The sequence below is a fragment of the Furipterus horrens genome, unplaced genomic scaffold, assembly GCF_987537825.1.
Source record: "Furipterus horrens unplaced genomic scaffold, mFurHor1.1.pri manual_scaffold_6, whole genome shotgun sequence".
NCBI classification, from domain to species: Eukaryota; Metazoa; Chordata; class Mammalia; order Chiroptera; family Furipteridae; genus Furipterus; species Furipterus horrens.
Window position 1 is genome coordinate 107,298,410 of NW_028327176.1, and position 288,358 is coordinate 107,586,767.

Consider the following 288,358-nt stretch of genomic DNA (forward strand, 5'->3'; position numbering starts at 1 on the left):
TTTTTTCTAGGCTAATTATAAACTTCTGCAATAACAAAGTAACAACATAATTATTACATCATTATTACATCATAATTAAGCAAGCCAAAAGTAACACTATTGAAACATATAATATTGTTTTGACATCAGCGTATAATTGTGGAAAGGATGTTTATTAAGTGTTTGATACATATATGCTTTGAACTGTCTGCAATCATATTTGTACCCAATACTAAGAACAAATGAGGTTTTCCTTTTTATCTATAGTGGCACAGAGGCAGAAATATTCAATAACCCAAGCATTCAAATAATTAATAATATATTTACAATTAGAGGTTGAGCATTTTGTGTTTGGTGTCACCTGGTGCTGTTCACTACAGTTCAGATCAATTGGGGGCGTTCGGTTACATTTGAAGTTAATATTGGCTAGGTTTACTCAGAGCAATTAAGAAAGCCACCCTTTATCTTTTAAAACAGGGAGGGATAATTTGTTGAGTCACAAATCTCCCTCAAGGAGTTCTCCCTATTCCAGTGGCTATTAACGCTCTAAATTAATGCAGGAGGAATGTGGGTGTTTCCATCTCCAAAACTGCCATTTAATTTAGGCTTTTAATGCCTGGAAACAGATGAATTCTTCTCTGGAAAAGTGCAGAAAGAAGTCAAGTTGCTTTTAGAAATATGGGACATAGAATATAAGACATTCATTAGTACTGAGACCGTGAAGGTCATTGAATATGAGGCTAAGGAGTTGAGGCACTCACTGTGGCTTGTGAATGTCTTCTGTCCTCTGGGAAGCCTTTTCGCACAGCCCCACCCCACCCAGAGGTCGGGTGCTCTTGCTCAGTGCTGCCCCTACCTTATATTACTACATCTCCCTGCAGTTTGTTCATTATTGTTTCTCTCAGCGGATTGTAAGCATTCTGATGGAATCTGTTGGCTTATCTCTGATCTCCATTCCTCTACACATAGGGTATGTTCAATAAAAATTGTTCAGGAAATGGACTGCTTCACTTGGAATTCTATAAAGTGCCAAAAAGTCATTTTAAACAACATAGCGACGTTATCGGGCGGATGAATGAGAAAAGGTGTGCTGGCAGACATGTAAGTGAGGGACTGAAGGCGGCGAAAGACACGACTGAAAAATGCACTGTCAATTCAGCTAATAAGTATTGGAAGCCTGCATTAATTCTTCTTTTCAAACTGTATATATTGAGCCACTGTACCTGCTGGCCCCTGTGCTAGGTACTGGAGATAGAGTACTGAACAAGGTCCTCCTAGAGATGCAAAAGCCAAAGAGTAAAGAAAGTCATTTTCGAAAACGATAGATGCTGCTAAGAAACGGTAGAGGGGAGTGAGAGCAGAGTCTTGTGAAGAAGTAGTAGTGATGTGAGAAAATGGAACAAACATAAATATTTCATACACAGAAGGATGGGGATTTGGGGTTACATATTTGCAGAGAACTCATGTGAAGATGATGGCAGAACAGGGATGAAGAGTAGATTCTGACTTATGCAATGGGGCGAACCATGGTGCTCCTTAGAAAATTGGCTCATACAGGAGGGCAATGAAATTGGAATGCAAAAAGGCAGCATGCCACTGGTTTTCAGATCTGTTCCCACATTTATCTACCTCTTACACATCCCAGGAGGCTGAACTGTATGAAATATAATCTCCCTCGTCCTCTGGCTTCCAGTTGGGTTCAGGCAATGGTGAGAAAGGATAGGAGATGGGGAATATACTCTCCTCAGTCCCTCCAGGAGGGCCTGCCTCAGGCTGGGTGTTTTCCTTGACAGATTGTCACTGTTTCTGTCAGTGGCCTTTTCCAGTGAAACTCTCCTGGATTCCAATAAATATTTCTCTTTTTTTCTTGCAAGACTAGTAATTCTAATGGCTCAGCTGTTACAGTCTTCTGCTCCTTAGTTACTGGCTTACCCCTTGTAGTTCTCCTACAACTACCTACACCTATATAAAGACTCCCTCAGTCAAATACCCTTTGAGTTATCCACTTTGGATAACTCAGAGTTCATCCTAAATTGAGTATACTGGTAATTATTTCAGGTTTGGATTGACAGCAGTGGGATATTTGTGTGGAGCCATCTATAGTCTGCTGGAAAATATGGTTGTGGCACTGCTAAGCGAGGTCTGAGCTACACCCACTGCACTTAGGGTTTTCCAATATCTTCATTCCACCTTTTTCTCCCCAGGTGAGAAGGTAAATTTACCACCAGAGGGTTGTCTGTGATTTTGGGGAAAAACCACTGGATCAAGGGTGGCCAGATCCTCAGAAGAATTCAGCCATTGATCAAACTCCTTCCAGAGTAACCTGGCAATCCCCATAATAAGCTTGTGCCGCTAGCTGCTTTTGCCTATTTACCCACAGCCTCTTTCCCCAGAATTCTTCCCATAAACTCCCAAAGGTGTTCCTGGGCACTAGGAGTCAGCAGAATGGTACCAGCTGGAACTTAGTGAGGTGAATAAAAAGGTCTCCTGGGAAAAGCTTTAAGGCAGAAGGAAAATGGTGTTTGTGGTGCGTCCAAAGCTGAGGCTCGCGTCTGTTCCTACTTTTAAACTCCCTGGAGAGTTCTGCAATGTGCATCTCTTCCATTGCCACGTATGGGAAATGAATACAAACAACGTAAAGAATAAGTGAGTTATTTCTTCTTTTTATTTTATTAGAACAATCAAAATTATGAGCTCTACAACCAAAGAATAAAATCTAAGGGATTGATGGTCAAAATGGTGGCATTGCTGCTTCTAAGGGAGCGCGAGGTTAGCACGGATCCTCAGCGCACCGGAAGTTTCACACGTCCTTGTCTGCCCTGTCCGCTGTTCCGCACTTTGCTTCTTTTTAGAACTCTGAGGTGAATGTCACCCGGGCTGCGGTGTTTACTATGCTTGAGTTTCTCAAGTCATTCCCTACGTGCCTCTGTGAGACTTCCGTGTCTATTCTGGCCACACTGGTTGCGCCTCCAGACTTAGAATGGTACATGGAGTGTTTCTAAAACCTTCTCCTCAGACAAGCCAGTTGCAATAAATATATTCTTAATTAGGGGTTCATAACGTAGGTGTGTCTGTTATTTTGGCTCTACAAGGAAAAGGAAAACATGCCTTTAAAACGCAGCAGTTTACAGCTGTCAGAGGGGAAGGGAATGGGGTGACTGGACGAGAGAAGGTGAGGGGATTTGCGGAACAAAATATATGCATAATCTGTGGACACGGGACAGCAGTGTGGTGATGGCCTGAGGGTGAGGACTGGGTAGAGGAGAGCAAGGGGGGAAATGATTTCTGCATTAAATACAATAAACAATAAATACATTGTTTTTTTAAAAAAATGCGACAGTTTACAATTTTAGATAAGATTATCATTTAATAAAGTCATAAAACTTCATAAAATAATGGGATGTTTCCATCTGGTGTATATAATTAGGTTTATATGGCTATGAAATAATATATCCATTTTGAGTGGGATGAATTATTTGATATTATTATATAATTGAGATTTATACCAGAGGCAATTGGAACATAACTAAGTAAAATAGTTTTCTGGATATTTTATGCCTAGGTAAAAATACAACTATAAATATTAAACAACTATCTTTCAAGTAAAACCTTCATTTGTAAGCCCAGAGCTTTCTTTGGATGTAAGTATACAGGGGTAATTATGCAGAGTTTTTGATTCACAATTTAATATTTTTAACAAATATTACTGTTTTGTCTTCAATTAATTTAAATGAGGTTAAACAGGGGGTATTTCATGGTTAATGAAAGACTTCTCTTTTCATAAAATATGACTTAGTATTAAGAATTAATCCTAAATCACCTGGGAGAAGAATAGATTCCCAAATAAAACCAGATTTCTATTAGCATGGAAAAACAGAAGAGCACTCTTGTGTAAAGTAGCCAACAATCTCTGCTACAAAAGCCTAGATAATCTTCATTATCAAATAAATGATGGATAGGCCTTGAACAAATAAACCAGATCAAGTTGGGTTTAGAGGTCCCTGATGTCAAATAACTGCACTATCAAGGACAAAGGGCAATGCTGAGAAACTAAAAGGGGGATACAGTACATGAAAGAAAACATGGGAAATATAATTCCCATCAAGAGGGAATTCAGAAGTAGTAGAAGTCTTTTAGGAGCAAGCTTCAGAGACAACCTATTTTCTTTGGATTATTTAATTAAAATTAGAAATTAATTAAATTTAATAAGAAATTGGGCTAAAATATTAGACTTTAACAATGTATAACAGGAAAGCAAAATCTGTTAATGCCCCTAACATCTCAATAGTAGAAAAAGAGCATATGGATAAATTTTAAGGGGTCTGACAGAGAGAAATTGTTGATCAGAACATAAATGTATTTGGCACTTCCTCCATGTTTGTACTGAACCTTGATGGAAGTGTGGTGTGGCAGCAAGTGATGATAGGAGTGAGTAGAACCAGCTGAGGTTTATTGGTCTTCAAATGACCAAAGATTGTTCTCTGTACAAATCATAGGGAGTATTCTACCCATTGCATTCACTCTTATTTCCAACACACAACTAGGCAATAAAAATATTTTTTTTTACACATTCATCTAATTGTCTTACAAATACTGTGTCTTTCACCACAGGTGTTAATCTTTTTTATCTTCTCTTGCTTCTCTTTGCCCATTTTTTTTTTTCCTGATTCAATTTTTTTTTTTTTCTGGTTTCATGAAGGACAGGATGGAAACAAGCTCAAAAAGGGGAAATCAATAAACAACAGGCAAAAAATAAAAATAAGAGTCCTGTGAAAGTGGCACAGAGGCACTGCCTGTAGAAACATTTAGATCCAACCCCTGTAGTCACTCCATATCTCATTCTCTTTCACAAATGCATTTTAAGGGAAATATCTTATAAAGTGAAACAAATATACATTCCTCCTTGTATAAGGTGTGAGCAAGAAGACAATAAGACATTGAAGGCAAATTTACTAATGCCTTCTCCTAGTTCATCAATCAACAAACTGTTTTTATTAGGAAGTCACAGAAATCCTCTCAGGGGGTGGTACTACAGCAGGTTTTAGTTCAATATTGTTTAACTATAATGTTAATGAGAAAAAATTGATGCCTGGTGGTGGGGAGGGGGAACACTGGAATTTGCATGTTCTCCCCATGTCTGCATGGGTTTTCTCTGGGACTCCAGTTTCCTCCCCCATCTCAAAGATGTGAATGTGAGGTGAATTGATTAAGTCTAAATTGTCATAGTCTGAGCAAGTGTTGGATGTGTGTGAGTGGCCCTGCCATGGAAGGTTGTCCTCTTCAGGGTAGATCTAGCCTTGTGCCCTGAGCTGCCGGGACAGACACTGGTCACCTGTGACTCTGAACTGAAATAAGCAGATTGAAAAAGACGTATCTTACCTGTTCTAAAATGTATATATAGCTCAAATTTATTTCAACGTTTAATGCTAGAAGTGTTTAGGCTCTTTATTTATAAGTTTGATGATGTTTTTTGTGACCAGAAATATACTGTAGGAACTTAACTTTTGATTATATCAATCAGCTTATGGTGAGAACAGTTTTGTTGTATGTCATTGTTCTTAATGGCACACTTTCCAAGAATCTAAAGAAGATGTTAAGTGAGAACTAAAAGTTGAGATGAAAGAAGACATGCAGGGGGAAATCATTCTAAGCAGAAAGAAAAAAAAGAACGTGCAAAGCCCTTAAAATTAGATTGAAATTTATATGTTCAAATGACAGAGAGTTATGGAGTTGGAATAAAGAGAAAGAATAAAGTGGTAGAAGGTAGGGTCAGAGAATTAAGCAGGATGAAACAATGTAAGAGGTTGCATTTCATCTGATTGCAATGGGAATCCTTCAGATGGTTTCAAAGGGGAGAATGGTATAACTTAAGTTCTAGAAGAATCTGGCTGCTGTTTGAAAAAAAGGTTGGAAGTGAGCAAAAATCGAGGGAGGAAACCAATTAGGAGACTAATTCTGTATCGGGTGGGGGTTAAATGAAGATGAGATGAGGATTCTTTTAGTGGGGATGTGAAACATAATCTGATTTGGAATGTAAATACTGGAGATAAAGCCAACAGGCTTATTGATATAAAAGATTTGGGACATGAGAAAAATCCGGAAATCAGTGTAGAAACACAGGATTTTTGTTTTCCTTAAGTAAATTGAGAATGTACTTGGTGATTGGGAGCAAAGGAAAATACATGTCTGTGGTTTTCTTGGCTCAATTCTGAGGTGTCTCTAAATGTTCAAATAAAAGTTTTTTATCCACAGTTGTGTCAAGGGAGAGTCCCAAAATAAAGTCTAGTTTGAGCCATTAGCATATGAAAGTTACTTAAAATCATGAAAATGGAAGAAATCACTTAGCAAAGAAATGTGGAAAAAAAAACAGAAAAATGCCATTGGCCATTGCAACACTCAGAAGTCTGGAAGAGGAAGATGAGAAAGCAAGGCTGCTGGGAAGGGGTAACTACTAAGTAAGAAGGGTACCAGGGACATGCCAAGAGGAGAGGTTTTCAAAGTTCAAAAGGGCATGTTCAGTGGTAGGAGATATTGCCAAGAGATGGAGGGCAGGAGGTGTTAACTGACTCTACTGTGGCAACCATTTCTCAATCTGTGTGTACCAAGTCATCGCGTTATACGCCTTAAACTTGCACAGTGTCACATGTCAGTTATATCTCAATAAAGTTGGGGGAAAAATCAATCTTGCTTTCAAGTCATATCCTAAAACAGATATGTGTTTGAGTTTTTGAGTCATTCAGAAGGAAAAAAGAGAAACTACTAGAAAATAATTTACATTTTTGCGTATAAATTTCAGAACATTGGTAAAGATCAAAGCAACTGAAACGGTAAAGGATCAGAACAGTAAAGGGTGCAAATATTATACTATTGTATTTCTTTACAATATGTTACAGCACGTATGCAAAGATAATAAGTTTGTTTATTCATGGTCTGACTTTCAAAGCCTCTATTCCCTCAGTAGTATTGAGAAACATACAGTATTAAAATCGCCAAGGAAAGAAACCTAAATGCTTATTCAGATTAACTCAGTCTTTTAGGAAAACTATTCAGTTGTTTTCACTTTGAATTTCTAATTGGAGGACTACTCGCTTCATTTCCTCTTCTCCTTCCCCAAGAGGGTCTATTTGTGGATGTAGAACATGTGTAGGTGTACAGGCCGATCTCTGCTGTGGAGCGACTCTCCTATCTAGTCTCTGGTCATATTGCAACAGAGTGCTGAACAGTGCTTTGCCTGCCCTGACACTGTGGGTACCATGGTTCCTTGTCATGATTTCTAGTTTTGAGGCTTCAGTATATGGTGGCTTCTTAAATTCTAAGGCTGGGCCTTTTCTGACTCTCTAGAGAGGGCCTCAGCCTTACTGCATTTCTCTGGACAGCTAAATAGTCAGCTACTTTCTCTGCATTGCTACATTATGCACTATTTTGTTGAAGCTAATTTCAAGTCCCTCCTTTGGTCATGCCTTTCTTTCTGCCAGAGTTCCAGTATCAATACACCAGTTATGCTGAGAGTAAGGAAGTAAAGTCTCTTATACTGATATTTTCTGCATTTTTGTCCTGGTCCCACATAGTGAGATCCTCCATGGATGATATAAGATGGTGATTAGGGGAAGAGGCAGTATTGACCAGGACGGCATTGGGACAGCATACCAAAGTTGAACTTCTTGCCTCTCCCTCTCTCTTCCTTCCATCTCTCCAAGGCTAGAAGCTTCTGACCAATGTAGACTTTTCTTGTGGCATCTCCTCCGTATATATATATTTTTTACACTATAACTTTTAGTACAGCTTTACAACTCAAATCTACCAGAGTTGGATCACGATAAGTACAAGGAAGTCTTTTTAAAATTTAGAAAACACTGCTGTCTTTACACAAAGCTTGGCATTCCATGCTGTTGTTTATGTGCTTAAAAATGCTAAAATTTAAGCCTGAATTCAACAATGACTTCTTTGTTCTAAGACTGTACCCGGTCTTTCTCAGGAGTAATGAGTGCTGTTACTTCACTGGCTTTGGATCTGTGGAGTATCATAATTCAAGAAAAACAAAACAAAACATAATTTTTGATGGCTTAAGATTTTCCACTATGTTCTTATTACATATGTAACAATCCTTCAACTAAAAGCTGGAGTTAATAAAGAGGAAAGAGGAAATAAGGACAAGGGAAGTAAGAAGAAAAGGAATGAGATGAGAAAAAGCGAGAAGGGGGAAAGAAAGAACAAGGTACTATCACAGATTGGCCCTGCTTCCCTGGTTTTTTCATTTTCTGTATTATCTGACCTCTACTGCAATCAGAAGACAAGAGAGTGCCTAATATAGCAGGAAGTACCCCAGATATAAAACCACCTGAAAAGACAATGCTTTCATAGTTGTAGCTGTCTCACTGCTGTTTGGCAAGTCATTAGAACTATTACTGCAACAGGTCAATAAGAGAAGACCCCAAATAAAACCATTTCCCCACATTGACTTCCAGGAGCTGGTCAAATACAATCCCTTTTGTTAGGGTCCATGAGACATAGTTCTAAGATTTCTGAACTAGAAGTAGTTTTATTTCCTATGGTAACTGATCTATTTTTATATAATGAACACGGAATCTAGTATCTGAATATGTTCATCTTCATGATGTGGCTGCTAGAAAGCTCAGAGTTTTATTTGCATGTAACCTTTAGAAATATTATTTATTTTATATTTCAATAATATGTGTATTTTCCAATATCTATTTCTATTTAACCTTCATTATATACTTTATTTATAATGCTGCTAGTATTGTATCAAACAGGATAGGATGAGTTATTCTATTGTAAGAAGCAATTGCAAAATGTTACTGAAAGTTTTTTTTCTTGCTCAACCTACAAGTTCCTTACAGATAAGTTCTGATTGGTCTGTTGCCTTCACTGGAATGCCCACACAGACAAAGCAGTTTTCTCAGGCATGTTACCAGAGGGAAATTGGAGATTATGACAAAGTACATTTTGGGTTTTAAAACTTTCATTTAGGAGCAATGGAAGTCATTTCTGATTATAAAGCAAGTCATATGGCTGCCTGAATCAGTGAGGTAAGGAGGTATGGTTTTCCTCCAGGGAAGCCCAGGACATATTTGGAGATAATAATACAGTCTCTCAAAATAGCAATTATTTAAGTAATTACTCTGATCAGAGCATTCCCGAGGCATTCATTTAATACTCATCAAAGTCCTGTTTGGTATGTGCAGGGTTTTTTATCTCACAGATGAACAATGAGTTTAGAGAGATTAAGTATAATAATTGTACTAGATTGCCCAGTTGATAAGGAACTGAGATGGGATTAGAACTAAATGTTTCTGCCTTCAATCTAGTCTTTAATTTTGTTCATTGTACTGCACATGGTAAGGAGAGAGGATGAATATTTAAATAAAAGAAGCCAATTAGAAATTGAAAGATTCACATTACCACTCCAGTTGAGTTTTCCTCTAACTTCGAGGAACCAACTTTCAATGGGCCAAAGTAGCTGCAAATGACCTGCTGATCTTCTCTCACTAGTAGCTAATTAGCCTGAAGCCTGGGGGCAGGTATCAGAAAACTGGTAAAATGAGGGGGTCGACTGGGATAGCTAGCTGAAAGAGGTTGAACCAAATTTCTGAAATGTAATATACATGAAGTTATGTGTGTGTGTGTGTGTGTGTGTGTGTGTGTGTATGTTGAAGAACCAAAGGAAGAAGTCAAATCTGTTAGATGCCATTGTTTTTTTTAAGATGCCATCCTTTTTTATATGAGTACAGAACTGTGGTAATCAAGTCATGGGCATGCTAATTAAAGAATTACTGACCACAGTGCTTTTTCCACCTTATAGCCATTCTCGGATGTTGGAAAAGCACCTTTCGAGTGTTCTGGATACCATATGTTTTGTCATACAAAATTGTTCTTACTTCCCCATTGGTATTGTCCAGTGTAATTTTTTTTTATGAGGGCAAGGTCATTAATTCAATAAATATTGAGTCACTGTTATGTCCCAATTCTTGTAGTAGCCCTGGATGTTGACAGAAAAAGACCCTGTCCTCATGGAGCAGGAAGTCAGGTGAGTGACTTAAATATATAATTACACAAACACCTTTGCAAATTAATATCAATCATGGCAGCATTAAACCATTTTGGTGACATATCCTATTTGCACTTTCTGTACTTGGTATCCTGAATTTGATGGAAAAGCAGTAAGCAATTATTACTTCAACTTCAGTATTTCATTATTGACAATGGTTGTATGATAATCTCCCCAAAATTCATACGTTGATATCTTAGTCCCATATGTGATGGTATTAGGAGGTGAGGTGGGGCCTTTGGGAAGTAAATTATGTCTTGAGGGTGGAGCCCTCATGAATGGTATTAATGCCATTATAAGATAGAACCCAGAGAGCTTTCCAGCTTCCTTTTCCCCACCTGAGGATGCTACAAGAAGTCAGCAGTTTGCAACTAAGGAGAGGGTCTCACTTGAACTCAACTGTGCTGGAACTCTAATTTGGCACTTTTAGCCTCCAAAACTCTGAGAAATAAATTCCTGTTGTTATTAAACTATCCAGTCTATGATACTTTGTTATAGCGGCCCAAACTGACTAATACATATTGATTAATTTACACTATGTAATAGTTATCATTAGTCTTGATGATAACTATTCATGCCTGGACATTCATAAAGCAGGAATTGGAAATATTTTTATAAGAATTAAAAACTTATAATATCTTGACACTTATAATTGTCAAAGGCTTAATTTTTTTAAATTTCCTCATGATTTTTTAAAAATTATATTTAATACTTAATAAATTATACGTCAACATTAAAAATATTTTACATATACTTACAAATAAACATTCATGTAGAAAAGAGCTTTTGTTAATTAATATTTCTTCCATTTCTTATGAGAACTGAAATTATGTTACTAATAAACTTCTTTTTTAGTCTATCTATTAAAATAGATAGTATTATACACTTTACTGTAATAAAAACCCTTATAGTCTCTGGTTTTAGAATATATGAACATATATCATGTTCATTCTTAAATATCTTGAAGTACACTGTAAAATTTAGCATAAAAGTAACAGACCCTCAGACAGGTGAATAATATAATATTCTTCTTCTTCTTCTTTTTTTGTTTTTGGTGTTTGTATATATACCAGAATCTAAATTGCATGTTGCCTTCATTTGAAACCCAACCATTCAGTTATGGTAAACTGACTTGATAGGAAGTTTATCTCAAGACTTATGTAATCTTCGCCCCTTGTGTATCATGATATTCGAGGAATATATCTTCTGGGGATAACATATGGTAGAACAATCTTCCAGGTTACCTGTTGTGACCTTGAGTTTGCATTATAGGGGTAAAATATGCTTCCAATTAAAATTGTCCTATGGGAATGCTATTCTTTATGAATTCAGGGTGAAGAATAGCTAAGGAGTCTGGTCTGTGTCTGGCAGCTGGAGCAAAGCACCTTGAGTCAATAAAACTCATATTTTTTTTCCATCCTAAGTACTTGCCATTGGTTCACATTGACATGATTCTACAAAGAACTGTAGATTTGTAAATCTCTAATATAGGTTATTGTCCAGAGTAATGCCCATATTCCTGAAAAAGTCATATATACTGACAAAAATAACACCAAATCAATAAATAATTGCACATCAGCAGTTAGTGGCCTATGTTTTAGGAGCTTTGAGGCTCACAGAGAACTTTGAAGACAGTTTATTTCCCTAAATGATGTTTCTAGAAAAGGCTCTGCAGATCCTTTTCCACATAAGATTTTTTCAAATACATGAATTTACTTTCTTTTGAAAATGATGCAATCATTCCAACCATTCACAAACTACTCTTAGGTTGACCCCTGAATAATGCTAAGCCTACTAAATATTTTGCACAGTCAAGAAAAATCTATAGGGTGATTTCCCCCCTTACTCTTTTCTACGCATAGTCTTTCAGATTCTTCCATATCAGTTTGTCACCCAGTGTAAAGCAGACAACATAAAAAGTCATGTGTAATTAAGGCTAAGTAGTAAATAATTAACATCCCTAGTTTGTTACTATACCCTATGTGTTTTCTGGAACATATTTTATTGTTTTTATCCTCCTACTCACATCTGAGTAGCCAGATCCAAAGAGACAGTTTTCTCCTTGCTATACTTACTACAGCCCCTCACCAACAGGAGAATATGAAGTTTGTGGTCAATAGTGGGGAAGAAGTTGAGCATTCATTTCCTTCCCCCATTACCAAAACCTAGAGCTACTTTTAAAAGTTTTTAAAAAGCCATGATTCTCATTCTAAATGTTCCTTCACAGCCACCCAATAAGAGGCAAGATAAGTCTCTCTTCTTTATATGTGTTCAGTCTTCAGGAATTGGGTATTGTTTGAGAAGCATTTATTGGAATAATGACCTCTCATGACATGATAAAATTAATTGCTATTAGGTAATTTAATCATCTTTTCTTTCTACCTTCTTTTATCAAACAAATATATTGATGGGGAGTGTGAATTCTGTGTCTCAAAACGGAGCACGTGGTTGTAGAAGAGGCTTAGGTTCTAAAACCGCAACTTTCTAGCATATACCCATCTGAATTCATTGCATATTATAATTTGTAAGCACTTTATTATTCAACTTGTGTTCACACATTTATATTCCTTTATTTTTTCATCATGCTTCAGCTTTTTATGAGTTTCTCAAATGCATCATATCCCTAACTTCCAACGGGTCTTTATATATGGTATTCTCTTCACATGAAATGGTCTTTTCCCTCCTCTTCTACTATTTAGCACATTAGTTCTTTCTAATATCATTTCCCGAATCATGTATGGATGCACATAGTAATGTCATGCCCTATACCATATACACTGTTAGAGAAAGATTAGCTTCTCCTTCATAGCACTTATTACACGTGTAATTGTCACTTGATAACTTCTGTAAGTCCCCTATTGGAGAGTTATATAAAGAAGCATTGGTGATTTCACTCATGGTTATATCCCTAGTACACAGTATAACCTGACCCCCTATTTGGCTTGACTGACATTGATAGTGACTTATCCAGAATTCAGGGTCACCTACTTCCATATATAGAATTATACCTTTGTTTGGGGCAGCAGTATGCTCAAATAAAATGAATCCCCTGACTCTGTAACAACTAAGTATAGTGATATGACACAATTCTGGCAATTGGCAGTGGGAAAACTAGAATTTTCCTTCTAAAAAGAGACAGAAGTGGCAAGATTGTTATTACCCCTTCTTTGGTCCTTGAATGCAAATGGAAGGACTGGAGCTAAGAAGCTATTCCAAAACCTTGAGGAAACCAGTATAAAGATGAAAGATAACATGTTTTGTCATGGTGAAGCAGAAAGGTAGCATTTAGGGCATTGTGATCATACACATAGATGGGATGGACCTCCACCCAAATTAGTTTAGATGTTAAGACTGATGAGGCCTCACATACGAAGGGGATATGAGGATGTGTATTACTCACATATGGACTTTTTCTGAGAATATTGGGAAAGATATCCAAGCAGATCTGAGAATGGCTTGTGAGGAGAAAGGGGTAAGTGGCTCCGGGTGAAATTGTGGCTTGGGGGTACAGCCAAGGCAGGGGTTCCTGCTCAGTTTGAATATCCCTGATGGTGATGGCATGATCTGAATTTCCCCATCAGCACCAAGAGAGAGCACTTGGGCTTTCTTTTCAGCTTGCCCCGAGGTAGCACAGAATGGTACGGCAGGGTGTGGGGACTTAAGAGCTATCAGTGGTCACACATGCAAATGGAGCCAGACATCTTATTACACAGGATATCAGGACAATAACTGTAATAAGGTACCTCTGTATTCTTGCTACTTGCAAGCAAACACAATCCTGAGTATACAATAGGTGCACAAAAGTACTTATTTTTTATTGATGTGTTATTGACCTATATTAGTTTCAAGTGTACAATATAATGATTCAATATTTGTATATATTGCAAAATGATCACACAATAAGTCTAGTTAACATCTGTTATCCTACATAGTTACAATTTTTTTCTTGTTGATTTAAGGTTTACTGTCTTAACAGCTTTCTTAAATGCTATATGTTATTATTAACTATATTAATCATGCAGTTCATTACATACCATGACTTATTTTATAACTGGAAGTTTGTGCTGTTTGTGACCCTTCAACCATTTTGTCCCTCTCTCACCTGTTTTTTGTAAGATTCCACATATATGTGAGATCATATATTTGTCTTTCTCTTTCTGACTGATTGCATTTAGCAAAATGTACTCGAGGTCCATCCGTGCTGATGCAAATGGTAAGATTCCATTATTTTTATGGCTGAATAGTATCCCATTGTGTGCAGTGTGTATCTTGAGTGTTATGAATAATGCTGCAATAAACATGAGGGTGTATATGTCTTTTTGAATTAGTGTACTTGTTTTCTTCAGATAAGTAGCCAGAATTGCTGGATCATATAACAGTTCTATTTTTAAGAATTTTTGAGGACACTCCATACGGTTTTCCATAACAGCTGTTGCAATTTACATTCCCACCAATAGTGTACAAGGGATCCCTATTCTCCAAGACCTTGCCAACATTTGTTATATCTTGTGTTTTTGATAACAGCCATTCTAACAGGTATGGAGTAGTAACTCATTGTGGTTTTGATTTGCATTTCCCTGATGATTAGTGATACTTAGGAACTTCTCTTGTGTCTGTTGTCCAACTCTACGTCCTTTTTTGAAAAATGTCTGTTCAGATCTGTGCCCATTATTTAATAGAATTCTTTTTTGTTTTGCTTTTGCTATTGAGTTGTATGAGTTTTTATGTACTTTGGGTATTAACTCCTTATTATATATGATTTAAAAATATTTTCTCAGATTTAGCAGGCTGTCTTTTCATTTTGTTAATGGTACCCTTGGCTGTGCTGAACCCTTTTAGTTTTGGTTTTGTTTACTTTTGGTTTTGTTTTCTGTGCTTTTGGTATCATATCCAAAATATCTTCAAGACTGATGTGAAGGAGATAACTACTTACCATATTTTTCACTCCGGAAGACGCACTCCCCCCCACCCCCAAAATGCCTGTGAATCTTATGGAGCGAATATTGCATCACGGACTGTGATGTGTATTGCTTGATCTGCCAGCTGTGGCGACAGCTGTTAGAAGAGGAAGTGGTGGGCCCATGGGCCCACGCAAAACCCCTGGGGACGCTTAAATGACCCACTTTACTGCTGAATCTCAGGCCATCTGTTCAGTTGCCATCTGCCTCTGCCCATCTCCCAAGACCTGGAGACACTCCCAGTACAACCAGTGACCTGTCGAATCAGCTGAGGCTAATAATGGGTGTGAGGCATGGTACCAATTGCCAGTTGTCTTTGACACTGGGTGGGGTCTGTCAGTAGAACCGCCTCCAATCACCAATTGCTGTGTCTTAAGCTCTGCCAATCATGAGAGGAAGATGGGTGAAGCTGAAGTAACATGTTCTCCGCCGGCTACTGGCTCCGTTAGATGCTACAGCTGTCTCGTCTACCTCCATACTGTTTCCAGTGCACACCAGAGTTCTGTGTGAGGAGGCCAGCAGTAACTGGGTGAGCAGCCATAAAGGCTGAACTTTGTAGTATATAAAGGGAGTGATGGTGGAGTCACTATTCTAGTAGTAACACAGGCCCTGAGGGGATTAAGGGGTATCACTAGCCATAACAAGCATCGGGGGTAGTCCGCCGGAACCTGTAACTAGGATAGTGATACTCTCAGTGACTGTTGCAACTAGTGATACCTCTTAACTCCCTCAATGCCTGTTATTAAAAGCCCCCATAACTTCTGACACTAGCAATGGTGAGTTCTTGGGGTTCCCAGAAAACTAGAAGAGTACTTGAACCTTAAAGTCTCTCCTCATTTGTTAATGACAGTGATGATGGTTCTTAACACCGCTGTTGACTGATGATCATTTTACATGGTTGAAATATTATTCTGTTATATTTTATTAAATATTTTAGTACACCATTTAGTTCAGAGTATGTTTTTCCTTGTTTTCCTCCTCTAAATCTAGGTGTATCTTATGGTCAGGTGCATCTTATAGTGTGAAAAATACGGTATGCTTTCTTTTAGAAGTTTGATGGTTTCAGTTCTTACACTCAAGTGTTTAATCCACTTTGAGTTAATTCTTGTGTATGGTATATGATAGTGGGCTAGTTTCATTCTTTTGCATGTGTCTGTCCGGTTTTCCCAACACCATTTATTGAAGCAATTGTCATTTTCCCATTACATATACTCAGCTCTTTTGTCATGAATTAATTATCCACATGTGAGTTTATTCCTGTGCTCAGCATTGTTACATTGACCTATATGGCTGTTTTTATTCTGATACCAGGTTATTTTGATTATTATAGCTTTGTAATATAGTTTGAAATCAGGCAGCATGACACGTTCAGCTTTTTTTTCTCCTCAAGATTGGTTTTGTTACAGAACCCCTGGGCTGCTCCAATTGAAAACAAACCCACGGGCTCTTTAGTTAGGGGTCCGATTGCCCGCTGCCAGAATTACAACTCTTAATACTTCAGTTGAGTGAAAAGAAAATTGTTTATTTAACAGTTACACATATCCTTGCCTTCCCCCTTCTAAACCTAGCCAGTTTTAGGCAGGTCAGAAACATCGTTTCCCTACTTCCCAAACACAGCTCAGCTTTACCAGCGGCTGCCAATCATTCAATCTGATTGGGGAGGTCCTTTCTGTGCTGTGGTGCCCTTCAGCTCTCAATACAAAACCGCTGGGATTCTCAGCCTCCTTGCAAACTGTCTTCTTTCTGCAAACCGCGTGGATCTCCTCTCCTTCTCCAGAGCACCCCTGTGAACACCTGCCAGCGAGGGAGCCAGCCCCAGAGCACGCCCAAAGTGTTCGCAGCTGCCTATATATCCCTGAGTGCGTCCTCTGACGCAGTGGGTGTTGCCAACAGTTCTGACCATTCACAGAACCCCACGTAGGCTCTGTGTGCTTTCCATACCGTCCCCTGGTTCAAGACTCCTCCCATCCACCTGAGGCCTTGGAAGCATCCAAGCAATTCTGCATAATGAAAGACACCAGCCACCAGCCTCAGGCATGTGGGGGCATTCTGAAAGCTGCTTCCTCCTCCCCATCCCCCAGCCACAAACTCCGGGGATTTTTGGACTCCCCTGTTTCTGTAACAGTTTGACTATTCAAGGTTTTGGTTCCATACACATTTAAGATTATTTGTTCTATTTTTTTGTTTGTTTGTTTAAAAATGCCATTGGAATTTTGATAGGGATCAGATTGAATCTGTAAGTTGCTTTGAGTAGTATAGACATTTTGGTTATATTCTTCCACTCCACAAACATGGGTTATCTTTCCATTTATCTCTGTCGTCTTCAGTTTTTTTTTTTTTTAATCAATATATGATCATCTTCAGAGTGCAGGTTTTTCACCTCCTTGGTTAAATTTATTCCTAGATATTTTACTTTTGTTGATGCAGTTGTAAATGTGATTTTTTTAAAAAAAATTCTGTTTCTGATTGTTTTAGTGTATAGAAGTGAAACAGATTTTGTATAATGATTTTTATATCCTGCAAATTCACTAATTTTTTTATTAGTCCTAAGTATTTTGGTGGAGTCTTGAGAGTTTTCTATTTATGTATACTATCATGTCATTTGTAAATAGTGTGTTTTATTTCTTCCTTTCCTATTTGAATCTTTTTATCTTTTTCTTAACTAGAGCTTCCAATACTATGTTGAAGAAAAGTAGCAAGAGTGGGCATATTTTTTTTTCCTGATCTTAGAGGAAAAGCTTTCAGTTTTTTACCATTGAGTATGATGATAGCTGTGGGCTTGTCATATATGTTTTTTTTATTATATTGAAGTTCATTACCTCTATACCCAGAAGTTGAGAGTTTTTATCATAAATGGATATTGAATTTTGTCAAATTATTTTTCTGTATCTATTGAAATGATCACATGATTTTTGTCTTTCATTTTACTAATGTGGTATATACTTTTATTGGTTTGCAAATGTTGACACACCTTTGCATTCCTGGAATAAATCCCACTTGGTCATGGTGTATGATCCTTTTAATATATTGTTGAATTCAGTTTGGAAATATTTTGTTGAAGATTATTTCATTTATGTTCATCCAGGGGTATTGGCAGTAATTTTCTTTCCTTAGAGTGTCTTTGTCTTTTTCTGGTGTCAGGGTAATGCTGACCTTATAAAATGACCTTATAATGTGTCTCTCTTCTTTCATTTTTTTGAAAGTATTTGATAGTACTAATTCTTCTCTGAATTTTTGGTAGAATATACTATTAAAGACATTTTTACCTAGACTTTTGTTTGTTGGGATGTTTTTAATCGATTCAATTTCCTTACTAAAAAATTGGTCTATTCAAATTTTCTATTTCTTTAATATTTAATCTTGGAAGATTGTATGTTTTAGGAATTTAGTCATTTCTTCTAAGTTGTCCAATTTTTTTAGTATATAATTGTTCATAGTATTCTCTTTTGATCTTTTCTTTCTTTTTTTTTTCAGATTTAATGTGTTTTATTGATTAAAATATTACATTTGTGCCAATTTCCCTTCCCTCTGCTCCCGTCCACCCGGTGGCCCCCTCCCTCCAGTTGTCCCCCGCTTTTAGATTATGTCCATTAGTTGTGCATACAGTTCCTCCCAACCTCTCTCCGTCTATTCCATTCCCTCCTACCTTGATCCCCAATTCCTATATCATCTCCCTCCCTTTCCCCATTCCCCCTCCCTGTTGACCTCCCCCCAATATGCTTCCCGTACCCATAGTTCCTTTTCCACTCTCGTTGCCTGTTTAGTTTGCCTTTGTTTCATCTCCTTAGCTTCTGTTTTTTAAACCAGTCCCTTTAACATCTCATATAACAGTGGTTTGGATCTAATGAACTCTTTCAGTTTTATTTTGTCCTGGAAACACTTTCTCTGTCCTTCTATTCTGAATGACAATTTCGCTGGATAGAGTATTCGTGGTTGTAGGTTTTGGATTTTCATTACTTTGAATATTTCTTGCCAGTCCCTTCTTGCCTGTAGGGTTTCCCTTGAGAAGTCTGCTGATAGTCTAATTGGGACCCCTTTGTACATAATTCTTTTCTTCTCTCTTGCTGCTTTTAAGATTCTCTCTTTATCTTTAATTTTTGACATTTTGATTATAATGTGTCTTGGAGTGGTTCTCCCTGGGTCCAGTCTCTTGGGAACTCTCCTTGCTTCCTGGACCTGCAAGTCTATTCCCTTCCCCAATTCTGGGAAGTTCTCCTTTATTATATTTTCACTCAATTTTTCAAGTTCTAGTTCATCTTCCTCATTCTCTGGCAAACCAATGATTCTTATGTTGGGCCTTTTATAGCTGTCCCAGAGGTTTCTGATCCTCTCATTGTTGCTTCCCATTTCCTCTCGCTGCATTGGTTGACTGCTTGTTCCTTCTCCATATTCCAGTTTGTTGAAATGAACTCTGGATTTTTGTTCCTCACCATCTGTCTCGTATGCGGTTTTGTTCCTTTCGTTATGAAAGTTTTTCACTTCTTTCTTATCTTTTTCCTGCTCTTTTGTGAATTCTGTAAGCCACCTGATAACAATGGCCCAGAACTGAGCCTCTGACAGGTTTCTTATCTGTTCATCTGTCAGGTTCTCTATCTGCTGCCTGGTGAGCTGTGTCACCGGGATTTCTATAGTTGTCTGCCTCATTTTGACAGATGCATTTTGTTTTCTTGGGCCGGCTGTCGGGGGCAGTGCCTGTGTACTCATAATGACCCAGCAACCGGCGCCGTTTGGTGTCACAAGTCAGCGACCGGCGCCTGTCTGCGACCTATTTCGCAGCCCTGTGGTGCTTTCTTTCTTTGGGGGCGGGGGTCCAAAATGGATTCACACAGTTATTCAGCTAGGAGACCAGTATCCGTCCTCCCGCCCCCCTGGGCCTCACTGTTCAAGGCGATGCGGTGGCCGCTCTCCCCAGCGCTGCGGTCGCGCACTGCCTGGGGCTTGACTGCCTCCGGGCTTTTTCGCCGCCCCGCAGCTCCGCAAACGGCTTTGCCCTCTTTAACTCTTACCTGCCCGAATGGCACCGCTGGTTTATAACTTCACATGTTGGGTTTCTGTGTAGTTTTATTTTCTGGAATTTCTAGTTATCCTTTGTTTTGAAGTAGTTGTATTCCTCTCTAGTTGTAGAGGGAGACTTAGCGTGTCCGTCTAAGCCTCCATCTTGGCCGGAAGTCCCTCTTTTGATCTTTTCTATTTCTGTGCTATCAGTTGTACCTTCTCTTTTGTTTCTGATTTTATTCATTTGAGCTCTCTCTCTCTTTTTTTTTTTTCATAGTGAGTCTAGCTAAAGGTTTGTCAATTTTGTTTATCTTTTCAAAGGACCAGCACTTCATTGCATTGATGTCTTCTATTGTCTTTTTAATTTCTATTTCATTAATACTTATTAAATGATGAAGAAATCAATGGAAACTTATAAGGTATCCACAGGCTTAGACTTCTAAGGTCTCAAAATATTTTTCTTTGCCTACTATGCCCTTTACCTTGAGCATCGTGATGAGGAAGTGATGACATAAACTCCTAAAGTGATACATGATTGTCCACACGTGCTAGAGTTTAAGGTCAGACAGTGAGTCAAACCCAAGGTAAACGTTGACATAAAAACAAACACGCAGAAGTACATACTGTGCCAGAAAGGTGCAAAATGAGATTAATGCCGTTCATCTAGAAATTCTTCCCTCCTTTTCCACTTAAGCACCATGTAGTCATTGGTTCCCAGTAGCATTAGCTTTTCTATATCTTAGACTTCACATAGATCCTTCTGTGAAAGACCTTGTCGAGCACATCAGGTACACTTTAGAGCTACTAAATTGCACCTTTACCTGTCATCCTGTGGTGCATATATCAAACTTGAACTGAATTACCTTCTCAGAATTACAGTGTAATATCCATAAAGCCAGGGGCTACTTCTACCTTGTTCAGTATTGAAACCTCTGAACTTAGCAAAGTGCTTATCTTATATATGTGCTCATAAAGTACTTATTAAATGAATAAAATTTACTACTTTTAAACTTGTAGACAAATAAGAACCCTGATTTGCACTTGTGCTTTTCAATTCATTTACAGGGGAACCGACAAGTTTTATTAAGAGCTTATTACCTTGTAACTGAAGCAATTCTAGCAAAAGTGGTTCAAACATCAAATATATCTTAGTTGTTTACTAATGTTCTGCTGGGCATCGCCATCTTCAGGGATTTAACATAATAAAATAAAAAATGCCAAGAGGTGACTTCAGAGTAAGACTCTTCCAAATCAGAAAATGAAGGCACAATTTTCTAAGACGTCACCTTATTAAGTCATTGAGGGCATGGCTTCAATAGCAGATTGTTATGAAATGAAATTTGTCATGAATCCCTCAAAATTTCAAGATAACTAGTTATACTAATTATTCAATATGGGATGCTATGACATGTTAGACATCATGTGAGGCCCTGGGATATACAGGTAGATATGATGCAGCCACTGAATTTCAGCAGTTCACAGTCTATTCAGAAAGACTGGCACATAGCAAATAATCACACTGAAGAGTGACCAAGTATAAACAAATTGCTATAAAAACATGCTGGATGTGTAGCAGCTACTTGGGGAGAATATCAGGGGCAAGAAATGAGCCCGAGGAAGGGCAGGGCATTTGGGAGCTGTGGTTCATCTTGAGAGAGTGTGAACGGAGGCTGTGGAGAATAGAGTAGTAGAAGATAACAGAAAATTTTCTTAGTATGGTAGATTAAATCCATATTAGGAAAAGGCCTGAGTTTGAGTTTTTAACATTAGGGAGCAAACAAGTTCTGACCACAGCAGTACTTCCTACAGAAATGCTTGTTCTTTAAATAGTTGATATGAAGTGGACCTTCACTCATATTGGAAAACTATCACTAAAGCCCAGCTCTAATCCATCTAAAGCCCAGATCTAATTCACCTCGGTATATTAACTGGTGCTACATAGGAGTTATGAGAAATAAAAAATGAAATAACATATGATGTTTAAAACAAACAACTAAAGTTAGAAGTGATAACCCTTCAAAGTCACTGCCTTGCAACTGTGGACATTTATTCAAACATTCTGCCTGCCTCTGAAGCTAATGTGTTTATTTATAGCTCACTGACATTATTTTAGGAAAAACTTGACACATTCTTTTGAATTACCTGGAAAGTTGAAAACTCCTCTTGTCAGCCTGGATTTGAATTTTAGAAGCAATTGAATATCATTTGAATACAAATCTAGGAATAATGTGGGTACTTGAATTGTTTAATATGATTGTTAACAGTAAAATATTGTTAATACTATACTAACAGTATCAGTATAAAAGGAGAATGTTACTGTTAGTAAAATTTAGTTTTTTATATGGGAGACTCAATGAAATTGCAGTTCTAAAATATAATGTCATTGGCATGCACGGCGTAGCTTCCCAAATGACAGCCAGGAGGCTAACTTTGCCTGCACACACTAAATACCTAATGATCCTGGAGCACTGCTACAGAAATCCAGCAGGTCTGGGGAACGAATCTAGTCATTTGAGTCATAAAAGCAGGACTAAGAGTGTCACAGTGCCCTTGTTGGACACCATCTTTCATGTGTGTCTACAAACCCCTTAAACACACACATTTATTCCCACTCATGCTCATAACATTTGTCATTGCAATTTTCCTTTCTTCCTCATTATCCGTAATTGTCACCTGAACTCCTCTGATCTTCCGCATCAATGAAGAACTTGAAAGTTAACAAAACCAAAGACATCCTCTTTTTTTGTTTAAGGACAGGTCAATACATGTTTTTCTTTTTTCTTTTTTTAAGCATATTTTATTGATTATGTTGTTACAGTAGTCCCAATTTTTTTCCCCTTTGCTCCCCTCCACCCAGTATCCCCCTTCCTTCCAGCAATCCCACCCCGCTTAGTTCATGTCCACAGGTCGTGCATGTAAGTCCTTTGGCTTCACCCTTTCCTAAATTATTCTTAACTTCCCCCTGTCCATTTTGTACCAACCAATTATGTTTCTTAATCCCCGCACCATATCCGCACCTTTCCCCCTCCCCCCTCCCAGCTGATAACCCTCCAAATGATCCCCATACCTGATTCTGTTCCTATTCTGGGTTGCTTAGTTGAATTTTGTTTTTACTCTTTAGATTCAGTTGTTGATAGTTGTGAGTTTGTTGTCATTTTAGTGTTCATAGTTTTGATCTTTTTCTTAAGTAAGTCCCTTTGACATTTCATATAATAATGGCTGGGTGAGGATGAACTCCTTTAGCTTTACCTTGTCTGGGAAGCACTTCATCTGCCCTTCCATTCCAAATGATAGCTTTGCTAGATAGAGTAATTCTGGCTGCAGGTTGCCTTTCATTACATTGAGTACTGCTTGCCAGTTCCTTCCTGCCTGAAAAGTTTCTTTTGAGAAATCAGCTGATAGTCCTATAGGAATCCCCTTGTAGGCAACTCTCTGCCTCTCTCTTGCTGCCCCCAGGACTCTCTTTTTATCTTTCACCTTTGGCATATCAATCATGATGTGTCCTGGTGTGGTCCCCTCTGGGTCCAACTCGCCCAGGACCCTCCGTGATTCCTGGACCTGTATGTCCATCTCCTTCACAAAATTTGGGAAGTTTTCCTCTTTTTTTTTTTTTTTTTCAATTCTTGCATCCTCATTCTGCACTGGTTTTCTGTTTTTTTCTTCCTTATGTTCCAAATCATTGATTTGAACTCCAGTTTCCTTCCTTTCACCATTTGTTTTTTTGTGGGTTTTCCTTCGTTTCACTTAGCAGAGCCTTCACTTCTTCTCTTATGCATTTGCCGTCCTTAAGCATATCTGTCAAGCCTGTGAGCATCTTTATCACCAGTGTTTTGAATTCTGCATCTGTTAGGTTGTCTATCTCTTCATCTGGTAGGTTGGCTATCTTCTCATCACTTTGTTCTCCCACTGGAACCTTGATCCGTTCCCTCTTTTGAGCCATACTTCTCTGTCTCCTTGTTCTGACAGGCTCCTGTGTTTGTCTGCCTCTGCATCTCAGGTAGGGCTATTGCTCCTGTTACATTGTAAGGGGCAGAGCCTTAGTGATTCATCAGTACAGGGTGACCTGTTTCACCACGTTGTGGCGCTGTATGTGGGGGAGGGGTCCGAGAGGGAACAAGTGCCTGCCCAGCACTTGTCCCTTTTCCAGGCACCTCTCCCACTTCCGCACCGGCCTGCCTCCCCTCTAGCTGCTGCCATCGTTCCCAGAGTGGGTAGGTCTGTGGACATTCTAGGACCATGGGGGCCCTTTAAATAAGTGGACTCTGCTGAGAGACCGGCTGTTTCTGCCTCCGCCCCAACTGGTCTGCACAGTCAGAAGCAATGAAGCTTGATTTTCCCTGGTGCTGGCACTGTGAGCTTCAGGGACCAGTGAGGAGCTGGGAATGCTCCCAGGTGTCCCTACTGACTTTTTAAAACGTGCCACTGCCTCCGCTGCTGCCACCACCACACCACATCCTCTCTGCCCTGGCTCCACCCCTCCTATCTGTCTAGATGAGTATTTCTTCTTTATGTGTTTGTTTGCTAGACTTCCATGCAGTTTGATTTTCTGGAACTTCTGGTTGTTTCTAGTTTTGAGGTAGTTGTATTCCTTCTTAGTTGTGGAGGGAGATGTAGCACCTCCATCTTGGTTGGAAGTCTCCATGTTTTTCTTTATATAAATGTAATAGATAGCTTAGTGGTAAGGTTTCTATAAAAAAATCCATATATTCAACCCCCAGGACTTATTCATCCTATAACTGGAAGTTTGTACTCTTTGACCAGTGTTTACCCCACTTCCCTGATCCCCAGCTGCTGATAACAACCATTCTACTATGGTGATTATAGTAGTGAGTAATGCTCTATTACAATATATGCTCAAAAGTTGCTAAGAGAGTATACATGTTCTCACCACAAAAATGTAATGGTAATTATTCCATGTGAGGTATGCTTTAATTAACTACTATAGTGGTAATCATTTTGCAGTTATGTGTGTATTAAATCAATATGTTGTACACCTTAAACTTTGACATATTATATGTTAATTATATTTCAATAAAGTTGTGGTAGAAGGGAAACACGATACAGTATTCCTTCACTTATCATGGGTATTACATTCTAGACCCCCCACGATAGGTGAAAATCTGTGAAGTAGGAACCTTACATTTATTTTAGTATTTATATATATTTTAAGGCTTAATAAACTCTTCCCACACACGTATAAACCACTCCCAGTCCCTTATTAACCTTTTCCACACTTTTATAAACACTACTTATGTTCTTAAACATATTCTACACTCTTAAACCTACGTAACTTTGACAACATACGTATAGAGTACCGCAAAATCCCGCGAAATAGCAAAAAATCCACGATAAATAATTAAATATAATATTTTTAAAAATCCCGTGATACAGTGAGGCCACGATAAGTGTACTGCGATATAGAGAGGGACTACTATACTAAGACATGTGAATATAAATGGAACTGCATTTGGGGCTACACTTACAAAACCACAACCAAAGGTTTAAATATCATCTACCAATTTCATAGAAAAGATTCGACTGAAGTTTACAAATATATTGCTGCTTTTCTAATGTCTATCAGTTCTTCTTGCAAACTTAGAAGAAATTACCTTTTGTATTTTTAACAAATACAATTTAAAAAGAAACTACTGAGATTTTTAGACAAAGTGAAATAGTATTTTTCATACGTAATTTTAAAATAAATAGATAATGAAGTTTTATGGTGGGGCATACATTTTTTAGAAACACAACTTAACAACAGAAATATTTCTTAGTCAAGGAACTAGTATAAATGACCCATGGATATGGACAACGGGGTGGGGATTGACTGTGGGAGAGGGGGTGGGGGGTGGGAGGGCAGTAGTGGGAGAAAAGTGGGAGACCTGTAATAGAAAAACAATAAATAAATTATAAAAAGAAAACTTGAAAAAAAGGTACCAGACATTGGTATTCCGATTTCATTGCTCCCCGCTTTTGAAGTATGCACACATTCAGAATATGAATTTTGTCAGCTGAGTCCCAGCTAATCCTGTTTCCCATGGATGAAACCACTGGGAAAAGCAGGCAATGTTTCATTTTAATGCCACGGGCCTCTCAGAATGCTTCCAGAATGTGTGCCCAACAGTTCAACTCATCAGCATTCATGTACAGAGGCCACTGGAAACCTGACTGAGATGCAGCTTTACAGGTTCTGGCAATTCAGGATAATGATTTAGCTACGTGTGATGTATTGTCTACTTCATCAATGACAGAGGCCTGAGAGAACAGCTGGAGAAAGGACAGTTCAGATGAAACAGTGACCAGAAGTTCTGAGGTACTTTATCTAGGTTCTTGGAAGGGTATAAGCCCTGCCATAAGACATAAACATGATATCATGACCCGTGGCAGAGTAAAGATGGTTCCCATGGAAGCAAAGAATAGCCCTCTCCAACTAAGCATGCATCTCCACAATGGAGGGATGTAGAATAATATTCTGCAGAACAAGGAGAAATTTGAAGCCTGCCTAGCAAAACAGCCTGCCAAATAAATACTGGCAACTCATGTGGCAATAGGTCTACCTGCTGACTTGTCCAGCTGTCAAAAGAATGGGACAAATTCCTAATGTTCATAACATTTCTGAATTTAAGTGATAGAGTATGGAGACCAAACCTATTATGATGTTCTTCAAACAGGTTTATACATAGTGCCTACTTGTTACTATAGTTGTAAGAAATACAGCGAATTAGTTCCAAATGTATAGCTCATTGATGCAGCATAGTAAGTCAAGCCTGGTGTTTTGATGTCAGTTTAAGATTATGTGGCTCTGGGGTTTGATGATAAGCTGTCCTTCAGGGATCATGACAGACTCTTTAAGATAATGCCCTCTTGACATGGAACGGGATAAAGGATGATCTTTTGTGAGAGCCTCCCTGAGGTTTACACAACTCTTAATGGAGGGAAAATTTCAGTCCAAGGCAGCACCACAGAAAGGGATAATAAAAATGATGATAGTTAACATTTATTGACCACTTACTAAGTGCCAGGCACTTTGCCAAACACTTGTAAGCATTATTTCATGAAATCCTTCTAACAGCTGTATAAATAAGGGCTATTATAATCCAAGTTTTATTGGTGAAGGAAGTGAGGTTTGAAGTGAAGTTTAAAGGTAAATTGACCAAGGTTGTATAGCTATTGAGTAATACACCGGATGGTGCCAAAATGGACTGAACACTGATGGATATGCATTAAGTCCATTAAACCTGCTCTCTCACTGGGACAGTGCAGTTTGGTGGCAATGTCTCTTTCCCTCAACTGATGCATTCTTTTAAATCTGCTTTTATGGCTATCCCAATGGTTCCCTAGCATTCACTTCAACTTTCTTTTACACTTATAATAAGCTTGAAGGATATCATATGCAGAAACTAGTAGAATTGATCTCAGATCCTAGCCTTCTAGAGAAATTCTGATGATGAGCCTGTTCACATGGTTCTTCCATCGTATGGAACACAGAAACAGAGCCAGTGGGAGGAACGAGGCAGGGGATGTTGCCATTTGCTTCCACAACTCCATTTCTCCCCAGTAAGCCTTTGGAATGTAAAATGATATGGTCGTTTGGATTATTGTGAGTTCTGGTTTGAAGTAATGCTTTGTTGTGTGAATATTTAGAGTGTGCAATAAACCAACAACTCTTGCCTATTTTTCTCCTTACTCAATTACAAGAGTGGTGAATCACTGCAAAGGGAATTCACTCTAGAATAGTATTCTCAAACTTTAGGGTGCCCGAGACTCACCCGGAGGGCCTGCAAAAACAGGTTGCTGGCCTCAGCCTGGAGCTTCTAATTCAGTAGATCCGAGTGTGGGCCCAAGAATTTGTATTTCCAGTGAATTCTAATTGTATTCTAATGAATTGCTATTCCATTGCTCCCCTCATCTCTGGAGTATACGCACATTAATGAGATGTGTTTTGTGAGCTGACTCTTAGACAATCCAGGTTCATCTGGAGAGAACTCCTAGAAAAAGCAGACCTCATTGCTGATGCTGCTGGTCCTGGGACCTCACTTTAAAAACCTCTGCACTGTAGCGGAGATATTTAAACTCTGGTTTCACATGAGACTGCCCTCTATACATACTTTTAAAAAATGCTCATGGTTGAAGGTCCCCTCCAGACCAATTAAATCCGAATCTCTGTAGTTAAAGTTCAGGTATCAGTATTGTTAAGCTCCCTCTCCCATCCCCCACTGATGGATCATATGTGCAGCCTGAATTGAGATAACACAGTAAGTTTGCTGTTATGTATTAGACATTGAGAATTGAGGATTATATCTATCCTAAGACTTGATTCTGAAACAAGCATAAATGTTAACTACTAAAGGAATACTGAAGTAACTAGGCCTTGGTAGCAAATCATTATGAAATTTTTATGTCTCTTAATCATGCAGATGACAGCTGATGTAACAGCCTTGCTTTCTCTGATGACATGTTACAGTAGACCTCTGAGTAGGCAGAGTGCAATGCCTACTCCCTGGGTAGAAGAAACAATTCCACGAAGTGTAGATGAGGGAGCTGAGCTTTACTGACCTTAAACGGGATGTGTATTATATATGTGTGCACCTCTGAGTGTGAGAATTTGTGTCTGTGTGTCTCAATGTATGTAAGAGATTCAGAGAGATAGAAAGAAATTATAAGCACTTCCTATTGTAGCTAATGCCTGTTTTCCATCTCAGGAAGGTTTTTTTTTTTTTTTTAATTATTAATATTGTTAACCTTCTGTATCAGTTCTGATGACTAGATTTCTCCTTAAATGATTATTTGTTTCTCTGACAATTTTAGTTTCTCTAACATTTCTTAACTTTTTTGATTCATATATGTATCTGTTCCTTAGTTCAATTATTCAACATAGGTTTTAAGAATTATCTGTTAAGAATTGCTCCCAAACTGTTATGAAGCAAATAAACCTTGAAAAACTATTAAGGGCTGAAGATATTTAAAAAATATATATTAAAAAGAGTTCAGGTGGCATTAAAAAAAACCCATATGCTTTAATTAAACTCATTTCTATTTCTATTTTTCTTCTAACATTTATTAGACAGCTATCGTGCCAGGCCCAAGCATTATGTTCTAAGCCCTAAAGAAGTAAAAATGAAGAAGATAACAAAGCCCTTTCATGAACCACATATTCAGTTGGGGAAAGAAAGAAAATAAACAACTAAGACAAAAAAAGAATAATAGTTCTGTAGTAAAAGTAAAAGTTAAATGCATTGATGTGAGAGGACACAGAAGACTAAGATCTTACTTTAGACTGAGTTATCTAGAAAGATTCACTGAGGAGGTTATATTTATGCTGAGACCTGAATGACAAGAAGTAGCCAGTCACATTCAGGCTATGAACATCACATATGGAAAGAATAAGTAAAGGACCTAAAGGTGGGTCAGAGACTGGCTTGTTCTGTTATTGAACTTAAGGGGTTCATTTGCCTGCACACCTCAAAGACCAATCAATAGAGAACAGGAGTTTGTATCAAAGAAAGTAAAGGTTTATTTAAGAAAATGGCACCCAGCCCGGAGTCACAGGTGAGCTTTCACTCTGAAATCTGGCTCCCTGATGATTTTTAAGTGATGGGTTCCATAGGAGAAAAATCATTAATCATGGTGACTAAGGGGGTTTAGGGCCGTGGTCTCTACTGACTGATGGGAGCCAGGGTAGGGGGTGGTTGATCATTGCAAATGGCCCTGATGTCAGCCATGGTGTCACTCTGTCTGGTTTCATAAGGGTATGGTTGGTGTAGTCATTCACATTTTCTGGGCCTGGAGCTGAAACACAATTGAGACCTAGATGTTATCTTTAGTTTGACAGAAACGGAAAGTCTGCCTCTGTGGTTAACAGACCCAAGGCTTTATTCCGAAGACTGATGCCAACCAGAACCTCATTGTCATGAGCACTTAGTGGTGAAGGGAGTGGATGTACAAGGAAAGAGGGAGGCAGGTGAGTCAGGGTGCTAGATGAGGTCAGTTTGAAGCAAAAGGAAAGAAAGGAAAAAAGGTCATATTTTAAAAAACAAACAAAAACATTTTTTTTTGTAAGTTTACACTTCCAGGAGCCGAGAAAAGACAGTGAGTGTGCTAGAGCACAATGCATGAAGGGAAAGTGGAACAAGATATTTTGAATATAGGAAGCTTCAGGTGCCCATTAGATACCCAAGAGGAAGTGTGTCCAACAGGCAAGTGCTTTTCACAACTTAATGAGCATATGAGTCCTGGGTGGATGTTGTTAAAAACGCAGATTGTGATGTAGTTGGCCTGGGGTGGAGCCCAAGATTCTACATTTCTCAAAATGTCCCCAGTGGTAACAGACCTGCTGGCTTTGGAACACATTTTGACTAGTGGGGCATGGGCAGTTTTCATTTGTGAATCAACAGGTAAACACAAAGGAGAGAAAGAGGAAACCAAAAAATTGAAGAGGTAGCAGGACTGGGATAGAGCAGTGCCCCTGGAATCAAAAGTTCTTCAAGAAAGTGGGAATAAACAGTGATAAATACAGCCTGAGGGCAGAGAGGTAGATCGGGGTTTGGCACTTACCAGGCCCTGGAAGCCTTTCCTTCATAGAGTAGGTTAACTTCTAATACTGCCCTGGGTGGGTTTCAAGCTTTCTTATCCTTCCTAAACCCTCACTCCACCCCCCAACTCTAATACTTGAAGACCTCACTTCTTATTCCCTAAATAAGATAGAGACCAATTAGCAGGATCGACTAATTTCCCCTTAAAACCTACACCCTTCAAATTTTAAACTTTCTATTTCCATCAATCTCAAAGATAATAGATATACCTCCTTGCTTAGTGTCGGTGACTCATCTGCCTTCAGTTTCGCTACTGTCTCACAATAAAAATATGTTCACGTTTTATGATTTTCTTTCCCCACCACTTCACTGATTTGCTCAAAGTCACCAGTGACTTTAGTCGGTCTATCCCAATGGTCTATTTCCCACATAAATCTGAGATTAAAGGAGCATGTGATGATATTCTGCCGAATGAAACACGAAAGGAAGATTGGAATAGAGGTGAAGAAACACTCTTCATTGATTTAAAAAGAAGACATTCAGAAGCAAATAGTCCTCTGCAGCTGTGAGCACTGCACAGAATGCAAGGCCAGGAAGTGGCCCTGGGACCTTGCACCTCTGAGGAGCAGGAAGGAGCCTGAAGGTGAGCCAACACCTTGAGCTGGAAAAAGCAGGAAAATGGGGGGAAACTCTTTGCTTGTAACATAGTTGAACCACAGAGTTGAATGATGGTGGAAAAGCAGTATTTCTGAAATACCTGAGATAATTCTTGTTCCTTAAGCCTATTGAGGTTTTGTATTGTGTGCAATTCATAGCAGCCAAATGACATATTGCACCATAGCAGAAGTTGCCCTTCTATCAGAGCTGCTCAAAGGCAAAAAGTACCATTTCTCCCCCCCATCCCTTGTTCAATCCCTTCCTCCTTATCTCTGTATCTCCAAAACTAATCTTTTAACTTTTAGATCTACCTCACACAAGCAAAGAACTTATATATTCTAGTCCACAAAGCAATTTGCAAATGATTATTGTTATACAGAGCAATCTTTCACTTGCCTATAACTTCAATTCAGACTTCTGGCTCGTACTCAAGCCTTAGTATGATCTCTTCTTTACAATTGTGATAGGGATATTTGTGACTTGTTTATTGAATGTGAAATAACCTGTGACATATCTGGAATTCATTTTGCAGCTACAGGATGCACACACATAGAAACAGTCATAAGAGTGCAGCTAAAAAGAGTATTTATTAAATGTTAGAGTGATCAGAATAAATAACGCAAAAGGGCATTTATAATTTTCTCTGAAAGTCACACTCAGTTTCCATTTATTTGTGAATTTCATGAATCCAGTATTTAGAAAATTTCTATTTTTCGGTGACTTAGCCTTAAAGTTTTAATAATAGATCATCAATGCGTACATGTGATAAAATATATTACATATTCTAGAAAGAAAATTTTTCATGATTTAATGGAAGATGTCATAAAAGATAATTTTGACATGTATATTGATAAAGGCCATAATTGCTTTGCTATTTCTAAGTTTTTCCCCAAGACTAACCCTTGCATGGGTTTATGTGTGGGTGGGTTACTTGCGTGGGTCCTGCAATGACTCCAAGTCTTCCTGGTCAGTTGAAATATAGTTTTAGGGGGATTTTGCCTATGGATTTCAGGCAGCTTTGTGTGATGATGTAATCCCCACCCCCCCACCCCCCAAAAAAACAGAAAAGAAACTTTTTTTAAGCTAGCAGGGCTTTAGGTGGTTTGAATGGAGAAAGGATAACAAAGACCCAAAACCAACTTTCTCATGGTGAGTGTGACTAGGCAGCATGAAATTATTCTCAGAACTGATCAATCGGCAGACTGATACGACTGCTGTATAAGTGTGCTAGGCTGCTCCTCGGATTTCTGACTACTTGCTCAGCCTCTTAAGGAGTCTTACTTTTTATTTCAAAAACAGTGAAGTTTTGCCCTTAGCTTCTTCTATAAGCAGTTTGTATCAACAGATGCTTTTCCAAATATCTCAAAACCGAAATCATCAGAGTTTTGTAAGAGATAGGAAAAGTCAATTTCAGAAGATGACTAGGTGTGTAACCTGCTGTGCACAATCAGGGCAGGTGTCCCATTACCGCCCCAGTGCACAGAGCTGTGTTCTTTGTGAAGGGAGAAGCATAGGGTGTATGTATTATAATAGGCAGATCCCTCAAGAGCTGCAATTTTGTTTATTCCTGGCACTGCTCCCACCTCCAGAGACTAACACAAATGCAAAGAGTTGCTCAGTACACTGAATTACAAGATCCTGTTCTATCAGCCATTGCAACCTGGATGAGTTAGCCTCTTCCATGAGAACAGTTTGGCGTTGTCAATAACCAATGTTTCCTTTATGATTCTTTTCTTATTATATATCTTTAAAGTTAACTTAGTTGTAATCAGTACTTCTCTTATTTTATTGAATTCCTTTCATTGCAATGTTTTAATGAATATTTAATAGAAAGTCCACAATGCTCACATTCATATTTCCAGTGATATTCAAATTTATTCAAAGATAAGATCACTCAATATTGCTGGAGAAGTCTATATAAATAATAGAACTGACGTTTTAGACCCACATATAATACTGTCTCCATATTATTTGCATAGGTCACAGAAATGTTTTCTGTAACATAGTCCTCCTGTTTCTCTTCTCAACTTGATATATTAACTTTTGCTATTTCTGGCAATTCTTTCTAGTACAAAAGACAAAATTTCAGTCACTTCAACTTTAAAATAACCATAAAAAAGTCAACAACAACAAAAAATAGGTGATTTAATCAAAATATCCTGAATCAATGGAAAACAGTTTATTTCATGAATTAAAAACTGGCTTCACAATGCATTCTTAGGATCACATGACATTTCTCAGGCAATTCGGAAATGATCTGAAAGTCATGAATGTGGATTATGGTACGTGTATCAATCTATTCTCATTACTGTAATTTAGACAGCAAGATGAAAGTTGTGCCTTCTGTTTCTCAACAGTTGAGTAACACCATGCTGGTTTTTTACTATAACTGATGAAAGAAAAAGTATGGTAAACTGGAAGCATGTAACAAACACGGGAGGTCGTAATATGTTTCCAGGATATGGCATCTTGCCATTGACCACAGCCTCTTGGAACAAGATAAAGTCATTGAAATAGTTAACAGATGTTAGTCATACTTGAAATGTAAAAGTTCTATTGCTCAAAATTATGTAGGGTCGGCTGGAGATTTGGCGCTTGGTCCATAATTTAACTGACTTGGCAAATGGGAAGTTGAGATCCAGAGGAATAATGCGTGATATGGAGGCCACACACTTTGCACACTATGCAGGAGCTCATAAACTACCGACAATATGTATGCTGTGCTAAGCCAGCTCGATTCGGTATTTAACACAAGTATTTCATACTGAGGGAAATCTGAAGTCAATTTTCACGCCTCCTAAATTAAAAAGTTATTTCTATAAGAGCAAAAGAGCAGACCTTTCTCCATGTTCAAAAGCACTTCTACAAATTCTATTATTTAGCTTCAGCTTGCAATTTACCTGATGACTGTTCTTACTTTCTGTTGACTTCAAAATGTATCCAGTTGTACTTTTTTAAAAAGTATCTTTTTTTTACCACTCTGTTACTTCACATTTCAGGACAAGTTGACAGTAATGATTTTATGATGAATATCTGTAGCTAAAAAGGATCTTCTCAGCCTTAAGTCGCACATTTATTCATGTCAAGCATTGAAGGAGGCTTGTGCTACTTTCGAGTTTGTGGTTTTATTCACAGCTTTGCAAATAAAGTTACCAGCTTCCATCACTTTGTCGAGATTCACACCCTGGTAAGAGAAAGAATGGATACCAGTGGGGAAGAGGAATTAGGAGAAAGAGGACAAAACAAGTTCCTTTAAATTTTATTAGTAGTTACTTAACCATTTAAAATTACTAAAAAATATTACTCATTATTGATTTGGTGGCAATCTTTGTTTTAATGAACCATGTAGTTAACATTTTAGATTTTTCTTCTTTATTAAAACCTATCTTGAATTTGATCCTTGTATAAAACAACAGGCTAGCTATGTCTGAATAAATCAATGTAATTTGGGTTGGTACCTGAATTACATGAATAATAATAATAAAATTAGAAACAATCTATAAATATTGGTGAAGGGCAATTAAAATATTAGTGATTTTCAGGAGTTTATAGATAGGGACTTGGAAAAAATACCTCTTTACTGTATAAAAAAGAAACAATAAAGCTATAAGAGACACAAGAAAGTTAGATGTATAATTTTTAAACCATATTTAGAAAAAACATTACACGTATCCTATCAAAGGCGGTAGTTATAGGTCAAGTAAAATGAAGTATTTATTAAATATCTGGAATTTGCCTGAGAGGTTGTACTGTCTGAAAGCTTAAATAGGATCAACAAAGGCTTGGGTAGATCCACATGTGATAGATAAGCAGTTGAGTAAGAAGGGCCAAGTTCAAGGCATGCTCCTCATTGCTAGGACTTGGTGTAACAAAGGGTCACCACCAAGGTCTCTACCCAGCACCCTGACTGTTGCTGAGGGAGGCAGAGCAGTAGGTAGATTAACCAAAAATTTGTGCTCAGGTAGAATTTCGTAAACTCCTATGTCCTCCCTCAACATGGATTAGAAACAATGTGGATGTAAAACTGAACAGATTCAGACTTGTCATTAAGAAGTACTTTTTAATATTTGTGTGAGTGTAATTTTCTTAAAATAGACAAGTATAAATAATCAGGGGCTTTTTATAACAATGATTATAAAGACATCATCATTCTAATACACCCAATTAAATGCAGTCCCCACAAAAATATATATCCAAATTTTCCTTTCTTTAGAAACTTTTACAACACTGTTTTCCTTGTAGTTTATCATTTAAGAATGATCAGGAAATATATTTTAAATGACTCAAATGAATTTTAATATTTCTTTTTATTATAAAGTTGTTCTTAGGATACTAACGCTTTATGTGGACTATCCAGTAGGGACATTTTAGTTTCACATCCTTAATCCAGTGATGTTTAAATTTTGTAAATAATTAGTTACATGTTTCCTTTCTGAATTATATCCAGCAAGAGACCATAGAAAGAATTTAGTCACCAATATTCTTCACTTTCCAAGAATTGAATTTACAATTGTGCAATGGAATTTGTAGCTATCACTCCCAAAAAGAGTTCTGCTTTGGCCTTTCTGTACATTTTATTTAATTAACTGTATATCATTATAAAAGAACATTGCATCCTTGTTCCATTTTTCAGGTTTAAAATATGTCTACTTGAGGTCTCAAGAGCCTCACGTAGAATACAGTTTCTGTCTTCACAGTGCTATGGTGAAGCAGGCAATATGGACCCTGTACTATGATAATGAAAGTCACCGATAGAGATATGCTCATATGATTACAACAGCAAAGCAGCAGGGCAGTCAAGTCACTGAGTGAAAGAGAATGGAGAGGCACATGGCAAGGAAGGGTCGCAGGGAGGGTAAATCCTTACCCGGGTCTTACACGGAGCACATTAGTCACCTAGAGGATGGATGGTTGGGGTACTATACGCAGAGAAAGAGCACTACAAGACATCTGAAAAATACTGTGGTATGTATGGAGAATGATTGGCAGAGGTGACCGGAAATGTATAACTAGTTCATGTTAAGTCAGCGATTTATGTGTCATAAGAATTTTTAAAACATGCAATACCTGACTATTTATCAAGGGCACTGACCTCTTTTCCCTTAAAGTGTCAAAAAAATGACAATGGCCAACACAACAATAGCCATCTGGTGTGAATGAATCAAAAGTATACCTATTTTTTTTTGTCAGATTGGCAAAAATTATATTTTTTGATTTGCCACAGAATTTTAGTTATAAGTTTATGTGTGCCATGAGATGAAAAAGGTTGAAAATCGCTGTATTAAGTGACAGAACACAGTCTTTTTTTTATAGGAAATGAGAATCCACTTACAAGCACACAGGCAGAAGCAAAGAGTATTCATATTTATATTTTAGATGAAATCCTCTAATGGTATCATGGAGCATATAAATTTAAAAGCAAGTCTGGCCCCGGCCGGATAGCTCAGTCGGTTGATATGCCACGGTTGAGGGTTCGATATCCGGTCAGGTCATATACAAGAAGACACCAATGAATGCATGGATGGGTGGAACAACAAATCAGCCCCTCTCCCTCCCTCTCTCTCTCTCTCAAATCTATTTTTAAAAAATTAAAGGTAGGTCTGAAGCCAGGAGAACATGGAAGATGAATACCTAGGAAAAAGACAGGAACTTGTGCTGATGTAGTTTATGGCAAGAACAGTAAGAAAGGGACAAAAGAAATATGAGTCAAATTAGTGAATCTTGGTCATTGATTGGGCATGGATGCCATAGTGACACTGGGTTCTACAGAGAATTTTAGCTAGTTAGCACAGGAAACTAGTTGAATTGTAGCTGCTACTAAACGTAACAACTCTCCTTGCTTTATAAAATTCTTAGGAATGAAGACATGGTTTATTTGCATTTGGACACCCAAGTTATAGAACATGACCTAAAACACATTAAGCATCTACTGTGGTCAATAGGGTCACTAAATATCCAAGAAGAGATCTATTTCTCTTCAGTTTCTGTCATGGCTAGACATTTCTAATTAAAATAATTAAGCTACTTTGTAAGTGAAATAATAATTATTCATAATCAGAGAAGAAAGCCAATTGCTTTTGGTGCTTACAAGCGACAGCTTTTGGTGTTTAGTGCCACATGATATCAATGAATGTTGTTGGGCATCTCTATGTAACAGGGAGCAAGAATAAGCTGTAATAGTTGCTCTCTGGCTGCGGGGGGGCAGGGAGGGGTAGACAAAGAAATTGGATCATTCCACAACCTCACTGTAGATTCAGAGTTAGAGGCACAGAGGGTAGCATGGAAGCACTAAGGAGAGAAACCGAACAGTATGGACCTCAGGAATAGACAGGGAGATGCTAGAAAAAGTTTTTGAGGATGGCTATGTCTCTCAAGTAAAAGTAAGTACGGGGATTAGGCTACAAGTGGTTGTGAAACCATGAGTTGAGCAGAGAGAATGGTGCACCAACTGGGACTGCAGGAAGTTTAGTAGTAGTAGTAGTAGTGAAGAAGCATCAATATAAGTAAAGTGAGGAAAGAGCAGAGGGGGAGAGAGAGAGAACGGAGAGAGGAGAGAGGAGAGACGAGAGACAGACAAGAGACTGGATGAGAGGAGAGAGGCGAAAGGAAAGAATAAATTTCATTTGTAATCCAGATGATACTTTACATCTCAAAACATTATGAACTTTTAATCATCTGTGACCTGTTTCTTGTGCTTTTATATATTTTTCCTTAAAAAAAAAACCAAAAAATCTGCCTTACAGACACATAAGTCATGTTAACAAGCCTGTGGCAACATAAGGTGCTGATTTCGGTGGCTGTTATTAGAGAGCAGGTGACGTTTCAGGTACCACTTGTAAAGAGCCTATGTTTGCCATCCAGCGTCTGACATCTAAGTATTACCAAGCTCTGCTCTTCTACTGACCATTTTAAATGGGCTCTGGGCTCTTGTCCAGAAGCCTTAGTTGTCACTGTGAGAAAATCAAGTTCTCTGTTTCCTCCAGGGAAAACATCTATAAAAACCCCCAAACTGTGACAAAGACAGGAGCTCTAATTCACAAAGTGCATAAAATCAAATCAGATAAGACATTGAAAAAACTATTTGGAGGTCATGAAGCACTATAAAAATGTGGAATGGTAGCATTATTGGCAACTGAACTATAGCAATGTTACTTTAGAAAGCTCCCCGAAGAACTTTTATTGTATGTTCCCACCGTGCATTTTAGCAAATTGCAAAAGTAGTAAAACTTTGACCTGCAAGTTGCTTCCCAAAACTGAGATGCATTCCAATCTGGATCTGCAAAGAATATATGAATATTAAAATATGTAAAACTAACTTACTGTATTGAGCCCCAGGCCATTAAGCATATATATCAAGTCCTCAGTGGCTACATTTCCAGAGGCACCTTTTGCATAAGGACAGCCACCTAATCCTGATACTGCGGAGTCCACCACGTTAATCCCCATCTGAAAAACAAAGCAGAACACCCGGGCCTTGTATATTTATGGCATCTGAATTGCTCCATTTCTATTTAACCTGTTTCAAAGAGCAAATACGCAAAGTTTGAACCCATTATCCAAACACTCACTTACCCACTGGCCGCTAACACAGTTAGACCTTGGGGTGCTGATTTCTTTTCTGACTCACCTCATTTTTTTAGGCTAACAACCTCTGCTAAGGAACTCGGGAACCAGAAAAATTGTAGATCAACATTAGGATGATATTTTCATTGAAAAGAGCATAAATACATGTATATTTTCGTAGGAGGTGAAGCTTGAAGATTAATTGACACCTAGGTTGTATATATTCATCAATCCCAAACTTTATCCTAAAAACATTACATAAGCAACATGAAATATTTCTAACATACCAAGTCAAAATCAAGGTGCCTTAGAAGACTGGTGGTGATAGTGGTAGCAGCACCATGTCTGAAATAGGATTTTTGTGGGCTCAATTCACCTAGTTTTTACTGAGACATTATTTTACACACCAAACCCTGCTGCTTTGGGAAAAGTGAAGACATATTTAAGAGGCAAGAATCCACTACCAATAATAGCGCCAGCTCACATCTATTAGGTCCTCACTAAGGACTGGTTATTATTCTTAACACCTTATGTGTATTAACTCACAATCTGCACAAAAATCCATGAGGTAGATGCTCTTCTATAACCCCAAATCACAGATGAAAAAATTCAGTTACAGTGAGATCACATATTTTGCCTACAGGTCACTTTCTGCTGTGATCTGTGGCCTCTGAGAACATTCGAGTTGGTACATGGTATGTGTTTGGAGACAGCAGAGTTGGTGGGGGTCTGTGTATTCTGGAAGATAAGAGTATAACAGGGTCTGAAAAGGGCCCTGGAGATCAGATTTGAATAACAGAAGAGGAGAGGCAGATGTATCATTCCTTTGTGAGAGATGATAACTGGGTAATGGAAAGCGACCAGGAGGCCATATCTGATTCACTCCCGGGCATTAAAGAAAAGGTAACATGACCTCACATAGAATGAGAAGCACCTGAAAGCAGAGCTCTCGGCCAGTCCGCCTGATCAGCAGTTCTCAATCACGGAACCAGAATCCCCACCCCCAGAATGTTAGGCCCCCAGAGTTTCTGGTTCAGAAGGTCCTGGCTGAAATCCGAGAATTGGAATTTTTAACAAGATCCCAGATGCTGCTCCTGCTGCTGCTCTGGGGATCACTCTTTCTTTTTTTTCTTTCCTTTATTAATAAACTTTTTTTTATTTTAGAATTGTTTCAGACTTTCAGAACATTTAAGATAGTGCAGAGCATGCCCACATATTCTGCACTAAGTTTCCCTGTTGTTAACATCTTCATTATTGTGGCATAGTTGTCACAACTAATGACCAAATAACAGTATGTTATTATTAATTAAACGCCACGTATTATTCAGACTTTCTTAGTTTTTAACTTTATACCCTTTTTCCATCACAGGAACTCATTCAGGATCCCATGTCACATTTAGTACTTGTGGCTCCTTAGGCCCCTCTGAGCTGTGATCGTTTCTCAGACTTGCTTCCAAATGTTGGATTTGACAATTTTGATTACTTCTCCTGTATTTTGTACGGTACCCTTCAGTATGGGTTTGTGTGATTTTTTTTTTTTTTTCTCTCTCTCATGGTTAGACTGCAGTCCTGGAGTTTTGTGAGAAAGATGACCGAGGTGATTCTTATTTCCTCATATACTGTGATATTATGTTTTATAAAAATATATATTTGGTCATTCAGGTGACCAAAGGATATTTCTCATATTTGGTCTTCCATGGTTCCTGGCCCAGAGCACCTAAAATCCTTGGAATTTCTGAAGTAATGAGAGTTATAAAGGAGGCTCTGTTATGTTAATGACGGGACATTTGGATCTCACCTGAGGATGGGGGCTGGTTGTTGTCAATGGAGCCACCCTGTGATTAAAGGTTGGAACTTTCAGTCAAAAACTTCTAGGTGGGAGACATGATGGAAGTTGAGTTAATTGTCTAAGCTCAACGATTTAATCAATCATTGTTACATCATGAAGCCTCCATAAAAACCCAGGACAGGGTTGGAGCATTTCCGGGTGGGTGACCTGTGCAGGTGCTGGGAGAGCAAGGCGCGTGCAGCGGATGTGGGTGCTCTGCGCCCTTTTCTGTGCCGGGTCCTGTGCACCCCTCCTGTCTGGCTGTCCCTGAGTCATGATCTGTCCTTTTGTAATTAACTGGTGACCTAGTCAGTAAACTATTTCTCTGCATTCTGTAAGTCATTCTAGCAAATTAATTGAGCCCAAGGAGCTTGTTGTGGGAACCTCTGATTTATACAGTCCATCAAAAGTACAGGAGCAACCTGGACTTGTGGCTGGCATCTGAAGGTCAAGGGGCGGGTTGTGGGAAGCTCTGCTCTGTATCTGGTCAGCAGAAGCACAGATGCAGCTTGGGCTTGCAACTGGCATCCTAAGGTGGGAAATGCAGGCTGGTAGGACTGAATGCTAGCCTGTGAAATCTGAGTCTGACTCTGGGTAGACAGCATCAGAATAGTTGAATGGTAGAACACCAAGTGGTGTCTATAGAATTGTTCATTTGGGAGGGGAAACCTCACCCCACACCCACTGGAAATGAGTTCAGAAACCCAAATAGATACATACTGTCAAAATAGTTTATGACTAAGAAAAAAAAAGTTTATGACTGATATTAGCCTTTATCACCTGGCTGAGGTGATGTTTGCCAGGTTTCTGTACTATACAGCCCCAGTACTCTTTGGGAAAAATCACTATGTGCAGCTCATGCTTAAGGAGTGGGAAACATCTATGTAAATTATTTGGAATTCTCCTATATGGAACTTTTGTCTATTCTCCCATATTATATTTTCAAACATTTACTTATATCAGTAATACATAGGTATTTATTTTTTGCTTTGGGTTATAATCCAATATTTCTTTATATATGGTGTTGCTCAAGCTGTTTGAGATTTGGTTATTGGGAGCTCTTTCTGTTGGCTCCTGTGTCCCTTTGATGAGGCAAAGGGACCAAGCTTTTTAAACCACTCTGCCAGATGCTTCCTTGTGAGACTTAAGAGGATGTATATTAAGGCTCAACGAGACAGAACCATAGTCCTGGATGTCTCTGGGCCCTAAAGAAAGTTTACAAATACAATCTATTTGCTTTTGCACCTTCATTTCTCTTGATTACACTCCTCTTGGGAAGGTCTTCATAGCTCTTCTTCCATTACCACAACTTCTGAAATATACTCTGATAAACTCAGTCATACTCAGGCGTTAGCAAGTGACCAGCTAATATATCGGTCCATTTAGAACAGTCTATCTAATTTGCTGTGAATCACAACAACAAGTATAAGAAATTAGGCTCTAGCAGTGAAAGTTGTGTATTGTCCAGTAGTTGGCAAAGGCAAATGTTAGGATGCTGGCTCATCTCTGGAAGTCTGCCATGACAATCAAATAGGCAGAGGAACTCTGCTCACAGGCTAAAATCGATCAGTTCAGTAGAATTTAATCTATCCCACAAGAAGACAGAAGTGTTAGTGGTCTTCAGTCCTGTCTACCCATTATAACCACCTTGGGATTTTTAAAAATTTAACACTGGAACCTCTCCCCAAACCAATGAAATCACAATTTCTTTCTGGGAATGAAGTCAGGCACCAGTATTTCTTTAAAGCTCCCTCTTGTGATTCTGTTGTGTAACTAGGTGTGGGAACACCTGAGGCAGAGGTTCTCATCCATTTTGTCCTTTATCAGTCCTGGGTCTGAGTCAGCTTTAATTTCAGAGAAGCTCTGTACCCTGGGGCAACAAAGAGTTAAGCATCACTCTGATTTTTCAAGGAAACCAATTTTTGAAAGAAGACTTCCCAAAATATGAGTTAGTGAAAGTCAGCAGTACCAGCATGATAGGGGAAAGGTGGCTTCATTCAGCCTACCATGAAGGCTGGAATCCACAGCTCTTGTTCCTTTTCCCGATACTGGGGATGAAGGCCCTGCACACACAGAGTTACAGAAGGCACACTTATTGCCTTGTCAAAAGAATACAATGTTAATTGCCCTTTGGGGAGAAAGCAAACAAACAAAAGTCACTCTTACTTTGTAACTAAAGGCTAATGTGTCCTACTGTGTGGCTAACATAAAAGGACTATTTTTATATTGGGCTGGCCCAAAAGTCCATTATGTTTTTTCCTTAAGATGGCTCTAGTAGTGCTTAGCTGTCTTTAACCTCACACAAAACAATTTTATTAGATCGTATTGTGACAGCTGTCATATCAGCGTGCACTAAAAAATAAAATAAAATAAATAAAAATCCCTTAAATTGGTGAATTTTTGTGCAGTCATTTTAGTATTAAAGATAGAAGAAAAATACTCAACTTTTTGGCATACTATGCTTTATTATTTCTAGAAAGGTAAAAACACAGCTGAAACACACACATACACACACACAAGGTGTGTGCAGTGTATGGAGAAGGTGTTGTGACTGATCGAATGTGTTGAAAGTGGTTTGCAAAGTTTCTTGGTACTATTGAGATTTGAGCGAAATAATTCTTTGCTGTGGGGCTGCCTTATGCATTGGAAGGTATTTATCCACTCTCCTGGCTTCTACCCACTAGAAGCCAATAGCAGGAGATAGCCGACATACTCAAAATATCCAAATCAGTGAAGTTATTGATGAAAATTTTAAAAAAGTCTTTTATTTTATGGAAAAAATGTAAAGGACTTTAACTGGAGTCACAGAGAGGAACAATAAATAACCAATGCCAACACAGAGCAGTCAGAAACAACAAGGGAAGGTAGGAAAACACATTCAATCTCACATTAAGTCAAAGACAGAGAGCAAGCTAAAACGCTATTTTACACTTTTAGGTTGAAAAAGATTATTAGCCATGAAAGTGTAGAGCAGCAACAGAATATTAAAAAAAGAAACTATCACTTTAACAACAGACAAATCTCACAAACACAAGGTTATATAAAAGATGTCAGGGGCAAAAGAGGACATACATGATGATTCCACTTGGCTAAGTTTTCATATAGATATCAGTGCTGCTGTAAGTTAGGATGATAGTTAACCTTTGAAATGTAAATAAAAATGGGCACAAGGAAAGCTTCCCAGGGTGCTGACAGCATTCTGTTTCTTGAACTAGGGTTGGTTACACCAATATCAGTGCGTGAAAATTCTCGTCAGTGTGAGCTTATGATTTAGCCAATTTTCTTCTGTGCATTAGACTTTGACAAATATCAATGACAAAAAAAGCAGTGCTGTTGAAACTTCAGGTAAACAAGAAAGCTTAAACTGGTAGGAAAATAAATTGCAATGTTTTTCCTAGTGAGTAATCAGTAATTAGTCTTAATTGCCCATATTCATCAACCAAGTAATTCTTATCCAAAAAGTCCTTCCAAGGAACAGTCCACAAATCCTAAATAAATACTGGGTGGGCAAAAGTAGGTTTACAGTTGTGAGTGCACAAAACACAGTTTATTCTTGTATTTTTAAAAATTTATTATTATTTTCCCACTGTAAACCTACCTATGCCCACCCTGTAATTAAGACTAATATATATATATATATATATATATATATATATATCACATGAAACATACTACTCACACACACACACACACACACACATCTATTCATCACGGTACATTTTATAAGAATTAAATTTTGGAAGTAATTCCAGTATCTATAATGGGGTATAACTTAAATTAATTATGGTGTAGCTATAAAATGGGATGATAAATGGTATTTAAATGTATAGTTAAGGGAAAGAAACAAATTAGAGAATGTTATAACAATATATTGAATCATGATCACATTTTCCAAAACAACAACAAAAAACAATAGGATTCGAGGGCATACCAAATACTAACAGTGGTGATCACTGGATGGTATGATTACAGGCAATTTCTTTTATTTTGTTTGTCTTTGTTTTCCAATGCCTCCAATATGAATGTTAATTACTATACATATAAGTAAAAAAAACAAGGTTTCTGCAAACTTTAACCTGCTACAGAATAATTGTAAATAAATGAGAACAGGCATAAATAAAACCAAGACTGAATTTCTTAACATCATTACTGTGCATTTAATTGATCATTCCAGGGTTTAAGACTGAAGGGCAATTCTGCATATGTGGTAAAGGCACAGATGAAAATGGTCTTTTCTCTCTTCTGGTATCAATTAGCTCTAAACACAGATTGTCTTTCAATAAGCTCTTCACAAATCAGTTAAATCAATTGTACAAGCGATATGGATTTAAAGTTTAATGAAACAAATTTGAAGAGTTTTTTAAAGTCTATATTACCTGTGAAAGAGAATATTAAGTAAGATAACAGTTCCTTTTAAGGTTCCTCAAAAAAAGTCTTAAAAAAAATTTTTAATGAATTATCCCTAAATTCTGTCCTCTATTAAATGTGCAATTCTACTACTTAGAAATAAAGATACTCTCGATGAATAATATGACCCACATAATAACTAAGAAAATTTGATTTTACTATGTATATTTTCTTTACATCTATTTTCCTATCTCATTAGAAATGACAAGTAATATGATGTAAACAAATTCTTAACAGGGTGAGAAGAAAAAACATTTCTCCTCTTCAATTCTGCATGGTAAACAGAGGGAGGGAACATATTTGTATTTTATTAGTGAAATCATGGTATTGAAGTAAATGCCATTACATATATTGTACTATATACTATACTTAAAAAAATAATTCGTGGGGCCACATAGTTGATGTCATCATACAAAAAATTATCTACATTAAAAATTATTCTTAGAAATACACTCCCTTTCTCAATTCTCCAAACATAAGTTACTACTTTCAGACTTTCAGGTTCCTGGCGGTGGGGGAAGGGGGGAGGGAGGGGCCTGTGTGTGTGTGTGTGTGTGTGTGTGTGTGATCATACAAGCATGAGCAGTGTTTTGTGCCATAAAATACAAAAACAAAGCCTTTGCTTTTTGTTTTGAAGGGAAGTACATCTTTAGAAGAGTAACCACAGGGTGGCAATGTAGCTCCAAAATCCACCGAGTTAAAAATCACGCATTTACAACTCCATTGTGTTCCCACGCAAGAAAATGGCAAACACATAAATCAATAGCTTTATGTAATTCAACTAAATATTTCCTTTAAAATAAGAAAACATTTACAAATGGTCTATATCCAGTATATATATTTTATTCTCCCTTTAACTTGAACATGTTTATTAGGCCTGTTCTATGTGCCAGGGACTTAGAATATATACAATGTCCTGTACCTCATGAAGCTAAGAATTAGGAATTAAAATTACTATATATTTTGTCTGTCAAAGCTACTAAGAAGTAGCTTATTATTATCATCAAATGAGAAACAAGTCTCTTTAGAGCTCAGGCAACTAATTCTCCCTAAAACAATATAAACCCAGAACTCCAAGGATTGAGGTGTCCTTGGCTCCTACTTTTCAAAGCTCATGATTAAAACTATTAACCCAATAACCCAGGATATGTTAACCCTGGTGAGTTAGTTCATTTAGAATGCTCTGTCTGCCTGAGCTCTCCAGATACGTACTTAGACTTAGCACTGAGGAAAATAGATAAAATATTAGTGGTCACTTTTCCTGGAACATGAAAAAATTGACTATAGATAGATCATGAACATATTACTCTATGGTGCAGCCTTAGGTGAGTTCTGAGGAGTATTAATTTTTTATGGTGCTTAGATGCCCAGACCAGGCCAATAGGCTAACTAAAAGAAAAGTGCCATCTTGACTATTTCTTGATGCTATCAGATCTTATTTCCCAAACAAAACTGAGAAATACAGTAAGAGAAGTAAAAATATCATTTTGCAAAATTTATAATCTTCAATATATTCGGGATCTCAAAATATTTAATAAAATAGAAAAATGTGGGTACTGATAATACTAAAGTCTCAAGTAACGTAAAATTTTGGTAATGCTATATTTTTGAAACTAAGCTACTTTCCTTATGCTTGAAGATCAAATTTTTATTTAAAAATATGTAATAATGTTAGATTTAATTTTAAATAAAAATTTTCTGATAGTGGAAATATTCATTTTTGTTTATTTGTTTTCAAAGATTTTATTTATTTTTAGAGGGAAAGGAAGGGAGAAAGAGAGAGAGAAAAACATCAGTGTAAGAAAGAAACATCAGTCAGTTGCCTCTCACACGTGCCCAGACTGGGGACCGAACCCACGACCCAGGCATGTGTCCTGACTGGGAATAGAACTGGTGAACTTAAGCTTCACAGGATGAGGCCCAACCAACTGAGTCACACTATTCAGGGAAAAATATTCATTTTGAATTTAAGTTACTTAGGGGAAAAAGGCAAATATTCATGGATGATAAAATATTAAAAGTGTGCTCATTTTCTAATTATTTTCTCCTGAACTTGTTCCTCATAACCAAAATGCCCTCCAACAGAGGGCTGCAATTATCCATATATGAAGTACTTTTCCAGTGGCCAGACCAGATGTCACTAATGGGTGACAGCACTCATTCCAATAACCTCTGACCTTGCTTTGAGATGCTTCTCAGTTGTTATATACTGAGTTATGGTACCAAATGAGAAAGAACCCTATTTGCTATTTATATGTGTTGTGAAAATAATATCATGCTATATAAGCCACAGATAATGAACAGTTAACATACATGAATGAAGCCCAGTGTTTTAATAAGATGAAGTATCAATACCTACCAAAATTGGTATTAAATAATGATAGGCATACAAATTGCTGTGGGGAGATAACTAAACTAATGATAAATGATTACTAATGCTTTCATATCACATCTCTCATCTTAGAAAGGTTTTCCCATATACTTCACTTCTCCTTGCCTTATCACATCTAGTGAGATATTCTTAGCTTCATTTAGCATATTTCAAATTGAGATAGTGATGGGAGTATGTACAGAGAAGGGGTGGTAAGAAAGTAGGGAAAAAGATACAAAGGAGATTCTCAATTTTAGTAACACTGAGAAGATAATAAATACTATTAGTGAACATTTATTAAATGCTTATTTTGTCACAGGTCTTATACCATATGTTTCCCTTATATAATGCCCCACCCCCACCCCCAATCACTGTGTAGTTTACATGCTGACTTTACTGATGAGGAAAACTGAGACTCAGAGAAGGCAAGTGGGATTTGCTGCTACAGACCATTCGTAGGACACAGAGGAAGAACACAAACCCAGGTTAACAACTGTGGGCTGCTGCCCAATGTTAATAGTTAACATTTAATAAGCACTGGCTACATGCCAGACACATTACTAAACATGGATTATTTCATTTGATCCATATGAAAACTCTAGGGAGCAGGGTGAGAATTAGGAAGAGAGCACTGACAAATCAAAAGACTTCATTGTCTTCTGAGCCTTAAACTTTCTGAGAAGTTTCTATGCAACTTAGCAATGTTATCAAGAGACTTAAGAAAGTAAATGACTATTGTCCCAGTGACAGTATTTCTAGAAAGCTAACTTGAGAAAATAGCCAGAAATGTTAATATAGGTTTATGTTCAATGATAGATGCTCTTTGTAGCATTATTTATAACAGTGGAAAAAGCCCATAAGTTAAATGTCCAACCAGAGGGAAATGGTTAACAAACTATAAGACAAGGCTATTATGAAGCAATTAAATATTTTCAAAGAATATTTAATGGTATGAAAAAATATTATAAGAAAATGGAAAATGAGAGAGCAGAATACTGTTTGGCAGGATTTGTCTCTAAGTTTTAAAAAATCTTTAATATACACACACACAGTCACATAATTAGGTCAGATGAACCTTATTTTAAAATGCACACTCCTCTTTTCCAATCATTCCCTTTTTCTACTCCCTAAATACCTCCAAAAGTAGACTCAGTCTGACTCTATTTTTTTCATTTCTTGGATTCAACTCAAATTCTGCAGATGATTCCTCTCAAAATCTTCTCCTTTTGACTGTTCTTGAGTGTATATTGCACCTACACTTTAGTAATCTTCCATCTTCTCTAATACATTGGCACAAAATATTTGGACCAGTTGTCCTGAAACTTTAATGGGCATAAGATTTTCCTTAGTATGTCTGAGGTGGGGCCTGAGCGTCCATGCTTCTAACAACTCCCACGTTATGCTGAAAATGCTGAGCTCCAGAACATACTTGAGTGGCAACAGGTTGTTCCAGGAAACACCTGAGATGTCCATATACTCTGCTCCAGCTGCCGCAGCGGCTCCCTCCTGCCTTGTGCAGCTTTTCTCAGAGTGCAACCAGCCAAGTATCAGAATAGCTTGAGGTCCTCATTTAAAATGCAGATTTCTGTGCATTTTCCCCAAATCTGAATTTTTCTCCTAAAGCCAAAGTATATGCCTTGTTCTAAACTCCAAGATGAATTTTATGCCTAATAAAGTTTGAAAATCTCTAACCTTTTGATGTAACTGCTCACTTGTGGCTCTGCACCAGAAATCTGTGGCCTCTTCTTCCAGGACTCAGCTAGCTGACCCGCCAAGCTGCCCGTGTGGGTAGGTGCTGCTATGTGACTGTAGGTTAGCAAATGGTGTGTGAGCAAAGTTATGCAGGTCATTTCTAAAACAGGTCTTTTCAAAAACTGTGTCTTCTCCCTTTTTAATAGCCAAGTGCAGATGACAGTGAGGCCTTAGAAAATGGTAAGCCACAAAATCAAAGGAACCTGGGTCCCTCAATGATGACCTGGAAGAAAGATGCTCACTGACAGGATGGTGTGCAGTGGACTAATGAGTGAAGAACAAACATCCACATATAGGGGACATTCATTTTGGGCTGTGCTGTTACACCAGCCGAGTCAATTAGAATGGATATACCCACTGATATGGTTGAACTAAAATCTGACCATTTGCTAGCTATTTCTGTTCTGTCACTTGCTTTGCTTTCCCTCTTTTTTTACTTTCTCATTTGTTAATACTTTTTTATGATTCAATTTTTATCTCTTCTATTGACTATTTCTACCTCTTAAAATTATTTAGCAATTTAGTACATTGTTTACAATATAAACCTTTAATTAATAATAGACTATTTTCAAATATCTAGGCTATGTGTAGGGAAGGAACTTACAATACCATATTCTCAACTCATTCCTTCCACCCTCTGTCCTGTTGTTTCCCTCCATTTAACTCTTACATATATATAAACCCACAATTCACGGTCACTCTTTTTGCCTTAGGCAATCAGTCAGTTATCTCTCACAACAATTAAAAATAATAAAAAATTAATTTAATCTTGATTTCATTTCTTACTTCTCTGAAGAAACTTGTCTAGCATAAAAATAGCAGATATTCAAGTCCTGGTGTTTGGTGAACACTACATTTTGGAGGTAAGATAAGGAAGGTGAGTTTGTGAAAGAGACAAGTTCAATGTCACAAGTCAGGGTGGCAAATGTTTCTCTAAATAGTTACACTTATAGTAATAAAAGCTTGCAAGTAGTTAAGGAAAATTAGAGCTGAGAAAATCCACTGGATTTATGCCATGGGCAGATTTTGAAATGGGTCATTTCAGTAGAGACAAGACAGGGGAGAGCTGGCAACAGATTTAAAAACAAATGTAGAGCATATAGCCTAATGCATAAGAGATCTGTTTCAAGAGACAGACTTCTGTATGAACTTGCTCTGACACTATTTAACTGTGACCTTGATATGGTTACTTTACCTCTCTGTTGCCCCAACTGTAAAGCTTGTTGAGGATAGAATGAGAATCTTTCAAGTTTATCCCATATCTTGGCACTCAACACCCAGTAAATCCTGGTTTTAGCAAGTATTTGACAAAGGTAAAGAGGCAGACAGAGGGCCTGTGTGTGAGATAAAATGAAGGTCGGAGAAAAATTTGGGGTGCATGTGAATAAAGAGATATGGGAATATGCAAGTTATGGAAGTTGGAAGCCATAAAGGACAGGGCTAATTAAATGAGTAAAGAATGATGCCACACACAGAAGAAAAAAATAACAGATAATGAACCTAAGAAAGGCAGGGCTAAGTTGGAGTTGAGCCAGGAAATTAGTTAAGAAAACTGTCCTTGAGGTAGAGTAAAAGGAGAGGACAGACCGGTATGGATATATGTAAAAGAAACAATGAGACCCTAAAGTTTTTGAGGAAAATAAATGCTCAGTCTTCTCAGAAACTTAGCAGTTGAGCTCTTCTGCTGAGAGTTCTGGAAAGTTATCATCCTTCTAGCTCCCTGACACCTGCTTCTCTTATGTGCTCTCACAGTATTTTTCAGTATGTGCAGAAAGCAAGATGGATGGAAATAATGGTAATGAGGATGTATAGGAAAAAGAAAAGCAGATAGATCAATAAGTAGGATTGTGTAAATAGACATTTTGTAGAGGTGGAAGCCATCATATATTTTTCATAAGTATCTCCAAATCAGATTTTTACATCCAGATAACTTAATCAAAATCCTTTACATGATTGACTCATTGATTTTAAAAGCCCCAGAGCTTTTAGAGAGTTACCAAAAGCATGAGTTCTTGAGCTGTAGAGCTGAAGCTAGAACTTAGACCTCATGTTTCCAGAATTTCACTGATAGGAGGAAAGTGATTTCCAGTTCCAATGGATGTTAGTGGGAGGTTTACCTACTATTGGAAAATATAAGTAAGTGATAATAAGAAAAAAAAACTGTTAAAAGAAAAAATTAAAATCACAGTGGTACTGACAAAGGATTAACAGTGTAATCAACACTTACAAACCAAGAAGGGCTTGTGAGAATATCAGGACCTCATTAAAAAAAAAAAGAAAAAATGCAGGAAGCAATGTATTAGCTTCATGAGGTCAGGAATTTCACTCTTATCTCATTCATATACCCTCAGCATATGGCATAGCACCTAGAGCATAGCAAATTACTATTCAAATACTTTTAAAATAATTGAACAAATGGCATGCATAGAAAAATAACTCATGTAATACCCCGAACAGGGTGCAAGTATGTCTATACAGGATAATATATTAACTTGATACAACTGATTGAGAGACACAAAACTACATAATAAGGATACAAAAAAATAAAATAAAACATATCAGTGGATCACTATTCTGTTTGTTCTCTAAACCTTCTTCTTTTAGAAGTGCCTTATCACAAATACGGGTTTCTAGAAACTGTTTTTCTGTGTGCTTGTTTGCTCAGTGACTTTTTATTAATCCTAGCTGCAGTTGGTTGGACCTACACTGGGTCAGCCATGGTGTCCTCCCCCAGAATTTGGAGCAGAAACAACGACAGAATCTATCATTCTCAGAGTGGAGATGTACAGCATGCACCTATAGATATGCGCCTTTTTTTTTTCATGAGCAATGGGAAGCAAAGAAATTTTGTCTCTAGTAAAAGGTAAAATGAAGCAGAGTTGAGTCAGAGAAAAGCCACCTGAATTCCAGACAGCTTTTCAGTCCTTCCTGAAGCCCAGCTTTAATTTCCTCCCTACCTTTGTTTATAAAATAACATTTAATGAGAACTGTGCCACATGCATGTAACCACACAATAATCCCAGGAAATAAGCCCCATTATTACTATCCTTACTTTATTGATGAGGAAACTGAGTCACTGAATGTTTACTATAATCATATATAATGCCACATATTGATAAGCAGTGAAAGCTGAGAATCAGAATCGAGTGTAAAGACTTCCAAATCTCTGCTCTTCACTTGTCTGTATACTGCCTCTAAGAGGTTTCCAGAGATAGCCTGGTATTCTCATAATAGCTCAAGTTGGCTACTGTCACTTGGAAACAAACAGTAGTAACTAATACATCATTAAGTTAATGACCTGCCAAAGAAGATATTCATAAATACAAGGTAGACTGTGGTAGCTATTATAAGAATTATAAACAAAGCTATTCAGAAACACCAATGATGTGGTTTCTATATTTTGTAGTGGAGCAAGGAAGGAGAGGAAGGAGGAGAAGTTTGATGAATAGTTTGGCTCTGAATTGGGCCTTGAAAGATGTTGAAAAGTGGGGAATGAATATTGTACAGAGAGGAAACATTGAGAAAAGACACGTGATGAACAGGCCACGGAGATACTGAGATGCAACTTTTATTGGAAGGAGTGCTGGGATGTATATGAAATACAGATCCTGATCATGAAGCACTTGAATGCCTTTTTATAGGGTATGAGCTTTATTCCCTAGGAAATAAAGATCTACTTAAAGTTCATAAATAATCATGCCATCATCAGCATTTTGTTTTACTCAGATTTTTTTTTTTTTTTTAAGCAAGGGAGCAATGATTGAGATGGATAGAAGGTTAGGAAATACGTATATAGAAATATTAGTTAGCGAGTTTAGTGCAATGCATCTAACTTTGTAACTATGGTGATAACTTAAAATGAAGCAGGAATAATACTTTAAGGGATATATTTGAAATAAATTTATGAGGTGGTATATTGTCTAAATCAATGAGGAATAATGGAAGAAAAAGGTGTTATTAACAAAACACTGTGATTTCTAGTTTAACAAGTAAGTGGAAGATGATCTATTACCTGGAATGGGATATAGAATCAACTCCAGTGAAAGGTAGAAGTTGTTTTATTAAAAATCATTATAAATACAGAAAACTGGATAGTTAACACGTTTCTCTTTTTCTTTTTAAATTTGTAAAAATACTTATTTTTAGAGATAGGGGAAGGGAGGGAGAAAGTAAGGGAGAGAAACAATAGGGGAAGGAAGGGAGAAAGAGAGGGAGAGAAACATCAATGTGTGGTTGCTTCTCCTGTGCCCACAACTGGGGACCTGGCCTCCAACTCAGGCATGTGCTGTGACTGGGAATTGAACTGGCAACCTTTTGGTTCATAGGTCGGTGCTCAATCCACTGAGCCACACCATCCAGGGCAATGCATGATGTTTCTTAAAGCATCCCTTTAGTTTGAAACTAACACTTTTTCTTTTCTTTATTTTTTAATCTCTCATTACATATCCATTTCCACTTGCTCATCTGCATCTGGGATGATTTCATGGCTTTGGGCATTCTCTAATTCATAGCCAAGCCTTCTTATAACCCAAAGAATTGGCCTCCATTGAGCAGTAAAATAATTTTAAAAGATATGGAAATGTGCTTCCTGGGTCTCTGAGAAGACTCTAAGGCTCTTCCTTCCTGCTGGGTAATAGGGGTGTGGTTGGGGATAATGGGTGATAGAAATTTTAGGTAGGTTTGGGGAGCCCTGGAATAGAGGAGACTGGTCCTGCTTCCAAACTTGTCCACTGGAGTTGTATGCAAGATTCAGAACCTCCCATCCTTGCTGAGATGCCAGGGAAGCAAAGACAAAGTGAGGTGCTTGGCAAGTGGGATTCAAGGCAACTTCAAAGACAACAGGGCACTCAACACTGTCACAGGAAGCATCCAACAGTTTCCCATTTCCACCAGTAGGGCTGAGAGGGCACTGGCAGACATCAAGGAACTAGAATCATGATTAGGAAGGTGCCAAAAATATGCACCAATAACCACAGATCATTGTTAGGGGACCTTCACAAGGACAGAGGCTGAATGACCTGGAAAGCTCCATCTCAGAGCCCTGGGGACTAAGAATGCCATCAGACCAGGGAACCCTTGACTAATGGCAGGATGATACTTAAACTCCTTTCAAACTTAGCTCACTCATAGGAACAGGAGGAAAAGAAGGGAGGGAGGAGCTTGAGACACTTTTTTAAAAATGAAAAATGACTAAGCTGATTAACACGCATATTCAGCCATTTATTAGGAGATGTTTATTTGAGATCATTTAAACTGGAAGATTCATTAAACTGGGCATTGCCATATACAGTATTCCCTCACTTATCATGGGTTTACATTCTAGAACCCCACCCAGCCACCCCGCGCAATAGGTGGAAATCTGCGAAGGAGGAACCTTACATTTATTTTAGTATTTACTGTATAGTACCGCAAAATCCTGTGATATAGCAAAAAGTCTGCGATAAATAATTAAATATAATATTTTTAAAAATCCTGCGATACAGTGAGGCTGCAATACATGAACCGCTATATAGAGAGGAACTACTGTATATACAAAGATATAGAGTTTAATATCTTACATTATTACATCACTGTATGAGTACTATCACTCACATTCTTATTATTCATTTCAAATAACAAAAGTTCAACTTGATTTCTAAATAATTTACCAAGGGCCTTGTTTACTCTAGAGCCACCTTTGACCAGAATATCTCCAAGATATTTATGGTAACAATGGTATTAATTTTTCTGAGCAGTGAGTACAACTTGAAAGAAGAGAGAAAGCTTATTATACATGAAATCAGAATGGATTTTCTCCAGTTGAAGTCAATTATTGAAAGAAGGGAGGAAAACAAAAGTAATAATTATAGTTAAATATATAGGAGATAAAGTAGGTTTAGAGCAAACCAACATATCTGGAAAATATGATACAATCAATGGTTGAGGCAGTTGTGCATATATATCTTCGATAAAACTCAGAGGTAAATAATAGTTGTAGTTACGTGGTTTAAGATGATTACGTGGTCAAGAAAGTGGGCACATTTTCTATGATTCCAGAGGAACACAGAGAGGTAGATTGTGCTTGATTATGATGAATAAATTTCTAGCCATTATTAAATGGCTACCCAAACTTAAATAGGTTAACTCTCAAAATAATTTCCCCACCACTGGAAGTATTAAAAAGGCAATATAAATCTATGTAGAAAAAAAAATCCCTTCTACAGTGAGTGAAGCTATTATCTTTTTGATGGCCTCTAGGGTTTTATCCAATCTTAAGGCTTTCTATAAATGTGAGTTGAATTTAGTTTGCTCAATAACATGTAATTCTGTCATAAAGTTATGAACATGAGCAGATAAAATTAAAATATTAAGGGCTTCTGCTGTTGTAGTTTGAAGCAACACATTACTGAGGTTGAGTCTGTTCCTTGGCATGTGAACTAGAACAGGGAAATTCTGAGCAACGACACAGAGATTTCTTGAGGAGGCAAAATGCAATAAGCCCCCAGAGGGCATACAACTGTGCTGTCCAGTGCTAACAGCCAAGAAAAAGTCATATAAAACATAATTTAAAAACAACAACAAACAAACAGTTGTTGAAGGTTCTCCTGAAGGGTGCCAAACCCACACATATTCTATATTTGTGGCAAAGCTGCCCAATACCACTAAATTTACAAAAGCTTCCATATGACCTGGAACATAGTTTTTTTTTTTTTTTTTTTTTTTTTTTTTTTTTTTTACTTTAATACTCCCAATTACCCCAAATTGAATGCCCAGCTTAGTTAAGAATAAAAAGGTAAGCAAACATGAGTCTTTAGATCTGGTCTAATTCAAGTGCTATTTTCCTCACTGAAAAGGTAACATTCTGAGGAGAAAAATTAGATATAGGATATGTAGGAAATTACACAAAATATTAATCATGGAATAAAACAGATTGATATGGCCAAATATTTCATCTGGGCAGGAATGATAGTTAGTCTCCACAATGCTTACAACAGAAGTAGAAAAGTGCCGTCTGTACCTCTGAGTTCTAAAGGACACAGCGCTGTGACAGTCAGATGACCTTGTTCTGAGAGGGCTTGCACATCCATCCTTTTCCTGCTCCTCATCCCAGAGCGCTAATCCCTCAGACTGCATTCCTCCAAATCCCATACGACTGGACTCCTGCAGGCTCAGCCCATAGAAGGTTCTGATGGAGGGAGAAGCCAGAATATTTCCCCCTCTCTGTATCTCCAGCAGGGCCTCTTTCCTCTGAGGCTCCCAATGCCCTCTCAACCATGGACCAGCCTTCTCCGGGTGACTGGAGGCAGGGCTCCAGTAACCCTGTCCCTTCCTTTGTTCATCCAGTTTAGGGGCCTCTATGATGTTGCAGTTGTGGTTTCCTGCTGTTTCTAGTCTCAGGGTGCCTCCTAAAACGTGAGGTACCCAGGGTGCTAGATTTAAGGAAGCATTCACTCTTAGGACCAGCCAGTACAGAGTAAGCATCTGAGAATGAGAGCCTCCTAAATTTTGTGCCTAGGCACCAGGTTTGCCCTGTCCTAATCCAGACACTTGCTCATCTCTGGGTTGCCTCATTGTTTAGTTTTATAGTTCTCCCATAACCTGTGAAAACAATTCCCTACCCTCAATTGCTTATATGTCTTCCCCTTTCTGGCTGGACTGTGAGAAGTCCTAGCATCCTTTTCACTGAGTTTAAACTTGAATTAATTTCTATGTAAGCTCTTGTCAAAGCAGACCCAGAAAAAATTAAAGGAAGATATTTTAAGGAATATACTGTCAATCCTCTTCTAAAAATTTGAGCTCTGTGTATCAGTTTATTTTTACCAGAAAGACATATAACTGCATCTCATTAGCTCAGAATCCTGCAAGGATGATTCCCCTGAATCCCATTTTAGGGTTATTCTCTTGCATTTATTGACCCTCATTACAAAATATTAAAAAAGAAATGTGATGGGGAATTTTTCCTATGTATCCTAAAAACTCCTGCTGGAGATATTGTCCATTAATTCTACTATATTGCATCCTGTATTAATCAGGGTGAGTAGGTTGAATTATCTAACAATAACCACCACCAAGAACCGAAATGTATTGGTTCGCTTCCATAGAACATGGGAGAATTTAGTGGAACTGATCTAGAGAGCTTATCCCTGGCTTATTCTTTCCCTCATTTGCTCTTTCCATCCTTCCTTCCTTTCCTCCCCCTCTTTCTTTTCTTAGTTTTCTTTATTTCTCTCCTCTCCTCATCATTTGTTTTCTCTCTGGTTTGGTTTTATACTTTCATGTCTGCTATGACAAAATCCACAGGGTTTTATATAAGAAAAAAAAAAAAAAAAAACCTTTTATGAGCTCCACCCAGAAAATTCTGGGCAAAGGGTCTTTACTGACCCTCCTTGAGTCACATGTTCATCTCTGGACCAGTTATTAAAGCCAAGTGCACTAGAGTACAAAGATGGCCAGCACTTCAGTGATGAGTCCTCTCATATACCTTGGAGGAGTGGGTGTGTGCTGGGCGTGGGAGATTGGGAAAGTGCTATAGTTCCTAGGCCCTCATAAACCCCACATGGTTGGCTCTGGCTGGTGTGGCTCAGTTGGTTGGAGCATTGTCCTTTAACTGAAAGGTTGTGGGTTCAATCCCTGGTCTCGGTATGTACAGGAGGAAACCAACTGATGCTTCTCTCTTCCATTGATGTTTCTCTTTCTCCCTTCCTCTCTTTCTAAAAGCAATGAAGAAATGTCCTCGGGTGAGGATAGAAAAAAAACAAAACAAAAAACAAACCCACATTGTTGGAGTGGTCAGGGAATAGTTTCTTAGAAAAAGAGGGGGTGTTATCTTGAGCAGACCAAACAATAAATACTAACTAAATTCCTATTTCTAATGTAGAAGCCACTCAATATACAAGGTCTGTCCAGAAATTGTTAATATAGAGTGGTTTGCATCACATCGATGTAACCTGGCAGCTAAGGAGAGTGGACTGGAATGCGCATGCACGAACAATGACAACTTTAGTGTACTAGTCAGTGGGGATGGTGGATGCCATTGAGTGAGCAAGTGTACTGTGTGGCTGTCGCATTCAAAATGACTGAGAAAGTAGAGCAATGGTTCTGAATCAAATTTTGTGTTAAGCTCGAACATTCCTTCATGGAAACTATTCATATAATTCAGAAAGCCACAGGTATGGGTAACTGGTGATTGGCAATTTCAGCACAACAATGAGCTTGCTCATGTGCCACATTTGGCAAGGGTTTTTTTGGCAAAACATAAAATTACGCAGGTGACTAAGTCCTCCTACGGCCCAGATTTAGCACCCTGTGACTTCTGACTTTTCCCAATACTAAAATCTCCTTTGAAAGGGAAGAGATTTTAGACCGTTGATGAAATTCAGAAAAATATGATAGGGCAGCTGCTGGAGATTGGGAGAACTGTGTAAGGTCTTGAGGTGCATATAGTATTTCCTCACTTATCGTGGGTATTATATTCTAGACCCCCTCGTGATAGGTGAAAATCCACAAAGTAGGAATCTTATATTTATTTTAGTATTTATATATATCTTAAGGCTTTATAAACCCTTCTCACACACTTATAAACTGTTCCCAGTCCCTTATTAACCTTTCCCACTCCCTTATTAACCTTTTCCACACTTTTATAAACACTACTTATGTTCTTAAACATACTCTATGCTCTTAAACCTACGTAACTTTAACAACATACATATATACAGTACTGCAAAATCCCGTGATATAGCAAAAAATCCACAATAAATAATTAAATATAATATTTTTAAAAATCCCGCGATACAGTGAGGCCGCGATAAGTGAACCGTGATATAGAGAGGGACTACTGTACTCTGAAGCAGACTAAGGCGTCATTGTCCTGTGTACAATGTTTCTTGTATCTTGTATATTTTTCAATAAATATCTCTCATATTACATAACTGGATACCTTCTGGAAAGACCTCATGTTCTAGACAAAATTCAATATCATAAAAAGATTGACTAGTGTTAAGCACTGATGTAACTATGTCTTTGTTTTGGGAAACTTTAAACACTTACTGCTCAGTAATGGTAACTATCCATCCCATCATTAAACAGATAGCTTTTGAGTTCCTATATGGCTTTTGGTACAAGGTATACCATCGTGGAAAATAATGAATACAAAGATCATACTCTCATGGTCCCAAAATTCTGGTGGTAGAGAAAAACAACGGTTAAACAACAAGATTAGAATAATGTGGAAAAACAAGTGACAGGAGAGAGATGGCAGTTTACACCTTGCTTTCAAGAAACATTGTTCTGATAAAGGAGTACTGGAGCTGAGATCTAGATGAAATAGGAAAGTGAACTATGAATTTATCTGAAAGGATAGTGTTTAAGGCAAAAGTGAACAAGGTCAGAAGAAACCTTTGAAAGGAAGAATGCCTGTGTTGAGAGAGCAGTAAAGAGACCACTGTGACTGTTGTAGAGGGAGCCATGGAGCCTATGACAGAAAATAACATCAGACAAGCAGGAGGGCTAGATCTTGTGGATGAGTATATTTTAATCACGTCAGTATCATTAGTGTAGCACAGCAACTTTCAACCTTTTTCTTCTCATGACACACACAATATACTAAAATTCTACAGCACACTAAAAATATATATTTTTGCCAATCTGACAAAAAGAAATAGGTATAATTTTGATACATTCACACCAGACATCTATTGTGTTGGCTGTTGTCATTTTTTAGTTGACATTCTGAGGGAAAAGAGGTCAGTGCCCTTGACTAAAAATTCTTGCGGCACACAAGTTAAAAATCGGTGGTGTAGCAGATTGCAGTCTCAATCAGTATTTTGCAATAGATAAAAATGGAACAGAAAGTATCTCTGGGCATTGCACTTCCTTCCATATCACAAAATATTTTACTGTTTGATAGGCTACAATGTCTTGGATTAGTAAACCACAATGACTAGGAAGTATGCTATGAGCCAAAACCTTATATAAAGCTATGAACAAATAAACTGGGGTCTTAGTTATGATTTCCTGTCAAATAAAATATGTTTACTTGAATAAAAGTCTCCTGTAACTGATTACAGGAGATTTTAGTTTCTTACTGGACAATACCATGTGAATTTTATATATGTGTATTAGTTGAACAAGTTCTCATTTCACAGGGAGACCACCTCTTCTGTCAAAATTACTACAGAATGATAGCTCTTAGTAGCACCTTCAATTTTCTGTAAGCTAAAGAATAAACCAGATAATGAGCCAGTATTTACTATTTACTTACAAAATGCTTAACATACCAATGTATTTAAAATGCAGTCTTTGACTAGAAAAAACTTATAATGTAGTGGAAAAGATCTGATGTATATATGAATACTTAAAATAAAAGGGAAACTGTGAGAAGTATTAATACAGGTCAATTAGGAAAATATGAGTTCAAGGGGGAAGGAAATTATTTCAGGCTGGGGTAATCAGAGCAGGTTTCATGGAGGAAATGGCATCTGAATTTGGCCTTGAAGAGTAGGAAGATTCTACAGACAGTATGGGGCCTAGGGGAGCATTCCGCAGGAGAGAAGGAAAAACAACATCAATGACTGAACTTGGTAATAACAGTTTCCTGTTTACTGACATTTTAACATTAGCCCTGACATAATGCTGAATCCTTCTGCTGTGTGGTACAATTTGGTAGACATGTTCCAAATAATATTCCTTCTCTGTTTATTAAAACATTTATTAGATGGCTTTTATGGACAGTTCACTATGGGGGACTATAAGTAAGAGTAATATGCAGCATTATAAATAATTCTAGATGCTTAACAGAATAAATTTTTAAGAAAAAGTGCATTATTATTTATCTCTATAATAATACTTCATAAATTTCAGTCGGATGCTAGATTAATGGATATGTTTAAGATAGCTACACATACAGAATTGCATAGCTATGGCTATCTGTGTATGTGTGTGCACATATTTCAGCTCTACCCCATAATTTTAATTTAGAACTTTTACTTTCACTACAGTTAATGTCTACAGAACTCTTAAGTACTACTGCATTTCTTAATAGAAGTATGACTATTCTTTCTCAATATTAGGCCAGTTCCTACACTTGTATAAATTGCTCACATCATCTCACATGTCCAGGAGGAATTTATATCAAAGTTTGAAAGCCATCTAACAAATGTATGCATGCTTCTGTAATATAGACCTGTATTACAATTTTTACAGGGGTGGAACTCTCCCAAATATCATATTTCACTAGGAATAAGAGAAATCCAAAATTTTACACAAAATGAAGTAAAACATAATATAGTTATCTATGCAAGAGAGCACTAGTTATTTCAATATACAGTAAACCAAAAGTATTATTTTCAAGTTGATATTTAACTCTAAACTGAATCATTTTGGTACACAAATAAGTCATTGAAAGGCAACTGAAATTCATAGAAAGCACTTAAGCTTAATTTTACCCAAGTGTTTGTCCCTTTCACCAACCACATACAGTACATTTTCACTTAACATCAGCGATGGGTTCTGAGACGTTAAGAAAAACGACGTATAACAAAACAAATTTTATTGTAGGCTAATTGACTTAAACTAGTTTAGTTCCTATGGGCATCTCATCAGTGTTATAAAAAAACAACATTGAAAAAAAGATGTTGGAGACTTCTGGACAAGATGGAGGCCTAGATAGACATGCTCTGTCTTCCCCCACAATTAAGAAGGAATACAACCATCACAAAACCAGAAATAACCAGAAGTTCCAGAAAATAAATGGAAGTCCAATGTATGAAGATATAAAGAAGTGGTGCTTGTTCAGACGGGTAGGAGGGGCAAAGCCAGGTGGAGAGTTCAAGTTGTGCTGGTGGCAGCAGTGGCGATGGCAACAGGACAGCAGTAAGCACAGACACCCGTATTTAAGGAGAGGTGAGAAGCGCCTGGGGAGCACCCATGGCTGCAGACCAGACCCGTCAGCTTGTGATTCCAAAGCCGGGGAAGGCAGACCCCCATTGCCTTGGACTGTGAGGCCCAGAGGGGGTGGGGACGGAGGAGGAGGCTCCTGATCTCAAGCGGAGAATGAACTGCAGGAAGCCATTTTGGACCACCACCCCCACACAAAATGCCAGTGTGGTGAGAAGGGTTACCCGGTAGTGATGAGTGCATGGGGCTCTGCCCCCTATAGCATAGAAGGTATGACAGCCCCACCCAGGAAGCAAAGGTAAACACAAAATGGTCAGGATGGCACAGATCATGATAGAGATCCTTGGGACTCAGCTGACCAGACAGTAAATATCTAATCTAATGAAGCAGCAGATAGAAATCTTTTTGAGGCACAGTTCAGAGGTTTGGTGATATAAATGCTTACAGACCTAACAGCAGATCTTAAACAAGACGGAGAAGGAATGAAGGCTAGTCCTGCTGAAATGAACAAAAACACATATGAAACTAGTGGTGAGGGAAAGAAAACCAGGGATCAAATCAACAAATTGGGACATAGGGAAGGAACAAACAGTGAACCAGTGGAGGAAGAGGAAATGAAAAGTGAGGAAAATGAGGAGAGGCTCAGAAACCTATCGGACAGCTATAAGCGGGCCAACATTTGAATCATAGGGTTGCCAGAAGGTGAAGAGAAAGAATTACAAATTGAAAAATTATGTGAAAAAATAATGAAGGAGAACTTCCTTATCTTGGGGAAAGAAATAGACTTACAGGTCCAGGAGGCACAGAGAGTTCCAGAAAAACTGGACCCAGGGAGAACCACACCAAGACACATTATAATCAAAATATCAAAAATTAAGGGTAAAGAGAGAATCTTAAAAACAGCAAGAGAGAAGAAGAGAATTACATACAAAGGGGTCCCAATAAGACTATCAGATGATTTACCAAAAGAAACTCTGCAGGCAAGAAGGGACTGGCAAGAATATTCAAAGTAGTGAAAAGCAAAACCATACAACCATGATTACTCTATCCAGCAAAGCTGTCATTCAGAATAGAAGGGCAGAGAAAGTGCTTCCAGGACAAAGTAAAACGGAAGGAGCTAATCAGATCCAAACCACCGTTATATGAAATGTTAAAGGGACTTGTTTAGGAGAAAGAAGATCAAAACTATGAACATTAAAATGAAAATTGTATCACAACAACCAACAACAGAAGCTAAGGAATCAAAACAAAGGCAAACTAAGTAGGCAACGAGAGTGGGAAAAGAATTATAGGTATGGGGAACATATTGGGGGGAGGTCAGCGAGGAGAGGGAAGGGGAGAAAGGGAGGGAGATGGTACAGGAATTAAGAAGCATAGTAGGAGGGAGTGGAGTAGATAAGAAGATGTTGAGAAGAAATATATGCACAACCAATGGGCATTGACTAAGGGGGGGGACAACTGAAGGGAGGGTGGTCACTGGGTGGAGGGGAACAAAGGGAAAAGAAATTGGGACAACTGTAACAGCATAATCAATAAAGCATATTAAAAAATAAGAAAAAGAAAAAAATGATGTTATTTAAGAACCTGCTCCATTTATAAACATTATTTAAAACCAGACAAGGTTCAGCGAAATGGGGTAGAGGCCTTTGGTTTTGCTTTAAGTTCTTTATTAATTGGGTATTTGATTTTAGAAAAGTAACTTTATTTCTTTGGGCCCCCCTTCCCACATGCAAAAAATGACTGTTGAAGTGGTTACCTTTCAAAGTCTTACTTTTAGAATATATACAGATTTTCTTAAAGAGAAATAATAGAATTCATGGTTACTCTCCTAATTATAAAGGGAATGAGAGATTTTAATAAAATGATATTCAAGGTGCTAATACATTACCTGCCACAGAGGGCAGGCAGTCTATAAAGGTTGATTGATTAAATGAACATATTTTCTGCTTCTGATATATTATCCTGATAAAATATGGCAACTAAAATGCACCTTTAATATAAAGAGAATAACATGTTTATGTGATTCCCAATAGAAGAAAAAAATGCCTCTTCTGCTAAGTTACAGTCCTAATTATTTTATGTCATATATTTCTCTAGGAATCTGAAGAAAACATTACATCCATTTGCTAGAAAAAAACTCCTGAGAAGACACACTCAAAATCATATATATAAATCTGATCCAAGGGCAGAACGCTTATCTAAAAGAAATATATTAAATTCACTTGTCACCCTTATCCTAGGGAGGAAAAACACTCTACTGTTACTAGGGAGCTCTGTAGCCCATGTATCTAAACATTTTTGTGTCAGCTGGTGCTTTTTAACCCAGCAATATCTGAAATTTAGTATAAAGATAAGTTTTAATGTCAACATTCCTTATTTATTGTTACAACACTGGTAACATTTATCTGACCAAGTAAAGTAAGAAATCTCTATGCGACATATAAACTATAAGATGTAATATCTTCTCATGAGAAACAACTTAATGTGTTTTATTAAGACTTTTGCCCTTACAGTGCTGCTACAGGATTTGGAACCAAAATCATTTAACTCTATACTCTAAATATGAAAAAAAATTAAAATAAAATACAACCTAATGTATGCAATCTATTTTGTTGAGTTTTTTTGGCCTGCCATGTAAACATCGTAAAGAATAATGACCCACTATATATTTTAGTCATCTAGACATTCTTTAAGGCAATAAAGCTTTTTTTTAAGTAAATGGTTTTTTGGACAGTCAGAAAAAGAAACATGTGGAATACATTCCTCAGCTTTCTGAAATCTCTGTGTGTGATACATGTACAGTATTTTAAAACTTTCAAAAAGTGAAACAAGAAAGGCAAACCACATAGTAATTTTCCAAATAAATAATACTATATCTACAAAATACTACTGCTATCAAAAATGTTTAGGTAGTATTTTGATGCCTACTAATCAATCAAGGTGGGGAGCGGCTGAACGCAGATATGTGGAGGTTTGCAAATTTTATACTTCTTACACCCTTCACCTTTTCCCCAGCCTCTTACGTCTCTTGCATCTAGCAGCTGTCAATTTGTTCTCTGTGTCTATGATTTTATTTGTTCATTTATTTTATTTCAAGATTTCACAAATAACTGAAATCATATGCTATTTGTCTTTCCCTGTCTGACTTATTTCACTTAGCATAAGATCCTCTAGGCCATTCATGTTGTTGCAAATGGCAAAGTTTCATTCTTTTTTTATTGCAATTTTACTTTCTCTTTTCCAATTTGGATGCCTTTCATTTCTTTTTCTTGTCTGATTGCTGTGGCTAGATCTTCCAAGACTATGTTGAATAGGAGTGGAGTAAATGGATATCCTTGTCTTGTTCCTGATCTTAGGGGGAATGCTTTCAGTTTTTGCCCATTGTGTATGATGTTGGCTTTAGGTTTCTCATATATGGCCTTTATTATGTTGAGATATGCTCCCTCTATTCCCATTTTGCTGAGTGTTTTAATCATAAATGGGTGTTGTACTTTATCGAATGCTATTTCAGTATCTATTCATATGATCATATGGTTTTTGTCTTTCATTTTGTTTATATGTTGTATTATGTTTATTGATTTGTGAATATTAAACCATTCTTGCATCCCTGGGATGAATCCCACTTGATTGTGGTGTATGATCTTTTTAATGTTTTGCTGGATCTGGTTTGCCAAAATTTTGTTGAGGATTTTAGCATCTATGTTCATCAGCGATATTGGTCTGTAGTTTTCGTTCTTTGTTGTGTCTTGACCTAATTTTGGAATTAGGGTAATACTGGATTCATAGAAAGAGTTTGGGAGTCTTCCCTCTTCTTGGGTTTTTTGAAATAGATTGAGAAGGATAGGAGTTAGTTCTTCCCTAAATGTTTTGTTATAATTCACCTGTGAAGCCATCCAGTCCAGGGCTTTTGTGTGCCAGGAGTTTTTTGATTACTCTTCAATTTCACTAGTTGTTATCATTCTGTCAGTCTGCTTCTTCATTCAGTCTTGGAAGATTATATGCTTCCAGAAATTTGTCCATTTCATCTACATTGTCAAATTTCTTCTGATACAGTTGTTCGTAGTAATTTCTTACAATCCCTTGTGTTTCTGTGGTTTCGGTTGTGATTTCTCCTTTTTCATTTCGGATTTTATTTATTTGGGTCCTCTCTCTTTTTTTCTTGATGAGCCTGGTTAAAGGCTTGTTGATTTTGTTTCTCTTTTCAAAGAACCAGCTCTTGATTGCATTGACCATTTCTATTGTTTTTGTAGACTCTATTTCTTTTTTCTTTTCTTTTTTTCCTGTGCTGATCTTTATTATTTCCTTTCTTCTACTCACTTTGGGCTTCATTTGTTCTTCTTTTACTAGTTCTTTTAGGTGTAAGGTTAGATTGCTTATTTGAGATTTTACTTATTTGTTAAGGTAGGTCAGTATAACTATACATTTCCTTCTATCTCTTTGTTGAACTTCTCACTGAGATCATCTATACTTTCCTTAAGTTCATTGAGCATCTTTATAATCACTATTTTGCACTTTCTATCTGATAGATTGCTTTTCTTCATTTTGTCTATTTCTTTCCCTGGAGTTTTGTCCTATTCTTTTATTTGGACTGTGTTTCTTTGTCTCATTTTGCCTGACTCCCTGTGTTTATGTTTATGATATTATACAGATTTTCTATGTCTTTCTGTCTTGGCAGAGTGGCCTTATTTGTAGATATCCCATGAGGCCCAGCAGCACAGTCTCTGTGTTCACCTAAGGTGGCTGTTCTAGTGATGTCTTGAGTGTGTGCCCTCCTGTTGTATTTGAGCCTTGATTGCTATTAATGTGTCATTGGGTAGGACTGACCCTCAGGCTGACTGCTGGTGAGGGTTGGCCATGACTACTTTGGACAAGCTGTTGTGCAGGGCTGATAACGCATCGCTGTGGTTACTTTAGCAAAGCTCAGGTGCCAGTTGAGTGTTACCTCAGGTTTGTCATTTTGAGTGGTGGTTAAGTGGTTCTCTGGTCTGATCTGAAGCTGGCCACCAAATACGTTGGTTCTGGATCCTCTTGGGAGGGACTCCATTATGTTCAGCTGCACTTTGTGCCTGGCTTGGGAATGCCTAGTGTGAGCTATAAAGTTATCTGCAATTGATTGCTGCTATGCTGGGCTTGGAAATACTTGGGAGCACTATGCTGTGAACCAAGGCCAGATGCTTATAAATTTAAAAAATGTGTAAAGAAAGACTGCTTTGGCTCTCTTTGCTTACTTTTCTAAAACATGAGTTACTTCTTGTATCAAACGCTGCAATCTGCTTTTCTGGGACCTTGCCTTCCTCAAAACTCTCACCTTCATCTGTGGTAGACACATACAAAATCATTTTTCTCTCTTCCTATGCTGACCATTAATGTTCACCTCTTGAATCTCTGTGCTTTGCTCCTTTTTTTAATTATACCACACCATAGATTTCTTCCCTCTCCCCATGACTTCCAGAGCTCTCCTCTCTCCTTCCCATGTCTGCCTTCAACTCTATATCAAGAATCATAATTATATGATTTTCATTTGCTTAGAGATTTAAGTTTCAAAACATAATTCACAGTATTATGCCAATATACTCTTATAAATTCCTTAAATAGATATAAACTAGAGTCCAAAAATGACCAATAAAAATGTCAACCATTTTTACCTGTGCTTAGATAAGCTGCTACAAAAAGGCCTAAGGGCTATTTTGAATACTGCTTAAGATCAAACTGAGCACATGAACTTCCTGTGTGGTAGGCATGCCTCAGATGCGTCAGTTTTCTAGACCTCATATTGCTGCAGTGCATGTTAGCCAATAGGCTTCTCAGGAGTTCACTGCACGATTAAAAATACAGTTTATGAAGAAAATAGTGATGGAAGTTACAAAGAATCTCTTCCACATGAAGCAATGTGTGTGGTCAACAGAAAGAAATGATGCTAGGATTATACAGTTTTTGCCTAAGAAGAGAGATAAAAATATATGGGAAAAGAGGCCCTTCCAATGTGAAAAATTGTGTAGCTGCTTTAAAGCAAATGAAAAGGGGAAGTTATAATTCATAATTTATTTATTTTATGCTTTAATTTCCTTGATTTAGAACTCTCTAATGAAGAGGAAATTTCAGAGAAGTTATGTTAGAATATACACATTTGCAAAACACTCCTATAAAACAATAAAATTCATTCTGATGCAAGTGTTTCAAAATATAATAGAAACATAAAAATTCTGGTCTGATACACTGGTGTAACTGCAGATTTTTAAAGTGTCTCAAACAAAATATTTACTTTTTCTTCCTGAATGTAGTAACCCCTAGGCACCTCTCCAGATGGAATCATCACTGAAGGAAAGTGAGCTCTGTCTTTTGTTCTGTTTCTGATTGAGCTGTTTGCTTTCCTACTCCTGCCTTCCTGAGAGAGCACATGGGATACACTTTCAGGATAAAATATTTACAAGCTCTTCTGAATGTCTTATGTTTCACCTTCAGGGCAATGCTCTCTATGTACAGGATCATTTAAAAAATATGAGGACACAAAACAGGTGGAAACCAGGAAACACACAGGGCTTTAGACTACAATGTCTTATGTTATTTTGGTTTTAGCTTGCTACATTCCTCACTTATTAAATATACTTTAAATATTAATATAAAATTGGTAATCAGGATTTTGTACACTTTCCTAGCAACAATTTTTTTTTTTTTTGGTCAAGACACATTTCTAGGGACAATGACTGTGAGCAATATTAACATTAAATTCCAAGAGAAATTTTTTTATGTTGCCTGTATGATATCACCTGAAGACATAATTAAGTCTATCTCATTAGATTTTCATACAGATGACTTACTGGTTTTTAAAAGCTTCACAACATTATTATTAAAAAATTAGACTCCTAATTTCAAGTAGAAATAAAAGAAGCAAAGGAAAATATGTATAAGTTCTGTTCTGCAGCTATACCACTGACAAATGTGACTTTTAGTGAATTATTTTTTGTACTTTAAGAAAATATTTCTATTGCCAGGTGTTTCTGTATCTCCTAAAGAATATTTTAAGTAAATATAACCTAAAACAAAGTTCTCCAAACAAAAATCATGTGTCACTAGATGAGCCTGGTACTCAGTTCTGATTGTGATTCAATTCATTCAGATTAAAAACCTAGTCAGAATTAACAATAAAACACAGTTTCCTCTAATGGATCTCCATAAGTAAAACCAAATTTCTAGCCATGTGAGAACTCTTGACACTTGGGCCCAGACCACCCTTCCAGTAGGAAGGGTAAAGCCTTAGAATTAAGTATCGATCATCATGCCAGGCTTTGTGAACCAGTCTAGAATTCCAGATAGAAAAAGTCCCCATGGTGTTTTATCATGAAGAAATCTTTCCTGATAAGAGCTTGATAAGGCAGGGTCTCCCAACTTATTAAAATATTCGTTTTTACTTTTCCCATTTACTCATATATTTTTCCCACTTTATTTAAATACAATTGCCATGTAACACTGTGTAAGTTTAAAGTATACAACATATGATTTGAAACATTTTTACACTGTAAAATGGTTACTACCATAGTATTAGCTAATACCTCTATTCCATCATATAATTACCATTTTTTTTACCAGGTGAGAACATTTAAGACCTCTTCGATTAGCAACTTTCAAATACACCATACAGTATTATTAGCTGTAACCACCACGCTGCACATTAGATCCCAGAACCTGTTAATCTTATCACTGGACTTTTACAACCTTTGATCACTATCTCCCTATTCCCTGCCCCCCTCCAAGTCCCTGATAAAACATCACTCTACTCTCTGTTTTTCTGCATTCTGCTTTTCGGGATTCCACATATAAGTGATATCATGCAATATTTGTTTTTTTTTGTCTGACTTATCCCACTTAGTATAATACCCTCAAGGGACATCCAAGTTGCACAAAAAGGCAGGACTATCTTCTTTCTCATGTCTGAAATGTTCCACTGTATGTGAACAGGGATGGAGATATATATTTAAATATCCCCACACACATATATACATATATATGTACTAGATATACACATACATATACACATATTACACACACACACACACACACATAAAATATATATATATTTAGACCTTCTTTATCTATTCCCTTGTTGATGAACACTAAGTTTATATTCATCTCTTAGCTATTGTGAATAATGCTGCAATGAATATGGGGTACAGATATCCTTCCAAATTAGTGTTTGTGCTGTCTTTAAATAAATACAATCACACTTGTCAGCTTCAGAATTCATCAAACCCAGTACGTGCCACGTTTTGATGAGAAAAAAATGTGTCTTGGCACTCAGCACTTCCTTAGGAATCGTCGAACTTGCTACAACTTATATGAGTCACAGCGCCACCCCGCCAGAAAAAATGCTTCATTGTTTGGTACTCATAGGTTGCGGCACTCATCATGAGTTCCAGAATGAATTAACAACCAATACCAAGATACCACTGTACTGAGAAATAGAATAGATAAATCATATAGTTCTATTTTTTGAGAAACCTCCATACTGTTTTTCTTAGTTACCGCAGCAACTTATATTCCCACTAATAGTGCATGAGGGTTCCCTTTTCTCCATATCCTTGCCAACACCCATTATTTCTTATCTTTTTGATAGTAGCCATTCTAACAGGTGTGAAGTGATATCTCACTGTGGTTTTTATTTGCATTTCCTTGATGATCAGTGTTGTTGAGCACCTTTTCACATACCTGTTGGCCATTTGTATGCTATCTTTGGAAAAATGTCTATTCAGATCCTCTGCCCAGTTCTTAATGGTTTTGTGGTCATTGTTATTGTTTTGCTATTGAGTCGTGTAGGTTCTTTATATATTTTGGATAGTAACTCCTTTTAGAGATATGATTTGCAAGTATTTTCTCCCATATGGTAGGTTGTATTTTCATTTTGCTGATGGTATCCTTTTTTGTGTAGAAGCTGTTTAGTTTATGTAATCCCACTTGTTTATTTTTTGCTTTTGTTGTCTTTGCCTTAGGAGGAAAATCTAAAAATTTTTGCTTAAACCAATGTCCGATGCATTTTCTGAATCTATTGAGATGATCATATGATTTTGTTCTTTGTTTTGTTAATATAGTGTAACAAAATCAATTTGTTTGTAGACGTTGAACAATCCTTGTATTCTGGGAATAAATCTCACTTGATCATTGTATATGATCTTTTGATTGTGTTGCTGAAATGGGTTTGCTAATATTTTGTTGAGGACTTTTGCCTGTAATTTTAATTTTTTTGTGGAGTCCTTGTCAGGTTTTGATATAAGGATAATGTTGGCTTCATAAAATGAATTTAGAAGAATTCCTTTATTTTCAATTTTTTTGAAGAGTTTGAGAAGGATAGGTATTAAATCATCTTTGAATATTTGGTAGAATTCACAGGTGAAGCCATCTGGTCTAGAACTATTTTTCTTGGGAGGGTTTTGATAAGTGATCCATTGTCCTTAGTAGTAACTGGACTAATCATATTTTCTATTTCTTCATAATTGAGTTTTGTCTCTCAAACCTTTGTCCAAGCAGCCTATTTTATTCTTAATGGATCATAGTATTTGTTCCAAGACCAGTCAGGGTCCTAACAGGGAGGATTTCAGTACCTAGATTCAGGCTGACTGAAAGCCAGAGTCTCGGTCAGCAGTCCCTAAAGTATACAGATATGCACAGTCCTGTGAGACTGCAAACGTGAGCCCCACTGGCAACCAGAGCCAGGTGATCTGCAGGTGTCCCCTGGGTGGCAGTTGCAAACATTGAGGCTCTGTGAATGTACACTTTTTTCTGGGAGGTACCAGTGAGCATAAAGAAGCCAGAAGAGCAGCACAAAGACTGCATCCCTTGGCCTAGTTTCCTGAGGTCAGTGCAAAGGCCTTTGATCTTGCCAAACCTGAAACTGCCCCTTAGACCTAAGCTCCAGGGCAAGCAAATAGCTCTTTTTCATAGAAAGAGTGTGAATATGTTTCAGTCATCTGTTCAGTGCCATAGCAGGGGTAGCCTGCCAAGAACTGTCTCTCTGATTGTTACAATCCCAGGGGACCCAAGAACAAGCCCACTTGGCCACTAGACCTGGGAAATCAACAGACCACAGCTGCAAAAACTGAGACACCAGATGCTCATTAAAACTCTCCTCTGGTAGATAATGACACTCTGGAGCTCAGCTGGGAGAGTGCAAAGATAGTATCTACCCTTGGAGGTCCCTGGAAAGGATTACGGTCAGTCCTTAGATGTGTGTTTAATTAGAATTCTGCACCTCGGACTGCAGTTATAATGATAAGACAATAGGCCATTTTCACTGAAGGGTAAACTCCTGGGTCTGTTGCCTCTTCCTGTGCCCTGGGGGTGGAAGTCACTTAAAATTGCTCCTTTGGTTAAAGTCCTGTGGGACCCACAGGCATAAAATCCACTAGCCACCAGTGCCAGGTAATACAGAGATGTCCCCTTGGTGGCAGCCACAGAAAGTGAATGCTAGACTAAGGTATAAGCTCCTTTCTGGGAAATACTGGAGAGCTGGAGCAAGGAGAGAGAACAGGCCAAGACTGAGTCCACCAGCCCCTGCTCCCTCCAAGCCCTTCCATAGTCTCATACTTGTGTGGACACCAGGAGCCTGCCCCTCACACTGAAGATCCTAGGAAGATAGGTTTCTTTCTTAGACCAGGGTGTGTTTGTCTGCTATCTATGGTATCCTATAAGTGGTAGTCTGCCAAGAACTGTCTCTCTGATTGTTACAGTCCCACAGTAACCAAGATTGCAAGTCCCCTGACCTTCAGAACCGGGTGGTAAAGGGAGGTCTCCTGGGTGGCAGCCACAAAACCCAGGGCATGGGACATGTAAAAGTTCTCCTCTGGGAGGTACTGGTGCTCCAGAGCATGGCAGAGGGAGGACATGATGGTGGTGTTGACCAGCCAGCAGGCCCCCAGATATGTGATAGATAGATGCCTGCCCCTTGGGCTAGCACTTTAAGATGAGCAAATGAGTGTCAATCACATAAAGTCTGGGCACCTCTTAATCAGTTGCTTCTGTGCTGAGCCCTCAGGTGGGTGAGTCCGAGGTGCAAGGCCTTTAAGAGTTGTTTCCTCAGATTGTTATAGCCTTGTGGGTTTTTCAGACTTAACCCCTTTTGGTTTCCAAAGATTTTGGGGGGGGGGTTCATCTCTCAGGTGCCTTGTGTGGGGTTCTGAACTCTTAGCTCCTCAGAGAGAAACTCCAGGTTCTGAGCTCCTTCCCGATATTGAGTGGCTGAGCTGAGGCTGGGGTTTAGGGCCGGCCTGTCCTCAGCCGCCCCACTTGCCTCCACGTGGGCGCCTCTAGTTTGCCAGATGCATAGGAGTGGCTAAGACCATGGTTATATTTTTCAGAGGAAGCTCTTCCATTTGTAGCTGTAGATTGCGTGTGACCCTGGGAAAAGGTGAGCCCAGGGTTCTCCTACATCATCATTTTGCACCAGGACCCTGCAAAGTCCTTTATTGTTTTAATTACTTAATTTATGTACTGTTTATGTATGTGCATACTTGCTTTTACTAGAGACCTCACAGGATGTTTGAGAGTAGTGAAAGCAAAACTCTTTGAGTAGCATGCATTTAATGGGGAATCACACAGACCTATATTTAGTTGTGCGTTTTTCCTTTATTCTCTAATTACTTCTATGACTTTCAATCAAGGACTTTTAGGATAGTATTGAAAATTAGAACACATATATTAAGACTAAAAAGAGAAATCCAGTGGAAGTTAAAAAAGAAAATCCTGGAGAAAAACACAAAAGAAGAAAACCCTACCTCAAACAGCAGTTTGAGGCAGGGAAACGAGATGCACAAAGTGGGAGCAACAGGCAGACTGAGTCAGCATGTGAGGCCAAGTGAGCAATCACGGCTGTAGTTTACTACTGTTCTGTATACCTGTAGGTACTCCCAGGTACAGGCAGCTTCTACAATCCCTTGCTCTTGAAACCAGACATTTATGCTGTGATCCTAAATTAAGTCACTTATTGATAACATGAAAGTAATTTAAGTGAAAATACTTATATCCTTGTTTCGTTTGTTTTCTTGTTTTATTTTCTTGGTTGTTTGAAATACTGAATCAAGGGAAGGAAGGATAAGAAGAATTCTTAGAGCAAGCACCAGACCGAGTTAGCAGAGGGAGAGGGAGAGACTAAAGGGGAGAGAGAGGGGAGGGGAGGGAGAGGGACAGACTAAAGGGGAGAGAGAGGGGAAGGGAGGGAGAGGAAGAGGAGAGGAAATTAGTTGCTACTGTTTGCTAATTTTTACTGGCCAAATAGAGCCAATGTCGAAGGGGAAATATATAAAACCCAAGTGTGAACAAAGAATCCAGGGGGCTTCTGTGTCATGTGGTTGATGCAGGTGCATATTCATAATTTTGGAAATGAGTATTCATTCTATCCTCAAATGCCATTAAGTTAGGTACAGCTAGATCTGGAGGTTTCATATTTATCATCGTGCAGTATAAAGCCAAATGTCCCTTTTTCAGGAGCACCAAAGATTAACAGATTAGAATGTTTTCCACATGTCCATTTTTATTGTCAAGAGAATTTTAAAGATGTTTTCCAGTTTCCGCAGCTGAGCCAGATGTCAGTGGGTCCCACAGTGAAATGAAATTGGCAGAATAGCCTTCTCATGACCCCGGGTTGTTTTATCAGGGATCAATTTAATGTCTAAGAGCCAGTCCTTGCTGAAGATCATAAAGTTTTTGGGTCCAATCTGCCACAATTACAGATTTTTGCTGACTTGGTTGAACCACTGAAACCCAGCAATATTTCTTACAAGTTTTCTCGCATAGCTCTGTAATTGTTGTTTGTGTTGGCGCAAGAAAAGTAAAGGGTCTCATTTCCACTGTAAGTTTCCGGTCTCCGGTTTCAGAAACATCAGCAGAGAATATTTTACCAGCCACATTTTTTGTTGTGTAAACACGGCCTGGTGATTTACCCTATAGGTCCCTCCGCTATGTTCTCAAATGACCACAGGCTCAAAGATATCAGATGGACAGTTTCTAAAATAACAACAGGAGTTGACACCATAATGTTTTTTTATTTTAATTAATAGCTTTGGTTTAGGATCCTGGCCAAAAGTCCAAATGTAATTATACTGACATATTTCATTCTTCTTTTAACTTTTACTTTTTAGCAGAAAAAGTATATTTAAAGTAATCATACAGTTTAAAATATAATAAAGTAAACATCTACTTACCACACAGTTTAAGATCTAGTGCATCACCAATATTTTTGAACCCTCTGTAGCTTTCCTTGAATATGTTGTTTTCCCAACCCCTGCAGAATATTCTGTAAATCCCTTTGTTTTTCTTTATAGTCATACAATACAATATGATTGTTAATTTTGTCTCCTTTTGAACTTTATATAACCAGAATATTACTTTATGTATTCTTCAATAATTGGCTTTTCTCCACACATTATTAAGTTTCTGAGATCTATCATGTGATTACACCTAGCTCTAGATATTCTTTATCATGGGATATTTCATGGTGTGGATATGCCATACTTTATCCCATTAATTTGAAATGGAAATTAGAACTAATTCAGTTTTTTTAATGAACACATTTGCTACAGTCTTTTGCCCTGTCTCCTGATTTCCAGGTACAAGAAAGAGATTTTCTAAGTTTATAACAAGGAATTAATTGCTGGATCACAGAATTTGCGAATTCTTAAAATTACCATAAAGAGTCAACATTATTCAAAAGTGGGTGTATCACCACATATTCTCACCAGCACTATGTGAGATTTTCTGTAAATCCACATTATTACCAACACTGGATACTGTCTGACTTAAATTTTTGCCAATATACCAGGTGTAAGTTGAAATTACTTGATTTGCATTTTTCTGATTAATAACAAAGCTGGATATACAATAGTTTCTCTCTATATCGTGGTTCACTTATGGCAGCCTCAAATTATCACGGCATTTAAAAAATATTATATTTAATTATTGTGGATTTTTCGCTATATTGCAGGATTTTACGGTACTGTATATGTATGTTGTTAAAGTTACGTATGTTTAAGAGTGTAGAATAAATGTAAGGTTCGTGCTTCACAGGAGGGTTCTAGAACATAATACCTGTGATAAGTGAGGAAATACTATATTTTACATTTATGTGGCAACTGCATTTCTTTCTGTATGTAATACCTAATGAAATCCTTTGACTATTTTCCACTGATTTCTTTCTTTCATCTGTTTTTAAAGGGAACTTTTTAAGACTAACATATATAGAGAAAAATACAAATCATAAGTGTATGGGACAATGAGCGTTCACAATGTAAAGATACTACCTACATCAGAAAATAGAATATTACCAGTACAGAACACTCCTCTTATGCCCCTGCCACATTATCTAATTCCCATCTTAACATCTGTCACTATAAGTTATGTAACATAAGTATAATTCTATGGTATATACTTTATCAGGTGATATATATTTTATCAGGTGTTGTTTCTCTCATTCAACGTGGTTTTTAAAATTAACCATGTTGCATATAGCAGTGTCATGTTAATTCTAATAAATGATAAAAGTAGATACCAAAATCTATATATGAATTCTACTACTAATGTGCATTTGATTTCCTTCTAATTTGGGGCTATTACAAATGTACTACTGTGAGTAATCTTGAACATATCTTTTGGTGAATGTGTGTATACATTTCCGTATAAATTTAGGAATGGAATTGCTGGGTTCTAAAATATGCATATGTTACAAAGTGACACCAATTTAAACACCTAGCAGTGTTGTGTGAGAGTGGCATTTGTTATTCTTTTTTTATGCATAAAATAACTTTATTTAAATATATAACGCTACAAGAAAGTACATAATGTAAAAAAAGAAAAATAATCAAGAGAAATAATCAAGGTTGAAAAGGCCAGGTTGCATGAAGAAAAACCAAGCTGAAGGGTTGGGGAGTGGGAGATAAAGAATGAAGGGAAAGGAAAGGGTGCTAAATACCATATCTTGCATAGGAGAAATCAAGAGCTATTATTCCATTGTGATATTTAAAATGAGATGTTATTCTTTAATTTAAAGTAAGCACGTTTAGAATAAAAGCAAAATGTATAACTTCCAAAGCATTAAACAGGATTTGAAAAGCAAAGAATACATAATTTATATAGTAAGAGACAAGAAAAAGAGAATATCATACAGAATGTAAAAAAAAATATTAAGATGACAGAGTCTAAACACTGGAGCATCTATGAAGTCTATCGTTTACCAGAGAAGTGTAATAATGTATATTATTATAAATATATAAAATATATTTTATTCATAATTTCAATAATTTTTTGACATTTCATCCTTAAATTTTTTTAAAATTTATTTTTAACCATTTTTCCATTAAAGTTGTTCACATTTTTCCCCATTGCTCCCCCCAACCCCACCCACCCCTTTTCCCACAGTCAATCCCCACCCCATTGTCCATGTCCACGGGTCATTTATACTAACTAGTTCCTTGACTAAACCCTTTCCCTACTTAACCCCTTTCTCTCCCTCCCTCTCTCCCCCCTGGTCACTGTAGTCTGCTCCTTGTTTACATGCCTCTGGTTCCATTTTGCTTGTTTGTTTGTGTTGTTCATTAGTTTCATATATTAGGTTATATCATATAGTATTTGTCTTTTCGTTTCTTGGCTTATTTTGCTGAGCATAATTCTCTCTAGTTCCATCTATGTTGCTGCAAATGGTAGGAGTTCCTTCTTTCTTTCTGCTGCATAGTACTCCACTGTGTAAATGTACCAGTTTTTTAATCCACTCATCTACAGGTGGGCACTTAGATTGTTTCCAGCACTTGGCTATTGTAAATAGCGCTGCTATGAACACAGGGGTGCAGAGGTTCTTTTGAATTGGTGTTTCAGGATTCTTCAGGTATAATTCTAGCAATGGAATCACTGGATCAAAAGGCAGTTCCATTTTTAGTTTTTTTTAGAAAATTCCATAATGTTTTTCACTGTGGCTGCACCAGTCTGCATCCCCACCAACGGTGCACTAGGGTTCCCATTTCTCCACATTCTCATCAGCACTTGTTGTTTGCTGATTTGTTGATGATGGCCATTCTGACTGCTGTAAAGTGGTATCTCAGTGTGGTTTTTATTTGCATCTCTGTGATGGCTAGTGATATTGAGCATTCTTTCATATGCCTGTGGACCCTCTGTATATCCTCCTTTGAGAAGTGTCTGTTCAGGTCTTTTGCCTATTTTTAAATTGAGTAGTCTATCTTCTTGGTGTTCAGTCATGTAAGTTATTTATATATTTTGGAGATCAATCCCTTGTCTGAGGTATCACTGGCAATATGTTTTCCCATATGATTGGTTCCCTTTTTATCTTGCTGCTGTTTTCTTTTGCTGAGCAGAAACTCTTTAGAGTTTGATATAGTCCCATTTGTTTATTCTTTCCTTTATTTCCCTTGCCTTAGGAGATATATCAATGAAAATGTTGTTACTTGGGATATCTGAAATTTTCTTGCCTATGTTTTCCTCCAGGACTTTTATGGTATCATGGCTTACATTTAAGTCTTTTATCCATCTTGAGTTTATTCTGGTGTATGGTGTAAATTGGTGGCCTAGTTTCATTTTTTTGCATGTCCCTGTCCAGTTCTCCCAATATTTGTTGAAGAGGCTCTTTTCACTCCATTTGATGTTCCTTCCCCCTCTGTCAAATATTAGTTGACCATATAGGCCTGGGTTTATTTCTGGGCTCTCTATTCTGTTCCATTGATCTATATGTCTGTTCTTATGCCAGTACCAGGTATTTTGATTACACTGGCTTTGTAGTATAGTTTGATATCAGGTATTGTGATTCCTTTTGCTGTGTTCATTTTCCTCAGGATTGCTCTGGCTATTTGGGGTCTCTTTTTGTTCCATATACAGTATTCCCTCACTTATTGCAGGTATTATGTTCTAGACCCCCCTATGATAGGTGAAAATTCGCAAAGTAGGAACCTTACATTTATTTTAGTATTTATGTATATTTTAAGGCTTTATAAACCCTTCCTACACACTTATAAACCACTCCCAGTCCCTTATTAACCTTTCATACTCCCTTATTAACCTTTTCCACACTTTTACAAACTACGTATGTTCTTAAACATATTCTACACTCTTAAACCTACATAACTTTTAACAACATACATATATAGTACCGCAAAATCCTGCGATAGTGAAAAATCCGCCATAAATAATTAAATACAATATTTAAAAAAATCCCGTGATACAGTGAGGCCGCGATAAGTGACCCGTGATATAGAGAGGGACTACTGTAAATTTCTGAAGTATTTGTTCTATGTCTGTGAAATATGTCATTGGTATTTTAATAGGGATTGCACTGAATTTATAAATTGCTTTGGGTAATATGGACATTTTAATGATGTTGATTCTTCCCATCCATGAACATGGTATATGCTTCCATTTATTTGTATCTGCCTTTATTTCTTTCTTTAGTGTTATGTAGTTTTCTGAGTACAGGTCTTTTACCTCCTTGGTTAAGTTTATTCCTAGATACTTTATTTTTCTTGTTGCTATAGTAAGTGGGATTTATTTTTTAGTTTCTATCTGTGATATTTTATTGTTGGTGTACAGAAACGCATTTGATTTCTGAATATGAACTTTGTACCCTCCTATTTTTGCCAAATTCACTTATCAGTTTGATTAGTTTCTTGGTGGTCTATAGGGTTTTCTATGTACACTATCATGTCATCTGCAAATAATGACAGTTTTACTTCCTCTATTATTTCAATAATCTTAAAAGTATCATAAAGCCATTAGTATAGGATATAAACTGTCACAGAAAGAATAAAAAGCTGAATCAAAATTACTTTTATGTTAATTTAATTTAAGATATAGAAACATACAGGCAGTCCTGTAGCATAATGGTTGAGATTATAGATTTTATAATTGGATCTATATTTGTAACTCAGATCTATCGTATCATTGACTTTAGGCAAACAAATTAATACTCTCAAGCCTCAGTCATCTGTAAAATGAGAATGGTAATATTTTCTCAGATAACTATTGAGAGGATTATAAGAGACTAAGAATGTGTGCATGTGTGCATGTGTATTTATAAAATCAACGTATCTGGTATACCTATTATTTTATGTGTGTATATTATTTACATATTGTATATTATACATGTATATACTATATTGTATACATACAAATATGTTATATATGTTATATATGAGTATGTGTGCCAGGCATACATACACACAGAAATAGTGCCAAGAGAAATTATGCCAAAGTGTTAGCAATGGTTATGTCCAGGTATTAAAATTTTGAGTAATTTGTATTTGTTTTCTCTATACTTTTTGCTTATCCTTCATATTTTCTTTTTTAGTGTATATTTTCCATTACCATTTAACCCCCTTACACACACCCCTGCAATCACCACGCTGTTGTCCATGTTCACAAGTCCTTTTCCTTTTTGTTCAGTCCTTCCACCCCCTAACCTCCACCCACCCAAAAGCTGTCATCCTGCTCTGAGTCTGTATCTATTTTGCTTGTTAGTTCAGTTAGTTAGTTCCACACATAACTGAAATCATTACCAATACTGACTAGACTATATAATTTTAGCAATTCTTGTGACTGTGTAGTGGGATCTCTTTGTGGTTTTAATTTACATTTCTCTGATGAATGACTACTTTTTCATAGTTTAAGGGTCATTTAGTATACCCTCTTTTGTGAAATGTCTCTGTAAGTCAGTTGCCCTTTATTCTATTGGATTATTAATCTTTATTTTTTCATAGATTAGTAAAAGTTCTATATGCATTCAGTATACTATTTCTTTGTCAGATATACAAACTGCAAATATCTTTCCCCACATTGTGGCTTGCTTATTTACTCTCATAATTATCTTTTTGTTTAAATAAATTCTTTTATTTTAGAGAAGTTTTAGATTGGCTTTAAAAATAGGTAGTACAGAAAATTACCATATGAATCATACTGAAAATAAATGTATATTACAGAGAGTTACCATATCAACCATACCCTTTTACAATATCCAATCTCCTATTATTAACAATTTTCATTAATGTATATTCTGCTGTCTTGGATAAAGTATTCTACAAATGTCAATTAAAACAAACTGGTTGATAGTGCTGTCCAGAACAATTATAGCATTACTGATTTTCTGCTTGCAGGAGCTGTCAATAACTGGAAAGAATATTTGAAGTCTCCAATTATAATAGTAAATTTGTTTCAGTTCTATCAGTTTTGTCTCATGAATTTTGATGCCATGCTATTTAGATGAACACACATTCACAATTGTTATTTATTCTTGGGTAAATATCCTTTTATCATTATGCAATATCCTTATCTATCCCTTATAATTGGCCCTGAGGTGAAGTCTCCTTTGTCTGAAATGAATGTACCTACTTGAGCTTTCATATGATTGGTGTTAACAGGATATATATATATATCTATATAGTTAACACACCTGTGTACTGGTAGCTCTTGCTTTTTATCCACTCTGACAATCTCTGTCTTCAAATCAGAATATTTATCCCATTCACATTTAAGATCCTCATAGTAAGATAAGTGGATTAATAATACCCATCATGTTTGTGAACATATTCTATTCACTGTATTTTTCCCTCTTTTTCAGCTTTCTCCAGTTTTAAATTAGAATCTTATATGATTCTATTATATATCTCCTCTTAGCATAACAATTAATTTTTTTTCAAAAATATTAGTGATATTGCTAGAATTTCCATTACACATTTTCAACTAGTCTAAGTTCACCTTCAAATAATATTATTCTATGTCATGTGCAGTGCTGGTACCTTATAACAGAGTATTCCCAATTTCTCCCTCCCGTCCCTTATAACATTGCTATCATTCATCTCACTTATCTGTATGCTAAAATTACCATGAAATTTGTAAATAATATTTTGAATAAACAGTTGTCTATTAGATAAATTAAAAATTAGAATTTATATTTTAGTTTCATTTATTAGATTGCTGATGTTCTTTATTATGTAGATTGCCATTAAGTCCCTTAACATATTACTCACAGTTAAAGTTCCCTATCAGATTTTATATATGTTTTACATATATAATTTTCATCTATGAAAAATATATTTTAACATTTCTAGTAGGGCAAATGTACTGACGATGCAATACATCTGTATTTGATTGAGAAAGTATTTGTTTCTCTGACACTTAAAAAGAGTAATTTTGTTGAATATAAAATTCAAGCTTGGCAAATATTTCCTTTCCACACTTTAAATATTTCACGCTCCCTCTCCTGTTACTTGCATGGATAATGACAACAAATTTAATGTAATTTTAATCTATGCTTCTCTATAGGTAAGATGTTTATTTTCCTGTGGCTTCTCTCAAGATTTTATCTTCTTCCTTGAGTTTCTGCAACTTGAATATAATAAGCATAGGTGTATTTTTAGGTTTATATCCTATGTGGAGTTCTCTGAGCTTCCTGGTTCTGTGGTTTGACGTCTGCCATTAATTTTGAAATATCCACAGCTATTATTACTTCGAATATTTTTTCTGTTCTTGTCTTTTTCTTCTTAGTATACCAATGGCGCATATGTCATACATTTTAAAATCATCCCATAGTTCTTGTATAACCTATTTTGATTTTATTTTTCTTGGCATTTTAGTTTTATTAAGTTTTTATTGACTTATCTTTAAGCTTGCTGATTCCCTCCTTGGCCATGTGCAGTATATTGATAAGTCTACTAAAGGCATTCTTCATTTGTTTTATAGTTAGTTAAAAAAATATTCCAGCATTTCCTTTCAATTCTTTCTTAGTTTCAATCTCTCTGCTTATATTCCATCTCTTATTGTATCTTTCTAACTTGCCATTAAACCCCTTAATATATTATTCACAGATACTTTAAACTGCCTGTTTGAACATTTAAACAAGTATGTTGTATCTGGGTCTGGTTCTGAAGCTTGGTTTGTCTCTTGACTTTTGACCAGTCTTGTGACTTTTTGTTACATTGAAAGCCAGACTGTATCTGATGACAGGAACTGAGGTAAAAAGGCCATGTAAGTATGAAAATGTATTAATCTGGCTATGAGTTTGGCTGTGATTAATGTTTGTTGGTGCTGTAATGGCCAGAGCCTTCAGGTTTCTCTAATTTCCTAGATTCGTCTCTCCTCTTCACTGTAGGCTTCCCTAATTACTTCTCCTCAGAGTCTGCATCTTGGAGCTTTTTTAATGTAACTCAGTTACTATACCGAAGACTTGTTGATATGCTGGTAAGTTTGGGGAAAGGAAAACATTCTATAATCTTATGATTAAATCTCAGCTTTTTAGTGGGCCTGTGTCTCAGGAGGTGGCTTTCGCAAGTATTTCTCCAGTAGTATCAATTTTTTTCTGCCCCATTGAAGAGATATAAATACGAGCATAGACTGTAACGGGATGAATGCCCTTCATCAGCCAGGATTAGACTCTGATAAGATCTTTTTCTCTGGAGTAAGGTATTTTTATGGAAACTGTTCTGGTAGTATGACATGGTGATGATTCTTCCCCTCTCCTTACCTGACCCACAGGAAGATTTTTCTCATAGCCTCACTCAGACCTGGTATGCTTCCTGGAAGTAAAACACATCACATTGTTGTGACTCCTTTTAAACTCTGGATCCAGGAGTTTGTCACTCTCCTGTATCTACAGTTAGCCTCCAGCAATTTGTAAAAATTAACATTTTTAAGTGTTCCTACCAAGTAAGGAGATCTTGGCTGTGCATGTCTTGTTTTGTCTATTTTCTCCACAGCAGAGTGGAAGTTTTGCCTTAGAATCTCAGTTTTCTGATGGGTCCAAGAAAGTCATTTAGTTGTAGTTTGTCTAGCTTTTACCAGTTTTTTAAAAAAAATTTTAAATTTAAATTATTTGTTTGCTTATTTATTTATTTTTTGAGAGGGGGGAAGGAGAAAGAGAGGGAGAGAAACATCACTGTGTGGTTGCCTCTCACTTGCGCTCCCAACTGGGGATCTAATGTGCAACCTAGTCATGTGCCCTGACTGGGAATTGAACAAGTGACACTTGGCTCGCAGGCTGATGCTCAATCCACTGAGCCACAGCAGCCAGGTAGCTTTTTCCAGTTTTGAGGATGTGGATGATGATTTCCAAGCTCTTTACATGTGCTTATGACAGCAGAATATCATAATATATCTTTTTATGGCTAGAAAATTCTAAAATTACTGTAGATTGGTTATCAATAGTATTTTTATATCCTGTTAGTCCTTTATTATGTAATAATAATAATGTAAACTTTATGTAATAATGCCAATGTAAATTTTATATAAGTCTCTGCCCATGTAAATTATTTTCTCTCATGTTATTTAATTCCATATTCAGATTTATAATACACTAGGACTTGATTTTGTGTACAGTTAGAAGTTAGTGTTAAGATTTTTCTTCTCTGTGTATGTCCAACTGAATAAGCATCATTGATTGAAAATATGCTTTTCCCATAAATTGTAGTGATGATGCCTTTATCACAAATCATGTGACTGCTCATGTCTGAATCTCTTAGCTATTTTGCTCTCTTGGTCTGTATGTCTATTCTTTGTTTGTTACTATGATGTCTTATTCATTTTATTTTATAATAAGGTACATTATCTGATAAGTTTTCCAGATTTGAGATTTCTTGTCTAAATTGCTTGTCAATTTTGTATCATTTGCAGTCCAACATCAATTTTAGAATTCACTTGCACTAAATCTATAGGTCAATTTGGTGAAAACTAATCAGAAATTTATCTCGACACTTATTTAAATCTTTAAAAAAACTTTTTCCTGAAATATTAGATATAGTTGTCTACAAAGAAAAATCACATGAGTGTTGTTCAATTTATGCCTTATATTTTAATGAACTGAAAATTAAAGTTTGCTATTTCATATTGTAATGAAATATTTTCCACTAGTATATACAGAAGTATTTATTTTTTGTATGCTGTTTAAATTTGGCAGTCTTTCTAAATTTACTTATTGATTTTAATAGTGTGTCTAAATATGTTATACTTCTTTATTGCACTGGATAGAACCACATACTTTATTAAGCATGTCAAATAATTTTCTACATCATTTGAAATAATCATAAGATTTTTATTCTTTATTTTATTAATGTGATAATTCCACCGATCGACTTTAAAGTATGTCACTAAACTTTCTGGAATAAACTCAACTTGGTAGAAATAGACTAGTGTTTTTATATGTCATGGGATTTCATTAGAAGTATTTTATTTAGGACATCAGGAAATAGATTTGCCTGTGATTTTTCTTCATTGAAATATCATTGTAGGATTTGTAATTCAAGATTATACAGGCCTCATGAAATGATTTGGGAGGAGGAACAGTGGAATTCAGCATCTAATATCACACAGAGCCTCAATAGCAACAGCTGCTCCTGAAGCAACTTAAGAATTTTCTTCCTTAGTGTTAAAGAACTGTTTTTAAATCAGAGTCAAGAAAACAAAAATTGAGTAGTGAAAAAAAAAAAAGACACCTAAATGCTCCATGAAGGGAGAACAGATTAGTAAATAAATAAGGCATGGTTTATACATATTATAAACATCGCGATAATCATGTCTTCTTTTTCAACCTTTCATGGTAGTGATTTCTAATAATGATCCTAACTTGAATTCTTAGAAAACAAAACCCTTTGTGATATGTTATCTTTTTATACTTTACTAGTAGAATTCTGTTACTAATATTTAAGATTTGGCATCAATGTTCCTCAGTAAGAAATGGCCATAAATAGGTCGGATCCAAGATGGTGAAGGAGTAAGTGGAAGCTACACTAACCTCCCAGGACCAGTCTGGATTTACAACTTGATTTTGGAGAAATCATCTGGAATAACCAACCGGACACTAGCTGGAAAGAAGTCTTATAACCACGGAGAGACAGAAAAGGCCCTATGTCACAACTTGACCGGTAGGGAGCGCGGAGACACGGAAGGGCTGGCTGGGCTCACAGGGGTGGCAGCTGAAGGGACTGAGAAACAGCTCAGCAGCCAGGGGTTCCCACTGAGAAGGGCAGGGTCTAAACCCCCAGCTGGGCTTCCCAGCCTACAGCAACAGAGTGGAAAGTAAAATAGTATCAGCTGTGAAAAGCGAAAAGCCACAGGGTTTCTTGCTAGCTGGAGAGAAATAGCGGGAGAAAAAGAGCTCTTAAGTGGATCACATACGAAAATATTTTGGCCCCCACTTACCCTGGGCTCAAGCAGAGGGAAGGCAGAGAGGACTGGAGACACTTGGGGAGAATTTGGCGCGGTGGCTTTGAGGGGAGAACTGGGGAAGCAGCTGACCGGGTCCCAGAGCTGACTCATCCCCAGTACTGCAGGCAGATCATTCCCCGCCTCCAAGTGGTGTCAGTCTGAGGGGAAGCAAAAGCCCTGCCTCCAGGAATTAAGCTGCCACACCCACGTTCCTTAAGCCTGACGGCTAATCACAGATTGAATAGATTAACAACTAAAGGAGACAGACAAAGGCAGTAGATCCCTGGAAGTCTCCAATAGGCTGCCTAGAGCCAGACTGGTACATGATCTGATGCCACCAGGAGTAGGTCCAGGAAGTACAGATCATTCTAAGAAGCACTTACGAACAATAGGAGTCACAAAAATGGGGAGACAGAGAAACAACCCCTCATCGAAAGAAAAGGTAGAATCCCCAGAAAGAGTGCTAAATGAAATAGAGGGGAGCAAACTATCAGATATGGAATTCAAAAGATGGATTATGGAGAAGCTGAATGAGCTCAGCAGAAACTACAAAGAACTCCAGGGAGACTACAAGGACTACAGAAAAACTACAAGGAACTTACTGAGAATTACAACAGCATGAAAAAGGACATAGAAGCTATCAATAAGAGCCAGGAGGAAATGAAGAATACGATCTCTGAATTGAAGAACATAGTAGAAAAAATTAAAAGCAGGCTAGAGGAAGCAGAAGATCGGATCAGCGATCTGGAGGACAACGTAGAAAAAACTCCCAGGCAGTGCAACAAAATGAAAAAAGACTGAACAATACTGAAGAGGTTCTAAGACAGCTGCAGGACAACATGAAACGTAATAATATCCGTATCATTGGAATTCCAGAAGGAGAAGAAGAAGACCAAGGGATAGAAAACCTCTTTGAAAAACTAATGACAGAAAACTTCCCTAACATGAGGAGAGAAAGAGTCACACGAGTCCAGGAAGCACAGAGGGTCCCAATGAAGAAGAACCACAACAGGCCCACTTCAAGACACATCATAATTAAAATGGCAACATTCAAAGACAAAGAGAGAATCCTAAAAGCACCAAGAGAGAAACAACTAATAACATACAAGGGAGCTCCAATAAGGCTACAAGCCAGAAGGGAATGGCAAAAAATATTCCAAGCAATGAAAAACAAAAACCTACAACCAAGAATACACTACCCAGCAAGGCTCTCATTCAAAATGAAAGGCGAAATAAGGAGTTTCCAAGACAAAAGAAGGCTGAAAGAACACATCTCCACCAAACCAGCATTGCAAGAGATGCTAAAGGGTCTGCTTTAAGAAGATGAAGAAACAGAGAGAGACAGAGAGGAACACGAGTACAAAGAGGGAAAATGACAATGAGTAAGTACTTCTCGGTAATAACCTTAAATGTAAATGAATTAAATGCTCCAATCAAAAGACATAGGGTAGCTGAATGGAATAGAAAGAATGACCCACATATATGCTTTCTACAAGAGACCCACCTTAGAACAAAATATCTACACAGACTGAAAGTAAAGGGATGGAAAAAAGTATTTCAAGCAAATGGACATGAAAAAAAAAGCTGGGGTAGCAATACTTATATCAGACAAAACAGATTTCACAGCAAAGGCCATAAAAAGAGACAAAGAAGGGCATTTCATAATACTTAAGGGAAAAATCCATCAAGAAGATATAACCCTTATAAATATATATGCACTCAACTTAGGAGCACCCAAATATGTAAGGAAAATCTTGAAAGACTCCAAGAAAGATACAGACAGCAACACACACATAGTAGGAGACTTTAACACCCCATTGTCAACAATGGACAGATCTTCTAAGCAAAGAAACACCAAAGATATTGAGGCACTGAACAACACTCTAGATCAAATGGACTTAGTTGATATATATAGAACGTTTCACCCCAAAGAAGCAAAATATACATTCTTCTCAAGTGCGCATGGAACATTTTCAAAGATAGACCACATGGTAGGACACAAAACAAGCCTCAACAAATTCAAGAAAATTGAAATTATATCAAGCATCTTCTCAGATCACAATGGCTTAAAATTGGAAATCAACCTCAAGGAAAAAACTCAAAAACATTCAAACTCATGGAGAATGAATAACATGCTATTAAATAATGAATGGGTTAACAATGACATCAAGGAAGAAATCAAAAAGTTTCTGGAAACTAATGATAATGAACACACAACAACCCAAAACCTATGGGATACAGCGAAAGCAGTCCTGAGAGGAAAGTTCATAGCAATACAGGCCTACCTAAAAAAGCTAGAAGAATCTCTAATAAAAAATTTAGCCCTACAGCTACAAGAACTAAAGGAAGAACAGCATGCAAAGACCCAATCAAGTAGAAGGAAGGAAATCATCAAGATCAGAGCACAATTAAATGACATAGAGACTAAACAGACAATTCAAAAGATCAATATAACCTGGAGCTGGTTCTTTGAAAAGATAAACAAAATTGACAAGCCTTTAACTAGCCTCATCAAGAAAAAAAGAGAAAGGACCCAAATAAATAAAATCAGAAACGAAAGAGGAGAAATCACAACCGATAACACAGAAATACAAAGAATTGTAAGAAATTATTACGAACAACTGTACAGCAAGAAATTTGACAACCTAGAGGAAATGAACAATTTCCTGGAAACATATAGTCTTCCAAAACTGAATCAAGAAGAAGCAGAAAGCCTGAATAGACCAATAACAACTAGTGAAATTGAAGCAGTAATCATAAAACTCCTGGCACACAAAAGCCCTGGACCGGATGGCTTCACAGGTGAATTCTACAAAACATTTAGGAAAGAACTAACTCCTATCCTCCTCAGACTATTCCAAAAGATACAAGAAGAGGGAAGACTCCCAAACTCGTTCTATGAAGCCAGTATTACCCTAATTCCAAAACCAGGTCAAGACACAAGAAAGAAAGAAAACTACAGGCCAATATCGCTGATGAACATCAATGCTAAAATCCTCAACAAAATATTGGCAAACCGGATCCAGCAACACATTAGAAAGATCATACACAATGATCAAGTGGGATTCATCCCAGGGATGCAAGGATGGTTTAATATTCACAAATCAATAAATGTAATATATCACATAAACAAAATGAAAGAAAAAAAAACACATGATCATATCAAGAGATGCAGAAAAAGCATTTGATAAAGTACAACACCCATTTATGATGAAAACTCTCAGCAAAATGGGAACAGAGGGATCATACCTCAACATAATAAAGGCCATATATGAGAAACCTGAAGCCAACATCATACTCAATGGCAAAAACTGAGAGCATTCCCCCTGAGGTCAGGAACAAGACAAGGATGTCCACTCTCTCCACTCCTATTCAACATAGTCTTGGAAGTTCTAGCCACCACAATCAGACAAGAAAGAGAAATAAAAGGCATTCAAGTTGGAAAAGAGGAAGTAAAACTGTCATTATTTGCAGATGACATGATAGTGTACATAGAAAACCCTATAGACTCCACAAAAAAACTACTCGAACTAATAAGTGAATTTGGCAAAATAGCAGGGTACAAAGTCAATATTCAGAAATCAAAGGCATTTCTCTACACCAACAATAAAATCTCAGAGATAGAGACTGAAAGAAAAATTACATTTACCATGGCAACAACAAAAAAAAATAAAGTACTTAGGAATAAACTTAACCAAGGTTGTAAAAGACCTGTACTCAGAAAACTACATAACAATGAAGAAATTAAGGAAGATACAGATAAATAGAAGCATATACCATGCTCACAGATGGGAAGAATCAACATCATTAAAATGTCCATACTACCCAAAGCAATTTACAGATTCAATGCAATCCCTATTAAAGTACCAATGATATTTTTTACAGACCTAGAACAAATACTTCAAAAATTTATATGGAACCAAAAAAGAGCCCGAATAGCTACAGCAATTCTGAGGAAGAAGAACAGAGTAGGAGGAATTGCAATACCTGACATCAAACTATACTACAAGGCCACAGTAATTAAAACAGTCTGGTACTGGCATAAGAACAGACATATAGATCAATGGAACAGAATAGAGAGCCCAGAAATAAACCCAGGTCTATATGGTCAACTAATATTTGACAAAGGGGGAAGGAACATCAAATGGAGTGAAAAGAGCCTCTTCAACAAATGGTGCTGGGAAAACTGGACAGGGACATGCAAAAACATGAAACTAGACCACCAACTTACACCATACACCAGAATAAACTCAAAATGGATCAAAGACTTAAATGTAAGCTGTGACACCATAAAAGTCCTAGAGGAAAAAATAGGCAGGAAAATTTCAGATATCCCACGTAGCAACATTTTCACTGATATATCTCCTAAGGCAAGGGAAATAAAGGAAAGAATAAACAAATGGGACTACATCAAAATAAAAAAGTTTCTGCTCAGCTAAAAAAAACATCAGCAAGATGAAAAGGAAACAAACCATATGGGAAAATATACTCGCCAATGACAGCTCAGACAAGGGATTGATCTCCAAAATATATAAAGAACTCATACGACTCAACACCAAGAAGACAGACAACCCAATTAAAAAAGGGGCAGAGGACCTGAACAAATACTTCTCCAAAGAGGACATACAGAAGGTCCATAGACATATGAAAGAATGCTCAACATCACTAGCCATCACAGAGATGCAAATAAAAACCACACTGAGATATCACTTTACAGCAGTCAGAATGGGCATCAACAACAAATCAACAAACATCTTGTGCTGGACAGGATGCGAAGAAATGGGAACCCTGGTGAACTGCTGGTGGGAACGCAGACTGGTGCAGCCACTATGGAAAACAGTTTGGAATTTCCTCAAAAAACTGAAAATGGAACTACCTTTTGAAAGAGCAATTCCATTGCTAGGATTATATCTGAAAAAATCCTGAAACACCAATTCAAAAGAACCTATGCACCCCTATGTTCATAGCAGCACTATTTACAATAGCCAAGTGCTGGAAACAATCTAAGTGCCCATCTGTAGATGAGTGGATCAAAAAACTGATGTACATTTACACAATGGAGTACTATGTAGCAGAAAGAAAGAAGGAACTTCTGCCATTTGCAACAACGTGGATGGAATTAGAGGGAATTATGCTCAGCGGAATAAGCCAGGCAATGAAAGAAAAATACCGTATGCTGTCACCTATTACAGGAAACTAATGAACAACACAAACAAATGAGCAAAATTGAACCATAGGTATGTAAACAAGGAGTAGACTAACAGTAACAAGGGGGAAGGGAGAGAAGGGGGTTAGAAGGGGAAGGGTCTAGTCAAAGAACAAAAGAACATGTATAAATGACCCACAGACATGGACAACTGGGTGGTGACTAAATGTTGGAGAAGGAGGGGACAGGGTGCAAGGAAGCAAGAGGGGAAAAAAAATGGGACATCTGTAATGGAAAAACAAACAAAATTTTTAGTTGGGGAATTATGAAAATATGAGGAATGGAAATGCCAGTTCAGTGAATATTAGAAGGACAAGGATTTTCCTTCACACTATGTATTTTTCTCCCTATCTGATCCCTCCAGAGTTTGGCATTCTAAAGAAGTAAGTAATGACATAGGTTTCTTTGCATAAAACTAATAAGACCAGTTGTTAATAGAGGTTCCTTTTTTTTTTTTTTTTTTTTTGACTAAGACTTTGACTGGACTGTCATGCCTAAATGAGACATGTTTGGGCTCTGGTTGTTACCAAAAAGCTCTGAGGAACTGGAAGTGACTTTCGAAGGTAATAAAAGCCCACGAGATAAAAGGCCTGGTACCATTGTTGGTTGTGCGGTACACAGCAATCTTTCCAAGGAAGGAATGAAGGCTGTTTTCCTGAAAGATGGCTAGAAGGGACCTTAATGCACAATGGAAAACCAGAAGGATTTGGAAAAGACAGGTGTGTACAGGCAAGGCTGAATGCCAGGTATGTGGTTCAGCTTCTGTGCCCTGAAGGGCAGACTGAGGGTCACCCTAAATGTTCCTTGCGTAAGTTCCAGCAAAGCGGAACTAAAGATCATAAGTGATCATTTGCTGCTCTTGTTGTGTTTATGCAAATGAACAGGATAAATTACAAATGGACTTAATGCAGTCCCTTTAATGACAAGGAGGGTAATCTTAGGGAGAAAAATCATTATTCAAGGAAAATCACAATGATCAGTGGTAGACTATAAAGTAGTGCAGCTAACCATCTTTAAAATTTATTTTCATTTAAAATATGTTTTCACTTGAAAGTTAAACTATGTCTGTGGTATCATCAAAGATATTTAATTTACAGGCAAGAAGAATGTCAAATGCCTTGCAACTGGGTGTCTTTCCAATAAGACAGTCTTACAGATTTAGAGACTTGTTTGTGGGTTATGTTACATAAATTAACATGTGTTTTCTGTTTCCAAAGGGCATAAGCCTATGATCTCATTACCTGAGTGATTATCTATATGTATAGGCCTCAATTAATCCTGTCTGCAGCGCTGCCTCCTGAGACTCAATGGTTTGGCTGAACTAAGTGGCTGGTTTGGTGAAGAATGGCATGGTCTGTGGGCTTCACTTTAAAACTGGTTCCTCTTTTCTATCCTAATGGCTTGGACCGAAAGGGCTCAGAGGTCTGAGAGAAGGGAAACCTAAAATATTCCCCTTAGCCCAAACTAAGTATAATGGCCAAAAGGGTTTTGGACAGGTGAGATGTGCCTGGCACACCTTCCTCCAAAGAAGTTTCCTCCCCCCTTTTTTTTCCCTAATGTGGGACATTGAAAAATTAATCCCTGCCTTTTGTCATCTAGTGGTTATGGATTGAATGATATCTTTTAATCCTGTTGCCAAATCTGTTGCCCCCAGAATACAACAAGGATGTCGGCCTGTTAAACCAAGCACGCTGTTGTCTGGGGACAGCCAACCGACCTGGAGTCTGCACGATCCTTCCCCATGTGAGAAGGCCACCCTCCCCTCCACATCTCCCACTCTTATTAGGGATTTCTGGATCCAAGGGTAGGTAGGATGACGACCATGCCCAGCTTAAAGCAGTTAGAGGAGCTTGAGACCTTTGCCCATTGTCCTTTATAAGATTATAAAAGGTCTTAATATCTGAGAGGGAGGGATTGTTATTTTTTATTGTTAAAATAATTAATTAATCATTTATTTATTAAAAAGAAGAAGAAGACTATATGAAAGGGTGAAGCGGGAGAGCTTGTATGTACAAACCATGGGCATGGGTTTGGTGGGGGATTGCTGGGGGAGGTGGGGTGCTGGGTGGAGGGGAGCAAAGGTGAAAAAATTGAAATTATTGTAACAATATAACCAATAAAATATAATTAAAAAAAAGAACAATGGCCATAAATATACCTTTATATGCTGTCCTTATCTGATTTGGGAAACAAGAGTACTGGTAAAATGAAATGAGGTAGGTTCTGTACTTCAATATTCACTGAAAAGATCTGTGTAATACTTAAACTAAATGCTTATTTCACTTTCAAAATAATTCACCTATAAAAGCTTTTGGATCTGATGTTTTCATTGTGAAAAAAAAGTAAACTAATAATTTGATGGAGTTTATTTATTTTTTCCACTTCTGATATTATGTATTATTCTACACATTTTGGTTTTCACACAAGTTTTCAAATAATTGGCATAACCATTTCACAATAACCTCTTCCTATGTTTTGATCTGTGCTATATCTGCAATGTGCCCATTTTCATTCTTTCCATTTCTCATCTCACCATATGATATAAATAAGATTCGGAAAGCTCATGAGGCAATTCAAAATTTCATATAAAAATAAGCAATTCTATATAGAAGTTGAAGAGATACATACCCAATTTTCACATAAATATTAAACTGGACCAGAGGTGTGAAAGTAAGAATTAAATAGAAGTATACATGAATGAGCTTATGAGTTTGATCTGTCAGATCTGGTAGAAAGTAATCTTACACATTTGCAGAGCAGCAATTTCTTTGGGTAAATTATCGTAAAAGAATAAATATGTGTTTAAAAATAATAAATTTATTATCAAAATATTGCATACAAGGTAGTTCTTAAATATGAAAATATTTAGAGAAAATGTGAAAACAGAAATGAATCTGTAATCACATATATATTAAAAAGTTTACATGTTTATTTTTTCAATGATATAGGAATACTGCAGGTGAATCTCCTTGTCTTATGTGGAGTCAAAATTTGTACTTCAAGTGGTCCTCTTATTTAACTACTTGTTAAGCTAATTTTTTTCCAGTTTTACTGAGATATAATTGGCATACATCACTGTATAAGTTTATGATGTACAGCATAATAGTTTGACTTACATATATTGTAAAATGATTACTGCAATACTTTCAACTAGTATCCACTATCATATATAGATGCAGTAAAAAAAAGCAAAAAAAAAAATTTCCTTATGCTAAGAACTTAGGATTTATTTTTACTTTTCATATATATCCTACATATAGTTTCAACTAGTCATCATTCTGTATTAGATCCCTAGTACTTATTTATCTTGTGCTCAGAAGTTTGTAGTTTGACCCCCTTTCTCCAATTTCCTATACTGCACCCCACCTCTGATAACCACATTTATGATCTCTTTTCTATGACTTTTGGTTTTTCTTTTAGATTTTGTATTTGGTTATGCACAATACTTGAGTATTGTTCTTCTGTCTGACTTACTTCATTCAGCATAGTGGTCTTACCTATGTTGTTGCAAATGGCAGGATTTTCACTTGTTATGGCTGAATAAAAAATGTTTGTGTGCATTTATCTCTATCTCTATCTATCTATGCTCACAACTTCTTTATCCATTCATCCATCAATGGACACTTAGGTTGTTTCCATGTCTTGGTTATTGTAGATAATGCTGCTATGAACAGGGGGCTGCAAGTTGGTGTTTTAGTGTCCTTTGGATATATTCCTGGAAGAGGAACTGCTTTATCAATATGGTAATTCCTTTTAAAATATTTTGAGGAACCTCCATACTGTTTTCCATAGTAGCTGTACCAGTTTAATCCCAGTAACAGTGCACAAGGGTTTCCTTTTCTCCACATGCTTGCCAGTATTGTTATCCCTTGTTGTTTTGGATTATGGCCATTCTGACAGGCGCCAGGTGATATCTCATTGCAACTTTGATTTGCATTTGAGGAATGAGTAATAATGATAAATGGTTTTTTTTGTTTGTTTTGTTTGTTTGTTTTCTTTTTTTAATGTACCCATTAGCCTTAGCCTTTCATATATCTTCTTTGGGAAAATGTCTGTTCAGTTCTCCTGGCAATTTTTAAATTGGACTGTTCGTGGTTTTTTGCAATTGAGTTGTATACGTTATTTATTTTGGATATTAACCCCTTATTTATATATTTTTATAATTCCATATGTTGACATTTCACTTTGTTGATGACTTCTTTTTCTGTGCAGAAGTTTTTTTAGTTAGATGTAGTCTCACCTGTTTTTTATTTTATTGTCATGTCATTGTCATGTCATTGTCAATACCCACATCAAGAAGCTTTTCCCGTATGTTTTATTCTAGAAGTTTCATAGTTTCAAGTCTTATGTTTAAATGGTTAATCAATTTTCAGTTAATTTTTGAGTAATGTAACACAGGGGTCTAGTTTCATTCTTTTACAACTGAGTATCCAGTTTTCCCAGCACTATTTATTGAAAAGACTGTCTTTTTTCCATTGAGTATTCTTAGCTCCCTTGTCAAGTATTAGTTGATCATATATGCATTGGGTTTATCTCTGGACTCCTGATGTTGTTCCATTGATCTATGTGTCTGTTTTTATGTTCTTGCCATACTGTTTTGATCACTATAGCTTTATAGTTAGCTTGAAATCAGTAATTGTGATGCTTCTCACTTTGTTCTTTTTCATGATTGATTTGGCTATTTGAAGTCTTTTGTTGTCTTGAATTTTAGGATTGTTCTTTCTACTTCTGTAAAAACTGCCCATTGGAGTCTTGGTAGTGATTGTATTGAATCTATAGATGATTTTGGTAGCATAACCATTTTAACAATATTAATTCTTCCACAAATACAGGATACATTTCATTTAGTTGTCTTTATTTCTTCCATAAATATCTTATAATTTTTTGAGTACAGATATTTCATTTCCTTGGTTACATTTATTGCTACGTATTTTATCGTTTTTGATCCTATTGTAAGTGGGATAATTTTCTTTATTTCATTTTAAAACAATTCTTATTAGTACATTGAAATACTACTAATTTTTGAATAATTCTGTATCCTCCAAATTGACTAAATTTGTTGATTAGATTTAAAGATTTTTGGATTAGCCTTAAGGATTTTCAATATAGCACATCATGTAATCTTCAAATAGAGACTACTTTAATTCTTACTTTCCAATTATGATACTCTTTTTTTGCTTGCCTGATTGCTCTGGGAAGAACTTCAAGTACTGTGTTTAAAATAGGAGTGGTGTGAGTGGGCACCTTTGTGTTGATCCTGATTTTAGAAGAAAAGCTTTAAATTATTCATCAGAGAGTACCTTATTAGCTGTAGGCTTATCACATATAGCCTTTATAATGTTGAGGTATGTCATGTTTATATTTAATTAGTTAACATTTTTATTATAAACAAATGTTGAATTTTGTCATGCTTTCTTCAGTCTATTGGAAAAAATCGTATGATTTAAAAATGTTAGTCTAATAATGTAATGGATCACATTGATTGAATCATCTTGCAAGCAGTGAATCATCTGGCCATCACAGGTATAAATCCCACTTGATCATGGTATTTTGATGTGACACTTAATTTAGTTTGCTAGTATTATATTGAGAATTTTTTTCATCTATATTTACCAGGGATATTGGTCTGTAGTTTTCTTTTATGGTAGTGTTCTGTTCTGATTTTGCTATCATGGTGATGCCTGTAGAGGAGAATTAATTTGGTTATGCTACCTCCTTTTCAATTTTTTTGAACAGTTTGTGAGAATTTGCGCATTACCAATTACCATATTACAGAATCAAACTTTGACTACATATTTGCTGTTACCAGTGAGTTTTACACTGACTTTTCATGTTGTTGTTAATTAACATCCTTTTACTTACATTCAGAGGTCTACCTTTAGCATTTTTTGTAAGGCAGGTCCAGTGGTAATGAATTCCCTAAGGTTTTGTTTGGGAAAGTCTTTAACCCTACTTCATTTCTGAAGGACAGCTTCACTGTGTATAGTATTTTTAATTTTTTTTCCTCATTGAAAATGTCTCTGGAGAAATCCTCATTGGGGAACACAATTTTCATTGTGAGTGGGGGGGTGAATATCACTCCCATGGGTTTAGCGGAGACAGAGACGTCTTACCATGGGGTTGTGCCAGCCTGTGGTGCAAGATAGTCAGTGTGTAACCATTTCTAATGAAGTCCATCTTGGTTTCTAAGGTGCAGAGGGGTGCTTCTGCCTCACTTCCATGGTCTAGGATTCTCTCAGTAGTACCTTGACCATGAATAGTTAGTTGTTACTTGTTTCTCTTATGGGTGGGGTGGAGGGCAGGCAAAGTCAGGAACAACCTGTTGCCATCCTTTTAAGATGTTCTCACATTGAACTGTATTTATTGAGGGAATATTTCACTCCAATTAATTTCTTTTCATGATAAATATATAAATTGATTATGTGAGGGAAAAGATCTATAAATTTATTCTTCACTTGTATCCCTCTAACTAAATTTTAGATCCACGGTCTCCCAACTTTTAAAATCCACATGTCTCATAATTTATCTTTTTCTCCTGTATCTTTAATTGAACTAAATATAGCTTTAAGTGTCTTTGACATTAACACAAATCAAAACCAAAAGGGATCTCAGACATCACCCAGTCAACTCTCATATTTTACAGCTGAAGACACTGAGTTTATGGATGTGTGCACTTGATCTCCAGATCATTTACTCTGCAACATGAAAGCCCTTTCCCAGCCTTTCTGCATTCTCTGTGGCAGCCTTTACTGTTTGTTAGTCTAGCATCTGCTGAGAACAATTTTGTCAATCCTATTTTTCTTAACCAAAACATATGGCTTTGAAACACAGAAATGGCACACTCTTCCTTACATAATGTTTGTATTTTGATGCTGCTGCACATGTCTGAAGAAAAAAAGTGTGGTACATTTGAAATATGGAGTCCTAATAAAATCTGAGCAGGTTTAGTAAATTTCCTGAATTATTTTCATGGAACATGAAATTACAAATCCCCTGCCACTTTCATCCTAACCTCTGAATTTATATTAACTATACGTGATCTTCACATAATCTTATCCTTTCTATTTTGGTATCAGCAAAATGTAGAAACTCACTTGCAGACATTTAATGATTTCCTTTCTTAATTGAAAAAAAAAAAGAAAACAGTACTTTAGTCTGTGGAAGCCTAATGTTAAAAAATATACAGAAAGATAATTACAAATGTATATGTACAGATCTATTACCTTTACTCACTCTAGCTCACTATAATTCAGAAAGATTCATTTTAACCTCTAATTTCTACTAATCTAATCCAGAAGTCCTCTACTTACTAAAGACAAGAGTCTCTGCTTGGATCCTGAATTACTAAGGAGTCCAAAATTCTGTTTATCAATTTACCATTTTCTAACCCCACTACCACTCTCTCTCCTTTGAAATATTTAGATCAGGTTTCTAAAGCTCAATTGCTTGCAGAAGTGAAATAAGTAAGTGGTATACAAGAAGCAAACCAGATCTAAGATGTTAGAGCATGCTCAGTCAGTCTGAGGGCATGCCTTATTTCAAGAGGCACTTGCAACTTAGTTTCAGTATATTTTTGTCATGCAAGAATATGAACTCACTTTAATAAACAGGTTAGCACTTCATTAAAATCCACCTCACAGCAGGATTTTCATGTGAAATCTCACAATTTAGGAAGATAGGCCATCAATGCCTATATATCTATGTTTATCTAACTTTGTGCACCAGGACTGAAGAGAAAAATAATATACATACTTTCCCTAAGATATTCCCTTACTAATGTTCTCTCTCAATTCCATAGTTCAAGTCAAATATCCAAGAAAGGCTTGGATTCATCTGCCTAACCCTACTGCTGCTTCTGCTTTTTGCTTAATGCACAAATAGTTTCCTTAGAGGAAGAGTGGTTTTCTTTTAATTTCTTCATAATTTAGTCACATCTTCCACACATGAGCTCGCTCACCTGAAATTTCAGACAGGGACACTACACACTTATTGTTTCCTGAGCCTACAGTAAGATACCATGATTTTAAAGAAGCAAACAAATACCATAACCACACTGCAAAATATTAACATTTCTAAATCACAACTGCTTAGAATTAACATGGTCGCAGACACATTGGGGGCTCTTAATTCCTGGGAGAGTTCTATGTCTTGTTAAAAATAAAATTTAGAAAGTTGCCTTTACCTATTTATTGATGTTTTGTCTTAGCAATCAAAAGTTCCCCTTTATTTCTTTTTTTTTAAAAGTAAGTTTGGGTAGAGGGTAACTTTGTTGGCTTTCTTACAGGAAATACAGTTACTATTACTTTGCACTCTAAGGTCTGATATCTATAAAGCCTGTGTATTTTCAAGGGGAAGTGCTCCAAAATGTCTATGTAGAAAAATAAATAAGGTTTCTCTTTATAGAAGAGAAACAGTATTCTTTGGATTTGGACCTTTAATGAAAACAGCGGGTTTTGGTTACTGAAGAAAATGTTTTCTTTATAAAATTTGCCAAACTGAAAACATTTTACTAAAAAAACATGAACTTTATTTAGTTATCTGTAGTTATGAGATCAGAGTTAATGGAACCTAATTCTCAAAACATCCTTTTCAATTCTTAACTATTTTTAATCTCAGGAAGCTGATATCATAAACATACTTTCCATGTTCTCCAAGGAAAGTTTTTCACCAAGAAACCACACAAGGTATTCATACACTTCACATAAAGTCTACAGAGCAAAGCCAGTGGCATTGTTCAGCCAGGGAACTTGGAGTACAGGTCAGCTTGAGTTAAGGCCAAAAACAAAGGGTTTTACAGTCCTTAGTTTTGATTCTTCTGTGGCCCAGAAGCAGGGAAACCAATTCACACTCGTCTCCTTGCTGGATATAGGCTTTAGCCTGCCTGACTAAGGAGCTACCAGAGCACATGGGAAGCTGCATAGTCCATCCACAGCCCACTTACAGCGCAACTTGAATAGAGAACATAGCCCACCGCTTTCCCCTTCTGCAGAGAAAAACTAGTGGCTTTATCTGACCAGCATATTCAGTGTATACTCTTGCCTGATTGGGTTCCCTAACAAGTGAGCTGTACAGGCCCTGAGCCCTGTTCTGCTGCTCTGCCAGGGAAGCTAATTAATAGCTCCGTGTAATGTAGAGGATAGTTACCCAGGTATAACCATATAGTAAGCCTGACTAGAGAATCCAGGCAACCGCAGAGTTCATCCTATAGCCTCACTTGGGCAGTGAACCAAAGCAGCAGTCCTGTCCAGCTATTCCTAGCCAGTAGCATACCCTCCACCCAACCTCAGAGCTCAAACAGTTGACTTACCCCAAAACAGACCCTGATAACAGGTCCCACCAGCCTAAGAAGGTAATAAGCAGATATGCCCAGAAACCCAACAGAGCTTGCTGGTAAAGAACTGTCTCTGTCAAAGCACCATGGCAAACAATTATAGCATAAAGGTTAAAGGAAAGGTTCAATAAAAGCAACTATAGCTACTATAACTTGATAACAAAGGTAAATTACTATTAGCAAAAGAACTATGTAATTTATATAAAGTTTTATGTATACCTCATGGTAATCACAAAGCATGTATCTATAGTAGAGACTCATCTCAGCTCCAAAGACACACATGGGCTTAAAGTGAAAGGATGAAAAATAATATGTAAGTATATGTAAACCATTAGAAGACAAGCAGAGTCACATATATGTCAGACAATATATGTATATGTCAAGCCAAAAAGATTAACAAGGGAAAAGAAGGTTATTAATGATATTACAAGGGTGAACACATCAAGAAAATATAACAATCACAAATTATATGCTTCCAACAGCCAAACACCTAAATATATTAAGCAAACAGAGTTATCTATATTTTCCAGATATTTGGAAAAAATCCCACAATGGTAGGACTGGCATCACCAAGAATAACATAGGTGGTTCCTGACTTCATTCCCTCTAGGAAGAATAAGCAACAGCTATTCATGGACAAAACACCACTGAGAGGATCCACAGATAATTGGTTCCAGGAACTGCCTCTATCCCCACTGATACCAGAATCTGAGGATACTCAAGGTCCTAATGTATAATGGAATACTATTCACACATATAAACTAGGCACATCCTCCTGTAAACTTTAATTAATTATGATAATAGAATGCAAATAGAATGTAAATAAGAAAAAATGTCTACATATTTAGTAGAGATGCATCCATGTAATTACACAGTACATGTGAGACACAAAAAAGCATTTATTTTTCCAAATATCTTAGATCCATAGTTGGTTGAGTCCATGAATACTGAACCTACAGTACAGAGGGCCGCTGACTGCAATAACAGATATTAAGAAAAAGAATGCTATAATAATTGTAGGGTACTTCATTATACCACTATCAGCAATGGATACATCATCTGGACAGAAAATCACCAAAGGAATGCTGCTACTGAACCTCACTTCAGCACAAAAGAATCTAATACATCCACACAGAACATTACAACCAATAGCAGTAAAAACACATTCTTCTAAAGTGTACACGAAACATACTCCAGAGTAGATTATATGATAGGCCACAAAACAAACCTCAGCAAATATAAGAAGACTGTAGTCATATGAAATATCTTCTCTGACCACAATGGTTTGAAAACAGAAATCAACAACAAGAGGAGAGAGAAAATCTATAGATGTTTTGAAAAATAACACATTTCTAAACAATCATTGGTCAAAAGAAATCAAAATAAAATAAAAAATTATCTCCAGAAATTGAAAATGGAAATACAACATATCAAATGTTATAGGAAATAACAAAAGCAGATCTGAAAAGAAAGTTTATATTAATAAGTGCTTGTGTACATTAAGAATTGAGAAATTCTCAATTAAACAACCAATCTTCACACTTCAAGAAACTAGAATAAAAACAAATTAAGACCAAAGTTAGCAAAAGCAAGAAAATAATAACGATTCAAGCAGAAATAAATTAGTGACCAGAAAAACAAAAGAAAAGATGAACAAAACAAAGAGCTGGTTCTGCTAAAAGATAAACATAATTGATAAACCTTTAACTAGACTAAGAAAAAAAGTAAAACTTAAAATTAGAAATGAAAGATTATAACTGACACTACAAAAATACATAGGATTATAAGAGACTATGAACAATTACATGCCAACAAAATTAACATATCCTAAAGAAAAAGCACAAAGTGCCAAGACTGAATCAGGAAGAAACAGAAATCTGAACAACCAATAACAAGAGATTAAATCAGTAATCAAAAATCTGTTTACTCAGAAAACTCCAGGATTAGGTGGCTTCACTGGAGAATTCTACAAAACATTTAAAAGAAAAATTAACACTAATTCTCCTTAAATACTTCCAAAGTCATTCTATGAAGCCAACATTACTTTGACATCAAAGCCAGATAAAGACAGCACAAGAATACAAAATAACAAACCAATGTCTGTGGAGAATATAATGCAAAAATTCTCAAAATCAGCCAACCAAATTTAAGAATACATTAAAAGAATTATACACTGTGATCAAGTAGGACTTATCCCTGAGATGTAAGAATGGTTCAGTATACACAAATCAATAAACATAATAGATCACATCAATAAAATGAAAGATAAAAATCATATAAACATCTCAGAAAATCCTATAAGCATCTCAAAAAAAACAAAAGACAACACTTGGCAAAATACATTCTTTTTTATGATTAAAAAAAAAGTATTGGGTATATAAGAAACATGTCTCAACATAACAAATTCTATGTACAAGAAACCTACAGCTAACATTATATTCAATAAAGAAAAATTGAAACATTTCCTCTAAGAGCAGGAATCAGACAAGAATCCCCAGAATCATGATTTCTATTTAATACAATATTGAAAGTTCCACTGATAGCAAAGAGGCCAAAGAAAGAAGAAAAAAAAAATAATAAAAGAAAGAAAAAAGAAAAAAGAAATATAAGACATCCAGATCAGATCAAAAAAGAAGTAAAACTTTCACTATTTGCTGATGATATGATTTTATAAATAGAAAATTCCACAAAGTAAATAAAATCATTGGATTTAACTGATAATTTCAATAAAGTGGCAGAATACAATTAAATAGGTAAAAATCAACTGAATTCCTTTACACTAACTGAAGCATCTGAAGAAAAAATAAAACTATCCCATTCTAAATAAAATCAAAAATGATAAAACATTTGGGAATGAATTTAACCAACAACATAAAAAGTGCTGAAAACTATAAAACTTTGATGAAAGAAACTGAAGAATAAACAAATGAAAAGACATCCTGTGTTCATAGGACAGAATAACTATTGTTACCATGATCGTACTACCCAAAGCTGTCTATGGATTCAATGTAACCCCTACCATAATCTGAAGAGATTCTTCAAAGAAATAGAAGAAACAACCCTAAAATTTGTACAAAATAGCAGAGACCCAGAATAGCCAAAGCAATCCTGATAAAGAAACTTGGAGGTGTCAGGCTTCTTGATTTCAAACTATACTACAAAGCCATAATACTAAAAAAAAAAAAAAAAAAAAAGTATGGTACCGGCACCAAAACAGACACATTAATCAAAAGAATACCATACAGAGGACTTCCGGCCAAGATGGAGGCATAGACAGACACACTGTGTCTCCCTCCACAACTAAGAAGGAATACAACTACCTCAAAACTAGAAACAACCAGAAGTTCCAGAAAATCAAACTGCATGGAAGTCCAGCAAACAAAGATATAAAGAAGAAATACTCATCCAGACAGGTAGGAGGGGCAGAGCCAGGGCAGAGAGGACGCAGTGTGGTGGAAGCGGCAGGCCAGCAGAAAGTGCAGTCACACATTTTAAAGTCAGGAGGGACACCTGGGGAGAATTCTCAGATCCTCACTGGACCTAGCAGCTCAGGGTCCCAGCACTGGGGAAAATCAATCCTCATTGCTTCTGACTGTGCACACCAGTGGGGGTTGGGGTGGAGGAAGAAACTGCCAGTCTCTCAGCAGAGTCCACTTGTTTAAAGTGCTCCCACAGTCCTAGAATGTCCGCAGACCCACCCACTCTGGGAACAACGGCCAGGGTAGCAGCTAGAGGGGCACCAGTCCGGTGTGGAAGTGGGAGAAGTGCCTGGAAAAGGGGCGAGGGCAGGGCAGGCAGCATTGTTCCCTCTTGGACCCCTCCCCCACATACAGCGCCACAACGTGGTGAAACAGGTCTCCCTGTACTGACTGACGAATCACTAAGGCTCTGCCCCTTAAAACATTACAGGAGCGACAGCTCTACCTGGGACGTGGAGGCAAGCAAACACAGGAGTCTGTCAGAATGAGGAGACAGAGAAGTATGGCCCAAAAGGGGGAACGGATCAAGGTTCCACTGGGAGAACTAAGCGACAAGGAGATAGCTAACCTAACAGTCGCAGAATTCAAAACACTGGTGATAAAGATGCTCACAGGCTTGACAGATATGCCTGAGTATGGCAAACACATAAGAGAAGAAGTGAAGGCTATGCTAAGTGAAATGAACAAATATGCACACAAAATCAATGGTGAAGAGAAGGAAACCAGGGTTCAAATCAATGATTTGGAACATAAGGAAGAAAAAAACAGTCAATCAGTGCAGAATGAGGAAGCAAGAATTGAAAAAAAATGAGGAAAACTTCCCAAATTTTGTGAAGGAGATGAACATACAGGTCTGGGAAGCACGGAGGGTCCCGGGCGAACTGGACCCAGAGAGGACCATACCAGGACGCATCATGATTGAGATGCCAAATATGAAAGATAAAGGGAGAGTCCTGGGGGCAGCAAGAGAGAGGTGGAGAGTTGCCTACAGGGGGGTGCCTCTGATTTCTCAGAGGACACTTTGCAGGCAGGAAGGGAATGGCAGGCAGTAGTCAATATGATGAAAGGCAACCTGCAACCAGGACTACTCTATCCAGCAAGGCTATCATTTGGAATGGAAGGACAGATGAAGTGCTTCCCAGACAAGGTAAAGCTAAAGCAGTTCATCATCGCCAAGCCATTATTATATGAAATGTCAAAAGGACTTATTTAAAAAAAAGAAGATCAAAACTATGAACACTAAAATGACAACAAACTCACAATTATCAACAACTGAATCTAAAAAGGAAAAACAAAATCAAACTAAGCAAACCAGAATAGGAACAGAATCATAGGTATGGGGATCATCTGGAGGGTAATCAGCTGGGAGGGATAAGGGGGAGAAATGGGGAAATGGTGCAGGGATTAAGAAGATGGTTGGTACAAGATAGACAGGGAGAAGTTAAGAATAATATAGGAAAGGGTGAAGCTAAAGAACTTATATGCACGACCCATGGACATGAACTAAGGGGGAGAGTGGGATTGCTGGAGGGAAACTGGGCAGAGGGGAGCAAAGGGGAAAAAATTGGAACTACTGTAACAACATAATCAATAAAATATACATAAAAAAATACCATACAGAGACCAGAATTAATTTGCAGTATATATGGTTAATTAATATTGAACATGGGGAGTCAAGAATACTCAAAAGGGGAAAGATAGGTTTTTCAATAAATGGTGCTGGAAAAAATTTTAAAAATGCAGAATAAAACCGAATCCCTATCTCACACCAATCACTTAAAAGGGATCAAAGGGCACAAAACCTGATACCATAAAACTTCTAGAATAAAACGTAGGGAAAAAAGCTAAATGATACTGGTCTTGGCAATTATTTTTTTAACATGTCACCAAAAGCACAAACAACAAAAGCAAAAATCAACAAATGGGGCTATATCAAACTCAAAATTTCTGTACAACAACAAAACAGCAAAATGAAAAGGCAACATATAGAATGGGAGAAAAGTTTTGCAAGCTATATCAGATAATGGATTAATATCTAAAATACGTAAAGAACTCAATCCATTTAATAACAAAACACCAATCTGATTTTAAAATTTAACAGAAGTATAAATAAACATTTTTCCAAAGAAGACATTCAAAATGACCAAAAGACATTAAAAAAAATTCACAACATCACCAATCATCAGTAATATGCAAATAAAAACCACAAAAAAATGTGATTAGATTTTGGGTTACCATAGGCGAGGAGTGGGGCGAGGGTAAATTGGAGGGAAGTGGTCAAAATATACAAACTTTGAGTTATAAGATAAATAATAGGGATGTAATATGCAACATGATCTTTGTAGTTACCACTGTTGCATAATATACAGGAAAATTAAGAGAGTAAATTCTAGGAGTTCTCATTACAAAGAGAAAATCTGTTTTCTTGTATTTATTTGAGATGATAAATGCTAAATAAAACTTAAGTGAACATATTATTAATTACCATAAGTTACATATAATTATGTATTAATTAAATTGTTAAGCAAACTTAAGTAAACTCATTGCATAATATATGTGAAGTCAGACCTTCAGGATGGATACCTGAAACTCATATGGTCATATATGTCAACTATATTTAAATAAAATTGAAAAAAAATCAGTAAACCAACCAGTAAACTCCTTTATAACTGCTTTAATCAAAAATAATAAATGTAAATTACTAAGTAATAAATTCAGAATTTAGGTTTGACTATACATGCTATATTATTTGGCAGGCAGGCCTTCCACAAGTCTATTTGCTTGAGGGATTGAGGAAGCCCTGAGGAATTATTTCCACTATATTTTGAGGGGGAACTCTGCATAATAGCCATGGCCCTGTGAAACATGATTTCATGAAATATGGATTACTGTCATTAACAGTCCCTGGATTTATTTTCACAAAACTAGCAATGCCTTGGAAGGATCAAATATCCTAATGACATCACCTATTTTTCCTAATTTGCAATGTCAGAGTGATTACTCTCTGCCCTTCTCCCTGGCCGTTATTCATTACCACCCTCACCTTACCTTACCCTCACCTGATGCAATTCTCAGTCCAACTGATTGTGAATTAGAATAATATCTCTCATATGTGTCCTTTATTTTGTCTTTTCTCCCATAATTTATCACTAGAAACGATCATTGTTGTTCTTATTCCTAGTGTCTATGTCTCTGGTCTCTAACTTCACCTTTCATCTCTGCAGCACCCGAAATCATAACAGTCCATCCTCCACTCAGAATTTGGAATGAATTTCCTGAAACAAGGCATTAATCAAACCACTCCAATTTAACATATCCAGTGGCTGTACATTGCCAGTAAAAGTATAAAAACAAAACAAAAATCTCTCTCATGTTTGGTCCAAAGGGTATCTCTTCTCAGTTCCTTTGACTTTTCTGCTTGCATTGGAAACTCTCCAAGGTCAGTAACCTGAGCTTACTCTTCTATGCATCCTCCCTAGTCTTAGAGTACTTCATTGTTTGAATTAAATTTTTAAAGTTACAAAATAAAGTAAAAATCAGGATACAAAATTTTCCCAAACTATGGATGAAAATAAAATTCAAAATTTTTTTTGGGTTAGATAGATAAGGCTACTATAATTTTTATATTTATTTGGTAATCTGTTAAAAGTTACATCAGTATAAGATACAATTGAGCAATATCAACACAGGATTCCTGACTTTGCCCCCCAAAGGAAGAACAAATAGCAACTATTCATGGACAAGACACCACTGAGAGACTGCTAGAACATGGAGTGAAGCTGAAGCACCCCTCTGCACCACAGAAACCAAGACAGATTCTATTATAAAGGGAAGAGGAATGTTGACACACTGACCACACTGCCCCTCCCCCAAGCCAGCACAGCACCATGCCAAGAGGCCTCCCCTTAGCCTATGGTATCTCCAGTGGAAAAGAGAGAGCTTAGGGGTGACAGCTGGCTCCTCAGAATTGTAGGTCTCTTTGTGGGAAATCCAACACCGGTTTTGCCCCTCAGAGACTGTAGGGGAATCTGTGGGGCTCCACCATTGAGAATTTGATTGTGACTGAGTAGGGGGAAAGGCACTTGTAACAACCACCACCTGGATCTTGGCAAACCGAGTTCCTACCTGAAGAGTCCTAGTAGCAGTCTCAACCAGCAGCTCTGCTCTTCTGCAGAACCAACTTGGTGGTGCAATTTGACCAGGGAACTTGGTGGGGATTAGACTGGCCTAATTTGGGTTCTCAGATGAGGGCTTCTGCCAGCATTGGAGACTAGCCAGACTATGCTCAGGTAGAAGAACTGAGTCACAGTCCCACCCACTGCAGAGCGTGGCTCCCAGGCTCACCTGACCAAAAGGGCTAGCCAGAACACCTGGAAGCTGTGATACCTAGCTACACTGGAGCCAAGAGGCTGTTCAGCCTCAGAGAAAAGCCAGTTATGGTCATGGAGGGTTCCCCTTGCACCATCTAGTCAGAGGGTTAACTCTTAGTATCTCCCTCTGCTAACTGCTGGTCCTGACTGCCCCCTAACCAAAAACCTGTTTGAGAAAATCTGTGAGTTGCTGAATTATGTCCTCCCAGTTCCTCCCAGGCAGGAGAGCTGAGTCACATACATACCCCACTGTGGAGCCTGCCTCCTGACCCCATCTGATTAGTGCACTGGCAAGAACACCTGGAAGCTGCTGCCTAACCCAGCAGTTTGACTTGAAATTCACCCCAAGACTAAAGCCAGTGGCCCTGTTGGGGCAGGAGACTTGGAGCACAGTTCACATTGAGACAGGACTGCAAAAACAGATCCTTAATAGCCTCGGAGTTGCTTATCCCACTGAGTACTGGGAGGGAAACTAATTTGTAGGCTCACATATTGCTAAATATAGCCTTCTGCCCCCCTGATCTGAGAACCTTACCAGAGTACACAGAAAGCTGTGTAGCTCATCCAAAAGCCCCGCTTAGAGTAGCAAATGACCAGACTGCCCAGGCCACGGCTTTCTCTGTCTGCAGAGCAAAATTAGTGGCCTCACCTGTTGAGGATAGCTACTGCGTAAAGAACCATGCAGGCCCTGCATGGGTCCCCAAACAACAAACCAATGCAGGCCCTGCATCCCTTCCTGCTACTCTGCCATGGCAGGGAAACTGATTCATGAGTATAGGGCACAGTCAAAACCATCTAGTAAGCCTGACCAGAGAATCGAGACAATTACAGAGCCTATCCTACCGCCTCATTAGGGCTGGGAATCAAGCCAGCAGTCTCATCCAGCTGCTCTCAGCCAGTGGCAGACCTCCCATCCCTGACCCCAGAGGTAAAATAGTTACCTTGCCCCCCAAACAGACCCTAACAGCAAGCCCTACCTGCCAAAGTATGTTACCAGCAGACACATCCAGGAACCCAAACTGAGCTGAATGGTGAAAAGTATATCTGCCAAAGCAAACTTTGAAAGTCAGGAAGAGGAAACTACTTGCTCCAATGCACAGATACCAATGTAAGGAGTTGAGGACCCCAAAAAAATTCAGGTAAATATGACATCACCAAAGGAAACAAATAAAGCTCCAATAAGTGACCCTAAGTTAGTGGAGATCTATGAAATGACAGACAGAACATCAGAACAATTTCTCAAAGAAGTTTAATGAACTAAAAGAACACAAAAATGACAAGTAAACAAAGTTTGAAAATAATACATAAATGATAAAGAAGTGCAATAAAGAAATAGAAACCATCAAAATACAAACAGCCAGAAACCCTAAAACTGAAAAATGTAGTAAATGAATTGAAGAATTTAATAGAGTTTGAAAAACAGAGTTGACCATACAGAAGAAAAGAATCAGCACACAATTGGAGAGGATATTTGAAATTATCCAGTTAGAAGAGAGAGAGACAGAGACAGAGACAGAGACAGAGACAGATGAAGGAAGGAAGGAAGGAAAGAAGGAAGAGAGAGAAAAAAAGAGTAAAGAAAGCTGATGGGACTTATGGAACACAGTGAAAAAAATTAACTTTATAGGAATTTCAGAAGAAAATGAGAAAGAGAAAGGGATAGAAGTTATATTTAAAGCAATGGGTGAAAAGTTCCCAAACCTGCAGAGCAAAATGGAGGTCCATATCCAAGACATCCAAAGAACACCAAACAAAGGAAGTCTAAATAAAACTACACTAACACACATTATAATTAAAATGTTTAAAGCCAAATAAAGATAATTTTAAAAGGAACAAGAGAAAAGAAAGAAATATATACACAGGAATCCCGATAAGACTAAAACTGGATTTTTCAATAGAAATTCCTAATACCCAGGGAGAATGAAATAACATATTCAAAATATTTAAAGAACAAAGCTGTCAACCAAAATTTCTATACCCAGTAAACTGTCCTTGATAAGTGAAGGAGAAATAAAGACTTATCCAAGCAAATTCTCCATAAATTAAATTAGTTCCATTCATCTAATCAATTAATTCAGTAAAGTCGCAGCATAGAAAATATAATATAAAAGTATTAGTAGTTTCCACTAAACAAAACCCCTATCATAATTTCAATGGCACTTGTGAAAGTAAAAAAAAAAAAAAAAAAAAGAATCATAAAATTTATACAATACCACAAAAGGCCCTGGATAGCAAAAGTAATCCTGAGAAAGAAGAATGAAATGGGAGGTATAAAACTTTGTGAATTACATGGGAAAGCTACAGTAATCAAAACAGTATGGGACTGGCATAAAAAGATACATAGATAATGGAACAGATTGAGAGCACAGAAATAAACCAAACATACAATCTAATAATATTTAAAAGGGAGCCAAAGATAGTCAATGGCAAAAAGACAGTTCTTCAATAAATGTTGTTGGGAAAATTGGATGTTCACATGAATAAGTGAAAAAGAAATGAAACTAGACCCATATATTATATTAATCAGAAAAATTTATCAAAATGTATTAAAGACTTAAAAGTAAAATCTAAAAACCATAAAATCCCTAGAAGAAAACTTAGCAAAAAAGCTCCTTGACATGGGTCTTGACAAAAATATTTTGGACATGACACCTAAAGCACAAGAAACAAAATAAAAAATAGGTGGAAATACATCGAACTAAAATGCTTCTCTATAATAAAAAACACAGTCAACAAAGAGGAAAAACACACAATGGAGTGGAAAAAATATTTGAAAGCCATATATCTGACAAGGGGTTAATATGCAAAATATATAATCATGAGAAACAGCAAAAGCAGTCCTACGAGGAAAATTCATAGCATTATAGGCCTACCACAAGAAACAAACAAAACAAAGTGAAATAAACCCTCTAATCTTACACTTAAGGAACTAGGGGAAAAAAATGCCCAAAGTGAGAAAAATAAAGGAAATAAAAAAGATCAGAGCAAAATTAAACAAAATAAAGTCTTAAAAAAAAAATACTAAAGGTCAATGAAGTCAAGAGCTCATTCTTTGAAAAGATAAACAAGATTGATAAACCTTTAACCACACTAATTAAGAAAAAAAGAAGAGAGGACCCAAATAATTATAATTAGAAATAAAAGAGGAAAAGTAACAACTGATGCCATTGAAATTTTAAAAAATTACAAGAAAATGTCAACCAACTGGATAATGTGGAAGACATGGATAAATTTCCCAAACTGAAACAAGAAGAAACAGAAAATCTAAACAGATGATTACAACTAATGACACTGAAGCAGTAATCAAAAAACTTCAAACAAACACAAGTTCTGCACCTGATACCTTCATAGGTGAATTTTACCAAACATTCAAAGAACTAACACCTATCCAACAAGAGGGAAAACTCCCAAGCTCGTTTTATGAGGCCAGTATTATTCTAATTCCACAACAAGGTAAAGACACTAAAAAGAAAGAAAATTATAGGCTAGTATCCCTGATAAACACAGATTCTAAAAATCCTCAAAAAATATTAGCAAACCAAATCCAGAAATACATTAAAAAGATTATGGCACCGGTGGAGTGGCTCAGTTAGTTGGGACATTGTCCCATACGCCAAAAGGTCGAGGGTTTGGTTCCTGGTCAGGGCATATACTTGGTTGCAAGTTCAATCCCTGGTTGGAGTATATATGGGAGGCAGCCTATCGATGTTTCTCTCTCTCTCTTTCTCTTTCTTTCTCGCTCCTCCCCTCCCCCACTTGGAGAAAGGACAATGTTATCCGCCCCCTTTCCTGTCTTTCTAAAATCAATTAAAAATATCCTTGGGTGAGGACTTTAAAAAAAAAAAGATCACGCACCACGATCAAATGGTGATCAAGTGGTATTTTTTCATGGGATGCAAGGTTAATACAATATCTGCAAATCAATTAAAGTGATAAACCACAAAAACAAAATGAAGAATACAAATCATATGATCACAGCAATAGAGGCAGAAAAAGCTTTTGACAAAATCCAGTACCCATTTATGATAAAAACTCCCAGGAAAGTTGAAATAGAGAGAACATATCATAACCTAATAAAGTTCATATATGATAAATCCATAGCTAACACCAAACTTAATTGGAAAAAACTAAAAGCATTTCCCTTAAGATCAGGAACAAGACACAGATGGCCACTTTCTCCAGTGTTATTCAACATAGTACTAGAAGTCCACCAACAGCAATCAGACAAGAAAAAGAAATAAAAGATATCCATACTGGAAAGGAAGAAGTAAAATTGCCATTGTTTGCAGATGGCATGATACTGTATGCAGACCATCCTAAAGACTGCACCAAAATACTACTAGAACTGATAAATAGATTCAGTAAAGCAGTAGGATACAAAATGAATATCCAGAAATCAGTTTTATTTTTATACAACAATAACAAACTATCAGAAAGGGAAACTAAGAAAACAATCCCATTAACAGTTGCAACAAAAAATACCTAAGAATAAATTTAACCAAGGAGGTAAAAGACTTGTATTTAGAAAATTATAAGACACTGAAGTAAGAAATTAAGAAAGATGCAAAGAAATGGAAGTATATATACCATGTTCATAGATAGGAAGAATTAACATTGTTAAAATATTCATACTATCCAAAGCAATCTATAGATTCAATATAATTCCTATCAAAATACCAAGGATGTATTTCACATAATTAAAACAAATAACTCAAAAGTTTATATAGAACCACAAAAGACCCCGAATAGCCACAGCAATCCTGAAAAAGAGGTCCAAAGTTGGAGGAATCACACTATCTATTATCAAACTAAACTGCTAGCCCATGGTAATTCAAACGGCATGGCACTGGTATAAAAGCAGACACATGATCAATTGAACAGAATAGAGAGCCCAGAAATAAACCTACATTTATATGGTTAATTAATAGTTGGCAAAGGAGGCAAGAACATACAACAGGATAAAGACAGTCTATTCAATAAATGGTGTTAGGAAAATTAGACCTTTTTATACTATATATAAATATAATCTCAAAATGGATTAAATACTTAAATATAAGACTTGAAACCATAAAACTTCTAGAAGAAAACACAGACAGTAAAATCTTGGACATTTCTCTAATGTTCTTTTCCGATATGTCTTTTCAAGCATGGAAAACAAAAGAAATATAAACAAACAGGACTACATCAAACTAAAAGGTTTTTGCACAGCAAAAGAAACCATCAAAAATTTAAGACAGCTCACTAAATGAAAGAATATATTTGCCAATATAACATCTGATAAGGTGTTAATATCCAAAACTTATGAAGAACTCAGACAATTCAACACTAAAAGAAACAAATCATCCAATTAAAAATGGGCAAAGGACCTAGACACCCCTTCAAAGAGGACATACAGATGGCCAATAGATATATGAAAAAATGTTCAATGTCATTAATCATCAGAGAAATGAAAATTAAAAGCACAATGAGAGATCACCTCACACTGGTGAGAATGGCCATCATCAATAAATCAACAAACAACAAGTGTAGATGAGGATGTGGAGAAAAAGAAACCCTAGTGCAATGTTGATGGGAATGCATATTTGCATAGCCACTGTGGAAAGCAGTATGGAATTACCTCAAAAAATTAAAAATGGAACGAAGTGCTTGGGACCCAGGGATTCCATTTTGGGGAATTTATCCAAAGAAACCCGAAACACTAATTCAAAAGAATATACACACCCCTATGTCCACTGCAGCATTTTTCACAATAGCAAAGACTTTGAAGCAGTCCAAGGGTCAATCAACAGGTGAGCTGTTAAAAAAAAGCAATGGTACATTTACACACTGGAATACTACTCAGTCATAAAAAAGGAAGAAAATTTTCCCATTTGTGATGGAAGGATCTGGAGAGCATTATGCTAAGTGAAATAAGCCAGTCAGAGAAAGACAAATACCAAATGATTTCACTCATATGTGGAATCTACTAAACAAAATGAACTAAAAAGCAAAATAAGAAACAGACTCATAAGATGGAGAGCAGGCTGACAACTGTTGGGGAGGGTGGGGGTGTAGGGGGCTTGGGGGCTATGTGATGGGGTGGAAGTTTTGAGCAAAACAGAAAAAAGGGGAGAAAAATCTCATGGACATGGACAACAGTGTGGTGATTTCCAGGAGGGTGGGGGAAGGTGGAGGAGAACACAGTGGGGATAAATGGTGGTGAAGGGAGACTTGACCTGGAATGGTGAACACACAATACAGTGTACAGATGATGTGCTATGGAATTATGCACCTGAAACGTATTATAATATTGTTAATCAGTGTCACCCAATAAATTTAATAAAAAGGAAAAAAATTAAAAATAATAAAAAATAAAAAAACAAATAACCATATACCAAATAAGGCAGCTAAATACAACCAAATTTAAAGAATTTTTCAAATAAAAAAATCATTATGATTGTTATTATTGTTAGTTTTAATTGTAATGACTGTAATAATAGTATTAACCAAATACACTATCACCAAGACAATTGTTCTAGAAACTCTGCATCTCACCTCAATTTCTCAACTGTATGCTTTCTGCATATACAGAACTAAGAAGAGACTCATCAGACTTGTGATTGGAATTTTTAAAAATTCTCCTCAAGAATGGCAAGAAAAAAATTACATGAAAAAATATGTACTGTTTGGTAGCATTTAAACATGGTTTAGTAAAAGTTAATATAAAAAATAAATGTTATAATGTAAAAATTAGGTAAATTATTTTTTTTCCTAAAAGAAAGTACCAAACATATGGAAAACATTATAAAGAAAAGCACATTAAGCTAAAAGTCTATTAAGTTTAAGAAAAAAAAAAAGGCACATAATACTTTTCAGAAGAAAGCTAAATGTTTCCTATTCTGCTCTGTTTCTGTGCTCCCTGTTAACATGGTACTGTTACTAGTGGTACTGGATCTGATTGCTTCATTCTGTTTTTACCCACTTATGAAGACTCAAATCATTTGAGTGGAGAAAAATTGAAACTGTGCAATTGGTTGCTATTAAATAGATTAAACAGTTTGTTCACTGGTGTTTTACTTAGGTACCTGGGAGTATATAGAAGGGTGAAGCTCAATTTTCACATAAAAAAGTTGACAAGTACATTGGGCCATATACGTTTCTTCTATTACTAAAATGTTGTACATTTTCTCACCTCATTTTCTTGCTCTTTTGGTTTTGAGTGGTTATAAATATCCTACACTTATATCTATAGTCTCAAAATTATTTCTCTATATTAAATAAATCTGATAATTATGAATTCTTGACTTCCATTATAACCATCTACATACAGTCCTATGTCATATGTATATGTCATTAAAAATACAATAACCTGGAAACCCAAGAAAAATTTCTCTACTACCCTCTACTACACAATTACTATGTGCTTTCCAGACTGAGGGGGGATGTTCTATTTATAACTCTCTTTTGTTTCCTACCATGTGGCCAAGTTTCCACTTATTACATGTCTGCTTGCCTTAATATTAACATCCAGTTTGGAGCACTGTAAACTGCTTCTCAACCCCTAAATTAAAGCAAATGATATCCACTCCACATTTTATACCAGTTTTACTAGAAGCCACTTCAAAGATTCCATTTTAAAAAATGAAGTATGACCACTGATTCCTGAAGCCAAGGTTAGCCCTGTTCATAACGAAGCGAAAGTTTCTCTGATTTCCCTTCCATTTCAACACTGACAGTTTTTCCAAGACATATTTTTTTCTCCTCCATGGAAAGGAAACCCGGTTATTTTGCTGTTGTTGTTGCTGTTTATAGGAGGGGATGGGAGATGAGAAGAGTACCCTGCTTTACGTGGTGCTGCTTAGGACCAGTACATGTGTGTGTTTGCAGTGACATTCCAGGCACACATTTGGCTATCTTATCAACATAAAAACATTTTAAGATCATTTCAGCTACATACAATTTCAAAGAGAGCAGCAGTTGTATATTTCTTTCTTATGTTGTGGCTGGTTTATTAAACCATGTGGAAGTAGATGGCAGAAAAGACAAAAAGAAAAAAAAATCCCCTACAACCCTAAGTTTTAGCTTCCTCATAAGATTTCTACTTTCTGACCATTTTGTCAATTGTTCACTCTGGCTTAATGTCATGTTGCTTGTTACACAAGCTACTACCACCCACTTCACCTATTTACACTGTGAGTGTAACCTAAGCTCTGGGCAATGTAACAGCACACAGGCCTCCCTCCTGCCTTCTATATATTCAGAGAGCTTGGCCACATAACAAAAGAACAGAAAATAGTTACAGATGCTTAATAGTCACACTTCCTTCTAACTACCACAGGAGCTGCTGAGAAGTAGAATACACATGCCCCCACACACACACATACACACTCACGCATGCACACACCACAGCAGGGCTTAAAGTGGAGATGAGTTACTTCTGAAAAGGTTCTTCGTACCTAAAGATGCTACTAACCCCCAGCCTTTTCAAAGTAATTTATCTTCTTGGGTCTTTCAAATTCTGCCGGCAAAGGGAATCTGATCCCTAAATCCACATGAGGGTAGACAAAAGGTTATGACAGACAAAGAGAGACTTTATTTCTCCTCCAACTTGGAACCAAGGCCATGAGAATGAATGTGCTTGCCTTCTCCCTCTGTGAGATGGAATTATTGCTGCCTCGCCCTTTGACTGAGGGTGTGGTGTCTTGGGGAATCTCAGCCTTACGCAGGTTCTCACCCATGTTCCCCATCTAGCTTGGATCCTAAGTTGTTACAGGATAAGCAAATGCCCCTAGGATTTCCGTCCTCATCTCTCTGTAAATAAAGATGGTGCAATTCAACTAATTCAGCAAAGGTTATTAAAGCTTAGTTTCTCCTGTGAATATACTGATCTTCTTTCAGTTCCTAGCACAAGATCCTCCCCTCTCTCAAGGCCTTTTGCCCAAATGGTGTTTCATCTGCTTGAGGTACTGTTTTCATAGACTGGTGCACATGTGTGCATGCACACACACACACCCCTTATTGGGGTTAATGCCTTCTCATTCTTTAGACCTGATTTTAAACATAACCTCTATCAGATGGGTCTTCCCAAACTGTTAAAATCACAATGTGGTTTCAGCAATACTTTGGACTTGGGGATATTCAAGAGGCAGATTGTCCAGGTTGCCAGATTTTGCACTGTAGATCTGTACCCCAAAGAACTAAACAATCATTCATTGTATAATAATACACGAATGAAATATTACTCGATGCATTACCATATACAGAATATATTTACACAAAGATATGAGAGAGAGAGAGAGGGAAACAGAGAGAGAAAGAGAGAGAAAGGCTGAGACGCACCTCTTCAGGAACTTAAGAACTTGCTGGTTAGGAACACTTAATAAGTTACAGTTGCAGCTGAACACAAAATCCTGAAGTGATGCCTAGTTTGCTCTTGTTTTAGAAACTAAAATACCGAAGGAAGAAAAATTGTAAAAATTCCCACGTCCAAATGTCCATGGGATATGATTTTCTCTTCTAATTCAATACAATGTTCCTTGTCTGCTTCCAGAGGATAAATAAGGATTTGTGCACATATGTTACAAAGTCAAAATAAGCCCTTATGGGGCTTGATCTTCCCATTGTTTTTCAACTTCTGCCAAGCAACTGTACACTTTAGGGCTGTGACATCAAGCTTTACATACTGATTTTCCGCTTCACCAAAATGCCTTCAGTCTTATCTTTAGTCATCCAAATCTTGTATTCTGAGAACATCAAATGAATCTATTTTTAGCTGAGTTTACAAGACTAACACTAATCTTAAAACAATACCTTTAAAATGCCATTTATATCTATTCTTTCAAATATATTCAAAATAGCTAGCTGAGTTATCATTAGAATTTAATAAATACTTTTAATCCTCCAACTTCCTAGAGCTCTTCATTTTGATCATTTAAAGGAATATAGTTGATGAAAACCTGGGGTTCTTTCAAAAGTATGCTAGCCAACATGAGCAAAACATCTTAAACCAAATATTCTATATTTCAGCACCACATTTTCTCATCATAGAGCACCAAATTATCAAAAATAACTTTAGTTACATGGTTACAACAGTATACTCTACTACCTTGGTGCTTTGTACTCCTAAAAATGCGATAACATTTCAACCTATTATATTTTATAGCTTGACGCACATGGAAGTCGAAAAAAAGCAGACATAGCTTTAAGAGGATTAATACCTTAAAATGAAAAAATTCAGGAATTTTATCAAATCAAATTAGCAATAAGAGACATCATTACCCTCAAAAAATATGTGCAATTGACAAATACCTCCTGAGTGCTTGCCATGTAGAAGGCACAGTTTAAGCATGATATCCATAGAAATTTAAAAACGTTATCTCACTGACACTCTTAACAGGTTTATATTACAAATAAAGATACACACCTTACATACATACAAATAATACAAAATACCTGAAGGGCCGTAAGGATATTGGCTAAGGCTTGTCCGTAGGTGTCATGACAGTGAACAGCAAGAACACTGGGCGGGATTTCCTTCATGACACTTTCCAACAATTTCTTCATGCTTCCTGGAGTTCCCACCCCGATTGTGTCTCCCAGAGAGATCTCATAACAGCCCATGCCATACAATCTCTTAGATACCTGCAGGGACAGGTGAGGAGCTTAGAAAACAATGGAAATGAACAGACTCAAACCCTGTTGTCCCTCAGCCAACATCATCTAGAGGTAAAAATCATAACTAAGATCATGGTCCAGTTACATGCTCATTAAATCCTGAGCATTATAAAAAGCCTTGAATGATATTATTGTAATTATATTTTCTTAATATCCATTTGCTTTAGAGTCATATCCATCTATTAATGTACATGTTTAATTACAAACTACAATTTCTCTATGGCAGACTTACTTTTCTCAACACTAATCAAACAGAAGCATTACCAATTTTCTTTGGAAGTACCATTTCTCAAGCATTAGATTAGCAGTCAAAAATTATCACTACCAACTTTAGCTCTGTCACTCAGTAGCATTATAATTAGTAGAGTAACTAAAGATTTCTGGCTTAATTTTTCTGGCTCATAGATGGAATAGTCTTACATTTTTTGACTCAAGTGCTAAGTATTAATATTAGAAAGAAATACATTGCAAGGTCTCTTCAAGCTGCATAACGGATGCTGCTTTGAAGAGCAATAAGGATTTGCATGAAGGCAGCATGGTACATTGACAAAGATATGGGTCCGGGAGTCAGACAGGCCTAGATTTAATCTCATCTGTCACCTATGTTAGTCATGTGATACTGGGTAGAAAATTAACATTTTTAAACTTCAGTCCCTAGTCTGTAAAAAACCAACAACAAGATACCCTTATTTAGCATATTTTCTAATATGCATTTTCTAATTTTTAAGAATTACAATAATAACGATGATGTCAATAGGAACATATTTGGCAATAAAAATGAAATGAGAACATGCAGAAATGACTTCGTACAAAATCTGGCACAGGATCACTCATTAACTCGTTTATTATGTATTTCCTCCATGCTACTTCATGTCAGGCACAGTGCTAGGTGCTGGTATATAATGCGGAGACAGATATGGAGATGGTTCAGGCTGTTATTCAGCCTGGAGTCAAACGAAGACAGACTTTAATCAATTCCATCTGGGAATGCATAATTACAGCTAAACTAAGACATTTTAAAGAAAGTAACAGGATTCTAAGAGCATGTGACAAAGAAAATTGACCTAAATCTGTCAAGCAGCAAGGGCCCAAGTGACAGCTTAAGATAAACTAAGCATTAACTTGTTGAGGAGGCTGAAAAAAAGTGTATGAGAATATTTCAGGTAGAATATCAAATGCAGAGGTGAGTGTATTCTAGGCAGCTGAAATGAAAAATACAAAAAGCATTTCAGGCAGGAAAAACTCAAATGCAAAGGATAGTGTGACCAGAAAGCAAAAACCAAAGGGGAATGAAGCTACGTGAAGATGAAAGATAGGCATGGGGAAGACAATACAGAGCCTTGCAAATAAGTTTAGCATTTTGGCTGAAGATTCTATCAGAAGAGCAATAGAAAGGCATGACAGAATTTGGGGTAGTAATGATATAATCAGATTTGTTATTTTGGAAAGGCAATATCAATAACAATATAAAAAAGAGAAGGTTGAGTGCTCAGAAGACCTAACTAGGCCAGGGAGAAGACTATTACTGAATGGAAACTTGGAGAAAAAAAACAAAACAAAACATACTGCTCATCCTCTACTACCTATTAAATGCTAGAGAGGAGAATGAGAGAGGAGAATCAGGCTTCAAAGGAAAATCACAAGTGCGGTGTCAGCAGAATACAGGGATACAAGTGTTGCAGAATGGTCAGTCACTACTCCCAAATTCTGCTGAGAAGTCAAGATGAGGATGAAACATAATCTTACATTTCTCAGTGCTAGTGCAAAGTAGTGATCCTATAAATAGGGATTTCAGTTGAGTGATGGTGTATAAGTCAACTTGGGGTATGATGAAGAGCTGGTGGCACATGAGGAAATGGACACCATGACTGTAAACAATCTTTTGAAGTTCAGATGGAGAAGGATGGAGAAAGTCAATAACTAGATAAGAATGCTGAATTAAGAAAGTTTCCAGATGGAAGAAGCTTGAATATGTTCAACTGTCCACAGAAAGGAGTCTAAGCAGTTGAATATACAGGGAAGTAAGTAAAGGAAAGGACTAGAGGCTTGAAGGACTAGAGAGTGAACACAATTTGCATTAGTCATTTCAGAGAGTAAGAGAGTGAGTTGGCTACGAATACATCTGAATGGCTCAGAAGGCCCATTAAAGGTTTCTGGTGATGAATTCCTAATGTTTCTAATCTGCCTGTTACATAATTCTTTTCAGCAACTGCTCAGCATTCTGGTGCAGGAGTGGAGAGCCTGAGGGTATGTGGTCTATCCAGCGATGGCATGAGGCAGAGGCAGAAGAGCAAGGGGTTTGGTGTACAAAAAGAGTTGGATCTAGGTTTTGTAGAATCTGAATTTATACCATTTGGAAGTGTTCTTTAAGAAAAAAATACAAAATTGTGAATACAAACTAATAACAGAGTCTTGGAAAGATCCCATGCAACTGAAGGACTACAATGTGTAAGCTTCATTATTTTAGTATAAAGATGAAGAGATTGTGCACTAACTGCCTGGACATTCTGATGGAAAGGTCACTCACATAAGAACAGTGCAGGTATTGTGATTCCCTTCAGCTTTGAGCACCCAAAAGATAAAACTCAAATGTTATTTAACTTTGAACAGCTATAGGCAATAGATAGGTCTTTAGTGTTAAAATGAAACTATTAGTTAAGCAATCACACATGTCTCCCACTCCACGATTCCCATTAGTCTTTGTTATGCAGATGCACTAAATAGTAAGGAAAGTAGACCAATATTTTATGTCATTTTACCAGGAACCAGAAGACCAGAGGCATATCTTACTTCTGTCACTTTTTGTGGTGCGATGTTTCCTTCATATGGACAGCCCAGGGCACAAGAAACATACCTAAATTTAAAATTCAAAACGATATAAATATTAGTATGATAAATAAATCACTTCCTAATTTCCATTTTATAAAAATGAATAAACAGCCAAAAATTTATCAAAAAATATTTTACACTATTTTTCGTTATTATCATATTTTATGCTTAAACCAAACAAAAACAATTTCAGAACATTTTCAATTTAATGCACATGTTTATGTTTCTAATAATTACAGTTTTGATATGAGCTACTTGATGGCAGATGGGAATAAGATAATAGGGGTTTATCTTGTGGGGTTGTTTATATCATAGCGACATGTGAACATTCAAAGTAGAAAATACTAGTGAAATATATAGTTTGATTTAAATAAGTACATACATTCAACTATCCAGGTTTTTGGAACCATATAAAGAGCATATAGATGACTAACAGGATTTCTCTCTTCACTCCCATCTGGATGTCTTGGCCTCATTTAGATAGTCATTAATCACCCCAAAACTCTTGGAGCTGGCCACAACCTCAAAGTTCATCATGTTTCTCTCTCATGGGTATACCTAAATCATCCCAAACAGAGGAGTGTCTAGTTTGCTTTTAAAAGGCTCCAAATAAAGATATTCTATAAGCTTCTTCAACAATTTAATATAAAAAGTCAAGCCTTTCCTGCAAGGACAACGATACATTTCCATCTTAAAGTATTAAGCTTTAGAAAAAGTCTGTTTTAGCTATTTTCAGCTCAACACCAATCCCATTTTATTAAACTTCCCTCAGAGACTTTACAACACTTGTATTAAAATAATGCATCATGCATCTGATTGTCAGGAATGAAGCAATACACATGAGGGAGAAAGGGGTGGTGGGAAATGAGGCTGGAGATCCGGTTCTTTGAGCCTGAATATGAAAGGTCTTAGATAGCAAGGCCCGTGAATGTCATGCCAAGGAGTTTGAACTTTGAGATCACTCAAAATTAGCAAGGCACTCAAAATTATTAGGTAAGGTACTGACAAGATTGGATTTGTTTTCCAGAAATGTAACTCCTTGGGAACTGTGCAAGTGGTTGTCAAGGAGAGGTGGAGGGAAAAAGAGCAGAGAAGACAATACCACATCTGCTTGATTCTAAAATGCTGTTGAATATCATTAGCAGGTTTTGGAGTAAGAAAATATAGTATATAGTAAATAATTCAATATATAGCCATTGATTCTAAAGATATAACCTAACTACAAAAGTATTAAAATGTGAATAAAGTTGTGTTTTGACATTAAATAAACCGGTCCATAAGCCAGGTAAGCAGATACGGTGACAGGGAAGGTAAAGAGGCAAATTCAAGTACAATTGAGATGTGATGCTATACAGGAAACCTATCTCTCTGCTGTTCCAATTACTATAAACTAAGTTTATTCTTTAAATAATCCATATATTTAATAAAAATATGTGAAAAATGTTCTTGTGCAAAGTAACATTGGAGAAGATGGCTAAGGATGAAAAAGAGTAAATATTTTCAATTCGGATATAATGATTATAAATAATGCATTTGGAAATATAAGTACATTGATTCTGAATCCAAAATATCTAGATGTGAATAAACGGGAAATCAAAGCCATCCATTTATACACGGTTCCTCTAAATATGAAAAATAAAAAATTACAAATGCAAAATGATATGAAACAAACCTTTCCTACATTTTAATTACCTGGCCACAGCTACCACTTTATGCCATAATTCTAAGTCTCTCTGAGTACATTTTTTTTTAATAATGTTATTTTTATGGTTGACATTATTACAGATGTCCTCATTTGCCCTTCCTTTGCCCACCTCCACCCAGTCCCTACCTCATTCCCTCTGGCCGTCACCACACCGTTGTCCATTTCTATGGATTATACATATATGTTCTTTGACTAACCTACTCACCTTCTTTCATTTAGTCCCACCGACCCACCTTTCCTCTTACAGCTATCAGACTGGTCCTTGTTTCTGTGCCTCTGATTCTATTTGGTTTGTTAGTTTATTTTGTTCCTTAGATTCCAGTTATAATTGAGATCATACATATTTGTCTTTCATTGCCTGGCTTATTTCACTTAGCATAACAGTCTCCAGTTCCATCCATGTTATTGAAAAAGGTAAGAATCCCTTGTTTGTTTGTTTTTTTAATTGCTGCATAGTATTCCATTGTGTAAATGTACCACAGCTTTTTTACCCACTCTTCTACTGATGGGCACTTGGGTTACTTCTGCATCTTGGCTATTGCAAATAACACTGCTATGAACATAGGGGTACATATATTCTTTCCAACTGGTGTGTTACGATTCTTTGGAGATATTCCAAGACGTGGAATCACTGGGTCAAAAGGCAGTTCTATTATTTTTAATGTTTTGAAGAAACTCCATACTATTTTCTAGAGTGGCTATAACAGTCTGCATCCCCACCAACACTACGCTAGAGTTCCCTTTTCTCTCATTCTCTTGTTTTCCTGCTAGTCCTCTCCAGGCCTATAGTTTGCCTGGTCTTCACACTCCATCATATTTCATCTTTCTATGTTCTCCATCCTTGTAAGTTGAGTAGTCAGTTCTTTAACCTGTTCACACATGGTTTTCAGCTGTGTTCATTAAACTACTTAAACACTCTAAAAAAAGAGGTCAAAAAACTAAGGCACATGGGCCAAATCCTGCTCATCATTCTTTTGCAAATAAAATTTTATTGGAACAAAGCCATGCTCATCTGTTTAGCTATTACCCTTGTCTATTTTGTACTATAACAGCACAGCTGAGTAGCTGAAACAGAGACCATCTGAACCACAAAACCTAAAATATTACTCTCTGGCCTTCACAGAAAAAGCTTGCCAAACACTGCTAAAGAGTAAGGCGTTTTCATGAGTGGGAAAAGACTGCTTTGACTAGTAGCTAATATCAGTTTCTTGACTTCTGCTCTTCTCCAACAAGCTGTTATAGTGGTTCTCAAACTTAGCTGTACAGAATCACCTGGGAAGCTTAAAAAACAAAACAAAACCCTGATGGTTAGGATACACTCCAAACTAATTGAATCAGAAACCTGGAAAATGAAATCCAACCATTAATACTTTTAATAATTTTAAAAGTTCCATTATTCAAATTGAAAACCACTCAGCTGTTAGCAGTATTGCCTCACCTGGAGTGCCTTATTGATTCCCTTGTATGGAGGAATTGAGCAAAAAGGAAAAAGGACTCATGGACATGGATGACAGTGTGGTGGTTGCTGAGAGAGGGGGTATACTGAAACTAAATGGTAATGAAAAAATACAATAAAGATTAAATAAAAAACAGAAAAAAAGTGATATTAAATAGACTTGATAGTATCTAATCTCAGGTATCTCCTCACTACTATGTCACAGCACTTTTGTCAATCTTTGAATGACAGGTGGTTAAATTTATAATGTTTACAGTGAGTGCCTTTTCATGTTGATTTTAAGCTCCTACACAAGTTCCGCAAGACTCTTGCATTATTCAAATGTGCCTAATAATGGAAACCTGACTTCCTTGCCCATGTCCCTGAGGACTTTATCAGTCTCTGGACAAATTTCTACCTTAGTTTATCAGTTGGGTTTCTACAATCCTCACATGTAGTAAATCCACAATCCATAACTACACAAGGCACAGTTTCCAGTGACTACACTGGCAAGGAGGTGTTTTCAGGCTCCAGGAATACTCAGTTACACATTCATGTTTTAGCAGAGCATCTGTCTTTTCCCATATAGATATTAAAATTCTATTTCCAAGCCACTAGGGACAGATGACCCCATGTGCTAGTAGCATCAACCTGCATGCTTATCACATTTTCTTTGATAAAATGTAGGGACTTTCTTTTCTGAGCCTGGCTACATGTTTTAAAAGTTGTTATATTTATGTGTTTGCAATGGAAATAGAAAGGGAGTCTCTGCATCAGCTCAGTTCCCCATAGTCTCTCTCTCTCACCACTATGCAGATAACTTTAGGAACAACTCCAAATCTCCTTGTGAATATTACAAATTGATTGCTTGACACATTCAAATGTCATATTAAGCTCAATATGTCTAAAATGATGCTAATCTCTGTTTCCCCTGCATTTGCCATTTTTAAAAAATCAGTCATTTCCAGAGTCTGTTCTGCTAAATCACTTGAAGGTCACCTATGAGAATATATTCAAAGGTTGGTTAATTCTTCCTCCCCAACCTCTATAGAATGTGACCTCTACCAGTGACAGACCAAGTACACAGAACAGTCCCTGAGTACCCTCTCCTGGACAGCCACAGACATCTTCTACCTGCTCTCCTCACCTCTAGTCGCATGCCATTCATTTTTACTCCAATTTCTATTGCCAAAATAATATTCCTAGATAATAGAGCTCACTACATAGTTTTCTTTTTTTTTTTTTAAATCATCACCCAAGGATGTTTTGTTTTTGTTTTGTTTTTTAGAGAGAGGGAGGAGAGAGAACAAAACATGGATATGAGAGAAACATTGATTGGTTTCCTCCTGCACACATCCTGACCTGGGATTGAAGTCACAACCTAGGTATGTGCCCTGATCTGGAATTGAACCCACAACCTTTCGATGTACAGGATGATGCTTCAACCAACTGTGCCACCCAGCCAAGGTGATATTTTTCAACTTTGAAAATTTTTCAATGGCTTGCCATTTTCTACCAAATAAGCTTTGTATTCAAGTTCAGCAACTTGTGAAACCTCAAACTAATTCTACCTCTATTCCATCACATAGCCTCCAAAACTCCTATTCTGGTAAAAATAAATCTCTTCCTGTTACCCAAACATTTCTTGAGATTTCTCTTCACTATGCTTTTGCTCTTTGTAGATTTTCTGCCCTGACTGAAAGGCCATTATTTCTGAGGATGTTCCATATATTTACCTATCTTTAGTTACTTTATTTTATTAACTCATTCTCTATAAACTTTCTCTGAAAATTTAATATAGTATTATTTTAACTTTAATCGGATTTATGTGTATCTCCCTTGCTTTATTTTTTGACAATATAGTAATTATTACCAGTCTTCTGGTAACTCTTTGAAATTAGGCTAATTTTTCATTTTCATATTCCACAGAGTATCACAAGACAGTATGTCATATTCTTCATATTCTTGAATAGATTAATGCACCAATATGTTAGTTAAAATTAATTTTCACCTTCTGAATAATTTTTTATAAAATTCCTTATCTATATAAAAAATGTATAGCTAGATCCATGTTATTAATGTTCTAAATCTTATAGCTAGAGATGATAGCATGTATTTGGAAGTTAAGACTTGGAACCATGTTTTAAATACTGTTTAGGATAACAGAGTAATAAAGAAATCACCAATCACTTTAAAGCCTATTGTATTAAAATTAACGAAGAACACAGTGTTATAATCAACTCTGGGGACTGAAATAGGAGTTATTTGTGCTTGTTGAAGCCATTTATCATACCGATAGTCCCTGAGTTATAATGGTTTGACTTGGAGTTTTTGACTTTAGGATGGTGAGAAAACAATGTACATTCAGTAGAAACCATACTTTGAATATGGAATTGTTATCTTTTCCCAGGCTAGCCACATGCCATACAGTATTCTCTTGTGATGCTGGGCAGAGACAGTGAGGTGAAGCTCCTGGGCAGCACCACAATCATTAGGGTAAACACATGGTACTCTACTGTGTATTCACTGTGTTAGAAGATTTTGCCAAACTGTAGACTAATGCAACTGTTCTGAGCATGTTTAAGGTAGGCTTCGCTATGATATTCAGTAGGTTTGGTGTATTTAATTCATTTTTGACTCATGATGAATTTATTGGGACAACCCCCTTGTAAGATGAGGAACATCTGTATTGTGGAAAATCATTATAAATGGCCAAACTAGGGCATCTGAGTCTGTAAGAACTTTACCTAGTAGAAATGAAGAATGAAAAAGCACCTACTACACTTAGGCCTTACCAAGCCTTCTTTCCCACAATTACCTCATGTTCCACCCATCATCTTGGCAAAAAGAAAAAGGATCAGTAAAAGCCTTGAAGAAATGCTACAAACAGTTAAGAGTGAAAAGAGTCAACCACCATTAACCTCAGAAGAAGAAAAAAAGCCCAGAGTTATGAGATGGCATGTAATGTCTAAAGGTAATCAAGACATTTAAAAATAAGAGCTGCTCTGACGCACTAGTGCAGAATATATCAACCTATTCCATCAGCATTTCTTTACTCATAAACCAACCAGAAATGATTTTTTGAGTGACTATTATTCTCTTATCACTGTGGATGATATAAGAAATAAAGACTGTCCCTTGGTCTCAAGAAACAGTTCTTCTAAGATTCTCCATTTGCTATAAAATGCTAACTATGAGAAATGTCAAAACACATTCTTTCCTCAAAAGCTCTACATGATGGCAATTTAGGCATGACTCCACATAGTTTTATACATATTAACTATTGCTGGGTATGTGTTATTCCAGCATGCAGGTTAAAAAAAGTATAAATCCTCATATAGACCACATGTATGAAAGCAAATAGCTTCAACAGATGTCTGATTTTTAGAGTTTTATGTACGATATTTCAACTTATGATTTAAATTACTCTTCCAGGCCAACACAAAGGCCTTTGGTTTAATAGCAGAAGTAGTAAAGGACTTGATCGATAAGCTGTCCCTTTATAAGGAGATGGTGCCATATGTGCAAGTGCATTCCACTGGGGTAGATCATCCAAAGAAGGTATAAGTATCCCCTATATAACACGGTACTTCTGTAACATGGTTTCGCTCTAACATGGTTAGAGAATTGGGGAAACCCCCCATACAACACAGTACTTCTGTAACACAGTTTTGCACTAACATGGTTAGAGAATTGGGGAAAAATCTCATATAACACAGAATAAGGGAAATCCTCGTACAATACTGAATGTGATAAAATTTTGGACTGTATTAATCTAGTAAACTCATCCACCAGAGAAATAAAACTGACAACATTAAATGCTTGTTAGAAAAATATATGGGCAGAGTCAATTCAAAGTGAAAATTAAACCAAGCCAGCAGAAAAAAGGCTGGGACTTCCAGCCAAGATGGAGACCTAGACAGACACACTGGGTGTCCCTCCACAACTAAGAAGGAATACAACTACCTCAAAACTAGAGGCAACCAGAAGTTCCAGAAAATCAAGCTGCATGAAGTCCAACAAACAAAGATATAAAGAAGAAACACTCATCCAGACAGGTAGAAGGGGCGGGGCCTGGGCGGAGAGGACGTGGTATGGTGGTGGCGGCAGTGGAGGTGGCGGTGGCAGTGGCCGCAATGGCAGGCCAGCAGAAAGTGCAGGCATATGTTTTAAAAAACGGGGAGGGACACCTGGGGAGCATTCCCAGCTCCTGACCAGACTGTACAGCTCATGGTCACAGCACCAGGGAAAATCAAGTCTCATTGTTTCTGACTGTGACAACCAGTAGGGGTTGGGGAAGAGGAAGAAACTGCTGGTCTCTCAGCAGAGTCCACTTGTTCAAAGGGCCCGCATGATTCTAGAACATCTGCAGACCCATCTACTCTGGGGACAATGGCAAGGGCAACAGCCAGAGAGGCGCTGGTCCCATACGGAAGTGGGAAAAGTGCCTGGAAAAGAGGTGAGTGCTGAGAAAGCAGCACTGTTCCCTCACTGACTCCTCCCCCACATACAGTGCCACAACGTGGTGAAATGGGTCACCCTGTACTGACGAATATCTAAACTTCGCCCCTTGAAATGTAACAGTAGTGACAGCTCTACCTAAGACACAGAGGCAAACAAACACAGGAGCCTGTCAAAATGAGGAAACAGAGAAGTATGGCCCCAAACGGGGAAGGTATCAAGGTTCCAGTGGGAGAACTAAGTGATGAGGAGATATCCAACCTTACAGATGCAGAATTCCAAACACTGGTGATAAAGATACTCACAGTCTTGACAGATATGCTTGAGTATGGCAAACATATAAGGAAAGAAGTGCAGGCTATGCTAAGTAAAATGAAGGAAAATCCACATAAAACCAATAGTGAAGGGAAGGAAACTGGGGTTCAAATCAATGATTTGGAATATAAAGAATAAAAAAAAATCAGTCAACTAGTACAGAATGAGAAAACAAGAATTTAAAAAATGAGGAGAGGTTTAGGAATCTCTGGGACAACTTTAAACATGCCAACATTCAAATCATAGGGGTGCCAGAAGGAGAAGAGGAAGAACAAGGAAATGAAAGCTTGTGTGAAAGAATAATAAAGAAAAACTTCCCAAATTTGGTGAAGGAAATAGACATACAAGTCCAGGAAGCACAGAGAGTCCCAAACAAGCTAGACCCAAAGAGGACCACACCAAGACACATCATAATTAAAATGCCAAAGGTGAAAGATAAAGAAAGAATCTTAAAAAGCAGCAAGAGAAAAGCAGAGAGTTACCTACAAAGGGGTGCCTATAAGACTATCAGCTGTTTTCTCAAAAGAAACTTTGCAGGCAAAAGGAACTGGCAAGAAATATTCAAAGTGATGAAAAGCAAGGACCTACAACCAAGATTACTCTATCCAGCAAAGCTATCATTTAGAATGGAAGGGCAGATGTAGTGCTTCCCAGACAAGATAAAGCTAAAAGAGTTCATTATCACCAAGCTATTATATGAAATGTTAAAGGGACTTGTTTAAGGAAAAGAAGATCTAAACTATGAACATTAAGATGACAACAAACTCACAACTATCAACAACTGAATCTAAAAAAACAGAATACAACTAAGGAAACCAGAATAGGAACAGAATCATAGGTATGGGGATCATTTGGAGAGTTATCAGCTTGGAGGGGAAAGGGGGAAAATGGGGAAATGGTGCAGGGATTAAGAAGCATAATTGGTTGGTACAAAATAGGGGGAAGTTAAGAATAATATAGGAAAGGGTGAAACCAAAGAACTTATAAGCGCGACCCATGGACATGAACTAAGGGGGGTGGGATTGCTGGGGAAAGGGGGGTACTGGGCAAGGGGAGCAAAGGGGAAAAATTGGGACTACTGTAACAACATAATTAATAAAATATACTTAAAATTAAAAAGAAAAAGAAAACAGGATGGATTTAATAGTAGAACTTGCTAAGTCTTTAGGAGGGGAAGGTTTTGATGATATGACTGTAGAAGATATCCAAGAATTGCTGGTAGAAGAAGAAATTAATGAAGCAATTTTTGTGGAAATGACATCTGGAATGTACCAAGATAACTTAGGGGATTATAGCACTGTTGAAAATGAAGAAGTTAAACAGTTTGCTTTAAAAAGCGTAAGGAAAGGCCTAGACTCAGCCAAACAGTTAGAGTTGTATTTCGTAAATGAAGATCCTTGCACTGAAAGGAGCACAAAGTTTAAGAGAGAACTTCAAAAGTGCCTAACACTGTATAACAAAATTTATAAAGATCTTTCAGCTAAAAGCAAGCAATCTAAAATAACAGAGTTTTTGGAAAAAGTAGAGCATAGAAATCAAGGTAGTACTGAAGAAAGTTCAGAGGATGAAGATATCTTGTAAAAAAAAACACACACTCAGTTAATGGAGCTTAGTAGTGATGATGAAGAAAGCATTACTTAATTCATATTTAAATGTAATATTTTTGATGGAAATTGCTTCAATAAAGATATTTCTCTTAATTATAAAAATATAATAGTATGTCTTTTTAATATTTGGAACCTAACGCCCCTTTTTGTACTAGTTCTTTGTTTCATATAACACGGATTCACATAACACAGCGTTTGTTAGGTACCTAACAACCATGTTATACAGGGGTTATCTGTATTTGATATATCAGTTCTGATAAACACAGCCTGTCAGTCACTGTGTATTTAAAAATTGAGCCCAAAATAGGAGGCTCATTAAGTGACTCATTGAGACATCTATTACCTTTGGGGTCAGGATCAGAATCCAAAATGACATTTGTGGTAGACAGGGAAAAGATAGGAAATACACCATGTACAGCATGGCTTACATGGTTTGGCTGACAAACAAGCAGGTTACAAGTTCTTGAATAAACATATTGAGTTATAAATTATTTCTCAAAAGGAAAATCAGTAAAATGTATTAAAGACTTAAATGTAAGACCTATAATCATTAACTAGATAAAGAAAATATAGGCGCTAAGCTCCTGGACATTGGTTTTAGCAATGTTTTTGTGGATATGACTACAACAGTAAGGGAAACATAAACAAAAATAAGCATACGGGACCACATCAAACTAATAAGCTTCTGCACAGCAAAGGAAACCCTCAACAAAATGAAAAGGCAACCAATTGAATGGGAGAAGATATTTGAAATGATATTTTTGTTAAAGACATTAATATTCAAAATATATACAGAACTCATACAACTCAATAACAGCAGCAAAAACAAAAAAAACAAACCTGATTAAAATATGGGCAGAGGATCTGAATAGACATTTTTCCAAGGAAGACATACAATTGGACAACAGGCATATAAAAAGTTCTTCAACATTTCTAATTATTAGGGTAACACAAATCCAAACCACAATGAAATATCACCTCACACCTTTTATAATGGTGATTATCAGGAAGAAATACAAGTGTTGGATAGGATGTGAAGAAAAGGAAACCCTCATGCACTGTTGGTAGGAATGCAAATTGGCGCAGCCACTATAGAAAACAGTATGTAGGTTCCTCAAAAAATTAAAAATAGAACTACCATATGATCCAGCTAGTCCACTTTCAGGTATTTATCCAAATAATCTTAAAACACTAATTTGAAAAAAAATTATATATTATATACACACACATACACATCCTATGTTCACTGTAGATTATTTATAATAGCTAAGATATGCAAACAACCAGTGAGTGGATAAAGAAGACATGGCACATACACAGGGGTGGGAAAAAGTAGGTTTACAGTTGTGAGTATGTGAAACACGAGTTTATGCTTGTATTATTATTTATTAATTATTGTATTATTTGTATTACAACTGTAAACCTACTTTTCTCCTCCCCTGTGTGTGTGTGTGTGTGTGTGTGTGTGTGTAGGGGACCACCCTGCGTGGTTTCGGGAACTGTAGCCCGGCCGCAACCTAGCCTCCACCCCCCTTGGGAGGTCTGTCAGTCTTGATTGGAAGACCAGGAAGGCTGGAGACAGACATGACCCGAAAGCCCATTCAGGGGTCCCCATGGAAAATGGATTTAAAGAATGCATATTCTGCTTTGCAGCTTGTTCTATTTTTCTCATCTCTTAAGTTAGCTATAGACCCTGTGTAGCATCAAGTACCCAGAAGGTGTATTTACTTGATGTCCACATAGTGCCAGGATGCCTAGTGGACTGTGACCCAGAATGCTCACTTTGTTCCTGACATTGTTATTAGTAACCAGTGATTCTTAACAGTAATCCAAGTATTTGAAATTGATTGATGATTTGTGTATCCTGACTCTGTATCACCTGGATACCCTCCTCAATAAAAGAAGCTTGGAAAACATGATCAGGGCTCTTCTCTACTAGAGAGATCAGCCACCTTTCTTCTTCCCAGACAAAATATAGTGTTTGGGTTACTTATTGTCTCTCATCCACGATCCTGAGACCACTGCTGGACGGTGAGTTTCCACTGAGCCGAGGGCGTTGGGGGCGACCTGCCTCACACACACGTGCACACACACACACACACACACACACACACACACACGAATACTACTTGGCCATAAAGATGAAATATTGCCATTTGCGACAATATGTATGGACCTTAAGGATATTATATACTAAATGAAGTCAGAATTAAAAGAACAAAAATAACATGACTTCACTCATATGTGGAATTTAAAAAAGAAAAGAAAAAGAAAAAAAACAATGAACAAACAAAGCAAAAACAAACTCATAAATACAGACAATGGATCAGTGGTTACTAGAGAGAAAGCGGGTTGGGGGAGGACAAAATGGATAAAGGAAGTGAAGTGTATGCGGAAGAATGAGAAGGAGACTTTTTGTGGTCTGTTACAGAGTATACGAATATTGAATCACAGTGTTGTACACCTGAAACATATGTTAATAGACCAATGTTACCTCATTTAAAAAGTTATGACTAAAGTAAAATATTATCACATTCTACAATTTTCTTCGTTTTTCTGTATCTAAAAGTGATTGTCATTATTAGTTTAATTACTAATTTGTCTTATATTCCCTGTTCCTATTATTCTGTACCTTTATTTTTTTCTGGAAATTATAGAGAAGAAACTCTGCAGTTAAAATTTGCAGTAAAATATTTTTGCATTTAAAATTTTTTTAAACAATGGGTGAATAATTTTGTTTGGCTTCTGAAAAATATTTAAAACACACTTTTTTGTTTCAAATCTTTCAGTAGGCTCAGACTTTTAGGAGGTTAATCATAGATCAAATCATTCTAGGCCACTTTACAGGAGAGGCCTAACACATAATTTAAGATGTTTTGCTTTGATATGCACAGCTGCTATCTTTTGAATTTTAATATTTATAAGCATTTTAAGAACAAAATTAATAAAGGCACTTCAATAATAGTTTCCCTTTTAAATCAGTATTCTCATAAGCAGCATGAGCATGTGCTTCCTGTCACAAACACTTAGAGCAGCGATTTTCAACCTTTTTCATCTCATGGCACATATAAACTAATTACTAAAATTCTGCAACACATCAAAAATATTTGTTGCTGATCTGACAAAAAATAGCTATAACTTTGATTCATTCACCCTGGACAACTATTGTTTTGTTGGCTGTTGCCATTTTTTTATTTGACAATATAAGAGAAAAGTGCTCAGTCCCTAACTAAATAGCCAAGTCTTGCATGTTTTAAAATTTTTGCGGCACACAGATTGAAAATCACTTACTTTGAGCAAGTGATTCATTAAAGAGAAGTTGATACTTACTTGAAACAGAAAGGAATAAAACCTGAATGTCTTATATGATATAGTCGTCGTCGGCGGCGGCGGCAGCTGTCCGTCTCGAGACACGATGGTGTAGCTTCTTAAGAGTCTATCTGCACCGCCGAGAATGGTTGTGCAGTCCGACTCGGGAGTGACACGGTATCTGTCTCCTCCCGTGTTGAATCAACATCTTGCGATGACGCTGGAGTGTCCTCTCCAGTGAAGCTGAAGCTACAGAGCCTGGGCAGGGTGATATGGAGGGTCTGCTGTTGCCCGTGCAGCAGACCCCCCCTCTCTTCGCAGCTGAAGGGTCCAAGGGAAAGACGGAGTCAATACAGCTTGGCTTCAGGTGTGCCGCAGGAGTTGCCGGTGTTGACTACAACGTCAAACCGCCTTAGGGACTCCGGCTCCGGATTTTCTGTCGGGGTTTACTCCCTTAGCCTTTCCCCTGAAGAGGTATGCTGCAAGGCAGCGGAGGTTTTTTGGAGTCAGAGTTTTCCTTCTCTGATGTGCCCTGACTGGAAGATCGAACCAGCGACACTTAGCTCGCAGGCCGACGCTCAATCCACTGAGCCAAACCAGCCAGGGGTATGATATAGTAGAGCACTACTATTTGATATTTTCAGGCATTTCAATTTTAAAAGGATCATGAACTAATAGATGATTCTTTTAATAAATGCCATTGATAAAGAGAGCAAATGACTACATTTATAGGACACTTTCCTTTTGTTTTTTAACTTTTTTAAAATGTAGACATAATAGGAAAATAACCTAGATTGTTTAAAAAATGCCATGTGAATTACTTAAAGAATGAAGCCCAAAATGTAAACATTTCATTGCTCATTCACATATATTGTATATGCAGCAGTAGTTAGCTGACTACATTTTATGTCAATGATTTGGTATGGTGTCTTTTCCCAATGTGTCCCAGATGTTATATAAAATTCTGAGCATGTATTAGAAATGTGTACACAAGGATGCGTATGTGTGAGTTTCAGAAAGGAGGAAGCCAAACATTGACCTTCATATCTTTAATAAAAGCTGTGACCAAATGAAAGTTTACTGTTTTAATAAAATTTGAATGGTGAGCATTTATAAAATGTGTAGTGCCTTATGGCCTTTAAATATAACAGCTGATGACATAAATTTTCTGGATGATGATCAAGTCCATGTTGATGCAGCTGTTGCCATAGAAAGACATGCTTAAGCATCTCCTTCAGTTTCAAGTAGTTGAGTATGGCTCCTTTCTTTAAATGAGTACCAATGGCCTGTGATTTTTAATAATGAGTACCTAAAACCCAGATCACCAGTTAAAATAAAATCTAATTTAAACTTTTTAAAGGTTTGGGGGAGGAAGAAGATAATTTTCAACTGCAAAATAAAAACAGTGAACTCATATACTGAAAGATATATTTCTAAAAGTGAATAGTGTTTCATAAAATATGTTCCAAAGAATCCAAATATGCATTGAGAAGTAAATGTTTGTCTGTGGTATAGCTCTACAGTATGTCTCCAATGTATTGTACTTTACAATTTCATTTGACTGTATATTACTTCTCCATTTTGTACTTCTGTACCCTTCCTGCCAAAGCCTGGAAAACTTTTTAAGTTGTAACATGGTTACAAGTTTCTTTACTGATGGGACAATATTAATTGTTCAATAATCAGTATTAAAAAGGATTTAGTGTCTATTAGTTTTATTTCATTACCTACTCTGTTTTATAAGTAGAAAATTAAGATGAGAACATCTGATAGCTTACAATTTATGTTTACATTCATCTTTCAGCATTAAAAATCTTTCTATTTGACACGTAAGCTGCACATGCACTTCTTATATTTATATGGTTTTTCAACTTTCCAATTAGAATTACTTTACTCTAATATCTACACTCCACATTTAAACGTACATGGAAATAGCTTCTTTATTTTTCCCATTCATTTAAAGGAAAGAGAAAAGTAATTGTATTTGTTTGAATTTAGAAATATATAATACATCACTTCTTTTTGACTTGGTTTATAACCTTGTCTTAATAACAGGCGTCCTGTGTTTTCTATGGAAATACATTGTCTTATTTAAAAAAAATTTTCTATGTTCTTTGCATGTAATTATATATTTATTTACAAAAATAATTATGTATCTTTAAACAACTCAGATTGGAAACTTAGTATATAGAGAGAGAAAAATGTTAAACAAAAGTAAGCAAACCAACAAGATAGTTCACTATGGTGCAGTCTAATTCCACTTGCTTTTCCAATAACCTAGGTTAAATTCTAATCCTTTCCTAATATTGTCCCTCCAGATTGGATCCACTTGTCTTTTTGCATGAATTGCTAAATATTTCCTGCCACTATGAACTTTGGTCATCTCAACCAAAGGAAGAACAATCTGCATGTAAACTCAATTACAGAGCTCAGGCCTCTCTTACAAATGCTATGCATTCGGGGCAGGGCAATGGAGAGCCATGAGGGTGGGGGTGGGGGTAGCATTGAGACAACTGTCATAGAACAATAAAAAAATAAATTAAATAAAAAGATGATGTGGTTTGTTTGTCATATCTTTATAATGATAAAACTCAACAGAAAATCAGCTAATGTCTTAGCAAAAATTTCTTTCTTAAGTAACAAAGAGCTTATCCTGAATTTCATAGAACACAGGCCTGGGTGTAGAGCCTGTTTGCAACAGATGCTGCAACTGCTGATCCTGGATGCACACTAAACACACAGCATGGATGGAACTGGAGAGAATTATGCTAAGTGAAATAAGCCAGGCAGCGAAAGACAAATACCATATGATCTCACCTAATACAGGAACCTAATGAACAAAACAAACAAACCAGCAAAATAGAACCAGAGGCACGGAAACAAGGAACAGACTGACAGTGAACAGAGGGGAGTAGGGAGGGGGAGAAGGGGGAAAGAAAGTGAAGGGTCTAAAAAATTACACAGCAGGTTTTCTCTCTCTTCTCCTTCCCTATATACCTTTGCTTTGTTATTAGCCAGGGAAAGCAGGCAAGTTGGATGCTGAGGGGGAAGTTAAATGGGTAAAATTGTGGGCCCAGCTTCCCAGCTCAAAGATTCAATTTTGCTTTTACATACTCTATCGAAGTTCTACATGAAATATTCTTTGAAATAAAAAGTTAAGGTTCTTAAAAAACTTTTTTAAGTATCTGGAAACCACATTAGATGATTCCTTTTGAAATGTTACTATGAGCTTACACCAATTTATTAACACACACTGACCTGAAAACAAAAGATGGCTGCATTTGGATGATTCAGTATTAATAAAATGAGTAACAATATCAGGTTTCCATTTTTGTTCCTCTGATCTCAACTGCATCATACACTTCATTCACAAACTAGATACGCTCTAATAATTATTAACTGATATTAATGAGATTAACCACTATATAGTGATGGCTCAGATCATATATAAGGTACAACTAAGATACCCTAGGTCTATCATTATGAACGGTAAAATAATGTCTAGATAGATCATAAATGGTCTTTAATAACTGACATTGACTAAATAGAATTTGTGGGATTTCATAAATACCCTCGTGCTGGAATATTCATGTGTCTTGCAGACTTAATGACCTCTTCAAACTTCTCCATACTTTCTTCAATAGAACAGTTAATATTCTTCTTGCTAAATGATTCAGATGCAGCACCAAAAACTGATATCTCTGTGGCTCCAGCAGCAACCTAGAAAAATATAATTTAAAGGCAAAAGCTAATTATTAAAAAAAAAAGGTAAATAATAGCTGGAGAAACATTAACCATACTATAAAGGCATACTTGTATTCTTTAACATCTGCCTTAGAATTTAAAATTGCATTCCTTTCATATTGCTGCATACACTCTTTTGAAATGTAAAAATATTTTATAACAAATACTTTACAAACTGCAACACTCATAAATTTATGGAGGCACAGAAAACAGTAATGATGTTCCCATATAACACTGTCTTTTCTAAATTACGTTATCCTCAGAAATATTTAACCCTAATTATGGAAAATATTAGCACTCCAATAAAACCTCTTAATATATGGAAAACATTATTTTTAGACCAATTATTAAAATTGTAAACAGTAAGGTACAGTAAAATCAGAAGTTTTCTTCTCTTTCCATAATTCAACAGAAAAAAAACAACATTTTTCCAGTTCATCATTTAGGTAATGCCCCAAATATTCTCATCTCTTAACCTAACTTCCACTGGTTCAACCATACTCTTGTGTGTTTAATGTCTAATCCTCTTGCCACTCTTTAGATCCAAACAATTAACTTTATCACTTTTCATTTTGCTTCTTTTGCCATCTCTACTCCTTACTCTGGGCTTCTCCAGTGACTTGTTTTCAAATGTCAAGTCTCCTAGTTTTCCAGCTGAAATTTAAGACTTTTATGAATGTTACCTTTAGCATTGTGCCTAAATTTCCCTCTCTTTCTGATACCCTATTATACATTAAGAAAAAAATCTGTCATCTTTCCAGCAACTTAAAATATATATATAATCGGCTTCCACTTTTTCATCCAAATAAATTTTTAACCTCTAAAATTAAAATTCTATTTATTTAACACCTACTATGTGTCGGTACTGTTTTTAGTACTTTGCATGCCCTGTTTGTAATCAACAATCTTGTATATTAAGTATTATTATCCCATTTTACAGATGAGAAAATTGGAGACAAAGAGGATAAATAACTAGCACAAATTCACAAAGCTAGTGTGCATTCTGGAGTTGTGTTTCAAGAACAGCTTGACTACCTCCCAAGCCAAGTTGTTTCACTCCATTACTTGCTTTCCTAAGCTATCATGAAGGTGTCCTTTTAGTATCTTTTCAAGGTAGATACATTCCCTATTTTATTTAGGACTGAATGACAGTAATATTTACAATTTTTTAAGATGTCCCTTTTTTCTTTACAATATGATAAACAATTATATCAAATCGAACATAAGAAAATTAGTTTTAACAAGATACACAAACACCCACAACCTCAACTTTAGGTAGTACTGTCTGAAATAGAAAAGTGAAAAACACCCATTAACATCAGAAATAGATGCTGCAAAACTTTTACAATAAAGCCATGTAAGCATAATACCTCAAGCCTTTACTTAAAATTGCATTGATTCTTCTTGCATGTGTAATTTTAAAATATTTTTGCATATAAATTGCTAAGTCAGAGGACTGAGAGAAACAAGCCAGAAAAGGAACAGGGAAGTTGTTAGAGGCTTTTCCAATGACAGCAATTTGCTTCACTTAGAGGGAGCAACAGCAACAGAAAGCTGACCCCAAAAAGTTGACAAAAATAATCATACATTATAATATTAATAACCACAGTATTGTATTGATAAATGGTTAGGTTATATTCTATAGTCCCCATTTAAGAGGAATGCACAAAATATACTTTCAAAAGGATTTAATCAAATGGATAATTGTATTTTTGTGTTTTGATTCTTAAATGATCAAATTGGAAGAACTATTCATGCAGAGCATTTTAATCCCTATCTACGTCATGAGGTTCCTAACCTCCATGTATTCATGTGAATATATTAGCATAGAATTTATACAGGAAAACAAGTGAGTTTACATTTGAGTTTTAATTTTGTAAAAACTTTTAAAACAATAAGCAACATACTGATTTTAGAAAAATTAGTAGCATACTCACAGCACGGTGAAAACCCTGAAGATTAGGAGTAAGGACAGGATATCTAACTCCTGGATATTGATGAATGCCTTTCATCACTTCAGTGTGATCAGCCATCTTAAATACATAACAGTTACATGTAAATATGTCGCTTTGAATATTCTATCAAGCGTGCTTTTAGTATTCCAGGAAGTATATAATTTCATGCAATTAATTTATATTATATAAATTAATGTTTGAAATAACAAAACTATGTTATTAATATAGCTAAAAATAAGTAGTTTTTAATGCCATAAATATGTAATACCTAGATCTAGGTTTAACTTATTCACACAAAGGATCTTGTTAAATAAGAGATTATAAAATAATCAGGAATTCTGAACTCTACTATTTTTATTTGATTGGTCTTTATTCTCTTCCTTTCATTTCATGGGCCAAGCCTGAAATACCCCTGAGACTGGGGAGAGTTTGAAAAGCAATATGCTATGTATTCGCCTGCTACATGAAAATGTTACTTCCAAATAATTTTCATCGTATGAAATTTTATAAGGATTCATAAAAGGAAAATTACACATCTCTGTTAAAATAATTTAACAAGGCTGAGATCCTAGTATATTGCATACATGTTTTAGATCACGGTAGTCAAAATGCTTGATGCAGTACTATCATTGGATTATTATTTGTTCTCAAAATGCAAACAAAAAATACAATGGAGTATACAAAAGGAAAATTTAACTTATCTTGTCAAGACTTTATTTTTTCTATATTTTCTATTAATCTATAAAAAAATCAAACACTGATTTAAAATATCAAATTTTCTAGTTTGCCACAAAGTCTATACTTTAGCCTCTTAGAGCAATAATTGATGATCAAAGCCCATAATAATTACATAGAGAAATTATCATTGACATAACCATGAGCTTTGCACATTTAATAATAATAATGGCATGAACAATAAATATGAGGAATAAAATATAAACAATGAAAATTACACAAAATGAGCATGGATAAAGCTGTAAAAACACACATCAAGCCAAAACTTATATCTTCAATATAGGAATGGATAAGGAAAGACTTGTGTTTTCTCTATACATCTTGGTTTGTTACAATGAACATGTATTGTTTTTAATTTAAAAGTGAAATTAGAGTAAATTAATAAAAGTATAAGTGCTTTTCTTAATATAACCACTTTTGAAAAATATCAAGTATTGTAATATTTACTCCTATTGGTCAATTGGTCTGACTCTCAGTTAAACGTCAGTCGAATTAAATATAATACTTTCAATGAACACAATTTTAATAAATTAAATAAATTTTAAATATATTTGAAATTTAAAATTAAGTATTTAGAGGCAAAAAAAGTGCATCTTACTGAATACCATCATCCCTTACTGACATTAAAGCTTCCATGTTTCATTCTATCCATACACATTTATTGCTGTCTAGAATGTGATTCTTACTCACATACTTCTTATGATGTAGGGATCATATCCCCCAATCCACAGCTGCATCTTTTACACACTATCTACTGCAGTTATCTACATTACATAAAAGCTAAGTCTCTCATTTCATTCTAAATTGATCTGACTTTAGTGTTTATTGAGCACCTACTATGTCCAAAGTCCTATGCTAGGCCCTATGGGAAATATAAACGCAGAAAAGGTCCTTGAACTGGATAATTTGCAGTACAGTTGGGGAGATAAAACAGATGCACATGGAAAGTTAATAAGCCAAAGGATATACTGATTATAAGTGAGAGCACAGATTATAAGAGGTCAGTATGGACAAAGGCTGGTAGGTCCCTGTAATCCCTAACTATGGAATATTAAAATTTCCCAAAATATGACCACAGCAATATTTCCAATCTCACATGATCTTCCAGAACCTCACCCATGTCCACCAAGAGAGGGACTCTACCTTCTACTTGACTCTGGGCAGGCTTGTGATTTCTCCAACAAATAGAGTATAGCAGAAATAATAGTATGTGACTTCTAGGTAGGCCACAGAAAAGGATACAGCTTCCATATTTCTTTTTCTTTGGGAGAAGCCACTGTGAAGAAATCAACTGACATGCTGTGAAAAAAACTAGCTTTTGCAGAGGCCATAGGAAAAGGCCTACATAGAGAGACATGTGAAGAAATACTACAGCCCCAACCAGCTGATAGTTAGCATCATCCCCCTAAATTTGTGACTGAAGGAAGTTTTAGGTAATGTTACCTCTAGCATGTGAGTCACCAGATGAGGCCTTACACCACGTGTACCACAGACAACCTGTCCCTGGTATTACCCTGTTCTAATTTCAATCCTTAAATTTTATGAGCATAGCAAATGCTTATTTACACCACTAAGTTCTCAGGTAATTCATTGCATAGCCAAAGCAGAAACAGTTAAAGGGAAAAGTCAACAGGGATGGAAAAGAGGGAGGGGCAGGTGCAGAGATAAGAATACATTATTTGGCTATAGAAGAGCTACGCATTGTGATGTATGTCTTTGAGTTAGGTTCACATTATTTAAAAATTTCAGGATTTGTTGTGAAAGTAATAGAATGCCATGGGGGTGGGTGTTGAATTACCAGAAGACTAGAACAAATGCAGTAATTTAGGAAGAGTAATCTGGGACAGGTGCAAGTGGCAGTCTAGAGAGGAGGCAATTCTGAGGCAACTGTGAGAACTCATCTAGTGACGGGCTTTGCTGTAGAGAAATGGATCAGGGAATAAACTGCTGAAGAAAACCAGTAGGACACACTGGTTACCAGTAGAAGGCACATGATTTTACTCGAAAAATGTGATCCTCTGGGACTTCCGGTCAAGATGGAGGCCTAGGCAGACACACTGCGTCTCCCTCCACAGCTAAGAAGGAATACAATACATCAGAAGCAGAGACAACCAGAAGTTCCAGAAACTGACTTGCATGTAAGTCCAACAAACAAATATATAAAAAGAAATACTCATCCAGACAGGTAGGAGGGGCAAAGAGGATGTGGTATGGTGGTGGCAGCAGTGGTGGCAGTGGCAGGCTGGCAGAAAGTGCAGTCACACATTTTTAAAAGTTTGGGAGGGACACCTGGGGAGTGCTCCCAGCACCAGGCCAGACGGCACAGCTCATGGTTCCAGCGCCGGGGAAAATGGAGCCTCATTGCTTCTGACTGTTTGGGCCAGTGTGGGTTGGGGCGGAGGCAGAAACTGCCAGTCTCTAATAGAGTCCGCTTGTTTAAAGGGCCCTCACAGTCCTAGAACACCCACAAGCACACTCACTCTGGGAACAACAGCCAGGGCAACAGCTAGAGAGGCTCTGGTCCCATACGGAAGTGGGAGAAGTGCCTGGAAAAGGGACGAGTGCTGAGCGAGTGGTATTGTCCCCTCTGAGACCCCTCCCCCCCCAACAGTGCCACAATGTGGTGAAATGGGTCGAATACCTAAGGCTCCGCCCCTCACACGTAACAGGTGCGACAGCTCTACCTAAGACACAGAGGCAAACAAACACAGGAGCCTGTCAAGATGAGGAGACAGAGAAGTATGGCTCATAAGAGGGAACAGATCAAGGTTCCAGTGGGAGAACTAAGCAATGGGAAGATAGCCAATCTAACAGACAAATACTGTGTGTTCTCTATATCTTTTATCTAGTCTCCATATCTTCATTGTAGTCATTGCTGAAGAGTTTATGCTTCACAAATTCAAGAGAAGAACTCCTAGAGATCCCACCCTCAGGGTGAAAAGTTTTGGGGGGGCATTTTTTTTCCATCTAACCCAGTATCTACCAAACTGCATTCATCAGAACTACTTGAAGTATTGTTTTTAATATAGATTTCTTAAACCCATCTGGGAGATTCTGATTCTGTTCTATCTAGGACACAGGAATCTGTAGTCACCAAAACTTCTCAAGAAATGCTAGATGTCAACCAGACTGGGAATCAAAGTGGATTCAGTTACGAGGCTGCCTCAGTTACAAGGTTGGCTTAGGGAATCAACCAGTGCATTCAAGGCCCCCATCCTTACTTCCACAAAGAAGCCTCATTTTATTTTTATCAGAAGTGAAATGATTGCAATTTGGGTGGAAGCCTCTTTATGAAAAACAACATAAAGATATCTAACTTTTATAAATTTTACTAAAACATGCCCATTTGAGTATATTGCTAGGGTCCTCAAAGGGCCTTGGGAGGGATGTATACAAATATTTTATGTTAATTTTCCTATACAAATTATATATCAAGGTTCTAAATAAAGTTTTAGCCAGGGTGAAAAATGATCTATGGATAAAAAAATGAATAAAAGTTTGAAAAATACCAGCTTTGGTGAAATTTCCTACCTTGCTCTTAGCAATATCATCAAGATAATTAAGGATCTTTCAGAAAAAAAGATTCATGATGTCTCTAGTATTCTTTTTTCATATCACTCCAAAAATACTGTCAAGAAAGAAGTACGGTCAGTTTGGCATGTCCTCTTCTTGGTATATCCATAATATTTCTGAGTACTGTTGCCCCTTGAACAACATGGGTTTGAACTGTGCAGGTCCACTTATATTCAGGTTACTTTTTATAAATACTGTAAATGTAGTTTGTCTTCCTATGTTTTTCTTAATAATATTTTTCTCTAGCTTAGTTTATCATAAGAATACATTAAATAATATATATAAATAACATACCAAATACATATTAATAAATTATCTATGTTATCTGTAATGTTTCCTGTTCAAAAGTAGGTTATTAGATGTCAAATTTTGAGGTAGTCAAAGTTTATAAGTAAATTTTCAACTGCCTGGGTGTTTGGCATCCCTAATGTTACTCAAGAATCAATTGTATGTTTATTTTTATAAATTCTATGCTTAATAAACCATTTTATTTTTTTCCAAGAAATAGATTTAAACTTGTGGACTTATAACCCTCATTTTCCCCTGCTCACTAATATTGTTTGTTAAATAATTTTTAAAAATATTTTAAAATCTTTGTTTTTGTTTGCTCACCACCATCACCCAGAACAACAGTCATATATTTTCAAAATAAGAGGGCAATGTCAGAATGTGCATACAATCTCCACTGGCCAGCTGAGACATAACTGATGGCATTACTTTGGCTATGCAGGAGAGCAGCAGGGAAGATGGATACAGAACGAGCGATGTCTTTAACACATGCCATTGATTACTTTAAAATGTAAATAATGTGGCTTCAGACCCTATAACTCAAAACTCAATATGAGCAGTAACTCCTTTTAGAGGTAATACATTCATAAATGCGGTAATGAGAAAAAATGAGACTAGAGCTCTTCCTGACAACCCACAGTGAAAATGCTCTCTACCCAGCTATGAATACCACTGGAGCCTGGGTACTATAACCCCGTCTCACTCACCGACTCTTTGCACAAACCCCATATATCTTAGCCTCAGTAGCGCAGAGGAAATCTTGGTCTGCTTGAGGAAGTAAGACAGTTTTAATAAATCACAGTCTTACAATAATAAACACAGGAAATCTCTGGAAAATTGAACATTGAGTTTTTTTTTTTTTCCCCCCTACCCAATAGCCTGCCTGGGCTGCCACTGCTAAAATGGTCTGACACCGTACTCAGAAAACTTCTTAAGTCCAGAAGCCTTAAAACTAATTCAGTCTGGTGTATAATTTCCTGTAGTACTTCCTTGTTCAACCTTACCTTTGTGTCCTAAGAACTTTTGTACTGCCCTCTATCGACGCTTCTCAAGAGTGACCAAAGCAAGTGGCGTATGATGCCTACTCTTTTACTGTGAATGCAGACAAGACATTTTGATTATAATATATTCACATCCACAAATACTCATTTTTAAATTATAAAATCAACCCAATCTACCCAATGGATTCATGAGTTATAAACTAGAAGACCACTGCTCTAGACAGAGAAACCGAAGTCATTTATTCAATAACATTTCCCAGTTTCCTAAGATAAACAGAACAAATGTGCGTCAGTTATTCTTTGTTCAGGTCAGTGCCTTTTGTGACCACCCTCCTAGTCTTCCCATGTCAAAACAATCATGTTCCCAACATCACTCTGAAGTAGGGGCAAGAAGTCTCAAAGCTCCCAGTATAATTTTCTTTCCATTCAACTGTGTTGCCTCTCATATATCATGCCTTCGTGTTTGATAATACCACTGTTGACACTGTTATTTCCCATGCATGGAAGCAGAAGTGATTCCTAAAACACTATATCTAATTGTACTCATTCTAGACTGACTGTAAATGGGGTTTCCCTTCAAAATTTACACTTTCTGCTGTTAGCCACCTCGGCTCACAGTGAAAAGCTGCACTGATGGGGATGGAGGGTTAACTTGGGTTGAGAGAGATCATCTTCTTACTGCCTATAAAATAGGGGTACTAAGAAAGGGACACAGCAAAAAAAAAAAAGGTCTTATTACCATGACAAGCAATACCACTGTTATAATAGCTCATATGATCCAAATACAATGATATATAATTTGGCCATTATAGGGATCTGGAGATGTCTTGGTAAATAGTAAAGAAGGCAGAACTTCACACTTGATCTTCACTGAAAGGCTGAGAAGAGCTATATGAAGGTAAAACTTTGAAAGGTTGGCCAGAGTGAGCAATGACAAACTGCTTACTGTATTTTGGTCACTAGGGTCAATTTTATCATAACTCATTTACATTATATTCACTTCATTTAAAAAGTCTTTTGAATATGTTTTAATTTTTTAGTGATTTAATTTCCATTATCTATTTTGACTTTACAATTGCCTTAAAATGTAGATATTACAGTTATTGTTAGCAACTATATGTTATTCAATTTTGGAGTCCAACAAAGAACTCAGTGCATTTTTTTTTCCAACAGAGACACAGTCAAAGTAAGGGATGCAGGAATAAATAAGTGGAATGATACAACACATAGAGAGAGATGAAAAAACTTTGCCAAGTCTTATGACCAATAAGAGTCAGGTTTCAGATTTTCTATTGCTCCATCAGAAAATAGATATGTTGTAATGTCTAAACAACAGATATATTGTCACTAAAAGGGCAGGAAACCTTAACGTGGAGGACTTGGGGAAAATAACTATTTTGGGGTTACTTAGAAATGCATTTCTTACTATGTACCATTAGCTAAATTCAATATAAAATGCAACAGCCTTGACTGAGAAAAATATTACAATTAATGGGTCTCACATCAGGGCAACACAAGGAAGTCTGGAGTAAGTAGTATTATGTTCTAAAGTTAGTATAAATTTGCTATCACTTTTGATATTTCAAAGGGTACTTACTTATGTACTTTAAAAGGCAAATATGAATGTGAAGAAACAGAGCAATTAAAGCTTTTACAATTACAAATTGGAAGTTGTCCAAGGCATTTATAAAATGATAGCATTTTTCTATATATTAACAATGAATGAATATCTAAAATTCATAGATGTTATAAAATATTCTATTGTTCTAAAAATTATAATTCCAGTTACCCTTTAATTCTATGAGTTGAATATACAAGCAAAACAAATGTGCATAAAAACTTTTAAGTATAATAAAATAAAATACATTTTAAAGTATGCTTTCCACTTACAAGTATATGGTAAGTGAAAAAATATAAATTTATAGTCTTTTTATTTTATCAAATGTGGAATAAGTAAAATGTTAACATATATGTCTTGTGCAGGTCTAACTTTTGAAATATAAATCTTAACTACTGTTTAATATGATTTTTGAAATATGTGATTTTAGCATTCAGATTTATTTAATTCTATGTGTTTATTACATATTTCTCCTAGAGAACTTTCCAAGATTTTAACAAGGCAATTTTAGATCTGTGTGTTGTGTGTGTGTGTAAATTAGAAAAAATTACTTATGTTAACTTTTAAAAATTAACTAAAAAACACAATTCTTTATAAACATAAAAAGTCATTTAAAATCATAATCTAACTATTTAAATTTATTTGGTATGATATTTTCTTTTTCAATGCTCAGTGTACGAGGATCATAAACTTTTGAAAAGAAGTGCTACTTGAACACATACTTAAAACTGGTGAGCAAACCAGTTCATGTTTAATATCTTAACTCCTTAAATTTTAAACCTAGTTTTCATTGATGACTGTGGTTCCCCATGTGAGAGGGTCATAACTGTAGAACACTGGAAGTACTTTAGTTCCTTCAAGTCTAGTCCACGGGCATACTCTGCTTCTCTTAAAGTAAACTGCACTTAAGAGGCTTAGTCAGGAGTCATATCAACGGAATGAGTTTACACTATAACAAGAGTGACAATGTTTATCAACAAACAAATCAGAGTAATGCAGAAAAGACCATTAAAAAGTTAGATTCAAGCCACTCTGTGCCAGAGTGTACCTGTGTTCAGCTTGTATGTAATTATATGAAGTACAGACCATTTAGCTATCATGCATACCAATAGTTCTACAAAACCAAATTTTAGGATAATTTTAATCAGACCCAAAAAGAGAATTTTAACATAATCAAAATGGATATAAAAATTTGTTTCTTTCATGGGAAAACTCAAAAATTTGATAAATGATAAACAATATAATTGTATAAAAAGTGAGGTAAAGTGTTTTACTTTAATTTTTTGTTATGGTTCCATTATAACCCAATTTTTTTTTATCAAAATGTTGATCAAATTAAGTAATTAGAAAAGCCACTTATTATGCCGAGCATAATAAATCTGAGTATAATCATGAATTTTGGCCTCATGGGGGAAAAAGGCCAAAAAATATTGAATTATACCTTCAGCATGAAAAAATTTTAAATCTAACCAGTTAAACTGCTGGTATTATTGTTCTTAATTATAAGTTTTTCTTGCTTTGCTTTGCAAGACTGTAATGAAACTACATTTTAGCTACAGAATAAGTAGTTGCTGAATGCTGAATAATATGTACCATGTTAGGAACTTATATATTTTTTTCCAGTTTTATTGGGAAGTATAACCTTAAGCTTAAAACAATAAAAAGTAGTGCCCACTATTCTAATTTTTAAAATAACTATAATATTTCCATGTTCTTTTTCACAAGAGAGAAAGATGTTTTAAGAATTTGTGAATATACTTTAGACCAGTGATTTTCAACCACTGTGCCCCAAGAATTTTTAAAACATGCAATTCCTGACTATTTAGTCAGGGGCACTGAGCTCTTTTCCCTTAGACTGTCAAATAATAAAAATAACAATAGCCAACACAACAACAGCAGTTGGTATGAATGAGTCAAAATTATACCTGTCTGGTCAGAGCAAAATACATATTCCTTGGTGTGCCACAGAATTCCAGTAATTAGTTTATGTGTACCATGAGATGAAAAAGGTTGGAAATCACTGCTTTAGGCAATCTGCATGCCCTAAGTAATTATAGTAACAATGATGGGCACAATGAAGCAACTTAAAAATAAGGCGTTCAGGTTAATCACAGTTCAAAAACAAATAGTTAAGCAATCCCCCCCCCCCCACTGATTAGAGGAATACAGGAATTTATCATCACTTGTAAAACTACAATAAGTGATATTCACTATTATATAACCAATGCTAGTATAGGATATAAATCAAATACGTTGTCACATTGTAAACAGTGCCTGCTATACAATTCAGAATGTATGTGATTATTTTCATTTAAAAGGAGGGAAGTTTGACTGCAAATTTAGATGAACATTTTAATATAGTAACTTAAAATAATAGAGGTTGTTTTGTGCTAACCAAAAAGCAACAAAAATCCAATTGTTACTTTTCATTTCTGGAGTACATTGACATTTGCTCTGACAAAACAAAAGCCATCTGCTCTTTATTCTTTCAAAGTAAGTAGGCATTACCTAAATAATTTAACACACTGAACTGAAACACGTGTACATGCCAGCCATGCCAAATAGGTTATAATAGACTCTCTGAAGAGGTGTTAGTCTAGAAGCTGGGACTCTGCCGAGCCGGTCTAGGCCTGGAAGGCACAGCTTCACGGGGATATAGGAATAACATCCCACTGAAGGCAGTGTTCCTGCAGCTGTGGTTGCTCACCGTTTTCAGAGTGGATGGCAGGGGTTCAGGGTGTGGAGGATAAAACTGCAAGCTCTGACTGCCACCTGCTTTCCGGCTTTTTCTTCTTTCTACTATCCCCATATTCTGGCAGGAGGTGATTCGCCCCTCCTGCAACTTCCTCTCTAATTTGGGCTACATGTTTAGAAATTGGTGTTCAGGGAAAGGCTGGCTTTACTCCAGAGCACAAATGGCTATGAAAGCAAATGTCTATGATTGTTTCACCTGCTTCTACCCCATTTCTGCCTTGACCAGAGGTGAGGAAGACAAAGACCCGAAGGGGGCTGTGACTGCAGCTTTCTCCTCCCCCTCTCTCAAGCTGTCTAGGGAACACACCTCTCCCTCAAATACCAACCTGAATCCCATTTAAGGCAAAACAACTTTATGAAGGGAGCAAGGAGGAGTGAGATAAGAATTAGCATCCTTGACAGTGCTAAAATATTTTCTTTCTTTTTTTTTTTTTTTGAACTTGGGGTTTTCAGAATGCAGAACCTGTTTTTCTATCAACTGTATTTATTCTTTAATTATTAGTAAGAAAAAGGATATAACTAGATTAATTAAATGAGATTATTTCCACTTAAAAGAAGAAAATTTGACTGCAAATTTAGAGGGACATTTTAATATAGCAACTTAAAATGATGCAGGGTGTTTCGTGCTAACAAAGAGCAGTAAAAATCTAAAAATCTAATTGCAACTTTTCATTTCTGGAGGTCTAATCTTGAAATTAGACCATTTTAAAAAATGTAACTGTCACAGATTATAAAATTGGCTCCAATGATATTCCCCTCATATGTACTTCTAAAATGCCATTCCCAATCAAGAGGTGGTGTTTGTCTCCTCCCTTTGGAACTGGATTCTTTTGTAATTGGCTCAACCAATAAATTACAAAAGAAAAATGCTATGGAATTTACAAGGCTTGGTTATAACAGGTATATCACTTTTCCCTGCCTCTTGCAATACTCACTTTTGCAGTTTTGAGTTACCTTTTTTTTTTGTCTAAAGGTGGCATGCTGTGAGGAAGTCCATATGGAGCCCATACAGAGAGAGCGCATGAAGACGCTCTGAGAACACATGAGGTAAGAGGGGTACCCGGAAGCCCTCAGATTCCCGGGCCTCTTAGCCTCTGCTGCTCCAGTTCTGACCACCATCTGTGAGAAACATCTAGCCAGAGATACCGAATGGGAGCCATTCCTTAATTCTTGATCCACAGAAACCATAAGCACAAACAAATGTTATTAAGTCATTAAATTTTGGAATTATTGTTATGCAATCAACTGAACTAGCTTTCAAGAATAGGTAACAACTGCACCTATTTAAGTAAACATGTACACATGCATTTGCACAAACATACAGCTAGAATATTCTCCACAAGCTACATAGTCAATGAAAAATACATTAGACTTACAGAAGCAATCTAAAGAGTCTATGGCTCATTATATTAAATGCTGGAAACAAAATGAGGTGGCAAAAATGGTATGCTTATTTTCTATTTTCTGATGAGCTAATATATTTTTTATGGGGATATAGCTCTCATAGAAACATTTTATCCCCATATAACTTTCAAAAACCATCTAAGGTCATTGACTAAGAAACCTGGTATCTTTATTTCTTCTCTGAGACCAAATATTGAACACAGTAATTATTATGTGACATGTAAGAAATGCAACAGCTCAAGTTGAAAAAAATGAAACACATCTAGTGTATTTAGAAACTATAGTTAAAAATAATATACCTTTAAACCTCTTTAATATAAGCATTTTGACAAGGACGCAGCACTAGTGTATGTATGCTCCTGAACTACCAAGAAAAAAAAAAAGGAGACTTCACTGATCACTAGTCTGAGTGATTTGAAATGCTGGTTTCTAATGCGTTATGACAGTTATAGAATTAACATGTGGAAGGTCGTAAGGGTACCAAATATGACAGGGATTAAATGAGGGTCAATCTTAATGTGTAGTAAAAAAGTGTATGATACCGAGAACTGAGCATTCAAAATCAATCTCCTTTGAAGGGAATGTGGCTTAAATCTTGCTCCCCTTCCAGCCCCCTCTCCCTCTTCCTGAGATAGCTGAGTAAAAGCAATTCTATAACTGTATAAAATGGGAACTTCAGTTTTGGTAAATTTCACTAGGATTCTCTTTGGGGAGATGGCAGATGCCAACTCATCTGGGGAATAATGAATGAGACTCGAACTGGAACACTTCCCAGATGATAAAACTACCCTAACAGTTAACTGTGCCTCATAAGCAAAAGAATGTGGGGGTTCTGTGTGACTGTATGCACAGGCGCATTCTCTCTCTCCTGTTTTCTTTCTCTCTCTCTCACTCCTCTCTCTCTCCTCTTCTTCCTCTCGCCCACACAAAATCAACATCTCTACTAACCCCCTTCCTTGCTTTTTCGCAACACACCCTTCCCCCTCAGAAAGAGCAGAGCCAGGAACAGAAGCCAGGACGAAATTCTGTAGCAGAAGCTACAGCCTCCTGCATCTCATCAATGTAAATCTGAATCTTAAATTTCAATCCAGTAACTGTGTTTTCATTACCAATAAATAATTAATTGTAACACACAGTAAAAGGAGAGTAGGGAAAAGTGTCCACATTCCTTCTTGCTTATATTGTACTTGGGCCATATTTTAAGTGTTAGACTGATTTGTAAATAATTGTTACAGTCTTTTATATATATATATATTTGTTTTTACTTTTACAGAGAAAATCTATTTCTAGCCCATGCAGACATGTCAAGATTTGTGACCGACCCATTCCAATAGTTAAAAATTAATTAAATAGGGAGTAAATATAACTAAGACTTCGCATACGACATATATAAAGTGTTGTGTACATTTAATATATTCTTTTTAAGTATATTTTATTGATTATGCTATAACAGCTGTCTCAATTTTCCTTCTTTGCCCCCTTCTGCCAGGTTCCCCACTTCACTCCAGCAATCACCACCCTTAGTTCATGTCCACGGGTCATGCCTGCAAGTTCTTTGGCTTCACCATTTACTATGCTATTCTTAACATCACCCTATTTTGTACCTACCAATTATGCTTCTTAATCCCTGCACCTTTTCGCCTTCCCCTCCGAGCTGATAACTCTCCAAATGATCTCCATGTCTAGGATTCTGTTCCTGTTCTGGTTGTTTGCTTAGTTTGTTTGTTTTTTATTTTTAGATTCAGTTGTTGACAGTTGTGAATTTGTTGCCTTTTTAATGTTCATGGTTTTGGTATTCTTTTTCTTAAGTAAGTCCCTTTAACATTTCCTGTAATAATGGTTTGGTGGTGATGAACTCCTTTAGGTTTACTTTGTCTGGGAAGCACTGTATTCTTACTTTTAAATAAATGATGTTTACTTTAATCACTCATGTGAATGAAAATGCCTAAAGCCAAATGACTAAATTAAGAATGCATGTAAAACTCTAGTTCACTTTTTAAATTACTGTATTTATAATGATTTAAATGGCTTACTACTAAGAGCCACATTCCTAAGTTGCAGTAAACCTATTTTTATAAACATGTTTTCTTTCTACTGTTACTATTATTTGTTCCATTGAAGTGGGGGGCTATCTGGACTCACTTTAAATGTTTTTATAAGTCACTCTAAGGAAACTTTTTCTAGATAAGTTGTAAAGAACATTTTTTTAATGGCAGGTATTTTATCATCTCTGGTCATTTAGATTTTAGGTGTGGGATCCTGTTTTATATGGCGCCCTGCTACCACGGAAATTTTCCTTAGCTGATTTGGTTAGAAAGGCACTGCCAAACAAAACAGTATAAGGAAAACTGTAAAAAAAGATTTTAAAACACTAAAAAAGAGAAATAAGTGAACAAGCAGCCATCTAAACATAAACTAATAAGACTATTCTCATGAACTAGATTTGAGAGAAAGAATGAGAAGATGCAGAGAATTAACAGAATACCAATTTGTGATCACACTCTTTAGAAGTAGAATTTACTTAAGACAATTACAATAAACTGTTGTTTATTGTTCTGTCACAAATCTCAGATAGTAGTTTAATGTAGATGAGTCTGATGTCATAAGAGTTTTCAGAAATGGAAGAAATGGTATGACATTTTAAAAGAGAAATTAGCAATATAAAATAGTTCTGCTGACTTCAGGCCTTTTTAGTTAGCATAAAACCAACAAAATCAGCAGTTACATAATGAGATAATCTGCAGCTACAACAATCAACGGTGCTTTGCTTAAGCAAGATCAGTGATTTCTAAAATGTAAATACAACTATGAAGAATAAAATTGCAAAAATGGAATATTCTCAATATTGTCTGTTGACAAACACTTTATATGTTATGTATTAGGTTGGCCAAAAAGTCTGTTACCTTTTTCCCGTAAAATAAAACACATTTTTCATTTTCACCAATAATTTTATTGATTGGTATTTGGATTATGTCAGTTATCTCCTGCTATTGGCTTTTTGTGGGTAGAGGGTAGGGGTGCTGCTAAACATCTTCCAATGCATACGACAGTCCCATAGCAGAGAATTATTTAGCCAAAATGTCAATAGTACCAAGAAACTTTGCAAACCACTTTTGACACATTTGATCAGTTACAGAACCTTCTCCATACACTGCCCAAGTCTTTTTTTAGCGTTTTGGTTGCCTTTTTATCTTTCTTGAAATAATGAAGCAGAATATGGCAAAAAGGTTGTATATTTTCTTCCATCTTCAATATTAAAATGGCTGCACAATAATTGACCAATTTTTATTTTGTTTTAATGCATGCTGATATAGAGCTATCACAATACAATCTAACAAAATTGTTTCAAATGAAGTTAAAGACAACTAAAAGCTACTAGAGCCATCCTATGAGAAAAATCTTTATGGACTTTAGGCTAACCCAACAACATGTGACCAGTATAATTTCAGAATATGAATCTTATATGTCTTTGATTCAGGCACATTGTTCTTTTATAAAAAGTGATTTATTTAAAACACTTCTTTGAAGGGTTTACAATGCATGTAACCACATGAGTATTAAAAGAGAAATATAGAACATATTTGTTAGTATTTAAAAGATTAGAATGTTTAATTATTCAGATTGGGCCCAATCAAATATTTAAACTAAATACATATTTGATCTTTAAGAAAAAGGCTGTTTATCAAAGGTAAGGCAGTTAATGTCTTGGAGCCCAGGCTAAGTCAGTGAGTCCATCAGTCAATCTGGCATTCCTTACTGAACACTGGTTGGGACTCAGGTGCTCTGGACTCTGAGCAGTTACACACAAGGACGCAGTCACATGCCTTTCTGCCCTAAACCTCCCACACTACAGGCATCACTGCTGGATTCCCAAGGTTCAAAGAGGTTAAGTCACTTATTCAAGCTCCAGGTGAAATGTAGACAGGGACACAGTACCAGAGGTGCTTGTACCTTACCACAGCTGTCCTCAAGAGCTATGTGAGGAATTATGTCATTTATCTCATAGTATTTTGAGCCTAGGAAGAGTTCATTAAATTTCAATAGGTTAAGTCCCAAATTCACCTCAGGACCAAGCCCAGAATAAATCATATTATTTTATGGCCTCATCGCATTTATCTACTTAATGTGAGTCGAGAAGGCATTTTCCAAATATTGCTCACAGTGGGACTGCCTTCCCTTATGTTTGTCCATCTTTTCACTAGTTTTGCAAGAAGTCTGGCCCTCTCGGAGGCATTCTTTCCTTTTCCTTCTTCATATCACTGGGTATTTCCTAGATCAATCTGCAAAAACTGACTATGAATCAGTTTTTAGTACCATGTAATAATAAATGCGACCATAGCATAGTAGTAAAGAAGAATACTTTGTAGGCAGTTTTATAAAACTACTGGGAAATAAAAGCATCTTGAAATGGACTAGTAAAATATAATGTCCAAAGTATAGTTTTTGGGGTAAGGGGAGGAGATGGCAGCAGAGTAGCTAACAACCCTGTCAACTCACTCCCATCACGGAACAGAATTGGGGTAAAAGCACAGAATGGAGAGTGAGTGAGAATGGCTGCGAGTGTGTGCCAACAGGGACGGGAGCGCAGGGAACATGCGGAAGTGGGCAAAGACTGAGGCCTGTGCTTTTTAAGCAGAATCACCAGGGTTGTCTCGTCCAGTGCCTCTGGCTGCACCGTGTAGGGGCAGCCATGGATCAGCTCATTAGCTGCGATCTAACGGGGTGAATAGAGAAGGGCCAGGGTGGTGCGGGCCTGGGAAACTGAGCTCCTGCTGTAGGTGCCCTTCCCAGCAACATTTGGGAAGGATTCAATGAGAATCTTGGGTGAAACTGTCAGAGGTAAGGGAAAACAGAGGCCAGCCCTGGCTGTAAGAGACTGTGTGATTTTTGGAAAGGAGGAGTACATGGAAAACAGGACCTCCAGGGACCAGTGCTGCAGTGTGGGGGCCACAAAGAGACTCTTTTGGAAGGAGAGTTGAGGCAGAACCTGATACTCGGCAGGGACTCTGGGCTCACATGCCTGCACATGGACACAGCGGCTCTGCTAAACAAAAATGCAGAGGACTAGAGTGCACTGCAGGACTAGTAGGAGGGACCCGATCCGGTGTGGCTCACAGCAGAGAGCTGCTGTAAGAGGAGAGGTCAGCAGCCCCGCGAGCGAGAGAACAGCAGCCTCAGCATCCAGCTAGATCGCCTCACAGCCAGCCAGCCAGAAAAAAGTTATGAAATCCATGAGGCTTTGACCAGGGGCATAACCAGAAAGAGAAGAAAGCACCCTTTCACAAAAGTATACAAGACATGGTGGGCAGAGTGATTCTCGATCAGCTAGCTGGAGGAAACGACCCACCAAAGAGCAACACAACAACAACCAAAACCCAAGTACAACCAGATAACCCAAATAAATGGCATAAAGGGCATCCCAAGAGCATCAAGCTCAGGAGATAAAACAGACTGCATCACTAAATCCCACAGGTGTCCTACAACAGATGGTCACATCACAAAGACAGGGAGTCAAAGCAGACCAATCTAAGAAACAAACAAGAAAAGTCGCCTAAACTGGGGAGACAAAGGAACAACCCCCCATCAAAAGGAAAGGAGAGAATGCTAAATGAAACAGAGGCAAGCAAATTATCAGACATGGAATTGAAAATAATGGTTATAAGGAAGCCTAATGAACTCAACAAACTCAGAGAAAACTACAAAGAACTCCAGGGAAGCTACAAGGAATTTACTTCAAACTACACCAGCATTAAAAAAGGACATAGAAACTATCAATAAGAGCCAGGAGGAAATAAAAAATATAATTTCTGAATTGAAGAACATGGTAGAAGGAATTAAAACCAGGCTAGATAATGAAGAGGATAGGATTAGTGAGCTGGGAGTCAATGTAGAAGAACATTCCCAGACAGTCCAACAAAGTGAAAAAAGACTGAAACAGAATGAAAAGGGCTTAAGAGAGCTACAGGACAACATGAAACATAGTAATATCCATATCATAGGGAATACCAGAGGAGAAGAAGAGGTTCAAGGTATAGAAAACCTGTTTGGAAAAGTGACAGAAAATTTCCCCAACTTGATGAGAGAAAATGTTATGCAAGTCCAGAAAGCACAGAGGGTCCCAAAGAAGATGAACCCAAAGAGGCCTGCTCCAAGATATATCATTATTAAAAGGGAAAAATTCAAAAAAAAAAAAAAAAAAGAGAGAGAGAGAGAGAGAGAATCCTAAAGGCAGGAAGAGAGACACAGCTAATATCAGAGAAGGGAACTCCAATAAGGCTATTAGCTGATTTCTCAACAGAAACACTACAAGTCAGAAGAGAATGGCAAAAAATTTTCCAAGCAATGAAAAACAAAGACGTACAACCAAGGCTACTCTACCCAGCAAGGCTCTCATTTAAAACGGAAGGTGAAATAAGGAGTTTCCCAGACAAAAGAAGGTTAAAAGAATACAACTCCACCAAACCAGCATTGCAAGAGATGCTAAAGAGAATGTTTTAAGAAGAAGAAAAAGAGAAAAAGGAACACAGGTACAAAGGAAAAAAAAATTATAATGAATAAGTATCTATCAATAACAACCTTAAATGTAAACATTAAATGCTCCAATCACAAGATACAGGGTAGCTGAATGGATAAGAAAATATGACCCACATATATGCTGCCTACAAGAGACTCACCTCAGGAAAAAAGATTTATACAGACTGAAAGTGAAGGGATAGAAAAAAATATTTTAAGCAAATGGACATGAAAAAAAAAAAAAACAAAAAAAAAAAACCAGGGGTAGCAATACGCATATCAGACAAAACAGACTTCACAACAAAGACCATAAAAAGATATAAAGAAGGACATTTCATAATACTTGTGGGAACAATCCATCAAGAAGATATAACCTTTGTAAATATATATGCACCCAACATGGGACTACCCAAATATATAAGGAATATCTTGGAGGACTTCAAGAAGTATATCAACAGCAACACACTCATTAAGAGGGGACTTTAACACCCCACTGTCAATAATCAACAGATTTTCCAAGCAATAAAACACCAAAGATACTGAGGCATTAAACAACACTCTAGACCAAATGCACTTAATTGATATGTACACGCCAAAGAAGCAAAATATACATTCTTTTCAAATGGACATGGAACATTTTCAGAGATAGACCACATGGTAGGGCACAAAACAAAACTCAACAAACTCAAGAAAACTGAAATTATATCAAGCATCTTCTTGGATCACAATGACTTGAAACTGGAAACCAACCTCAAGAAAAATAACTCAAAAACCAAATTCGTGGAGACTAAATATCATGCTATTACATAATGAATTGGTTAACAATGACATCAAGGAAGAAATCGAAAAATTTCTGGAAACAAATGAAAATGAACACACAACAGCCCAAAATCTATGGGACATGGTGAAAGCAGTCCTGAGACAGAAGTTCATAGTATTAACGGCCTACCTAAAAAGCATAGAAGAATATCAAATAAACAACCTAACACCACATCTAAAGGAAGTAGAGGAACAACAACAAACAAAGCCTAAAGCAAGCAGAAAGAAGGATATAATCCAGATCAGAGCCGAATTAAATGACATAGAGACTAAAAGAACAATTCAAAGATCAATAAAACTAGAAGCTTGTTCTTTCAAAAAATAAGCAAAATTGACAAGCCTATAACTTTCAAGGGAAAAAAAAGGAGAGGATAAAAATAAATAAAATCAGAAACTTAAGAGGAAAAATCACAATCAATACCACAGAAATAGAAAGGGTTGTAAAAAATTACTATGAATAACTACACGACAAGAAATTTGACACCCTGGGTGAAATGGAAAAACTTACGGAAACATATAATCTTCCAAAACTGAATCAAGAAACAGAAATCCTGAGTAAACTGAAAACAACTAGTGAAATTGAAGCAGTAATGAAAAAACTCCCGGCACACAAAAGCTCCAGACCGGATGGCTTCACAAGCAAATTTTACCAAATATTTAGGGAAGAAATAACTCTTATCCTTCTCAAACTATTCCAAAAATCCAAGAGGGAAGACTCCAAAACTCTTCCTTTGAGGCCAGTATTATCCTAATTCCAAAACCTGGTCAAGACACAACAAAGAAAGAAACTACAGGCCAATATCGCTGATGAACATTGATGCTAAAATCCTCAACAAAATATTGGCAAACCGGATCTAGCAACATTAAAAAGATCATACACCATGATCAAGTGGGTTTCAAGGGATGCAACAATGGTATAATATTTGCAAATCAATAAACGTAATATACCACATAAACAAAATGAAAGACAAAATCACATGATCATATCAATAGATGCTGAAAAAGCATTTGATAAAGCTCAGCACCCATGTGTGAAAAAATAATCAGCAAACTGGGAATAGAGGGAGCATACCTCAACATAATAAAGGCCATATACAAGAAACATGCAGCCAACATCATACTCAATGGAAAAAAAACTGAAAGCTTTCCCCCTAAGATCAGGAAAAAGACAAGGATATCCACTCTCTCCACTTCTATTCAACGTAGTTTTAGAAGTTCTATCCACAGCAATCAGACAATAAAAAGAAATAAAAGGTATCCAAATTGGAAAAGAGGAAGTAAAATTGCCATTATTTGCAGACAACAGGATAGTGTACATAGAAAACCCTATAAACTCCACCAAAAAACTACTCAGCGTAGTAAGTGAATTTGGCAAAACAGCAGAATACAAAGTCAATGTCCAGAAATCGAAGGCATTTCTGTACACCAACAATAAAATATCAGATGTAGAAACTAGAAAAAAATTCCATTTACTATACCAAGAAGAAAGATGAAGCACTTAGGAATAAACTTAACCAAGGAGGTAAAAGACCTGTAGTTGGAAATCTACAGAAGAAAGAAATTAAGGAAGATACAAATAAATGGAAGCTTATACCATGTTCATGGATGGGAAGAAGTAACATCATTAAAATGTCCATATTACCCAAAGCAATTTATAGATTCAATGCAAAATTAAAATACCAATGACGTATTTCACAGGCCTACAACAAATACTTCAAAAATTTATACGGAACCAAAAACACCCCAAATAGCCTCAGCAATCTTGAGGAAGAAGAACACAGCGGGAGGAATCACAATTCCTGATATCAAACTATACTACAAGGTCACTGCAATAAACAGTCTGGTTCTGGCATAAGAACAGAAATATAGATCAATGGAACAGAATAGAGAGCCCAGAAATAAACCCAAGTCTCTATGCAATTAAGACGTTTTAATGATCTAAGCCTTTTCACATCATCGTGTTATAACTTCAGAGCAATGCAGAAACTGAGATTTGCATAAGCAAGTATCGATAAAGTACTATAGAGCTAAGAGGCATGACATGTAAATAGAAAATAAAAAGCAATTTGGCTTGGCAGGGCTTCAGCAAAATGAAGTAGGAGAACAGAGTTAAGACTGGAAAGGTAAAAAAGTACTAGGTATAGAAAGCCTTGAATACCAGGCCAAAGTTCCCAGACTTTTTCAATGGGGAGAAGGGAACCTCTAAAGAACTCACAAGTTTTAAAAGGCTAGTATTTCTGGGAAACTATTTTAGAATAAGTTGGAAAATATATAAGGAAAAGAAAAAGAGAAACAGTGCTTATGAGTAGCATATAATGGACTATCGCAATGATTAGTCAGTAAAGGTGTAGACTACTAATGTATCAGTGAGACTGAAAAGAAGAGATACGTATGTGCTAGATGAGGAATTAGAATTTTTATGAGTCAGTAGCTGATTAGATATAGGAGACAGCCCATTGAGTATTCAAGTTCAAGATTCCAAATGGAATGGTTGAGCTATTAGCAAAAGTAGGATAGACAACAATGAGTTTGATTTTGAACCCATTGATTTGAGGTGATGGTCGTACAGCTAGCTGAAGCTTAACAGTGAGCAGAGGACTGGAAACACAGATTAGTCATCCTCTTAGAAGTGACTACTAATGTTGGAAGAATAGGCAAAAAGAGCACAGGCAGAGGAAATTACTGAAGGCAGAATCTCAGAGGAACCTTCAACTTAGTAGTGGTGAAAAGATATCATAGATAAGCCTTATTCTCTGCACATTATGGGACCATATACTCACATAGGATTAAGACGGAGTTCTCAGTAACCTTTTAGGATTTCATTGATATATTTCATCAAAAGGGTTTTTCTTTAACCTTACCTCACCGCATGGCTAAAATTCTGTAAGAATATAGCAAATGAATAATTATATCACAGTGCGTATGACACTGTTTTCTAAGTCTTTGCAAAGCTGAATTAAGGATCCAGATAAGGAATCATGGATATACATACCTGTGGTACCCACTTGGAAGACACAAAGCTGGTCACTTCTATTACAGACAAGCCAGTCTGGGAAAGTTGATTGATAAATTCAATTTTTATATCTGTAGGAACTATAACCTATGAAAACATTAAAAGTTATTTTCTAATGAATTTGTAGAGGGCCTATTAAAGCATAAACAGAAAATGACTTCCTAACTGAAAGGAAACAGTCATTAAGATTTATAAATTCAACTAGAAATTGAGAACTAATAATAGTATAGTATATGAAATCCATGTAAGTCTTTAGAGTCTTAATAAACATTAACATTTAATTTAGCATTTAAAATAAGATGTGTAAATTTGGTATCAGTTTACCTTTTCATTCTGCAACCCATCCCTAGGTCCAACTTCTACTATTTTAACATATTCAGGAAGTCCAGGTAACTGGGATGATTCCTGTAGTGGAAAATACAAGGCAAGAACAACAGACAGTGATCAGATCATCAAACTTACTGATTTGAAAAGTCAAACACTTAAAACTTATAAATTAAATTCTCACCACAGAAAGTTAAAATAGTAAGAAATCAATACAATGATACTACAATCCAAATACCAAGTTTATATTATGGCAACACAAGGTTATTTTTTTCTTAAAACTTACTGATAATATAATTATGATAAAATTCAAAGATTAGTTTCTAAGATATAATTGGAGATGGTGATTTACTCAGACTCTAAAGAGCAAATCTGCCAAGTAATTCTACATGTGATGATAAACTCACCATTGTTAGAGTTCATTAAAAACTAGATCTTTGTATTAACAGACTTCTACCAAGCACAGTCATACAAGATAGTGCCCTCTCTACCTTGTACCTGAGGAATGTAGATTTGGTTTTCTGGCTTATGCTAGAAATGAAGGTATCCTTTTTATTTCTCCCTTGCATACACAGCACAACCATTACCTAAACACCGCTTCCACTGGAAACAGCCTAGCTCCAACCCAACACAACACCCTACTCTACCTTTTTGCCCAATCTGAACTGGAAAGAGGGTCTGGCCTCTGGAACTAGTGTCCCTAAACTATTATAAGTTGTATGAACACACCGTATTTAGAAGGGCACTAGTTTAAAATAGGAAAAATAGACACAGCCTCTCTAAACTTCATATTGCAGTCAAAATTAGAAGTGGGCTACATCTTTTCATACTCTACAAACACTATCTGCTGGTATCTCTGAGCCAAGTTAAGTCTGGGTAACTTATTACCAAGTTCTTCAAGTGGATAGCTGATGGAATCAACTAGATCAAGGTTTTGTGTCTCGCTTTCATCAGGGGTGATAAATGTAGGTCGGCCAATTAATAGCATTTCACCCTGTCTTTGTAACAGGGACGCACATTGGTGAAGTGGCAGTTCTGAATGTAAGACTCAGTTTATTTCTATGACACAGAAAAATGCTCACTGGCTCTTTCAGAGTCCAAAGCTGTTATTTGTTTTTATTAGCATCCTGTACTAACTAACTCAGTGGAAGAACCCAGATGGTTCCTGTTACAATGTTTACACACCACCCTCACAATTTCCATGAAATTGGGCAAGTCAATAAGCAAAAATTAACCAAGAAGAAAACAGCCTTCTCATTTCTGCATCTTCTAAGCAGGTTGTGATGCACACAGTTAACGTAGGAGGGTGGATTGCTGACAGGAAAGCACAGCCATCCTGAGCATTGGGCTCCGTTTGGAGAGTGGTCATGAAATCATGCCTCATTTACAGAGTGGCCGTAATTCCAACCAGGCAACAAAGGACAGGCATGGCAGGGGAAAGTGGTGTAAATAAAGAGAAGCTCACTCGTATTTTTTATTACCTCCAGCCCTAAGACAACAAAAACGAAAAAAAGAAACAAAACTAGGCAATCTTAAGCCATGTGGTCCCATTATCACTGATCATATCTTGAAACTGCATTTGCAACAGCAATTAACTTGGAGCATACACGGATGAAAAGTACTCCTTTATGCAAAAGCCAAGTTTAACCAAAAAGAAAAGCAAAATATGATTTTAAGCCCATAAAAATATGCTGAATACAATGAGAGAGCTTGAGACCTTCGTGTGCATCACTGTTGTAACCAGCAGAATAAGAAATCTGGGACTTCCGGCCAAGACGGAGGCTTAGACGGACTCGCTCGGTCTCCCTCTACAACTAGAGAGGAATACAACTACTTCAAAACAAAAGATAACTAGAAATTCCAGAAAATAAAACTACACAGAAGCCCAACGTACAAAGTTATAAACCAGCGGCGCTCTTTGGGCAGGTAAGAGCGAAAGTAGGCAGTGCTGCTTGCGGTAGCACCAGGGACAGCGGCAGGGAGAGCAATCCCAGCTGCAGTCAACCCCTAGCAGCCCCCGACCCCAACGCTGGAAAGAGCAACCACCACATCACTGAACGGTGAGGCCCAGAGGGCGGGAGGACGGATCCCGGTCTCCTAGCGGAATAACTGCAGGAATCCATCTTGGACCCCCGCCCCCACACAAAGCACCACAGCACTGCGAAATAGGTTGCGATCGCCGCCGGTCGCTGGGCAGTGACGACAAAGCGCCACAGCACAGCGAAAAAGGTTGCAGATCGCCACCGGTCGCTGGGTTGTAACGAGTACACAGGCACTGCCCCCTATAGCCGGCCCAAGAAAACAAAACGCATCTGTCAAAATGAGGCAGACAACTATAGAAATCCCGGTGGCGCAGCTCACCAGGCAACAGATGGAGAACCTGACAGATGAACAAATAAGAAACCTGTCAGAGGCTCAGTTCAGGGCCATTGTTATCAGGTGGCTTACAGAATTAACAAAAGATCTGGAAAAAGATGAGAAAGAATTGAAAAACACTCATACTGAAAGGAACAAAACCACACACGAGACAGATGGTGAGGAAATAAAATCCAGAGTTCAAATCAACAAACCAGAACATAGGGAAGGAACAAACAGTCAACCAGTGCAGAGAGAAAAAACGGGAAGCAAGGAAAATGATGAGAGGATCAGAAACCTCTGGGACAGCTATAAAAGACCAAACATAAGAATAATTGGTTTGCCAGAGGGCAAAGAAGATGAACTAGAAATTGAAAAATTAAGTGAAAATATAATAAAGCAGAACTTCCCAAACTTGGGGAAGGAAGTAGACGTACAGGTCCAGGAAGCACAGAGATTTCCAAAAAAACTGGACCCAGGGAGAACCACTCCAAGACACATTATAATCAAAATGTCAAGAGTTAAAGATAAAGAGAGAATCTTAAAAGCAGCAAGAGAGAAGAAAAGAATCATGTACAAAGGGGTCCCAATTAGACTATCAGCTGACTTCTCAAGGGAGACCCTGCAGGCAAGAAGGGACTGGCAAGAAATATTCAAAGTAATGAAAATCCAAAACCTACAACCACGAATACTTTATCCAGCAAAGCTGTCATTCAGAATAGAAGGGCAGAGAAAATGTTTCCAGGACAAAATAAAACTGAAAGAGTTCATTAGATCAAAACCACTGTTATATGAGATGTTAAAAGGACTGGTTTAGAAAAAGGAGGATCAAAGCTATGAACATTAAAATGAAAACTGCATCACAAGAAACAACAGAAGCCAGGGAATTGAAACAAAGGCAAACTAAATAGGCAATGAGAGTGGGAAAGAACTATAGGTATGGGGAGCATATTGGGGGGAGGTCAGCAAGGAAGGGGAACGGGGAGAGGGAGGGAGATGGTATAGGAATTAAGAAACATTGTAGGAGGGAATGGAATAGACAGAGAGAGGTTGAGAAGAAATATATGCACAAACAATGAACATGGACTAAAAGGGGGGGACAAGGGGAGGGAGGGGGGCCACCAGGTGGAGGGGAGCAGAGGGAAGGGAAATTGGAACAAATGTAACACTAATCAATAAAACACATTTAAAAAATAAAATGAAGAATAAAAAAAAAAGAAATCTGAAGAAATTATAGACCACCACCAATTATTGTCATTTCAGTCAAAGCGGAGTATACGTTCACTTAGTATTATTTTAGATTTCTCCTTGAAGCTAATGCTACTATTATGCCTTTTTAGGCATGGGTACATACTAACTCTACCCGAATACCTGAAAAAGCAAAAGAGTTAGAATGTGTTCAGTAATTCAAGGAGTTATAAGTTCACTTTTTTAACAGAAAAAAAAAAAGATAAATAACACAAGCAACCCACACTTACTGAACATGTGGGATATGAGAGTCCTCTCTTAGTGATCTTTAATCTCCTCCTGGGCATTACCAACTCTGTATTGACTTTTCTAAGGAGCTTTGGCTATAACATAAACAATGCCTGCTGGGCATATCCACCTAAATGTTGTACAAGCACATCAAATTCAGTGATTCAAAACTGATCTCATTATTTTTTCACCTCATGCCTGTCCTCACACATTCTCCCACTTCATGCTATTCTTTAACTTCTCTCTTACCACTGGTGTCTCATTGGTCCATTTGTTTCTGATTTCAATTTGGCAAATACCCAGCATTCATCACAATGCATGACCCTTAGAGTGTGCTCAATAATCACTGGTTACTGTATTAGTGAATCTTGTCTGTTACTGGCTTCATTAAAATGTCATTTTTTTCTCACCCAGCCTGTTGTTGTGTATAACTTCATAAATATTCTCCCTTAATCTTGTTATTCCAAGAATAAAATCCTTCGGGATTGGCAAGTCACCTCCAGAAAGACCAACCTAAGGTACAAGATGATTCATGACTGGACTCTCATCTTCTACTACACTACTTCATGCAGCCTATGATTTTAGCAATGTTAAAAACCTATCTTGCTCACTTTTCATGTCTGTTGGTTGGAAATACCATCTATTTGTGAAAAAGGACTGGACCGTGTTTCTCCTCTAAGAGTAATGTTTGAACATGTTCCAGTCAATGAAAATAATGGTGAATGACATGCACCACGTTTAAGCTTGGCCCATGAAAATACCCCATGCACCTTCCTCCACATTCCTTTCCCTTCAGCCAGCCTTGCTGCAGGTGAGGATGGCAAACTTGGACGCTAATAAAGACCAAAAAAATTGAAGGAGCCTACACTCCTGAATCAGTGCTTAAATAAGAACTCTATTCTTATTTAAGATGAAGAAGAAATTATTTTGTACTTCGTATGGACCAAAATAAATGTCAAGTATTTTTGACCACTGAGATCAGAGGTGCAGCTTTTATAGCTTCTATCTGTGAAGAGTCTGAAACTTTACATGCAAGCTAACAAATGCGCTTGCCTTGGGTGCTGACAGAAGGCCCAGAGTCCTGGGTCAGAAAAGAAAAAAAAGAAACTTATTACTCACAACAAATAGCAGTAGTTATCAGATCAGTATTTGTGCTGATTCCTCAAGCCCCAACTCTCACAGAAAGCAAAGTGGAGCACGTGATGCTTGCATAGGCAATTGGTTGCATTGCAGGAAAGGAACCCCAACCATAGAGAACCTGAACCTTTAGTAATGTACAGTAAGCATCTCTTCCCTTTGAAACGGAGGCAGACATTACGTTTATTATGCTTGACCGTGAACGTGCTTGCCTTTTGATTCAAAGGAAGGCATTATCTCTATTATCCAATGCTTTAAGTACACTTGCTCCTTGTTCCAGAAGGATATTTCTATCATTCAAAGTTGTTCCCCAGACAAAAATCCTTGAAAAGAAAGTCTAGAAAAAAGGTAATCATGCCTCTACTACTAGACATACAGCAATTCATGACATCCATGGAGAATTATTTTCTGATAATACCTACTACTCATGTTTACACCATCTCTGTGTATGGTAAATTTTTCTGATAGTAAATCACTCTGTTGGCCCCTCTGATTACTCTAATGAACAAAGGTTAGGACCAAATCTGTTCAATTTATCTCATAAAACATTTAATTATGGCTACTCTCAACAGAACTCCAACAAGCAAAATAAGGCCAACCTTCAGTACTGACTTCAGCCTTGCTCCCTCCTCCCAATGGTCCTGGACCCAAGCAGCTGAATACATAGGCTTACTTGGTGCCTATTTTATGATAGTGGATATGTTGCCACAATGAATCAGTACTATAGTTTCTAGAGCCGCAATGGTGGTCATCAGGTGAGGGAGACTTAATTAGCAGTTTGACTCTAGTGGGACTCATGAGAGTATGAGCCTCAGATGATTCAATCAGCAGTTTTGAATTGTTGCCACATTTCATAGCCCCTCCCCGAAAGGCATCTTTAATCTGTCAGTCTGTAGTTTTCCAAATGGCAGACACATAAGTAGACCTCTGACTATAACCCAAGAGTCAGTAACAATATGGGGATGGCCTGGAGTTCTGCTGAGTAGAGTGATCCCATTCATTTTCAATTCTGCATAGCTGTTGCAGAGGTTGAACAACCACAGCAGTCCAGTGGACATTATCAGGTTTCAGCTTAACCAAAACATCATCCAACCAGGCCCAAGCATTATGTGAAGCACTGTGAACAGAAGGGTCCCACTGAGCCAGTATCTTTGTTTCTGTCATAGGAGTGGCCAGGAGAGGGCAACAGCTACTTTTTTGTGTGTAAAGCTTAGCTTGCACTGGGGACAGGCTGACCACTTCCTTGAGTATAAATTCCATTTGTTTAGTGTAGTCTTTTGAAATTCTTACCTTGTTAATCACTGAGACCAAATTGACTCCCCCTCTCCCAATGGAAATAAAGACCAGAGAAACACAAGGTCCCCATGAGTCAGGTGTCCAGTTTCAGTAAGCTCTCAATAGCAAGGTAACAGCTGATTTTCAAAAGATACCTGGTAGCTGCACCAGGGCAGTAGGGGCCCACATCTCCAAGCAGCCCTTCTAGGTGGAAGCTGCCTGACTTAGTCAAAGCTCCAATCTGCAAAATCTCCAGTCACAGAAGCTTGTAGCTGAAAGAGATCAGAAGGATTTGGGGACCACCAAAGGTATGTTCACTTCACAACATGCAGCTCCTCCTAATTGAGATGATTCCCTCTGGCATTTGCAAGACATGGAATTACAATCACACCACACATCAATTTTTACTATACATTCATCTATGGAAGCAAAAACAGTACACTGAATTGACCCTAAAGGCCCCACCCAGAAGGCTACTTTGGCTCTCCTTTCCCACTGGGTACACTGCCCAAACCCTATCAATTGAATCAGGACTCCCACCTCCACAGGTCCGAGTAGGGTGATGACTTTGATGCTTTTACCCAACAGTCATAAAAGTTTGAGCCCTTGCTCTCCCCAAAGTTCTCCATATACTCAGATGAATGATGTCAATGAACCAATAATCATTTTTCTTAAAGTAGCTGAATGAGGAAGATTGGGAATCAGGAACACAGAGGGAGAAATCACTCCAAGTCTGTAAGAAAGGCACATTTATTTTTCAATTTCAGGTGGCACAGCAGTTGCTTACCAGCTTAATCAAATGCATTTGCAATGTTTTGGTTCCACACAAAGTCCTATATTGAACATCATAATCATCATTTATGACACAATTTCCTTTAACCTTGGGAACCCCTGGACTTAGCATCTATAGCTGCATTGTTTTCCATTGGGATAGTGGGGTTTGTTCCATCTGGCCGACAGGGGATTAATTTGCACATGCCTGATTATCATAAGAACATCTCTTATGTCTTCATCCAGTTACAATATAATGGTTATGGGAGTTTTGCAAGATAACAAGGCTGACTATAAAATTTATATACAGTTCTTTGGGTCCTTTCTCATTTGCCAGTGGGTTGACTTCCAGGATTATAAACACAATCTGGGGCAACAGGACCCACATATTAATCCATGCCTCATCTATGTTTCCTCACAGGAGTTTGTCTACCCCAGCGAAGTCTCCCCAAGAGGGCCCAAGTTCCCGTATGGCAGCCAAGACTCAGACCAAACAAATAAACAAACAAAACATCTTATGGACCTTTTGCTGCCATTTCCAATTATATTTAAGTTTGGCATGATAGACTGCAGGACAAGCTAAGCTGTCAGATGTCCAGTTATTGCTATTTCTCCTGAGCAAGCATTACATACCCCACCCCATCATCTTCCAACCCAACCAAAGTTCTTAAGATTCATTCACCTGGCTTCTTCCCATAATGTTGGCCAATTTTCTTCCTTCTACACTCTCAATGACTGTTAATGGAAAGAGGGAAGAGACCTTCAACCCACATAGGACTTGTCTTTGTGCTTGTTGTTAAAATGGGTGGACATGAAACTGACTACCAGATAGCCACAGAAGTTCCCCTGCCCTGAGGAGAGTTAGTAAGACTAGGGTACCACATGGCCTTTGAACCAACTTCCCAGAAACCAAACTGCATCCATTGCCCCAATTCCTCATCATTAACAGGCAATAAAGTACAGGAGCATTTATTGCTCAACTGAGTATAATATTTGGTCAACATGTTACTGATTCCCATGGACGTTCCTCAAACTCCTTTAATACACCTGAAAATCCCTCATTTTTCCTCTTTCAGAAAGTCATGTCTTCCTTAGCTTCATTTACATCAACAAAACTGTCAAAACCTGTGAAGGGCTGAGATTTTTTTTCTATTTGCTAAGTAACCCTGTCAGAGTTTTATGGATGCTGGCAGAAGATATGTGACTCCTGAATCAGACACAAGAGTGTTTATTACTCACCTTAATAGCAGTAGCCAGAGCATCAACATTTTCTTGCACCTATTTCCTAAACACTACAGGAGCTGTGCTTGAAGAACCTGAAGAGTACATTACAGCCAGTAAGCACAGCTGTCCTTTCCTCCAGAAGGGAGCACTATCTCTGCCCACCAAGGCCATTTGCTAGAAAACACCTTGGAAGGTATTTCCAAAGAAAGCTTATCAGTGCCTTGCTAGTAAGACATGCAGAGATATGAGAGATCCATGAAGACTTGTTTCTCAACTCAATTATTGTCCTCAATCAAAACTTATTCATTACCTAAGATTCGATTTATCATCTACTCACAAAAAAACATTTCTGACCTCTCCAGACAGAATTAAGTACTTTAATTAATATGATACCATAACACTTTGTAGAGACTTCTTTTAAAATATATCTGTAATTAATTCTCTGCCTGCCTGTTCCCTATTTTTCATTATGAACCTTCAGAATTACAAGAATGGACACATACCAACCACTTGGTCACTGTTTGTTAAATGAATAAAAGAATGGATAAGTTCACATCTAAAACTTAGAAAAGTAATGTTGACCTTTCATTTAGCCATCACACATTAGCTAGCATTATTATAGCTATTAAATATATGGAACTGGACAAAACAAACAAAACAAAAACCCCTGCCCACACAAGCTTCTATTTCTTATACTCTGAATATATGAGAATTTATAAATGACTTATAAGTTCCCAGGAACTGAGTTTAAAAACGCTGTCTGGAGAAGTTAGCAACATCATCCTTAAAACAGGCCCACGGTCTAAATTTATTTTTATGGCATTAAAAGCCCTATGTTACTGAATTCAGTACATCCTGTTTAATGTGAGGTAGTGTATGATACTGGTAGAAAACAAAAGATGTTTATACAGAATGAGGGTTTCAAGAAACCATGTTACATGGCAGAGTGTATGCTCACATTTGGAATCAGATTTCTAATGGTTCACTTTCAAAGAGAAACAACAAAAGCAATACTACCATGCATTTATATGTCTTTATTATTCCAAAGCACTTTTCTATCTACATTTCATCTGCGAAGCTACCCTGTGAGGTAGGCAGAACTGAAAGAGAGATTAAATGACTTTCTAAGGTTACCCAACTAAGTTCCCTGGCTCCTATTCCAGTTTTCTTTAAGATGAGATTAAACATATCACCAAATATTGAGCTTTGGTTGAAAAAAATAATAATGGAGCATTCTTTCATATAGAACATAAATGGCCTGCTTTACTCACAGTTTTCAATCTTACATAAAATTAAATGGAAGGCATATTTTGATGAGGATTTCTCAAAAATCTGTGTTTATATAACATACATTATATGTTATATATATGTGTGTGTGTATATAACATGCATGCATACACACACACACTCACACACATATGTAATTTTGCAGCAGTCATAATGGTTGGCTTCTATACATACAATCAGCCCTTCCTGATGGTGACAGATAGGAGTCCTTATTATTCAATCAACAAGTACTGCTTTTCTTCTTACGAAAATAACACCATCCACAGTAGAAATTTCTGTGCAGATTGTTAATGGTCCACTTCATTTCTTGAGGAGTAATTTTATGTGTAAATAGTCTGTGTGGGTATTGAAATATCATGTTTCATAGCCAGTATTCCCATTGAGAACTGCTATCCATAACCAAATCAAATGCTCCCACTACACAGATGAAGTTTGAATCAGGAAATTGTATGATTTTCTTTAAAATTAAATTGGACTTTTTAAGGGGGCATTAGATGTCTACTTTTCCAAAAGAATCTAATTTTGTCATCTCCTCTGAAATATGTATGTGGTGCATTTTGTGGTAATGTTAAACTCTCCACATTCTGATATTTGTTATTTCTTAGATATTAATTTCTCTTTTAACCAAACACAGGCAGAAACACATAAAGCATTATCACTAATGAAGTAGATATCCACAGGAACCTTGGTCCTCTGGAGCACTCTATAGACATTTCTCTCCCTGGGTGCCTTTCTGGGATGAAGGGCTGAATCAACAAAGCTGATATCTGAAACCTTTCTTTCAGGATCTCCATGTCCCAAGGTTGATTCAAAGGCAAGCTCTGGCAGTTTAAGAAGAATTTATTTATAACCAAGTAAAAATAAAAATTTAATGTACTATTAAGTCACTTTAAACTCTATGAACAATACATATTAATTTACTAAATCAAAAGGTAAAGAAGGCAAGCACTTACTTTTCAACAATTTTTGGCTAGACAGAAGGAAAAGTAAAATACGTGCAGTACTTTGTCCCCAACTGCTTTCAGGAAAAGTTTTAAAAGAGATTAAAAACAAGCTCTAAAAATGTGGACAGGCCTCTTTACGTATGGATACTAATGTTTGCCCTTGGCATTTGATGGAAAAAGTAGAGCTGGATGTCAGTGTAGATATACAGTATGATTAAATATTAATTCCTTCTGGAAATATGTAAATTTTATGAACACTTTGATTAATAAAGAAGAATTACAAACAAGCATAAGAATATTATATTAGGGCATCTGCCACATAAATGAAACATAATGGAATGATAAACAATATAAGATCATCTAAATTTATTAGAATAAAAAAATGAGGCTCTTAACATCTGCATCACATAAATTCCATTTCTAAAAGTGTCCTGAGCAATAAATACATACATATCCATTTAACAGTCATCCATTAATTAATGTTTTTACACAAAAGAAAAACTGTATTATAAATAAGAGTATATGAAGATTGAAAATGGAAATGTTAAAACAGATTATGTGAACAGTTTATGAAACACGGATGGTAATAAATAGAAACAAAACAAAAGTGAGATGAAGTCCAAGCATGGAGCAACAAATTGAAGAAACCAAGGATAGTAATTTTTAGGAGGAGGGAAGAAGATGGCAGTGGAGTAGGTAGCAGTGTTGTCTGCTTGCTCCCATCATGGAAGAATTTGGAGTACAAACACGGAGAGGAGTGAGTGTGGGTTTCAGGTAGCGCAAACAGGGAAGGGAGTGTGGGAGTGGTGTGAAAAATGGCAGAAAGCTTGGCCCACACTTTCCAAGTGGAGTTGCTTGGTCTCCCAAACAGGAGCCTCTGCCACACCGTACCTGAAAGAGGCAGCTGCAGATCGGCTCATTAGCTGGGATCTGCTTAGAAACTTCCCCGCCATAGGTGCTACAACCAGCAAAGTCCCGGAGGGAGTCAATGAGATTTCGTTGAAACAGCTGGAGGCATGGGAAGACAGTGAACATCCCAGACTGTGAGAAACTGTATGAACTGAGTATAGGTGGGGACTCCCTGGGCTGGAAATGCTGCGCCCCGGGTGCTTGCATCACCGCTCCACCAAATAAAAAAGCAGAACTGAGTCATGGAGAGAGGCCCATATAGGTAAGCTGTGGCGGAAGTGCAGCCTCCATAGTGACCCCAGATAGGCAAGTGGTACGCACAGGTGCACAATAAGGTGCTGCCAGCCAGGAACGCAACCCAGTGCTGCAGCTTGGAGGCAACACAGAGACTTTTTTGGAGGAGTGGAGACAGGACCCGAGGCTGGACAGGGACTAGGGTCTCACGCACTGGCCTGCCAGCAGAATAGTGTTGCTAGACAAGCCTGAGGAGTGCTGGAGGGCGCCACAGGACAAGTGGGGAGAGACCCAAATCAGTGCGGCTCACAGCAGGGAGCTATGGCAGGCCCACAGGTGAGAGTATAGCAGCCCCAGAATCCAGCTAGATCTCCTCATGGCCAGCCAGCCAGAAAAGACGATTTGAAACCCTTGGAATTTTGACCAGGGGCAGATCCAGAAAAAGGACAGCGCCCAAAGGTTGTACTGGAGAAAAAATCTTTCTTTAATCTGTTTCCTACCTTCTCTCCCTCCTATTCTTCATTTTTTTGTTTGTCTGTTTTGCTTATCCTCCCTCTCACACTAAATATATAGCATATAACTGTTATATAAACCTATTAATATGCACTTACACTTTCTCACTTCATTCTGCATTCCTCCCTCCGTTTTTCAACATACAATGTAAATACTACTTACTGTTTCTCATAGCCTTGACACTACTTGCTACTACTATTATTCTACCATCTTCCCTCTCAAAAAACATCTATTAGTTAAAACAACTCTTATCAGTTTTTCTTATAGTATAATAGTCTTAACCTCTTTAAATCTATATTAATACTGGCTCATTTGCTACTGATAGTGTGATTGTGGGCAGGGGATATTTTTGAGGGTGTGGGTTTCTTGCCTGAGTTCTGTGTTTAGGTCTTAATAGCACCTCCACAAATAACTCAAGACAAGGTGGGCAGAGTGACTCTCAATCAACTAGCCAGAGGGAAGGTTCCACCAAAGAGTAATTGAAATATAACCAGACAGCTTAAACAAACAACATAAAGGGCATCCCAAGAGCATCAAGCTCAGGAGATCAAGAGACTGCACCACTGAATCCCCCAGGTCTCCTATACAGAATCTCTACCACGAAAGTGGGAAAGCAAAGCAGATAAATCTAAGAAACAAAAACAAACAAGAAGCATACAACACGGGGAGACACAGAAACAACCTCCCAATGAAAGGAAAAGAGGAATCCCCAGAGAGAAAGCTACATGAAACAGAGGCAAGACAACTATCAAACATGGAATTTAAAAGAATGGTTATAAGGAAGCTCAATGAACTTGACAAACTCAGAGAAAACTACAACAAACTCCAGGGGAATTACAAAGAACTCCAGGGAAATTACAAAGAACTCCAGGGAAGCTACAAGGAATTTACAGAGAACTACACCAGCATAAAAAAGGACATAGAAACTATCAAAAAGAACTAGAAAGAAATGAAGAATATAAGTTCTGAACTGAAGAACACAGCAGAATCAATCAAAAGCAGGCTAAGTAAAGCAGAGAACAGTGAGTTAGAGGACAATGTAGAAAAAAATTCCCAGAAAATACAAAATAAAGATTTAAAAAGAACGAAGAGGTTTAAGAGAACTGCAGGACAACATAAGATGAAACAACAGTAGAATCATAGGGATACAAGAAGAAGAGGAGCAAGGGATAGAAAACCTGATTGAAAAAGTAATAACATAAAATTTTCCTAACTTGAGAAAAAAAGTCATGCAAGTCCAGGAAGCAGAGAGGGTCCCAATGAAGATGATCCCGAAAAGGCCCACTCCAAGGCACAAAAAAGCCCTGGACTGGATGGCTTCACAGGTGAATTTTACAAAACATTTAGCAGAGAACTAATGCCTACTCTTCTCAAACTATTCCAAAAAATCCAAGGAGAGGGAAAACTCCCAAACTCTTTCTATGAAGCCAGTATTACCCTAATTCCAAAACCAGGTCAAAACACAACAAAGAAAGAAAACTACAGGCCAATATCACTGATGAACATAGATGCTAAAATTCTCAACAAAATATTGGCAAACTGAATCCAGCAACACATTAAAAAGATCATGCAACACAATCAAGTGGGATTCATCCCAGGGATGCAAGGATGGTTTAATATTTGCAAATCAACAAATGTAATACACCACATAAACAAAATGAAAGATAGAAACCACATGAGTATATCCATAGATATTGAAAAAGCATTTGATAAAGTACAACACCCATTTATGATGCTCTCATCAAAATGGGAATAGAGGAAGCATACCTCAACATAATAACAGCTATATACTAGAAAGCTGAAGCCAATAACATACTCAATGGACAAAAAATGAAAGCATTCCCCCTGACATCAGGAACAAGACAAGGATGTCCACTCTCTCCACTCCTATTCAGTTTAGTGTTGAAGGTTCTAGCCAAAGCAATCAGACAAGAAAAAGAAATAAAAGACATCCAAATTGGAAAAGAGGAAGTAAAACTGTCATTATTTGCAGATGACATGATAGTGTATACAGAAAACCTTATAGACTCCACTAATAAACTACTTGACACAATAAGTGAATTAGGCAAAATAGCAGGGCACAAAGTCAATATGCAGAAATTGAAAGCATTTCTGTATACTATCAATAAAATGTCAGAGATAGAAACTAAAAAAAAAAAAAAAAAAATCCCATTTACTATGGCAACAAGAAAAATAAAGTACCTAAGAATAAACTTAACCAAAGAGAAAAAAAGATGTGTACTTGGAAAACTATATATCTCTGAAGAAAGAAATTAAAGAAGATACAAATAAATGGAAGCATATACCATGTTCACAGATGGGAAGAATCAACATCATTAAAATGTCCATACCACACAAAGCAATTTACAGATTCAACACAATCCCTATTAAAATACCAGCAAAATATTTCACAGACCTAGAAAAAAATAGTTCAAAAACTTACGTGGAACAAAAAAGAACCTGAATAGCCACAGCAATCTTGAGACAGAAGAACATAGTAGGAGGAATCACAATACCTGACATCAAATTATACTACAAAGCCACTGTGATCAAGACAGCTTGGTACTGGCATAAGAACAGACAAATAGATCAATGGAACAGAATAGAGAGCCCAGAAATAAACCTAGGTCTATATGGTCAACTAATATTCAACAAAGGGGGAAGAAACATAAAATGGTATGAGAAGAGCCTCTTCAACAAATGGTGATGGGAGAACTGGACAAGGACATGCAGAAAAATGAAACTAGACCACCAATTTACACCACACACCAGAATAAACTCAAGATGGATTAAAGACTTAAATGTAAGCCGTGATACCATAAAAGTCCTAGAGGAAAACATAGGCAGGAAAATTTCAGATATCCCACATGGCAATATTTTCACCAATACATCTCCTAAGGCAAGGGAAATAAAGGAAAGAATAAACAAACAGGACTATATCAAACTAAAGAGTTTCTGCTCAGCAAAAGAAAACATTAGCGGGAGAGAAGGGGGATAAGTAAGGGAAGGGTTTAATTAAAGAGCCTGTATAAAAGACTCATGGACATGGACAACGGGGAGGGATATGATTGCGGGAGAGGGGGTGGGTTGGGTGGGAGAGAGAAATTAGGGGAAAAGGGGACAACTGTAATTGAAAAACCAAAATAAAAAATAAAAAATAAAAAATTGCCAGAACAAAAAAACATAATTTTCTAGATTGCAGCAGTCTATTGGACCACAGCACAATGAATTAAAAAAACCTCCACCAAGAGTCACTATTGCGAAATTTGGGAAGACCTAGAAAAAGATCCTAAAAGACAAAGCAACAGCAGATCCCATTCAAAGGATCGAGAATCAAATGGCACTGGACGTCCCAACAGCACCGCTGAAGCCCTGTAAAAAGTTTCCTGTCTCCCCACACCACCCACTCATCACGTCTCATGCTTCCTCTGCATTTTTTCTGACTCCAGTTATGGCCTCAACCAGCAGCTCCCACACCAGGTTCTGTCTTGGGAAATAAAATGTCTTCTTGTTCACTTCTGGCATTCTGAGAATGCTCACTATGCACAAAAGCTCATTAGTTCCCCGTCTGCTTCGCTGCATTGCAACTGGGAGTTCAACCTTTTCATGCTGGAGGCCACCTGACATTATATGGTACTTTTATAAGAAAAGATTCTTGTGGCTTATTCTTGCTGCGTTGGTCTTTTCATTTTTAGACGAACTTAGTGTCATCTCTAAATGTGAAAGTGGACCATGCATTCTTTTCTCCATGACATTTGTAAAGCCACTGATAAAGACAAATTCCATTGTCTACTTTTACGTGATTCTCCTTTTTATGTTTCATACACAGGCTGTTTATGACCTATTAAAAAAATTTTAAAAAAAAAGAAAACATTAGCAAGATGAAAAGGGAACCAACAATATGGGAAAATATATTTGCCAATGATACCTCAGACAAGAGATTGATTTCCAAAATATATAAAGAATGTACACATCTCAACACCAAAAAGACAAACAGCCCAATTAAAAAATGGGCCAAGGACCTGAACAAACACTTCTCTGAGGAGGATACACAGAGGATCCATAGACATATTAAAGAATGCTCAACATCACTAACCATCAGAGAGATGCAAATAAAACCACAATAAGATACCACTTTACACCAGTCAGAAAGGCCATCATCAACAAATCAACAAACAACAAGTGCTGGCGAGGATGTGGAGAAACGGGAACCCTACTGCACTGTTGGTGGGAATGCAGACCGGTGCAGCCACTATAAAAAAAATTATGGAATTTCCTCAAAAAACTGAAAATGGAACTGCCTTTTGAACCAGCAATTCCACTGCTAGGACTATAACCGAAAAATTCTGTACCCCAATTCAAAAGAACCTGTGCACCCCTATGTTCATAGCAGCACTGTTTACAATAGCCAAGTGCTGGAAACAGCCTAAGAGCCCATCTATAGATGAGTGGATTAAAAAACTGTGATACATTTACACAATGGAATACTATGCAGCAGAAAAAAAGAAGGAACTCCTACCGTTTTTGAGAACATGGATGGAACTAGAGAAAATTATGCTTAGTGAAATAAGCCAGGCAATGAAAGAAAAATACCATATGATATCACCTAATATGTGAACAACACAAACAAATGAATAAAACTGAACAAGGAACAGAAAAGCAGTTATCAGGGTGGGGGGAGAGAAGGGGTAAATAGGGGAAGGGTCCAGTAAAGAAACTAGTATAAATAACCCATGGGCGTGAACAACGGGGTGGTGAATGACTGTGGGAGAAGGGGTGGGCTGGTTGGCGGGGAGAAATGGGGGAAAAAAATGGGACAACTGTAATAGAAAAACAATAAAATTAAATTAAAAAAAAGAACAGTAATTTTTAGTGAAAAATATCTGATAAACAATCTAATAAAAAATTAAAATAAATTTAAAATAATTTTAAAAAGAAGAATTTCTATGCATTCATAGAACATGAGATCCTGCATATATAGCAATACTTCTTTAAGTGGCAGCTGTTACTTACATTAGTTATTTTTAAGAAATAAAATTATTTATTATTGCATTCATAGCTATTTAAGAAATTAAAATAAACTCTATAAAAAATAGCCAAAATTATATATAGCTATTTCATTACTATTATTATCATTACTATTGTATTAAAGTTGAAAGGTACTGTGTTAATTTAAAAATCAAAAAGAAGTTTGACTTGAAATATTTTAAGTATGGAAATTTTTCTTTTCCTTAGTGTCTTCACTAATAATATTTTTGAAACCACTAAGATTGCTTTGTCTTCTACAAATACAGAAGCAGTCAAATTGATGGAAACATATATACATACTTGGAAAAGTTGAATCCCCCAGGATAAAATGTGATATGTCATTTAATATACCAAGTTTTATCAGGAAAATGGTTTTTAGAATAAATTTCTGAAAAAAGTGATCTAAAATAGAAAATGCAACTAATTATATTAAACTTTTATACAAGCAGCATAACCTTATAACCACAAAGTTTAAGAAAACTAAGAATATACAATTTTGTCAGTTTTAGAGTGCATACTCCCAAGGTGCTATAGCAGTGCCATTGCTGAAGAAACTTGGCTTACTATTTTAGGTAAAAAGCCATAATGCATTGCTCAAAATAGTTATTTAAATTTGTGTTATTATTACAAACAAAAAGCAATGGAAATTGGGAAATTATATCAGAGTTGGGCATGAGCTTTCTGCTTGTAATACTCAAGTACAATGAGACTAGTCAACCATCCACAGAATCCATTCAAACTTTAAATATAATGTTTCAGATCTTACTGAAGTCCCTCCATCAAAACACTTCCTTATGTAATATATATTTTCTGATTGGCAAAAATAAGTTGAAATGCCTGACTAAGCACTTGCATGGTTACAGACATACACCAAACATTCTTAGAAAATAACAAAACAATCTAATAATTTATCATATCTTATACTGCATGGCACATAAAACAGTTTTTGGTATTTTTTAGGGATGAAATGTTGTGTCCTAAAGGTAGCAGAATAAGAGGTGAATAGAAACACTATGCTACACTAGTCAAGTTAGGCGAAATCTATACCTTTAGAAATCTTGATGTCTATTACTAATGGACTACAGTGGATATTCTGGAGTGCTGCTCCTCTAACCTTTCAAGACTGAGACATTCCCAGACTCTGGAGTTTTCGCAGCTCAGTATTTCACTGAGCTCTTTTTCAGGAATGGCCCTCATCTAAAGAGAACCACTATATCCAATGTCATGTCCCTTTCCTGTGACCATCCGATGAGTGGTTGATGCAGGGACATAAGAGCCCAACTCCTTTGCTTTAAGGTAGTACAACTCTGAAAGGCCAGACCTGCTCCAGGGAGCCCCGTGGGATTGACAGAGGTTTTTGGTGTGACTATATCATAATTCCAACTCTCCCTCTGCCTAGTCCTACCTACTTTCCTCACTTCCCCACAAGATGAAATCAATGGCAACAACTTCCTGCTCACGAATCTTTATCTGAGAATCTGTTTCCTAGGAACCAGACCTAAGAAAATTGGTACCAGAAGTGAGCTGAGGAAGAAGTTTCTAAAATAGGATCTTGAAGCAAGATTACTTGCTGGTTATTTTTTAGTTAGTTCTCATTATTAGAAAAATGTGAGATACTAATACTCTTTGATCATCTGTAGCAATGCAATTGTTAAAAGATTCACTAGTTCTCTATCAGGGTATTTTTCCCTGCAGGGGGCATTGGTCATGTCTGGAGACATTTTGGTTGTCACAATGAGTACTACTAGCCACTCATGGGTAGACATAAGGAATACTGCTACATAACAATATTACCATACACAAGACAGGCCTCCACAAACAATGAATTACCAACCAAAAATGTCAACAGTGTTGAGGTTCAGGCCCCCTGATCTATAAAACTGAAATAAACCCAGGATATAGTTAATCAGCTAACTGATGCTAGCTGCCTTAATAAAAATCCCTTGCCTGGTTTACAGAACAAAAACCAACTTAAGACAAAGCCAGATTCCTATAGGGAAGATCCTATACTACTTTGCCAACTATGTAAGAAACCTGCAGCCATTTATTTGAGTAAATGTACACTACACTAGCCCTTGCTGCTGTGGCTCAGTGGATTGAGTGTAGGCCTGCGAGCCAAGTGTCGCTGGTTTGATTCCCAGTCAGGGCACACGACTAGGTTGCAGGCCAGGTCCCCAGTTGGGGGCGCAAGTGAGAGGCAACCACACATTGATGTTTCTCTTTCTCCTTTCCTCTCTCTCTAATAAAATAAAATAAATAAATAAATAAATTTAAAAAAATTTAAAAATAATGTACACTACACTGGGCAAAGGGAACTACCCAACATTTCAGGCTGTTGAACATAAGGTCCAAGTTGACACTAATACTTGGAGACCCAAAGTGTCATTATACACCCTGTTGTCAGAATGGGGAATACAAGGGGGCACATAAATGGAGTCATGTACCTCTATTTTCCCATGGTCATTTCCCAGTACCTGGATGTAACTGGAATAGACATACTTGGTAGTTGGAACAGCCACTGTAGCACTCTTTTTCCCTTGATCTATGATATAAGAGCTATCATAGTAGAGAAGTGCAAGTGGAAGCTTCTGGAACTGTTTATTCCTCCCTTTCATCCAGGGCAGTCAAGGAGGACAGGAAGGGAAGGAGGGAGTTGGTAGAGGGAAGGAGGAAAGGAGAGAAGGAGGGAAAGAAAAGAAAAAAAGGAAATTAAAAAGAGTAACCTAGGAGAAGTGGGAGAAATGGTAGAGATTATCATTCTTAAGTATATAAAGGAAGCAGGAGTGATGGTCCCATCATAAACCAACTTTAGTTTTATTGAAGTTTAACAAATAAAATTGTAAGATATTTAAAGTATGCAGTGTGATCATTTGACACACAAACACTGAAAGGATTCTGCCATCCAGTTAACACATTCATCACCTCACATATTTACCCTTTCCTTGGTAAGAATATCTAAGGTCTACCCTCTTAGCAAATTTCAATCACACAATACGAGGTCTTTCCAGAAAAAGCACAGCCATTGTTAATATAAGAGAGTGATGTGCACAACACTGATGTAATCTGGCAAACAAGGAGAGTGGACTGGAATGCTTATGTGTGAATGATGATGACTTCACTGTACTAGTCAGTGGAGGTGGTAGATGCCACTGAGTGAGCTTGGGTACTGTGTGGCCATCACATTCAAAATGACTGAGCGAGTAGAGCAATGAACCTGCATCAAATTTTGCATTAGGCTTGAACATTCCTCTGCAGAAACTATTTGAATGAACGAGAAGGCCAAAGCTATGGGCATCTGGTGATTGGCAGCTTCATCACAACAATGTGCCTGCTCATGCATCATGTCTTGTGCACAGTTTTTGATGAAACATCAAATCACCCAAGTGACTCAGCTCCACTACAGCCAAGATTTAGCACTCTGTGACTTCCAGCTTTTGCCAAAACTAAAATCACCTTGAAAGGGAAGAGATTTCAGGCCATCGATGAGATTCAGGAGAACATGACTGGGCAGCTGATGGCGAATGGAATTGTGTTAGGTCCCAAGGTGCCTACTTTGAAGAGGACTGAGGTGTCATTGTTCTGTGAACAGTGTTTATTTTATATTGTATTTTCTTCAATAAATGTCTCTATTTTTCATACCATATGGCTAAATACTTTCTGGACAGACCTCATACAGTGTTACCAACTATAATCACCATGTTATACATTATACACTAGATCCTCAGACCTTATTTTTCTTATAACTGAAACTGTGTATTCTTTTACCAATCTCTTCCTAATCCTTCTGTCCTCTAGCCCCTGACAACCACTTTGCCATTCACTGATAACCCTACTTTAATCAGCAAAACCAGGAAGATGTTAAGATTTTGAAGGTTGACAATGTACTACCATAAACCCAGCCCCAACTTTAGTGTTTGTGCTTCTGTGCTACTTGTGGTAACTGCAAAAACTAACACTGCGTGTGTGTGTGTGTGTGTGTGTGTGTGTCTATATAGAGATACAGATCTCTCTCTCTCTCTCTCTCTCTCTCTCTCTTTGGGGGAAGGATTCCCCAAAAACAAAATTTATTTACAATATAAAAATTGTGTATTTATTATTAAATGTTTAAATTTCAGTCACCTTCAAAGTACTCTCCATTTGATGCAATACATCTATCGATAATTTTTCCACTGCTCAAATAAGTTTTTGAACTCATCGATTTTGATGCCTTTTACTGCTTCTGCCATTTTTTTTTTTTGTTTCACCTCTACCACACCATCAAAACATTTGCCTTTGAGGATGTTTTTCATCTTTTCATCTGGGGAAACAAACAAACAAAAAATGTCACTCGGTTCCAGATTGGGTGAATAGGGAAGGTGGGGCATAGGGATCATACCATTTTTGGTCAAAAGCTTCTGAACACTCAGCACAGTGTGGGCAGGTGCGCTCATAAATCACCCATCATGAAATGGACTAACATGTTGGAAGAGTTTTCCCAAAAAATTCACTGAAGCCAAACACAGCCTCTCACAACAACACCAGCTGGTACTCTCACACAAATGGGTTCTTAGAACACTGACCTAGTGAGGGAAGCATGTACTGCTAAGATAATTCCAGTTTGGGGGAGTCCCCCTCATACACACACACACACACACACACACACACACACACACTCAAACTGATCAGGAGAATGCATTCTTTTTTCTACCTGGTGAAAAAGAGAAGATAAATAATTCTCATCTCTTTGGGACAGCAACATAGTGTTTACAGAATTTTTACAGGGCTATATTAATTCTTCTATCATCTCTCATAATATATTTCAAAGAATCTGAACTATCTGGACATTCAGCATAATATCACATCAATCCACTGTATCAATGAATAAAGTTCTAACAGTATGAAAGGATACTTGATTTATGTGCATTAAGAAATTACAGAATTAATGCAAAATAAAAATGACTGCTGAATACCCAAACAGAATTCAATGTATCAAATAGTCTGATAAATCCCATATTAAACCTATCTCTGTAGGACACTGTATTGGCCAATAATGCTAAGTATGAATACTCCTCCTCCTCCATTACTGACTCAGAGTGGACAACAGTGATCAAACATGGCAGTCTTGCACAATAAATCCAAGTATGATCTCTCCTAACCTTCACAGTACAGCTATCTACCCTAGTATATACTACCCAGGTAAATACTATCAGGTAGATACTATTATCCAGACAGACTCTACTATCTTGGTCCAGGGATCCACTATTATCAATAATTGAACATTACCCATGATAAAAATCTATTTGTCATCCTTGGTATAGTGAAGTGTTCTTATCACCATGTACCTTGTTTACTCCTCTACAAAATGAAGATCATAAAAGCTTTATAGAGTTGTGGCGAAACCAAGAATAGTGCTATATAGAAGAGCCATAAGATAAATAAGAGGTATAGGCAATCATTTTTTTATTCACTCATGTCTTAATTCTGACTTGAGACCTATGCTAGAACATGGTTAAAGAACATCCATTTTGGTGTGGATTCAATTTTAAAAATTACTCTAGTTAAAACATTTCTAAAATAAATCATCAAGTTATTCTAGCAGCTTTGTTTCTAATACCACTACTGAAGCAAATAGCAGTCTCTCACAGACTCTTAAAAGAGACTATTGTCTCTTAAATGATGGTGTAGTAAACCATTCAGTGTAGTGGTGTAAAACTCTGGAGACATACAACCTGGCTGTTATGTACTGATGCACAAACCTGAGAACATCATTTAATTACTCTTCCTTATTCTCCTCTTTTTAAAGTGGAAATTTCTCTCTCCTGTAAGCCAAATGTCACTTGGCCCATAGTTTATTGTAAAGATTAAATAAGACTCAATATAAAGCATTTAGCACACTGCTTGGTGAAGAATGAATACTTAATGTTTATTGTTTGCCTTCCTTAAGGGTAACCTGAACATGAAAAGTTTTCTGATTATACTTTGAAAGAAGCACAGCTTAAAATTATTCCATTTATCATTTAAAAATATACCTACTTGTTTAAAATTAGCAATGAAAGGAATCATTGTTGATAGCAGAGCAGATTACCTTACACAGTTCTTGCCATAATCAAAATAATACATGGAAATTATTCAAGGTCTTTCAGTAAGGGGCTCAAAACACTTTGGAGACATTATCCCATTCTGAAGTCTGCCAACAATTTTATCCACCTCCAGTGCTGACACCATCAACTCCACCCATCCTGTTCCACTTGGCAATGTCAACCTCAGTTTGAACCTATGAGAGGCAACAGAGGGGCACTCACTTCATCATGAGGGTAAATAAGAGCTCATATTCGAAACTTGGCTGAATAATGCCATAAATGAACACTGGAGTCACAGCTATTTACTTGTGGGAAACGTTTTTATGGAAAAAATATGAATTTGAAAGGCAAATTAAATACATTAATAATTCTGATTGGTATCACATGCTCAGAGACAAGAGTATCCAAAAAGCCCTATATCCTCTTCACAAGCTTTCACCCCAGGGAGCTTGCTATCAACTTTAAAGAGTAGTTTTGGGACATAGATCTTGTGAAATACAGAGCTGGTAGATGACAGGTCAGATATTCACACCACATCATAAAATTTAAGTTGACCCATACCCTTGAGAAAAAGAGACATGAGACTTCACAACGCCTTAAAGGAACTCAGTTACTCATTTTGTCATCATTCTTGTGGTACACTAATTATTCTAATTGCTGTTACAGGTAATGAAATGAAAAAGCTTTTTGACCTCAAATTTATCAGAATTTTCAGAAACCACATCATTGGGGACATTAAATATATAAGAGCAATGCAATATACTGAGAATGATCAAATCACTGAAAGGTGGCTTAGACAATTTTGAAAATTGGTGCCAATGCACAGGGTCCCTTGAGGAATGAAGCCCAGGGCAGGGGCCCTGCTTCCCCAGGGCTAAGAGTGGTTCTGTGGAAAACAGAGACTTAATTCATTCCTCTACAACCTGCCTTCCTGCAGGCTTCCCCACCTCAGCAAATTGCAAATTTTCAGTCTGCTGCTACAGACTGAAAGGTTGTGTCACCACGAACCAAATTCATATGCTTAACCCTGCTCCTCAATGTGACAGTATTAGGTAGGGCCTTAGGAAGGTCATTAGGTTGTGAAAGTAGAGCCCTCAGGGATGGGATCACAGTACTTAGAGGAGACCCTAGAACTCACTCTCCACTTCCAGCAAGTGGGGACACAGTGAAAAGACAACTATCTCTGAACTAGAAAGTAGGTTCCTACCAGACATTAATCAACCAGCAGCACCCTGATTGGACTTTCCAGCCCTGAGAAAAGTGAGACATACATTTTTGTTGTTTATAAGCCACCCAGTTGGTGGTGTTCTATTATAGCAGCCCCAACAGACTAAAATAAATGCTGAAGTCTACATATGGACTAATTCTTGACTCTTTCCTTCTTCTTATACCCTCTATCAGGTCAATCAGCAAACCATGTTCTATTTTCTTAATTAAACTTTTTGAGGAGACATTGGTTAATCAAATTATATAGGTTTCAAGTGTACAATTCTATGATATATTATCTGTATATTGCATTGTATGCCTGCCAAGTACCCAAACTCAAATCTTCTTTCATCACCATATATTTGACCCCCTTTACTCTTTACTACTCCCCACCCTCCTCCCTTTGGTAACCATCATACTGTTGTCTGGGTCTATGAGTTTTTGTTTTTCTTGGAAAAGTTGTGGAGAAAAAGGAATCCTCATTCACTGCTGGTGGGAATGTAAACTGGTGCAGCCACTATAGAAAATGGTATGGAGGTTCCTCAAAATTTAAGAATATAGTTGCCAAATAACCCAGCAGCTCTTCTTCTGTGTATCTACCCCCAAAATTTGAAAATATTTATTCACAAAGATATATGCACTCCTATGAGCATTGCAGCATTATTTATGGTGGCCAAGACATCGAAACAACCAGTGTCCTTTGACAGGTGACTGGATAAAGAAGTTGTGGTACATACATGGAACACTACTGAGTCATATGATGAAATACTGCCATTTGCAACAACGTGAATGGATCTTGAGAATACCATGCTAAGCAAAATAAGTGAGACAGAAAGTCAAGAACCATATGATTTCACTCATATAAAACTGAAAATAATACAAATATTGTCAAAACAATTACTTCTCTCTTCAATTACTGCAAGAGCATTATAAGTGGTCTCTCTGCTTCCACTTTTGACACTTACTTTCCAAGGCAACAGCCTTATTAATAATTTTAAACACAAATCCAATTATATAATTCCTCAGGTTCAATAAGCTCCCATTTTCCTCAGAAAAAAACTGAAGTTTTTGCCTTGCCATTTGAAGTCTTTCATGATATTGCACCTTATCACATTTCTGAGCTCCTCTCCCATTTGTCCTTCACTTCTGTTCCAACCACACTGAATCCCCAGCTGCTGTTCAGTGACTGCCTGGGCATTTGGCGTTTCCCCCTACTGGACGGTTCTTCCTTCATAAATCTCTGTGACTTACTCCCTTTAAACCTCTGCTGTTTAAAAAGCCTATATAATAGTTAAAAATCAAGACAAGCAACAAAACTCCTCTACCTTAATCTTCACTTTGAGTCTAGCACTCATCACCACCTTGCATGTTATATGTGTACCTGTTTACTACCTAACATCTGTCTCTTTCCAACAAAGAGTCCTTTGAGAGAACAGACTCGTTTTAAGTTCATTTCTGTATTCTAGCCCTTAGAACACAGCCTAGCATTTAGGACATGCTCAGTAAATACTTATGGAATAAATAAGTATATGATTAATCCAGAGTTTACAGATTAGTCAAAATTATGGAAGAGAGTCACACTCACATTATAGTTTTAAAAATTAACAAAAATTCACTCAATGTTTCCTGAAGCTCTGAGGAAGATAATTAGAATAATATTTTCACACAGATTGCCCAAGGAAAACCTCCAAAACTATTTGGAATGAGAGCTGTATTATAGTGAGGAAGTTTCAACAAAAGGAAGGTTGGCCAAACACCTGGACCACTGCTTTTAAGAACAGAATGTCCTGTGGTCTAAAGGAATACATATGGTTCTGTTATAAAGATTTCCCTGGGCAGGGTAAGGTGGAATACATATTTTCCACTGGTATTACTGGTTTTGATATATCAAGACACTGTATCAACAGTCTTTGACCCTAAGGTCCCAAACATCTACTAGTGTGCTAGAATTGGGAGATTCCCTAAATTGGAACAGGAAGGGCTGTGGTAAGTGTTATCAGCATCAACTTTTCAAGGGCCCCTGGAATTCTGTGATAATTAATAAGCTAAGCTTTCTACTACGCATTCATCTGACAACACTTAGCGTGCAGCAGTGAATGGAACAGACAAAATGCTCTTTCTTCAGAGAGCTTACAAATAACAGGAAAAAATGTACAATAGAGAGTGATAAGTTTTATGAAGAAAAAGCAATCAAGCAAGGAAGTGAAAGAGGAGTCTGGGAATAGAGGACATGTTGTAATGCTACATAAGAAGGTGTGGCTTGAGAAAAGAACAGAAAGGCAGTTGTGGATTGGGCGCAGAGTTACAGATGTACCTTGGGAAAGAGCTTTCTATCTGCCTGTGCAATTTTCCCTGATTGACTGGGGAAAATGTACCTTGTGTGTTAACTGTTCTAGGAAGGGCCAGAATGCCAGTGTTAAATGAAGAAAGGCAATGAGTAGAATAAACACATAAGGGATCAGAGGTCTCGAGGGCCCAGGTAAACACGTGTTACCAGGCAGATGGAAAGTCACTGGAGCAGAGGATGACATGGTCTGATGTGTATTTTACTCAGTTCATAGTGGCTGCTGTACTAAGAATAGACCTAATGAGGCCGGAAGTTAGGAGGTGATAGCTATAATCCAGGTGGCAGATGAGGGTGGCTTGGATTAGGAGGGTATGGGTAGAGAAGGCAAGAGGAGACCCTGAGGGAAGAGTAACATTTCACCCTGACAAAGTCAGTCTCTGACTCCTAGGCTGGGCAGGACAGATGGCAAGCTTAGGTCCATATTTTGCCTGGAGGGTTGACAACATACAATGCAATGAGAGTCAGAATACTTATGAGAAGGAAACAATCCAAAACTTAAGGGAAAGGAACGTAAATTGTTAAATGCATTCAAAACCTGCTTCTCCATTAAACTCTTTCCTACCTTCCTCCAGAATACTACTAAATGTTTTCCTATAAGAAGCTTTCTCACACTTCATAAAGTTAAATTCAATCACACTAATAATACCAATATTTTGTTCTGTTTTGCTCTCAATCCCTCCCAAAGTGAGAGCTCACCTGAAGATACTAATTTATACCAAATAGGCTTATACCAAGATTTATTTATTTTTTTCCCAGTTACTAAGCTTTAAGTAGGTTATGAGCTGCTGAAGCACAGCGCTTCCTTCTTCTGTCTGGCTGCCTGTGACAGCTGAGCTCAGGCCAGCCCACAGCAAAAACTACATTTCAGGTTGCCTGGCAGCACCTGTGTACTCCCAAGGGCACTTGCTTTTAGCCACCCCAGCTCTGCTCCTTTCTCACTGACTCCTCACCTGCCTCTTCTTCTAACACAAGGAACTTTCCCAGCCCCAATTCTAATTAAAGCATATGTTTGGGTTCCTTAGGTCTCTGAACCCCACTGATAAGGTTGCTACTGGCTTTATTATACTTTCTCTTCCAGGTGGCCGATTTCATTTTAGAGGCACTGTATCTTGAAGCCCAGAGATGTCTCTAATGCTGGGAATGTGAGCAGGCTGGTGAGCGGTGGTCTGGGGCCGCTGAACTTCTGATCCTTCTTAAATTACATCAAGTGTGTATCTGTTCATTCCTTGTAAGCCAAAAATCTAGCCACTTCAATGTCCTCCATATACCAGGGAGTACTGAGCTACTCAACAAATTGTGGTGCAGAGTATAGCTGGTACCTATATTGTACTTAAAAGTGCTTCATATACTTGAAGACTGTGCCTAACTCATTCCACAGTCTCAAGCTGAACAAGTGAACAACAAGATACTTAGATATAAGTTTAACTTGTTGGTGTCAATCTAAAGCACTACTCCTGCCTTACTCAGGATTTGGTTGGAGCCTAACTAGAGTGTCAGACTTATATTTGCAGAATCTCCATTCATTAAGATGAAAAGACCTTTAAATGACTGCTGGGAAGGATGACTGGGGCTAGAGTAGGGCATTAGCTTCTATAATACTGCCTTATCTTCCTCTCTAATATCTCACTTTGCCAGATGTTCAAGTATCTGATATCAAGAAGAAAAACATATTCAGAAGAAACTAGATTTTGCTTTTAAGGGTAAACATGAGCCTTTTGGGAAAAATGAACTAGTTTTCATCCCACACCATCTAAGACAAACAGAGTTTATTCATTCATTCATTCACTAATTCATTCATTCACAATTGGGAATGGGGAACTGTTAGTAGGCAAAAAAAATGGGCAGGAAGATATGATTATGCAAAGCAATTTAAAGCGACTCTGTCTTTATGCATTACACATGAGTTAGTATCAAACAATGAAAATAAAACTACTCATTTGATAAAAGGCTTGGATTTCTATTTCCAGAGTCCAGAGGTTTTTTAGGACTTTAAAGTAGGGCCAATAGGATAGGAATAAGACCATAAAAGGTGTAATAGCAAGATGTCTTTCCAACTCTAAGAAACGACTTCCAGTGGCTATGAATAAATAGACATCATCACTGTCCTTTTCTGTTAAAAAAAAAAAATGTTGCAGTATGTTCTGTATTATTTGAATCTCATGTTCTGTTTCACACGATACCTATAAGCTGTTCTGTCCAAATTCCAATTCCGGCTTTGCGTTAAGTTCAGCTGTGATGTACAGTTCATTCTGTTAAGTCTTCCATAATCCCTCCGTTCTATATTATATATACACCTTCAGTGCTTCCTTCCCTCCTTCACATCCTAACACCTTCATTTAATCGCCTCTTAATCATTTGCCTGAAAAATACACCCTCCAGTCACTTATTGTTTCCTCCCAGATGCTGCTGTGGAATGACTCCCACTGGACTTCACCTAACATTCCATCTATGTTCATCTGGCTGTGCAAACTATGAGTCCAACGCTCCAAAGCTTTTAAGCTCTTTCTTTCCAAGAAAACTCATAGCTAACACCATTATTTCCTCACAAAAACAGCTAACATCTGCAGACTGAAACATCAAAACAAAGAAAAAAATTTGCACAGTTCTGCTAAAGTTGGATTCAAATTTTATCGGCCATTTTAGGCAATACATAAATCAAAGTTCTTCTTCTAAATTTCTATTAAAAAATAAATCATAGTGGCTGATTTTCAATTTCCCATTGGGAATAGTTAATGAACAGGTTATATGGAATGACTAATTAGTCTTTATGCCTTCCAGCTATGCAAACTAAGTATGTATTTGGAAACCTAACCTCTAACAAAATTCAGCAGGTTGCTCAATAAAGTTTAATTTTATTCTGTATATAAATATTTCATTTCAGCAGCATTATTTAATTAAGTCCCTAAACTAAATATCCAAAAAAACAGCTTATTCTAAACTAGTAGTATGCAATAGTTATAAAAATTTATCACTGAAACTCCTAATAAGTTTGAACATAATTAAACTATATTATCTCATAATAGTCATTATTAAAACTTTGATCTTATTTGTTCTACAATCTAAGTTACTGTAGCTTCTTTTTTAGATACAAGAAATAAGGTCCCTACAAAATAGAAACGAGACAAAATCCTAGCTCCTCATTCCAAGTTGTTTCCTGTGGAGATCAAAATAGACTTTAGTCATATACGACAGATCAGTATTTCTTAATAGTTAATGTGAATATGAATCTCCTGTAGAGCTTAATAATATAGTTTACTGCGACCATATCCAGAGATTATGATTCACTAGGTCAGGTTGTGTCCATGTATTTGTATTTCTATCCAGCTCATAGATGACAGTAATGCCGATCCAAGGACCACAATTTGAGAACCACAGGACTAGCTTAAAACAACTTTAAAAATAATTATATGATTATGCTTAAGTAACATTGCCTCTATCCACATATTATATTGCAAAAATAATAAACATTAAAATTCCAATTTTTATATTAATATCTGTTATAATTCCCTGGTTTGGATAACACTTTCTAACTCTTTCCTTTCAAATAGGAAATGTAAGTGATTCATATTTCTTCACTTGGACCAACCAAATCGGTCTTTTCAGCATATACTACAGTAAATAATGGATGAAATTTTAAATAATAACAGAAGAAATTCAATTCTATAAAATCTCTTTATAAAATTCACAAGTCGTTTAAATATTTTTTTTATCCCTTTTTAACTTTCCAGTGGTATTTTAGAAATACCAATACCAGGGACAGCACACATATGAGAGCGCGCTAAAAGAAACAAACACACACACACACACACACACACACACACACACACACACAAGCACACACACATAGTCACTAATTTAGTGCTGAATAGTTTGAGACTACGGGAAAACATTTGTCAAGAAAAGCCTCAGGATCTGCTGTGCCCCGACCAGGCCACCTTCCCTCCAGGGGTCTCCTTTCAGTCCTTGTGGAATAAAGGAGTTGAACATCAATGCCTGGACTTCCACAGGTTTGATTTAGTAATTGTAAGAGTAGATCCTACTACATAAAATCACATAATCACAAATCTAATAACTTACAGTAACCATTTGAAAGCTTATTTGGGAGAATATACTGAAGTATCAAGAATACTCAAAAGTGACAGTAGAATACACTGAGCAATCAACCACAGGCCTGGTAGGCAGGACAAACTGAGCAAGCATTGTGGAGACTATCCTAATCAATGCCTTCTCCCACATACCTACTGTTCAGTTCTGCCTCTTGGTTCTTATTCCATCAATCTCATACACAATGTCCTTAATTGCTCCATGTCCTAAATTCTCTTTGGTTATCTCATCATTTTCCCCTAATATTCTGACTCAAAAACAAATGCTCTGATATACCATCATTTACCCAAAGTAATAACTATGTACTTACATATATTCATAGACATGAAGCTACCTACTGGAAGACACTCAAAAACATGTTTGGATATAAATGTTGGCATTTTCAGTGGGTGTGTACATATGCATATACATGTTGATAAGCAAGCATATATTTAAAAGAACAAGTTTTTGGGCTATAAATGTTTGTCCTCATGAAAATGAGAATTAAATTTATGGAATGTACTCAATGTTTAGTTGGCTGTAACTAATAAACAAATAAAATAGTTTTCTAAGAAAGTATTGATATGTGCTGGCAGGAATATTAGAGCCAAAATTGAAAAAATAAAGCACACACCATACACACCAAATATATCTATGCTTTTCCACAACAGTAATACAAATAGCAAAACTGTGTAAGAATATGCTCGGTTTTTCTGATTTTCAATTTCTGTGATTTCTCTGGTATATTATTAAACACAATTTAATTTTTTCATACTTTAATATCATTTTATAGCATGTCTCAGTCCATTTTAAATATTTTAAACTTTCAGAAAGAGTTCTCAGCATTCACTTTCTACTGTCCCTAGTAGTTAACAGAAAATATCTTGAACTACACTATGAAGATAGAAGGAAGTTATTACATATAGTTTGAGTAAATAATCCAATACCTAGTTTTATGAGTGGCTTCATCAAAACTAGGTAAGTAGGAGTTCATACAAAGTTAATAACAAGTATTTTATTTTTGTCGACAGTTTGAGAAGGGGTGTTTTCTTGATCTTGCTTTTTGTAAAAGGAGGGAAAGGTGATGTCAAATATCATGGGGCTTGTGGCTTCATCAGAGGTAGACAGTGCAGCATCAAAGCCCAATGCTCCCTCTGAACAAAGTTGGCTGCTGTGGGGAGGAAAAGTGAGAATATACTAATACAGGCCATAGAGAACTCCTGGGCACCTCAACATTCCACACTGTCAACACAGTTTTTTAGAAATGCTAAGCGGAAATGGAAGGACAGCAAAGCTGCATGAAGCTGTATCTGTGATAGTGTAAATTCAACTCAAATGTCCAGCTATAACATGACTGACCACAGTTCCTGAACCTCTTGTTTCTCAGATGGAAGTATCCTGAAGTTCTCTGAGGGGCACACCGTGGGTGTCAGAATAACTGCCTCATTTAGGCTTTCCTGCTCATCCATTATATTTTTTATTCTATGAGCTATTCTATACAGCTGGTTCCATTACCTTTACATTTGTGCTTTTAGTGACAAATGACAGAAAATTATTGTTTTCTACTAGTAAAGATTTTTATTAACCTCACAATAGTACTGCAGCAGTAACTTTAGGTCATTGTGTTTTAGTTTTTCTTAATTCATACACTGTACTATAGTGTAGCTGTATTCTACACACTATCGTTTTAGATAGCCACTTAGAAAAAAGAATAAAGATGAAACAGCTGAAGCAAATAAATTTTGCCAACAGAAGTCATCTAGAAACATTCAATATAAATTTACCTGCCCTGAGTTTACGCTACTTAAATTTTAGGATGTCTGTCTCAGAAATACACTATACAATGTTAGTTTTTCAGTAAGTAGCTTATAAAGGGGTGAGGGAGGCTGCTAGTTGGTATAGAGTCAAAGGAAAAGGTTACGTAAGGTTACAAAGAACCATAGAATCATTTTAAAGAGTCTGAATAACCTGTCTCTGAAATAAGAGATAAGAGTGATCATTCAGGTTCATCCACCTCAGATTTTAAATGCTGAATCTCAAAATGAACTAATGAAGGAAGTTGAACTATATCATCCTAAGCCATCTGTAAGCAATTGCATTTTGCTTCCTTAAAGTGATAGATTGATCTAGGACTTACTAACATGTTGTTTTTAAAAGTTATATTAAATAAGTACAAAATAATTTTTTTCTAATTGAAGCTTTTACAGGTTAAGAGATTGACATGATTAGGGAAGAAATAGGGACTTTGGAACCTGGAATAGGTTCAAGTCCAAAGCCTGTACCAGGTATGTGTCCTGGAGAGAGTTTTATTAACTCTCTGAGCCTCATTTTCTCATATCAAAAGCGATAATAATAGGATCTTCTCTGGAGCAGTGTAAGAGTTCAGTAGTTATGTAAAGCCTTTCACAAAGTCACTGGACAAAGAGTGGTTGACATTATCATTAATATATAATTTCCATAAGTCTGATTAATAATACTCTATTAACAATTAATGCAGCATTTTGTGTTGCATATAATCTTCCATTTGTCAGTTGCAAATCTAGAGCAGATATTCTTAAATAATACTAATGCCTCTAAATAATACTTTTTGATTAAGACAAATGATTGACATTTTAGTTAACAAGTTATCACTGTCTTTCCTATCAAAAGGTCAACATCAGTATATGTTCTTCAAAGAGCAAAGAGATTTAAGCGATCTAACTCTCTAGAGACGAGTATTTATGAAGGCTCACATTTCACCTCCTTTACCTCACATTTTCCTTTCACTATTTTCTAGAGCATACATTCAGCAGAATTATATTAAATATTAAAATCTTGTCATGAGGGAATGGGGACTAAGTGATATCAGACATTCGGGAGTGAAACTCTGAATAACTACATCTGTTTCTCCACAGGTCTTGCAAAATGTCTTTTAAGTACAGCCCTAAAACCTAAGCAAACAGAACTCCAAATTGCCCTCAGCTTTTATGTTTGACCAGGTCCACAGATTTCTGTAAAATGCAAGGCTTGAACTGTGCCACAACATTTTTAAAGAATCAGAGAATTCTCAGCCCTTAAATCAAAATTCTCAAAAAGTAGAAATAGTGTCTAAGTAAAATAAGATTCATATTTTGACTTCAACATTAACCAATAATCGGCTTCTATTTCACAGTGAAACAAATACAGATTGAGGAAAGAATTTAAAAAGTGAATGCCAGACTCTGTACACCCAGTGGGTTACAGATGTATGAAAGTGGTGGCAGAAAGCCACTCCAGTTCCTTCAAGATCCAAAAACATTTGGAAGGAAACCCCAGAAGGAAAGACGTCTGACAGACATGTTCTCTTTGGGGTTTCCTGCCTTCTTGTTTGCCAAGCTTCCTAGACTCCATTGCTTGTTAATAAAGTTCACCAGAAAGACTTTATAAATGCTGATTTCATAGAGTGAAACTTACATTAAAAGTATATTTATGCAGTAGAAGTTTCCTGCCACCTGCATTTCCCTACTTCATAAATCTAAGGAACCGTGACTTGGAAAGTGACACATATAAGGAGACATGTGATGCACTTACTATCAGTGGGATATTCAGCCCAAACACTGAATTCAAAACGAGGGGCCATAGGTTAGGCACTGCAATGGAGAAGCTGCTTCACCCTAAGGGTATCGTTATAGCTTTCGATTTTTCTACTACTTCTGTAAAATGCAGTCATGAGAGGATACATATTATATTCTGTATGAATTAAATCAATAAAAACACAAAAAAAATGAACAAAAAGTTAGAGTCTATTTTCTCTGACCTTTACACTGATAGCCAAGAAAGAAAAAAAAATAGGTTCTCAAACTCTAAATTAGAACCTAGATTTAAATATATACATTATATTTCAATATGAAAAATACTACATAAGAGCTAAAATTACTAATTCTAGTTTACAAAAATATCTTAGATAAATCAAATACATATTTTTGCCAATAAGAAAATCAATTAATTTGAGTAAAGGCACCTGAGGTTTATATTATGTATATTTGCTATATTTAACCTATACAAACTATTTAGTTCTATAAATATTTAAAGATAATTAAGTATTTATTTTCTGCATAACAGAAAGGTAAATATTGTTTCACCCCCTGAAAATAACCTCAGTCGAGCACAACAAATATTATATATTTAATAAAAATATTTTAATCTATTCAAACATATTTGGTAGGGAACTCTGCTTAAAAGTAGAAAACAAAAATGGGTCCACTAAACACTATACAAGAATTGGGGTTGGTGAAAGAGAGGTGAAGAACATAAGAAAAACACTTATAAGAAAAGTTTCACTACCTGTAAAGAGTGAACCATCTTCAAATCAAATATTAAAAAGGTAACTTTTAAGATTAGAGGCCTTTAAATTATTTTTTCTGTAAGAGAGAATAGATTTTACATATATAATGTATATATAAACATATATACACACAGATACAAATGTATATTGATAGATAATATTTATAACTAAATAATTCTCCACAATTTCACTACATTAATTCTGCCCATAAATCTTTCATCATCTTATTCTGACCAGGAATGCCTTTTATCTATCTCAGTTCCACTTGACCTCAGATGAACCTCTGACATAAAGATTATTACCGTCATCACTAATTCCCTCTGCACTGAACTAGATCAACTTTACAAGCATATGTTTTTCAATTGAATTGCAAGAAAAAACGGTGAGGCTAATAAAAAATGAAGAAATGAGCTTTCAGAGAAATGGAGCAATGAAGAATGAAAATGTGTCCTGGACAGTGCCCTAGGGACAGAAAGCTCTAGTGGTCCTATCTCCAACAACACAGTGTCCCTCTGTCCCCATCATGGTCCTCACCGCCCTGCAAGCATCAAGACAGCCAGAGCACACAGCTCTTCCCCATAGATCAGGGAAGGAAATATCGGTTCCTTCCTAAAGTGTGTCTATCTAAAGTGCATTAGAAATGCATAGCTCTGGTCCCTTTATCACTGCCTCAAAACAATAGCTTTTGTTTTTTTACATTTTTTAGATAACTTTCCATTCTTGTTATTACTTGGTTTTCATATAAATGATATGAAAAAAGTTTCAAAATATAAGCATTGATGAACTTGAATGCTATAGATCATGTTTATATAAAATTCAGCTTATATAAAGCCTGATTTTAGAATGCATGTTTTAGAAACAAGTTCTGTCAATCAATATTATGTTCTGTAAAAAAAAATAAAAATGGTTCATCAAGATAGTTAGATCCAGGAGAAGATATGAAAAAAATACTTGAGTGTTCATTTAGGAATGAATTCTCATCACTCATAAAAGGAAACTGTCCAAAAGGGAAGATGGCAAACTTCTGGTAACTTAAAGACAACTTCCTGCTTGGTAAATGATTATGACTAGGCATACACCGTTAGAAAATATGCCAATGTTCAGAAATGTTCTGGGTGATCTCATTGCCGTGTCCCCATGTCACTGTCCCAAGAGGACAACAAAATAAAAAATCCATAGGCTCAGAAAGATAATCCGGATGCCCGAGGCACCTATGTGTATGAATAAAGAGTGCAAGTGTTATTTAAGGCATTCATGTGTACTTCATTTCTAAGTGTAGTCTCAACCAAACAAATTTGTTTCTAGAGGTTAGGTTAAATTTGACTCACCGGTATAGTAGCCAATTTGCACCTCCTACTTTAACAATACAGAAACATCCTGGAGGAAACTAGGATTCTGTTGCTTTTAGAATTAGGGCTACAAACAAGTTGGGCCATCGCTTCCAAATCAGTTTTTTTGTTAAAATATCCAACTATATGAGTTTGCTTTATCTCTTATAATGCTATCTGTTCTATGAGAGTGAATAAAGTTAATGGGTCTACACAGTCTAGCCCCTTATTTGATTAGGGAAAATAAAAAGAAACAAAAATAAAAGCTAAGCTTGGGAAGGAATAGAGGAAGAGAGAAGAAAGGGTCAGGGGAAGTTACAGCACAGAGTGAATAAGCATAAAGAAAGCCAGAAGACTTGGAGGAGTTCAGCGCTAATGAAAAAAACAAGAACACAGGGTCGAGGGAGGGAAGGATGTGAAAGCCAGCTGGAGTAAGAGAAAGCAAGGAATACAGGAGCCAACAGAAATCCAAGGACAGAAAGTATTGGAGATTGGAGAGAACAGGAAATTTATTGGAAACCAAGTTGTTTTTCCTTTTGTATCCAGTGCAATTCTATTCCAGGCAGAACTCTAGTCTCAACCTCAAAGAGGGAAGAAGGGAAGTTGAAACTCATAGGAGTCTTTCATGGTCAGGAGCCAGGAGCTCTGGAAAGACAGTTTAGAGGAAACATGATAGGACGGCAGGCCCTCTGACAGCAGATACAGGGATAGAAGGGTGGCACCATCACCCAGCACAATGTTTTCTAAAATTACGTGAAGTAAAAACAGTTATAGTTGGGCTCCAACTCAGAGCTACTTAATCAGAATGGCCAGTACATTTCATAAACACCTCAGGTGATTCTAACTACTAGGAAAGTTTAGGAAGCCCTGGTACAGTGGTGAAAATTGTAGACTCTGAAACTAGAACTGACTGAATTCAATCCCCAGCTCTGCTCTTCATTAGTTATTGACCATGAACAAGTTACTTGAACATTCTGGCATCACCATAACTAAATCTAAAAAATAAACTGCCTTGAGGATTAAGTGAATTACTGCATAGTAAACAGTTAGGTAGTGCCTAGCAGAAACTGAATACTCTACAGTGGTAGCTGTATAAAAGTTCTTTGAATAGAAAACACACACAAAAGAGCATATTCAAACTGATTAAAAATAAAATGTGAGTAAGATATAAAAAAGCTGCATCCATACCAGAGAGTATACTTTCCAATGCCACAGAGACAAAGCCACGACCCTCAGAGTTTCTGCCCCTAGTCTCAGCATTCATAAGCCATTCATTTCCCTTTGGACATCGACATGTGACCAGCCTTACAAAAAGCTTTTTTTCTCAAAACCACATATAAGTCAATTCAAATTCAAGGTACCTCCAAGATCTAGAGTCTCTACGCTCTTGGAATGCAATAAATCCAGGACTTGGTTGACGTTAAAACCCACATCCATCACCAGTTGTTGAGGATCATTCACCTGGTAACCCACCTTATTTCACAGTTCTGTTCTCTTTAGTAATTTCCCAATATATTATCATCTGCTTCTTCTGTAGAACGCCACATAATTCTCTGCCTTTTTCGTTATGCTAAGACTCAAGTCTCTTTATTTTTCCAGCTGGAAACTCAGCTCTATAATAACAAGCTCCATCATATTTTCAACCTATTCAGTGAAAATTCTCATCCTCTCTGGCCTTAAATGAAGCCCCAATCACCCTGACCTGTAACACTCTCATGTAGAGACTGCTTACTTTCCTACACTTTGCTAAATGAGTAGAAGCATGGATGACACCTTTAGTTTCCATTACATCTTGAACGCTGTTACTCATTTTTACTGATATAAAAACTCCCCCTCCTTTGAGATCCATGTGATTTGGCCTTACGTTCCTTCCTTTACCACTGTTTTAGGACTTGTATCACTTACATACCAAGGCCATTAGAACTTAGTTCACTAACATTCCCTTTACCCCAAATTTTGATGCTGTTCTGCAGAATATTCAATGTCCTGGTGAATCTTCCTTCCATATTTGATTTCCAGTACTATTCATGGACATTTTAATTTATTTCAGTTGCCATTAATTCACATGGTCACACAAAAGGCTTATTATTACTTGTGACTGCTTACTTACTAAGCCTCTGACCACATATATCTTTATTTTCAATTTTCTAACTGTTGTGCCATGACTAAAACCTTTGGCTTTATCAGTACTCTAAGTCTTTGGAACTCTCTACTTTTACTTTATCTGTCAGATAGATTTATGTCAACAAAGAGGGTCTTGAGAATGGCAATGTACCTGGTAACATGCTATTTGAGAAACCCTGGTGTAGTAATAATGAAACAGACTTTTCTCAAGTTGAGTAAGTTCATTCTGTGAAATAGACATTTTGCTTCCAATAATATTGATTTAAATATAAAATAATAGTAAAATGTATAAATAGCCTCAAAGGTAAACATCAAGTGGTGAAGCTGACAAATATGGCAGAAAATAGGATAAACATATCAATAGTCATATCACACATAATTAAAGTTAAATTCACCTAATTAAGGATAGACAATCAGATAAGTAGCTTAAGAGACACATTTAAAACAAAAAAATAGAGAAATGGACATGTATTGTCTTAAGGCAGTTTTTAAAAGACTAAAATTACAGGAATTAAATATTCAAATAAAGAATATTAAAATACTAATTTAGAACTTAGAAAAGTAGAAAATTTTTTTCAAATATAGAATTCAACTGCTAGCACATCACACATATTCACATACAGATAAAAACATGCCTCTGGACAAGAGGACCAACAAACCTACAAAATGCTTTTTGAATAAATTGACAAAATATGTAGACTTCTTAAAAAGCTTATTAGTGAGTGAATGAAACTGATTATGAATGAACAAACCTGGATTAAATAAAGCAAAAGATAAAAAGAAAAGGTTAAGAAGAAGAAAGTGTACCAAATTCATGCCCATAAAATGGAAAGATCTGAGGTAAACTAATACCAATAGATAATATATTATAAAGGGAATATAATCATTTTTTAATTGATTCAACAAATAAATGTATTGAACTATGTCACACATAGAAAAGGATTAAATAGCACATTGTTTCTTTAAAACCAGATACTGAAGTTGGGCACAATATATTACTTTTCATATTATTTTTAAAATATCTTTTCTATAGCTCATAATTTATATTTATAGTGGATACCACTGGAATAGTCTTTTCCCATAAAATGTTACTTTTTATGAAGCAGCCAATCTTTTTATTTTTTAATTTTTGAATTTTACATTATTATTCTATACAAACTTCCAGCAATAAGATAAACAAATTCTAGGAATCTAGTGTATAGCATAATGATTATAGTCAATAAAATTGTATCATATACTTGAACGTTGCTATGAGAGTAGATCTTATATGTTCTTGCCACACACAAAAAAAGGGCAATTATGTGAAGTGATGCAAGTATTAACTAAAGTTAAGGGGTGCTAATCATTATTTTAAAAGATATAAGTATATCAAATCTCTAAACCTTAAAGTTATACAATGCTATAACTCAACAAAGATACAAAATAAATAAATGAAAAATAAAGTTACCCTAAACAGTTTTCATACTGCCTAGACTGTACCCACTTCAATTTTTTTGTAATATGGTAAATAAATATATTTTTACAATTCAAATTATATTGCACAATTAGTATTTTCCACATTCTCCCTGTTATATTGTTAATCTTTCAACTAGCTTGTTTGGAGCAAACTGCTTTTTGAGAAAAACCAGAAAATCTAGACAAAATATTAATGAAAAAGTTATTTGATACCCTTAGCATTGCCAACGCATTGAATAAGTACTTCAGTGGCCAATATACCATGCAGAAGGAGAACATAAAGTTGTGAAACCAACATTCAGCATAGCTTTCGTCTTGATGCATTTGCCATTCCATCACAGCTGGGAAGATCATCAGAGCTTCTATGAGCCTTAGTAGCTAAGGAGGAAATATTTTGAGTTCGGGTCCCACTAAGGACGAAACACACTTGTAAACACTCTAGGCCTTATAGCTGGGACACCTAGGGAACTACAAAATAAATGTAAAGGTGAGGAGAATAAGGCAAGCCCTCAGGAATGAAGTAGGCTCAGTCTCAAACCAGCCAAGTATCTGATTGGCTTAATGTAAGCTATCCTTATATTTACTGCCTGCTAGAAGCAAAAGGTAATTATTTTTCTGTACCTCACAGCTGTTAGAATAGCTATTATAAAAAAGAAAAGAAATAAGTGTTGGTGAGGATGTGGAGAAAAGATTACATATTTGTACTGTGGGAATATAAATTAGTGCAGCCACTATGAAAAGCAGTATGGAGGACCCTCAAAAAATAAAAAAATAGAACTACCATTGGGGTTAGAAATTCCACTTCCAGGTATTTATCCAAAGAAAGTGAAATGATTGCCTTGAAAAGATATCTGCACCCCATGCTCACTGCAGCATTATTTACAAGCTAAGACATGAAAACAACCTAAGTGCCTATCAACAGATAAAGTGTGGTATATATAAACATAAAATTGAATATTATTCAGCCATAAAAAGAACTTTCTGAAATTTGTGACAAGATAAGAGGGACGTTAAGGACATTTTGTTAATGAAATAAATGAAACGCATAAAGACAAATACTATATGATCATACTTATATGTGAATCCTCAAAAAAAAAAAAAACCTCATGGATACAGAGAACAAATGATAAATGTCAGAGGCATGGGGTGAGGAGTAAGTAAAATAGCAGTGTGGGGATGGGTGGGTGTAAATAATCCATTCTGGAGAAGGATAGTACTATTCATTGCCTCAAATTATGACTATAATATTTTCATATGAGGTGTCATAATAAACTCAAAAATGAGTAGGCATTCCAGGAGGAAAGATTCATGAAACAGACCCACAGAAGACCTGAATATGGGAGTTAGTTATCAGACATAAAACTTGCAATAATTTTTATAGATATTCAAGTATTTATGATAATATGGAGTAATGTGGTTTTAAAAATCATATAGAAATAAGTTAATTCAAAATTATAACTAAAATTAAGAACTCAATAAATTAGACTAACAGCAAATTAGAGAAAGCTGAAGAAGGAATTAGTGAAATGGAATATAAGTGAGAAGAAAATATTCAGACTGAACATGGACAAAAAAGAAAGGATGAAAAAATCAAACAATGGGTGTAAGAAATAAATTAGGTCCAGGGAAATTTCAGAGATTTTTCAAACTATGAGCCTAAAGTGAGAGAGAGAAAAAGAAGCAGAAGCAATATCTTAAGAGAAATGACTGAACATTTTTCAAAAAATATAAAAGCCAACATCATTAAGACACAGATCTAAGTATCATACTATGAACCATTAACAGAGAAAATAAATAAATAAATAATAAATAAATAAATCTAGACACGTAGTCACACTGTTGGAAAATCCAGGCATTGTTAATATAACGAGAATGGTTTGTGTGACACCGATGTAACTTGGCAGCCAAGGAGAATGAACTAGAATGCACATGTGCAAATGATGACGACTTCACCATACTAGTCAGTGGGGGCAGCACAGCAATGGATCGGCATCAAATTTTGCATTAAGCTTGAACATTCCTCCACAGAAACTATTCAGATGATTCAAAAAGCCGCAGCTAAGGGCAATGGTGATTGGCAGCTTCACCATGACAACGCGTCTACTTATGCATCACGCCTCATACACAACAAATCACCCTGGTGATTCAGTCCCACTACAGCGAGATTTGGTGCCCTGTGATTTCTGGCTTTTCCCAAAATTAAAACACCTTTGAAAGGGAAGAGATTTCAGACCATCAATGAGATTCAGGAGAATATAAGGCGGCAGCTCTTGGTGACTGGGAGACTGTGTGAGGTCCTAAGGTACCTACTTCGAAGGAAACTGAGAAATCATTGTCCTATGTACAATGTTTCTTCTATCTTCATCAATAAATGTCTATTTTTCAGAGTATGTGGCTTGACACTTTCTAGACATACCTCGTATTTATGCGTATCATACTCACATGTATATATGTATAAATGTGTATCAAAATAAATGTAATTTAAAACAAAAGAAAACTAAAATGATTGATCAGATTTTTTGACTAAAGAAAATATAAAGCAAATACCTCAATTTGAAGAAAAATTATTTCAGATTAAAGAGTGGAAATGAAGAAAGGTAAAGAGCAAAGGAAAGAAAAAATATGTGCATAAATATAAATGTATATTGACTGTGTGTGTATATACATACATACATATATTGTTGTATATGAAAATAAGAATGCGGTAGTTATTTATGTTTGCATTTTAATAGCTATTAAAATAGTACTAATTTATATAATAAATCAAAGTTGTGTGTTTACATAGCAACTAAGATTGCAGTAAAAACAGCATATAACTAACAAACTACTGCAGAGGGAAAATAAATAATAAAAATACATAATTTCAAAAGAAACATAAAAGAAAAAAAGAGCAGGGTGAGAAGAGATACAAAGAACGCCTGAGATAAATAGAAAACAAACTATGGAATCGTACTTTGGTTCTTTTCTGAAAACTCTTCCCTAATCATTCTAAGGTATTTAGTAAATACATGAAGAGCTGTATAGTTGCAAACTAAAAAGAATATAGTAAATTATCCTCTGATTAAATTTAAGCAGATATAATACATTTAGGTAAATTCCACAGACTCTTTAATACCAAGTACTCTACTTTTAATCGCAATTTTTTAAAAGTATATTTTATTGATTATGTTGTTACAGTAGTCCCAATTTTTTCCCCCTTTCCTCCCCTCTGCCCAATACCACCCTTCCCTCCAGCAATCCCACCCCCTTAGTTAATGTCCATGGGTTGTGCATATAAGTTCTTTGGCTTCACACTTTCCTATATTATTCTTAAATTCCCCCTGTCTATTTTGTACCAACTGATTATGCTTCTTAGTCCCTGCACCATTTCCCCATTTCTCCCCATTCTCCCTCCCAGCTGATAACCCTCCAAATGATCTCTATACCTATGATTCTGTTCCTATTCTGGTTTGCTTAGTTGGATTTTGTTTTTCTCTTTTAGATTCAGTTGTTGATAGCTGTGAGTTTGTTGTCATTTTAGTGTTCATAGTTTAGATCTTCTTTTTCTTAAATAAGTCCCTTTAACATTCCATACAATAATAGCTGGTAATAATGAACTCTTTTAGCTTTACCTTGTCTGGGAAGCACTTCATCTGCCTTTCCATTCTAAATGATAGCTTTGCTCGATAGAGTAATCTTGGTTGTAGGTCCTTGCTTTCCATCACTTTGAATACACTTCTTGCCAGTCCCTTCTTGCCTGCAAAGTTTCTTTTGAGAAATCAGCTGATAGTCTTACAAGGACTCTTTTGTAGGTAACTATCTGTTTTTCTCTTGTTGCTTTTAAGCTTCTCTCTTTATTTTTCACCTTTGGCATTTTAATTATGATGTGTCTTGGTGTGGTCCTCTTTGGGTCTAGCTTGTTTGGGACTCGCTGTGCTTCCTGGACTTATATGTCTATTTCCTTTGCCAAATTTGGGAAGTAGTCCTTCATTATTTTTTCACTTAAGCTTTCAATTTCTTCCTCTTCTTCTTCTCCTTCTGGCACCTCTATGATTCGGATGTTGGCATGTTTAAAGTTGTCCCAGAGGTTCCTAAGTCTCTCATTTTTTTAAGTTCTTGTTTCTTCATTCTGTATTGGTTGATTGCTTTTTTCTTCCTTATGTTCCAAATCATTGATTTGAAGACTGGCTTCCTTCCCTTCACCATTGGTTTTGTGTGGATTTTCCTTCGTTTCACTTAACTTAGCCTTCACTTCTTCCCTTATGCGTTTGTCATACTCAAGCATATCTATCAAGCCAGTGAGCATCTTTATCACCAGTGTTGTGAATTCTGCATCTGTTAGGTTGGCCATCTTCTCATCTGTTAGGTTGGCTATCTCCTCGTCACTTAATTCTCCCACTGAAACCTTGATCTATTCCCTCTTTTGGGCCATACTTCTCTGTCTCCTCATCTTGATATGCTCCTGTGTTTGTTTGCCTCTATGTCTTAGGTAGAGCTGTTGCTCCTGTCATGTTGTAAGGCGTGGAGCCTTAGGTATTGATCAGTATGGAGTGACCTGTTTCACCAAGTTGTGGCGCTGTATGTAGAAAAGGGGTCAGAGAGGGAACAAAGCCGCTTGCTCAGCACTTGCCCTTTTTCCAGGCACTTCTCCCACTTTCGTATGGGACTGGCGCCTCTCTAGCTGTTGCCCTGGCTGTCATTCCCAGAGTGTGTGGGTCTGAGGACGTTCTAGGACTATGGGCGCCCTTTAAACAAGCAGACTCTGTTGAAAAACTGGCAGTTTCTTCCTCCACTCCAACCCCCACTGGTCTGCACAGTCAGAATCAATGAGGCTTGATATTCCCTGGTACTGGGACAGTGAGCTGAGCAGTCCGGTCAGGAGCTGGGAATGCTCCCAAGGTGTCCCTCCACCCTTTTTAAATTATGTGACTGTGCTTTCTGCTGACCTGCAGCCACTGCTGCTTCTGCCACTGCCACCACTGCTGCCACCTCCACATCGCATCCTCTCTGCCCTGGCCTCGCCCCTCCTACCTGTCTGTTTGTTGGACTTCCACGCAGCTCGATTTTCTGGAACTTCTGGCTGTCTCTAGTTTTGAGGTACAGTATTTGTATTCCTTCTTAGTTGTGGAGGGAAAACCAGAGTGTGTCTGTCTAGGCCTCCATCTTGGCCAGAAGTCTTTAATTGCGATTTTTGCTGACAGTAAATGTAACTCAGGATATGATGAAATAACTAGAAATTCAATCTCATAATCTACAATTTTGCTTTCATAAATCTAATACATTTGATTTGAAATACTGTTTATATTAGACTTTAGAACCTTGCGAATTTATTGTTGCAAAGGGGTATTAATATATGAAGAAACTGAGTTACCACTTAAGCAGCAGATGGAAATCAAAAATGGATTCCGCTACCAGAAACTTAAATATAACCAAAAACTTTAAAATATACTAATTAATCCAGGTTCATTATACCTATTTTAAATGGGATAAAAATAAAAAATAAAACAGGCCATTAGAGATACCTTAAACCATAGTACAATTAATTTTAACCTCTTGGTCTATCAAGGAAATCTACAAAACCAATGTCATTAGCAAACATCCAGAGACTAACAGAATTTAATTAGCTGTGGTAGTGTAAGCCTTTTATGCACATTGACACATTTTTTATTTGGTAATGAATTGTTAAACCCAAGTATGTGCATGTGTATTTATACATATATACTCCCTACACTAAATCTACCACAATAATTTATCATGGATACATTATTATCTCTAATGTGTAAACCAAAAATGTAAGATCTAGCCAAGCAATTGTCTTACAAAATCACAGAATAAATTTGTCACAGAAGAGGGTCTAGGTTTCCAATCCTCTACTGTCTAGCACATGATTATTTCAACATACAGTCTATCCTAACTGCAACCAAAAATTTCTTAACTAGCTATATAGAGAGTGGGTTGGAGAAAGATTTCAATAGTCTAGGAGTTCATGAGAGATAACAACATTTTAAAACTGACTGTAGTAGCAAAATTGGAAAAAGATGGATTTGAGAGAAATTCAAGAGGTAAAACAGCAGGACTTTGTGACACTTTGGATGTGGGGAAATGAAAATAAGGAGCTCTTGGTTTGTGGCTTGCAGGATGGTGTTCTCTGTGATAGAAAATATTATAGAAGGTCTGGCATTCTAAGGGGGAGAACATAAATCCAATATTGAAAATGTTTAGCTAGAATCACTTTTGAGACAGATATCCAAGTGACGATGTCAAGTGAGTAGCTAAACATCTGGACTAGAACTTAGAGAGAGAAGGAAATATAAATCTGGAAGACACTGATATACAAATAGTAACTTAAATTGTTAGTGTAAATAAGAATTCATAAAGAACTTGAACATTTGGGCAGACATAGGCCACTGAGCCAGTCTGGTTCCAGACAGGAACTGGAGAGGCAGGGCTTAAAGCACAAAGGGTGTTGTTAAGCAGAAGCCAAGGAAGGCGATAAATTGTAGAATCAAGTGTCAGGTGTCAATGCTGTTGTGAGTTCAAACAGGATAAGACATAAAAAAAATTACAATTCAATTAAGACTGAGACTAAAAGATAATTATGTATAAAATGCCATAAAAGCCCAAAATGGGGCATTAACTCTGGAAGTAGAGAATAGTTGGTAAAAAGAAGTTATATTTAAGCTGTGTTTGAAGAATGACTAGGAGTTTTCAAGGGAAAGGAGTCTGGGGATAAAAAGACAATTTTAGAGAAGATATTTCTATTTTTTTAAAAAGGGAACAAAATGTCTTCATTAGGCTAGTGAATGTCAAAATCCTATTCTTCACATTCCTTGATTACTCAGTCATCATAGTCATTATTCTTAGCTTCCACAAACATGGCAAAGTAGCAGCCTAGCTTTCATCACTGTCCCCCAAACCCATAATATCAGAACATGGCAGGGGACAAAGAAATACAATGTTAACCTAGAAACAAAAGTCATATAAAGTCTCAGACTTAGGGAACAAAAGTTGAGAATTCCTAATTCATTATGTAACAGAAGAAATATTCAAATTAAGAGAAAAGTTATAAAAAAATCAAATTAGAATGTAAGAAAATTAAGTAAAAAGACTTGTGAACAGATGAGAAGACAAAGAATAATTCTCCCTCTCTTGCATTGTCAGCAAGAGGCTTTGAGTCAGATAATCATGGCTATCTTAAGAAAATGAGGAGCAAAGTATCTTTGAAAGAATCCACAAATGACATGCTAAATTCCTTTTTTTTTAGCTTACAATTTCACATACTGAACTGAGTGCTCAAAATGTAAAACTATGGGAAAACCGATAACTAACATTAAGATAGCGTATTTAAAGAAAATGTGCTTATCTATTAAAATATTATAACAGTTATTATTTTGTTCACAAGATAAATGAGGAATCAACATTTTCCTCATCCAGCAAAATTCAAAAGAAATAATAGCTAAACCCTCAGTGTCTCTTCCTTTTGCCATGTTTTAACATTCACATAATTATCAGTTATTGATTTGTGAAATTTTAAATTTTAAGGGAAAATATGTATATATGCAATTTATATAATTTACCTGCCATTTCTGGTTGAGAATGCATTGAATCACATGTATGTGGACACTATTAGGTTGCCTTTGTCTAAAGATGGGTTTTCAGGAATCACATGGGATTAATCTTGGTCTGAAATTGCTATTTTTTTATCATTTTTTCCAAGCTTATTCAAGTGTGTTGAAGCATAACTACATTAGGAATAATTAATGATATGGTGGATAATTTCATTCTACCATGTTTTCCTAACCTTCTATGTTGGCTTTTTTTCTTTCCCTGCCTCACATTCTGGCAAATGTGTCCTCTTTGTTACACAATACAAGAAGGGAACTGAAAATAAGGGCACTATCCTTGGCTGACTGCCTACAGCTACAAATGATATTATATAATGCATTCTTTCCAAGAGAAAAACAGAAGGTACGGATTCCTTTAGGGGACCGGCAAATGGCCACAGGTAGGGATTTTGCTGGGTCCGCTTTGTAGGGCGATCTATGTTTACCGCACAGTGTAGATGGGAAACCTAAGGGATGACGCCTACAAGACAGACTGCTGCAGAAAGGGCCTTGACGTGCAGAAGTGATATTATAGGGGCAAAGGCCGGTGGCATTGTGCGAGAAGGTGGGGACATTCTGGGCCTTAAGGTGGTACCTGCGCGGGGTCGAGCGCCCCAGCCACTGAATCCGCGATCCAGAGATGCTCCCGGAGAAGCTGCTGGTAGCTGAGGCAATGCTTCACCGCGGAGGGCACATTCCCCATGGCGTGGCCGGGGCCGCAGTCGGCGATAGGTGGGAACCAAGAGGAGAAGGATGCGGGGCGGGCACCGCGCAGCGAAACTGCGCCAGCTCGGGAGCGTGCCCTTCCCGTGCGCGAGCGGCGTGCACGAGCCCTGCTCTGCGCACTGCGGCGGCGCCAAGAAGGCGGGGAGCGGGACGTAGCCGCGCCCGGGGCTAGGGAGGTACCTGTGCGGACCTCGGCAACACCGGAACCAGGAGAAGAGAGGGAGGAACTGAGCCAAGGGATGTTCAGGTGTGGGGCATTTTCCACGCCGCGCCGAGCTAGCATGCAAGGCTGATTGCATCTGCACACGACGCACCCGATCGACTTCTCACCTGATTCAGATCCTGTGGCGAAAGAAAGGGGGTCAAATAAAAGGGATGCACGTGTTTTGTGTTGGTGAGCTTGCTCAATCCCAGCTGCAGCTTTTCGCACTCTGTAGATTTTTTCCAGTGTTGAACTCACTTGATTTTATACTCGATGGCAATAAGCTCGATTTAAAAATATTGGGAGGCAGTTTGCAAGGATAAAACACATCTATACAACAGTCTAATAGAGAAGAAAATAGTGAAGGTACAAAATTAGGGGTGAAGTCACAGAAAACTTGCTAAGTCAGTAAGTTGTCAATAAATTGATAAATACAAGCTATGCACTAAAATGGAAATGAGTTGCTTAAGAGACAAATCGTACAAAATTATTGAAACTCTAAAGGCTAAATTCATTCATACTGAAAATTCTAAAAGAAATCTTAGGACACTAGAACAGGAGTGATCTTGGCGACGAGGAGGTTGGGAAGATTGGTCCCGGACAGATAACCTCCTTGCCTCCCCCTCTCTCACAAGCATACTTACATGACATGGGCCCACTCCATAACTTCTCAAAGTGGGTTCAGCAGCCTGCAACTGCATGGACGTATTCATCAAGAGTAGTCGTGTGCAACCACATGTGCATGGCTAGGGATACCAAGTCAGCCCCACAGGTTGCTATAGCAAATATAAATCATATATATTCATAGGGCTAGATCTCTAATATGTTGTTTTCAGCAGAGCTCAACTATTAATTATTTTTCTACCACAGTTGAAATGCAGCGTACAGGTTGCATCAATGTCTACTACCATTTTTCTCCCCATGTTGTAATTCTATAATAGGGAACATGGTATTTGAAAGAATTTATAAGGACCCAATTTGAACAACAGTCATTTTGAAAACTAATTATATGAGGGGGACCCCCCCAAAAAAGATTTTATTTATTTAAAAAATTGTGTATATTCATAAATGTTTAAACTTTAGTCACCTTCAAAGTACTCTCCATTTGATGCAATACACCTATCGGGACATTTTTTCCACTACTCAAAGCATTTTTGATCTCATCGAATTTGATGCTTTTTAGTGCTTCTGATGTTTGTTTGTTTTACCTCTTCCACATCAGCAAAATGTTCTCCTTTGAGGAATTTTTTCATCCAGGGAAATAAACAAACAAAAAAAGTTGCTCTGAGTGAGATCTAGTGAATAGGGAGGGTTGGGCATGGGCATCATCCCATTTTTGGTAAAAACTACTGAACACTCAGTGCAGTGTGGGCAGATGCGCTCGTAAATCCCCCATTATGAAATCAGCAACCATGCTGAAAGAGTATTCAGTAAAAATTCACGAAAGCTGAACACACCCTCTCAGACCACCACCAGCTGGTACACTGATACAGATGGGTTCCTAGAACACTCACTTAGCAAGAGAAGCTTGTACTACAAAGGGCCTACACGCCAGAAAATAATTCTGTCTTTTTAGGGTCCCCCCCTCATAATGGAGTCAGTCATTTACAACTTGAAAAATTTTTGGTAATTAAAGTTGAAGTCTAAATTTCAAGAGAATATGACCTCTGAGATAAGACAAATTGTATGATCCTCTGATATTGAAAAAAAGACTACTTAGAAATAAGCTTTCCTCCTTAATAGTTTTCTGAATATATAAGATTTTCAAAAAAACATATCCCGACTAATTTTGCACTGTAATCGTTTTTTAAAACCTTATAAATATTAAAATGTTTGTTGACAGTTTTATTTTAATGCATTTTATATGGAAAAAGCTATAAAATAAAAAATTTAAAATATGGTTCTTTAATACCAAAACTATTAGCAATAAAAAGACCAAATATCTTAAGAATGCTTATTCTTAAAATAAAAGGGAGTAAGAAATATGTGCTTTTGCTGGAAAATACAGTGTGACATTAAATCTAATAATAAATGCTTAAATACACAAGTTTGAATGGCTTCAAATTATAAATGTGAATAGTTAGCATTACTGCACATCTTTCCTGTTTGTATGATACAATGAAAATTCTCAATATGTATCTTCATAATTGCAAATCTAAAAGCTCCAGGTGGGGAACGGAGAGTGTATTTCTCTCCCCCCATGTGACAGGTTAAGAAACCTGGGCTCCATCCCAAAAGCAAAGGAATCGTTTGTTAAAAATCACACATTTGGTTAGTGGCTTATTTTTTATTCTTTATTGCATTGCAGTTGTCCCAATTTTTTTCTTTTTTGCCCCCCTCCACCCAGCCCACCACTCTCACTCACAATCGATCCCCTGTCTGTTGTCTAAATACATGAGTCATTCATACATGTTCTTTGACTAGTCCCTTCCCCTTACTTCTGGTTAAAGGTTTGTCAATTTTATCTGTTCAAAGAACCAGCTCCTGGATTCGTTGTTTCTTTGAACTGTTTTTTTAGTCTCATGTCATTTAACTCTGCTCTGACCTTGATTATTTCCTTCCTTCTACTCACTCTGGACTTTGTTTGTTGTTGTTCCTCTAGTTCTTTTAGATGCAGGGTTAGGTTGTTTATTTTAGATTTTTTTGTCTTCTTTAGGAAGGCCTGTATTGCTATGAACTTCCCTCTCAGGACTGCCTTCGCTGTGTCCCATAGGTTTGGGGTTGTTGTGTGTTCATTTTCATTTGTCTCCAGATATTTTTTATTTCTTCCTTGATCTCACTGTTAACCCAGTCATTATTTAATAACATGTTATTCAGTCTCCATGTATTTGAATGTTTCTTTTTTCCTTGAGGTTGGTTTCAAGTTTCAAGCCATTGTGATCCAAGAAGATGCTTGATATGATTTCAATTTTTTTGAATTTGTTAAGGCTTGTTTTGTGTCCTACCATGTAATCTGTCTTTGAAAATGATCCATGTGCATTTACAAAGAATGTATACTTTGTTTCTTTGGGGTGAAATGTTCTGAAAGTATTTATTAAGTCCATTTGTTCTCGAGTGTTGTTCAATGCCAAAATATCATTGTTGATTCTTTGTTTGAAAGATCTATCCATTGTTGACAATGGGCTATTACAATCCACTATTTTGACTGTATTGCTGTCAATCTCCTTAAAGACATCCAAGATTTTCCTTATGTATTTAGGTGCTGCTATGATGGGTCATCGTTGTCGGCAGCCGTCCGTCTCGAGAGACGATGGTGTAGCTTCTTGAGAATCTATCTGCACCGCCGAGAATGGCTGTGCAGTCCGACTCGGGAGTGACAATCCCTGCCACACTTGTTACAGGTGAAGGCAGATGGCCGTTGTTGCTGCTGTTGACGCTGCTTCCGCCTCGATCTTTTCTGGACCGCCTCCTCCTTGCGCGCAGCCTCTGCACGTGACGTACCTTGCCTGACCGCGAGCCTCCAGGCTAGGCGGTCGTCTGCTTGAACTTCCCATGTGTTGAGATTGATGGAGCATTGTGTCATGTCCTTTTTGCAGATGTCTTTGAACCGCAGTTTTGGGCGCCCTGTCATCCTCTGGCCTTCTGCTAGCTCGCCGTAGAGGAGGTCTTTGGGGATACGGCCTGCATCCATTCTTTTGACATGGCCGAGCCACCTGAGGCATCTCTCGCTAAGAACTGCATGCAAACTGCTCATATTGGCTCGCTTCAGCACCTCGGTGTTGGGGACCTTATCCTGCCAGGCGACATGCAGGACGCGTCGCAGGCACCTCATGTGGAAGCTGTTGAGTTTCCTTTCGTGCCTTGCGTAGGTGGTCCACGTCTCGCTGCCATAGAGGAGAGTGCTGAGTACGCAGGCTTGGTAGATGTGCAGTCTGGTTTTCTCAGTGAGGCTGGAATTGTTCCACGCTCGCCGGTTCAGTCTGGCCATAACTGTGGCTGCCCTGGCGATTCTCCGGTTGACCTCCAAGTCGACTGACAGAGAGCTCGAGATGGTGGACCCGAGGTAAGTGAAGTCGTTGACAACCTACAGGGTGTACCCGTCGATGGTGATGCATGGGGGAGTCCCCGTGCCTTGAGCCATAACATTCATCTTCGTCAGGCTGATGGCTAGTCCGAACTCCTTGCATGCGTGGGAAAGGCAAGTGACTAACTGCTGGAGTCCCTCTTCGGAGTGTGATGTCAAAGCTGCGTCGTCGGCGAAGAGCATCTCACGGATGAGCACCTCTTTGACTTTGTTCTTGGCTCGTAGACGGGCCAGGTTGTAGAGCTTGCCATCGGATCTGGTGTGAATGAAGACACCCTCGCTGCAGTCCTTAAAGGCGTATTGGAGGAGCATGGAGAAGAAGATTCCGAACAGCGTAGGCGCGAGGACGCAGCCCTGCTTTACTCCGCTGCTGACTGGGAAGGCCTCAGAGGTTGCGCCGTTGTAGGACACCGTGCTGTGCATGTTGTCGTGAAAGGACATGACCACAGCAAGCAGATGTGGTGGACAGCCAATCTTCCGTAGCAAGCTGAAGAGACCGCTTCGACTGACCAGATCAAACGCCTTCGTAAGGTCGATAAAGGCGAGGTAGAGTGGTTTATGCTGCTCGTGACACTTCTCCTGCAGCTGGCGTAGGGAGAAGATCATGTCCACTGTTGATCGGCCAGCTCTGAAGCCACACTGGGACTCTGGGTAGACGCGGGAAGCAAGGGTCTGCAGGCGGGCAAGAGCGACCCGGGCGAATACTTTGCCGACGACGCTGAGGAGAGAGATGCCCCGGTAGTTGTTGCAGTCGCTGCGGTCTCCTTTGTTCTTGTACATGGTGATAATGTTGGCGTCTCTCATATCCTGGGGGATGTAACCCTCCTTCCAGCAGCGACAGAGTAGATGGTGGAGCGGCTGTAGCAGGACTGGTTTCCCGCTCTTTAGGATTTCTGGAGGGATTCCGTCGCTTCCTGGTGCTTTCCCGCAAGCGAGGCGGTCGATGGCTTTGCCGAGCTCTGCCGCAGTAGGTGGGGTGTCTAGCTCCTCCATGACTGGTAGGTCTGGGATGGCATTAAGAGCAGTGTCTGTTACGGTGTTCTTCGTTGCGTACAGCTCGAGGTAGTGCTCGGTCCACTGCCGCATTTGCTGTTCCTGGTCAGTGATGACCTCACCTGTCTTGGACTTAAGGGGGGCGATCTTGGAGGGGATTGGGCCTGTTGCCTTCTTGATACCCTCATACATTCCTCGTGCGTTGCCTATATCGGCGGCTTCCTGAATGCTTCTGCACAGGTTTAGCCAATAGGTGTTGGCACAGTGGCGGGCGGTCTTCTGGACTTTGTTCCTGGCAGCCCGTAGAGCTTGAAGTGTACTGGGAGTGGGCGTGACCTTGTAAGCCAGTAGGGCCTTCCTCTTAGCCTCGATCACGGGTTCCATTTCTTCCCAGTGAGCCTCGTACCAGTCAGCATTCTTCCGCTCTTTCTTCCCGTAAGCAATAATGGCGGAGTTGTATATGGCGTCGCGGAGACGTGGCCAATTGGATTCGATAATGTCATCTGCCGCCACTCCCTCGCCGAGTGCATCTTCCATCTTGTTGATGAATTGCTGGGTCTTAACTGGGTTGCTGGCACAACTGGTGTTGATGCGTGGGCGACCCTTCATCTTGGAGTGGTGCAACCTCTTCGGCATTATGCGCACCTTGCTTACCACGAGGGCATGGTCCGTGTCGCAGTCTGCACTGTGGTAGCTGCGGGTGAGGAGGGTGCTGCCAATATCCGTTCTTCTGGTGATGACGAGGTCAAGCTGGTGCCAATGGCAGGAGCGGGGGTGCCTCCATGACACCTGGTGGATCTCTTTGCACTTGAAGAATGTGTTTGTCACGCACAGGCCGTGGTGACACGAAAGCTCAAGCAGTCGCTGACCATTCTCATTGATCTTTCCTCTCCCAAAGTTTCCAAGGCAGGTGGGCCAGGCCATGTGGTCAGCTCCTACTCTTGCGTTGAAGTCTCCAAGGAGATAGAGAGCGTTACTTCTGGGGATCTTGGATAACGCTTCGTCCAGTGCATGGTAGAACTGTTCTTTCTCTTCGATGGTGGCGCAGAGGGTTGGGGCGTACGCGCTAAGAATGCTGACTGGGCCGAAAGTTGTTGACAATCGGAGGGTAAGTAATCTCTCTGTGCCTCCTGTGGGTGGCTCTATGGAGTTAACAAGCGTGTTCTTCACAGCGAACCCAACACCGTGCTGTCTTGGTTGGTCCGGAGACTTCCCTTGCCAGTAGAAGGTGTAGTTGGTTTCTCTGATAGTTCCGTTGTCGGCCAACCGGGTCTCCTGTAGAGCCGCAATGTCGATGTTTAGTCGTGCCAGTTCCCTATCGATGACAGCGGTTTTCCTGGCACCCTTGATCCACAGAAGGTCTGCAGTAAGTCCGGGGCACATGGTCCTGATGTTCCAGCTAGCGAGGCGAAGAGCCGGAGGCTTCTTTCTTGTTGTTTGCTTGGAATTAACTGGTGCGGGTGTTTTGTGGCCCACTTTTCGAGAGGCGCCTCTCTGATCCCCACGCACCCAGTGGGGCATGCGAGCCATGGCGAGACGGCACCTAATTGGCTGGGGCTGCCCAGCTTGAGGCGGGCGGTAGCTGTCCAGTGAGGTGCGATGACCTCTCCCACCGTCAGAGGAGACCCCTGGTGCTCGTTTCCTTCGCCAATCGGATGAGCTTATAACCGGTATCTGTCTCCTCCCGTGTTGAGTCGACATCTTGCGATGACGCTGGAGTGTCCTCTCCAGTGAAACTGAAGCTACAGAGCCTGGGCAGGGTGATATGGAGGGTCTGCTGTTGCCCATGCAGCAGACCCCCCCTCTCTTCGCAGCTGAAGGGTCCAAGGGAAAGACAAAGTCAATACAGCTTGGCTTCAGGTGCGCCGCAGGAGTTGCCGGTGTTGACTACAATGTCAAACCGCCTTAGGGACTCCGGCTCCGGATTTTCTGTCGGGGTTTACTCCCTTAGCCTTTCCCCTGAAGAGGTATGCCGCAAGGCAGCGGAGGTTTTTTGGAGTCAGAGTTTTCCTTCTCTGATTTTAGAGATGTCCTTCCTCTTTCCTCCTTTACAGGAGTAGAGATGGCCCACTTGGTGTCTGAGCCACCTGCCCCTTCCAGGACCTGATTCCACGATTCTGATCAGAGGGGGATGGGTGGAAGGCTTGGGCTTGATCAGCTCTCAGGAGTCAAGGTGGTGGTTGTATGAGGTCTCCTTGCCCCAGAGGGCATAGGTGATTCCAAAGTACACAGAGTTCCCTTCCCACTTTCCTTGCCTGCCTTATCCAAATCATATTCCTATTTATCTGTGGCTTCTGCCTTCCTTTCTTCATAATCTGCGTAACTGCAAGAAGGCATGGGAAAGGGGTAAGCGTAGGAGGGATGCCAGGGCAGGGCACAGATTAGGGCGGCAGTGCCAGGACCCCGGCGGCCAACCGGCGGGGACGGAGGTCCGCGCCTTTTGTCCGGATTTTTCAGGCAGGGCGCCTGCCACCGTTTCCTCTGCCCGAGTTTTCGTTTTCCGTCCAAGATTATACCTTTTCTCACACCACCTTCATGCACAGCAGTAGGTCCTGGTCTCTCTCTGCCTAGCGGTTCCTGCCGCTTCTGCCGCCTCCCTGGACCGTTAGCCGCCGCCCGTTAGACTCTGATAGACAAAGTAACCTTCTTTGTCTCTTATAATGGACTTTGTTTTGAAGTCTACTTTGTGTGATACAAGTATTGGTACTCCAGCTTTTTTTTTAATGTCTGTTTGCTTGAAATATTTTTTCTATCCCCTCACTTTCATCCTGTAAATCTTTTGTTCTGAGGTGGGTCTCTCATAGACAGCATATATGTGGGTTGTGTTTTTTTATCCATTCAGCTACCCTTTGCCTTTTGATTGGAGCAGTTAATCCATTTATATTTAAGTTTATTATCGATAGGTACTTATTCATTGCCAATTTTCCTTTTGTACTTGTGTTCCTCTCTCTCTCTATTTACTCTCTTAAAAAGTCCCTTTAGCATCTCTTGCAGTGCTGGTTTGATGGAGATGTATTGTTTCAGCCTTCATTTGTCTGGGAAGCTTGTTGTTTCACCTTCCATTTTAAATGAGAGCCTTGCTGAATAGAGTAGTCTTGGCTACAGGTCCTTAGTTTTCATTACTTGGAATATTTCATGCTAGTCCCTTCTGGCTTGTAGTGTTTCTGTTGAAAAATTAGCTAATAGCCTTATTGGACCATCGCTGTATGTTACTAGCTGTTTCTTCCTTGTTGCCATTAAGATTCAACTTTGTTTTTAAATTTTTCATTTTAATTATGATGTTTCTTGGGGTGGGCCTCATTGCATTCATTAGATTGGTACACTCTGTGCTTCCTGATTTTGCATGACATTTTCCCTCATCAAGTTAGGGAAGTTTTCTGTAATTATTTTTTCAAACAGGTTTTCTATCCCTTGCTCCATTTCTTCTCCTTTTGGTATTCCTATGATGTAAATATTGCATTTTATGTTGTTCTGAAGCTCCCTTAAACTTTTTTTTCTTTCTTATCTTGCCTTCCAGCTCACTGATTTGGTCCTCTGCTTCATCTAACTGGCTTTAAGTCCTTCTAGTGTGTTCTTCATTATAGATACTGTATTCTTCATTTACTCATGGTTCTTATTCATAGTTTCTATGTCTTTTTTCAGGCTGCTATAGTTTCCACTAAGTTCCTTGTAGTTCTCACTAAGTTCTTTGAGCATCCTTATAACCATTATATCTGATAGTTTGCTTGCCTCAACTTCACTTAGCTCTTTTTGTGGGGATTCCTCCTTTCCTTTTGATTTGTCTCCCCATTTTAGGTGACTCTTTTTGTTTGTTTCTGTGTCTCAGATTTTTCTACTTTGACTGCCTGTCTTCATGGGGTAGCCTTCTGTGGTAGGAGTTCTGTGGGACACAATGATGCAGTCTCTTTGATCTGCTTATATGGATGCTCTAGGGATGCCCTTTATTCAGTTTACATGGGCTGTCTTATTGTATTTGGGCTTTGATTATTGATTTCTCATTTATTGTTGGGTTCTCCCCTCCAGATGGGTGACTAAAAATCACAACCCCCACCATGCATGTATGTTGTTGTACAGGTGCTGGCAGAAGAAAGCAAAACTTCACAGAAAACCAACCCACACCAGCAAAAATATCGCCTACCACATCAGCAATATTAACATTAAATGAGCAAAGGTTAATAAAGGTGGAAAAAGATTAAGAATATTATAAGACAGGAAAAACGAATATGAGATGACTAAAGGATATAAGAATAAATTTGAGAGGAAGAAAAAATGATTTTGAGAGGAAAGAGGGAGGAGAAATAATAAAGAGTATGAAATAGAATCTAGGCTAGAAAAGGAAATATAAAATTCCAAACTCAAATAAGGGCAGAAGGAAGGTAAAATGGAGTAAGATAGGGAGAGAGTAACCTATGAGATTTGAAATTAAAAAAAAAAGTGAAGAGGAATAAACCTGAAGAAAAACAGCAATAAATGCAATATCCATACCTAATAAGCAATGTTAAGAAAGATGGAAAGAAAATAAGAATATTATAAGAAAGGGAAAAGGAATGTGTGCTAACTAAAGGAAAGGAAATGATTTTGAGAGGATAGAAGGAGGAGAAATAGTAAGAGTAAGGAATGGAACAAGGCATGAAAAGGGGGAAGATAAATTTTAAAACAAAAATAAGAAAGGGTAAAAAGAAGGCAAAATGGAGTAAGACAAGGGAAGAGTACATTGTGAAATTTGAAATAAATATTAAATAAAAACCAAGTCTCTCATGGTCACTGCTAGCTGCAGCCTCCTTCTGCCTGACCTGGTGCAACCCCTGATCCCTTTGGGAGATAAGAGTCCCTCTCTCCCTCTGGCTCTTTCCTAGTTGGTTTTTGGCACTGCAGCTATGGGTGTGCTGCTGTGTGTGTGTAGCCTGGATCTCCCCAACTTCATATATTCTCCCAAGTCAAACCCAGCCCAGGTCTGGGGGTTCCCTGCCCTGCAAGGGGAGGGAGCCATAAAGCTGTAATTTCTGACTAGTCTTTCTGTGGCTGCATTCACCACACATGGGATATTTCCCCTTTAGTTTAAATAATCCCCTTGCCACCCATTGTGAAGTGTCTGCTATACTCCTAGGCTTCTAAACTTCATGTCAATTAAGATTCCATTGATTGTTAAGGTTATTTGTCAGATCAGCTGAGTATCCAAGTTGGGGGCCAGAGCAAGTGGACTCAGCTTCCACCTACTTGGCCACCACCTTCTCCTCCTGGTTAGTGGCATATCCTGATCCACACTCCATATTACTCTCATGCATCTCAGGAGTAAGATACGTGCATTGCATTGAATTTCAATCACTCAAACAGAGGAAGATGAAAAAATTCATTGCAAATTACAAGGAACTAAATTTCCTGTTTTTCTCTAGTATTTTAAAGTCACTTTTAAGTTATGGGCAAAATGTTCAATTTTGTCTGACTCTCTTGAATTGTTCTTGACTCCCTTCTCTCCTAAACCTCCCACCTCAAATCCCATCAGTCAACTGGACATGTTAAACATCTCAGACCCATCCACTCTCTCTCTGTTCTACTGACTTTTTTTCTGCTGCACGTCTTTCCTCTTTCAAATGTACCACCATAGTGCTGTGCTGATTTTAGATTACTTGAGATGGGAGCCTGTCCCCTTTTAGTTTTATTTTTCAATTATAATTTATATTCCATACCATTTTCTATTAATTTCAGACATAATATTTAACATGATTCTCACTTGGACATTTTTCTATGATTATTATATTTGCACATATTTTTTCAATACATTCTGGAGTTCCTATACCTTTGAGGAAAGTGAAGGTAGGAGCCAAGACATGCTGAACTGAACATTAAATTTATCTCAGAGAACCTAAGACTATTACAATATAGTTCTGATATCTTGATTAATTCACAAGAAAGAAAACTAAACAGAAGCCATCTACTCTTTATACCCATTCTCATCATTTCCCCTCTCTCTTCTCTGTATTAAGTAACAACAAAAAATTATAGAGTTGTGCTTTGCTTATTATACTCTAAACAAAGGATCTCAAAAACAGAATGGGGAAGGGTTTGTATTCCAGAGAACAGTCAACCCCAGACCAAAAATATTGACAAAATCAATCCCCTGAATTGCCAGTGTTAAAGCAGCTTATTTTGTGAGTCTCTTTATTTCTAAAGATGCTTATTTAAGAGATGTATGATGGCAGCATGGATAAAATCAGAAGCAAATGAAAAAAAAATTGTAATAGTAGTAAGTGCCAAACTGGCATGTAGCCAAGGTACCTACTGGGCAGGGATCAAAGACACATATGGTGAGTCTCAAACAATGATGTCATAGAACTTTGGCAAGTATCATGAGAGCAATACGCTCCAGCCTTAAACAATAAAAAAGAAAGAACAAAAACAACTTGGTTACCAATACTGGATGATATCTAAGGGGAAGTAAAGCTTTCAACATCTCTTGTTTTATTGCTGAAAAATTTAGAAAACTTCTCACATACGTTATGTCTGGTTGATCTACATTGATGGGAAGGATAACAGAGTATTTAAAAACATTTTTGGCATGTGGTCACTAAAATCAAAGTTCCATTAACAATAGCTTTATTCTGAAATAGAGCATTCTTTTGAGAATAAGTAATGAGATCTATTTTACCAAGTAACACCCCATTCCAGGTGATGGATACCTGGCACTAGATACAGAAATCAGAACAAAGCTGCAGACCACATTTCTCCAGATGTAAGAATCTATTTATTCTTTTACTAATTCAGAAGATTCTAAAAACATTAGCTTTTCCAAATATAGAATATAATAAAAGATGTAGACATCACTGTTATTAGTTCATTAGATGGCTGCAGTGTACATAATTTTTGCCAATACATATAAAATTATCTTTTAATTCCATTGCCCATAAACTCAGACTCTATTGGGAAATATTTTTTATCAATCAGTTGATACATATGAATGAGTTACAGTAAATATGATCTTAACAGGTAAATCATATATTAACTCTTACTCATGGACAGTATCATTGAATCTGAATGAAGTCCCACTGCATAAGAAGACAAGTCAATATTGATGATAAATTAAAGCATTTGGTCTTTTGTATTTCCTCTTATTGAATCATGTCGGTCTGTTGTTAAGAGTGTATATGTGACATTGCCAAGGTCAAAGAGAACTGTAAAACCCAAATTTAATGACTTCAACAGAAGTCATTTAATATACTAAAGAGATTTGTGGGTTTTTTTAAATTTGATACTCAGTAGTTAATGGGAAAATATATATAAACATATAAGTAAGAGATGCCTTCTTGACTTTAAAGATCTCACATTCCAGTGACAATATCTGATGAAAACTAGTTAGAAATATTAAGATGGTGCCAATATGTTTCAATCATAGAAATGTAAGAAATTAAATTCCAAAGTTGTATAATCTCAGTAAAAAACATTATAACAGGATTTTCATGTTCCTCAAATGTTTATTGAGTAATTAATTGCATATAATTACTATTAAATAGAATACTATGCTACTATGTGGGGAGTGATAATGGACAAGGCACTCTTTAACAAATACACAAAAATATTTTGATTTAGTAGTGAAATATGATGCTGCTCAATTATCTACATCAGAGTGGTATGTTGATAAGTGCCAAATGATAATATAAATTGAGACCATAAAGCAAAGAATGTAGACTCCATGTTAAGTTGGGAAAATAAGAGATGTCAGGAAGGAGGCCATATTTGAGAGAGCTGGGCAGACTGAGTCTATTATGATGAAGGGAAGGAGCAGGGGAAAGGAAAGAAAGATGAATTGATAACAGGCTGCATTACTATCAAGAACTATCAAGATAAAGAAATAACTTTCAAATAAAAATGTTCAAAAATTACCCGGTTTAATATTTTATCTCCCTTGTTATTTCACTATAGCCATTAAAGGTAAAATAATCATTTTCAATTTTCACAGATGAACATAAACACATAAATCTACCAAAAGTGCTAAAGAAACTAATTTTAAAGTATTTATCTGCCAAGTCATACATTTGTAGAGAGCTTCAGATTTTTTTAATAGGTGAAGAAACTCAGAAACCTTGAACTACACCATCAGTAAAAAGGAAGTGTAAAAGGTAGAACTAAAATTTGTGTCTGCCAAAGTCTATGCTTTTTCTTTTCATGATTTTCAAGAAGACATTGTTAACACACATAGTCACTTGTTTCCCCTAACACCTTGTAGAAAAGAAAATCCTTGCTCAGAATTAGAGCTAGGACTTGAACTCAGTCTTCTGATTATGCATCTCATGAGATTTTCACAGTATACGGGGGAACCAATTTTGTCCTATATACAAAATCCAAGTAACTTTTCAAATTTGATGACATTAAAAGTACTGTCCAAGGAAACAACATAACGTTAAAGAACTCTCTTAATAACTTTAGTAGCTATGTATGCTTTGTCTTATTTGAGGGTTGAAGCCTCATTTTAAGTCTCCAAAGAATATTGACAGAGGGTACTTTATCTTGATAATCATGTGGGTGGTCATGGTGAGATCTCTCTTTTTATAAGCCATTCAAGCTATGGATTTATTATGGGTATAATTTTATCAAAATAACTATGTATATGATAGGAATTATTACACAGGGGTAATTACATCAGAGTGACTTCTGGGTACAGCTTCCTTCTGGATGAAACTCCAGAGGCCAGACTGTGGCATTGTCCCCTTTATGAGACCTCCCCTACACAGAGCCAGATAACATAACAGAGACTCCTTCGACCTAGTTCACATGGGTTGCCCTGCCCTGGCTATTACCTAAGACTCTGCTCCATCCAATTTACCAGTGCACTCTTCTACAATGGGCCATGCTACTAAGACAGGGTCAAATCAGCTCTACATAAAACATAGAAGCAAACACAGGGAGGCTGTCAAAATGAAGATACACAGAAATGTGGCCCAAATGAAGGAACAGAATTCCAGAAAAAGAACTAAATGGACTGGAGATAACACAGGGGAACAATTTTTAACATAATTCCTGTTGAGTTCGGTTTTTCAGCTGTTTTAGACTTAAATAGGCATGCTGATTTCAAAACTGCAGTTAGTTTTCTTCTATCATGTCAAGTTTTTCTCTACAGCTTATCTTAATGTGAACACTCTAGGCTGGATTGAGCCTGGATCGAGGGAAGCACTAGTGCTCTCCTATTGGTTGAGAGAAAATCTCCTTGGAGTGGGGAGGGGTGTGGGATGACCTTGGAGACCAGCGACAGGTTCATACTTGTCTAGGCTATTCAGTTACACATGAGACAGTGTGGTGAGAGGTTGTGTGCCGCTCTATATAATGAATTGTATTCTGAAGTGTAGTCCGAGTTCTTGTCTGTATACAAGGAGTTAGCAGCATTTATTTTTTTATTTACATACATACTTATTTCCTTTCCTTCAGATCATGTCTGCCTCTGCTATTTCTCATCATAATTGCCTCAACAACCCTGATTTGTTTCATTGTATCTGTGGCAGTATCACCATTCCCAGTCAAAGGACAAACATCAGCACATTTGTCAGGCAAGTCTATTTTGCATACTTTAAAGTAATACTTGGTGTTCAAGATAAGTCTTGGCCCCGTCACAAGGTGTGCAAGCAGTGTGTCAAGAGTTTATGGATGGGGACCAAGGGAAGACGTGATAAATTGCCATTTGGTATACCTATGGTTTGGCGAGAGCCCAGAGATAATTTCAAGTGGCTGTTACTTTTGTATAGTGAAAACATCAGGATATAACAACAAAAATAAATGTAACATAAGAGTATCCTAGTCGACCATCAGCTATATGCCCAGTGCCCCATTCAGCTGAAATCCCAGTGCAGTTTTCATTGAACTACCCTCTTTCAAAAAACAGGAGTATGGTGAAGAACTAAGTGAGAGCAATGATGAAGATTTTGAAACTGAAGATGACTCAGTTCATAAGGGATTTGAGCAGCATGAGTTGAATGATTTGGCACGAGATTTGGGACTATCCAAAAGGCTTCAGAACTCCTAGCATCAAGACTGCCCAAGAAAAACTTGCTTGAAAAAGGAGTGAAGGTATCCTACTTTCGATCAAGAGAAAGTGCATTTCTGCAGTACTTCCGAAATGATGGTGGCTTTGTGTATTGCCATACCATGCATGGTTTAACGGAGGAATTGGGAATTCCAATTGATAGCACAACAGAATGGCGACTGTTCATCGATAGCTCAAAGTGCAGCTTGAAGTGTGTCCTCCCCCACAATGGCAATTTATTTGGTGCAGTCACTGTTGGCCATTCGGTTTGTTTTTGTGAAGAATATGAAGACATAAAGAGAGTCATTGATCTGTTGCAATATCACAAGCACAATTAGATCATCTGTGTAGACCTTCACATGGTCTGCTTCCTTCTTGGTCAGCAACACGGATACACCAAGTGTCCCTGTTTTCTGTGTATGTGGGACAGCAGAGCTCGTGAGAAGCGGTGGGTGGAGTCGAATCGGCCTCCAAGATCTGACCTCAAACCTGGTGATCCAAACAGTCTACATGAGCCACTTGTTGGCAGAAAGAACATTATATTCCCACCTCTGCACATAAAACTGGGTCTCATGAAGCAATTTGTTAAAGCTTTTCCAACTGAAGGAGACTGTTTCAAGTATCTCATTTTGGCATTTCCTAGCCTGTCGTTTGAAAAGATAAGATACCTTAATATGTATGTTTGATAGCAGAACTTTACTACTTGTACACAATTTGACTTACAGTAACAATATATAGCCCTTATATGAATAAAATAACTAAATAACCAGTCTATTCATGTAATTTTTCTTTATTTTTCTTTGTATGTACATTTTGTATGATTTTTGGGACAAAGGGAGGGTATCCTGTAGCTTAAAATGTTGACGTGATAGAGAAAAAAGTGCTGTCATTTTTGGATTCAGATGCCAAAAGTTCATCAAAAACAAGTGTCAGAGCTAACTCAACGAAAATTGTGTTCCCCAATGTTATTTTTGAGTTCCTAATCACTTTTTACTTTTTCTCCTCTCTGTGACTCAGCATACCGATTAGTACATTTCCACACCTATCATATTTCCCCCCCTAAACAAATGGAAGTTTTACACTGTCATGTAAGAAAGTTTCCCCATCATGGAAAAAGTATTTGCCTTGCCAATAGTTTCCCATAGTTCTCTTGGAAGTACAATTCTTTACAGAATTCACAACAGATTCAATAATGCAATCTCATTCTTAATAGAATGCCATCACCCCCAGAACATTTTAGTTAAAAATTTAAGGGCAGGAGTCATAAGAGTACTTTAATAACTAGTATTAGTCAATGCCCTAAATTTTTCTAGCCTCAAATTACTAAATCACAAATGGAAATGCATCGATATGGAATCATATTCATTTTAAAGCAACAATATATAGTGACTGTATAATCCAGTATAATTTTTATAACTTTCAAAAATTCATGTGATATTTGAACAATTTTTCACTCATTCAGCATTTGAAATTACCTAAAATGTCTCACACCGTAAACCTTGTGGAGGAGATTCCCCTCTTCCCATATAATTCTTGCTCATTCGTTTTCCTCCAAGGTCTTCTATTTTACTTTATTACTCCATGTTGTAAGGAGACACTTGTTACCTTATTTATTCTATTATTCACTCAGCAACTTCTGATTCTTCGTAATTAATATTTGCTTAACAGAAGCTAAGAAGATAATGTTAGAATTAACCAGCATTACATGCAATATTTTAGAAATGTTTCTTGGCCTTGAAACTTTATCTTCAACAACAGAATAACTGAAATTAGTGTTTCTTGACCTCAGCATGATTCATATTTTGGGCCTGATAATTCTTTACTGTAAGGGCTATCCTGTGCATGGTAGAGATTTCAGCAGAACCTCTGGCCTCTACCAGAGTCTCCCTTAACTAGTGACAACCAAAATTATCTCCAGAGATTACCATCTGTCCCCTGAGAGGCAAAAAACACTGCTGATTGGGAACCACTGGTTTAAGCAATGATGACAATGATAATATTAAGAATAATGACAATGACCTTATCATGTGCCAGGAATTATTTATTCTAAGTACTTTACACATTATCTAAGTCACGAGAAGGGTTCTGTGATTCCCACTTTACAGATGAGACTATTTGAGCACAGAGAAGTTAACTAAGTTGCTCAGCATGGCTAGTTACTAAGACAGTTGGAATTCAAACCCAAGCAGTCTGACTTCAGAGCCTATGTCTTTATTTGTCAAGCTTTGCTGAAATCACACTAAGTAAGAAAGAAATCCATAAAAAACATGGATCATTTTAGCTTTAATTTCTTGTCCATGATTTCAAATATTTAAACCTTGAAAAATAGAGTTCTTGCAAATTGAAAAACTCTCCAGATAAGTTGGTTTCCCTTATTTCATTACTGCTGTTCATTGAGCTGTTGAAATTCCATTAAAAACCAGATTTCCAGGCAGAGATTTAAAGCTCAAGTCAAGGAGTTAGATTCTTGGTATCACCACAGCGATTCTAACAAAATCATAGTCATGAGTATGGGACCCATAATTATAAGGCTGCTTAAATGTTTCATTACTTTATAATCATCATTTTAATATTAAAAGGATCTGTTTATTGTTTCCATTAGTAAAGAAGAAAATAATTAAAATTAGTCCATAGACTTTATCCTATCTCCCTTAGCACTTAAATTTTTTTTTTACCTTCTTACAATAATAGCCAGGTAAAATTATATATTTTTTTCTTCTCTCCATCTTAACTGTGTGGCAGAGGTGATATTTTCACACAAAATAAAAGCTATCATGCAGCATAATTCATAAAGGTATAACCTTTGTAAGTACTGTGTCTACAGAAAATGTGATTCCACTCTTGTTCTTAAACCATGTTTTAATTAGTTTCAGGCTGACTATAAAATGTTAAAAGGAATCTGGTCTAATAACCAAAGTTGTATCTAACAAAGCACGATTAATTTATATATAACAAATACATAGCATGTATTATTTCTTTCAAGCTTCTAGGAAAGTTAATTGAAATAATAACAATAAACTATACTTAATTTACATTCATTGATTGATTTCTATGTCACGGACTATTTTAATAGTTCTTCAGACATTAACTCACTTAATCTTCATAACAACTCCTTTTGGTAGTTACCTTTAATATCCCCATTTTGGAAGAGAAGAATCAGAACCACAGAGAGATTAGAGAACTTGTCCACAGTCACATAGCTAGGAAATATTTAGCTGGTTTATAAACCCAAGCAGTTTGTCACCAAATTTGTGATAGTATCACTTAATATATACTGCCCTCTTAAAGTGGAAGATTTATCACCAAGTATGATATTGTTTATCATTTTACTAAATTAAATTATAAAATCTATCAACAAATTAAATTAGAAAATAACAATAGGAAAAATGTACTTGTTCTTTTCAAACTTGTACTACCTGTGAAATTTTTGACAGCAGAGGGTAAGAATTTTATCTTATACTGAAATGAATAGCTATAAAATTGTTTTAAATGTAATGCTTCTAAATTAGTACTTAGACAGTTAATTTATATTCTTTCGTCCCCTCTCCTTAGCTTAAATGTAGAGTCCTCCATGCCTTTCACACCACCTATGTCAGTAAGATCAAGTTTGCTTGGTTCAGTCGGAGATGATACTTGTCCTGGTGTCCAGTACTGTTTAAAATTTCCTGGATTTCTCATTTTTAAGAGTGGTATTTAATAACTGTATTAAAATAAGCCAGGATGGGTTAAGTCAATCTCCACTCCGTTCTTCAAGCTTCTTCCATAATCTCGTTTTGCAACGTGTGAGACATTTGTTCCGAGAATGGAGTTCTCACTTTCACACGTGATTAAATCTGTAAGGTGACCAGCAACAAGCCTCTTTTTTTGATCTTTTCCAGATGCAACATATAACTAAAAGGACAGCATGCAGGGTACCAGCTGATAAAATAAAATGTGCTTCGTGAGAAGCAGCAAGGGACAGCTAATTCTCTCTGGTCTTAGGTGGTGATGATGGTAAAAGAAATCTACCCATCAGCCCCTGCTGTTCCCTTGGTCTAACCAGCTCTTTTGTTGTCCCATATCCCCTTCCTAGTCCTGTGAAATGTCTGAAACTGTCATAATACCAATCCTTTGGGTCAGAGGGAAATATTAAAAATTACAGGCTAAGAATACACGAATTATGGGAAGGGAATGGAGGCTGAACAGTCCTGCTATGAAATATAGAGAGTAGTGAACACTCTGAATATTGTGGAGTTTTTAAAAACTCACTGTGCAATGTAAATTTACTACTGTTTATTGAATTTTATGTATGCTAATACTTTATACTTTGCAGTGAAATATATTGATAGCAATCATGTGAGAAAATGGAAATATGCACTTAAAATAATGAGTTCTGATTTTCCATTTTTCAATAAAGTAGATGATGCATTTGTCATTTGAACAAAATGTGTTTCGGTATTTACCATCTACCATGAGGGTTGTACGGATCACAGGAAAAGAAGACATGAATCTCTAACAGAAGCACTAGCATCTTAAGTAGATAGGACCTGAGCATGCACATTCAAAGGTGGAATATATAGATAGATCTAGTCATATATAGTACAATATATATGTAATTCATATAATGAACATATTTATTAAAGATTTTCAACTCTTTTTGAACAAAATGCTTTCACCATTTAGCAGAATCTTTGACAAAAATATTTAATACAATCAAGGGACAGACTGATTTACAAAGTTCACAGAAGTTCTAATATTCTAAAAATCAGATCAATATATAAAGTATGACTTTTCATTTAGATAAATGGAAATTCTAAGTTAATTCTGCCTATTTACATCTTAGGACTTTTTGGGTTTTTTGATTTGTTTTGTTTTGCTTTCATGTGTGTATGTGGTATGTTTGTGTGTGTTTGCACATGTGGGTAGAAAAGCGAGGGCTATTATTATATTCACTCCATCAGGAGACCCTGGCTGGTTTGGCTCAGTGGATTGAGCGTCGGCCTGGGAGCTAAGTGTCGCTGGTTCGATCTTCCAGTCAGGGCACATCAGAGAAGGAAAACTCTGACTCCAAAAAACCTCCACTGCCTTGCGGCATACCTCTTCAGGGGAAAGGCTAAGGGAGTAAACCCTGACAGAAAATCCGGAGCCGGAGTCCCTAAGGCGGTTTGACGTTGTAGTCAATACCGGCAACTCCTGCGGCGCACCTGAAGCCAAGCTGTATTGACTCCGTCTTTCCCTTGGACCCTTCAGCTGCGAAGAGAGGGGGGGGTCTGCTGCATGGGCAACAGCAGACCCTCCATATCACCTTGCCCAGGCTCTGTAGCTTCAGCTTCACTGGAGAGGACACTCCAGCGTCATCGTAAGATGTCGATTCAACACGGGAGGAGACAGATACCGTGTCACTCCCAAGTCGGACTGCACAGCCATTCTCGGCGGTGCAGATAGACTCTTAAGAAGCTACACCATCGTCTCTCGAGACGGACGGCTGCCGACCGACCGACTCCATGAGGAAGTTGTGATACCTATTTATAACATTGTGTTTAGATATTTCAAATGGAAAAGCAGCTCAACTAATTTTGACAGAAGTTTGATTTTGTTTTTCATCTGATTGATAGAATCAAATAAAGCTTTTGAAATGTATTCTTCCAAGGTAAAATATCTGATTTTTATTGTGGGTACTATAGTAATGTCAGTTAAAAGTTCGACATTGAAGAAAAAATTTTGTTGTGATAATACAAATACAAATTTTGGTGGAACACAGTAGTGTTGTAAAAGCCATGTTCTTACTAAAGAACCTAAAGAGCAAAAATGTACTTAGAATTGGTTGTGGAAAAAAATCAATAATTCATGAATGTGTCCAAACTGGGGAAATGATCTACTAATCACAATTGAATATATATGAATGTCAAAATTTACAGATGTTAGCATGTACATCATAAACCACATTTTATTTGTGATGAACTGGTGTTCAAAAACAAAACAAAACAAAACACAGCATTATAACAGTATAGAAGCTATTTTTAACTGGTGTGCTGCAAGAATTTTTAAAATGTGCAATACCTTACTGTCTAGTCAGGGACACTGGCCTCTTTTCCTTTAGTGGAAAAAAGACAATAGCCAACACTCAATAGTGGTCCTGTGTGAATGAATCAAAATTATATCTGTTTTTTATAATATCAGCAAAAATATATACTTTCAGTGTGCCACAGAATTTTAGTAGTTTATGTATGCCATGAGCTAAAAAGGTTGAAAACTGCTGTAGTATTATCCTTCTTCACTGATCAGCTTTGATCTGATTTTAGATGTTAGAAGTTTTGTAAAAACTTTGTAAATCAATCTGTCTCTGATTTGTATTCAATGTTTTTGTAAAACATTCTGCTACATGGTGAAGGCATCTTTTCAAAAACACTTGAAAATTGTTAATATGTATGCTCAATTAATACAGTGCTCAAGGCTTCAACTTTTAAACATTTAAGAAAATGGCAATTTTGAGGTATAGAAAATAAAGCTTGCAAAAAGAAGTCTTTAATATTTATATTTACTACTTCAAGTTAAATAGTGAAAGTTAAATGATGTATAAAACTTAAGTCTAAAATTCTTAATTGAGTTTTGTCATATCTTGAATTTTGGAAAGATATTTATATAAAATTCGTAGGTTTTCTTGGATAAATTCATATTATGTATGGGAATGACATGTAAATTAACAGGTATATCCTTTCACAACATTTAATTTGAAAAATATTTGACAAAGTAGATATTGACTAGGATGGTGACATTTAATATTGCAATATAGATATTGAATTTGAATAGAATAATGCATTTATAGAGACAACTTGCTTGATGAGTTTATATTGCAAATATTTTTTTCAAAGAAAAAGTATTCTAAAGGCAATTGAAATTGCAGTATTTTTAAGTAGTTCAATTAGAAATCTTTAAATTTTTAAAAAGTCTTACAAATTAAGAATACCTTCTATTTGGAAGATGTTTCTCTGAACTTACCAGGAACCTCAGCAAGTGTATAAAAATATTTTCTCAACTAAAATAACTTATGTTCTATAGTAAATAGTCCAATAAAAAAGTTAACTTTCAATTTTATTAAACAAAATGTGCAACTTTAGAAAAGAATATAGGACTATAATGGAAAAATTGGATGCTAAGACTATATTGAAAAAAGCATATACACACATTTTAGAAAATATCAGTGATCTGCTATTAGAAAAAGCTATGACTAAAGTGGATTAAGTTCATGAATATATGTAGTTTGAAGGTTTTTAATATCTAGATAATTACAACAATGAAATATATTTGCTTTAATATAAATAGGTGTATATTTTTATTTTGTAAAGAAAATTGAAAATATTTTTGTACAAAACTATTTTATAGGTGCACAAATATAGTGGTCAATAAATAAGTTTTTCAAAATTTACAAAACTTTAATTACTTTTAGTGGAGTTTTCAAATTCAAAAGGGTCTCAGTTTGAGCAAGAAAATCATAGGGGTACTTTCTGATTAAAACTACAGCATACATGGAAACCTGCAATAAGATTAGTTTTCTGTAACTGTGTAACAAATTACCACAAACCAGCAGCTTAAAGCAACATGTATTTATTATCTCACATCTCAGTATGTCAGAAGTCTGGGTCTAGTAGAACTAGGTCTTCTCCTCAGGGTCTCACAGGGTGTGATCAAGGTAAATGTGCTGTATTCTCAACTGGAGGCTCAGTAGGGGAAGAACCTACTTTCAAGTTCATTTGGGTTGTTGGTAGAACCCATTTCTCTGTGGATACATGATTATAAGTCCTTTTTGCTGGCTAAATGTGGGAGACTGCCTTCAGGTCCTAGAGACCACCCACAGTTCTTGTCAGGTGGGCATCTCCAACATGACTGTTTACTTCACTGAGCCTAGAGAAGTCCCTAGCTCCAGTCTCCTAAGACAGTGCTTCATATGATGTAATGTAACTACAGAAGTAACAGCCCATAACTTTACCCTATCAATCAGAAACAAGTCACAGATTCTGCCCATACAGAGAAGGGGTTACACAAAGTTGTGAACCCAATGAGGTGGGAATAGTTGGGTGTCAACTCAGGGTTTGTCTATTATAATGATATTAGATATTTCAAAATATTTTTTAAAAATTGAATGTGCTGGTATATGATCATATATTACTCATAGGTTGCAATGGTTTTAAAATATCTCCACAAGTTCTTTGATACCCCTACCCTGAGAGGTGGTATCTATGTCTCCTCTCCTTGATTCAGGGCCAACCTTAGTTATTTTTTTCTAACCAATCAGATCCTGTGTAAGTGATATGTGCGACTTCTTAGGATATGCAGATTTTTCCTGAGCTGTTTCTACCACCTGCTCTTTGGAAGCCCCTTTTGGGACATACCTTTTCAGAACCTAGCCACCATGCTCTTGAGGAATCCACATTACACGAAAAGGTCATTTATAGTTGCTTCAACCCACAGACCCAGCCCAGATGCCAGAATGTGAATGAATAAGACACCTTAGAAATAAATCTCCCAGCCCCAAATGTTCAAGGCCACAACCCTCACTAGAATTCCCAGATGAGGCTCCAGACACTGTGGAACAAGGAACATTTGTCCTCTCTGTGCCCTTTCTTAACTCCTGATCCACAGAATCCATGAGAGTAATAAAATGGTTGTTCCTTTTAACTCTTAAGTTCGGGGTGGTTTGTTATACAGCAATAATAGATAGAACACATATTGAGGAGGTACATGCACTTTTTGTTTAAAATCATAAGATCAAAAAAATAATGACATAACTTCAAATATTCTGGAAAACTATAAAAATAGTAAAAGTTTGGGAATTTCATAATTTTCATTTTAAAATCTTAAGTACCTCTCCCAATGTATTTAAATAATATGCAAACTTTGTTTTCTTTCATATATATTATCAGCAATTAGTTCATGAAGTTTATATGACTAGAGGCTCAATTTTGCATTAAATTATCACCTGCCAAGTTAAGCATTTTACATTTAAAACAGCTGTGACAAATATATTTACTATGTAAATGTTTAAAATCAATGAAAAACATCATAATACAGAACACCCATAACTAAAGCCAGTTGTTAACTTATCAAAATGGGAAAATATTTAAATATTACCAACTAAATGAAAAATATATTAAAATAATGTGTTATGTATAAAAAGTAAAATTTTATGTGTGAAATACAATGATTCTTTATCACCAACACAATGTGGGTATAATTTGCTTTTCCACATTTCATTTGGGTTTTATTTAAAGGTCAAGGCACACCATTCAGATGTTATGAACAATGTAAGATATTTCTTGGAACCTAACATAAGAGAGTAAAAAGATATTGATTTTGGACTTTAATTACAAATACCATGAAATAAACTCAATAATACTTTAATAAAGAAATTTTGAAAAAAAACTCTTGAAATCATATATACCTTTATTTTCTAAAGTTGAAAATACAATGCCTCTATGAGACTTCCCTTTTCATCACAAGAGTACCAAGGGCATATTAAAATAAATGATTAAATATGCTTTACAGTTGCTTTATCTATGAAGGCATCACTTCTTTCATAACAAAAACAGTTCTCATATAAGAATTAATCCCAGATTTGCAAAGCTGTGGTTGAAAAGAATACAGAAGTTGTTAAGAGGGAATTGAAATACAAGATATATTAAGAAGCTATAAAAAAAAAAAAAAGTCAGGGCTTGTGGCCCAGAAAATTACATGTCTGGATTCTATGGACATTCCACAAAAAAACACCCCTGTGGTTATTGTTATCTTTGAGAAAAAGTAGAAAGGAACTATCAATGACAATGGTAAAGTGAAGAAATTATTTTCAAAATTAATTGCAGGTAAGATACTAGCTGAGATGGAACAGTTAAGTACAGAAAATGGAAATGTTAATCTTTATGACCAGCACCACTACACAAATATAAGTTATTTTAAACTAAACTCACATACTTGTTTTATTTTTACAGCCTTATTAACTTGGTAAGACAATGAAATTGTGTAGAGTACTTGGATATTTCACGTTAATAAGGGAAAACTCATAAAGACGCATGATAATTATAAGAAAATGTTTGGGAAAATCCATTTGGAAGAAGGGTTAGACTAGTTCTGGGTGAAAACAAAGATTAGATTTTGTATCAGTGGGTGAAAATCAAGGTTCAGTGCAATGAAGAGGTTTCCCACAATAAGAACATGGTCAACTGTTCTGCACACATTCAGAACATATAAAGTCCTTGTCATTGGATGTGTTCAAATACACCCCACCAAAAAAAAAAAAAAAAGAACAACAAGAAGAAAAAGAACACTTTTGCTGTAGAAGGGTCTATCAGCTATCTCTTTTCATGACAGTTGCCAAGTGTCCTATATGTATACGTGTCCTGTACTTAATGATTGTGTTCTCTGTCCTGTACTAATTTTGATAGGATACCATAAATGCCCATTATTCAACTTTTGTAAAAAAATTATAAAAATATGACATATCTATTTTTCTGCTACAGTAGTTGAAGTAATTGGCACTAAAATCATTTAAGTGATGTTATCTGAAAGCCATAACATCACAGATAAAGACCTGGACAATCCCTTACTGTTTCTTCTACGTTTTTACTGAGGACAGAACAGCAAGGGTGACTGAAAATGTAAAGTAGTTTGTTTTTCACAATCAAAGATGGTTAAGGATTGTTTTAGCCAGAGTTCTAAGTAATGACAAGTAGTCACCAACAAGTAGAGATAACTTTAAATCTGTACAACAGGCTCTGAAATGCACCAGTCAATAACAGTCTTGCTTCTGAAAATTAGCAAATGAAAGATAACCCAAAGCGTTTTTTAGCAGCAGAAAATATCAATCTTTATTGTATTATTTCCATTACCATTTAGTCCCCTTATACCCCTCTCCTCCTCAGCAATCACCACACTGTTGTCCATGTCCATGAGTCCTTTTCCTTTTTTGCTCAATCCCTGCACCTCCTTACCTCCCCCACAATAGCTGTGATCCTGCTCTCTATCTATGAGTCTGCCCCCATTTTCCTGTTAGTTCAGTTTGTTCATTAGATTCCACATGAGTGAAATCATATGGTATTTGTCCTCCTCTGACTGGCTTATTTCACTTAGCATAATGTTCTCCGGGTCCATCCATACTGTGACAAAAGGTAAATTTTTCTTTTTTACAGATGAGTAGTATTCCATTGTGTAAATGTCCAATAGTTGTTTTATTCACTCATCTACTAATGGACATGAGCCACTTCCACATCTTGGTGACTGTAAATAATGTTGCAGTGATGATAGGGGTGCTTTATTTTTCAAATTAGATTTTGGGTTCCATCAGATAGATTCCCAGAATTGGGATCATGGGGTCAAAAGGCAGATCCATTTATAATTTTTGAAGGTCTATCCATACTGCTTTCCACAGAGGCTGCACCAGTCTGCACCCCACCAACAGTGTAAAAGGGTTCCCCTTTCTCCACATCCTTGCCAACACTTGATGGTTGTTGATTTATTGATGATAGCCATTCTAATTGTTCTTTAACTTTCATTTCTCTGATGATTAATGATGTTGAGCATCTTTCATATGTATGTTGGTCATCAGTACATCCTCTTTGTAGAAGTGTCTACTCAGGTCCTTTGCCCATTTTTTAATTGGGTAGTTTTTTTGGTATTTAGTTTTGTAAGTGTATTATAAATTTTGGATATTAAACCCTTACCAGATGTATCAGCAAATATGTTCTCCTGTTCCATGGGTTCTCTTTATTTGGTGATTTTCTTTGCTATGAAAAGCTTTTTAACTTGATGTAATCACATTTGTTTATTTATTTCTGTTTCCTTTGCCTGGGGAGATGTAGCTGATAAAATATTCCTATGAGCATTGTTCATGATTTTGCTGAATATGTTTTCTTCTACAATTTTTATGGTTTTGGGTCTAACTTTTAAGTTTTTGATCCATTTTAAATTTATTCTTTTTAAAAATATATTTTATTAATTATGCTATTACAGTTGTCTCAATATTTCCCCCTTTGCAAACCTCCACCTGGTAGCCCCCATTTCCTCTGATAAAGTCCCCCCACCCTTAGTTCATGTCCATGGGTCATGCATTTAAGTTCTTTGGCTACTCCATTTCCTATACTGTTCTTAACATCACCCTATCTATTCTGGACCTACCAATTTGTACTTCTTAATCCCTGCATCTTTTCCTCCATTCTCTCCCATCCCCCAACAAACTGATAACCCTCCAAATGATCTCCATGTCTATGATTCTGTTTCTCTTCTGTTCTGCTTGATTGCTTATTTGTTTTTCAGATTCAATTGTTGGTAGTTGTGAATTTATTACCATTTTAATGTTCATACTTTTGATCTTCTTTTTCTTAAGTGAGTCCCTCAAAATTTCAAATAATAATGGTTTAGTGATGATGAACTCCTTCAGCTTTATTTTCTCTGGAAAGCACTTTATCTGCCCTTTGATTTTAAATCACAGCTTTGCTGGATACAGTAATTTATCTAGATTACAGGTCCTTGCTTTTCATCACCTTAAATATTTTTTGCCAGTCCCTTCTAGCTTGCAGAGTTTCTTTTGAGAAATCAAATGACTGTCTTATAGGAACCCCTTTGTTGGTAACTACCTGCTTTTCTCTTGCTGCTTTTAAGATTCTCTCTTTATATTTAGCTTTTGGCATTTTAATTATGACATGTCCTAGTGTGGTCCTCTTTGAGTCCAACTTGTTTGGGACACTCAGTTCTTCCTGGACTTGTATGTCTATGTCCTTCACCAAATTAGGGAAGTTTTCTTTCATTATTTTCTTGAGTAACTTTTCAATTTTTTGTTCTTCCTCTTATCTATCAGACACCCGTTTCTATGATTTGAATGCTGGCATGTTTGAAGTTGTCCCACAGGCTCCTTATCCTATTCTTGCTTTTTCTGGATTCTTTTCTCTTGCTGTCTGACTGATATTTTTCTTTCTTACATTCCAAATCATTAATATGATCTTTGGCTTCATCCATTCCATGTTGGTTCCCTGTACATTTTTCTTTATTTCTCTAGTGTCTTTTTTATGCTCTTAAAGTACCCAATGAGTTCCTTGAGCATCCTAATAACCAGTGTTTTAAATTCTACATCTGAGAGATTGCTTACACTGGGGAACACAATTTCCATTGAGTTAGCTCTGACACTTGTTTTTGATGAACTGAATCCAAAAATGACACCAGTTTTTCTCTATCACGTCAACATTTTAAGCTACAGGATACCCTCCCTTTGTCCCAAAAATCATACAAAATGTACATACAAAGGAAAATAGAGAAAAATTACATGAATAGACTGTTTAGTTATTTTATTCATATAAAGGCTATATATTGTCACTGTAAGTCAAATTGTGTACAAGTAGTAAAGTTCTGCTATCAAACATACATATTAAGGTATCTTATCTTTTCAAATGACAGGCTAGGAAATGACAAAATGAGATACTTGAAACACTCTCCTTCAGTTGGCAAAACTTTAACAAACTGCTTCATGAGACCCAGTTTTATGTGCAGAGGTGGGAATATAATGTTCTTTCTGTCAACAAGTGGCTCATGTAGACTGTTTGGATCACCAGGTTTGAGGTCAGATCTTGGAGGCCGATTCGACTCCATCCAATGCTTCTCATGAGCTCTGTTGTCCCACATACACAGAAAACAGGGATACTTGGTGTATCCGTGTTGCTGACCAAGAAGGAAGCAGACCATGTGAAGGCCTACACAGATGATCTAATTGTGCTTGTGATATTACAACAGATCAATGACTCTCTTTATGTCTTCATATTCTTCACAAAAACAAACCGAATGGCCAACAGCAACTACACCAAATAAATTGCCATTGTGGAGGAGTACACACTTCAAGCTCTGCTTTGAGCTATTGATGAACAGTTGCCATTCTGTTGTGCTATCAATTGGCAATACACAAAGCCACCATCATTTCAGAAGTACTACAGAAATGCACTTTCTCTGGATCGAAAGTAGTATACCTTAACTTCTTTTTCAAGCAAGTTTTTCTTGTGCAGTCTTGATGCTAGGAGTTCTGAAGCCTTTTGGATAGTCCCAAATCTCGTGCCAGATCATTCAACTCGTGCTGCTCAAATCCCTTATGAACTGAGTCATCTTCCATTTCAAAACCTTCATCGTTGCTGTCACTTAGTTCTTCACCATACTCCTATTTTCGAAAGACAGTAGTTCAGTGAAAACTGGCACTGGGATTTCAGCTGAATGGGGCACTGGGTATATAGCTATTTTACATTCATTTTTCTTGTTATATCCTGACGTTTTCACTATACAAAGGTAACAGTCACTTGAACGATCTCTGGGCTCTCGCCAAACCATAGGTATATCAAATGGCAATTTATCACGTGTTCCCTTGGACCCCATCCATAAACTCTCGACACACTGCTTGCACACCTTGTGACGGGGCCAAGACTTATCTTGATCACCAAGTTTTACTTTAAAATATGCAAAATAGACTTGCCTGACAAATGTGCTGATGTTTGTCCTTTGACTGGGAACGGTGATACTGCCACAGATACAATGAAACAAATCAGGGTTGTTGAGGCAATTATGATGAGCAATAGCAGAGGCAAACATGATGTGAAGGAAAGGAAATAAGTATGTATGTAAATAAAAAAATAAATGCTGCTAACTCCTTGTATACAGACAAAAACTCGGACTACACTTCAGAATACAATTCATTATATAGAGCGGCACACAACCTCTCACCACACTGTCTCATGTGTAACTGAATAGCCTAGACAAGTATGAACCTGTCGCTGGTCTCCAAGGTCATCCCACACCCCTCCCCACTCCAAGGAGATTTTCTCTAAGCCAATAGGAGAGCACTAGTGCTTCCCTCAATCCAGGCTCAATCCAGCCTAGAGTGTTCACATTAAGATATGCTGTAGAGAAAAACTTGACATGATAGAAGAAAACTAACTGCAGTTTTGAAATCAGCATGCCTATTTAAGTCTAAAACAGCTGAAAAATCGAACTCAACAGGAATTATGTTAAAAATTGTTCCCCTGTGTTATCTCCAGTCCATTTAGTTCTTTTTCTGGAATTCTGTTCCTTCATTTGGGCCACATTTCTGTGTATCTTCATTTTGACAGCCTCCCTGTGTTTGCTTCTATGTTTTATGTAGAGCTGATTTGACCCTGTCTTAGTAGCATGGCCCATTGTAGAAGAGTGCACTGGTAAATTGGATGGAGCAGAGTCTTAGGTAATAGCCAGGGCAGGGCAACCCATGTGAACCAGGTCGAAAGAGTCTCTGTTATGCTATCTGGCTCTGTGTAGAGGAGGTCTCATAAAGGGGACAATGCCACAGTCTGGCCTCTGGAGTTTCATCCAGAAGGAAGCTGTCCCCCAGCAGTCACCCTGATGCCAGATATTTGTATTTCTCCCCATATACCACTGGTGCCCTTCCAGATGCTGCCCTGGTGCTGTAGACTAAAGAGAGTCTGCATAAATCCTAACTCTGTTAAAGGCCTTTTAAGAGGATACTCCTGAGAATACCACAGTTTCTTCCACTGTGTCAATCACCACTGGCTTTTATAGCCTGAAGTTATGGAAACTTGCATTCCTGGCGCCAGAACCCTGAGCTCCGTGGTCTGTTGTGGGTCCAGAATACCTCACACCCAAGGTATCCCTCCTGATTTTTATCTACCACACATGCGTGTGTGACAGCCCATTCCATGAATCCATGCCTCTCCATGTCTCTGCTCCTCCTACCCATCTGGATGATGTGGCATCTTTAATTCCTTGGTTGTTGGACTTCCATGCAGCTTGATTTTCTGACAATTAGGGGCGATATTTGTTTTGTAGTCTAGTTGAAATTTTTCTATGGTTTTAAGAGGAAGTAAACCATGTTTACGCATGCCGCCATCTGGACTGTAAGTCCAAAAAAATTTGCATTTATTCTTGTGTGTGGGGTAAGAAGATGGTCTAGAATCATTTTCCTGCATCTATCTGCCAATTTTCCCAACACCACTTATTAAATACACTCTCTTTATCAATTGTAGTATGTACTTTCTTCCTCTGTCACATATTTCTTTACTATAGAGGTGTAGGTTTATTTCTGGGCTCTCTATACTGTCCCATTGATCTGTGTGTCTTTTTTTACCCCAGTGACATTCTGTTTTGATTATTATGGCCTCATAGTATAGTTTCATATTAGGTAGCATGATTCCTACAACTCTGTTCTTGTTTCTCAGTATTGCTATTGCTATGCAGGGCCTTTTGTGGTTCCATATAAATTTTTGAAGTATTTGTTCTATTTCTGTGAAATATGTCATTGGGATCTTGATAGGAATTGCGTTGGATCTATAGATTGCTTTGGTTAGTATGGGCATTTTAATGATGTTAATTATTCCTAGCCATGAACACAGTATGTGCTTACATTTATTACTTCCTTCTATTTCTTTCTTCAGCATTTTATAAGTTTCTGAGTACAGGTCTTTATATTCTTATTCCTAGGTGTTTTTTTTTTTTAAGTGTATTTTATTGATCATGATGTTACAGTAGTCCCTAATTTTTCCCCTTTGCTCCCCTCTGCCCAGTACCTCCACTCCCTCCAGCAATCCCAACTCCCTTAGTTCATGTCCATGGGTTATGCATATAAGTTCTTTGGCTTCACCCTTTCCTATATTATTCTTAACTTCCCCCTGTCTATTTTGTACCTACCAATTATACTTCTTAATCCCAGCACCATTTCACCATTTCTACCCCTTCTCCCTCCCAGCTGATAACCCTCCAAATGATCCCTATACCTATGATTCTGGATTTTGATTTTATTTTTTAGATTTAGTTGTTGATAGCTGTGAGTTTGTTGTCATTTTAATGTTCATAATTTTGATCTTCTTTTTCTTAAGTCCCTTTGACATTTCACATAGTTAATAGCTTGGTGATGATGAGAGCTCCTTTAGCTTTACCTTGTCTGGGAAGCACTTCATCTGCCCTTCCATTCTAAATGATAGCTTTGCTGGACAGAGTAATCTTGGCTGTAATCCTTGCTTTTCAACATCTTGAATACTTCTTGCCAGTCCCTTCTTCCCTGCAAAGTTTCTTTTAAGAAATAAGCTGATAGCCTTATAGGCACTCCTTTGTAGATAACTCTCTGCTTTTCTCTTGCTGCTTTTAAGATTCTCTCTTTATCTTGAACCTTTGGCATTTTGATTATAATGTGTCTTGGTGTGGTCTTCTTTGGGTCTAGCTTTTTTGGGACTCCCTGTACTTCCTGGATTTGTATGCCTATTTCCTTCACCAAATTTGGGGAATTTTCCTTCATTATTTTTTCACATAAGCTTTCAATTTCTTGCTCTTCCTCTTCTTTCAGGCACCTCTATGGTTTGGTTGTTGGCATGTTTAAAGTTGTCCCAGAGGTTCCTAAGCCTCTCCTCATTTTTTTCAATTCTTGTTTCTTCATCCTGTACTGGTTGACTGTTTTTTCCTTCTTTATGTTCCAAATGGTTGATTTGAACCCCGGTTTCCTTCCCTTAACCATTGGTTTTGTGTGGATTTTCATCTGTTTCATTTAGCATAGCCTTTGCTTCTTCCCTTATGCCTCTGCTGTACTGAAGCATATTTGTCAAGTCTGTGAGCATCTTTATCACCAGTGTTTTGAACTCTTCATATGTTAGAATGGCTATCTCCTCATCACTGAGTTCTCTTACTGGATCCTTGATTCATTCCCTCTTTTAGGCCATACTTCTCTGTCTCATCTTGACACGTTCCTGTGTTTGTTTGCCTGTGTCTTAGGTAAAGCTGTCGCTCCTGTTATATTGTAAGGGGAAGAGCCTTAGTTATTCATCAATAGAGGGTGACCGTTTCACCACGTGTGGCGCAGTGTGTGAGGAAGGGGTCTGAGAGGGAACAATGCCGATTACTCAGCACTCACCCCTTTCCAGGCATTTCTCTCACTTCTGTATGGGACTGGTACCTCTCTAGCTGTTTCCCTGGCTGTTGTTCCCAGAGTAGGTGGATCTGCGGACATTCTAGGACTGTGGGGGCCCTTTAAACATGTGGACTCTGTTGAGAGACTGGCAGTTTCTTCCTCTGCCCCAACCCCCACTGGTTTGCACAGACATAAGCAATGAGGCTTTATTTTCCTTGGTGCTGGAATCGTGAGTTGTGAGGTCTGGTCTGGTGCTGGGAGTGCTCCCCAGGTGTCCCTCCTGACTTTAAAATGTTTGACTACACTTTCTGCCTGCCTGCCGCAGCCACCGCTGCTGCCACTACCACACCACATCATCTCCACCCTGGCTCCACTCCAGTTCCACCCCTCCTACCTGTCTGGATGAGTATTTCTTCTTTATATCTTTGTTTTTTGGACTTCCATGCAGCTTGGTTTTCTGGGACTTCTGGTTGTCTCTAATTTTGAAGTAATTGTATTCTTTCTTAGTTGTGGAGGGAGACACAGCGTGCCTGTCTGGGCCTCCATCTTGGCCGGAAGTCCTTAGGTATTTTATTCTTTTTGTAGCAATTGTGAAGGGGATTTTTTAAAAATTTTCTTTTCTGTTAGTTCAGTATTGAGATAAAAATGCAACTGACAGTTCTGGCTGCTGTGGCTCAGTGGATTAAGCATCAGCCTGCGAGCCAAGTGTCACTGGTTCGATTCCCAGTCAGGGCACATGACTAGGTTGCACATCAGGTCCCCAGTTGGGAGCGCGAGTGAAGTACAACCACACAGGGATGTTTCTCTCCTCTTTCTCTTTTCTCCTCGCTCTCAAAATAAAATAAACAAATAAATAATTTAAAAAAAAAAGACTTCTTTGAAAAAATGCAACTGACTTCTGGATATTAATTTTGGATCCTGTTATTTTGTTGAATTCATTGATTCTTGACAGAATCTTTGGGGTTTTCTATGTACAATATCATGTCATCTGCAAATGACGACAGTTTACTTCTTCCTTTCCAATTTGGATGTCTTTTATTTCTTGTTCTTCTTGCCTGATTTCTGTAGCTAGGACTTACTGTACTATGTTGAATAAGAGATGAAAGTGGACATCCCTGTCTTGTTCCTGATCTTAAGGGAAACACTTGTAGTTTCTGCCCATTGAGTATGATGCTGGCAGTGGGTTTATCATATAGGGCCTTTATTATGTTTCAGTGTGTTCTCCCTACTCCCACTTTGCTGAGAGTTTTTTTTTTTTTTTTAATCACAAATGGGTGGATTTTATCAAATGCTTTTTCTGCATCTGTTGATATGATCATGTGATTTTTACCCTTTATTTTTTTTTTATGGTGTGGATCTCATTTTGATTTGAGACTATTATTCCAAATTTGCATTCCTGGAATAAATGTCAATTGATCATGGTGTATGATTTTTTGATACATTGCTGTATTCAGTTTGTTAATACCTTGTTGAGGTTTTTAGCATCTATGTTCTTCGTGGATATTGGCCTATAATTTTCTTTCTTTGTAGTGTCTTCATCTGATTTTGAAATTAGGATAATGCTGGCCTCATGAAATAAGTTTGGGAGCCTTCCCTCCTCTTGAATTTTATGAAATAGTTTGAGGAGAAGAGGTATTAGTTTTTCTCAGAATGTTTGGTAAAAATCACCTGTGAAGCCATCTGGTCCAGTGCTTTTGTTTCTTGAAAGTTTTTTGATTACTGCTTCAATTTCACGAGGTGTAATCTGTCTATTCAGATTCTCTGATTCTTCCTGATTTGCTTTTGGAAGATTATATGTTTCTAGGAATTTATCCATTTCATTGATTGTCTCATTTGTTGGCATATAATTGTTCATATTTACATATACTCCTTTGTAATTCTTTGGTGTTAGCTGTTATTTCTTATTTTTCACTTCTGGTTTTCTTTATCTGGGTCCTTTCTCTTTTTTTCTTGATGAGTCTGGTTAAAGGTTTGTCAATCCTGTTTATCATTTCAAAGAACCAGCTCTTGGGTTCATTGAACTTTTGTATCATTATTTTAGATTCTATTTCTTTTATGTCTGCTTGGTTTTTATTATTTCTTTCCTTCTGCTCACTTTGGGCTTTGTTTGTTGTTCTTTTTCAAGTTCCTTTAAGTGTGAAGTTACATTGTTTATTTGAGCTTTTTCTTGTTTTTTGAGCTAGGCCTATAAAGCTATGACTTTCCTTGTTAAGATTGCTTTCTCAGTGTCCTCAGACTTTAGATTGTTGTGTCCTCATTTTAATTTGTTTCAAGGTATCTTTTGAGTTCTTCCTTGATCTTGTTATTAACATCTTCATTGTTTAATAACATGTTATTTAGCTTCCATGTCTTTGTGTGTTTTTAAGTGTTCTGTGATTGATCTTTAGTTTTTTCATAGCATTGTGGTCAGAGAAGATGCTTGATATGATTTCAGTCTTTTCAAATTTATTGAGACTTTTTTTGTGTTTTAACATGTAGTCTATATGTCAGAAAACATTCCATGTGCACTTGAAAAGTGTATATTCTGCTGTTTTGGGGTGAAATGCTCTAAAGATATCAATTGAATCCATTTGATCTAGTGATTCCTTTAAGACCACTGTATCCTTGTTGACCTTCTGTCATCTGGAAGATGAGAAATCAATGAGGTGTTAAAATCCCTGGCTATGACTGTATTTCTGGCAATCTCTCCATTTATGTCTCTATTAATATTTGCTTCACATACTTAGGTACTCCTATGTTATATCCTCTTGTTGGATTATTCCCTTTATCATTATATAGTGCCTTTTTTTTTTTGTCTTTTATTATAGCCCTGGTTTTTAAGTTTATTTTCTTTGATATAAGTGTTGCCACCCCAGATATTTTTCCTTTCCATTTGCATTTTATATATTTTTCCATCCCTTTAGTTTTTGTCTGTGTATACTTTTGATCTGAGATGTGTCTCTTGGAGGCAGCATATATATGGATCTTGTTTTCTTATCCATTCAGCTACCCTGTGTACTTTGGTTGGAGCATTTATGCCATTTACATTTATTGACAGATACTAAAATAGTATTTAGTACCATTTTATTTTTAGCCCATTCTCCTCTTTCTTTTCTTTCTCTCTTTCTTTCTCTTCTTCTTCTTCAAGCAATCCCTTTAACATTTGTTGCAGTAATAGTGTGGTGTTAACAAACTCCTTTAGCTTTTACTTGTCTGGGAAGATCCTTATTTTTCCTTCAATTTTAAATGATAGCCTTGCTAAGCAAAGTAGCCTTGGTTGTAGGTCCCTGCTTTTCATCATCTTGAATATTTCATGTCATTCCTGTCTGGCCTGAAATGTTTCAGTGGAGAAATCAGATGACATTCTAATTGGTGCGTCCTTGTAGATAACTACCTGCTTTTTTCTTGTGGCTTTTAGGATTCTCTCCTTCTCTTTTAGCTTTGTTATTTTAATTATGATGTGTCTCAGTGCAGGTCTCTTTGAATCCAACTTGTTTGGGACTCTCTCAGCTTCCTGGACTTGTGTGTCTTTTTCCTTCACCAGATCAGGGAAGTTTTCAGCCATTTTTTTTCTTCAAATAGGTTCTCAATCCCTAGCTCGCTCTCTTCTCCTTCAGGTATTCCCATGATACAGATGATATGCTTCATGTCGTCCTAAATGTTTCTTAAGGTCTCCTCCTTTTTAAAAAATTTTTTTTCTTTTTGCTGCTTTGACTGTTTTTTCTTTTTTTCTAACTTTGTTTTCCAAATCACTGATTCAATCCTCAGCTTCATATACCTATTGTTTATTCCTTCCAGCATATTATTTATTTCAGATATTGCAGTCTTTATTTCTGACTTGTCCTTTTTTATGATTTCTATGTCTTTTTTCATGTTCTTGAGTGTCCTTATAGTCATTACTCTAAACTCTGATAAATCGCTTGCCTCTATTTCTTTTAGTTCTTCCTCTGGAGACTTCTGTTCTTTCATTTGGAGTCTGTTCCTTTGTCTTCCCATTTTGGCTGCTTCTTTGTATTTTCTGCCTTAGTTGTTAAACTAATCAGTGATATGTCCTTAAGCTGTAAAAAGCAACTTGGTCTAAGCACCACAGGGTGGGGCAGAGTAATTCTTTTGGGCAGGGCTCTTGCTTCCCCTCAGGCTGGTGCCACTTGGAGAGAAGTGCTCTGCCTGAGAAACATGGCTTCTGCAGTATAGGGAATGACTCGGCACAGGGATCTTGGCTGATATTCCTTCAGTTCTTTCCTCAGAACCACCAACCCAGACTCTCCTCAAGCATCTTTAATTCACTCCGCCCTTCCTCTGCCAGAGCCCAGGGTAAGTTGCTGCAAATGAAAATTTGTGTCTTGGCCCTTTAAGAGGCTTTCTGCATCTCTAGTTCTTTCTCCCTGGGAGGTAGAAACCCTGTTGCTTTCCACACCTGGATGTTGCCTCATTTCCTTTCTGGCTCTGGTGCTGTAGGCTGGGTAGCTTGCTTGGGACTTAGACCCCACACTTCTCAGGGGAACATACCCCCCACCCCAGCCACTGAAATATCCCTCTCAACTTCAGCAGCCACCTATGGAAGGCCAGCCAGCCCTCTTGAGCCTCCTTCTCACTCCTTAAAAGTCTCATTTTGTTGAAGTGGTTTCTTCTGTCTGTCCTTGGTTGTAAAGCTTCTCTCCAGGTAGTGTTCATTTGGTTATTCAGAATGATTTCCCTACAGTTTAGTTGTAATTGCAAATTGGTCCTGGGAGGTGGTTAGTATAGCTTCCACTTTCTCTGCTGCCATCTTGGACCTCCCCAGGAATGCTGTTAGCAAAACTGGCAGTTGCTCTGGGTGAGTCATTCAACATCCCAAAGCTTTTGAAAGTCTGCCAATCAGTGATAAGTCTAGACAACAGCCAATCAGCCAGTACCTCACTCTGGTGACAAAAAAAAAGTAGCCAATCAACAGCAACCTTACTCCTGTGACCCACCCTACCTCACCTGAAACTCCATCAAAAATAGGCCCACTTGTGAGAATCTACCAATCCCAGAACTAGGATATCCAAAACTTTAGAAAAGATCAACTCTAGCTTTGGCCTTGAATTTGCATCTTAAAACACATCTCTCTCTTTCAGGCAAAAAGGTAGTCAATCATTTTTTCCATCAGATATCCAAGTCATTTATTATTAGTTTGCAACTCTTTCAATGGTTTAACCCCTGATTATGCTTATTTATGAGTTCACAGTCATGAAATACCAGATGAACTTGTGTGGCTCTGAGATTATCAGATTGAATCTTTTCAATTATTGAAGTGGCTTTATTATCTATTTTTTGCTTGTGCATATTTGCATCCCAAAATGCGAGGGTGCATTTTGTGGTAAATCTTCTGAACAGTGGTCACTTATTAAACAAAGAAAAAAAAAACAACAAAAAACCCTTGAAGCTCTTTGAGCAGTATGTATTTGTTAATTCAATACTAAAACTTTTGGAAAATCAGATACAAACCAGCATATCCCTGCTAAGATCTTAAACTACTACAAAAGAAAGTGATAAATAACAATTTTATAAACAGAAATTCAGATTAAGGAAACAAGTTTTAATGGACTTCCACACTGGATATTTTCATCAGTCTTTCAGTTCAAATGACTGAAGGTACTATCAGAAGTATTTTCTTATTCCAAAATTGCAAACTAATTGTCAAGTGCCAGGGCAAAACCTGATGCATAAACTATGAATGGAAGTAATCACAATGCAGAAAACAATTTTTACTTTGCCCCTGGCTACTCTAATTGCAACAAATAGCAAAAACTCATTGTATTCATATATTCGTGAATGTGGATTGTGTTTGAATTGGAGTCTGCCATGCAGGTGGATGGCACTACTGATCTAAGCCAAGTTTGACTAATTCTAAGTGGGCTTTCTCATTTGTCTGGCTGTTTGGTTACCATTGACTAGGGCTATTGGGGTGAATGGGATGTATGACTTATCATTCTGTGGGATACACTTGGTTTGTTCTTATAGTAGCTGGGTAGGTTTCAAAGAAAAATAGTAGAAGCACAAGATCTCTTAACTGGCACACTATCATTTCACTACTTCTACTAGCCAAAGCCAGTTCCAAGTTTAATCCAGACTCAATGAATAAGAACAAAGACTACTACTTGAAGCTACTGAGTCACACTGTAAAGGGCATCAGTGAATGGAGGATTGGACATTTCTGCAATCAATTTACCACATAGGGGTTGAAGAGCTGACCTCTAAAAACACTTTTTTTCTTGGTAAATTGGCATGCTCTCCAATTGTAAAATGTTCTTGAGTATAAAGTGAATTAGATATAAATTGATGCTTAAGAAAATCAACTTAGCTATTAATCACTGATTTTGACCAAATTTCTAAATTAGTATGTTTTATAGTATTAACTTTTCATATTAAAGGTATATAATAAAATATTTAAACCATAAATATGATATAAGCCTAGTATGTTTTCTTACCTTTTTTAAACAATTACTTTCCAACATAAGCTTCTACAATCTAGATTAATGCAATTTATTCAATCCTAATGGTTAATTGTTTATAGGCTTTTTTAATATGTTTTATTAATTATACTGTTACAGTTGTCCCAATTTCCCTTTCCTCTGCTCCCCTCCACCCGGGGGCCCCCCTCCCTCCAGTTGTCCCCCCATTTTAGTCCATGTCCATTGGTTGTACATATAGTACTTCTCAACCTCTTCCTGTCTACTCCATTCCCTCCTACTATGCTTCTTAATTCCTGTAACATCTCCCTCCCTTACCCCCTTAACCCTCCCTGCTGACCTCCCCCCAATGTGTTCCCCATACCTATAGTTCTTTTTCCACTCTCGTTGCCTATTTAGTTTGCCTTTGTTTCAATTCCCTAGCTTCTGTTGTTGGTTCTTGTCTTTAAAGCATCCATGAAAGTTTCTCCATTTTAACATTTTAAATAGGATAAATATAAGTAGTAATATCTTACTACTAATATATATGTTATCTCTCTAATTTTTTTCACTTTGCTTTAGATCCCTTGTATTGCTAAATATACAAAGATTACAATAAAGGAATATCCTCATTAAAATAATATAATCAGCTGAAATTAAGTTACAAAGCATAGATCTGGCATTCTATATTTGACTCTATAATGCCAAAAGAAATTTCATAAAAATTTTACATGAGATCAATTAATTGAATGTTGTTCATATGCATGCGCACACACAAATTGATAAGAAAACTATAAGAGATAACACTTTTCTACATGTTTTAAGAATGTTTCCATTCCCAGTGAGACAAAAAGGCTATACAACCTGTAATTACATTTTCCTTTAAATCACAATCTTTGGTGCTGTTTCCTGTATTTCATACATTGTATTGACTTGTTTGTGTTTTCTTCCACAATTAAACACAAAATCAATAAGATTAAGTCCCATAAGCATGCAAGTGGGACTAAACATTTGCAACGTCTGGTACACTTAATAATTTGAAGTATTATTTCACTCATGAAGTTTATGAGAATTCTGTTTCAAAACGTAGTACTGGTGTGTTGGTGTTTTTCTATTTTGCACTCTTTTCAGGTCAAAGCAAGTGAAATGTAATAAAAAATAATCATATTCAGCAGTTGAACATGCTAATACATACAGATGGATCCTAAGGAAGATGAACTGCTGACATCACCATATGATGATATCAATTAGCAATGAGTCAGCTGTGTCTCAAGTTCATGTTATCTGAAATTCAAACATATAAAAGTTGAAATCTGCATATAATTTAATAGAAAAACATTTCTTTCTCTAAAGCAATAGTTCTCAGTGTTAAGATGGCACTAGAATCACCTGGAGGGCTTGATAAACACAGTACATGGGTCTCACCCTAGTTTTTGATTTAGTAGGTCTGGGTGGTGCTTGAGAATTTGCATTTCTCCCAAGTCCCAGGTAATGGTGATGCAGCTAGTTCAAAGACCAAACTTTGAAAATAGAGAAACAGTAGAAAAGTTATATCACTCATCGTTCTTGAGTCTAGTCAACCATTTTCTTGGATAAGTTGCTTTATTTTCAAGACACCTTAAAATAGTTATCTAATTCTGTTAATCTGAGTACAGAAGCTGCAATTACAGATTGTATAACCAAAAAATGTTTAAAACTTTCTTCATATAGAATGTTGATATCATGTCCCTAACTTATGCCTGGTTGATAGTTCCAGGTACTTGCGACTATCTTTTAAATTGTTTTATTTAAATTTAATTTAGGTTATAATACACTTTAGGCTCTATCTCTAGTAAATGAACTCCATTTTTAAACTTAAAATAGGGACATATTTGTGATCACATTCTGCAACATGTATAAATCTCTCCATTTTAGAGTTCTCATCGCTCAATTTGGGAAAAGAGTAAGAGTTTGTCATTTTAGCTAATATAATCTCTTGTGTACATGCAACAAAGGAGTACTAAACTCTTCTCAGTGGTCTTGGTTTTTAATGTCATTTACTTCATGAGTTGGGAGACAAAAAAATGTGCATGCCACCAGCTCACTCAATTTTGTTTCACCATGAAAGGACTCCTTGTGGAGAAAAATGGTGGCATCTTTGCTATGCCACCATCAGCTGTAGCCTTTTATCACAACTCGCCAATCTGAAAGTTATTTAGCATCTTGCTTGCTAACCTCTGAACAACCAAAATCTTTATGGCATGTTTATGTTTCTCCAAACATTTATTTTAAAAGACAAAATTTCTCTTGTACTTCATGATCTCTTCCACAAGAATATCATACTTTGTCTTCGTTGGGCATTAAGGAGCTAAAGCATAAGAAACCTTGTAGTCCTATCATATATGAAAGGTTATTTTCTCAGTCAAAACATTAATAAAAAATGTAACTTGATTTTATTCCATAATTACATACAAAAGTTATAATGATTCATTATGTATTCCCATGCAGAAGCAGTTTGTTGGATGTCTATAGAGTTGGGCAGGGAAGAGGGTCATTCATAAAATTGTCCCTTCCAAAATGTCCCTTCCCTTTTTTTTTTTTTTTTTGAGGGAGATGAAAAGTCAAGTGCAGCAGGGGATGACCCAGTTACTACAGGCTCCACCACCAATGAATGTTTTATCTATAGAGCTCTTGCCAAGTTTCCTACTGACAAAGGAGCACTGAAATATGAACCTTTAAGTCAATTCATCAGAAATCAAATATTACATATAAATTAGTTTGAGGAAAAGAAAATCATATACATTCTTTAACTTCCATAGTTATTTTGAAACAAAACAAACCCCTCCTACCTCTGCCAAAGTATGTGACAAACACACATAACTAGTTACATTTTAAGCCTTAAAACTGAATTTCTATTTCCACTGCAGTTTCAAATACATTTGTCTTTCTCAAGTCTTCTAAGATTATACTTTGTAATTTTAAAATTACGTTTTCAAAGAGTGTGCATTCAGTTTCAAAAGCTTTTGATTAAGACAAAGAAATTTTAAAATATTAGTGTAGAAATGGTGATACTTCTGCTAGGGGAATACATTAAAAACATAATGAAAAACAATGGAATTTCCAAGAGCTACTGACACAGAAAGCTTAAGTTCTTAGTTTTTTTTTTTTTTTCCCTTCAGTTTTTAAGTTAATAATAAATGAAGTGTTTTTCTTGAAAATATTCCAATTGGCAGAAAACCTAAAGCTACAGTGCAATTACCATTAGGATGATACCAGTTATGAAGAATTCACCCTTTCTAAATTCAGGGAGTTTATATTAGTATCTTATAACCACTAACATTCATACAGTAGGCATTACATTACAGTGAGTATTCTAAGCATTTTGACATGTAATATATTTTTCAAAATCCTATGAATTGACCATCTTAAAAAATGAGAAAGCTAAAAGTATATGGAGGTCAATTAGCCAAGTGTCTGTAGTTTATATCAGTTTATTTGTTGATATTTATTATATTATGTATGTGGCAGACAAAGATCTGCCACCCAGATTCTCTCAATGAAGAATATGTGACCCAAGTTGCTAGAAATGTTACTGGCATAAAGTCTTCAGCTGGCAGCACTTGTGAGGATTGCCTCAGCCTGAGAAAGCTGCACCCTACCCAGGGTAGCCTACCTCTAATGACTGATGGAGGTGGGATAAAAGGGACTGGGCCATTTCATCCAAGATGGCCCAACTCTGGCTGGCTACAATAACTCCAGAGGCCATTGTTAGGCTTATGTTGACCCACAGCCAATTCTGCTTCCCTTCCACAGATATTGATCCCAGGAACACTTAAGAAATGTCTTACAGATTAAATTCCATATCAGAATCTGCTTCTCAGAGAACCTAACCTGGAACACTGTATCTCCATGATAATGAAGAACGTTTGTGTCTATTATGCCCATATACATTTATAATAGTGCCCTACCATATTCCCATAAACATCTTTGTATATATATTTGTAGGTATAAATGAAAATTCATATTCAAGTGAATAATATGAGTTTGTTACTTGATAGATAATTTTGCTTCAATTTGGTACTCCATATCCTATCCTAAAGATTTATTATCCTATATGGATTTAGAAAAGTCACAGTAACTCTCTAATTGTAAATCTACCCACCAACTCTCACAGTAAATCTTTTAAGATTGATTACCTCCTTGTATATCCTCTACAGTGCCAGTTTCTGCAGTAACAAGTGATCCGTATTACCACTGCAAGCAATCCTCTGAATCACGTCTCCCAGCCCCTGAGTTAGAAATTTATTCCAAATGTTGTACTATTGTTTTTTTCATAAACCATTCCTAACTGTTATATAAACCTTGGGATTATGTTTTCATCGATATCATATGTGCTTTGCAATTTTACTCCAGCAAAATAACAATGCAGTACAACTTTCACTGTTTACTTTTTCAGAACAGATAAAATAGTAAGTTATTCACTTTATAATTTTCCTACTGGGTAAATTGAAAGGTGCGGGTTATTGAAGGGCTGGTCATTCAATAAAAAGATCATTTCTAGATACTTCTGTTGCTGCCTTTTGAATGTCTCATTGCTCTGTGAAACCTTTGATTCATTGTTGGCTGATATAGGAGTAAAAGAAATAAAAAACAAGAATTCAAGCTATTGAATGAAGTTCATCTCTTTGAATAAGGCTTTGGTTCAAAGATATTACAATTAAGACAGTGCTATATTTTTCATACACATTACATAGCTACATAATTGGGACATTAAAGTTTAGCAGAAAAAAAACTTTAAAAAAATATTTATATGTCTATAAGGGACCACCCTACATTTAGAAAGAGAAACTAAGATCCATGAGCTTTTAGAACCAGTTAGTGGCTGAGGTGAGATTTGAACCCAACCATCTTGTTTCCTAGTCCAATATTCTTCTAGTAGTCAGTGCTTCATGCACTACCTAACCACAGTTCTTTCTTTTATCTTCTGCACAGTATAAACTATTTGTTAATGAAAATTTTCTAAGAATTTTTAGCAGGTATCCTTTTAAAAATGATCTATATTTCTATATCCAAGGATGAGCATAAAGGCATGGCATCTCAGCCCACCTTGGGACAATTTCAAAGGCCATTCTAGCACTAGAACTCCTGATGGGGTCATCTATAACTGCCACTGGGCCTGAATTTTCCCTCTACCCACTTTTGAGTTCTTCCCCTTCATTGCTCAGGCACTGATCTTAAGAGCTCTCCTTGACAAACATAATACTTGCTAAACTCCACCTCAAAAATCTGCTGCTTTTAGAGTCCAACCTGGAAGAGATAAGATTCTTTGAAACCTAGTTCTGCTTCTGCCATTAATAATCTATGAGCTGAAAAGAAAGTCAGCCTTCTGTCCCTCAAATTCTGACTTCTACTGTCACAATAAAAGTAATAGTTTTTCAAAAAAATAATTCAGTTCTTTTAATGCAACTAACTCTAATCCATCTTCCTATTAGACTAAATTCATTTGCTATCTTTTTAGTACATATTAATTTACTTCTTATTCTAGTAAACAACTAGGATATTAACCTTGGCTTTCTCCCCAGTTTTCTCAATTATTGTAGAGTTTTGTTCCACTCTAAAACCACTTCCTTAGTTAAAATCTACTGCTACCACTTAACTTCTGACCTTCCTTCCAAAGTCTTATAGCCTGTCTTTTATTATCTCCTTCATGAAACACCATATACAGATACATATATCATCTTTAAAGACAGTCAACACCCTGCACTTGTCTCTGCCAGAGATAAATTCTAAGCTTATGGTGAGTCAGTGGCTCTAGAGAAGGTTAGTTTCTCACTTGCACTGCTCCAGACTGGAAGGAAACCCTGCCAACATTTATGTATTTCTGCTAGAGAATGAGACATTCACGAGATAAATAAACTGAGAAAGAAAAAGAATTTAGAAGAACCAAGGTAAATCAGATCCAAACAAACTTTATTTTAGGGCAGTCAAGGTGAGTCAGAGTAATTACATCAAAATAAAATGGAAAAAAGCCCAATTCATCCAGTAAGATAACTGCATTTCCTTTTTTCTTTCCATCTAATTTATGTTTGAAAATTAAGAAGAAAAAAAACTGTCTTTTTTCCAGTCTCAACTAAAATAATTTCTTAAACTTAAGCTCTGGAAACCCTAGAGTATTATAAAAATGCTTGAACAACAATTCTTAATGTTGCTTTTAAGTATATTGAAAAGTATTAACATTTCTGTTTTAGTGAAAAAAAATATGATATTCCAATCAATAGCAAGTATCACTAAATACCAATATGACTTTAATAAGTCATTTTTTTTTAAATCCACATTTCCTTCATGTTTTTCTATTTATCATTATATACAATCTCAGGTATAAAAATATACAGATGAATTGATATTATACAAGTTAATTGCACTAAAAATGACCATTTTTGCCCTGGCCGGCATGGCTCAGTGGGTTGAACATTGTCCCACAAAGCTAATGGTCACAGGTCCCATTCTGGTCAGGGTACATGCCTTGCCCCTGGTTGGGGTGTGTGTGAGAGGCAACCAGTTGATGTTTCTCTCACACATCAATGTTTCTCTCCATCTTTCTCCCTACCTTCCCCTCTCTCTAAAATAAATAAATAAAACATTTTTAATTACTATTTACTATGTACTGAATTGTGTTCCCCTAAAATTCATGTTGTATTTGTAACCTCCACTGTGATGGTATTTGCAGATGGAACCTTTGGAAGGTAATTAGACTATGAAGGTGAATTCCTCCTGATGATATTAGTGCCCTTATAAGAAGAGATTCAAGCTCTCTCTCTCTTTCTATCTCCACCTCCCCATCATATATATAGAATAGAAAGAAGGTCGTCGTCGTTGGCAGCCGTCCGTCTCGAGAGACGATGGTGTAGCTTCTTAAGAGTCTATCTGCACCGCCGAGAATGGCTGTGCAGTCCGACTCGGGAGTGACATGGTATCTGTCTCCTCCCGTGTTGAATAGACATCTTGCGATGACGCTGGAGTGTCCTCTCCAGTGAAGCTGAAGCTACAGAGCCTGGGCAGGGTGATATGGAGGGTCTGCTGTTGCCCATGCAGCAGACCCTCCCTCTCTTCGCAGCTGAAGGGTCCAAGGGAAAGACGGAGTCAATACAGCTTGGCTTCAGGTGCGCCGCAGGAGTTGCCGGTGTTGACTACAACGTCAAACCGCCTTAGGGACTCCGGCTCCGGATTTTCTGTCGGGGTTTACTCCCTTAGCCTTTCCCCTGAAGAGGTATGCCGCAAGGCAGCGGAGGTTTTTGGGAGTCAGAGTTTTCCTTCTCTGATGTACCCTGACTGGAAGATCGAACCAGCGACACTTAGCTCTCAGGCCGACGCTCAATCCACTGAGCCAAACCAGCCAGGGTCAGAAAGAAGGTACATATCTACAAACCACAAAGATGGCCATCACCAGACACCAAAACTGCTGACACCTTGACTTTGGGCGTGCCAGCCTCCAGAGCTGTGGGAAATATATGTCTGTGTTTAAGCTACCCAGTCTATGTATTTTGTTATAGCAGCCTCAGCTAATTAAGATACCATAATTAAACATACTTTTATAATACAAACTAATTTTTACTACATTCTCATAAATAATCTTTTATTTAAAGTTATTACTTCTGATTAATATTTGGAAATACCTATTAGTTTTGTATTTTGATTGTTTCTGTTAAACCATTTTGGCTAAAAAAGATTGGGTGTTTATTTTCAAATTCTATAGATTACATAATATATAATCATCCTGCATTCAATAATAAAATTATAACTATAAAACCTCATGAATATTTATAATAAATACATATTATTCAGTTTAGGCAACAGTAAAAAATATCCCTACATATGGTCTGTTTATTACATTTTAAATGGGATGGAAAAATCCATTCTATATTCCAATAAATAAATTTATGAACAGAAACAATAACCATGAATTATATTTTGTTGCCAATTACCACAGCCACATTTCATTTTGGATTTTCTCTTACTGTAAACAGACAATAGTTTTCTAACACCAAATTAATGTAAATGAATTATTTTAACATTGTAAAAGCAAAAAAGGAAGAAAAAAAGAGGGATGCATTGTGTACATTTTCCACTCCCCTCTGTAACAAAAAAAAAAAAAAGTGACATGGTTAAACTCACAAAAATAAGGAAAACTGTAGAGGATATGAGAGCAACAAAGTGTTGAAATTCAGAAAACATACATTTGAGGTGTAACTCCCTTAGCACACAGAGAAAAGTAAATCCTAAACTAGCAGCTGGAGAAGCACTGCAAAAACTAGCAAAGATCAAGGAGTGCAGGCATCTGGCACCTCTACAAACTGTACATACAGGTGAAGTAGAAAATAAGAGGTTTGCAAAGAATCTTTTCAGTAAAGTTCCCAACTCAATTACTTGTACTTAAAATGGTAAGACTTTTGTGAAATGTCTTGGACTTAACATGTATTGACTTTAATGTTTGGTGAATGAAATGTACAGCATTTGAAATTTGTACATCAGAGAAAGATTTATCCGTACACTATTCCTGATAATACTACAACATAAGTCATGCTTCAACACCACTTCTTTGGTAACTGCAACCACTGGTTTATATGTACACATTTTTTTCCATCTGTGTCTCTGTCTATTGTCTACACAGCCAGACAACTCCTTCTCCACCACTATAACAAAAGATTAAAAGCATACTCTCTGGAGAGCCTAAGCCAGAGGACCTCTTGATCCAGGGTCAACAGGCAAAGATGAGTGTGGGGCATCAAAATGAACACAAGAAGTTAAAAGAAAATGTGCATGGTGACTAGTGGGGCCCTTGCATCCCATCCTCTCATTTGGACTGAAACAATGAAACTTATGTTTCTGTGAAAATTTTTTTCTGGGCAAAATTTTCTTGAAAGACTTATAGAACCCAACATTCGAAAATACACAACAAAACAGCTGGGAACCATTCTGTGGTAGATTATAAAAATAACCACTTATTCTTCTCTTCCCTGCCTCTTGCAGTGTGACATTATAGATCTTCCCATCAAAAGATGGGGACAATTTCCCCACCTTTGAATTGGGGTTGGCTATGTGGTTTGCTTTGGCTAAAGGAACATTAGCAAACATAATGCATAACAGATGCTTAAAAATCACTTGTGTACTGGGGCATGCTCTCTTGCACTTGGAATCCGTAGACCATTACATGCACAAGCCCATTACAGCCTGCTGGAAGATGAGAGGAAGAGAGTACAGATGCCTACACAACAGCCTGTTAACCACCACACATGAGATCCTAGATGATCCAGCTGCCAGCCAACATAGCAGTTGATCAAAACAGCATGAGCTAGCCCAGAGAGAACAGCTGGGCCAGTCCAGACTCTACCTAAACCACAAAATCGTGAGCTAACTACATAGTTATTAATTTAAGCAGCTCATTTTGAGGTTGCCTTGTTTCACAGCAAAAACTAATGGGAACATTAGTTGACAAGTCTATTGTAATACCCAATATGGAATAAGACCCATTTTTGAACATGGAACTTCCTACTACCTTTACAGGACCCACTTCTTAACTAAGAAAAAAAAGTCAAGTATAGTCATAACTCACATATAAGAGAAGTACCTAATTGGAAAACTGACATCAAAACAAAAAAACTTTTTTTTTTTAAATTTAAGAGCTAGGAGAAAACAAAACTAGTAAAGACAAAAGAACAAAATATCATGAAAACTTAATGTCCCTGTAGAGATGAGAGATGATATTTCAGTATATAACAAGAAACTAATGGTAAAAAATGAAATATTTAAGAACGAAAAGTGCTATTTGAAATTCAAAATATGACAGCAGAAGTGGAAAACTGAACAGAAACATTGGATGATATAACTGAGAAAAGTTGCCAGGATTAAAAAACAAGACATGACAAAGAGAAAGAAAATAGAAGGGGGAAGGCAACAAAATTTGAGAATCAATTTAAGAATATGAATATATAGATATGAATAAAAGGCACTTAATAAAGAGAAAAATTATCAAATAATGCAAAATGTTATTAGAAATTAAAAATAATATTCCAGATCTTTTACAATGGTTTTAAAAAGACATAAGGCATATGATTTTGAAAACTTACTAGTCCAGAAACTAAGTCCAAAGAGACTAAAAGCTGACAGAGTAATAATGTTACAGGACTGCTAAATAATTAACTTTTTAGTTGCCTTTTAAAAACTTTTAGTTTACCAAATATTAAAGTGCTAAAGATAACTTAAGTTTAAAAAGGACTGAAAGCTAAATCCTTTAAATATGCTGAAGGGAAATAAGTCTCAAGCAGAATTACACACCCAGTGAACATATATCAAATGTGAGAAGGAGATAATGACATTCTCAGGCATGCTAGGTTTTTAAGTTTTTATTGTCCATGCAACTTCTCTCAGGAAGTTACCAGAGGAGGTGTTTCCTCCAAAGAGAAGATAAAACAAGAAGGGGGGAACAGGGATTGCAGGAAACAATGGATCTAACACAGGATGATGACCATCAGCAGGCCTCCAGACGAAATTGGGGTGGGAGGAGGGGGGAATTGAAGAGAGATGTTTAAAGAAAATGAAATCGATAAAATACTGTATGCATTTGGAACTAGTGGAGGAGGATGAAAACCTTTCATGTTTAGTTTCATACACTCATGTATTATGAGTTTGAATGCATATACTTTTAGTGAAAAATATTTTAGTATACATTCGTGCTGTAAATTCATTAAATATAACTTCCTATAAAATGATATCTCCAAAAAATGTGATTTTGCTTTTAACAAACTGTAAATTATATTTCCACAGAAGTATAAAGCTACTGATTCTAATGCCTTTTCACATATTTCAAATTGAAAACAAATTACAGGAGTCGGGTGTGTTTCTGTAGGCTACCTGTATTTAAACTTGGCCAATGCTGTGCATTTGACTCCTCCACAAACCATGGTATTAAATATTTCATAATGAATTATTCATACCACTATAACTATGAGAATTTTCCCCAGGAAATAAATAATGTTATAAATACACAAAGATTATGGTTATGTGCAAGCAACAAGATCCTCGGACAGTCTTTCAGAACAGTGCTCCCCAAGAACAGCTGGCACCCTGCTTTGGTACCCATAATTCCCATTAAATGCCTGAATGTAAACTAGAATGAAAAGATGTTATTAAAAAATTGTCTTAACAAATTTACAATGTAACACTGTACTGATTTCCTCTGTACCATTATTGAGTATTGCCTCCTAGATTCACTCTGAAATTGATTCATGTGTTCTAATTACAGCATGATAAATAAATGAATATATTTGAGCCAAAATGTAGATTATAATAGGATGAATCTAGGGAAAATAAAGTAGAATGTCACATATTTAACCTTAATAAAAACATACAATACATCAAAATTCAAAAAAGATTAAATAAGATAATAATCAGCTATATCTAAGAATTCTTACAATGAGCGAAAATGAATGAAAAACTATAGTTAATCATAATGAACTAAAACTATCAGGCATGGTCACGGCATCTTTATTAATTAAATGAATATTATGTTTGTGCTATAGATGAGTTTATAATTAATAATATTTAAATTTTATATGCAATTAACACATAATTTATTAAGTTAAAATTTATTTTTATATATAAAATATCAAAAAGAATAAGCCCAGTATTTTGATAAAATCTACTAGTACAGATTTGTCTTATTTTAGATTTTATAATAAAATCCATATCAATTTAATTTTTTCAGAAATTATTATCCTTCTAAGAGACCTAGTCATCAAATCAGTTAACAGACAGTGGGTTTTGTGCGTATCTATATTACAGCATATATCTTATCATAATGGATGGTAAGCTCCTAAGGGTGAGTAAAATTTTTACAATAACAGGTCCTATGTTTGGTAGCTGATCAATATACTTGATTTTAATAAAGGCATAATCATATCCTTCCTTGAACTCCGCTAGACAATTTTGGGAATAGAGAATTTCAGTGTATAGTTCATTCTCCTGTGAATTTTAGACTGGCTGGAAGACCACATAACTAAACATGAAACAACGAGGAAACCACAGAAGGCACACAGGCTCTTGACATCTCTGAAAAAATCATCTAGAGTCCTGTTTGAATCTCCATATTGGCAAAGATTTACATTTGGGGTCAGTGTTATTTTCATGTGAAATAAAAATTTTATTATGTTACAAAAGACTGTAAATGTGACTATAAAGCAGAGGACTAATTGGCCAGTTTGCTTACTAGTAAGTGACTCACTAGCCCACACCAGCCTCAAGGCATCTATGATTCAAATTTATGCCTCACCAAATTACATGGAAAAATTACATGGAGTTTTATGATTTTGCAAAGGTCAAAACCACTAATATAAACCGAGAATGCCTATGGTCTAATATATGGTCAAGTATGCCCTAGAGTTACAGGAATCAAATTGGATAGGTCAGTTAGGGTTGATGTCATCATTAATTGTTCATGGAGGAGATATATGTTGAGTAGCCTCAGAAGAAGAGTGTGTTACAATAAGAAATTTTCAAGTAGAGAAATTAACATAATTTAAGAATAAAGATTGAAATGAGAAAGGTGGGATCATAAAGCAATAAAGCTAATTTTATGCAAGAAATTAAATGTATTAAAAATAGAAAATAAGGTCCGAAAATTATAAAAAAACTAAATTATTCCAGAAACAACTCATTAAGGTTAAACTGAGAGATTTCATCCTGATAAAGCAGACATCAGGAGGAACTGCTGGTTTACCAACAAGATAAAATGATGTAAGCAAATAGTCTTTGAGAAAGAGTAAGTCAATGTTGGTAAGCAGACCAGACAAAGCGATTAAAATTTTACAGAAACAATAATGATTAGAAAGCTCTGACGTCGCTAATTAAACTATGGGCAATGAAAAGTAAAGACGAATGTATTGTGCAATTCTAAAAGATATAGAAATTAAATTATTGCCAAAACTTGGTCACTTGATATAGGAAAGGAGACATAAAACTGCCAAAACTAAAAGCTTCTGAATAAATCTGCAAATGTCAACACATCTTATTTTGAGAATTACCTACTTCAGCCTGTCTTTTAGTAAATATTCCATTCAAATCAATTATGTATTCTCATATCCTTTTAAGCCTTTCATACTTATCAAAATTATTTCAATAATTCATTTTTGTCTATACTTCAATCATCATTTTTAGTTGAAATAAGGCTATTTAAATATATATATATATATATCTGAAGCCCCATCATCAAAAGTAGAAAGCAATGTTAATGCATAATGAATAGAAGTGATACAACAAGGTGTTCTTGATTCAGTGTCAACCATAGTCAAGATTAGCAAGGCCATTAGCCAGATGACAGATAATAAAATTGACAGATTTATGTATTTACTGAAAATGTATGTATGTATGTGGAATGTTTGCTAAAACATCTGCTCAGCTACAACATCCAGTGAGAGTAACAGAAGAAATAAAAAGGAAAGAGAGATAAAAGAGAAACTATCTGTCTGAAGCCTCAGAATCCCTGAGTAAGCTTTTGCTACTTGATTTAGCACTCTTTGTTCAGGATTACTACTGTGAACCCAGCAGGAATTTAAGACAAAGAGGAATGGGAGAAATGACTTGGAACATCTCAATCCATGTAGCCAGAAGTGATTAATGGCATTTCTAAAGTGAATCAAATGCTTCTTCCAGCATTATTGCGCTTGAATGCCTATAACAGTGCATATAAACACATCTCTTTCTCAAGCTGATCAATCTGTTGATACTTTTCCCAAATTCTAAACCCTTACTTGGCTGAAGTAATAAGAACCCTCATAGCACTTTGAGTCAATTACTCATCCATATGTGGTACATTATTCATATCCTGGAAAAGAAAGATTCCTTAAAGGAGAATTTTAGTCCCTAGAATGTTTTTACTTCCCTTGCTGACCACTTAATTGGGTCTTTTGTGAATAAACTTGAACACTGCTTAATGTGAAGGTGAAAAATTGCATTCCATAAAGACAGTTTTGAAGAGGAGGATTTCTAAATATTCAAAAATAACTGAGGGTTTATTATCTATTAAGGCACAGATATCCTGAGTCTCCAAGTAAACAAACCTCTGAATATAAAAATTCAAAACCCCCCTAAGGGAGAATTGGATGTGTCTATGACCTGGAAATAAAGTGACCGAGACAACTTACAACTTACACTTACAACTATATTGTCTGAATAGCCAAAATGATCCAATTCTAGTAGATTCTTATACACTGTATCTTAAAAGAAAATCATATGTCCATTAAAACAAATAGAAAAATGATAATATATAAGGAATTTTTTTCAAGTAAAGTTTATTTCTGTCTATGTCTAATAGTAACGTAAACAGACAACTGAGGCCTAGCTTTGAACTATGCGTAATTAATTATACAGCTAAGACAAACCCTGACAAGGTAAAGAGACAACCTACAATTTAGTCTGAAACATCACAGAACTAGACTGTTAAAAGTTAGATATGATGAACACCTGTCTGTTATGAGGCCTGACAGCCCTGAGTGAGAAAAACTCCCTTAATTTTAATGGAATACACTAGCTGAAAACAAGGAGCTGAATTCCATATAGTTATATTATATTTAATGTTCTGTGGTTGAATTAGCATCTCAAATTACTAAAACTGTGTACTTTTTACCCCCAAAATTCATGCTAGCTGTTAGTTAGATGCCATCCTTAAAAAGGGTTGATTTTCACTTTTGCTTCAGCTTGTGGAAATGGTGCATCATTCTGAACCCTTTGTCAGGCATCTACAGCAGGATTTCTTTACTCCATCACTACAGGAATGAGGTGTAGGAAGGGAAAAGAAAGCTTAAGTGCTAGGGTAGAAAGTCTGGAAAATGCTTTGCCCCAGCTTTACTGACTGGCCATTGTTGAGCACAGAGAATGGCAATATTTAATGAGAAGTGTGACCAGAGAAAACCAGTTAAAGTGCTCGGGAATTAGTGGCAATTGAACAACCAGATTGCAGAAGCTGCTATGGGAACCCAGCTTTTCTGCAAGCACCAGCTACCATTTGGCCCAGACATTATCACTCTGATAGGAGGCAAGAGGAAGCCCTCCAACAGCGTACTGAACCCCTGGATAGAACAAGATGTTGCTCCGAAACACTGAAACTGCAGATCTCATGATCAAGTGTAGCACTGGCCTTTAGGACACTGGTTTGATTTTGACAATTTATCAGTAATATGACTCAGGATATCTCACACACATTAATAAACTGAGGCCATCTCAAAGGAAATATAATTGAGGAAGGATCCAAAATACTTAAAATTAGAAATAAACATTTCAAGCATTTAAAAATGTTATTGTGTCAATAATCGTCATCGGCAGCCGTCCGTCTCGAGAGACGATGGCGTAGCTTCTTGAGAGTCTATCTGCACCGCCGAGAATGGCTGTGCAGTCCGACTCGGGAGTGACAATCCCTGCTGCACTGTTACAGGTGAAGGCAGATGGCTGTTGTTGCTGCTGTTGACGCTGCTTCCGCCTCGATCTTTTCTGAACCGCCACCTCGTTGCGCGCAGCCTCTGCGCGTGACGTACCTTGCCTGACCGCGAGCCTCCAGGCTAGGCGGTCGTCTGCTTGAACTTCCCATGTGTTGAGATTGATGGAGCATTGTGTCATGTCCTTTTTGCAGATGTCTTTGAACCGCAGTTTTGGGCGCCCTGTCATCCTCTTGCCTTCTGCTAGCTCGCCGTAGAGGAGGTCTTTGGGAATACGGCCTGCATCCATTCTTTTGACATGGCCGAGCCACCTGAGGCATCTCTCACTAAGAACTGCATGCAAACTGCTCATGTTGGCTTGCTTCAGCACCTCGGTGTTGGGGACCTTATCCTGCCAGGCGACATGCAGGACGTGTCGCAGGCACCTCATGTGGAAGCTGTTGAGTTTCCTTTCGTGCCTTGCGTAGGTGGTCCACGTCTCGCTGCCATAGAGGAGAGTGCTGAGTACGCAGGCTTGGTAGATGCGCAGTCTGGTTTTCTCAGTGAGGCTGGAATTGTTCCACGCTCGCCGGTTCAGTCTGGCCATAACTGTGGCTGCCCTGGCGATTCTCCGGTTGACCTCCAAGTCGACTGACAGAGAGCTCGAGATGGTGGACCCGAGGTAAGTGAAATCGTTGACAACCTTCAGGGTGTATCCGTCGATGGTGATGCATGGGGGAGTCCCCGTGCCTTGAGCCATAACGTTCGTCTTCGTCAGGCTGATGGCTAGTCCGAACTCCTTGCATGCGTGGGAAAGGCAAGTGACTAACTGCTGGAGTCCCTCTTCGGAGTGTGATGTCAAGGCTGCGTCGTCGGCGAAGAGCATCTCACGGATGAGCACCTCTTTGACTTTGTTCTTGGCTCGTAGACGGGCCAGGTTGTAGAGCTTGCCATCGGATCTGGTGTGAATGAAGACACCCTCGCTGCAGTCCTTAAAGGCGTATTGGAGGAGCATGGAGAAGAAGATTCCGAACAGCGTAGGTGCGAGGACGCAGCCCTGCTTTACTCCGCTGCTGACTGGGAAGGCCTCAGAGGTTGCGCCGTTGTAGGACACCGTGCTGTGCATGTTGCCGCAGTAGGTGGGGTGTCTAGCTCCTCCATGACTGGTAGGTCTGGGATGGCGTTAAGAGCAGTGTCTGTTACGGTGTTCCTCATTGCGTACAGCTCGAGGTAGTGCTCGGTCCACCGCCGCATTTGCTGTTCCTGGTCAGTGATGACCTCACCTGTCTTGGACTTAAGGGGGGCGATCTTGGAGGGGATTGGGCCTGTTGCCTTCTTGATACCCTCATACATTCCTCATGCGTTGCCTATATCGGCGGCTTCCTGGATGCTTCTGCACAGGTTTAGCCAATAGGTGTTGGCACAGTGGCGGGCGGTCTTCTGGACTTTGTTCCTGGCAGCCCGTAGAGCTTGAAGTGTACTGGGAGTGGGCGTGGCCTTGTAAGCCAGTAGGGCCTTCCTCTTAGCCTCAATCACGGGTTCCATTTCTTCCCAGTGAGCCTCGTACCAGTCAGCGTTCTTCCGCTCTTTCTTCCCGTAAGCAATAATGGCGGAGTTGTATATGGCGTCTCGGAGACGTGACCAATTGGATTCGATATTGTGTCAATAATACTCTATAACTATCATGCACAGGATATACATAAACTTTTAGATAGAAACCATAATGGAATATCAATAGAACTCTGAAGTTTATATGAATGAGTAACGTACAGCAACATGTTCTCACTAAGAACAAAGGGTCTAAGTTTCCTGGCGATGCCAGGGGTAGCTCCCTCATGTTTCCATATGTCGTTATTACTATAAAGGCTTTGTTTCCAGTGTTACAGCTGTGCTCATAATCTAAATCTTTTAAATTCAATTGCTGGTAAGCTGAATAGCTTATGGCTTAGTGAGAGGATTCATATTTCTTAACTTTAAGCAATGAGTTGTTGCCTATGGGGATGTGATAAACTAACATATGAGTAATATGCCTCTAGAGAGTTTAAACAAAGGAGGTACCTTGTATTCACGCACGGTCCTCCATGTATTTTTTTTCATTATAGTTATAGACAAAATACTATCATTTTTAAATCTGTACAATAATAAAGAAAAACATCTTTAGAGACCAAAGTGGTGAACTGTTTAACAAATTTAATAAAAGGAAACAAGCTCTGTAAAAGAAGGTGCGTGGAAGAGAAGGTTCCTGGTATCATCATTCACTTCTCACAGATCCACCTGGGGTGAAGCACAATAGAAGGAGCTTCCTTGCAGTGATATAAACTTTTATAACCCTGATTCAATTGTCCCTCAAACATTAAAATAAGTGATAAAATTACTTCTCCCACAAAACCACATTTGAAAATTGACTTGAAAAGTCAATTGAAAAATAAAAACAAACCGAATCTTCTTTTGAAAATATACATAGTCAAGAAATTTCTTCTCTTGTCTGAACGTCCATGTTAATATTCATTTAGATGTTTCAGCCAAAGAACTAGCATATATCCCTCTGAGTGGAAACCAAATGTGATTATATAGCCTCCTGTATTCTTTCTAGAATAATGAATGTGCAGGGTGAATACCAATATGACATATGTGTTCCTTTCATAATGTTCTACAATTTGACATGTGTGCATGTGTGTGCATGACAGTGGCTTTGTAAGTCCAAGGCAAAGGACAGTGAGAAGGCATACAGAAAAGAATGTAGAGCGGCTTAAGTTTACATCAGTTTGCAAAGCGTAATTTGTTTTATGCATATTACAGCCAAACATTGAACTACAAGATTCACTTTAAACATGCTCTAAGTAACTTTGATCCTAGAACTCAATGCTTAAAAAAATTAGCAGAGGAAAAAAAGGAAATAAAAGAAACCCTCATAGACACAGACAACATCATGGTGATTATCAAGGGAAAGTGCGGTAGGGGCAGTAGAAGAGGGAAAGGGGGATAAGTGGTGATGGAAGGAAACTTAACTTGTGGTGATGAGCACACAGTGCAACATACAGACAATGTATTATAGAATTGTGCACATGAAACACATATAATTTTATTAACAAATGTCACCTTAATAAATTCAATAAAAAATTTTAAGACTGATATAATTTTGTCACTATTACAATATTAAGAGTTTTACTACACTTTTGTTAGGAGTATAGACCAAAAGACCAGAATAGGACAATAGTGACATTAGAAATTAGAAGTAAAAAGCAATTTAGAAACAGGGATTTTTCTCCATTAAAAAAGTTTATCAATACTTGGCTTCCCAAATGACCTTAAATAAGAAAGGGTTGTTCAGTACTGGAAAATAAACCTAAAAACCAAACAACAAAATAAGACAAATAAAAAACTCAATCTAAATTGAGTCCTGGTTTTTAATTTTCACCCTTTATTATCTTGTGAAAGTCACATTAATTTCTTAAAAACTCAATTTCTTGATTTGTAAAATATAGGTGATAAACCGGACTATACTCTGACTATACTTGTACAAATAATAGCAAACCATATAAGAAAAATTTTACTTTGATGTATCCCTGACCTTGTGTGGTTTTTTGTTTATTTGTTTGTTTTTAGGTAGCTTGGTAGCTTCCAAAAGCAAATGCACTAAAATTCATAAAGGAAATAGAGAATTAAGGTAAATAGAATATAGGAAGAGGGAAATAAAGTTAGGAGGATAATAAACAGTAAATTTATAACATATAGTGCTAAATATGGTTAAATGTAAGCTTCTATTTTAAATATATGTTTCCAAGCAGCTCAAGCAAAAACTGTGAAATGATAACATTTATAACATTTGAAAGATAAGCAGACTAATTTTAGTCAATATGTAATCACTCTGCAAATTCTAATTAGTAATAATTAAACTTTTTGTTTCAGCTTTTTATTCATAAAATAATAATTCTTGCAAAGAATCATTGAATTATCAAATTAATCAATTCATATGCCTGACATATAGTACACTCTCAAAAACTGTAAGTTATTATGATTAGTAATAACAACTAGCTATCACTAGCACAACCACCAACACCAGTAGTGATAACTTTTTACTATAACTACTACTAGTAGTAGGATGATGACTAACTAGCAAACATTTAATGAGCATTTACTATGTGCAAGGTATCTTGCTTAGATTTTTTTCATTTGCTGTATTATTAAATTCTGTAATTTGTTCTGTATTAATTAAGTGTCTACTTAGATGACATCACTATTCTAGGTGCCAAAAATACAGGGTGGGGCAAAAGTTTGTTTACAGTTGTCCATATGAAAATAATGCAATAATTAATAAAAATAAAATAGATTTCCAGTCAGGATGAAAGTTTAGGTAAACATGGCTCACCTCCTTGCACAACAGCAAAATTACAAGTAAATTACAAAACAACTGTCACCCAAAATCATCAGAAAATCAAGCTGTATGGAAGTCCAACAACCAAGAAATTAAAGAAGTCACATTCATCCAGGCAGGTAGAAGGGGTAGAGACACAGAAGAAGTGGTTCCACACACACTTGCGGTGGATAAAAACTGGGAGGGATACCACAGGAGCAAGATATCATAGTGCCAAACGAGACCACTCAGCTGAGGGTTCCAGTGCTTGGAAGATAAGTTACCATAACTTTTGGTTGTAAAAACCAGTGGGGGTTGAGGTGGCTGAAGAAACTGCAAGATTCTCAGGTGTCTCCACTTCAAGGGCCTGCACCAGACTTAGAACTTAACAGATTCACTCCCTCTGGGTTCCAGAACTGGGGCAGCAGCTGGCAGGGTACTAGTGGCATACAAAGAGAAAATGAAGTATCTAGCATCAAGGAAGAGTGCCAGAGGACAGCTTCCTCCTGGACAAAACCCCAGAGGTCAGGCAGTGGCAACTGGCCCCTTTTTAAACCCTCCCCCAACACAGAGCCACAGAGCAGTGACACCATACAGAGCACATGGGTTGCCCTGCTCTGGAGATTACCTGAGGCTCCACCCCATCCAACTTACAGGTGTGCTTTTCTACAACTGGCCATGCTACTAAGACAAGAAGTCAAAGCAACTCTAGCTATACACAGAAACAAACACAGGGAGGCTTCCAAAATGAGGAAACAAAAAAACATGGCCCAAATGAAAGAACAGAACTAAATTCCAGAAAAAGAACTAAACAAACTGGAGATAAGTAATCTATCAGATGCAGAGTTCAAAACACTGGTTATCAGGATGCTCAAGGAGCTCATTGGGTACTTCAACAGCATTAAAAAAAAAAATGACCAAGGCAGAAATAAAGTTCACACTAAGTGAAATAAAGAAAAATATATAGGAACCAACAGTGTACTGGATGAAGCTGAGAATCAAATCAATGGTATGTAAAATGATGAAGAAAAAAACATTGAATCAGAATACCAAGAAGAAAAAAGAATCCAAAAAAAACAAGGATAGGCTAAGGAGCCTCTAGGGCAACTTCAAACGAACGTACCAACAAGCAAATAATAGAAGTGCCGGAGGTAAAAAAAAAAAAAAAAAAAAAAAATCAAGAAATTGAAAATTTGAAAAAATAATGAAATAAAACTTCCCTAATTTGGTGAAGGACATAGACATACAAGTCCAAGGAGCACAAAGAGTCCCAAACAAGATAGACTCAAAGAGGAACACACCAAGACACATCATAATTAAAATGCCAAAGGCTAAAGATAAAGAGAGAATCTTAAACGCAGCAAGAGAAAAGCAGAGAGTTACCTACGAAGGAGTTCCCATAAAACTGTCACTAATTTATCAAAAAAATAAAAAATAAAAATAAAACCTTTACAAGCTAGAAGGGATTAGCAAGAAGTATTAAAAGTAATGAAAAGCAAGGACCTACAACCTAGTTAAATTACTCTATCTAGCAAAGCTATCATTTTGAATGGAAGGGCAGATAAAGTGATTCACAGACAAAGTAAAGCTAAAGGAGTTCATCATCACCAAGTTATTATTATTTGAAATGCTAAAGGGACTTATTTAAGAAAAAGAGGACCAAAACTATGAACCTTAAAATGGCAATAAACTCAAAACTATCAACAACTGAATGTAAAAAACAAACAAAGCAAACAATCAGAACAGAATCATAGTTATGGAGATCATTTGGAGAGTTATCAGCTGGAAGGAGTAAAGGAGAGAATGGGGGGAAAGATGCATGGATTAAGAAGCACCAATTGGTAGTTACAGAATAGGCAGGGGAATGTTTAGGACAGAATAGGAAATGAAGTAGCCAAAGAATGTATATGCATGACCCATGGACATGAACTAAGTGGGGGATTGCCAGAGAAAATGGGGGTACCAGGTGAAGGGGGGCAAAAGGGTAAAATTGGGAAAACTGTAATAGCATAATCAATACAACATATTTTAAAAAATAAAAGAATAAACTGTTGTGTGTACTCAAAACCAGAAACATACTTTGCAACACCCTGTAAAATAATGAACCAAAATACACATGTCAGGTCCTTCTGGAACTAAAATTCTACTTGAAAAGGTAGGCACACTTGTAATTTTCTAGTTTACTAACAAAAATAATAACCATGCAAGAATACATACTAAGGACTGACAGGGATTCAAATTCAAACCTGCTGCTCTCCACCCACAAACACCATAGAATCTACATTTGTTTTTAGGAATGGTGTAAATGTTTTAAGGTTAATACATTACAGGTATTGTGAAGCACAAATTTATTGAAGCTAAAAAATATCATATATTTCCTTACCCTATGTTTATTCCAATTTTTCTTCCACAGTTAAAAAATAAAAAACAGGTAAAGAAAGACAATGACAACAACAATGGAGAAGGAGAAAAAGAAGGAGAAAGAGGAGAAAGAACTAGAGAAGAAGGAGAAATGTTGAAATATCTCACAAAGTTGAAGATGCTCATACCTTATATTCTAGCAGTTTACTCTTTGGCGCATATAAATAGCGATAAAAGTAAATGTGAATCAATAGAAGAATAAGTAAATTATCATACTTTCTTTATTCAATACTACATTATGTAAAAAATAAAAATTAATGAACTACAGACAACTATTAACATGAATGGTATAAAGGTAATGTATAACAAAAAAACAAGGTATAAAAATTTTAAGCTGTACTACTACTTTTATAAAACTATACTGTTCTAGTTAAATATATATATATATATATTAACTAACAAAAATGAAAACCTTTACATTGAAGATCATGTCCATCTTTGTCACCGTAAGGAGGTGAACAAAAGAAAGGAGTGAACCACAACAGGGATAGATAGAAAAGAGCCTTCAAGTGCATTAGTGATTTGTATAACCATTGTAGACACATGTAATATTATTGTTTAAACCTTCATATACATATATGTTTATGCTATATAATTTACATTATATATTCTATATGCTTTTATGACATATTTTAAGTTTTTACTTCCATGAAACAAATTTTGTCTACCTTTTGATTATTTAATGGGGATTCTAATCCAAAGTCACTATTAAATTTAAAAAATTCTGTTAAAGCACAGCTGTGATATGTTTAAGATGTCCATTATATCATTGCTTAAAAAACAAAATTTGAGAATAAATGAATTCTCATTAACAGGGGAGTGATTAAAAGAATTAAAGAACAGCTACAAGAAATATCATGATGCCATCAAAAATAAATCAGGGCGATATCGATTTATTTGGAGAGCTTCTCATAAAATATTATCGAGAAAAAATAAAACCAAGATAAAGACAAAGAGAAAATAAAAGAAGTTTTGGATTAACGGTGACAAAATTTATACATGTATATAGTGGCGTATATTTTAAGTTATAATAAAAGAGAAAGAAAAGAGAAGGGAAACAAATAATAAAGGAAGAGACTTGTCTTGACCAATGTGGCTCAGTGGATTGGGCATCATCCTGCAAACCAAAGAGTCGCCAATTAGATTCCCAGTCAGGGCACATGCCTTGATTGTGGGCCAGATCTCTGCTTGGGGGCATGCCAGAGGCAACTGATCAATGTTTCTCTTGCATATCGATGTTTCACTCCCTCTCTCCCTCCCTTCCTTTCCCTCTCTCAAAAAATGATAAAAATAAAATCTTTTAAAAAAAGAGAAAAATGTTTTTAAGGTAGCATGTATAATTATACTTATGTAAAATTATTTTGTGTTTATATGTATTAATAAATTTGAGCATCAAAAAAATTGAATCAATCTATTGGTATACAAGAAAGATTGATATACTAAGTGAAAAGCAAGTAGTATAGTAATAGGTATATTAAAAATAACATCTATAAATAACAAATGATAAAAATACTTGATATGTGTATGTCATATATAATGTATATTTCTGTTATATGTCAAGTGTATGTTGTGAAAATGAACAAAAGAAACCTAAAACAAAATGGAGTCAGGAAGCCCAGAAGGGAGGACTCGCATGCATCGCTCACCACAGCACTCAGACCCTAGCAGGAAGAAAGAGGTTTTCCCTCTGACCCAGCAACACCTGCCCACTGCCTGCAGCCAATAAACAACCACCACAACCCTGCCCAGTTTCTTCCTAAAGCTTGATTAAAGCTGACCTTTTCTTTTTTTCCTCCAATTTGCCTTAAATTGACCATAGTTTACTTGTCCGGAATTGCAATTCCTCAGCTATTGCCAAATAAACTCCTCTTGGCCAGCTAAAGACCTTGTTACTTCATTTTCAAGGTCAACTATATGTATTTATTCACACACTCATAATGCATATGGTTTTCTAATCAAGAGAAAAGTAGTAACAGGATATACTCTGTGGCTAATACTGGTTATCTTGAGAAAATAGATTGGAGTAGAGATTAGGAAGAAAGAGGACATGTTTAAATTCATTTTTGTACATCTTTGACTAATTTCACCCATGATAGTATATATGTTAATTCTATAACTTAAAAACTCACCAAATAGAAAATTATTTTTTAAATAATTTTCTTCTCTTGGAATTATACTTCTGTTATAATATAAAGGAAATCTTTCTAATTATAATAAAAATGAATTCCTCTCATATTCTGCCATCATTTTCTGAAGAAATCAATCAGAATGAGGAAAAGATACAGTTTTTCTTAACGAATTGGTTGACAGTAGATAATGTAAAATTATAGGTCAACCTGAATTAATAAATCTGCCAGATAGGACATAGACCTCCCTAACAGGACATTTGTTTTTTATGACTTTCTTTGATCTCTTATGAAATCTCTTTTAGCAAAGAGGCCCTCAGTATTGTCATACCAATATTAGTACATCATTATCAACATGCATTGGAAACCTGTTAGGCATTTCTGGGTAAATAACAGCTGACTTTGACTCTATAATACCTTTTTTTAAATTTTATTTTATTGATTATGCTGTTACAGTTATCCCAATTTCTTTTCCTCCTACTCCCCTCCACTCTGTGACCCCCCTCTTTCCAGTTGTTCCCTGCTTAGTCCATGCCCATTGGTTGTGCATATAGTTCTTCTCAGCATCTTCCTGTCTACTCCACTCCCTCCTACTATGCTTCTTAATTCCTGCATTATCTCCCTCCCTTTCCCCCCTCCCCCCTGCCTGTTGACTTCCCCCCAATATGTTCCCTGTACCTATAATTCTTTTTCTGCTCTCATTGCCTACTTAGTCTGCCTTTGTTTCAATTCCCTAGCTTCTGCAGTTGGTTGTTGTGATACAGATTTCATTTTAATGTTCATAGTTTTGATCCACCTTCTTCTAAACAAGTCCCTTTAACATCTCATATAACAGTTGTTTGGATCTAACAAACTCCTTCAGTTTTACTTTGTCCTAGAAATACTTTCTCTGCCCTTCTGTCCTGAATGACAACTTTGCTGGATAGAGTAATCATGGTTGTAGGTTTTTGCTTTTCATTACTTTGAATATTTCTTGCCAGTCCCTTCTTGCCTGTAAAGTCTCCTTTGAGAAATCTGCTGATAGTCTAATTGGGACCCCTTTGTACATAATTCTTCTCTTCTCTCTTGCTGCTTTTAAGATTCTCTCTTTATCTTTAATTTTTGACATTTTGATGATAATGTGTCTTGGTGTGGTCTTCCCTGGCTCCAGCCTATCTGGAACTTTCTGTGCTTCCTGGACCTGTAAGTTCATTTCCTTCCCCAAGTTAGGGAAGTTCTACTTCATTATTTTTTCACATAAATTCTCAATTTCTAGTTCTTCTTCATCTTCTGGCAATCCTATAATTCGAATGTTCGTTTGCTTATAGCTGTCCCAGAGGTTTTTGAGCCTCTCCTCATATTCCTCACTTTTTGTTTCCTCTTTCTGCACTGGTTGACTGTTTGTTCCTTCCCTATGTTCCGATTTGTTGATTTGATCCCTGGCTTTCCCTTCCTCACCACTTGTCTTGTCTGTATTTTTGTTCATTTCAGCAGGACTAGCCTTCATGCCTTCCCTGTCCTGATTCAGCCCCACTGTTAGGTCCGTAAGCTGCCTTATGACTATAGCTCTGAACTGAGCCTCAGAAAGATTCGCTATTTCTTCATCAGTTAAGTCTTTTGTTTTTTCGTCAGCTGTGTGATTGGTATTTCAATCATTAATTCTGCCATTCTGATCATTTTATTTATCTTTCCTTCTTGGGCAGGGCGTTGTCACACCTCCTACACTATATTGGCCGGAGCCCCGTGTGGCCATCACAACCTGGCAACCTTTCTCACCACCCTGTGGCTCTTTGTGTGAGGACAGGGGTCCAAGATGGATTCCTGCTGTTACTCTCCACTGAGGAACCAGGAGCCTCCTCCTCCATTCACCCTCTGGGCCTCAAGTCCGAGATAATGGGGTCTGCCTTCACTGGTGTTGGAATCATGAGCCAATGGGTCCGGTCTGCAGCCAGGGTCGGCTCCCAGGCACTTCTCTCCTCCCCCCAAATACGGATGTCTGCTTAACGGGTCCCGCTGTTCGCTGCTGCAGCTGCCGCCTCCAGCACAGTTCAGTCTTTCAGCTGTGGTTTCACCCTTTCTACCCGTCCAGATAAGCACCACTTGTTTATGACTTCATACGTTGGACTTCCATGTAGCTTTATTTTCTGGAACTTCTGGTTATTTTTGGTTTTGCGGTAGTTGTAGTCCTTCTTAGTTGTGTCGGTCTATGTCTCAATATTGGCCAGAAGTCTGAATCTATAATACATTAACATTGAAAACTACAATTTAGTTCATGATGCACGAAAAGTTTTTCAAGAAAAAACAACGTAAGAGAATAAGCTGTTGTGAGACTAGAGAATACAATGTTCTTCACCAGACTGGTTCTTGCAAGTGTTTCTGCAAACTGTTAGGTTTGCCAAGGGTGGCCATGCTCTGCAGTTTGACATCATTTCTGTCTCAGAGAACCTTAACTAACAGAGCTGATGATCAGGGGACTCTCATGACCAGCAAAAACTATATTCAAATCAGTTTTTTCTACAAACCCTACCTATTTGGGAAGGCAGAGAACATCTTTGTCTTTCTTTCTAAAAATTTTATAACTACCCTAAAAACAAGGAAATATTCACAAACAAATGAGTATGGGGACAAAAATTAAGAATAGATCCTGGATTGTGACATTCTGGGACAACTTTTACACCTATATTTTTAATAGCTTTTTTTCACTTATTGCATGCAAATCTGTTATTGTTGTTAGTTCATCTAATGAAACAACTAGCGTATTTATTATTTCTTTACTTATTGGCTTTAAATAATGATGGCTTTATTATGAAATCTCCATTATTCCCAACAAGTCTCTTATGGAGGAAAACTCACATTCCTAGGAAAAAGAATGATATTCACATCCAACTTGATTTGCAAAGTTCATTTCATACCTCTGCTTTCCTAAAGTTCATAACACTCAGCTTGTTTTTATTACGGCAAGATAAATTTATTAGCTAATAAGTATTTTCCTTCCTATTTTCTCCCCTGCATCTTTCTCATTGCAAACTTTGCCCTGAGCTAAATGGCTTCATCACTCTAGGACAGGAGCAAACAAAGAAACGCACAGAATTTTACGAAATTAATTGAATTTTCAAGTATATATTTTTAAAGTTCAGAGCAGAAACAACATTTTTGAAATTCAAAAGACTTGGACTTTCAAAGGTCAGATCTCGGAGAAAGAAAGTTTTCTCTCATTACCAAAAAACCATGTCTTTAAACAATAATGAAAAGCTCAGAGGCTCTCTCTATAGGTACAATTTAGATGATAAAAACAGGACTGTGAAAAATGTGTGACACCTAAAATAAATAAAATTGATGCAGCTTATGGAAAGAATAAAGTTGGAAAAAAATGAACAATTAAATTAAGTTTGTTGAAGGTCCTAAGAAGGTACCTTGTGACTCATCTCTGCCACAGACAGAACCATTGAGGTACAACCAATAGGAACCCAGCGTGTAGCTGAAAGGAACCAGGAGCAGAGCGACCCTTCCCAGTGAGTATTCTGAAAGGCCTCTTAGGAAGAAGTGACCTCCTCAAGAATTACTTCCAGCATGGCACCAAAGTAGATGATTAGAAATATCAACCCTCTGAGTCTCCTGGGGACTTACTGTAATGGAACATTTGATAACTTCTCATATCTCAAAATAATTATGTTGCATTTCACAGGGATGACCAACAGCTGTGTGGAACCCTGATGGTAGAGAAAATTAGGTTACTATTTTAATGCTGAATATGGCAGGACTAGGATGAGTCCTTTAAGTAAAAGCTAAAAAGGATGAATGCCAACAACAAAAGTTTACCAACCCAAGTTGTACATTTCAGCAAAAGCCTGAATGTAAATGTCCTGATACCCATATACTAGGAATGTCTTTCCCAGATACCAAATGATACATAAACCTATGAAAGGGGATGAGGAGAGGGGGAAAATGGGCATCTTTTACTTGTTTCTGATTTTACAGGAAAAGCTTTCAACTTTTTACTGGTCAGTATGAATAAGAATAAATTTAACCACAGTGGTGAGAGCTTTATACACTAAAAACTATAAAATATTAGTGAAATAAATTTAAGAAGACAGAAATAAATCCAATTATTTCCTGTGTTTATGGATTGGAAGAATTAATATTACTAAAATGTCCATACTATCCAAAGTGATCTATAGATTCAATGCAATCACTATCAAAATACAATGGTATTTTTTACATAAATAGAAAAATAATCCTTAGATTCATGTGGAAACAGAAAAGACTCCAAATGGCTAAAGCTATCTTGAGCAAGAAAAACAAAGCTGGAGTCAAAATAATTCCTGATATCAAAATATATTACAAAGTTATGGTAAGCAAAATAGTATAGTACTGGCATAAAAACAGATATATAGAGCAACTTATAGTCAAGATATATTCAACAAGGATGCCAAGAATACACAACAGGGAAAGAACACTGTTCAATAAGTGGTATTGGGAAAACTAGATATCTGTCTACATGCAGAAGAAAAAAAGTCAGATCATTATCTCATATCCTTTATAAATATCAGCCCAAAATGGATTAAGGACTTAAATGTAAGACCTGAAATAATAAAAGTACAAGAAAACATAGGAAAAAGTTTGACAATGGTCTGCACAGTGATTTTTGGGTATAACCCCAGAACCACAGAAATAAAACAAGAAATAGGCAAATAGGATTGCATCAAACTAAAAAGCTTCCACACATCAAAGGAAAGAATTAAGAGTTAAGGGACAACTAACAAAAGGAAGAAAATAATTACAAATCATTTGTCTGATAAGAGGTTAATATCCAAAATATACAAAGAAATTAAATAACTCAATAGCAAAACAACCAACAAAAATAATCTGATTAAAAATGTGTAAACTACTTGAATAGACATTTCTATAAATAAATAAATACATAAATAAATAAATACAACCTACAAACAGTCAATAGGCATATAAATAGGTACACAGCATGACTAATGATAAGAGAAATGAAAATCAAAACCACAATGAGATTTCACTTTACAACCAAAAGAATGACTATTACCCAAAAGACAAAAGATAACAAGTGTTGGTAAAGGAGTAGAGAAGGAAATACTTGTACACTGTTGGTGAGAATGTAAATTGGTGTAGCCATTATGAAAAAGTATGAAGTTTACTTTAAAATTATAACTACAACTATATGATCCAGCAATCCCACTTCTGGGTAATATATAAATGAAATGAAATCAGAATTCTGAGGAGATATTTGTATTATGATAGTCATTACAAAATTATTTACAGTAGATATTGAAGCAACCTGTGTCCATCAGTAGATGAAGGGATAAAAAAACGTGATAGATACCATTTCATCGTGTGTGTCTGCATGCATATGCAATGGAATAAGCAGAAAGGCAGAAATTAATGATAACTTGATCTTGAATGATTGCAGGGGAAATAAAGAGAAGTGGACAAATGCAAGGGAGGTTTGGGAGACATAATATACCACAAATGGGTGTTAAGACAGAGAGAGATGTCGCAGGTCACTTCTAGGATTCTGGCTTATGTAGCTGAGTTGATGGAGATACAATTTCCAGAGAGAGTACAGAGAAAAACAAACAGGAACTAGGGGTAGAGAAGAGCAAATGACTATTTGCTAAATGAATAATACAACAGAATTATTATATGACCTGGCTTCTAACTCTCAAACCTAGAAAATCTCTCTCTCTCTCTCTCTCTCTCTCTCTCTCTCTCTCTCTCTCTCTCTCTCTCTCTCTCTCTCTCTCTCTCTCTCTCTCTCTCGACAGAATCAGAAACACATGTATGTCTTAGATGTAAAAGGAATGCTAAAGGCAGTAACCGGTGTAATTCTTTCATTGGTAGTTGTCAAGTAACTGAAGATAAAAGGAAATGTAATTAGAAGTAGGTGATTCCCCAGACTGCTTTGATGCCTATCATATCCTTCCTTTTTATGTTCAAAAGGTGTACATGAAGCATTTTTTGTTGACTGGTTTACTTATACATTTAAATTTTTCACATTTTCTGAGATATTAATTTCCTTGTTTAATAGTGAATTATCCTTAGGTTCCACAGACATGTATTATTCTTAATTTAATGCTATATAGAGCATTACATAATGTTATCCTCGGTATAGCTGAGAGAGCTAAATTACCCTAAATACCCTTTAAACATCAAGTTACCAAAGCATTTCCCTCTATAAGTGGCAGTTTTTAATGTAGCTGCAAGATCAAATAGTTACTAAATTTCTGTTATATTTTGGAAATACCACTCTCTGACCACATGCCAGAGGGTTGCATAATTAGTAATTAATTTAATTCACTACCTTTACAGGGTATATTGGTGCCCAATGTCATAGAAGGGTGATTCTACTTCCGAAATAAATTCATTCCTTAGTGTTTTCATCCAGGCTAGATTCTCCCCAGTTCTAGAAGTCATTTATACAACTGGTTGGTGAATTAAATTCTTATTAATGCACCTGACACCCCTATATGACTAGCATTTACTATTTAACAAGTAGTTATGCTAAGTCTGTTTATATAATTAACAAACACTTCAGGACTCTGTCTATGGCTTCAGAAAGTCACGGACAAAGTCTGGTATATGTCAGAACATGGAGGCAGCTAGAATGCACACCTCGACTTTTGATATATGCTAATCAACCTGGTCCTATAAAGGTTATACTGAGGGACCTAGCCAGTTCCCAGAGGACATGCTGATGGACCTAGCCAGTTCCCAGAGGACATGTTAACTAACCTGGTGTGTGTGGGGGGGGGAAGCAATGAGATGTAAATGACCTACTGAATATATTGATAAGCAAACTCACCCTCACCAAAATGTATGGTTAACAAGTATAAAAAACGCTCCCGCAGAAGTGTGGGTGGGACCCCTATGGGCCCACGAGGAGGACCAGGAGCCCCCATTCCCCATTCTGCATTTCCTTGCTCCCCATTCCTCTTGCTCCTACTGGCCCTTGAGTTGGTCTGAGAGTTGCCTCTCCCCTTAACCCTTCTACCCACTTTTCCCTCAGTAAACCCATTGCCTGATCCCACAGTGGTCTCTGGGTGATTTCTCAAGGCAAAGCTGCCCTGAGAGTATACTTAATGTAAAAACTACACTCATGTAAGGTCTTTTCTAAACCTTTACACAGTGATACTACCAAAGGAAAGCAACCTAACCTTACTCATCAGTGTATCCCTTTTGCTGATACTATGTAGGGGGTGCTACGTAAATGCTAAGTGATCTAAATACAGCTTAACTTCCATTAACCAATTTTTGATGGCTGATTCAGTTCCCTCAATTGTCTACATATATATGCATATAAAATAAAAACAGATGACTCACTGGGAAACATATTTGAACATATATAATAAGACAGAAGCTAATTTCCTTACATATAAACTGCTTTTATAAATTGCAAGGAAATTCACAGTGATCCAATTTAAAAAGTGGGCAAGGAATATGAATATACAATTCCTAGGAAAAGAAATACTAAGGGCGTTTAAATATTTTGGGGAATGGTCAACCCCCCTCTAATTAACATTAGACCTAAGAAACATTAAGGCTAAAAGGAGCCGTTTATTTATTCACAATTTGAGATTGAAAAAAAAGCGTGAGGAAGTGAGTACTGTCTTACATTGTTTTGGAGAGTATGAATTGGAACAAAGCTTGTAGAGGAAATCTGACAAATCTAACTTAATAAAAAATTCAAAACATCTTTGGACACACAATTCCATTTTTTAAAAATGCATTTCTATAGGTATAGATACAAAATGTTCCCCTTTGCATTGATTTTTATGGCAAAATACCATAAATCAAAATATTCATCAACTGGAAATGTGATGAATAAATTGTGGCATGTAGCCATTTAAAACATTAAAGCACCTAATAACTTGATTATAAAACATGTCAGCAAGTTAAAAACATGTATTTTTTTAAAGATGTAGAACCATACCTACTCATATATATGTATTGACTATATCTAGAAAGATACAAGAAACAGTAACAGTTGTTACCTTTGGGAAAGGGCATTGGAGAATGGTTGAGAGAGAAACCTATTTTAAATATATACAGAGATAAATATGTATCATATGTTACAACAGTACAATTATATTACTCATATATTGCACATAATTATGTAATTATATGTATATGCATTAGTGATTACACTATTTAAATCTGCCTATAAAGCAAAATGTTATCTTTTCAAACAAATGCCTTAAGTATTTTGATTTAGCTATCTATTGCCATGTAAAAAATTATCACAAAACCTTGTGTCTTAAAATAATAAACATTTATTAAAAATTTGTGTGTGTCAGGAATCTGGATGAAGCTTAGCTCTAAATGTTTTTAGTTCAAGGTCTCTCATGAGATAAATTCAAATTGTTAACTGGGCTGTAGTAATCATAAAACCTTAGGTCTAAAGGACCAACTTCCAAGCTCACTTCATGGCTGTTGGCAGCCCTTTGTCCTTTGCTACATGGCCTCTCCTCCACAAGCAGGGCAAAGCCTCACCACAAGGCAGCTGTCCTCTCCTAGAGCAAACAGCAGAGGGAGGATGAAAGGGAGGAAGAAAGAAGGAAAAGGAGGGAGGGAGAGAAGAAAAGAGGGAGAGAGGAGGTATTTTTAGAAGCTAAACTTGGAAGTGACATCCTATCACTTTATCATATACAATTCCTTAGAAGTGAGTTAATAGGTTCAGACCATATTCAAGGAGAGGGGATCAACGAGTGTGATACAAGACTATGAGAATCATTGGGGGCTCCTACATATTTTTACGCTTTCATGTTAAGAGGGTAAACATGTATCTCAATCACACCAGAAATGCTTCGTTCTGCCTTCATGGGCAATCTTTTTTCATGTTTTTAGTTTGATTTTTGGACACAAGCAAGCATCTTTTTAAGTATAGAATTTGAAGAGTATGGTGGATAACCAATGTAGGTAGTGTGATGTATTCCAAGTAAGCATGTCAGTGTAAAGTAAGAATACACTCCCCTGTCATTTATAAGTTTTCATTCATGAAAGCAGCCACCAGATAATTTTTAAGGACACACATTTTCTTAATTAGACTGTCCCTTTATTTTTTAGACACGGAAACATTAATTCAGATTATAGTTGACTGGGGAATGTAAGATTTAGGAGGAAATTCCAATGTTGAAATGGTGGTGCCCCCTCTCTTGATAATTTAACTAGCACAGTATCTGCCTCCTTCCCCCATGCGGCTTTGTTGCAGCTGTAGAAGTTGCTTCCTCATCCAAGGCAAGCTCAAAACCGTCCTTTTTTATTCTTGTTCAGAAATCCTCTTGGGCTTTTAATTGGAATTTAAACATTACTGAAAGTCATCTGTCTCAAATCTAGCCTGTGGTGCAAAAATATTTTTATATTAATTGAACTAGTTACTTGAAGAGATTAATTCATTGTTAAAAATCCTCATTGAAGCCTATTCTAAAATTTCTCAAATAAAATTCTAAAATAGATGGAACGATGTATCGATGTGTTTATTTTCTTGAGCTCTAAGCTATATTTATTAGAAAGGCAAAACAATATAATATACCAACTTTGAAATTGGACAACTTGGTAACTTACTGTTACACAACTGAAACCTACAGGAAGGGCCACATACTGCTTCACAACGACCATACAAGAAACTACTGCTTCCCTGACTAGAACATAAGCTTCTGAGAATGGAGTGAGTAACAGAGAGGCAAAGAAAAGGAATCCCTGCGCTCATAACTTTTATGCTCACAAGCATCCCCGCTACAGGAATGCACTTTTATAAACTCTCTCTTTTGGTTCTGAATCAAGCTGAGACTCTGCAGTCCCAGTTGTATGCTAAAAAGTAATGGAACCAACATGACCTAGCCACGCAAATAATTTTTACAAATAGGGCCTAAAAACGGCATTAACTGAAACTGTACAATATGCCAGAAACAGGATCCCATTTCAAGACTTAACCCACAGGGTACTCAGGAATAAGTTAACCCTCTTCATGGAAAACCACATTTTTATCCACTCAAAGTATCAGAAATCAGTTATTGTACTTTGTGTAGGTAGTTTTCCTAAGACTTTAAGCAAAAGCAGTTACATTTTCTTTTTTCGCTCTTTGGCATATGAAAGGGAAAAAAAGCTATATGTTATTACATCTAATATTACATGTTAAAGCCTTGTAAAGATTAGTTGTTGTTTTTTTTTTATTATGGGAGACCAGGCCACAAATTATCATAGATTCATAGCAGCACTCACTCATTTTACTTTAATATTTTCTAACTAATGGACCATGAAGGACTCACACAGATATTCTTTCCAAAGCAATAAAACTCAAATTATTTTCTCTGAGCTATCATCTTAAATGTTTGATTTATACTAAAAGGAAACAAATCCTACTGCATGGGTAGCAGCCAGTTTAGAAAGCTGCATCAGTTAAATATTTCAAAATTTTTGGAAACATCATTTGCCAAAACTGCATGGAACACTCCTTAAGCAGACACGGAGAAGAGTACCGGAAGATACTGCAGTTGAGTGTCTGTTATAACATTATATATAGAAGCCAAGAAACAGTCACAGTGGTGTTTTTGTTTTTTTTCTTGAAAGTTTGGACTTGTGTACCTCATGTACATCATGTACTCACACAGACTAGGTTATAAAAATCATGAGCCGAGTTTCCATTGACACTTGCCCTGCCTTCCTAACTTTGGAGAACATTATGACTTGTACTTGAAGATAAGCCTAAGTGTGTTCCCAGGAGATACTCCTGCTAAGACTACAACATACAAGAAGGTGAACATATTTAACCCATTTAGAAGTTGTTTAATTCACTAATCACTACCAAGAATGCATCATGAATCAGAAAATATTCACTATTTGTAAACAGGCAGTATTTATTTTATTCAACATTGAAGACATTTTTGAGTATATGAGAAAGTAAAATGAATACATTTTACTAACATATAAAGGAAAATAAACATTAATACTACTAAGCATAACTAAAATGTATTGAGCATTTACTATGTACCAAGCCTTACATTTACCTTGTTTAATCCTCTCAGTAACTCTATAAGCTAGGAACTGCCATTCTCACCCTCATTTTACAGATACAAAGCAGCAGAGAAGCTAAGTAAGGGGCCCAAGATTACTCAGCTAGTGCGTAATAGGAGAGGGTGCAATGCTGGCTTTCTCTTCAGAGTCTATGTTCTTTACGACTACTATATGTTGACATAGATACTTCAGAGATACAGAATCCTGTTTGTGTTTTGTTGTTGTTTGTTTACAATTTTAAAAAGGAAACATGTGATCATGAATTCTATGTGCAATACAGACACCGGCATTTATATTTACTGTTTTCCTTATATACCTGTGTCTAATGCCACAATAAAAGCACTTAGAAATACCAGTTAATTTCATGAAACCTTCTAAGTATATAAAACAAACTAGTACTTTCACTAGCATAATGAATTACACATTATTAGTAAGTAAAACAGGACCAAAGATTCTTTTGTCTTATACAATGTACAGTAAATGCAATAGATATCTATCACATTTCCTGGTTGCCCAGAACCTTTTGATACCTTGGCTATGCGTGGGGGATTTCCCTTCGTGAGGCAGAACTCATAGAACTCACTCCTATACCTCTCAGTGTTCGAAATGTTCGAAATGCAGGCATCTGACTTAATTTGCACATACAGGCATGTAACACTTTTTACAAATTAGATTCACCTATGACAGATTTGGGTTTAGCAGTGAGTGACCTGCACAAGAAGCTGTGGATACTGGTTGAGTTCTAGATTTGCAGATTGCCACCCCACTGACAGCAGCAGCAGTCGTAGGGAACCGAGTTTCTGCTCCGTGCCAGCATGTGCGGTTGTGGCAGCTGTGCTCTGAACAAACAGGTCCTTCCGGGACAGAATTACCGGCACAGCTCCTGAAGCACGGCCTCTAACCTGATTCTTCAAAATGACTAACAAATCTATAAGTTATGCAATAACTTTTAGAAAAACAAAATTTTAATTCTTTATCAGCCAGAGTCAGCGTCTATTCTTTATGTTTAAAAACTCCCAAGTTGGGGGATCTTGATTTAGATATGATGGGGGTAAACACATACCACCCCATTTCTCTCTCTGAACACAATTTTAAAATCTGGAAAGACTGAAATTGACACATTTTGAAGTCTCGGGAAAGTAGATAGCAAGCAACAGGTAGGTAGAATAAACGCATCCTGGACTCTTAACCAAAGGTCTATAGGGTAATAAATGAAAGCTGATTTAAGCCACTAAGTCTGGTAATGTGTTATGCAGCAATAGAAAACTATGTACAAAACAATACAAACAGGTAATAAAAGAGTTTCACATAAAGCAAACACTGACGAAGTTGACAGGAGAATTCGAAATTTTAATCTCTAGTTGAAGACTTAACATTTTTCTCTTAGTAAGAGATAAAACTAGTAGATAGAAACTCAGCAAAGATATAGATTTTTTCATTTATTCATATATAAATGGTGAAGGCTTTCAACCCAATTCTTTGGGGAAGAAATATATGAAATTAGATACCCAGATAACAAACACTAACAAAGAGCATAAATGAAAAACTTTTATTACTTAATCAACTAAGACTTAAAGATTTTTGTTGTTGTTACTGCAGCAATAGCTAACTTTTTTCTAGTCTATATAGTCCATCAACAGTTTATTGTTTAATTACAAAATATTTATGTAATAAAATTCTATATGAATATTAGATAAGTGAGAAAGCTCTCTACTGATATAGAATGATCTCTAAGATACATTGTTACTTGAAATAGATATAGTATAAAAGAAAGTGGAAAATATACTAGCATATAAGGCCATGGCTTGTGTGTGTGTGTGTGTGTGTGTGTTAATGCATGCATTTGCTTTTTATTACCCTGGGAGGATGCATAAACTGATAATACTGATTACTCTGGGGGACAGAACTAGATGCTAAGGTACAGAATTGAAAGCGACCATTTCAATGTATATATATCCTTTTGTAGTTTTGAATTTTAAACCTTGATAATGTATTACTTTTTCAAATATCAATAACTAATTCTAACTGTTAAAAAACCCATATGATCTCAGTCAGGCTTGAAAATACATTTATAGGAAAGAGAGTAAAGAGAAATCAACTAATATACTGCTTTTTTAAAATCTGATTTTTTAAGAATGTATTCTGCTTACTTTTTTGTGTTCAATGTTTTCTAAAATAAATTTTATAAATTTGTTTTATAAAATAAAAATATATTATGCTCAAATTCTTAGTCTAAATAGTAAATTTTATTTCCTTGTTTTGGCACTCTAGATTCTATATCATTTATACCTAATCTTCCTTCTTAATCTATACTACTTTCCACCTTAAAACACATTTTGCATTTTCTTACCAAAGAGCTCAGATACACTAGTCCTCATGAAAAACCATGCTTCTTCCAGACATCAAGAGTGTATAATAATGGAAAAGAACAACAAGCCAAGTTGGAATGTAGATGCTTTGTAACTGACTTTCACCTAAATGTCTTGTTACTAAACATCAGCCTTGGACATAAGAAGTACTATTCTAACATGTATATA

General features: G+C 36.9%; 1 protein-coding gene across 2 annotated transcripts; it reads right to left on the reverse strand.

Annotated features, from left to right (window-relative positions):
* Positions 1 to 33,040: 33,040 nt before the first annotated feature.
* Positions 33,041 to 211,054, reverse strand: HMGCLL1 (3-hydroxy-3-methylglutaryl-CoA lyase like 1). Of its 2 annotated transcripts, XM_090280487.1 has the most exons (9): positions 210,827 to 211,054; positions 162,591 to 162,671; positions 162,246 to 162,353; positions 140,531 to 140,626; positions 138,421 to 138,569; positions 121,979 to 122,042; positions 118,967 to 119,155; positions 38,508 to 38,633; positions 33,041 to 34,371 (listed from the first exon to the last, which is right to left on the reverse strand). In XM_090280487.1, the coding sequence occupies exons 1-9, from the start codon at positions 210,932 to 210,934 to the stop codon at positions 34,270 to 34,272; spliced, it is 1,023 nt and encodes a 340-aa protein (XP_090136613.1). In that variant the 5' UTR covers positions 210,935 to 211,054; the 3' UTR covers positions 33,041 to 34,269. The 2 variants fall into 2 exon arrangements, with proteins under 2 accessions (XP_090136613.1, XP_090136614.1); XM_090280488.1 differs by lacking the exon at positions 140,531 to 140,626.
* Between the last annotated feature and the right edge of the window lie 77,304 nt (positions 211,055 to 288,358).

Bases quoted from the DNA above. Each gene is read 5' to 3' on its own strand.
- HMGCLL1 (XM_090280487.1), bottom strand. From the start codon at position 210,934: ATGGGGAATGTGCCCTCCGCGGTGAAGCATTGCCTCAGCTACCAGCAG. The intron at 162,354-162,590 runs GTAAACTGATAC...ATGTTTTCATAG, and splicing joins ATGGGTTGCAGAATGAAAAG to GTTATAGTTCCTACAGATAT. The intron at 138,570-140,530 runs GTGAGTATGCTA...ATATTTTTCTAG, and splicing joins TTCAGGGTTTTCACCGTGCT to GTTGCTGCTGGAGCCACAGA.